A 288,358-nucleotide genomic window follows, 5' to 3' on the forward strand; every position below is an offset into this window, starting at 1 on the left:
TGAATTGATTGTAAATGGGGAGATTAGCGGGGAAGCTTCATACAAATGAGGAGGGGGCTACAGGGGGGCGTCCTGGGGAGGGGGTTGAAGAGAAAGCCGGCAATTAAGTTTACCAAATGTTAAGTTACATCAGGTTCCTCTCAGTTTAGGACGCATGAAATTCCAATTAAAGCATCCCCCAACACTCGAAAGCCGCCGTTCTTTTTTTGGGTGGGCTTGGGTGATTGGAGATTACAGTTTTGCTGCTGCAAAAGAGGGGTTAGTATGTTGAAATAACACACGCAAGAGGGGTTGTGTGTCCTTAAAACACACGAAAAGGGTTAGTATGTAAAAAAATGACCACACAAAAGGGTTAGTATGTAGGGAGAAACAAAGAGGGGTTAATATGTCCTTAAAACACAAAAGGGGTTCATATTTTGAAATAGCACAGGAAGGGTTGTATGTGCTTAAAACACATGATGAAATAAGCGAGAAAAGGGTAAGTATGTTGAAAAAACACAAAACGGGTTAATATGCAAAAAAAAACCCACAAAGGGGGTTAGTATGTCCTTACAACAAACAAAAGGGGTTAGTATGTAGGAAGAAACTAAGATAATATGTCCTTAAAACACACGAAAAGAGTTAGTTTGTCCTTAAAACACAAAAGGGGTTTGTATTTTGAAATAGCACAAGAAGGGTTTAATGTGCTTAAAACACTCGGTAGGGGTTAGTATGTCTGAAAAAAACGAAAGGAGCTACTATGTAAAAACGCCCATAAGGGGTTAGTACTGTATATTGAAAAATCAAGAAGGGGTTGGTATGTCCAAACATGTTGAAAAAAACAAACGAAAGGGGTTAGTAAGTTACAAAAAAACAAGAAAGGGGTTAATGTGTCCTTATAACAAACGATAGGAGTTTCTATGTTCTTAAAACACAAAAAAGTGGTTGTTAAAGTATCCAAAAATGCGAAAGTATGTCAAAAAAAAAAACAGAAGAAAGGGTTAAACTATTCAAAAACAAACAAAAAGGGTTAGTATAATGGAAAAAAAGGGTTACGTATTGAAGGATTTTATACATTTGACTATAAAAATTTTTAGACGATTGAATACAAGTTACATTTATTGAGTTTAATGCTGTAGTTATTTACTGACTGTGCCTTTATTCAATGATCAGTGAAAGTTCAGGGCACCCCGGTAGGAAATATTGTTTACAGGAAGGGCGGGACGTAAGACTGATAAGATAATCAGCACATCAAGACGCAGAAAGGCGCTGATGACGGAGGACTGCAGGCATTGTTTTGAGAAACGCTCCGTGATGTTTTGAGTTTTCCAGACATCGAAGCAAGGTGGTGGAGCTCACGTTGGGCTTCATTGGCACGTCCATGGGAGGAGCCGGCACACCATCTTGCGGAAAGACCTCGGCCGAGAGGAGAAGCTAAAGAACTTGAAGAGAGGGTTTCCCAATGACTCCAACGACACTAATTCGACTAATTCGGCCGTATTCGATGGAGTTCACTTAGTTCAATTGTTAATGAAATTAAATCTGCCCCCATGTGGAAATGTCGGTTTCTTGTTCATCTTTTCCATCCAGAAACGAGCGTGCATTGTCGGGTGAATGTAGGTTGTGTTTAGTTAATGGAAACAGAAAACTAATTCGAACAATTAGGTAAACGGTACATTTTAATATTTATTCCCAACAGTCTGTTGACAAAAACACAAAATGGGTTAGTATGCAAAAAAAATCCACAAAAGGGGTTAGTATTTAAAAACATTTCAGAAGGGGTTTATATGACCAAAAGAAGCACGAAATGGGTTAGTATGCAAAAAAAAAACACAAAAGGGGTAAGTATGTAAAAAAAATCAAAAGGGGTTAATATGCCCAAAAGAAAAACACAAAATGTGTAAGTATATACAAAAAAACGAAAAGGGGTTAGTATGTTGACAAAAACCGAAAATGAGTAAGAATGTAAAAAAGAAAATGGAAGGGGTTAGTATGTGACAAAACCACGAAGGGAGTTAGTATGTCAAAAAAACACAAAGGGGGGTTAGAATGTGGAAAAAAACACTAAGGGGTTAGTATGTCAAAAAAGTAAAAAAAACACAAAGGTTAGCATGTCGAAAAAGTCGAAAAAACACAAAAGAGGTTAGTATGTCGAAAAAGTTGAAAAACACATAGGGGTTAGTTTGTCGAAAATTTGAAAAAAACAAAGGGGTTTACAATGTCGAAAAAGTCTAAAAAAACACAAAGGGGTTAGTACGTCGAAAAAATGGAAACTTGGATGAGCCTGACTGGGAATTGAACCTCTAATTTTATACATTTAATTCAGGGATCTTACCACATGAGCTACCAGTACTGCCTCGGAAAGAGACCAACAGTCCAACCCGAAACCTAGCTTCAACCAAAACCCTAACCTAGCTGCAACCCAAACCCTAACCCCAGCTCCAACCAATAACCTAATCTCAGTTCAAAGAAAACCCTAAGTAAAGGGAAATGTTGACTAAGTTTAGTGGATTTATAGCCCACAATCCTGTGAGTATAATTCAGGGGGCTTACCAGGTGAAATACCAATATTTCCTGTTATACAAACCAACACTCTAACCCTAACCCTGAGCGCAAACCCCCAAAACTTGACCGTAGATCCAAAGAAAATGTTAACTAAACAGAAACTTAGAACTGCTTGACTGGGACTTGACCCTACAACTCCATGATTATAATTCAGGGATTTTACCAGGTAAGCTACTAGCACTTCCTGCAATGTTGTCTACACTCTAACCATAAAACTAACCAAAACCAAAACCCTACCCAAAGCTGCAACCCAAACCCTAAGCCCAGCTCCAAGCAAAAAAAAAACTTTAGCTCCAAAGAAAACACTAAGTCAACACAAACTTAAACCTGCTTGACTGGGACTTGAGCCCATAACTATGTGAATCTAAATCAGGGATCTTACCAGGTGAGCTACCATTGTGTCCTATATTGTCGGAAAAACACTCTTACCGTTACCATAGCTTCGACCAAAACCCAAACACTTGTTCCACAGCGATTAGGGCCCAGTAAAAAAGAAATAAAACCCAATAAATGACAATAAAATGGGATGTGGTCTCTTTTCAAACACAGGTTAACTGAACAGGTAGACGAGATTGAGCAGGGTATCACCCCCATCTACTGCAAATTCTGCAACGGGCGAGTGTGTGTGTGAATGGGTAAGTGTGAAGCACATTGTAAAGCGCATTGGGAGCTCTCATTGACTTGAAAAGCACTACAGAAATGCAGAACATTTACATTACATTGTATGAAAAAGGAGGAGGAGCGTACAATTTGTAGTACTTTGTCATTATGGTCACTGAAACTCCCAATAGGACACACAGTGATAAGGAATTCTCTGGCCCCTGAGGCTAGGATTTGTACTGGATATCAGAGCCACAACACTATGTCAAGAAATCAGGTGCATAAGCAGTTGAACTCCTGGTGACGAATGCCAAAAAGCCAAACCTTCAAAGAAAACCTTTACTCAACAGAAATGTAGATTGGATCGCCTGGGATTTGAGCATATAATCCTGAGAGTGTTTCAAGGATCTTACCAGGTGAGTTACCACGACTTCCTATAATAATGATCAACACTCTAACCCTAACCCCAGCTCCAACCCAAACCCTAACTTCAGGTCTAACAATAACGCGGTATACTCATGATGGGGAAAACGAAGCTTTCTGAATCATTAAATGAATATGAAGCAATGTGTCAAAATGGTCGAGTGTTATTAAGCATTCGTGACACTGTGTCACCGATACTTTCTGTACCATTGAAGCAATTGTGTTGACACACAGTTTTTATGTGAGTGTAGAAAAAGTTTCAATGAGTTCAAACTTCACTGAAGAGTAGATAGATAGATAGATAGATAGATAGATAGATAGATAGATAGATAGATAGATAGATAGATAGATAGATAGATAGATAGATAGATAGATAGATAGATAGATAGATAGATAGATAGATAGATAGATAGATAGATAGATAGATAGATAGATAGATAGTTTATTCATCCCCGTAGGGAAATTGACACTTCCAGCAGTATCCTTGTGTTGAAAAATAAAATAATAATAACAAAGATATAGAATACAAAAATACCCAATATAACGTTTTGCTATAAAGTATTTAAATAGTGCTACAGAAAATAAACACTAATAAAAATAGGGTAATATGCAAATGTGTGTGTGGGGGGGGGGGGGGGGGGGTTAATGTGGGCTTTTAAACCCCCCCCCCCCAGGTGGTGTTAAAGAGCCTCATGGCATGAGTAAGATGAAAATAAATGCTATTATAAAATAGTAAAATAATTGATTTGATGTATTATGTGCATAGTATTACATTATCGGCGTCTGGAACATACTATTCAAGGGACCCCCAAAAATCGGTCTTTTCCTCTTTTTTATTTTATTTTTTCCTAGATTTTTTACTTATGCTTTCCGGATTGTCTTTCAATTTTTCTTCCTTCGTTTTCATTTTTTTTCTTCTTTCGTTTCATTTTCCCTTCATCCACTTTATTTTGGGTGAGCAGAGCGTATCTGTGGGCGGGCCACTGGTAATAACCCCGACCCCCCGATACTTTCGGGGTGTTACGTATAAAGGAAAAAGGGAAATCATTTTTGTGCAACAGCAACCCCTGATGGTCAGTGTCTAGAATGCTGGCGACTGGGACGGGATTAGGGTGTTTCACGCATTTTTTGGGGGGGATAACCGCCAGCCCTAGAGTTCCAACCGTTTATATTTTGGTGCTGGTCTACTTGCGACTCCAAGAGCCAAGAAGAAATCGATAATGTTCTCCATCTGGGACCCGGTGCTGTGGAATGCTCTTCCCCCTGAGATTGGATCTGCAACCTCAGTGGAACTGTTTCAATCTAGGCTTAAAACACACTTCTATTTGATAGCCTATGACTTTTTGAACAATTTGACATTTTTATTGATTTTGACTCCATTTTGTTTATTGTTACCCAATGCAACACCTAATGTGGCCTGGTCATCCTAGAACCACTCCTACAGGTTTCGTATTGTCCTCATGCTGAGCTTGTTGAGTTTTTCCTTGCCCCCATGTCGTTCTCAGATCAGGGGAGGGTGTCAATGTGCAGTCCTTTGAAGACCTTTTGTGATTGAAGGCCAAACAAATACATGTGACATGATTTCGACTAAATCGGATGGATTTTGGATGTTGGAGTTTAGTGTCATGATTACTGATGTGACTCAGCTGTGCCCGCTCATTTGCCGCCAACCGCCGCGGGTTCTGATTGGCTCCCTGTCACTATTTGAACCCAGTCCTGTCTGTCCCCTGTTGTCAGTCCGTCTGCAAACCTCTGTTGATACAAGGCTAGCATTCTTTGACCCTGACTCCCGCCTATTCGTTTTTACTCCCGTTTGTCTCCGGCTACGACCTGCTTTGATCCCGACTACGTCTGCTCTCCTGTCCCGGCTTCTGACCCGTTTTCGACCCTTACCACGTTTTTGCTCTCCTGTCCCGGCTACCGATCTGTTTTTCCGTCCCTGATACTGCCACCGCTCGCTACAGAAGATCCACTTACATATTCGGATCGCAATCCGATTGCGAGAGCGACTTGCTCCCCACGCCCAGCGAACACTGGATCGTGGGCGCAGCCGTTACTCTTTCCATTCAATAAAACTTGTGAGAAACGTTACGCGATTGGGTCTACCCTTTGTGCTGGTCCTGACACGTAGAATTTCAAAGTAGGGTTTAAAGCTCATCTAAGGGTTTGAAATTCAGCTTTTGCGTCATTTCTAGGGTTTCAGAGTAGGCTTTGAAACTAGGCTTTAGGGTTTTATGTCACTTTTAAGGTTTCAATTAACCTTGGGGTTTCAAATTAGGTTTTTAGAATTTCAGATTAGGGTCTCAAATGTATCAATGGGTTGTAAATTATGGTTTTGTGTCGCCTTTGTGGTTTCAAAGCAGGATATAACACCAATCTTACTGTTTCAAATGAAAGTTTTTACATTGTTTAAGGTTAGGCTTTGAAACGTTCCTGAGTTTCAAATGAGGTTTTACATTGCTTTTAGGGTTTCGAAGTAGGGTTTGAAACTCATCTTAGGGTTTGAAATTCAGCTTTTGCGTCATTTCTAGGGTTTCAGAGTAGGCTTTGAAACTAGGATTTAGGGTTTTGTGTCACTTTTAGGGTTTCGATTAACCTTGGGATTTGAAATTAGGGTTTTACATTGGTTTAGGGTTTTGAAGTAGGGTTTAAACCTCATCTTAGGGTTTGAAATTCAGCTTTTACGTCATTTTTAGAGTTTCAGAGTAGGCTTTGAAACTAGGATTTAGGGTTTTGTGTCACTTTTAGGGTTTCAATTAACTTTGGGGTTTCAAATTAGGGTTTCAAGTTGTCTTTTGGGTCCACGCCGTACAGCAAATTGAGGCAATGCTGGCTTCCAAACACGGCGTGAATTTTGGAACCGCTCCGCTAACATCACTTTTCAATCCGAAAGAGAAACCTGAATGTGGTTGAAACACTCTAGATGATTCAGGGGTGGGCGGGTACGGTTCCTAAATCCCGAAGACGGTGGGGGATAAGCGAGTTAAGCTGCATTTAGAGCGAGGTCTGTTTTAATTGCGTGAACAAGAAGAGAAATTCGCTATTAACGAGCCAACAGAAGGACAACTTTTCCCATCGAGGGTCAAAAGGATTAGCGCCGTCACCGGACATCCCTCAAGCCATTGATTGGAGCCCCCCACCCCCCGATGGTGAGGAGAGGAGACAATCCCGGGGACAATGAAGCTCGGCGCGGACAATCGAGAGTTTAACGCCGTGCAATTAGCCGGACGGCGGGCAATCAACAAACTCTTAGCGCCATTAACATATGTGCTGCTTAATGCTAGGATGTCATTTTAAAGGCAGACCCAAACGCAGGGGAGCAGGAATCGTGGCACGGTGTTCAAAAATGACGGTATTTCATCACAGAATAATCAACAAACTAACAAACTGATGTACAAGGAACAACTAAACAATCCAAACCAGAAAACAAAAACCAAACCTCAGAAACAAAAATGGAATTAAAAACTAAAAAAAATGGATGGTACTGAAGGTAAAAAATAAAAATGACCCGACAACAGGCCATGTCCAAAATGTCATTGTTTAAGGTTTGGGGTAAAGTGTGTGGAGATTAGACAACTGTCCCAATTCAAAATCCATTAGGTGCCCCCTAATGGAAGAGGGTGGGGGATTTTTTTAAGGGTTATTGTTCTATCTTCTTTATTCATTATCTATTATACGTTATCGGTCAGTTCATAATACGCTACAAAGCCTAGGAGCCGGGACTCTTACTCTCAGCCAAAAGGCCAAGCTAAGGTCCTAGCCTTAAAGCCTTGCAGCGATCCGGAGGTACTGCAATACCGGGCCGATGCGTGGAGTGGACAGAGCAAGCTCTTATTCCATCTCCGGATTGCAAAAATCAATGAGGTCGGCATACCGACACTGGAAGAGGGTGCGCCATGCACCATGCGCTAAAGAAGCTAAACTCCAAAGTTTTTTTCTCTTTTTTCTTCTTTTAAAAGAATATAAAAGACTAATAAAAAAAAAAGGTTTAGAAAATCATTATCAGCGGATTCTAAATTAATAATACGAAAAACCTACCCATGGTGCAGCCGTGAAACAGGCTGTTCTTTTGGTGTTGTAATTCCAAACATCGGCCAGCAGGGAACAGATAGCTGTCCTATTTATTGTGTGCATGGGAAACGAGGCGAAGAGAATTAACATAACGTAAAAAAAATTGGAACACGTTGGAAACACCCTACTTTGAATTGTAACCCTGAATGTTATTCCTAACCCTAAATGCTTAATTGAAAGCCTATGATGATTCAAAGACATCTAAACCCTTAAATTGAAACCCTAAGATGAGTTTTACCCCCCTTTCAAAACGGCGTGAAACCTCAACTTTAAACCTTAGGTTTTGAACCCAACTTTCAAACCTGGGAACCACGTAGGAGACCCCAGGTTTGGATATACGCAGTTTGTTTGACAAATTTGACAGTTGTCTGATGACTGGCCTCATGATGAAAGCTCCTTCCAACCCACTTGAGCTGAGTCAACATAACCTTTTTTCGTCTACAGCCAGCATATCCGATAATTTAGTTTTCCCCAAAATTTTTAACATCCTCAGTTTGATACGATGATTGTGTTTCTGTGAACGCAATACGTTTGAGTAATACAAAAATCTCCTTTTACCCCAATTGAGCTTACTCAACGAAGCCCTCTTTCATCTCCACCCAGCAATTCTAATACTTGCATGAATTCCATTTCTCTAAAATTCGATACAATACTCGCTTGACAGTCTTAGTATGCCTGACAAATTTTGCTATGATGGTTCACGGATCTCCTAACTGCCAGGTTCGTTGGGGCATTACTTCTTATGGTGTCTCTTGGGCAAATACAGCCAGCCGGTGCCCATCCCTCTCCAGGCTGTTTTCATGGATATCAGGAGCAAAGAAACCTGATTTGACTAAAATACTGCACCTTCATCATCTGGTTGCCGCTGTTTTTTGGAGAAAGCGTCCATCCTGCTCTTTATAGACAAGATGGACAGGGCTGGCTGTGTCAAGTGACCATAATGATAATTAATCGTAGAATACTGGGGAAAATAATTTTGTTCGAAAGTTGGAGTGATGCAAGAAAAATGCTGTAGCAAGTTTTATTTTTACCATTGGCTCTCATGGACAAATTCTTGCCCTATTGGGATTCAGCGTTTCAGGAAAAAGTCTTGAAAGCTAGTCTAAAGAACCACTGTATTTTGTTGTTGTTGCCAAGTGTCATTTAATTCCTCAATTATTGCAGCCCGGGTTTCAGTAAACACAATTGCGAATGACCCAATAAAACACTCGTGATCAGATATGCTTAGTTTGACAAATTTGACCATTATCTGATGACCGGCCTCATTATGACGAATGAATCTCCTTCCAACCTCCTTGAGCTGAGTCAATGAAACCTTCTTTCATCTCCGTCCAGCATGTATGATTCCTTTGCTTTGTAGTACACCGGACCTGTTAAAAAACTTTTACCTTTGCCTCCATAGGCCAAGTCTTTACCATATTCAGATTCAGCGTATTAGAAAGAGACCAAATGTGTTTCTTTTGTCGCCAAGTGTAATTTAATTCTTCTATTATTGCGCCCACAGGCCCGGGTGTCAGTAAATGCAACCGCAAATTATCCAATCAGCTCCAATGGCCACTTAAGCATTTACGCAATTATCCGGGCGGCTTCTCCGCAGACTCACACTTGAAGGAGCCGCGGAAGCGGAGGTCTCCGAGGAGGGGGGGGAGTCGGGGTCTGCTCCGTGACAAGAGCATCCTATATGAGTGTTTGGGAAGGACTCCAGATCGTGCTCTTCACAAACCATCATTTGCGACGCTTCGTCTTCATCGCTGGCTAATCTTGTGAGACTCCATAGGATGCACGGGCTCAAACAACCCCCCCGCCATTTAAATTCCCCCCTTTCTCCCGGATCGTGCCCTTGACCCTTCAGTTCTGGTCCCGGTCGTCACCGGGCTTCCATCAGTCCAGACGGGTCCAGTCAGATGTTGCCCAGGGCCACGTGACCCCCGAAAGGGGCAGGAGGGGGAGGGTGGAGGGTGGAGAGCTGCCAAGCACCAGCGACTTCAATGCCGCCTCCTCGGGATGATTGCATTTGTCAAGCCGCCACTCCTCGTCAGGACATAGTCTTCCTCATCCACGTCAATTAAGATGTTGCGCCCGGGCCAAGATGGCGATATGCTTCAAACAGGGGGGAAGGGGGGCGCTCATAAAGCAGGGGAGGGGAAATATACATCTTGTTCTGCAGAGATTTCATTATAATGTTTAATAGCACAACACTAAAGAAACATCGCTTCAAAACAATAAGAAAGTCTGTGTAAACCCTTTATAGCAAAACACATTTATTTTTCCCCTTAAAATATAGTCATCAATAAATAACCCCCCGGCAAAAAAAGTGAGTACACCCCAGAGTCCAAACAATGCACCGCTTGCCATTTTCACCATAGAACTGCTCTTACTAGGTTTCATGCATGAAAAAGAAATAGGTGTGTTCAATTTGTAGTACTTTGTCATTCTGGTCACTGAAACTCCTAAAATGACACATCATGGCAAGGAACTCTCTGGGGACCTCAAAAAAAAAAAAAAAAAAAGAATTGTGGCACTACATTGAGCTGCCATAGACCCCAGAGTCCAATCAATGCACTGCTTGCCATTTTCACCGTAGAACAGCTCTTACTAGGTCTCAGGTATGAAAAAGGAGTAGGTGTGTTCAATTTGTAGTACTTTGTCATTCTGATCACTGAAACTCCCAAAATGACACACCATGGCAAGGAATTCTCTGGGTCAAGTCAAGTCATGTTTATTTGTATAGCCCTTAATCACAAAGAGACTCAAAGGGCTGCACAGACCACAGATTATTGCAAACCACAGACTATTATGACACCATCATCTCATCTACAACCTACAGCAGGGCAAGGAAAAACTCAAAAACCTCAACATGAGGAAAATGAAGAAACCTTAAGAAGGGACCGCACGTGAGGTAATCCCCCTTCTAGGATGACCAGACTGCAATGGATGTTGCAATAACAAAAAATAGCTCACCTAGTTACGGTACATAATGATTTTCTAGGGATTAGGTGTAGTATAATTCATACTCTTGAGTAAGTGTGATTTCACAATTTAAAATAAATAATGAAAAATTTACATTAGTCTACTATTCTTAATTTCTTGTTCTTACTTGAAAAGCGGACCAGGGGACCCTTAAAAAATGAATTTTGGCACTACATTAAGCTGCCCCAGGCAGACGATTGCTAACAACCTGGAGTTGAGCCGCAGAACATTGGCCAAGATGCAGCGTTTTAAATAATTCAGGATGCACTCACAACAGGGCTCCTGTTGGATGTGAATGTGCACAGCGTCACATCCAGATGATGTCTAAGAAAGATAGGTGCAGGAGTGTTGTCAGCAATGCTGCAAAATTGAATAGGGAAAGTACTCAGACCATACACTTCAGGAACTTTCACTTTAGGGTGTATTCTTTTTTGCTGCAAATTGGTTTTTTAGGTTTAAAAAAAACATTGTTATAAAATCTCCCTTTTAAGTGTTGTTCCACTAAACACGGAGATTTCAGCAGAAATGTGGGGGAGTTCTTGATTTGTGATATACTGCAGGTCTAGTTGGGGAATCTAACAGGAGAAATAATGCAGAAAAAAGAAGAGTACCGCGTAAAAGTACTTCTTAATAAAAGATGAAACACTGGACTTTATTGATTGTGTTGATTTACATGATTGAAATCATTCTACTTCACCCTTGTAATCGGATTATTTGCAAACGCCATGTGCTACCGTACTCCAGAGGTGTTCAAACTTTTGAGAAAGCGGGGGGCAAGATTTGGTAGGCTGAAAAGGCGTGAGGGTCAAATATCCAGGCTGGCATTTTTTGAAGAGCCTTGAATAAATTCACCGTCAGAGAAAGGTTTGCAGTGCTTTTTGAAGTATTTTTGTCTGACTCTTCATTCCAGTCGCTTCACCTTTTCACAGTGTTCATTTCCAGTTAGCGATTTGTAGTCAGCATGTTTTGTATGACAGTACCTCTTCAGATTCTAATCTTTGAAAACAGCCACTGTCTCATACAGTTGTTTCAAATTTCGGCGAAAAAATATGTCCTGTATGTAGAGGGCCTCACAGTCAACTTTCCTTTTTTATTTACAGTCGCCATGTGGGGAAAGGGGGTGGGCTAAAATTCTTAAAGAAAGCAAGGTGGCCAGAAGGCTACTGCCATCATCTGGTGAAATAGTGACTTTTGTCTTTTTTGTACAAATGTATTTTATACTGCCGTCAACATTACTGGCGGGCGAGCCAGTCAAAATTGGATCAGGGGCCGTAACTGGTCCCCAGGCTGGACTTTGGACATGGCTACCGTACGATTCAATCGTAGACCCTAAAAGTTTTCCGGTTCCCCCCCCTAATCTGCAGTTTTAGTTTGACAGATGAAAGTAACGGAATTATTGAGCAGTTGGTACATGTTGACCTCCAACACCTGGGCGGGGGCCCCTTCTTCCGTGGCCACCGGCCCCTCCTCCGCGAGGGCCACAAACACCTGCTGTCCCGCGGACACTTCCTGCAGGTTGCTCGGCACCGCGACCTCGCCCCCCTGCACGACCGTCACCTGATCGGGAAGGACGGATGTGGCTTCGTCTGAGGGGAGGGAAAAACAGGAGGAAAACAAGAGATATTAAGGATTCAAGCTGCAGCAGGGAAAGTATTTGCTGGAAAAATTCCAGAATTGTATTCATTTCGTGATTTCATTTTTCCTCCCTTCGTGTACACAGAATGTCTTTACACAGCACTTTGAGTGGAAATGGAAAGCCAGGAAAGTGCTCTTACAAATACATTTTGCTTTCCTATTCTTATTCCTGATGAATTGCTGCCCCCTTGTGGTTTGACACTGATTGTATTAGTTTTATCACAGCGGTTAAGTGAAAGCAATTTATTTAAATATTCTTATTATATCATTTTATAAATGTGTCTTGACCCTCCAATAGCATTTCTTATTTTTCTAATAAGCAGTAAGGTGGAGATGAATTGAAAATTTTAGATCTCAAGAGATTGTTTAAATATTCAAATCTATAAAAAGAGAAGGGAAAAAAATCTAAAATGTGTTCATTATTTAAATGTTGAAGTATTATGTCATGTAAAAATTTATTATTTATTCTGTTGTGCCCTGCAGAGTCTTAACAGGTCTAAGCTTAGTTATCAGAGCACTGGACCAAAATGACTTGCGAAAAGGCAATAGATTTGATCTAATTATTACATTATTAGTCACGCTGCCAGAGACAAAAGTTAATTTTGTTGCGAGTTTCTTGGGTTACCATGACAATGCATTATATTCTTTATTCTATCATAAGAATTGTAAGTGACACATATATTGTCATTGTAGCACATTAAAAGCCCAATAAGATGTGCAGTTTTTTTAGCTAGCTATCTGGCTCCTTTTTTTTAGATTTGTAGCTAGCTATCTTCCTACATTTTTAACTATTTCGCTATTTACCTAGCTTTTTACATTTTGCTATATAGCTAACATTTGATCTTTTTTTGCTAGTTATCAAGCTAACTTTTGGCGTCCTTTGTAGCTAGCCATTAAGCTTTTGGTCTGGCTATTTAGATGGCTTTTACTCGTTTAGCAAGCAATCTAGCTCCCTTTTAGTTTTTTACCCAAGTATAAACTTTACAATATTGTTGGTATAATCACATTACGCATTTGAATTCTATTCAAAACAAATTACATATTTACTTTTCCATATGAAAATATTCCCGTTCCCACAAAAATTCATATAGCTTTTTTTACTACTTATTGTGTTGTTGTTGTGTTCGGCGTCACAAATAAATATGACTGTGACTGTAATTTTAGTTGTGTCTCTGAAGGTTTTAGACTCCAAAACACAAAATAATGCCGACAGATTTAAAAAAAAAAAAAAATCTGCCTGAAAGCATTTTCTGCGTCATTTGACGTTCCATGTTATAATCCGTCCGTTTTGCCTCATAACTCCTTTTTACGAGTAAATAAACTCTGACAAGGATCTGATTCTTGCTTATTTGCTCAACCCTCTTGTCATTCATCTGAATTGTGTAGTAATAGTCTGGAGCCCTTTGAGACTTCTTGTGATTAAGGGCTATACAAATAAACAGTACTTGACTATTATTTTACATTTTAATGTATTAATAGATAAATTATGATTTCATTTTATTACATTATGTCATTATATAAAAAGATATATATTATATCTTGTTGTATTTGTTATTAAATGATATGATTTTTATAGGAGATAACGGATGGCATGATGTTTCAATGACACAGTAGTATAGTTCAATTTGATTTGTGTGGAACTAAAAAACAAAAATATGGAAAATGCTATTTAAATTCAGATTGTTTTTTTTAGAAAACAATTAAATAGCAAATAAATAATATTTTATGAAAAACAGTGAAAATTGCAAATGTGTTTTTGCCTGGACAAAAATTAGACCTGGCAACTTGTACGTTTTTCTCATTTTTGAAGTCATGGGATCAAATCCTCCTGTTCAGAGTTTGCATGTTCTCCCCAGGCCTGCGTGGGTTTCCTCCCACGTTCCAAAAACATGCATGTCAGGTTAATTGGTCGGTCCAAATTGTCCCTAGGTGTGAATGAGCGAGTGAGTCGTCTGTCCCTGTGTGCCCTGCGACTGGCTGAAGATAGCTGGGATCGGCTCCAGCACCCCCGCGACCCTACTGAGCTTAAGCGGTGCAGATAATGGATGGATGGATGAATGGATGATGCTCCCAATTTCAGCTCTAATCTGGATGGTTTCTGTCACCACGTCATGGTAGATTGCTAATATAGTCGCAATATTCTACATAGTCTGTCTTGCCGTGAGTAAATAGGTGCTGCCTTGTGTTTGTAAGGTTTATTACGGCTTTATAAGAGGAACTACAATCATCAACCCCTTAACAAAATGGTAAAAATCCTCTGAAATCCTGATCCAAGATGTACCCAAAGTCAATTGAATGCTTTTCTTGAAAAACGTTTGGACACTTTTGGTCTACACTCTCAAATTTAGTCCGTAACTGAAAGAATGACCACAACTGCTACAAACATTCAGTCATCTGAATTGGAACACGTAGAAATAAGTTTTTATTCTTGCCGATTTGAATTAAAAGCTTACAGATGAGTAAGCTGGAAAACAGCTGGAACAATAGCGTGAAGCCTTACATGGTCCCAGATTGAAGTCGATCACCATCTGAAAAACTAAACATTGCATTTTACACATTTTTTCTAAAGTTATGTCAAAGAGTTTCCAAAAGTGGTCATTTGGAGGCCACCGGTTCACAGCTCCTAAAAGTTGGTATTTGTGTATTTTACTCTGGCCAAGTTTTAGACATTGTGAAAGTATTTTAAATGTTCTCTTTCCAGAAGTCAAACACTGCACAGATGTGCGTGATAATCGCACATAAAAATGGATTGCGAGTTGCATTTACGCACGTTTATTTTAAGATGATATTCATACAGCCTGTAAAATGATGCTGGGAATTTCTTTGTCCAACCAATACGTCAGTCCACATTTGAATCGATCACTATTGGCTGAAAATTTTTGAAGCCAAAGTAAGTCATGTCTGTTTTCTCATTATAGGCCTTCATAGGCTATGGCAGGCTAAGGACCATGAAAAAAGGTTGCAAAAAGCAGAGATTGGTGTCAATCGAAAGGTCAGAGGCTAACAGCCATATTGGAAATGATTTCACGAGTTTGTTTACTTTAAAAAAGGGGATTATGGGGTGAAACGAACGGATTACGACAAGGATTGTCAAACAATGCAGGGATGCATCTAGGCAAATTTTTTAATCTGTGGTTTTGGAGACACTGTTGGATTCATTGGACTGTCGCGAATGTAACCATATTTGCGGGGAATCGTGTCGTGACAAGATGTTCACAGCATTTTTAGGTGATGTCCCAAAAGCGGCCCCGGCCGAATGTTATTAAGGGGAGCAAGTGACTGAGGTGGACAAGTACGGTACGTCATTTTAGACAGAACGGAACTCGCCTTCAACTGCATGTTGAGCTTTTCGGTGCTGGGCCAAGCTGGAGGCGTTGGGGAAGAAGCGGAAGCAGACGTTGCATTGCGACAGGTTCTTCGTTTGTTGCGTCTGGTTGGCGAACACCTCCGGGTGCTGAGTGCGGTTGTGGTACCACAGGCCCGACAGTTGCTGGGGCCCCCAAAAGAGACGGGTGCGGAAAGACAGAGACAGAGAGAGAGACAACAAGAGAAACAGAGAGACAGAGAAAGCAGAAAGAGTGGGAAAGAAATATAGAAAAAAGGACAGGACAGAGAAAAGAAGACAGAAGATAATGTAAAGAGAAAAGGGAAAGAAACAGAAAAGAGAGAGCGAAAAGGAGTTAAAAAAAAGAAATGGAGACCAAAAGAGAATGAGTGAGAAAAAGAAAGAAAGGGAAAGAGAGAAGAGAATAGAGAGACAAAAAGAAACAGAAAAAAGAGACAGCAATGAGAGAAATATAAAAAAATGAGATTGAAAAGGAGATTAAAGAGAGACCGAGAGAGAGAAAAGAGGGGGAGAGACAAATACAGAGTGAGAGAGAGAGAGAGAGAGAGAGAGAGAGAGACAGAGGGAGACAGAAACAGAGAGACATAGAGAGACAGAGAAAGCGTAAAGAGAGAGAGGGAAAGAGAAGGAATGTAGAAAAAAACGGGACACAAAAAAGAAGACAGAAGATAACATAAAGAGAAAAGGGAGAAAAACCGTAAAAAGAGAGAGAAAAGGAGGTAAAAAAAAGAAGAAATGAAAGAGAAAGAGAGAAGAAAAATAGAGACAAAAAGAAACAGAAAAAAAGAGAGACAGCAAAGAGAGAAATATAAAAAAATGAGATTGGAAAAGTGATTAAAAAGAGAAAGGGAGAGAGGAAAGAGGGGGAGAGACAGATACAGAGTAAGAGACAGAGGGAGACAGAAAAAGCGGAAAGAGAAAGAAAAGGAAAGAGAAAGAAATGTAGAAAAAAGGACAGGACAGAGAAAGGAAGAAAGACAGAAGATAATGTAAAGATAAAAGGGAAAGAAACAGAAAAAAAGAGAGAACAGGAGATAAAAAAGAAGAAAGACCAAAAGAGAATGAGTGAGAGAAAAATGAGAAATAGAGACAAAAAAAAACAAAAAAAGGGAGCGACAGCAAAGAGAGAAATATGAAAAAAGGAGAGTGAAAAAGATATTAAAAAGAGAAAGAGAGAGAGAGAGGGGGAGAAGAAGAGAGAGCACATCACCAACATAAGATGAGTAAAAGGAGAAAGCAAACTTGGCTAAAGGGAGCCTACCTGGTAGGATTTACTGCACAGGCTGCAGACGTAAGGCTTGATCCCGCCGTGGCTGCTCTTGTGTTTGTCCAGCAGGGCGGCGCTAGGGAAGCCTTTGCCGCAGGTGGGGCACTTGTGCACCGTCTTGACGTGGAGCGCCTCGTTGTGCTTCTGTTGCTCCTCCAGGGTCTGGAAGCTCAGGCAACACTTTTGGCAGCTCAGCGGCAGGGAAACGCCTCGGAGAAAAAGATGAAGACCGTGACGAAAATAGAAGAGGACGAGTAAGCAAATCCAAACGAAATCAAAACCTAAGTCCCATTTCCTTACCCTAGATACACTGAAGGACCAAGCAGGAGAAGCTAACAATAAGAATAGCAGTTAGCGGTAAGCCGTAGCCTGCAGCCAAAAGGCTTACATGCGTGGCTGGAGAAGGAAAGGTTAAAAAAAAAGTGCCAGTTATAGATAGATAGATAGATAGATAGATAGATAGATACTTTATTCATCCCCGAAGGGAAATTCACTTTTCCAGCAGCATCCCTGAGCTGAGAACAATCGAAAATAACACGGGAGCTGCTGGAGTGGCTGCCATTCGTGACGGCGCCGGAGAAACGATTCAATTTGAATCATGTACAAACAAACAAACAATTGAATCATGTACAAGAAACGATTCAATTTGAATCATGTACAAACAAACAAACAATTGAATCATGTACAAACAAACAAACAAAATATTTATGTTTCAATAAGTGGAGTGTTAATAAAATGGGGGGAAAATAATTTCTGATACTGATATAACCAGGTAAAACTAATTTTAAGTTACCTGTCCAAATGAATGTTGTGCCATCTCACCTTTATATGCCCAAGTGGCCGGTAAATTCAATAACTGTATAGCAGGGGGATCGAACTCCTTTTAGGTCAGGCGCCACATTGTAAAATAACATTACGGGGGCTGAACTGTTAGATTTAGGAGTAGAATAAGAGAGTGAGGGGAAAAAGAGTGGGGTAAAAGAGACAAAGAAAATGAAAAAGGGAAGGAGACAGAATAATAAAAATACGAGGAAAAAGAGAAAGAAAAAGAAAAATCGGAACGAATCAGAAAGAGAGGAAGAAGTGTGCGAGAGAAAATAAAAATAGAGAAGAGAAAGTAACAGATAAAGAGTGAGTATGAGAGAGATTAAGAAGGAAATGGAAAGGGAGAAGAAATGAAGAAATTAAGAGGGAAAGAGATAAAGAACGAGAAAACGTGAGAATTAGAGAGAGAGAGAGAGAGAGAGAGAGAGACAGAGAAAAAAGAAACGAAAGAAAAGAGAGATTAAAAGAGAGAAGAGAGACAAAAGGGAGAGAAAAAAGAGAAAGAAGTGTCAAAGAGAGAGATAAAGAAAAAGAGAAGAGGTACAGTAGATAGATGGACAGAGAAAGAGAAGGAAAAGAGAAAGTGAGAAAGCGACAGAGATAAGAAGAAAAAGAGATAAGGAGTAGAGAGAAAGAGTGTGAGAGAGAGAAAAGAGACAGAAATAGAGAGAGAGATAAGATGAAAAGAGATAAGAAGTAAAAAGATAGAGCAAGGGTGAGAGAGAAAGGAGGTAGGGAGAGGGGGAGGGACAACGAGAGAAAGAGAGAACAGGAAAAGGAGAAAGCATCGTCGGCTTCGGCGCGGCGTTCTCACTGTGGAAGGTCTGCAAGTGGACGGTCAATCCGCTGGCCTGGCTGTGTCCCTTTCCGCATTCTCGGCAGACGTAAGGTTTGTCTCCCGTGTGCGTCCTCACGTGACGCGTAAGCTCAATGGACTGGGCGAAGACCGCTTTGCAGTATTGACAGGCGTACATCTTGCCTGAAACGCCCAAAGAAAGGTGAGAAACGTCCCCGGACAAAATGATCCCAGTGGTCCCCGGACGAAAACGTCCCCCGATGGAAACGCCGCCGGACGAAAACCCTGGCGGCGGATCCCGGGACGTCGGCCTTACCCTCGGCGTGCTTCTTCTTTGTGTGGTACGCCAGCGCGGCGGCGACCCGGAAGCTCATGTCGCAGTGTTTGCAGGCGTAGGGTTTCTCCCCGGTGTGGAGACGCATGTGGTTCTTTAAAGAGGACGTGGCCGGGAATTTGGCACCGCACGTCCTGCAGCCGTACGGTTTCTCCTCAAAATGCTCCGTGCGCTTGTGGTACATCATGCCTGGGCGCAGAGGGAAAACCATAGGATCCATGTTACCCCCGACGGCGGAAAATCCCTTTTCGCCCCATTAGCAGAAAACTCATTTGAAGTAAACTCTTTCACAATGTCTAAAGAACTGGGCCAAGTAAAATACACCGTAGCAGATGCTTGAGAGCTGGAAACAGGCCGATTTCTAGACATTGTGAAAGAGTTGTAAATATTTGACTTCTCTTTCTGGAAGTCGATCCCCGATTGTGGTACATCATGCCTGGGCCCAGATGGAATAACATAGGATCCATCTTACCCCCTGCTCGTTTGGTCAGATATGATTTCACCCCTTCGGCAGAAAACTGCTCATTTCTATACCCCATTTCCAAAAAGTGTGTTCATCCCGTCCATAGTCCTAAATTATTTTTCATCCCATTAGCAGAAAACTCAATTGAAGTATACTCTTTTACAATGTCTAAAGAACTGACCAAAGTAAAATACACCGTTGCAGAGCGATAAACAGGCCAATTTCTAGGCATTATGAAAGAGTTGTAAATGTTTGACTTCTTTCCAGAAGTCGATCCACGATTGTGCACACTTGCATGTAATAATCGAGCCAAAAAATGGATCCTTGGTTGCATTTACGCACGTTTATTTTGAGCTATAATTGCATAGAATAATGTTGGGAATTTAATTGGCTAACCGATGTCTCATTCAAAATTTGAATTGGTCACTATTGGCTAAAATCTTTTTGAACCCAAAGTAAGTAACGTCTGTTTTCTCAATTCAGGCCTTCATAGGCTATGGCAGGCTAAGGACCATGAAAAAAAAAAATGTTTTTGAAGCCAAAGTTGTCATGTCCGTTTGCTCAATACTAAAGGCATTCATAGGCTATGGCAGGATAAGGACCGTGAAAAGGAGCTTGCAATTGGCCGAAGGTGGTGTCAATCAAAAGGTCAGAGGTTAATGGATATATTGGAAATCATCTAAAAAGTCTGTTTATATTTAAAGGGGGATTATAGAGTGAAACAAACGGATTAGAACAGGGATCTTCTAGTCATGCAGAAACGCTTTTAGGTGGATTTTTGTTTTTATCTTTTGGCATTATGGTGTGTTTTGGAGTCAACATTTTACACTGATAGATTGACTGGACTGTTTTGAATGTAACAAGACTGTTTTTGTGGAGTATTGCCAAAAGAGTAGAAAACTAAACCCCCTTTTTTTTTACGCCGGCTTTCTAGTTTAGGAGTATCTTGTTTCAGATTAATAGTGATTTTTCTGAAATGAGTCATTCTGAATCCCGAGAGTTTGCACTTTCCAATATTTTCCAATACGGACGGAGAGGTCACCTGAAGGGTGCGCGAAGCTCCGCCCACAGAGGTCGCAGGCAACCTTCTTCTTGTCGGCGGGCGTCCCCGGATGTGCCTGTGCTAAATGGGCCCGCAAGGCCCGCCGGTCGGGCAGCTTGGAAGGGCAATGCGGGCACTGGTGCCGGGCTGCCCGGGAAGACGGGCATCGTTTCATGTGAGCGGTCACTCGACATTTGTAGGAGAAACTTTTGCGGCACCACGGGCAGCAAAAAGTCTTGGAGGAACCGTCCGTTTCCACGATTTCCGGCTCGTACCTTTCCTTCTCCGCCGCGTCGGCGCTCTCCTCTGCTTCGGAGTCGGCTGGGAACACAAGAGTCAGGGATTCCTTTTCAATGCCTACTTTTTTTTTTTTAAAGTTTATTCATTTGTATTATTTGATGATTGATGACATTTTATTTTTGCTCTTTATTCATTTCTGAAGTTTTGAATGTCATTAAAACATCCGAGGCAACGTATTGATGAAATACTGTTCTCACCGTACGTAATAATGTCAATTGGAGGGGCATTCTCAAGTACAGAAAATCACGCAAATTTCTCACTTATTTAGCTTTCTAACAAGTTTAGCAACTTCAAACACAGTCATCTGATCCTGGTGGTCCCAGATATCTGAGGCTACGCCCAATGAGGCAAGATCTGGTCACGCATCCCTGGTCCATATAAAAAGGGGAGCTGATCAATAGCTCGTTCTCTTTTCTACTGCCCCGCATGACAGCCGCGCAGGCCTGCACTGTGGCCTTGAGTTCAGCACGTGGGCCACACGTTGCAACCAACCGGAGCACGAGACCAAATCTCTCCGCAACAACAAGTAAGAGGACGGTTTCAGATTTAACACCATGTTTGCTGATTCTTGGGAATGAGTTTTTTTCCTATACAAGGGAATCTCCCCAAATCGACTCGCATTAGAGTGGGAAACTTTTTTTTGTGCTAATAACTTTCAGCGGTCGAAAACTCTCATAATCTCCGGCGCCTTCCCCATTTCTTTTTGTTTCTCTATGATTAATTATCTGTGTTAATAAATTACTATATGTGTGCTATTTTAATCGGCCTGGTTCATTCAATAAATTTTCTTGGGATTGGTGATTCATATCAGAACTCAAAAAAACTTAAAGAAATTACATATTTTTTTTTATCAGTGTAGGAAATTCTAGCATCCTTCAGAGAAAAAAAAGATGTATGGTGGAGCACAAGCAACACCCAGAGGCAAATTCATTTACTGATTGCAGTAAAGAATAATTTGTTTCAATCCTAACGATTTTCAAAGTTAAAGCTAGAAAAATCCCTGCAACTATTATTTGTTGTATTTGAATTTTGAGATTTCATTTTATGGTTTTAAAACATTCACACTTGATTATTTTATTTGAATAGTTCCATACATCCATACATTATCTGCAACGCTTATCATCAGTAGGGTTGGGGGGGTGCTGGAGCCCATCCCAGCTATCTTCAGGCAGTGGGCAGGGGACACCCAGGACAATTTAGACCAGCCAATTATACTGACACGCATGTTTTTGGAATGTGGGAGGAAACCGGAGTGCCCGGAGGAGACCCACGCAAGCACGGGGAGAACATGCAAACTCCACACAGGAAGGTTTGTATTTGAACAGTTATTTATTTTCATAATAACTTTATTGAATTAATTGTTTTGTTTTTTTGTTGTGTTTGATCTATTTTTACTATATGATTTCCTAAAATCCTTTTTTTCATAATTAATTTTTCTTCACCTGGAACTGTACTTCTTATTTAAATAATTTTCATTCTTTTTTAATGTATTTATTTTTTATGAATGCATTTTTTATTCATATTCATTTTTTATTGTATTTATTTAATTTGTAGTTTTTGATTAATTTATACTTTTAAACATGTTAATTATTTTTAGTTAATTTAATTTTTTAAACAATTTTTAATCATTTCATGTAATAGGTAAAAAAAATATTCTTTTTTGTAGTATTTATTTATTTTAAATGTTGCTGATTTCAGTTATTTTATCAAATTTTTTTTCTAATTTAAACTATTTTTAATTAATTCTTTTGTATTTTTTAAAATTGTTATTGTTTTGTGGTTGTTTTTTCAATATTTGTTTTTGTAATTCATCTTTATTATTAAATTTATTTTTAGTGTCATGGGAATTTTCTTAATGTATGTTCCTACTTTTATTGTATTTTCTCGTATTAGTTAATTTATTCATTTTTAACGTATACACTTTCTTTCATACGTCATGTAATTTAGTTATACAATGATCTTATTTTTTTAAATCATTTCTTTAGGGTCTTTTTCTCACACAATGTGTACGCCGCTGTGCCCTCAGTCGGCTCTCCATCAGTGTCTCGTGCATCCTTCCGCAACTCTTCCAGCCAGGAGAGCAACGATGACGGGAAGGAAGACGGAAGTTCTTGATGGACCTTGCTCAAAAGGTCCAGGGCAGCTTTTTTGCTGACTTGGCTCAGCAGCTCCGTCACCGCCGAGCGGGAGTTCGATTCCTTGCAGCATTCGTTCACCAACTATTGGCAACAAAAACAAAATAAAAAGAAATCCATGTTCATTTTGCTTATAAAGTACACCCCCGGGACACAGCGTCTCCACCCCTGAAGAAAGGATACATTGAAACAACAAAATGAATACAGCATTTAATTCCTTTATTCAAATATATGGGAAAAACAAACTGCCACTGCATACACCTGGGAAATGCAATGTACCAGCTCAGATAATATCACACCAAAGATGAATAAAATGTCATTTTTCCTTTACATGTATACTTATTTAGAATGATATAGATTATATATATATATATATATATATTACTTTTAAGTTGTACTTACTGTATACAATCGTTTCGCGTACCTGTTGTTCTTTTTCATCGAGACAGGTTTGAGCAGACTTTTTCAAGATCTCCACCACATCTGGAACGCTAGAGAGTTCTTGGCTCAGCTGACGAGAGAATTCCGACCAATCGGGCGTCGTTTTCACGGCTTCGTCCTGCGTTCCACTTTCCGATGCGTCCTTTTCTTCAAATACTAATCACAAAAACAAAATCCATGAAATCACAACGAGTTGGGCCGCACCAATCGACAGCCCTCCGAGATGCCTTTTTGTTGTCTTGTGAATGGTCAATATTAGTTTTTGGGGGGATTCTTTGTTGATGAATTTAAAAAGTTGTTTTGTATTTGATCATTTTTTTTGTAGCTTTATAAAAATTTGTTTTCAGTCTTTTTCCGTGTTAATGTGTTTATTTATTTCTCTTCTTTAATTTCTCTTTTCTCCATTTGCAATAATATATACAGTGGAACCTCGGTTTTCGAACGCCTCTCAGTTTGAACAAATCGGTTCTCGACCAAAAATTTTGAGAAATTCTTGCTTCGCTTTTCGTTCAAAAAAATCGGAGTTTGAACGCCGGTACGCTAGGGGCGATGCTGAGGGGCGTACGGGTGTAGATTGCCCCCACCCCTTGTGAAGAACTGTTGTCCCGTGAGCGCGCACTTCTTTTTGCTTCCATTTTTTATATCGGTGAACGGAGTGTTTTAACCCCTAATTATGCCTCGGAAAAAGGTCGGTGCAAGCAGCAAAGTTGCTGCAGGTGAAAAAAGAAGAGTAGTGCGTACAACTCAATTTCAAAATGCTTGGCGACCACTGATTCAAATGAATGAAATATTTTAAAACCACTAGGGGTCATTATATAATATACACTGTCGCTTAAAACACCAAAGTCAGAGTCCCGGGGCTCAGATGTAGAAAAATTATAGTCAAGTCATGTTTATTTGTATAGCCCTTAAAATCCATTTTAAGTTGTGAGCACATATTTTGCATTAGCGTTTAGCTGTTAGCTTAGTATTTGTATCGTCTAGCATTGCTTAAGTGGTCCACTAGCACGACATTAGCAAATTTTGGAGAGAACGTCGGTGGGCGTCGCCCCAAAAAATACGCAGAGAGGAGATATGGCGAAAAGGACAATTTTCTTTATTGCATTCGGGACACGTTCCAAGTTCCAGACGTTCAACATTGGCTTTTATAGTGTTCTCATTGGCATTGGCTCAGGAGGTAGAGCGCTCGTCTTGGGATCAAGAGGTCGCTGATTCGATTCCCGGCTATGTTGAAGTGTCCTTGGGCAAGGCACTGAATCCCTGATGCCCCCGATAGCAGGTAGTTACCTTGCATGGCTGACACTGCTATCAGTTAGTTAGTGTGTAAAAGGGAAAAGTGTGAAGCACATTGTAAAGTGCTTTGGGAGGTTTTCATTGACATGAGAAGCGCTATAGAAATGCAGACCAAATAAAGTTAAGAGATCTAGTGAAGGTCGTCGGCCCTGGCAATGTCATCCCACGACCTTCACCAGATGCCTACATACTTCAGTTATTATCCACATTCCACAACACAACTAGCTCTGCTTTAACATTTCAGGCGCTCTCACTAGCTTTAGGGGTTGTTAGCTGCTACTATTTCGATATTAGCAACTAGCATTGCCAGCTTCTTTCATTTAATGTTCATGTTAATCGGGATTTTTGTCTTTTGCTGCCTGCGGAAAATTCAAGATATTGACTGAGCCAGAAGAAAATATTGCAAAGCATTTCATAGGTTTTCAGTAGCATTCATTAGCTCTACTAGATTATTTGCAGCATTTGAATCATTGCCAATATTCCATCAGTCCGGCTCTCGGGTTATAGTCAATTTTTTTTATTTGGCCTTCCATCGGTTCGACTTCGACACCTCCGCTTGAAATACATTCCCAAAAAACCCACCTGGTGATTCCAGACCGACGTTTGGACAAGAAGGCTCCTGGGCATCTTTGCAGCCTTCGGTGGTCTCTTGAACCCGGATGTTGTCTTCAGGCGAAGCAACCGAGACATCGGGGGGAGCAGGTGAGGCCGGCCCATCAGACGACGGAGGGGGCGGGGCTTGAGCACCGGAGAAGGGAGGGGGCGTGGCCTGCTTGGCGATGATGTTGGCGAGGGCGTTTTTGAATCCGACGGCCACGTCGAACATCTGCAAGCTGTCGGCGGCGGCGACCATTCGGCTCACGTTGTGTTTTCCTAACGGGAGCTTTCCTGTGTAGACCATGTCCAAGAGGCAGCCGAACTCCTGAGAAGATACCATGCTGGTGTCGATCGAGACGGTATCGGAGAAATTCAGCAGTGACCTGAGAGGACGGAGATGGAAATCGTCCGAATGTGAAAGATGCAAGATACAAAGATGGATGCCGCTTCATTTTTTGCGTCTTAGAACTGAAAAAACACAGACAGAAGCTCCCCTACTTACGACTATTCGACTTACGCAAAACTCTAGGTACAAAAAAATAATTCGGGATGTGGAAAAATATCCAGACATTGCTGTAAAGTTAGATTTTGTATCGTGTGCACCTTTTTCCGAGTACAGGACATTACTGTAGAGCTTCTTTCCGCCACCACCAGCATGTGGTGGGGCTGTGAGAGGTCACCCTGCATCCATGCCAAAGAACAACTCCGGCTTTCTCTTCCTACTTCGTGTGTAACCATTCTATATTGCATCTCCAGCGCGCTAACAACTTTGACATATTTATTGTTTAATATCTCGTGCATCCATTCGATATGGTTGGTGTAAAGTGTAAAAGAGGTGAGCCGTTTCTTTTAAAATAAAAGTGGAATAGGAAAGCATGATGCAGTTGAGAAAATGGTTGGATTGCTTTTTTTAGCCTCGTTTTTACCACGGAGGAGGAAGTTGCCTAAATCTTGAAGCCCATCTTCCACAAGTAAGTTAAACTCAACTTTATTTATCTTTATAAAAGCATATTATTTTATAAAATGTTTATTCTTTAGAACAAAGCAATAGTTCGGTACAAGACCGTATTTCGATGCCCCAACTACAGTATAAAAACAGTCAATGTAAAATAAGATGCAGACATTATGAGGTACCAGTAGCCAATGTTCCCTCTAAGCTGCGCGCGTGCGCAATCGCAGCACTGACCGCACGTTCTCAGCGCACAAGAAAATCCAGCCAGCTCACAAAAATCGAAAGGGCTCGAAATTGCTAATTAAGAAGCGAATTAAGTCAAAGTTACAGTACACGAAGGTAAAAATACACAGGTTCCCCTGATGCTGTTTTCTGAATAGGGTATTTTGAAGTCAATGTCGAAGTAGAACGAAGCCGAGTGAAGTCAGTAGTTTTTCGAGAATCGGCTCGGCTCACTAAAGGCTCTTTCAAGTCCCAACGGCTCTTCAGGTTGTTTTTGCTTCTTTAATCCCTACACGACCAAAAATTATGTTAAATTGTGCACACAATGACTTATAGAAAGGGGGCGAAATAGAACAAAAAAGAAAAAAATACCAGAACTGAAAAATTTGTGAAAAGCTGAGAAAAAAGAAACAAAAGGAAGAGAAAAAAAGAAGGAAAATTTCAGAAAAAAAAACTGAAGAAGAGAAAAGAAAGAAACGAAGGAAAACAGGTAAATAGAGAACAAAAAGAAAAAAGTAACAGCTAGGAAAAAATAAACACAATGAGATTTTTTAAAGGAATTAAAAAAAAATAGAGAAAAACAGGGAAAAAGAAGAAAGTTTGTGTTGCATTCAAATAATTTCCAATTATACCAAGTCAATCTTGTACTTCCACAAAAAAAAAATGTGATTAAATACAGTTCTGTATCGTGCAACAGACTAAATAAAACCCCCAAAATGTTAGTATTATGCGACAAAAGATACCAGGAAAAAAAAGAAATGAAAATCTTGTGAAAGAATAGTTGTAAAAACAAATGACTTTTGTAGGCCGTACAACCTTTGCAATAATACATTAGTCAATTCATTCAAAAGTGAAATTTTGTTTGCATTGCGGGAAACTAAGCAAAATGTAACTTGATGTCAAGTTTTGAACATGTTTGATAATGACTTAGTTGCCACACTTGGGATTGCCGTTGCTCACTGTTGTTTCAAGCGTTGCTCACCCACTTTGTGGAAAATTAAAGGGAACATTGCCCGTAGCTCGACTTGGGACTAAGAGGTCACAGGGTCGATTTCCAGCTTCTAGGAGTTAAATGTTGAAGTGTCCTTGGGTAAGACACTGAATCTCTTTTGCCCCCGATAAGCAGGTAGGTGCATGGCTAGCAGTGTGTGAGTGTGTGTGCGAATGGCTATATGCACATTATAAGCATTTTCGGGGTTGTCTTCATTTACCTTGTAGTCATGAGTTGATAAATACACACAGTATATTTGACCTATCTATGTTGATATTTTTGATCTTTATTAAATTGGAACAAACAAAATAACAACAGTACACAAATGTCTCTTCACAATATATTATATATATTTTCCGGGTATGGTCCAAAGTAAAGGTCTCTGTTGCTATGTATAATGTGGGTAAACCTAAGACATGCGTCCGAGTGAAACCACATCACCGTTTTGATACTTCCATTCTTGTGGTCACGCCATGTTGCCAACAATGAATTGTTAAAAAAAGACAATTAATGCATGTTACTAGAATATCTTTAGTTCCAATGCTAAGCAATTCTAATAATGGGTTCACGTTTAAGAATTTTAAAATTGGATCGAAGACCTTTTAATGCCAATTATGGCCTTATTTTTACACTTTTCAAGGTTGCGCGCGAACGCCGTTTAAATAATCCATGTTATTGTTTTGTTCTCGAAGCTCTGAATTCCATTAAGTACAAAATGTAAAGAATATAAAAGTACCTGAAAAGCATGCTAGAAGCAGCCAGCACCAGTTTATGTGCCCGGTGGGGGTCGTCCCCCACCAGTACAGTGCAGTCGCAAAAGGTGCCCTCGTTCCGAAGGGCTCCGAGTTGCTGCATCAGCTGACTGCCGTAGTTGGGAAGCTCTACCATTTTACTAACTTGCGGGCTAGCTTGCGAGCTGGTTTGGGCGCTTGTGTCCTCACACACCTGGCACAAGCTGCGGGATAAGACGTCAAAAAGATGGTAAAAATGGTCTGCCCAAGAGACTTGGTCATTTACTTCGAAGCGGCAAGACTAAATTATGACCACTTTAACACAATAATAAATATTTTCGGACCAAATTGATTTGCCGACAAAAAGCACTCCATTTTGGCGCCTATTTTGGGGTTGAATCGAGTAAAAAAAAAAAAAAAGAAATGGAGTACGACATAATTTAATTAGTTAGATTTTATAAAATCATTTAAGAAAATGTAAAGAGTGTATTTTTATGAAATATTATTTATTAGGTATTATTGGAATACTTTTCTTCAATGTATTTTCATGTTTTATGTCATTGATTTGTTATTTTTACTGTGTGCAGTTCCTTTTTTATGTAATTTAGTGTCACAAAGAGGCACAGGCCGACGAGGCCTCCCCTTCGAGTGCATGAAAAGAGAGACCATAGCTGATTGCGCGTCTGCTTTTAAAGGGTGATGAGGTTACGTTCACTGGAAGTGGGTCCTGTGACCGTTGAGTTCCTGTTGAGACTTTTAAAAATAAGGTTGCCGGACCGAAGGCCTATTGCAAGCATGTCCCAACAACTTCACTCGTGTGCATGTTTTTTATTTAATTCAATTTTCATAAGATATTAAAGGAATCGTGTTTTTTTTAATGTATGGTTTATATCATACATGTAATTTTCAAATTTCTCAACCTTAAATTTCTTTAATTAAAAAAAAAAAAACATTGGTATGATATTTAATGTAGTTTTGCCTACATTTCAAATTGTTTTTTTTAACCAAATGAAAGTTTTTGTACCACTAGGAGGCACCGTATACTCGTTTAAATTTCGACCTTTGAAAGACTTTGAAGAGAAGCCTTTTAGTAGAGATAACACCTATTACCATAATAATTTAGTTGATAATTAGAATATTTACTTTTTTCGTCGTAAATGTAAAATAAGAGGATATTGGACTTAAATGGAAGCGGTAAAAAAAAAAAAAACACACGCACACAAATAGAAACGGTATCCTATTATAGCAAAGGATGCTAAAGATTAAGGCCAGACAGAGAAACAACACATTTTCAGAGCGAACGGAAAATAAGGCATTAGAAGCACCAGAAAAGATGTTTTAATCGACTAAGGAATAATTTGTTACCTGGACTCATTCAAACGATCCATTTCTTTATTTAAACCCCAAAGAACAAATCCATCTTCATCGAGCAATAAAGCTTCGACGGTTTTGAACATGGCGACGATCGGAGTTGCTTACAGTGACGACATTTCCGGTTCGAAAAACACGTGACATTTGAGTTGAGTTTGTAGATAAAATATTCACTAAGGGTTTTAAATTGGATACAAAACAAATAATTTAAAAACATAAAAAAGGAAATGTACACTCCAATGGACACTTATACAACAATCAATTGAGTTTCGAGGTTTTTGAACAGGGCAACATCGAATTTGCATGAAAACCAGTCATTTCCGGTTAGGAGGATGAAGCAGGTTGCGCGTTTATTTCTGTGGACAACAGATTCAGAAGGGATTTAGAAAACGAATTACGAGTGAAAAGCATTCATAAAATCGCCAAAAATAAGTTGGATACATTAATATGAGTGCAATTACGAAAAGTTAGGACTATTTCATGGCGAGGTTGGGCAACTGGTGACGTCACTTGACCCACAACGTTTTTCACCCCACACATAAATGTATATTTAAAAACGTTTTCAGTAGCAAAAAAAAAAAACAACAAACGTTGAATTGCGCAAAAATATATTAACTATCCTACCAATGTAAATTGTATAATACATACATATGTATATAATCTTTTACAGAGTGGAATCCCCACTTAGAGGTCGCCGCCATTTCTGTCAGGCATCTTGCGAACGAAAACCAGTGCCACAGAGCACAGCATTAGACAACAGTGTCATCTAGTAATCAAATATTACATGCTGGGGCTTTAACTTTTTCATACAGACAGCAGATTCAAAAGGTAAAAAAACAAAAACAAGGAAAACATCAAAATTAAAGAAATTCATAGTCATGACTTATTTTCAGTGTTGACTATTCCAACTTGTCCGCCGTTACGTCACTCCAATTCAAACGTTTTCATTTTTAAATATGTAATTTTTAAGTTTTTAATTTATAACAGTTGAATGAAACATTGGGAAATTCACATTTAAATTCGTGTGTAATATTCGTATACCAGTCAGAAAAATACATGAACTAATTTTACCAATTTTTCTTATAAAATCCTAGGTGGAGAAATTTGTTTATCTTTCACAAGTCACCCCCATGTTTGTTTGGCATCTAGCTGCTATACTGTGCTCTTGGCACTGGTTTTCGTACGCATTAGACAACAGTGCCAAATATTACTCACTAGGACTTTAAATGTGTTGAATCGAGGCAATATTATTCATATAAATCAGATATCAATTCTTTTTCCTGGCAAAAACCAAATAATGACGTTCCAAAATGTAAATGATATTATTTTCAATCAAAATTGTATTCGTGTTAAAAAACAACTTTATTTTTCATAATACTGGTGAAAATAAGGGTCCACATCACTGCTCTCAAAGACTATTTTTTGCATATCTGTACATCCAAGTAACACATCCGGAAAATTACAAGTGAGAATCCAATTTTCTTAATCTCGGAAGGTAATACTGTTCTCTCCTCCGTTGTGTAAAATGTCAAAAACAGACGTAGAACTGAATGAAAGGCTCAACATTTCACTCACCTGTCTTAGAAGTGCAAATAAACAGAATTAGCCTACTAAAAAAATTAAAGCACTTATTTATTTACAAAGACAAATTGACAAAAACGGCTTATATGTGGCTACAAAGCGGACTGTCGTCAGTGCCCGAGAAGCCCGGTGCCTGCCAAAAGATTGAAACAAAAGAAAAGAAAATCATAAATGAGTGTAAAAAGACATGGAGGAATGTTGTTGGCTGGGGGAACTGACCTTTGAAGCCCTCTTCTGGCAGGCCCACTGAAAATTAGACATACAATCGAGTTATACTGTATTCTGCTGGCTTTCCGGCAACACGAGTTAGTTTTTCTAATTGGAACGAACTATCCATCCATCCATTATCTGCACCGCTTATCCTCAGTAGGGTCGCGGGGGTGCTGGAGCCCATCTCAGCTATCTTCGGGCAGTGGGCAGGGGACACCCTGAACCGGTTGCCAGCCAGTCGCAGGGCACACAGGGACAGACAATTCTGCTGCTCATTCACACCTAGGGACAATTTGGACCGGCCAATTGACCTAACATGCATGTTTTTGGAATGTAGGAGGAAACCGGAGTGCCGGCAGGAAACCCACGCAAGCACGGGGAGAACATGCAAACTCCACACAGGAGGTTTGATCTTATGACCTCAGAACTGCGCCGCTGTGCTGCCCATGGAACAAACTAGCTAATTGTCATATTGGAAAGGTTGCAAGGCCCACAGACATCACTTGTTTTTACTCAACTATTATATGAGATTTCTATTAGTACGAACATTTTCTGGATTTATTAAGTTGGTTGCACAATACAGAACTGTGTGTCAGCTCACTTTTTTCGTTGGAGTACAATTTTTGCAAAAAGATCGACTGTTACACAAATAATTTGAATGTAACACAAGAATGATTCAGACCCTAAAAAGGTTTTGATTCACAATCACTGGCACTAGTAAGCAGAGGTGCCGCTCTAACATTATTGCTCCCGCTTCAGTGGTTTTCGCCCCTGGTTGCTTATCCAATCAGACAGAGCGAGGTGGGTAGCGTCAGAGACAGAAGGTAGGAAAGTGGGAAAGAGGCTTGGCTGAATCTGAGCCTAAATAACCCAGTTTTAAATATATTTATTCGGTCCGTCAAATCAATAAAAATGCCGATACCAACATTAGTCAAATTCCCAAATATCTGTAACCGTTCGACCTCTAGTATTAGTATCTTTTTATCTGAGGTACTGGGGGTTCGGAAAGCATCGTCAGCATACTGTACGCTCATTTCCACTCAAAACGGATTGATGGCATATCCTGGGGCTCGACTATAATAATGCCACTTACCTTGATAGACGTCATCCATGGCTGCAAAATCAGCGATTGGCTCATCAGCCTGAGAAAACACAAGTGATTTTATTGGGAAAAATAAGAAAAAAAAATATCCAAAGTTGCATCGTTTACTTTCAGCGAGATGATACTCTCCGGGATGACGCCCAAACTGCCCAACGTGGCCGAGTCCTCAGTCAGGCTTTTCCCGTTGACGGAGAGGTTTTGGTCAAACGGCGCCACGGAAAAGGCGTGCATTATCTGAGGGGTTGCCGGAAAAGAAAAATACAAGGAATTGCAGATCCCAAAATACAAGTCCTCAGCTTCAAGATTAAAGTGACAGTGTGTAAGAATTCCCCACTTGAAACTGAAGCGTTAGCATGTTAGATAACGACACAGTACGGTAGCCAAAAGTAAAATTGGGAAGCCTACTTCCAGATATACTCAATTGAGAAAATATGAAATCTAGCTCACGATAGGACATTAAAGCTGCTCTTGACTCTTTAACGTTCCGACTGTTGAGAAGCAAATAGGAGTCCGTACGATGTCACCAGTCACTGAAATAGGTCATGCCACATAACATTGGAAACTCTTAAACTCTTGGGTTTCAAGCAGTGTCTGAAACTCGTGACAAAAAGTTAGCGGACACCAAGGCAGACAACTCTGAAAAGTTGCCTGCCCAGCAATAAAGTTGCCTGCCCCATTTTTCAAAACTTGAAACGCAATAAGACGACTCATCGCAAAAAACAAAAAAAACAGTACAACACTTTAAAATGAAGTTATTATAAATCTACTTATAACATTCACTGCATGTTTTCCATCTGCCATCAGTATGTACCTGTATTTACTTGTCTTCATTCATGCAATGTTTGCGTTGCGTCGTCTGCTACAAGCCACGTGAACTCCTCTTTCCACGATGCTTTGTTAGCTTCTTTTGAACCTTTCTTCTGGGGCCGAGGTTTTGGCTTGATTCCTAACCACTTCTCCATTTTTCTTGTGTTCTCTGTGCGTCTACTTTGGAAAATGATATGCAAATGCACTACCTTATAACGCTCGGGAAAGTCTGGAAGCACGAAGTTATTCGATGTAGGCTTCGGATTGGCTGCTAAGTATGAAAATTGCCAAACCTAACGAAACTCAGAAATTTCCAAACCGAACGAAGATTTATAATCGGAATAAAGCAAACGTTTGATTTGAAAAAATAAAAAATCTTTTTTTTTTCTTGAAAAAGCCCCGGGCAACCGGGCAGACATTATTTCAAACACTGTTTCAAGATACGATGACCATAACACATACTCATCACAGAAACATCACAATCAGTCCAAAACAAAATACTCGAAAATTATAAAGCCGGGATAGCTCACCAATCCCAAAACTGTATGTAAACACCCAACATAAATATCTTCTGCCTCTACATGCCCACACTTTCTTGTGTAAATTATCTTTTTTGTTTTTTTTTCATTCTTTCAATAAAATGTGAGACTGGAGTGCCAATTTTGTTGTCACAATATGTTCAACCCATTTTGCAACAATGATAATAAAGGTATATTCTATTCTATTCAATAACGTCTCCTGGGAGTCAGCTATTGAGATGATGCACAAAGGCAGATGATTCAAGAGGTTCCAGTGAACCCAACCGTGTAAAATATTGAATCCACATCACACGATAATGCCAAAAGATTAAAAAAAATCTGCATAAAAGCATTTCTACATAGTTTGACGTTCCTTGTTGCATTTGTTTGTTTGCCACATAATTTGTGTTTACAAAAAAAAAAAAAAAAAAAAAAGACTCCTAAAATTATTCCCAATATGGCCGTTAGCCTCTGAACTATTGTTGACACCACTCTAAAACCAATTGCAGGTTTTGTTTTTACGGTCCACAGCCCGCATAAGCCTAAAAGGACCTGTATTGATAAAATGGAGATCACCAATTTAGCTTCAAATATCTTTAGCCAGTAGAAACCAACTGAAATGATGATTGACACATTGGTTAGCCGATGGAATTCAGAAAAAAACAATATGCAGAAGTACAGTGGTTTTAAATTAAGACCCCAAAATAAGACTGCCAAAAAACATGGAAACGGCAACAATTATTGCATTTTCAAGCACTTCAGCTCAAATTCAAGCATTTTGAAGGATTTCAAGCATTCGGAACGAACAACCTTTAAGGTCCATAAGCACTACCGTGACAAGCTCATTTGGGCTTCCGTCATAGTGATATGGCGGACAAACAGACCTACGCAGCCCACTTCTCATTCACTCTCACCTGAATTTTCAGCTCTTTGAGGGTCTGATTGGCAGACACAATGAGGGCTTTTTCGCCCCGGAGTTTGCGGTGCCGTGTACTCCTCCTGATTCCCCCGAGTTTGCTCGTATTGCTCGCAGGAGAAGATCCTTCTGCGTTGCTGCCGTCGCTTAGTTTAAGCCGCTTTGCACCATCTTCACACTCGAATGACAACAATAGCAATACGAGTCAAACAGAGCGCCGTTGCAAGCAGTAGATACAGTAGAACCCTTCTGACTTTCTTATTCCTAAAAATCGTCCCGATAGTCGATTGGAAACCGCCATTGCAAAGTTAATGCGTGTCTCATTTCTTAATTACTTCAAGCTTCATTTTCATGGTTATCTTTTTTTTCTCCCTTTATCATCACTGCAAGTCTGGCAACCCGTAGTTAAGAAATTAAAGCTTGTGCCTCGAGATTCTTGGATTTGGTGGATTAAAAAATATATTTACAAACTATTTTAAACATTGACCATTCCAACATGGCGACCAGTGACGTCACTCCAACCCAAACGTTTTTATTTCTGATATACAGGGATCAGAATGGAGATTTTCATTTTCAGCTGAAATAGCCAGGGTCCAGGAATAAAGCAGGGCGGAAACAATGCGGCCAATTTTTCTAACGGCCGCCAGGGTGCGCCAGAGCAATAAAGGAAAGAGTGAGACAGTCGGATTTTGAATTTGTTTGCTACGCAAGAGAAAAAGTGAAAAAGTCGGAATGCCTTTGGGGGTTCAAAAACAGCGGAAATCCGCGGATCCGCGGAAAATTCTGATCCCTGGATATATTAATAAAGTTTCAATTAATAAGCATTGCGCAAAACATTGGTAAAGATTTACATGCGTTCAAAAAAATTCATGTATGAAAGAGTACTTCACACATATTAACATTAGTGTGTTGAATTGAGGCATTATTTTTCAAATAAATCAAAATTCCTCACCTTTTCCTGGTAAAACTAAATAATAATCTTCCAAAATATAAATAAAACTGTTTTTAGTCAAAACTGTGTACGAGTTAAAATTTTATTGTCCATAGAAATAACTGAATATAATTGCCCACACAACTGCTCTTAATATATTTTGCATATCTGTACATTAGATGTCTAGATAGATAGATGTCTAGATAGATAGATACTTTATTCATTCCCGTAGGGGAATTCACATTTCCAGCAGTATCCTTTAATTGTTTATTAACAGATTAACAGGATGGCCTCAAGGGGCTGTGTTGTAGTTTAGCAACATTCAGCTAACTCGTCTGGATAATCTATAGTGTGAATACAATTTTCTTTATCTTGGAATGTAATATTATTCTCTCCTCCTAAATTTTTAAATGTCAAAAGACAAAAACACTTAAAATTGGCGAAGGACGATGCGTGTGCCTTCTTATATTTTTATCATTTCAAGCTTAAATACCATGGTTATCATACTTTTTCATCTCCATTTAGGATAACTGCAAGTATTGGGACCTATAGCGTATAAATTAAAGCCTGTTACACGAGATTCTTAACTGAACGAACAGATAGAATAGTGAGAGAGTTCAGCCGATGGCGTATGAAAATCTGAGTGAGGCCGTGAAGTGCATCAATAGCAGACCAGCATTTGAGCTGAGATTCGCAAATAGCAGTCAAACACTGCTGAGTTTGAATTGTATGATTTTGGGCACCCCAAATAATTTGTTGACGATGTGGAAGTGTGGGGGAGAAATGCCATAGAGAGAACCCCTAAAAGCATTTTATTCCAAATCATAACGCAAAAAATATTGTAGGCTGACTAAGGTCTATTGTAGTCGGTAATAAACTAAGCCCCATGGATCCCTCCCCCCAGCTACCTTAGGTTGTTCTTCTTTCTCCTCCTCTGTCTCCGAGCTGCTGGCGTTCATCTCTTGAACGGCTTCTTTGATCATCTATTCAAAATGTAAGATCATTTGCATTTCATATTATCATATCAAACCGAGCCAGTTGTGTCGTAAAACCATTCACCCACCCTCTTGTCTTCAATGATTTTGCGGACGTAGATTGTAGCTTGGGTGTACTCTCGGAGGTCTTTCTGCTGCTGGAAAAGGAATCCCTCTCTGCACTCCCAGCACAGATCTGAATACAATAAATGTGTGACTTGATAAAACCAAGCAATGAAGTCAGCCAAATTACAGCAGCACTGGTCTCCTACCGGGTTGAGTGCTGTATTTAGTGATGGGACCAGTTGTCGTGTCCTCCTGTGAACAATGGATAGATATGGGCTGGTCCACAATGAAGAGTTTGCTAATGATCTCCCATTCGCTGGGCCAGAGCAGAGAAATGCTGCATAGGAGAAATCCAACACTATGAACCCAAATTTGGAATGTTGGATGACAACTTCATGGGCATTAAGAGAGCCACAATGCTGGACATCCTACCAGCCCCAAAAAGCCAAAGTGCAAAGTATTTCTGAAACCTCACGCATATGCGCAACAAAAAAACGAAAACTCACTGTTGCGCATCTCCGTTGATCAATGAGTCGTAGGTGAACATAAAGCCTCCGTGAGGACAAACCAGCAGGCTGTTGCCCACACTAGAAACTGGAGAGGATTTGGTGGGTCTCCTATTGGAGAAATAGACAGTGGAGTGAGTACAGTGCCAAATGCCACACTAACTATATGCTAATAGAGTAACATCTTTTGCAAAATCCTTGGTCTTGTTCAATCTAGAACAACAACGAAAACTTAAAACTTGGAGCATTGAGCACAAGTTAGGCACCTCGGCACCTAAGTTGGTCATGATTTCGTCCCTCCAGATGAAACGGGACACCAGAAAGCGGCCATGTAAATAGGGTCAGGGTAACACAACACATTATTTTGTTCAACAGCAGGGCCCGTCAGCTTTCACTGGTTTACCCCTGCAGCATCATACGGGTGCCCAGCCCATCCTTAAGAATGCGTCCACAATCCCACTATCCTTTTACAACTCCTCTCCACTCCTTTCTATCACCAACAAGAGCTTTAGCTTCCATTATATTTAGACCTCTTTCCTGCAGTGCACTCATAACACCATCCATCCACGTCAATCGCGGCCTTCCTCTTGGTCTCCTTCCATTGACTTCTGCTCTGTAGATCCTCTTCAACATTCGCTCCTCATCCATCCTCTCCATGTGTCCAAACCAACCGAGTACTCTCTTATCAACACGCTTGCTCAGTTCCACGACTACTCCAGTTCTGTCTCTCACAATTTCCTTTCTCAATCTATCCAATCTTGTCACTCCTAACATAGTCCTCAAACACTTCATCTTAAAACATTCAATTTCCTTCTTAAATCTGCGTTCAGGCTTCAAGTCTCTGCACCACACAACACAGTCGGCACAATCACACTCTCATACAGTCCCCTCTTAACATCCATACTCATACTCTTGTTGTTCATCACTCTCCTCAGGGCACCCAAAACCTTGCTTCCTTGATTCACTCTGTGCAAAACCTCGCACTCCATTTCACCAACTGCAGCCACATCACAACCCAAGTACCTAAAGCTTTCAAATTCTTCCAGCACCTGTTTATGTAACCTGATTTCTAACGTCATGCCCACTCCATCACGTGAACACTTCATCACCTTACTCTTCCCAACATCGACACATAACTTTCGCCTATCACATACTCTTCCAAACTCCGTTACCAACCTTCTCAATGTTTCCTCAGAATCAGCAACAAGCGCTGTGTCATCTGCAAACAACAACTGACTTACCTGCCACACTGTTCCACTGTTGTCCATCATCTCTTACACCTCTGCTAAATACTCTTGCATTCACCTCTCACCACACCATCCATGTACACATTAAACAGCCATGGCGACATCACACACCCCTGTCTCACACCAGTCAACACAGGGAACCACTCACTTGTCTCACTCCCTACTCTTACACATGCTCTGCTGTTCAGGAGAGAGAGTGGGAAAGGTGAGATGGCACAACATTCATTTGGACAGGTAACTTAAAATTAGTTTTATCTGGTTATATCAGTATCAGAAATATTTTATTAACACTCCACTTATTGAAACATGAATATTTTGTTTGTTTGTTTGTACATGATTCAATTGTTTGTTTGTTTGTAAATGATTCAAATTGAATCTTTTCTTCCGGCGCCGTCACGAATGGCAGCCACTCCAGCAGCTCCCGTGTTATTTTCGATTGTTCTCGATTGTTCTCAGCTCAGGGATGCTGCTGGAAATGTGAATTTCCCTTTGGGGATGAACAAAGTATCTATCCATCTATCTATCTATCTACTTACATTCTCTTTCTATTTTGCCACTCTAATGCCATTTCATAGACAGTTTGAGGCAGTCATTTCCAAAGTTGTATTCTTAAAAATCAATGACAAGCATTTTTTTGTACATCATTAACAAAGCAGCAGCACGGCGTCGCAGTGGTTAGCGCGTGTGCAGCACAGTTCTGAGGTCATGAGATTGAACCTCCTGTGTGGAGTTTGCATGTTCTCACTGTGCTTGCGTGGTTTTCCTCCAGGCAGTCAGGTTTTCTTCCCACATTCCAAAAACATGCATGTCAGGTTAATTGGCCGGTCCAAGTTGTCCCTAAGTGTGAATGAGCGAGTGGCTTGTCTGTCTCTGTGTGCCCTGCGACTTGCTGGTAACCAGTTCAGGGTGTCCCCTGCCCACTGCCGGAAGATGGTTGGGATGGGCTCCAGCACCCCCGCGACCCTACTGAGGATAAGCGGTGCAGTTAATGGATGGATGGATAACCAAGAAATAAAGGAACTGAGAAGAACTGACCACGTCTCATTGAGTGGAACTGTCATAAACCCTCCGTGTCGTGTGAAAACAGGAAGAGGCCAAAAGGAATTAGGCCTATTCGTAAATGAGTAAATATAGGAAAACTATATCCATCACGCACCCAGCATATAGTGTGACATCGAGGTTTTTAAACACAGAGAAAAGGCCAAAAATTAGGGCCCAAAAGCTAGACCCTGCAGGTCTGGTGTCACCATGATAAAACTCATTAGTAAATGAATAAAAATATAACAATATACATGCCACACCCTGTGACACCACAAAGAGGCTATAAAAAATGAAGCCTGGTAGTAACTGATTTAATATATTATATATAATTGCGTCATGTGAATCTATGAAAAGACCAAAAACAATAGGCCTATAGTAAGTAAGACCTTGTACGTCTTGTGACACCTCAAGAAGGCCAAAAATAATGAGGCCTTTAAACAGTCAAATGTATGATTATTACCATACAAGTAAATATATACATCTTTGAGCTTCCTACCTGATAAATTTTCTCCACTCATCCACAAAAAACAGAGGGACAACGTAAAGAATGTCTGTGTCCTGGGGAAAGCGAAAAAACAAACATAAAATTCAGGACACTGACTTTTTTCTTGGGGGAAGGTTTCGAGTACCTGAGGCCACTTGGTAAGGGTCGGCCGGTTCTTCTCATGGAAGAGGTTGAGTAGCTGGTTCTTCTGGTCCAGAGCCATCATTTTACTCACAGCTTCGTTGTCCTTTTCTTCCTGTTCCAGAGTCTAGACACACAAAGAATACAATGAATATGTGATCAAAAAGAAACCAAGAGACAAAAAAATGATGTTTGAGGGTTGACAACTCACCAGACACTGTGGACAGGTACTTTGGTTTTGGCTAAATTCCTGAGCTTTGGGGAAGTACGCTGCCAGCTTGCTCCAAACCTCGGAAGATACCAGCTTGCGTTCGGTGTCCAGAATACTCAGACCTCCTGATGCAGAAAAATACATTGCCAGTCATTCACAAAAACTAAAAATGGCTACATCTGGGATCTAGAACTTAAGTCCTGCAGGACATCTTGACTATATTAAAGTTTAATGTCAGTGTAACCCAAGAGAGTTCGATATAGATGCTACCCCCAGGAAGGGGAGAATACCGTCACCACTGTTGAACTGAGGCTTCAAAGGCATTTTGTTACTTTTCTGTGGCTGCTGAAACATTTGTCCACGAAGCTGCAGGGACCGTTTAATATTACAATAAATTATTTTGTGAAAAGCTCTCCTCAGACAGCTCATGTCAAAAGTTTAATTAATGTTCAGGAACTTAAAGTTCAAGACGGTTTCTTGACACATTTGATTCGGAATAGTAGTAATTTGATTTTTCTATTTACATATTTGTTTTATTTCATACATTATTATTTGCTCTATTATAATAATTACATATAGGTTTGTAGTTTAGCAGACTTCAAACAATCAGAGAGAAGACATCAAAGGATTTCTAACGTGCAAAAACAACAGGAGAGGACTGTAACCTTCATAATGCAAAATTTCAATTCTGTTCGAAAAACCCTCTCCTGAGCCCTTTTTATTAAATCTCCTAGGTAACAAAAGCAGACTTGCCCTATAGGGTGTGGTAATGTTAGGTTAACCCCAACACTTGTAATAAAACCTGCACTCAAAGAAGACACGTGAGTATAACTTACTTGCAAGGAGAATGACCGGAGACAGTCTCCGTTGTCCTTGCCTTTTTATTGTATAAGGAACGCCCGAGTTTACATAAGGTCTCTTCTGCTAAAGGGAGCGTGAGTGAGAAAAAACTAGTTGAGACCTGTTCACAACATGTTATCATATCAACACCTGTTTTCACTCACAACAACATGTTATCGTATCAACAATATTACTACTATTGAACTAGGCGAGAATGGCACACTAAGCAAGAATGGCACACAGTATGCAACAGTAGAATAACATATTTACAGTTTGAATCCATCATTTCCCTCCTGTTTATTCACTTTGCACTATTTCTCATTGTCATCCAATAACTTCTTCTCTCGATTTTCAGTTACAGAATCATGTTATAGTACTCATGTTACACTCAGGTTAAACGTTGGTGTTGGTGTAGTTTGGTTCACCGTAGTCAAAAAGTAAGGAAGCATCATCATAACGGTCTTTCTGAGCTTCACCATTTGGGGTGAGAAGTGCATACATTTCTGATACCTCTGATTTAACAGGTGTTATAGCAGGGGTAATCAGTTTGGTGCATAATATTCGGATACAAGGAATACAACAGCATCCACACAAGGTAAGAATTGAGTGAAAACCGCAACGGACATTAGGACTGACATTACCAACTGTTTGAAACGGCCAAACATCTGTCCAAAACCATCCCACATTGATGTGTCAACTCCTGAATGGTCTTTCATCTTGCTGTTGAGGGACCTAAGGCCTTCTAGAGACTTAGTGATGCTTCCATCAGCTGCGGTTTTGTTAGGGATAAATGTGCAACATTGATCAACAAATATAGCACAAACACCTCCTTTTTCTGCTAAGAGCATGTCTAAAGCAATCCCGTTGTGAAAGCCATAAGAGAGGTAGCTGACAGCTGTTCGTGGATGGCAGAAAAGCCCTGTTCCGTGCTGTTGCCCAGTCTTTGCACGTTGTAGTGGATGTAGTTGATTCTATCAACATTTTTATTAATAGAGCACCACCAACAGAGAAGTGATTCAAATCCTGCTGCTATTTGGTCTGCTAACTTTTATTCATCAGGTACTCCTCTGGGTACTCCGATGCTATCAGTGTAGGTAGGGTCATTTTCACTCCAGCCCAATGATCTTTTCTTTCTCTCGTCTTTCCAGGTGTGTGAAAGTACACTATTTTCTGAAGCTAATAGTTCAGTCACAGAAAATGGAGTAATAGATACTCATAGAATCAGTCATACTGATGCACAGAATCCTGTGGTGTTGTACGGTAGTCTATCAAATAGCTTATCTCCACACCACCACCAGATGTCACTTCGAGACCGAGGTTTGAAGTTGATATCTACACCTTTCACGAGGTTTGAAGTTGATATCTACACCTTTCACGAGGTTTGAAGTTGAGATCTACACCTTGCACTGAGTGACATTGTGTATAATTTAATTTACCCATTTGTTTGCCTAAACCAGTTCTATTTATGCAAGAAAAGTTTCCTGCAGCTACTTTGTTAGAGAACATAGGTTTTTGTTTTTCTGAGGATGTGATAGGATATACTTTGTCCCAAAAAGAACAGTTAGTGGTTGGTAAGGTATTGTTCATCACATCCAAGAGACATTTTGCATCTCTAGTCGAGGGTACAACCTGTAGTAAGGGCCTTGCACCGAGGCACACTATGCAATCTGTTATAGGTGCCAGAGCAGCCTGTTCAGCCATTAAAAGCCAATTGTTATCTATTTTTGAAATACCTGTAGTAATTTTGAACCAATCATCTGTATCCGGTTTCACATAGATTTTGGGTTAGATTTGAGACGTCGACTTTGGTCCTAGTGTAATATCTAGCTGAGTCACAAGAGCAGTGACCTTAGCTGTCGTAGCATTTGGACATAATAAATAGTGTGACACAAGGGTCCGTGGCATGTGGTCTCCACACACAATTCGATCTTTGTCCAGTCGCAGCAGCTCCACCAGGATGGGAAGTCCTTTTTCCTTTCACACTGCAGCACGGATGTACGCCGCAAACTTCCAATGACCGGCCGACAGGTTTTGAAGTGACCCTGCAGCGCCCTCCAGAGTTGCAGAGTTGGAGCTCCCGGCAAGGAGCGTCAAGTAAGGCTTCACCACTGCCGGGTGCCAAAGCATCTCAGGGGCCGTGGGGGTCTTGGAGAAACCTGGGATAGGGCCAACGCCACCCCAGTTGTTTCCTGAGAGTTCTTTTTCTTCTTCTCTTTTGCATATTAAGGTTTTCTTCAAATAACAATAAAAATGTTGCTATTATTGCTACTATCAATCCGCCTACCGCTCCCATTTTTGTATGCGTAGGAGTGAGCATTCTACCTGCAGATCTGCAATTCCTCCTAAAACTTCCAGAGTTGTGGACAATCTTCACTGGTTTGAGACGACTGCGAACTATAATTGCAGCCCCCTTTGTAGCCAGACTTCCTCTGAAAGTTTTGTTGAGGAACTACAGTTCTACAGTAGGTACCACAGTGCTATTACAATGATGCAACTAAGAACAGTCAAGGCGGATGCTAGGATAGAAAGTTATTTTATTCATAATTAATTACTTTCTTACAATGTGTCAAATGAACCCATGTGTTTCGTTCTGCAATCTTTACTGTTGTGCCTGTGGTTAGCAATACCTGGTAGGGCCCTTCCCACTTAGGTGAATGCCAGTGTTTCTTTTTTATGCTTTTTATCAGGAACCAATCTCCTGGTTCAACTAACTGGCTTTCCTGTGGAGACATGGAAAGTGTATCATCGTTATCATTGCGATCCGCCAGTTGCTTCTGGTGCTGCAACATTTTTCTCATGTATCAGCCAGAGTACCTTCGTCATCAGTTTCCCACATATTTTTAAGAGTGGTAATATGTAAGGTCTACCAAATATTACTTCATATGGTGTTGGCCCATTTGTACTGGTGATGTTGATATACAGTTTTACTAATTCTAGACATTTAGTCCATGGTCTTTTGGTTTCTTCCATACACTTCCTAAGTCTGTTTTTTATAGTTCCATTTATCCTTTCCACCAACCCTGCACTTTGTGGGTGATAGGCACAGTGAAGTTTTAAGTCTATATTCAATGCTTGGCCCATTTTAGTTATTATTTGATTTACAAAATGTGAACCATTAGCACTATAGATCTTTTCTGGAATCCCATATCGTGGAATTATGTCTTGGCATAATGCTTCAGCTACTGTTAGCGCATCTGGGTGTTTTGTAGGAAAAAGCTCTATCCGTTTTGAGAATGAATTTATTATCACTAAACAGATTGTTAAGTTCTATGAAGTCCATATGAATGTGTTGGAATGGATAATCTGGCTTTGGAAACTGTCCTCTCTTTGGTTTTAGATTACCCTGACCATTGTGCTTTGCACATATCAAACATGTTCTACAAAAGATTATTTTGAACAGGAGTTAAAACCATAGGTTATCAATCCCGCTATCCCTCCTGTTGAGACATCTGTCTTCCCAAGGCTCAGTATTGCTTCCCATTTGTATAGATTTTTTGGTAGAATTGGTTCATCTTCTGGTCATTTATAGATTCCATCTTTTAGGTGTGGTCCTTTTCTTTTCCAGAGTTATTGCTGTGGTTTAGGTGATTGTTGTAGCACATCTTGTAGTATTTTGTCATTTAAGGCATTTTCTTAGTTAGAACTGTTATTTCTTGTAGTGCAGCTTGTTTTGCTATTTTATCTGCAAATGCATTGCCCTTTGAAACTGGGTTTGTTTCTGGTGTATGGGACACACATTTGCATATATCTAACTGTTTTGGCAGCTGCACTGCTTGTAATAGTTCTGTTAGCAGTATTGCGTGTGGCACTGGTTTTCCTGTTGATGTTATCATACCTCTTATTTTTCCAGTGTTGTGCAAACGTGAGTTGTTGCATAGGCATACAGGCCATCTGTGTATATTGTTGCTATTTTATCTTTCATAAGTTTGCAGGCTTCTGTTAGGGCCACCAACTCTGCAGCTTGAGCTGAAAAATGTTAAGGTAATGCTTCTACCTTTAATATTTTATCATGTGTTACTACAGCATAGCCTGTCCTCATTTTTCCCGTTTCATCTTTCTTTGAGGAACCATCAAAAAACAGGGTTTGTCCATTGGAGTGTCTTTTAGATCTGCTCTACTTTTCGCTGTTTGCTCTGCTAATGCTTCGCAATCATGAGTTTCACCTTCATCCTCTATCGTTTTAGCCTCTTTTTCTTTTTGTTCAACTTCTGTTTCATTCTTTCTTTTAATTAAATGACCATGTAGACGTTATTTTTTATCCTTCTTCCCATGCAGTTATATTTTCAAATTCCTCCTTATACATAAGTGACTGCAGCGATACTGCAAGCTCTGCATAATTTTATACCCAACTCCTGCAATAATTCGTGAGTCCCAAAAAGAACATCATCTGTTTTTTAACTTCCCTACCTGCTCTTCAACAATCTGTTATCAAAATAACATTCCTTCCTCATGCACGCTCTCTCACACTAGCTCTTTATTTTCTTCCTCTTAACCGCTAGACTTCTGAAATTCTTATCAAACTCACCCTTCATTTTATTTATCTAGATTTAACACAATTCAATGTCGAAAAATGCAATTATTTATCCCAGTTGACGCTATTAAAGTTGAACTCATTTAATTTTTTCTTTCAAACCAATGAAATCTATTATTTTAGCTTCACCTGTTTAATGTGAAAATGACGTATATTAATCTGCAACGAGTTATCTTACTCATTTGTATTCCAATCAATACATTTTCTTCCATTTTCATTGAAAAGAAAGTATTTATTAACATTTTATTCAATATTTTTATATAAAAATGCCTTTATCTCAAACTAATATATTTCAATTCACTCAATTAGATTTTCCTAGTCTTCCCAGTCCTTAATTTACCAATTTTGAACTGAAAACAGGAATATTTGATCTTTTTCGGTATTATTCTGGCATTATCTTTATTTAACGCATCTAAAATCACTCACTCATATTTTTCCCTGACTTCTCACTCCTTAATTTATCGATTTTCAACTGAAACAATTCGGACCGCAAAAAACATCTTCTGAACCATCTGTGGCCCCTGGTGCCCATGTTGAACACCCCTATGGTGAAAACCAATTCCTCTTTTTTCATCTGTTCTATCAATTCTTCTTAAATATCACTTTTTAAACAATCTCTGCTCTTTTGAAGGCATACTTTTTGGCGTTTAAAAACACAATTTTCAGAGTTGTTTTTTTTTCTTTTTGACGAGTAAGACAGACAAACACATAACAAATAAGACATACACAGGGCCCAGACAAACAAACTTCTACAAACTTGGGGCGGCAGTAGCTCAGGAGGTAGAGCGATCGTTTTAGGATTAAGGGATCCCAGTTCGAATCCCGGCTTGTCCGTGTTACATATCGAAGTGTCCTTGGGTAAGACATTGAACCCCCAATTACCCCCAATAAGCAGGTTAGCGCCTTACATGGCTGCACAGATCACGGCCGCTATTGGGAAATGTGAAGCACATTGTAAAGCGCTTTGGGAAGTCATTGACTTGAAAAGCGCTATATAAATGCAGATCATTTCATTTCTAATTAATTTAACAAAGTTTGGTGATTTAGGTTTCTTATTTTTCTGTTGCAGTTCTCTAATGCCTGCTGTAGACAACTTCCCATTAAAGTCATATTGTTTTATCCAGTAACATAGGGGTTCTATTGCTGAGGCATCTTCCTTTTGAATGACTTTCCAGTCTTTGCACTTAAGATCCTCTTAAAGCTTCTGTTTTACTTTACTTTGCCCCTTTCCCATTTTTAGAACTAAATTTGGGACTCTGTGGTTTTTCAACACCTACTGTGTTCTAACACTGAGTTTCTCCTTCAACAGGATGGTGATAAACAACCTTTTGTGGTAAAACTCACTTCTACCTTTTCAGGTGGAGTTTTCTTGCCTACATGCATCCACAAATTCTCACCATTTATTCCCTGTTGCTTTGGTATAAAATACAATTACCTAGATATAATAGTATTTTCTTTCACACTCACTTTAAATCTTTTTGAAGAACTTCCCTTGAGTTATTTTTAAACAGAGAGGAACCCTTGTCCTCTTACTTAAGACTTCACTGTGTCTTAAGGCTCACTGGCCACGTTTCTCTTTTACCTGAGCGTGCCTAGGATTGTCAGGATTTCTTTTCTTAACTCGGTTTTGAATTTTTCACACTCATAGCCTTTTTCAAATAAAAGTTTTACTCACGTTTCCCTGAGTCCTCGGACTTTCAGTCAACCTTCGGATCCCAGCTTGTAAGGAAGGGACCAGTCCCAAAAAGTTGCTGCTGTGGCCACAGACTTGCCTGGATCTCACTCACACGCTGGGATCGTCAGGTATCTTGGAATCCGGCTCGAAGGACCAATTAAATGTTAGGTTAACCCCAACACTAGTAATAAAACCTGCACTCAAAGACACAGAGACGCGAGTATAACTTACCTGCAATGAGAATGACCGGAGACTGCTAGTTACAGTCTATCAGACTCACTCTAAAACAGTCTCTGTTGTCCATGCCTTTTTATTGTATTAGGAACGCCCTAGTTTACATGAGGTCTCTTCTGCTAAAGAGATAGATAGATAGATAGATAGATACTTTGTTCATCCCCGAAGGGAAATTCACATTTCCAGCAGCATCCCTGAGCTGAGAACAATCGAGAACAATCGAAAATAACACGGGAGCTGCTGGAGAGGGGGAGTGAGAGAAAACCAGTTGAGACCTGTTTTCACAACAACATGTTATCGTATCAATACCGGTTTTCACTCACAACAACATGTTATCGTATCAACAATATTACTACTATTGAACTAGGCGAGAATGGCACACTAAGCAAGAATGGCACACAGTATGCAACAGTAGAATAACATATTTACAGTTTAAATCCATCAGGTAATCAAAGAACAGCAACATTATGGGCTTATAGGATATCGGGATCATACTAATATTTTATTCCTGCAGTCCAAATTATTAAAATTGGATGATTTAGTAAAATTTTTCAATTCACAACTGCTATTTAAGGTCAACAAAAACATAGTCCTAGAGAACATCCAAAAATCGGAAAGAGGCAAATTATAGCTTAAGGGGCTGTAGTAAATTCAAAATCCCAAAGGTGAGAACCACCAGGAAAAGCACGTGTGTGTCTGTGTGTGGAGTCAAACTTTGGAACAATTCACAAGACGAGATTAAACAATGTCCAACTATTCACTTGTTCAAATTTAAATTAAAAAAAAACATTCCTGGCAGAATACAGAGATGATAAAAATGGGGTATGAGTGATACGAGAGATTGGAAATACTGCGTTTACAAATATGGTTAACTTTGTTGTTATTGTTATATCATATCTGTTATTATTGCTATGATTGCTATTGTTGTTATTATCATTGGTGTCGCAGTGATGTCTGGTGACTATTGGCATTATGACGTTGAGGGATGGGTACTACGATGATTAATGTCTAAAATATGTGACTATCTTGTTCTCATCTCATCTCATTAGCTGGACCGCTTATCCTCAGTAGGGTCGCGGGGGTGCTGGAGCCCATCCCAGCAATCATCGGGCAGTGGGCAGGGGACACCCTGAACTGGTTGCCAGCTAACCGCAGGGAAGACTATATTGTTATTATTATAATTATAGATATCTGACCTATGTAATGTGTGTATCTTTGAGTTGTATTTAGAAACAAAAGAGGAGCTTTCTATAGAATGTAATTAATAAGGAAGATGAAGGGGTAGGGAAAATAAGCGTCTGCTTCTTACTACCCCTTTACGAACAGGTTATGTAACATTATTTTGTTGTTGAGTTATTGTCTTGTTTTTATTTTAATGTTCGAAAAAAACTTTTTATTCAGTCATTCATAGGGACAGAGGACAGATCGGTTCATAATAATAATAATAATAATAATAATAATTTGCAGGTGTACAATTTTAACACAGAATAGTCTTATTGATACTATTTATTACCAATTGGTTTGTTTACTTAGCAATTCTTGTTTTTTTAGGTTTTAAAAATATATATATATTGGAAAACAATGGAACGTTTGTTCAAAGTCCTTTTCTTGGGAAAAACCCAATGAGGCCCGACCTCACCCAAAAACGAGTCCCGGAGCCTCTTAGTAAATCGACAAGCCCACATTGAGAATCTTACCGTGACTGCAGACGATGTCCTCATTGAACGTCTTCATCTCTTCCTCGTTGCCCTCAGAGAGCTCAGGGCTACGATCTGTAAACGAGAAGATGACTTTATTCAGTATTGTGTTTTCCCGTTACAGTCAAGTTTTTATTTTCTTGCTAAGTACCATCAATGTAGAGTTACATGTTCGAATGGAGAAAACCAGCACAAACTTCAAAATAAGTGACTTGTTTTATAAAAAGGAAAATTCTGAGCGATTGGACCTTTGTAACAAGATTTATGATGTGCATGAAATTCTGACCTTCATTGTCATGCGGTCCCTTTCCGTTGCTTTGACCGTTGCTGGGTTCACTTTCGTGCTGGTCCTTCTCCAGTTGCTCCAAAGCCAACTGCCTCCAGCTGCGCAAGGACGCTTTACCTACCCAGTAACCATCTCCGCTTAAAGGATCCAGACATATGCACACAGGGTAAGTCACACGATTTGAAAATAGATAAATCGACAACTCTTTCAAATACAGTAAAACCCCGGTACACGGCTCTCTGCCTCATAACCTCTTGAAAGCATTTTCCTACTATATTGCATCAACTACAAATGACTTTATGTGCCCCAAAACCTTGCATCATCCGTATAGATGACGAGTTAGGTCTTTAAGAAGCCTGTCTGCTTTTGGTTGGCATAATGTAAGATGCTTGTCTGCTATTGGGGGTTGTAACATGAAGATGCCAATAGGTTGTTGGCTGAACTCCTTCCCAAAATGCCTTTCTTTTAATGAAGTTCAGAAAATAAGCATTTGCTTCTGACTACCCCTTTTCAAACGTATTATGTAATATTATTTTGTTGTTTAGTTATTAGTTTTGTTATGTTTTTATTGTTTGTATGTTTGGGGTCACCCCAGTAGACGAAACGAAAGCGGTGGGGGGATGACTCCCGACTGTTTGTTTGTGTGAACGCACCAAACGGAATTTTTTTTTTTAATCAAGCCAAATTCGAATCGGTTGGCTCCACTCCCCTCGGCATTCACCAGTAACTCCACTGTACCAGCTGAAGTCAAGTGAAACCAAATAAAAATAAATGATTTTATTTTTATACATTTTTAATTATGTTATTTAATAATAAAAGCAAATATCATTTAAATATAGTGTTTCTCATATACAGTGGAACCTCAGTTTTCGAACGCCTCTCAGTTCGAACAAATCGGAGTCCGACCAAAAATTTCGCTGTTCGGTCAAAAAAATCGGAGTTCGAACGCGTGAGTGCGTACGCTGGGGTGCGATGCTGAGCGGCGTACAGGGTTCTGGAACGGATTATGATCGAGAACCGAGGTTCCACTGTACTGTGTTTTCATGACCATAGGGCACTAAAAAAAAGGCTTAGATTTTCTTCGAATTGTGCGGCACGCCCTATTGTGCGGTGTGCCGTCTGTGATGTAAACCAGCTCTGTGGCCTTAGAGTTGGGCACCCACCGCAAGACTGGGAGGCCATAGGTTCGAGCATTGGCCGAGTCATACACTTAAAGCATTGTTGGGTGAAATCCATGTTTTTGTGAGATTGTTCACATTTCCAACTAAATGCGACATGTATGCAATTTCCCGTGACTTATATGTATCTGTGTCCCGCTTGTGAAGAAGACGACACAGGACGTCACGCGCAATTTGCGGTGGTACTCGTGCATGCTAACGCCGTGGTATGACTAGCAAAATGAAAGTTATTGTTATCGTCTTGGCGCTTTTGTTTCATCAAATGTTGTCTTCCTCAACCTGGATTATGACCACGGTGGCCCAGAAACTTCACGCGTATTAAATAGAAAAGAAAGGATCCTCAACACTTTCAGAGAAGCTGCACGGGACGGGAAGATGGCTAAGAAAGTGAACCTTTTAATGGAGATTCAGCTGACTTTGCAATCAATATTTAAATAAACCACAACGAAATTTAGTTTTACTTCCGTTGTTTTTAAATACTCACACTTGAATGGTTGTTTGTGTGGTCTCAAAACGGCCGTGGCAGAGTGCTCATGCGCCCTATCGTGCGCCTATTGTATGTTTTACATACAAAAAAAATAGCACCAGCTTTTAACATGGTGCACCCTAAAACGATACTATTTTGTCATGTTTTAATAACGTATTAATTTTTGTAAATGGGGCACAGCATGCATTAGATACCATAGATAGATAAATACCATAGATAGAGCGATAGATAAAGATAGAGAGATAGAAATAGAGGGAGATAGAGAGAAAGATACTTTATTCCTCCCCGTAGGGAAATTAACACTTCCAGCAGTATCCTTGGGTTGAAAAATAAAATAATAAAATAAAAGATATAAAATACAAAAATACCCAATATAACGTGTTGCTGTAGAGTATTGGGGCGGCAGTAGCTCAGGAGGTAGAGCGATCGTTTTAGGATTAAGGGATCCCAGTTCGAATCCCGGCTTGTCCGTGTTACATGTCGAAGTGTCCTTGGGTAAGATATTGAACCCCCAATTACCCCCAATAAGCAGGTTAGCGCCTTACATGGCTGCACAGATCACGGCCACTATTGGGAAATGTGAAGCACATTGTAAAGCGCTTTGGGAAGTCATTGACTTGAAAAGCGCTATATAAATGCAGATCATTTCATTCATTTCAGTATTTGAATAGTGCTACGGAAAAGACACACTGTAATAAAAATAGGGTAATACGCAAATGTGGGGGGTGGGGTTTAATATGGGTTTTTACTCCCCCGGGTGGAGTTAAAGAGCCTCATGGCATGAAGAAATGATCTCAGTCTGTCCGTGGAACAAGACTGACCGCAGGCTGTCGCTGAAGCTGCTCTTCTATACATGATCATAGTCTTCTATCCCCCGCTATAAAGAAATTTCACTTTACAATCCCCACTTCAAAACCGATCCACTGTTCTAGAAATGAGCATTGACTAATAAAAGAAAAGAAATCAGTCCTAAGAAGTGCACCAGATTTAGAACTTAAATCGGTTATATAAAGACTTATCTGCTTACCTGATTGTCCGTTTGACCAGATTGGAGACGTCCTTGTAGTCCTCGTTAAGTTGATTCTTTAGCCGCAGCACCCTGCATCTCTGTCCCACGCACTCTCGGCACAGAGCAGAGCCTTCAGTTTGAAAAAATAAAAGCGTGTTACGCAAAATTCCTTTCTCGTGCGACAAACTCGGTTCGACTTTTACCGTCGAGCCTGGGCCCTCCGCCGTAGCGGTTGTACAGGACCTGCGCGGCCGACTGGGAAACTCTTTTGGTGTCTCCCACTTTGTCTGGATGCAGTTTTCCGTGGGAGCACAGGAACTGAGAGTTGTCGATTTTCTTTGTGGCGGTAGAGTCGTCTAACCACTTCTTTAACCAATCCAGAGAGATAAACTCATAAGGCTCCCCTGTGGAAGGGGACAAAGGAAAATGAATGCATTGAGACACACTAGGGATGCACGATAACTCTATGTTCCTACTGATACAAATGACTTATTAACGGCATACTATATGTAGAAAAAAATGAAAATGTTGTGGATGAACTGTAAGTCAGCAGCCTCCGAGCTGACAACAGACATCTGGAGGGACGTTATGAGATAATGTTGATACAAGAAATCACAAGTTGCTGACTAAGCGAGCCGATTCCAAGAAAAACATTTCCGATTCAGAGAAAAAACACTTTGGATTCCGAAAAAAAATACTTTCGATTCAGAGAAAAACATTACATGATGTTGTAAACACACAATATAAATGCCAGCGTCTCTTGGACGAATTTCGAACGTGGCTTGAATGTTGCTGAAGAAAGGACGTTCGCTTTCTGCCATATTTCTGTCTCTGCGTATATTTTGGGGCGCCGCACAACGACGTCCTCACCAAAAAAACACATGCAAGATTCAAATTATTTTTTATGTACGTCTATTTTTTTTTTGTTTAGCCAAACAGAAGAGTCCAGCACTTGACTTCATCAATCAATGAAATACTTAACTTGTCAGTAATAACAAGACAAGATAATTATGTGTACCATAAAACAAAAAGAAAAAAAAGACAACCAAAAAAGAGAAAAAAGCTCAACGTGCTCACTAAAAATCTGAAGCATTTACAATCAAAACATTCTGAGCCATGATACTGATAATGGCCAAGTTCTCTAAAGCCTATATAAGGTAGAGAGAAGACACGACCAAGTTGTGCTATTACTTCTATAGAAAGTTAAAATATATTCCAATGACAAACATACAGGCTTTTAAACTTGTTGTGCGCGCTGATTGATTATTATAATGTGGATAAAAGTGTTTTTTTTTGTCAAGCAATTAACTGTGATGTAATTTTTAGCGTTCCTAATAAATAAATCAGCTCTCAAATTAATTTCCTAGGATACTTGTCTATACTGACCATCTTTTGCAGGCAACAGCTCATAGAGCTCCTTGACCTCTTCATGCTTGGCCTTGCCCTTATCCACACTCTGCTTCCTCATGTCTGACATTTCTTTGCACCACTCTTCAAATTTGTGGTTGTCTTGGTCCACCAACCTCTGGAGAAACTCTTTGGAACCCAGAAAGGGGGAAACAAACTTCCAACAATTGCAGTTCAAAGATTTATCAATGAAAAAAAGACCAACTTTCAATTCAACCCACCTGGGACTTGAACTAAGGTATTAGTGGAATCTGAAATTTCCTCTTCTTGGATCTTATACACCAACATGTAGGCGTTTCTGGAGCAGTGGTAGCCCTTTAAGCACTTTGGTTTTCGAGTTTGGGATTTTGCAGTTTCGGCTGACGACAAGAAAAAAAAAATCATTCTTGAGAAACACTACTTATTACAAACTGCAGGTTCAATTCGCCTACCGATGTCTTCCTCTGTGCCCAACTGGAGCTTCTTGCCCTCCATCCTTTCGATTTCTTCGTCGTTGAATTTGTACCAGTCGCTGGTGTGAGCGTCTTTGACGTGGGCTATATAATGTCCCGAATAGGCGCTGATGCCGCGATGGATCAGCACGGCACTCAGTTCGTACACGCACTTCTGATCTAGGGAAGTCAGCGTGAAAGATACGCTAAGACCCAGTGTTCTCATTTGCCCGCGTCCCTGCGTCGTAGACACATCATTTTTGCTGGGGACGCATAGTGTCAAATCAATGTGCGTCCCTGGGACGCAACTGTTTGGACACAAAATTGTCATTATTACCCGATTACTTTTATTTTTAACAAAGATTTACAGCACTCCATACTCCATTCGTCAGGCAGATCCGCCATTGTTGTTTTGGTCTTGCGGTTCGAGTTTTCGTCTGCGCGCGGATCTCGGCAAACGAGATCTCGTTGCTTTGAGATTACATCTCATTGTTGTGGTGGTTGTGGTCGATTTAAGGTGAAAATCAACACAAAATTGGTCATGTCTTTAGTGTCATTAATAAGTCGAAACATAATGCCGAAAGTGATAACAACGGCAATAATTCAGGCACGAAAAAAACGGCTGAGAAATTCTTCGGAATATCGCTAGGAAAACACGAGAGGCTAGGAAAACACGTGTGTTGAAGCGAACAACTCGACGAAAGAAAATAAACAAAATAATACTCCTAAGCAAGATAAGGACTTTTCTGCCAAAATTGACTTAATTTTATTCCTGGTTACGCTATGAGGAGGATAATGGATTGGACCTTGATAAGGCATTACAACTGTGGCGTGACAGCAAACCAAGAAGAATATATGAACTGAAAAATCTGAAGTGATAACTGCTTTGTATAACCAATAACTGTGACGATTAAAACTGCATGAATATATCGACTAATATTTCAGCAATGTTATTTAGTATAATTTACAATATTGTGAACTGAAAGATCTGAAGTGATAACTGCTTTGTATTACAAATTAACTGTGATGATTAAAACTGAATGAATATATAGATTTATATTTAATATTTGTCGCCGATTTACAATTCCAACCTCAATAACACTAAATTTTGGGGACCCATAGGTTTTTGAGCATGCGAGTCCCCGGGACCCATCACTTTTCAGAAGTAAAATAAATACTGAAGACCCGGAAATAATACATATAAACAATAAATCTTTACAGTTCACTATTTCATCTATTTTAAGAAGTATTTATCCTTTTGTAGGCTCGTACAATTTTGTTGGTGAAAGGAATGAGTGGAGAGGTGTTGTGAAAGGATAGTGGGATGTTTGAGTTCTAACGGATGGGCAGGGCACCAGTATGATGCGGCAGGGGTAAACCAGAGAAAGCTTGACCAACTTGGGTACCGAGGTGCCTAACTTGTTTGGGTGTTTGGGCTGCCCATGGTCCAAAAATGTGTTTTTTGCCATTTTTCCCCTTTTTTATTTTCTTTGTATTTGTTTGTCTTGCTGTCAGTCACCCCTCTTGAGGGGTATGACCAAGGGAGAGGGGGGAAGAGATAGACACAGAGAGAGACAGGGAGAGACACAGAGAAAAAGAGAGAGATAGATGGCAGAGAAATAGATTTCTTGCTAGCTAGATAAATGTCTAGCTAGATAGATAAATGTCTAGCTAGATAAATAGATAGATAGGCAGGCTAATACAATTAAAATGTTTGGAATAATAAATAAATAAATACCATTTGTAACTTCAAAAAAAGGTGCCATGTCCAGCTGCTCCGGGAAACTTATGTAAGTGTTGAGTTTCTTCTTGTGGCCCGTTTGTCTAGAGATAATCACAGAAAACATCATCCGGCATCGTTATCTGCATGAATGATTTATGCTAAATGACCCGTTAAGCCATTCAGGAAAGAATTAAACCAACCCAGTGAAAAAAGGAGAGAAATGGTGATGCTAACATCGGTCAACTCTATGTTCTTGTTATGGAGGAAGCAAGTCGGGACAAACCTGTCAAAGACGAAGCGCATGAGTTGCAAGTTGATGGTGGGAGGCAGACTGTGCAGTCGGATCCTGCGGGTGGCGCTCTGTTTACTTTGACAGCTTTCACAGAAGTACAGGTTGTCTCCATCTAGTTTCTCCTCCTAAAGAGAGCGAGACGAAACGTATGTTGTCCGCGCTGGTCATGAATTGCGCACAAGAGACCCTCGTTACATTTTCATATGAGTGATCGTGACATCGTAGAGACACCATGTCCGTACGAGTCTGAAAGACCCATTTGCTTCTTTGCGAGTTGTCGGAATGTTAAAGGGTTAATAAGTTTTACTGAAGTATCTGACTGGTTTGTTTGTTGACCACTGTAGCGCCTTATGTATGGAAAATATAGGACAAAAACTATTTTGGGGGGTGCGCCATTTAGTCGGGAAAATACAGTATTAAGAATGAGGGAGCGATTAATATGAAGTATAGGTATTTCGGGCCCAAAAAATCCAGCCCAACCTGATTTGACTGAACAAGCCCGAAGTAAACCCGAAGCTTTTTTTATGCTTCGTTGAACACACACATATCCATTACCATAAAAAAAACTTTCAATGTTGCGTAAACAGTACACTCAAACTGTACAACAAACCAAAATAACCAGAAGCTTAACTTCGGCGCCAAAGTGTGTGTTTCGGCTGAGGTTCGCAGCCTGAGGTTTACTCAAATCAAGCATGCACTTTGAAGTGCAGCGCCGAAATGCACACTGTGGCGACAAAGTGTGCAATTCGGTGCAGCAAAATGATGCTGAACGAAACGACACTGAAAATAAAATCCCATTCTTCAGATTGCACATTGCAAATAGTGAAATATTTGGCCGAAAATCAGAAAGAAAGTTTGTAAGCAATTGGAAACGACATCTGATGTAAGCAACGTAGAGGTGGAAAGAAGTGGTGCATCTTTTACTCTAAAACCGAGGATGAAAATTTCGTTAGATTTCGTGATTTGAAGTTCAACTGATAGTTTGGTAGGCATGTTCTTTATGATAAATTCAACTGATAATTTAACTTTGTCGCCAGTGTGCGCATTTCAGTGCCGAACTCAAGCACCGAACTGTGTTACTCAAGTAAAAGTATTGTTACTTCGGAAAAATATTACTCAAGTAAAGGTAAAAAGCATTCATCTAAATAACTACAAGAGGAAAACGTAAATTCATGTGCAGATCCCCCACCAGAAAAAAACAACCTTTCTATTGGTGTGTGAGTGTGTGTGTGTGAATGGGTAAGTGTGAAGCACATTGTAAAGCGCTTTGGGAGGTCTTCATTGACTTGAAAAGCGCTATACAAATGCAGAACATTTACCACTTAACTTGACCTTAGTCTGGCCGGGCCCGACATTTTAAGCCCGAACCGGGCTACAAATATATTTATTTAGAATGTAATTTAAAATTATTCACGTATGTTACAAATAAGTCATACTTATTGAATACTCTTTTTTTATTTAAATGTTTTTTTTCGGGATACGAGGGTTCCGAACGCCTTGCTAGATAGTACAAATTTCTACTCCCCACTGAACGCTAATTTTACTTTGTGATTCCCCACCTTAGAACTGCTAATGTCACTGCATATGTCATATGCAAGTGTTTACTGTGTGTATTTGATGGCGTTAATATGACTGTAAGCTTAACATACCTTGAGAAATTCTGTGACACACTCCGTAAGATTCTTATTGCCGTGAATGTTTAATTCCAACTCGTAGAATCGAGAAGACAGCGCAGATGATCGTCCGCATTGGTTACAACTGGAAGACAACAAATGCTTCTATGTTATCGTGAAAACATCTTTGGAGTCTAGCCGGAGAAAGTGGTCTTTGAGATATGTGAAATTTGGCTTACACAGTTACATAGGAGAACTCTCCACAGAATTGCTGCTGAATGACATTTTGCAGGGCTGGGTTCTTCTGCTTGGACAATGTGTCCTCCAACAAAGACAAGAAAAGCTTGGAAAACTCCTGAGCGTCCTTAAAAAGTGGAAAAAATACTTGAGTGCTCTGTGGATCAAAAGGACAAGTATGCGTCCCTTACTTGCTGCTGCCCAGTGTCAAGGCCGAGAGCTTTAACCAGTCCTGACGGATCAATATATTTCCTGTTGCTGTTCTGTAGTAGTGCAAACAAATATTGTAGATGTTCACAAATGGACTGAGGTTCATAATCTGAAACAGACCGAGTTGTTGTCAGGGTAGTGTGTGTAGTCATAAAAAAATTGACAAAGTAAATACAACAACAACTTTTATCACTGTTACAGAATGTAAGACTTGACAAACCAAATTATCATCAGGAAAGAAAAAAAACACACTTCTGAAACAACAACATACTGTCATTTCTTAGGTGAGGCGAGCCAAGTGAAGCTGGCTTTATCGCAGAGGGGAGACATTGCAGCATATACTTAATTTTACCCACAAGGAGGCAATGGAGGTTCAAATGGAAGCCCTGCCAAAGTTTATACCGTCAAGATATTTTCTCAAACATGTGTGTGTCCCTTTGCCTTTACGTTTTTGTTAGCCACTAGCTAAACTCTGGCTTACATTGGCATGCTCACACTATAGAGCTAACTTACTACAGTCAAAAAAATTTTGATTTTCCTGTTCGGGTGCCAAAGTCTCACTTCTGTGCATCTCTAGTAAGTAAACCACAGTGGTCATAACAAATATACAGGATACTTCTTTTTTAAGAATTAAAAGAGAGAAACATTTATGTTGTGTAAGGGAATTTAACTTTTGGAAACACAAATAAATGCAGATCTCAAAAACCCGGTGATATGTGTCTGTATGGTGTTGTTTAACTGAAAACGAGTACAAGAACTATAGAGACTCCAAATGACCATAACACAACATTATTTTCCCTCACTTTTTCCCTAGTCTGCAATATAAATGCAATATTGCACAACCGTTACGATACCAACGTTATCACGACAACCCTGTATGTAACATCCCACATGCCGACATTTCTTGTGTAAATACCATGTAAATTATAACTATAGCCTTATCCCCCTTGTCTTATAACATTATCTTCTCTATTCCTTTATCTTCTTGCTCATACCTCACTATGAATGTGTAAACTGGAGTGTCATGCCCAATTTCGTTGTCACAATATGTTAGCCCATTTGTAACAATGACAATAAAGGTATATTCTATTCTATTCTAGTCTTATGAAAAAATAAGAGAAAAAAGGGGGAAGAAAAGGATAAAGAAAAAAATATAAGAAAAAGAGAAAATATGAAAAAACTAAAAGAAAACGGAAAAAGGGGAAAAAATAAATAAAGGAAATAAAAGAAAGAAGACAAAGGAAAACTGTAAATAAATGAATGAAGAAAAACAGGAAAAAAATAGAAAAGCCTAAAGAAAACGAATAGAAGTAATATAAAAAAGAAAATAGAAAAAGGGGTAAAAAAAAAAAAATTAAACTTTAAACGAATAAAAATGTTGTTACGGTGGAACATTTTTTCAACTACATTCTACATGTTCCCGGTTTATTTGTGAAAAAAAATGTGCAAAAGAAGGGGAAAAAACTCACAGGGGCCAGACTAGTAAGTTTAAGAGAAAGAGAAAAAGAGAGAGCAGGAGAAAAAAAGAGAAAGAGAGAAGGAAAGAGAGAGAGATAAAAAAGAGAGAGAGAGAACGAGGGAAACAGAGTAAGAGATTGAAGGTTAGACAGAAAAATGGAGAAAGGGTGATAGAAATAGAGGGCACAATAGAGAGAGGAGGGGGGAGAAATAGGCATAAAAAAGAGAGAAATAAAAAAGAAAGTGAGAAATAGAGAAAAATCAGAAGAACGTGAGAAAAGAAAGACAAAGAGAGAAAGAGACAGGAAAAGAGTGAGCATAAGAGAGAAAAAGTGAGAACCACAAAACACGGTGGTCATAACCATGCAATCAGTCTACATTACACTGCAGCCCCACAAAAATAAAAAAACAAGGCACACACTAGTCTCAAATAAACCGAAGGAAACGTCAACAATTTCGACATGTACCCGACTCAGTGTTGTGCTCCTGCGCACGGGAATTGTAGCACTGATAAAGACTTCTTCTTAGCTCCAGATTGTGGAACCACACTTGCAGGAAGGTGTTGACGTAACACGTCGCACCCAGATTGGTCAAGCCAACAAACGTGTTCTGCAAAACATATGAATGATAAAAAGTGCGGCAGGGAACACAATGAGTAAGAAGTGTTTACCTTATCTCTTCGCTCTGAATTAGGGTCATCGATATTGTGGAAAGCATTTTCATCAATCTCTCCAAGCCAGGCCTGTTCACCGATGCCAACCAGACAATTGGGGTTGCCTTTACAGTTCCTCCTGAAAAATACAACAAAAAAGTGATGAAAAATGTTTTCAGTAAAAGCTAAGAGTGGAGAGCCTACTGCAATTGCGGTGTGGTATTGTGGGTGCGCATCTGCAGACAAGAGCACCTTACAGTGTGTCATGAACACAGCCCAGAACATCAATGACTGCTCTCTGCCAAGTCTAAAGGACATTACCACAACTTGTTTGACTCGCCGCCCTTTGGCAGACTGTGGAGGTCCTTTAAAACAAATACAAACAGGCTCAGAGACAGTTTCTTCTAATCCCAGCACACAAAACTGTGAAAAAAAAACTATGCATTGAGATGGTTCTATTCATATTTTGTTTCTTTATAATTATTTTGCACAACATTGCTGCTAATATCTTTGTACTATTGTTTTAATGTACTTATAGCTTAGGCCAGTCTACAAGTACTACCTTGTAATCTGTTCTTATCTATCTCTATATTGTTTTTTTCTATTTATGTTGACATTTTGTCTTTTGTTTCATGTGTATCCAGGGGTGCAACATCTAATCTCATTGTAGACTATGTACAGTATGTATAAATCTGATATGTATACAATGTAATGTCTCATCACAATCTATCTGATTCATAATAACCACCAAAGAAATCTACTTATCTTTAAATGTATAACCCTTTTCTCTTGCTCTCTTTCACCCACCTGTTTATTAACTTAAGGTTGAATAGTGTTATAACACAATGTAAAAAATGAGCATGACATACCGGAAAACAAGTGCTACAAAGCACAAAGAAGAATACAAACCATGGAGACTCAAGTTGACCAAATAGCACCATTTGAATTATCATTTATTTTCCCAGCCCGCAAGCATACCGTTTTGGGGTCTATGTGTACCCACAGTAGCAAGATGACAGACAATTATGTAACCTCCCCCTCGGTCAGGTTTATCATAAGTCAAATAAATGCAAATTTCTCAACCTGTAACTTTTATATGGCATACAGTTCATGCATTTTTATTGATTATTCAAATTAGTATTGTTTTTTAATTAATGGCAGTTCATTTTAATACTTGAAGGTGTTAAATAGACTATGTCCCTTTAAGCAGATGAAAAATGACTGTCGTCACAAGTTTATGTAACGTTTATTTGCATACCTGTCGACACGTACGTTTTTGACGTACAAAGTACCGTATCTTCAGCACTATAAGGCGCACTTAAAAGTCTTAATTTTTTTCAAAAGCTGACCATGCGCCTTATAATACAGTGCACCTTATATATGGCTCAATATTAAATCGCAAGGTCTCGCAACTTACGCAACAGCCGCCGACTCGATTTCCCTCCGAACGTGGAGTAGTCTGCGGTGTATGCTGGGATTTATATACCGGTGTTTCATTGGCTAACCAATGTGTCAATCATCATTTGAATCGATCGCTATTGGCTAAAGTTATTCGGAGACTCGGATAGGCTAGAGGGCCGAAACAAACCCTGCAATTGGCCCAAAAAAATGTGTCAATCATCAGTTAAATCGATCGCTATTGGCTGAAGTTATTCGGAGCCTCGGATAGGTTAGAGGGCCAAAACATACCCTGCAATTGGCCGAAAAAGATGACTGAATAGCAAGCTTGCTAAACTACGCCATAAAGAAACACGTTTCATTAGTCTGTATTTGTAAATATTTTACTCTCCTGGATTTATTACGCTCACGGTTGTAAGAAGACCATGGTTGCGTATCATTATTGAACGTGAGAACTTAGGGGAGCTATGCGGCTTTAAATTCTCCCGGTATCTTGTTTTAGAACGATCTTGATGTTGCTGTGATGAGTTGAGTGAATTAAACTCAATTCCAAGTGTTTATTGTCATATGCACAGTAAAGTTGCGAGCGAAAAAGAAAATAGTAACTAAGGAACGGTTGGCATTTCTTGAATCCCAAGACTTTAACCTTCCGAATGATATTTGAAATGATGCATTTGAGTGACATCGTACGGACACCGCATCCGCACGTGTTCACAACACGTATTTGCTTCTTTGCAAGCTTTGGGAATGTTAAGGGGGTAATCAGTTTGACTGAATCATCTGACTGTTTTGTCGACGTTCCCATTGCAGCGCCTTATATCCGGTGCGCCTCATCTATGGAAGATATAGGACCAAAAACTATTTTTTGGGGGTGCGCCCTATAACCCGGTGCGCCCTATAGTGCGGAAAATACGGTACGTTTATTATGCATTTGAAGACGTGTACGACGTACAAGAAAATCTGTACAAAAAAAACGCAAATTCGTCAATTATGGGTACCATCCGGTATACACCGACTATCACCAAACAGCAAATCAATCAAGTCAAACGAGTTCGCCGTGGTAGCCTCTATCTCGATATTGTTTCGTTGCAAACAAAGCGAGCGGTTTGATGCTACTGTGCGCATGCACCTGCCGCTTCGGATTTCATGTAGTAGTTATGTAGTGAAAGGAAGTCCGTCTCTTTTTAGAGAACTGGCTTTTTCAGCCCAACTCATAAAAGAGAGCCGGCTCTCAAACGGCTCACTTGCTTTATTGATTTTATTGTAAAGTCAGTGGTCACAAAAGGTCTCAAAGGAGTGTGCAGCCCAGTTCTTAATATATCGCAATCCAATGTCCGATACACCAATAAATAAAGAGTCGCCTGCAGCATTAAGAATGTTATTGAATTTGATCGCCATTAAATGCTATGCAACATGTTTTGGTTTGCAGTACCTGCACGCTCCTCTCTTGCAAGCCGGTAGACTGATGCGGTAGGCGAGCTCGATATGCTCCAGGCAGATCTCTTCAGGTTTGACCGATTCCACCCAACGCCAGGCGGCTTTCTCCAACTGCAAACGCGGCGCCATCGTCCAGGAGTTTCAGAGTCCACCAAAAAGGTCGAACGTGGACACTGACGAGCTGCAGCCTAACAAAAACGGGAAATAAACACTATGGGAATGCTAACGCATGCAGTTAGCATCGGCTACATACGCAATCACCTTGGAAGCTGGCTACCGAATTAAGCAAGACAAAATAAAATATATTGTAATGAGCTATCTTAAATTGTCAGAAACATAAAAGCGATTAAATAATAATTTTAAGAGAGTAGAAAATGTCAAGTTAGCTAGCTAAAACCTAGCATTGGCTTAAGCAAACCCGACCTTGACGTGCTTTCCCGCTAAATTTTGAGTTTTATTACAAATAAAACAGCAAACCTTGCTTCGCCGGCCAGTCGGTATCCCTTCACATTTTATTAATATTTAATTGGATTGTTAACGCATTTTTTTCGTGTTGGAAAAGCTAGGAGCATTTAGCTTAGAATGACGTTAGCGACGTCACCGTTGCTAGTCAATTAAAAAAAACACACAAGAAGCGGAAGTTGTGTACTTTTCTTCTTCGTTTGGTATTTGGGTTGAGCAGTGTGATACTGGCATTTAACGGTCATGCGACATTTTGCAACAGTTTCTTACTCAAAATCGTATTTCTTTGATTACTTTTTCACTTTTACATGCCATTTCCAATATATTTGTTTAGATTATAATAATGTCGACATTAGTGTTATAAAAATAAAATGCATAGATAATATTTCACATTTTTCCGGAATAAAGTGTCAGGAGTCTGGTGTCGTGGCACGGCGTTATCAATAAAGATTTGATTTGAGAAAAAGAGCACTTTGTTTACTAACAACGGTACATTAAACTAACAAATTTGCAACTTGACTGATACATCCTTTTTTTTCTTTTTTTTTTTAAAGACAATTTTGATAAAACGTGGAAACCTCTCCATTTGTTATGATGTTTTGTGAATTGTTGCTTTGTATTTTGAGATTAAAATTGATGTTTTTATTGAGTTTTTCTTTTTTTTATATTGGCAAAAAATAATTAACAGAAAACGTTCTGATTTAAAAAATGAGAGAAAGTACATATTTATTTTTGTTAATGTTTTTGTTGTTCTTTATGACGTTTACGAGTTGCTATTTTGTATTTGTGATATCCATTTAATATTTATGTTTTTTGACAAATCATAAAAAAAAATCTGTTCTAAAAATAAAATGTGAAATAGTCCACATTTAAAAAAAATAAGAGCGATGTTGTTTATGAATTGTTATTTTGTGTTTGAGATATCAATTCATTCGTTTTTTTTTTTGTTATTTCTTTATTTATATGTATTTATTTATTTCAAAAGAAGGGGGAAAACGCACGGACCAGACTAGTAAGTTTCAGAGAAAGAGAGAAAAAGGAAAGCAGGAGAAAAAGAGAGAGACAGAAAGAGAGAAGGGAAGAGAGAGAGATAAAAGAGAGAGAGAAAACAAGTGAGACATAGTAAGAGAGAGAAGGTTAGACAGAAAAATGGAGAAAGGGTGAGAGAAATGGAGAGGGCACAATAGAGAGAGGAGGCATAAAAAGAAAGAGATAGAAATTAAAAAAAAAGAAATAAAGTGAGAAATAGAGAGAGAAAGATCAGAAGATGGCGAGAAAAGAAAAAGGGAGAGAAAGAGACAGGAAAAGTGTGAGCACGAGATTGGAAAAAGAAAGGGAGTAAGATAGATTGAGAAAGGTGAGAAAAAGAGAACAGTGAAAGGGAAAAATGAGGGAGCGAAAAAGGGAGAGAGGCAGAGAGAGAAAGAAAGATAAAAAAGAGAGAAAAACAAGAGAGAGCGTTAGAGAGAGAGTGAAATACTACTACAGTTACTGCGAGTGGTGCCTGGCTTGGCTGACATCAAGTGGACATATTTAACACCGCAGCTCATTTTTCTCTTGCGCTTCTCTCAGTGTCTTCTCGCGGCCCCGATTAAAACCCTTGCCGCCTGTTTGGCCCCTTGCTCTAAGTGATGATCATCTAATGTCAACTAAATGCTAAGTGTTTTAAAAATGCACATTGACATGAGAGTTCAGATATTTTTTGCTTTTATTTAAATCAATACTGTTTTTGTTTAGTTTTCAAACGAGTTTTTTTTTCTTAACCTCTAGGAGCCGCTAAATAGTACCTACCGCCCCCTTAAGCTTCGTCTATAAGTATAAATCTTGAGAACAAGTAAACTTTTGCTTCTATATTACACTTTTAACTCGATAGTGACGCTAGGTAGAATGTGCACATGCGTGTGGCGGCAGGAAGGAATAAGCTCCGCCCCCTTGGCGGGAAAATCCCGCAGAGCGTTTCGCAGGTTCTGTTCTGGAAAACCTCGGAACCGTCAACCATCTCTCTAGAACCGCTCCAAGAGGTAAAAACACGTCTTCATTTACTACTTTTGCATTCTATTTCTACCGAGGCATGACTTTTAGCGTAATAGTTTCACTTTTGAGTGCCAAAAGTAATATAGAAGTAGTCTAGTGTACAAATGAAATGTGCAATATTTGTTTATCCGTCGTATTAGCCGCACGTGTTTCGTTTGGATAAAGATACATTCACACAGTGCTATTTTTAAATATGTCCTTGTACTTAACACTGTAGAAGAAATATAATGACTATGTTTTGACTGTTTTAATGTCATTTCCTCGCATTCTCTTATTGAAAATAACAATGCCATTTCTGTTAAGAACTACGCATCAAGGTCTGCGGTGTAATAGAATATTTATGGGAGCATTATTACTCTATATTATTTATTTCAATTTATTCTATTAATTTTTTCACTCTTTTCCTGTCTCTTTGTCTTTTTCTTTTCTCACGTTCTTCTGATCTTTCTCTCTCTCTTTCTCACTTTATTTCTTTTTTTATTTCTTTCTCTTTCTTTTTATGCCTTTTTCTCCCCCCTCCTCTACCTATTTTACCCCCTCTGTCTCTATTACTCTTTCTCCATTTTTCTGTCTAACCTCTCTCTCTCTTTCCTTCCCTCTTTTTCTCCTACTCTTTTTTTCTCTCTCTTTCTCTTAAACTTAAACTTATTAGTCCGGCCCCCGTGAGTTTTTTTCCCCTTCTTTTGCACATTTTTTTTCCACAAAAAAAAACCATCAAATGAATCAAATGCAACTTTTTGAAAGTAATATGGATCAAAGCGTCATTTTCTTTACACATCTATTAAAAGATAACAATAAGGCTTTTATCAATGCTATTTTTTTAAAATACTGATGCTCCCAACAACGCAGTGGTCATTATTTATGTATCAAGTTATCACATTGTCAATACTGACATTTTTATTACATTTTGAAAAATAAAAAACAAGGCTTTAAAACACTTTTTAGAAAATAACTATGCGCCAAACTCTGCAGTGGAAATTATATATCAAAGTGTTATTACTACGCTGTAACAACATCTATATCTTCCACTGACAGACTGAGGAGATAATTTATCCTCATGCCATGAGGCTCTTTAACTCCACCCGGGGGAGTAAAATCCCACATTAAACCCCACCCCCACATTTGCATTTTACCCTATTTTTAATACAGTGTGTATTTTCCGTAGCACTATTTAAATACTCTATAGCCAAACGTTACATTGGGTATTTTTGTATTCTTTAGCTTTTATTTTATTATTTTATTTTTTAACACAAGGATACTGCTGGAAGTGTCAATTTCCCTTCAGGGATGAATAAACTATCTATCTCTCTATCTATCTACCTAGACTTCTAGACGTCTATCCATCTATCCATCTACCTACCTATCTATCTATCTATCTATCTATCTATCTATCTATCTATCTATCTATCTATCTATCTATCTATCTATCTATCTATCTATCTATCTATCTATCTATCTATCTATCTATCTCTAACTGTTGGAGAATGGAGAATGTACAATTTTTGGACTAAGTTTGGTCAAATAATTTTGGTTTTAAAAATAGAGTTTTTCAAATAAATTATATTTATATATATATATATATATATATATATATATATATATATATATAGATAGATAGATAGATAGATAGATAGATAGATAGATAGATAGATAGATAGATAGATAGATAGATATAGATATAAAATAAAATATGTATCAATTTTATTACTGTTATTACAGTTGTCATTTTCATCATGATTTGGGGTTTTGAATGAATGAATGAATGAAAACTATTCCCAACCCCTTCATCTTCCCTATTACTTACACCACTGATAATAACAACAATAGTAATAATATTAATAATAACAGTTATGATATAAATATAGCAACAATAACAACAAAGTTAACCATAGTTCTAGACGCACTCGTATCATTCATAAGAGCAAACCATTAAGCTTCATACCAGGGGTCCCCCATGTGGCCCCTGCGGGCCCCAGGTAACCCCTGAGAACAGACAAGTATTCCGTTGTAGGGTCATTGCGATTTTCCATGCAGTTTGATTTCTCACTGGACCGAGAAATCATTTGCAAGACCCATCCATCCATTATCCGTACCGCTTATCCTCAGTAGGGTCGCAGGGTGCTGAAGCCCATCCCATTTGCAAGACCAGTTTCTTTAAATACATGAGGAACTGGTTTAAAATGTTTTTTTTTTAAATGAAAGTAATAATAACATAGTGATAATTGCTTTTCAAATAGACTCCGAAACGTATCTAATTTCCAAGCTGTTGTTAAGAATCGCGAGACGTCAGCCTGTCCCGAGTCTGTTGATCTTTGAAAACCAAGATTATGAAGTGACCCAGTTCTGGAACCGCGTCGGGCGTTAATCCGTTACCTGGGCGCACGCATGGAGAAGAGAGAACGGCGTTGAGCTGTGCACTTGGGACATGAGACGCGAGGTCAGGTCCGACGACGGCTTAAGCCGGCGGGTCGTGTGGCAGCTTTTCGCTGTCGCTTTAATCTGGAACCTTAAGGGAGGTTGCGCAAGCCGTGGGAACAAAAAGGATTTGGTTAACACGCCTGACGCACTGGAACATTTACGTAACCGCGCCCCAAAAACAAAAGCGAGGGACAAAATGTCCATTCCGTTGAACCGGGTGGCCTTAATCTTCTCGACTAGGTCTGCAATTTACCATTATTTTAATAATACACAAATCTGTCGATTATTAGGATTTTCCAAAAACTCATTTTGAATTTCCTCACTTATTCAAATATTGACATTTCGGACAATTTCACACAAAAAACAGAATATTCTGGACAATAGAAACAATACACAATTGAAGTGTGTGTAAGATACCTTGACAATAAACAAAAATACATAGAAATGTACGCCAAACACCTGCAAATGTGTAAGATATTCTTTTCCTACCACCTTATACAAAGATCAATACATGAAATTGTGTCATGGTTGCAAGGGCGCCCAATTGGCCGCGCCCATGTGTGTCACGGTGGCCATGGCGCCCAGTAGGCCCCGCCCATGTGGCACCAGCTCTGGCTCATTGACAGATTGGCTTTCTGTCTATTTAAGCTCAGTACTCTCATTTTTCATCTGTCAGTCCTTCAAACGAACCTCTGCCCCACAAGACGTGGGTTCTGAATTGGTCCTGTTTTCCTGTTGGATTTCCCTGTCCGGTATTGTTCCCATTTATGTTGTCATGTTTAATTTCGTTTTCCAGTTTTGTTTCTGTTTATTTTTGTCCTGTTTATTATTTTCCGTCTAGTTTCTCCTGTCATTATCGAGATCCCGATTTGTTTTGTATCCTGTCTGTTCCTTTCTGTCCGGTATCGACCCCATCCGTCCGATATCTACTCGGGCAATTGGAATTGGTCTAGTCATTTCTCTGGTTTTCTGTCTTTCCACGCCAGACCGCTGCCTAACATGCATGACTCCCCATTTCCCGTATAATAAAAGGCTTGTGTGAGAACGTCACGTGATTGGGTTCTGTTCCTGTTCTGGTTCCTGAAAAAAATTGTATATGTTGGTAAATTGTCATCCGCCAAAAATATCCAAACTGTAATCCCACTTTTCAAAATGTTGGGGTAAAATCTTTGACTGTAATAACAGTTCTCAATGTCCAAATAATTGTCATGAACCAGAACAGGTTCAGGACCCAAACGGCCGACGTTATTCACACAGCCCTTTTATTTTACGGTAAATGGGGAGTCATGCACGTGCGGCAGCAGTCTGGCGTGGAAAGACAGGAAGCCAGGGGCCGATGAGATCGATTCCAATTGCGCGAATGCATATCGGACAGATGGGGTCGATACCGGACAGGACGGGACGGACAGGATTGATAATGAAACAGGATATTGAAATAAAACAGGACAAACTAGACGGGAACGAAAACTGAAGAAAAAATAAACTGGACAAAAATAGACAGAAACAAAACTGGAAACCGAAATTAAACCGGACAAAATAAACGGGAACAATACCGGACAGGAAATACCAACAGGAACAGGACTGAGTCAAACCCACGTCTTGCGGGGCAGAGGTTCGTTGACGAACTGACAACAGGGGATTGACAGGACTGGGTTTAAATAGCAGGGAAGCCAATCTGACAACGAGCCGCTACAAGGGCGAGCGACGTGGTCTGACAATCGAGCACTGCAAACCTTTGACGGAGGGCCAGTTCATGAATGCCAGGCTGACACATTTTCAGTCTACCAAATCTGCCACCCCCCCTTGCTTTTTTTAAAAGTCTGGACACCCCTATTTTAAAGTCTTATTTTTTTCTATTTTACTGCTTGTGGAGTATGAAAATATAAATAAATATTTGTACATTTTAGGAGTCTACGGCAACGCGAGCCAGGATGGGGCGGAAAGAGATCGTCTGCACTTGGAAGAAACCTGTCAACAACATCAAGGACGTTTTCGATTTCCTGGGAAAGATGGGATCGTGAGTGCGCTCCAAACCAATCGGCTTGACTTCCCGTCAAGTTTTAACTTTAGTCGACGCCCAAAATAAGGAGGGAAGGCCTTCCTACATTTCTCACCGCCAAATTAGAGTACTTTTTAGGGACTTGCAAAGAAGATTTTCAAATGTTTCCAGTACCATTAAATGAAGAAATCTGGCGCTCAACGGGATAAACCTAAACACTAGCCCCAACCTTACTTTGAAACCCTAAAATCGTTTTAGTATCCTAACTTGCAGCCCTAACCCTATACCTAACCCTATACCTAACTCTATACCTCACCCTATACCTAACCCTATACCTAACCCTAGCTCCAACCCTGTTTCAAACCGTAGCCCTAGCTCTAAACATATTTTAGAACCTACATTCAGTTGAAAACCCTAATATGGAGCTCAAACCCTAGTTCCTAACCCTAACCCTACACCTAAGCTAGCTGAAACCCTAGCTCTAACCCTGTTTCAAACCTTAACCCTACCTCTAAACATATTTTCGAACCCCACATTCAATCTAGAACCGTAATATGGAGCTTAAACCCTAGCACCTAACCCGGTTGCAAACTGTAACCTTAGCTCTAAACCGTTCCTAACTGTGGGGTCTAAATCGACCTCTTACATGTTGTGGGAGAGCTATTTACAAGTTGTTGACGCTAGAAAAGATACACCAAGCATTCGACTTTTTTACAACTGCCAGTTGGAGAGGGGGAGGGGCCAGGACAGGAGGAACTTATTCACATTTGTCTCCTTGGCCGCGCTCCTAACTCTGGGGGGCCCTTCCCCCACCAAACTGCATTTATTTAGGCAGAACAAAGAAAGAGAAAGAAAGAAAGGCCCCTTTGGGCGGTACCAATATTTGAAACAGAAATGTGATACCATATGGTTTCGATATACTGTACTCACTTTTGGGGAAGTACCCTAAGCCCACCTTACACTAACCCTAATACTACACCTTACTCTGGCTGTAAATCCTAACTCGATCTTTAGAACCCTAAATTCAGTTTAGTACTGTCATGATTACTGATGTGACTCAGCTGTGCCCGCTCATTTGGCGCCAACCGCCACGGGTTGTGATTGGCTCCCTGTCCCTATTTAAACCCACTCCTATCTGTCCCCTTTTGTAAGTCCGCCTGCGAACCTCAGTTAGCACTAGGCAAGCCTTTTCCGATCCTGACTCCCATCTGTCTCCGGTTACGACCCGTTTTTGATCCCAACTACGTCTACTCTCCCGTCCTGGCTTACGACTCGTTTCCGACCCCGACCACTTCCCGCCTCCAGCGAGCATCGGATCGTGGGCGCAGCCCTCTTTCTCTCTCTCTCTCTCTCTCTCTCTCTCTCTCTCTCTCTCTCTCTCTCTCTCTCTCTCTCTCTCTCGCTCTCTCTCTCTCTCTCTCTCTCTCTCTCTATTCTTTCAATAAAACTTGTGGTAAACGTTATGCAATTAGGTCGACCCTTTGTGCTGGTCCTGACAAGTACCCTAATGAGGAGCCTAGACCTTAGTTTCTAAGCCTATGTTTGGAACCATCAAAATATCTAAAACCATTATTTGAAGCTCTTAACCTTAGCCTCAACACCTCACCCATGAAACATGGTAACAATTTCAAGCATTTACAAGCACGTCACCTTTAATTCAAGCACGTTTCAACCTCGAATGTTAAATGGTCTGCATTTATAGAGCGCTTTTCAAGCTACTAAAGACCTCTCAGAGATCTCTACAATGTACTTTACACTTACCTATTCACACACACACTCACACACAGATCGCGGCTGTGGCCTGCTTATTGGGGGCATTAGGGGCTTAGTGTCTTGCCCAAGGAGACTCTGTTTCATGTGGGGAAGCAAACCCCGACCCAGAAAAACTGGAGCGAGATGGGCGCCAAGGGCCGCAGGCGGTTATTGCCCAAGACGCACCACAGGAAGTGATTTCCTGATGATAGATAGATAGATAGATAGATAGATAGATAGATAGATAGATAGATAGATAGATAGATAGATAGATAGATAGATAGATAGATAGATAGATAGATAGAGAGAGAGAGAGAGATGGATAGAGAGATGGATAGAGAGAGAGAGATAGAGATAGATAGATAGATATAGATTGATAGATAGATAAGATGAATAGATAGAAATAGATAGATGGATAAAGATAGATAGATAGATAAATAGATGAATAGATAGAGATAGATGGATATAGATGGATAGATAGAGATAGATGGATAGAGATAGATAGAGAGATAGATAGAAAGAGGTAGATATAGATAGATAGATAGATAGATAGATAGATAGATAGATAGATAGATAGATAGATAGATAGATAGATAGATAGATAGATAGATTGATAGATAGATAACGTGTTGACATAGAAAATATAAATAGCGCTACCGAAAGTACAGACTGTAATAAAAAATAAGGTGATATTCAAATTTGGGGGTGGGGTTTCATGTGGGCTTTTACTCTCCCGGGTGGAGTTAAAGAGCCTGGTATGGGGAAGAAATTATTATTAAAAATTATTTCCTCAGTCTGATGACCAAAACAAAAAAACACAAATTTTGCTAAATTTATTATAATCCTTCTCAATTTATTCTATGAATATATAGTTTTTGGGAAAAAAAAAAAAAGAAAATGGCTCATTTGTCTTTTTTTATCAACAATATTATGTGTCATCTGCCATTTATTTTATTTATAGTTTCATATTCAGAGTCTTTTTGAATTATTGATTTAATAATTTGCATATTCTTAATATTTTTCACTGATAAATATATCTAAATATGTTTCTAAATTTTTTATTTTTCTATTTTTATGTATGTTTTATTCCTAGTCTTTCTTTTTCTTATTTTAATAAAAAAATATTATTGAAAAAAATAAATATAGATTTTTTTTCTTATTATTTGCCTTGAAAACACATTCAAATTCAAGCATTTTCAAGGATTTCAAGCACCCGCGTGAGCCCTGTAGAGAAGACATGAATGGCTTTTGAACTTGAAGGAGAACCAAGTGGGAAGCCTTCAGATAAGAGAATTCCACCCCTGTTCTAAAGCCCCGCCACTGGACCCCGTTTTATGAAATCTTAAAAAAATAGAACGGAAACAGGACCCACTCGCGTAACATTTCTCACAAGTTATACTAGAAGAAAGGGAAGGGGTTGCGCCCACAATCCGGGGATTGCTGGACGCGGGAAGCAGGTCGATCTGAACGCGAGTGCTGAGCGATGGCGGTGTCGGGAACGCAAAAAATGGGTCAGTAGCCGGTATAGAAGAGCAAAAACGTGGTCGTAATAGGAAACAAGTCAAAATTTAGGAGAGGAGACGTGGTCGAGATCCAAACAGGTTGTATTTCGGGACAGGAAAGCAGACGTGGTCGAGATCAAAACAGATCGTAGCAGGAGACAAACAGGAGCATAAATCAGGACAGGCGAAAAAGGGCTTTTCGTGTAAAAACAGAGATTCGCAGATGGACCGACAAAAGGGGACTGACAGGACAGAGTTTAAATACTGACAGGGAGCCAATCTGTCAACAAGCTGCAGCTGGTGTCACACGGGTGAGGCCAATCGTGACACTAAGGGCTGTGTAGACCAAAGAACAGCAACACAAGGATGTAACAGGCAAAATAAGGAACGACCGTGCGGAATAAGAGTCAAAATAAGAAACTGGCATCCTTTGCATTTGTCCAATATTCCCAAGCGGATCAATGTCTCATCCCTTTATATAAAACCGGAGCGCTACGCAACCAAAAGAAGACTTGGAACGCTTTCAATCGGGATTATCTCTTCCTCAACGTTATCGACGGGAGCTTTTATAGCGTGGGCGTAATCCGTTCTCTCTTTCCGTCCTAGTTCCGCAAGAAGCAACGCTCCTCTTTTACTTTATTTATTCGGTTTACCTATTCAAGGATTTTCTTTCTCTGTTCCCTTGAAAAGGGTTAACTTAACGGTCACACAAAAAATAGCCCCCTGCTGGGCTGAAGTGGTACTACAACTTTCATTGTCACAAAAGAATTGCGGGCACTCTTGATTTAACATCTTTCGTGACTCATAAATCATGTAATACAACTCGATGAGCTAAGTCGTTGCCAACACTTTCAATCATTGGTTTTAATCGATGCTAACAATTAGTTGTTGCAGCCCTATGGAAAAGCCAGTACTGGACGCAAATAGTCAAAATATAAAAAGCATGAGATTTGAGCCCTTGATTATACATCAAGGGTTGAAATCCTTGAAAATGCTTGAATTTTAAACTTTTCAAAGATTAGAGTGATTGAATCTTAGGTGAAATGCTTGCAAATGCTTGTAATTGTTGCCATGTGTCTTAGCAACAAGAGATGCAGACACTACTCTCTGGTGGCTTCACTTTGGTATTGCAGTTCTCTGATGATTACCAGCATCTGGAATGAGTTTGTATGGCATTGATTTATGAAGTGCCATCGCCCCCTACCGGACACGGTGCATACTACACCTAAACAAGCCACTTCCTGCAACTGTAAATGGAAGCTACATACAGTATTAGTGTTATATTCACGTTTAAATAAATATCTAAAAATCATGTTTTGAAGTTGGAAAAACACCCGTAAATCTTAGAAATATTTGTGGCTCTGCAAAATACGTCATGTCTACTTTGAATGGTACTGGAGAAAATTTACTTATACCTTTATGTATTAATTTATTTTCTTTAACTAGTTTGAGACCCTGGCGGGACCAATTAAACCACGGCTGTCAAACAGAATTGAGTTGGAGGCCCTGAGAGGGCCAAATCGGCTTTCCATAAAGCATTTTGCTCTTCTTAAAGGGACAGTGTTTGATATTTAGATGGCGCTGTAATGTGTAGTGCAAGCGAAAAATGAGTCAAAGGGAGACTACAAACTACAGAGATTTAAATTGAGCAAAAATGACCCTTTTCTTTTCTAAAAGCTTTTCTCTAAGAAAGACAAAAAGAAGGGAAAGGGATTTGGTTTCGAAAAAGGAATAAAAATAGAGAAGAAGAAATAAGGAAAAGAGGCCAAAGAGGAAAACGGGAATGAAAAGAAAAGTAGTGGAAAGAAAGCAAAAAAGAAAATGGAGAGAAAGAAAGAAAAGACAGGAATTCAAGAGAAAAACACAAACATGAAAATTAGGCAATTTTCTTATCCATTTTTTATTTATTTGATTTAAATAATAAGATAAAAGGATGAAAAAAGAAATTTTTTTCATCCTTTTATCTTTTATTTTTTTGATATTTCTTCTTTTTCGGTTTTCCCTTTTCTTCTTTTTTGTCCATTTTCTTTCATTTTTTCATTCTCTTTTCCCTTTAAAATTTGTGGGTTTTGTTTGCATTTTTCACTTTCTTTTTGTCCTTTCTTGTTTTCTCTTTTATTTTTCTCTCTTACTTTTTCATTTTTTTTTTTAACTTTTTGTCTTATTTCTTTTTTTCAGTTTTTCCTTTTCTTCTTTTTTGTCCATTTTCTTTCCTTTTTTCCATTTTCCCTGTGAGTTTTTTTCATTTTTCCCTTTCTTTTTGTCCTTTTTTGTTTTCTTTTATGTTTCTCCTGTCTACTTTTTCATCTTTCATTTCCTTTTTTGACTTTTTGCCTCATATCTTTTTTTTTCACATTTATTTTTCCTGTCTTCTTTTCTCGTCCTTCTTTACGAATGTCCTATTTCTCGTCAAACGTAATAAAGTGCGTTTGGGTCCCCTCGCGTGTCTGTATATTGTCTTCCGCCGTTGCACTTTTAGCACTTATTTAAGCAGCAAACGTGTGATACAAACTGTCCTTTGAACTTTCGCATCAAGGGGGGGGTCCCGAACTCGCGGCCCGTGGGCCGATCGCGGCCTGCATCACACCTTGGCGGCCCGCGCGGTACTGTAAACACCGATCCTGTAGGGGCAGCGTACTTTAGTTTAATCGGGTTATTTTGTCCTGCCGAGGGTAAGCAGCTTAAAGTCTCGGTGTTGTGCTGGTCTGTTCCCCTGTGGGCCCGCGTCAGGCCGTGGGAACATCTCGTTCCCGCTCCCTTAGTGGATTAGCGCCCTTGACGAAATGTAGACCAGCTCAGAAAATATGCATGCAAACGGGGATGCAGTAGTCCTGCCAGGCAGCTAGGGGGCGCTGTCACATACTGACACCCTACCGCGGTACCTTTGACATTTATTCGCTAAGCTCTCACACCAAAATTCTACACGTCATCTTGAAAGGCACCATACTGAATAACGTACGATATACGAATGATTGACGTCCCTGTTTGTTTCTGTAACGACGTCACATATTTCCCCCTTCATGGGGGCGCTGGTGCTCCCGTTTCACAAGCGCTATTTAAAGTAATGCTGCGACCATTGGGATGGATAATAAAGTCAAACTGAATCAAATGAGTTCTCGGAAACACCCGCAAGGTGGCAGCAACTTACCACAATAGTCTGACATAGGCATGCACGTGTGGCAACAGACCAATCACAGGCAAGGAATGACACAGACGGGGCGATAGGATAATTTTAAAATCGTGAGATTCGTCGATCTGTCGGTTAACGGCGTCCCCCCCCTTGTGTTCTCCGCAGAGGATCTTTTTCCGAAGTTTTCATGGTGCGAGAGAAGAAAACCGGGAAATTGTTTGCCCTGAAATGCCTGAAGAAAAAGCACCTGACCCACAGCAACCTGGAGAACGAAATCAACGTTTTAAAGAGGTGAGATTGAGCGGGAACTCTGGCGTGCCGGGAGGTTAAGGCCACGGCGCTCCAGTTTTAGCCCAAATAGCCGGCAAAATCTGCTAAGTCCGATCGGGAACGGCGACGCGTAATCCCATCGGTTGCCTGGAATAGTTTGGCACGGGTGCAAAAGCGTTACCTGCTTTCTACTTATCTTCTGTTGGTTTTTCCCCTTGAGGAAGAATTTCAACACGCAAATGAAAAGGCTGCACGACGAATGAATAAATGAATGAATGAATGAAAAATGAGTGAATTAATAAACGAATGAATGAATTAATTAATGAATAAACGAATGAATGAATAAATGAATGAATGAAGAAACAAATGAATGAATGAATGAATGATAGTTATCCGCCCAATAGTCATCCGACCCATAACGGACGAGTTGTACGGCAAGGGTGTCAGGTGGGTGGGGGTCGTGTACTACAACTCTCATGGGGACCAGACTAGTAGATTTAAGGGAAAGAAATAAATAGAGCTAGGGAGGGTGAACAAGTAGGAGAAAGAGAGAGAAGACAAAGAAAACTGAGAAAGAGAAAAGGGGAGAAAGAGATAGTGGGGGAAAAAGAAAGAAAAATAAACTGAGAAAGAGGTAAAATAGGAAAAAAAAAAGAGAGAAAGAAAGAGAAAGTTGGAAAGAGAAATAGAGAGAAAGAAAAAGACACAAAGAAAGAAAAAGAAAAGGGTGAAAGGAAAAGATGAGAGAGACAGAAACACTGAGAAAAGAGAGCAAGGGAGAGAAAGAAAGACACAGAGGGAGATAGAGAGAGAGAGATAGAAAGAAAAGGAGAGAGACAGAAAGAGACATGGAAAAAAATAAATAGAAAAAAAAACAGAAAGAGATGGAGAGATATAGTGAGAGAAAGAGAATGAAACAGAATAGGCTGAGAGAGAGAAAGGAAGGAGTGAGAATTACAAAGAACAGCTACAAGAGAGTTGGAGAGAGACAGAGAAAGAAAAAACAGATCAAGAGAAGAAAAAGATAGAAAGACGGAGAGAGAAAAGAGAATAAAGAGCCGTGCTCCTTTTCCGTATGTCAACGGTGCTCGTGATACCAAATGACCCTTTATCGATATCAGTCCCCAGAATTAATGTTATCGGTATCGGTAGGAAAACTACAGTTATCATGCAACCTTACAAAAAACTCGTCAGTGCAACCAAAAACTAGAAATCATCTGTAGTTTACTATGCAGGTTCAAACCAAATGATGTATTTTCTGCGAAAACCACGAAAATTAGGAAAAAAGCCGAGCTCCATTTTCGGATCGACAGTGTTGATTTTTCCTCGGTTGTTTATGTCGCGTTGTTGTGGAAGTCGGAGCTTATCGACATAATGAGGACACATTTGTTTGGACAGGAAATTCTGGGCTTGTTTCTCCCGAGTTTAAATGTCAGTTATTAATAATAACACTCGCCTTGGTTTGGAACAGCTTGCGAAGCTGACAGGACTTTGGCTGGGTCAGGGCGACTCCAACGATTTTCTTGGAATCGAAAGAGGACGAAAACATTTTGAGAAAAACATTGTCAATTTTGGGAAGCATTCACCCAGTAAGAGAAAAACAACACGTGATATGGCTGACGTGATGTTTCTGCTCCAGAGGGTATAAGAAAGCTGATTGTCTCTTAGACGAATGAGAACGCTGTTTTGAACGCTGACGAATATCAATAAACAACATCTCCCTCTCCGTCAAACTTCTCTGCTCTTTGTATATATTTCTGGGGCGAGGCCATACGGTCTGCTCCGAAAGCGTGAGCGCCGTCTGCTGGACACGTGCGGTAACAGCAGAAGCACTTTTGACTTCAAACAGATGCTCTTCAACACAACGACAAAATCCTTCTTTTTTTTCAATCCGAAAATTCTCTTGATCCATATTTCACATCAACTGGCTTTTTACAGTATGCGCGCCAAGGTTTGAAGGCCTATTTCCTGTCTTTTCAGAATAAAACACGACAATGTGGTGGGACTGGAAGATTTCTACGAGAGTCGGACGCACTTTTACCTGGTGATGCAACTGTGAGTGAGCCCCCCGCTGGCCATCCCGTAGAACTTTTGCGAGACCCCGGTGGGTTGAACGGTCGGGGGCGGGGCGGAAAAAGAAAGAAAGAAAGAGAGAGAAAGAAAAAAGAGAACGGGACCAAAAGAGGAAGAATGAAAGACGAAAAGAAAATGAGGAAAAAAGTCAAAAAGAGAGAGAACAATAGAAAGTAAGAGAGAGAGTGAGTGAGAGAGAGGGAGAACAAAAGAGAGGGAACATAGATTTCGAAAGAGAACGCAAAACAGAAAGAAAAAGACAGAGAAAGAAGAAACAAGAAATAGAGTGAAAAAGAAAGAAAGAACAAGAGAGAGAGAGAGAGAGAGAGAGAGAGAGAGGGAGGGAGCGAGGGAGGGAGAGGAAGACAGAGAAAAAGAAGAGGGAGACTGAGAGAAAGGAACTACTCAGAGAGATAGAGAGATAAAGAGAAAAAAAAGAGAAGAGAGATTGTGAAAGAGAGAAAAAAGTCAGAAAGAAAGAGAATGAGAGAAAGTAAGAGAGAGAGAGAAAGAGAGAGAGAGAAAAAGGGACAGAGAGAACAAAAGAGAGGGAAAAGATTTCCAAAGAGAACACAAGACAGAAAGAAAAAGACATAGAAATAAATGGAGAAACAAGAAATAGAGTGGGAAAGAAGAGAGAGAGAGAGAGAGAGAGAGAGAGAGAAAGATAGGGAGACAGATAGAAAGAAACTACACAGAGAGATAAAGAGAAAAAAGGAGAAGAGAGAGATCGTAAAAGAGAGAAAAAAGAAAGAAAAGAAGAGACTCAGAAGAGACAGAGAGAAGAGTAAAAATTGTAACTGGACTAAACTTTTGTGCTACTGGGCAACTTTAAAGTCGGGCAACAGAGACTCCCTGAAAAACAAACTGCACAACAAAATCCAAACCAGAAATAGAAACTCTTTAGTTCTCTAAAAAACTGAAATGCAAGACTTTTTCGCTATTGACAATTCTGAAACAACACAGAAACCAATATCCATTAGAATAGGACATTTTTGAGACCCTGGCGGCACCCCAGGGTCTTCACTCAATACCCACTCAAGTCGGACTACGGGTTTGCGCGCAGGGTGTCGGGCGGCGAACTCTTCGACCGCGTGGTGGACCGAGGCGTTTTCACAGAGAAAGACGCCAGCCGGGTCATCAAAGAGGTGCTGGAGGCCGTCAGCTACCTGCACCAAAACGGGATCGTGCACCGAGACCTGAAGGTAGCGCCGAAGCCGCCGCGATCACTCTCAGTCGCGAATGTAAAACCCCAAAAAGCCGTTCTTCTTTCGCAGCCCGAAAACCTGCTGTACTACAGCTCGGACGAGAACGCCAAGATCATGGTGAGCGATTTCGGACTTTCCAAGACCTTGGAGCACGGGGTGATGTCCACGGCCTGCGGTACCCCGGGATACGTCGGTGAGTACCCCCGCCCCCTCGTCGTCAGCCGGGATCCACGAAATAACGGGCTTTTCTTTCCTAGCCCCGGAGGTTTTAGCCCAAAAACCCTACAGCAAAGCCGTGGATTGCTGGTCCATCGGAGTCATCTCTTACATACTGTGAGTCCATTGATTACTGCAGTCGACCCCCGGGATATGCCTACCCACGTTTTCGCATGAGGATGTGGATTAAGATGTTTTTCAGCCCCTCTGTACCCCATTAATCCCACTATCATCACTTACATCCCGTGAGTTGATTGTTTACTACAGTAGCTCCCTGGCATAGGGCGACCCCACCTTACGGCATTTTCACTTAAGGATGTGTAACAAGATGATTTTCATTCCCTCCTTACTCTTTTTATCTCACTATTATCACTTACATCTTGTAAGTCGATTGCTTACTATAGTAGACTTTCAAGATACAGTGACCCCACCTTACAACAATTTCACTGTACAATGTGGAAAAAAATTGTTTTTGTCCCCTCTTTACCCCATTTTTTTACTATTATCACTTTCACCCATAAGTCAATTCCTTATTACAGTAGACACCCAGGATACAGCGACCCCGCCTTACAACATTTTCACTTTACCCTATTTTCCTCATTATTATCACTTACATCCTTTCGGCCAATCGCTTACTTTAGTAGACCCCTGTGATACCTGGACCCCACCTTATGACATTTTTACTTTATGTTGTAAATAATGATGTTTTTTCAGCACCCCTTTAAGGAATTTTCCTCACCATTATCACTCGTATCCTTTAAGTCAATTGCTTAATACAGTAGAACCCCAGGATACGGTGACCCCACGTTACAGCATTTTCACTTTACCATGTGGAGTAAGATGGTCTTTCAGCCCCCCTTTACAGCATTTTCCTCACCATTATCGCTCGTATCCTGTAAGTCAATTGCTTAATACAGTAGACCCCTGGGATATGCACCACATTTTCCTCACTATTATCACTCGCATCTTTTTACTTGATTGCTTAATACAGTAGACCCCCAGGATATGGCAACCCCTCCTTAAAACGTTTTCACTTTACAATGTGGAGTAAGATGGTCTTTCAGCCCCCCTTTAAAGCATTTTCCTCACCATTATCACTCGTATCCTGTCAGTCAATTACTCAATACAGTATAACCTTGGGATACGGTGACCCCACCTTACAGCATTTTCACTTTACAATGTGAAGTAAGATGTTCTTTAAGCCCCCCTTTACAGCATTTTCATCACCATTATCACTTGTATCCTTTAAGTCAATTGCTTAATACAGTAGCCCCCGGGATACGGCCACCCCACCTTACAGCATTTTCCCTTTCCGACACGGATGTTTTTCAGCCCCTGTTTACCCGCATGAATCTCTTTTGCAGACTTTGCGGCTACCCCCCTTTCTTCGAAGAGAACGAGACGCGGCTCTTCTCAAAGATCTCCAGGGCCGAGTACTCCTTCCACTCTCCCTTTTGGGACGACATCTCCGAGTCAGGTAGGAAAAAGGAGAACGCGGAAGATTATCTCGGGGACAAAAAAACAGAAATATCTGGAATAGTTGTACCACGTGTCCACAGCCATGGACTTCATCCGGAACATGATGGAGAAAAATCCCACCAAACGCTTCACCACAGAGGAGGCCCTGCGCCACCCATGGTGACTACTCTTCTTATGAACATAACATTCTCTTTCTTGTTGTGTTCATTTTCAGAATATCTGTTTTTTTCTCCCAGGATCGCTGGCAACACGGCGAAGAACTTGGATATTTATCGTTCCGTATGCGAGCAGATGGAACGGAATTTTGCCAAATCCAAATGGAAGGTCAGTACTGTCGCATTAGATTGGGTGGGAAATCCGTGACTCAGCTGTGCTCACTCTTTTGGCGACAACTGTTGTGGGTTCTGATTGGCTCCCGATCAGTATTTGTACCCAGTCCTGTCTGTCCCCTGTGGTCGTTTTGCTCCTGTCTGTCTCCGGCTACGACCTGTTTTGATCCTGACAACGTCTGCTCTACCGTCCCAGCTTACGACCTCTTTTTGTCCCCGACTACTTCTACTCTCCCGTTCTGGGATACGACTCGTTTCCGACCCCGACTTGCGCTTCCAGTCCCGGCTTACAACCTCTTTTTGTCCCCAAATACTTCTACTCTCCCGTTCTGGCATACGACTCGTTTCCGACCCCGACTTGCTCTCCCAGTCCCGGCTTACGACCTCTTTTTGTCCCCGACTAAGTCTACTCTCCCGTTCTGGCAAACGACTTGTTTCCGACCACGCCTTGCTCTCCCATTCCCGGCTTACGACCCCTTTTTTGTCCCCGACTACGTCTACACTCCCGTTCTGGCTTGCTTACGACTCGTTTCCGACCCCACCACGCTTTGCTTTCCCAGTCCCGGCTACCGACCAGTTTTTTCGTCCCTGAAACCACCATCGCTCGCTACGGAAGATCTACTTCCGTGTTAGGAACACAATCCGAGAGCGACATGCTTCCCATGTCTAGCGTCGGATCGCGGGTGCTGCCCTTCCTCTTTCTTTCAATAAAAATGTGAGACAACGTTACGCGATTGGGTCTACCCTGTGTGCTGGCCGTGACAGATTTAATGAAAGCACAGAGTTTATTTTTTTCAAAACCAGTCTTGGCTTTTTAAAGGTCCACTTTTTTCAGATAATGAGATCAGGGATACCCTTTTCAGTCTCATTATTTGAAGGATTGGCTACATAGCCATTTTAGGTCAAGTCAAGTCATGTTTATTTGTTTGGCCCTTAATCACAAAGAGTCTCAAAGGGCTGCATAGATCAAAGACTATTGCAAACTACAGACTATTATGACACCATCCCCTGATCTGCAACCTACATGAGGGCAAGGAAAATATCAAAAACCTCAACATGAGGAAAATGAAGAAACCTTGAGAAGAGATGGTCTCAAAGGGCTGCACAGACCAAAGATTATTGCAAAACACAGACTATTACGACACCATCCCCTCATCTAAAATCAGTAAACCAAGGCGTGCGCCTTTTAGGTCGTGATTTAAGCCGTAGGGGCGCCACGGAATCCAGGACACTAGCCAAGGTAGCATTAAACTCATTCATGAGTGAGTCAATAGAGCCTTTATACAAAGGAAACGCCGTATATTCTGTTGTCATAATAGTCTGGTTTGCAATAATTGGTGGTCTGTGCAGCCCTTTGAGACTCTTTGTGATTAAGGGCCAAACAAATAAACAGTCTCTCACAGTTATGGAGTTTCTGTTTACTCACAATTTACTGAAAAAACTTGAACACAACACAATCAGAAAAACTTTGGCTAATGCCATGAATTTGTAATTACTCCAAACTGTATAAAATGATCGATTTTGCAGTCCGTGAAAATTGTCAATGGACCAGTCCAAATGCAAAATGTATAGGCACACAAACAGTTTTAAAACACTCTTCTTCTACCCTTCTTAAGAGGACCTGGAAATATTCCATATTTTAATAGAATTATTAGCCCAAGCACCAAAAACGGTCTGCTGCGCTTAGTTTTCTCGGTTTTCCTCACGGGAACAAAAGGCATTTTGTTGGAAGAGTTGAGAAACATCTTTTTCCAGTCCTTGGCAGCATGGGTGGCTCAGAGGGGGAGTGGGACTTGGTTGGTTGGATCCTTTTAGCACCCGGGTGGAGAGAAGAGAAAAAGTACGGCGGCGCAGTGGTTAGCGCATGTGCGGCACAGTTCTGAGGTCGTGGGAACCTCCTGCGTAGGTTCAAATCCAGCTACCGGCCTTACTGTGCAAAGTTTGTATGTTCTCCCCGTGCTTGCGTGGGTTTGCGTGGGTTTCCTCCGGTTTCATCCCACATTCCAAAGACATGCATTTCAGGTGAATTGGTCGGTCTAAATTGTCCCTAGGTGTGACTGAGTGAGTGAGTTGTCTGTCCCCATGTGCCCTGCGATTGGCTGGCAACCCACTGCCCGGAGATGGCTGGGATGGGCTCCAGCCCCCCGCGACCCTGATAAGGATAAGCAGTACAGCTAATGAGATGAGATGAGATCCCTGGAGGGTGTCGAGTATTTCAGATGAGTGGTTCATGAACCGCGAGTCGATGTGTGTCATGATGAAACAGTCAACTTGCTGCAAGGAATTGAAACTTTCCTTCCAATTTTGTTTGTTCAATAATTTTTTTTGTAACATCAAAAAAGTCCAAATGATTAAATTAAGACGATTTAATAAAATTTTTCACTGCACAACTGTTATTTGAGGTCAACAAAAACATTGTGCCAGAAAACAATGATTCAATGATTCATTCGGAAAGAGGGAAATTATAACATAAGAGGCTGTAGTGAATTCATAAGCCCAAAGGTGAGAACCACCAGGAAAAGTTTGTGTGTGTCTGTGTGCGGAGTCAAACTTGGGAACAATTTACAAGACGAGATCAAACAATGTCCAACTATTCACTTGTTCAAATGTAAATACAAAAAAGTAAGGTATTGGCGCCATCTGCTGGGCCAAAGTGGTACTACAACTTTCAGTGTCACAAAAGAATTGCGTGCACTTGTATTTCCATTGAGTCATGTACTTAACGGAGAATAAGATTCCTCGTTCAAGATGGGTGGAATCCTATGTTGGCCTGGAGAGGTATGGGTGCCACCAGGCTATACTTGCCTAAGACACGCCACAGGAAATGGTCCCCCTACCGACCGGGTGCTAAAAGGATCCAACCAACCGGCGGATCATAAATCACGTAATAAAACGAATCGATGATCTTATTAGTTGCCGACGCTTTCACTCATGGTAATCGATGGTATCAATGAGTTGTTGCAACCTGAAAACCGACCTCCATTTTGTCTCCTTGCAGCAAGCCTTCCACGCCAGCTCTGCCATCTACCACATGAAAAAGTTGCGATCGTCCCACGGCGAGTTAAGCTCCGCCCCTCTCTCCTTGCCCCACATCATCGTCCAAACCTCCTCGGAAACGGAACTCCGACCCGACGTGGATCCCAACGGGAATCCGCTAGGGGCCCGACCCGCCGGGGGTCCCGCCGGGGGTCCCGCCGGGGGTCTCTGCCCTCCGACGGGGACCCACCGCAGCGAAGCCAACTACCTGCTGGCCGAACCCAGGGAGGTCCGATCGTCCGACTCCGAGGACGGCGCCGATTTCAGGTGGGATCGCTTTTTCTCCTGTTTGGAGGAAATTGCTTTGAGAATTTGGCCTACAGGGGCGGTTACCCCGGATTTTGAGGGTCCTGAGCCCCCAGATCAGGGGTGGGCAAACTACGGCCCGTCGGGGTTCTTCATCCGGCCCGCCGAACCAAAAGACTCAAAATAGAATGAAGAGAATTTACATATAAATATATATATATATATATATATATATATATATATATATATATATATATATATATAATATCGTAAATAAAGTACTAATAGTCTTTGGGTGCCACCTTGGTCCTTTTGCGTGTCTGCAAGAAAATTACTACAAAATAAATATTACAATTTTAAATGAGTTACAAACAGGGGCTTGCCCTATTATTCTGATAAGGAAAAATACTACTACAGTAATACTACGATACAAAAAAACTATGACAGAAATATGACATAAGGAACACTACACAAATACAACAACAGTAATGTTTAAAAATAAATAAAGGAATACGACAAAGATACAAGTATGGAAATACTACAAAAATACTTCTAAAATAATACTACCGTACAAAAAACTATTACAGAAATATGACATCAGAAACACTACACAAATACAACAACAGTAATATCTAAAATTAAACTAAATAAATACGAGAAAGATACTAGTACGAAAATACTACAAAAATACTACGACAGTAATACTACCATACAAAAATACTAATCCAGAAATTTGACATCAGAAACATTCACAAATACGACTGTAATATTTAAAATTAGACTAAAGAAGTACGAGAAAGATACTAGTATGGCAATACTACAAAAATACTACTGTAGTAATACTACTATACAAAAAAATTGTGACAGAAATATGACATAAGGAACACTACAAAAAACAACAACAGTAATATTAAAAAAAAAAGAAATAAGACAAAGATAGTAGGACAGAAATACTACAAAACACTACTACAGTAATACTACCATACGAAAATACTATTACAGCAGTATGACATCAGCAACACTACATAAATACAACGACAGTAACATTTCAAATTAAACGATAGAATTACGACAAAGATACTAGTCTGGAAATGCTACAAACATACTACTAGAGTAATACTACGATGCAATAAAACTATTACAGAAATATGACATCAGAAACACTACACAAATACAACGACAGTAAAATTTAAAATTAAACTAAAGAAATATGACAAAGATACTTGTCCGGAAATACTACAAAAATACTCCTAAAGTAATGCTACCATACAAAAATACTATTACAGAAATATGACATCAGAAACATTACACAAATACAACGCCTGTAATATTTAAAGTTAAACTAAAGAAACACGAAAAAGATACTATTATGAACATACTACAAAAATACTACGACAGTAATACTACCATACAAAAATACTATTCCAGAAATATGACATCAGAAGCATTCACAAATACGACTGTAATATTTAAAATTAAACTAAAGAAGTACGAGAAAGATACTAGTATGGCAATACCACAAAAATACTACTATAGTAATACTACTATACAAAAAAAATGTGACAGAAATATGACATAAGCAACACTACACAAATACAACAACAGTAATATTTACAAAAAAATAAAGAAATATGACAAAGATACTAGGACGGAAATACTTCAAAAGTAACACTATAATAAAAATAGTTGGAATTCCCATCTCTGCAACTAAACTCCGGTCAAAGTGTTAAAAGAAACACTTAGCTATATGTTTACCATTGAGGACACATGCTAAAAGCTAGCGCGTTAGCTTACCCTTGATTAGTATCCAGCTGTTCGGACCTGTCACCCTCTTGCAGGCTTTTCTTCGTGATATGACTCGCTACTCTAAAATATTTGTACCCTAACAGCTGTACAATACAAACACATATTGGACATGGTGTGACAGACCAGGAACGGAGACGGGACCCAATTGCGTTCGTTTTACTCAGCTTTATTTAGTTGGGGGAAAGGACTTGCATCCACGATCTGATGATCATCGGTCAAGGGTAGTAGATAGCTGGGAACGCGGAAGTGGCACTTCCGTGTTGAGCGACGGCAGTGTCAAGAGCGAGAAAAAACAGGTCGATGGCCGGGACGGAGCAGCAAAAACATAAACAGGTCCAGAAAAGAGGTCGGCAACGGGAATCGGACGGAGAACAGGGCAGGATAGAGTCAGGAGTCACAATAGCTTGCCTAGCGTGTAGCGTAGGTTTGCAGACGATCTGATAAATGATGACAGGAAGGCGGGGGTTTGAAAAAGAGGAAGGAGCCAATCAGCGTCCAAGGGAGCAGACTCAGGTGCCCCGCAGCAGTAATCGTGACACATGGATTAAAAAAAACACACAAGAAAAACACTTGAGTTTCCTTGTATGATACACTCAGCACCTAAAGTTGAATCTCTACAAACTTGGAAAGAATTTCTTTAAAAATATAATTAATAAACAAAAACAGTATTTAAGTCTCACTTAGTGAAATTAGTGTTTGAGCGCCATTTTTTTTTTGAGGTTGCAGTTCATGAACTGTAGTGGAAATGAAATCCTTTTTTTGCTTCTCAAGATTTCTTCATTTTCCTCATGTTGAGGTTTTTGAGATTTTCCTTGCCCTCATGTAGGTTTTAGATCAGGGGATGGTGTCATGATAGTCTGTACAGTCTTTTTGTAATTCAGGGCATCACTAATGAACATGACTTGACATCAACTTCATCATTTTTGTTCCGTCGAGCTCCCGCTGGATTTGTTTGTCGACTGTACCCAGACAACTGACCACGGGGCAGAATTACGGGTAGATAGATAGATAGATGGATAGACAGATAGATACTTTATTCATCTCCGTAGGGAAATTCACACTTCCAGCAGTATCCTTTTGTTGTTTATTAAGAGATTAACAGGATGGCCTCGGGGTGCTGTGTTCTCGTTTAGCAAAAGCGGAGTGGATGACGTCACATGCTAGGCCAAAAGTTCGATGTCCCTGCAGCAGATGGAAATCTTAGTGCCCAGGGTTACGCCACCTCGTGTTCACGTCGATAGCGAGTCCGCCTCCTCTCCGCTTCCGGGATGCTAGACGTGAGCCACGTTTCCGTAAAACACAGCAAACCCTGTACGCTTTGATGTTTTTCACCAGCACAGCGAGTTCGTAGGTCTTATTTGGTAGAGTTCACTTTCACCATGATTACGGACGATACCGAAGGCTTATAATGCCGCTAGCCGCTTAGCTAGCTCCGGCTCTCCATCCACGATTTCTTCAGGATAAGGAGTTGATTCCTCATATAAACGCATTTTTGTGTGTTAAAACCCATAAACATAGGCTTGAAAGTAATCCAAAGTGTAGTTGTCAAACGGGACGAAAAACACAGAAGATAGAAGCAGACACTTAAAACAATAAATCACAAAAAGGGCAAAATAACACTGAGCTGCTGGAAAGGCTGCCGCCCTAACTGGAAAAAATAGTTTTTTGTTCAGGTAATACGCTGACACACAGTAGCGGGGAAGATATTCTCAGAAGTCGGCAGTGACTGATGTTGTGTTTTGACCCAGGACCGTGTTTTGGAACCTCGACAGGGGGCACCAAAACAGTGGTACCGGGTACCAAGAACAAGGTACTTTTCTTTAATGGAAAACTCAAAAAGGCATGGCGAGGAGAGCTGGAACTGTATTGCAAAAGCACCTTCAGAGATGGGAATGTTGATGTCTGTAGCTGTGATGGGGGAGGGGGAGGGTATCCGTGGCAAGAGCTCACCCTACACACCTATAGGGATGAAAGTTAGCCGTAGCGCTGACTTTTAAATTAACATTTGTTTTTTTTCTTCCTAGGTTGGGGGCCGGAGGCAGCAAGGCCTCACCTCTTCAGTCCGGTGTCTGTTCCATCATGTGATTTGCTCAGCAAAACAGGAAGCCGTTCTCGAGTGAGTCTCGTTTTTGTTTCTCAAAATTCCGTCTCCAAACTCAAAGACCAATCTTTCCCGTTTCCAGGAGACAACAGCAGAAGGCGTTCAATGACTTCTGGAGCGTCGGACGCCCTCTCAACTGCAGTATTGCACATACTTAGTTTTTGGGCTGTCTAAGTTGAGTGTTTCCTGAAAGATCTCACATCATTTGTTAAAAAATTTGCACATTTGAGATTTTAAGACTTAATCTCATCTCTATCCCCTTAATTCTGCCCCTTACTCTTGCAATGTGTGTTCAAAAGGAGAGAAAGAGTGTTCCATTCCTCCACAAACTGAGGGGAAGGGGGAAAGGGTCAGGAAATATGTTCCCAAGTCTTAAAAGAATCATTGCCTTGACCCTCACTAAGAAAGTGAAAGGTGGAAGAGGAAGGTAAACAAGACCAGGTGACTAGGTGAAAGGGAAAGGCTAAATCCCACTATACCCCTTCCCTCCATTTTTCCCTTACTCTTCCTATGTGTGTAAACAGATGAAAACTGCTCAATTTCTCCGAAAACTCAGGGAGAAGAGTAAGGATAGGATTTATGTCCCTGATTCCTCTGATAATCATTCCCTTGCTTCACGAAACAATTTCTTCAATAAAGAAAGGGGGATGAGGAAGAATAACAAAACAAAGTGGCTAGGGGAAAGGGGAAGAAATGGGATTAAGCCTAATCTAATAATCTTGCAATGCATTCATTGCTATATTCTGGAAAATATAAACACAGTCAATGCCCCGATACGTCTACGGATGTGGCAAATTGTAGAAAATATTTTCAAAGTATTATCCGGGTTTGTTTTTTCATTCAATGGATCTCAACATTTGCAACATTCCCTCTGTGAATCACTGAATGTATTTATCAAGTGCCACAAATCCATATTAAAATTCTGCAAAGCGTTGTAATATTGTGGAATGTATTTTTTAATCTTTTTTTTCCTCAATAAATAGTAGAGTCTGCTTCTTCTTGTCATAAAACTTTGCCGTCGCTCTGGATTTTCAAAAACGACCATATTTGACAGTAAATAAAGGATTTTATACCATTGACTACAAGTTACACGTATTCAGTTCAATACAATAAAGATATTCGCTGACTGTGCTTTAGTTCAATGTACAATACAAGGTCAGGGCAGGCTGTGTGAAATCCATTATATTTTGTCTAGTGCTTTTGATAACAAGACGCGTGAGTGTGCTGACGCAGAATGTTCCAGACATTATGGCGCTGTGATGTGGGATTGTTGAGCGCAAACAATTGCTTGGCACGCCCATGGGAGGAGCTGAGACGCCATCATGCAGGGAGAAGATAGCCAATAAGAGAAAGCTAAAAGGGTTCAGAAGAAGGCTTCCCACACACTAACCTCACTTCAGCGGTCTCCTGTTTTCACTTGGATTTGCTGTTAGGAATTTCGGAGCAGCTTGGGAAAATATGCCCCAAAATATGCACAAAAATACAGAGAGGTTTTGACGAGGGAGGGAGAATTGTTTATTTATCTTCATCAGAGTCCTAACAACATTCGCTCCGTCTAAGGGCCCGGTCACACAGCCGTTTGCGTCTGTATCGCGGGTAAAATTTAGCGTTTTTTTTTTTGCCCGTGGTTGCCCGCGATGGAAAATGCGCAAAATTGGCCAACCCGCTGTTCATCGGTGGTATGCCCGCAAAACAGACGCCGGCGACTGTTTCGCTTCCTCATTGCGTCATTTCGGCGTGTGGACCACGGGTATAAAAGCTGCCGAGTCGGTGTTATGCCGAGAAATGCATCCTTGCGGAGATATTCATCCCCTCGCTACTACAACCACTTTTACCTCGTTTTATCTCACTTTTAAATCACTTTTAGGGAATTTAATGGCGAACATATAACCAAAACCACTTTGTCTTGCATTTGTTGGGAATGTAATACAACTTAAACCATTCCGTCTTTGTATTTGTTGTGAATGTAATCGAACTGTAATGCACGCCGTATACAAATCACTTTTGAGCAGGTAACATGCTTATTTTGCCTTTTTCTATTCAAATCGCTCGTATTGAAACTGATATGCACTATACCATAAAGCTTATTTCTGCATAATAAGCTTTACGGTAGAGTGCATAACAGTTCTCAAAAGTGATTTATATACAGTGTGCATTACCGTTCGATTACGTTCACAACAAAAACAAAGACGGAATGGTTTAGGTTGTATTACATTCCCAACAAATGCAAGACGAAGTGGATTTGGTTATATGTTCGCCATTACATTCCCTAAAAGTGAGATAAAACGAGGTAAAAGTGGTTGTAGTAGCGAGGGGATGCAAATCTCGGCAGGGATGCATTTCTCGGCATAACACCGGGCTGTAGAAATCATAACCGCTCAAGACACAGTCCCGTGAAGATCAAGATTTCAAGCTATGGCACTGAAGAAGCCAATATGTTATTATTGTAATAGTTTTTCATTTTGATTTTATTATCTTGTTATGAAATGAAAAGAAATATCCCCCCCAAAAAAATGATTAAGACCAGGTCACTACGGTGACGGGGATCCATATTCACCCCTTGACGTCTCGAGCACAACTGACGTGTGCTCGGCAAATCGCGCTGTATATACGCGGAAAAAGGCGTTTGACCGTCACACGCGTTACACACGCTAATTCACGTGATAACACCGCGATACAGGCGCAGAACATGCTATGACCGTGCTCCACCCACGATTACACAATGAAATTTCGCGTCCTACCCACGTGTAACCACGCCCTGGCCGCGGCCATAGCACGTCGTTCCGCGTCATTTCCGTGTCATTACCTCGTGTGCCGCCCGCGGTTAACACGTGCTCAAAGTTTTGAGCAGCTCATGACTTTTTCGCGCGGCCAACCGCGTGTGAATTTCCGACCGCGTGTAAAGCACTGCTGTATCTCGTCTATATGGCGATCTCAAAGCGTCCAACATCGTCTGCTTCCCGGTCAGAGATTTCTGGCCGTGATTCAGCCTCGATACGCCCGTGAAAGGCTGTGTGACCGGGCCCTAAAGTTTTGAGCAGCGCAAGACTTTTTCGTGCTGCCAACCGCGTGTGAATTTCCGACCGCGTGTAAAGCACTGCTGTATCTCGTCTGTATGGCGATCTCAAAGCGTCCAACAGCGTCTGCTTCACAGTCAGAAATTTCTGGCCGTGATTCAGCCTCGATACAGTCGCAAACGGCTGTGTGACCGGGCCCTAAGAGACAATCAGCTTTCTTATACCATCAGACACATCACATCAGAAATATCACATGTTCCTTAGTGCGTCCCCTCGCGATGACGCACTTGTTTTTCTCAAAATGCACGCTACCAGGAATTGACAATGTTTTTCCTCAGAATGTTTTCGTCCTCTTTCGATCTCCAAAGTTACACAATTTCCAAGAAAATCATTGGGGTGGCCTGACACAGCCAAATTCCTATCAGCTTGCAAGGCGAATATTATTATTATTAACACTCGGGAGAAACAAGCCTGGAATTTCCTATTTTAAACAAATGTGTCCTCAATATGTCAAGCTCCGACTCCATTAATCTACAACAGGAATAATAAACAACCAGCCCCCGTGTGGAATTGCCGGCTCCTGGTCATTTTCTCTCAAGAAACGAGCGTGCATAGTTGTTGGATAAATGTAGATCGTGTTTGGTTAATGGAGTCAGATAACTAATTCGAACAATTTGGTAAACGGTACATTTTGATAGTTAAATTCCCAACAATAACGACAGTAAGATGCTGGAGCCTATACAGACTTTTATTGAGATTTTATAAGAAAACGTGATGACAAATGACTGCAAACAGTGATGAATCGTGAAATCCCGGTCAAATTCAACAGTGTCATTAAAGCTTCTATTAAATATGCTCTGCACAAATAAAACAATAAATAGTGTCCTGGATAATTTGACATCATGAATAATATTGTAACGAGTCCAAGCAAAATGAAATTAAATTAGCGTAAAGTTTTGAACAGATGAATGCGATGGAACTGCGGCATTCCCATTTAGTGCTTAATACAATAGACCCCCGGGATATGGCAAACCCGCCTTACGGCGTTTTACTTTAAGGTGTGGATATGGATGTTTTTTCTCCCACTCTTTACAGCTTTTCCCCACCATACCACAGCAACAAATTAAAACTTAGTAAGGTCTCTAAGATGCCTGTCTGTTATTGGTCGACGTCATAGATAATTCAAGTCCACTATCGGCATCATGAAAATGTCAACATGCTATTAGCTGAACTCCTTCCCACAACGCCTTTCACTTTGTTTGGTTCAGAATCTCGAAGGTGAGTTGACTGTGCGCTTCGGTGACACATATTGTATTGTTTGTACTTTATTTATTCACAAGGTGCAGTGATGCTAAAAGGAGAATCAAAAATATGCTAACCATGGAAACGAAGCTAGAAATCTGAGGTCGTACGGCTGCAACCACTTGACGATTGGGACAATTATTAAGAATAACCAATAAAGTCTCTGCATCCACCCGCTACTCCACTTGACCAGTTCAAGTCACGTCACACTGGAGGTATTTAATTTTATTTTTTCATTTATTTGCTTATTTTAAATGTAATTTAATCCACAACTAGTGGTTAATATATACTTTTTTGTTGGGGTACCAGAGTATTCAGAACAGAGTATTCAATCCCCTTCTGTTTCACTTTGCGATCGCTACCTCAGAAGGGATTCATGTCATGACCCGGGGCTCTACTGCATCACGAATGAGACGATGCTTCTCTCCACCAAGAATGGAAACCTGACAGATGTCGTGAAAACGGGTAACAGCAGTATTTGCATCTAAAGGAAGATTTCCGATGGGAATGAAGACGGACGAAGGAAGGGACGGGTCACCTCAACCCTGGCAGAAGCTCAAATCGTGCGCTTTCTTCTGGAGTTGCGCCACCAAATCTTTGAGCTTGGCGTCCAGACCTTCCAGCTTTGTGGACTTTTGGACAATCTCCTCCTGCAGTCGCTGCAATGAATCGGCTTTTCCTGTGCGGAGGTAACGGATGAAGAGAATCCATCAAAAAAACGAACAAAAATTGGGTAAAATGCATATGTTGACGGGTATGTTATTGTATAGGCCAACCTATTAGTTCTGGAAATCCCGCTTTTTTCAGCTCAGCTCTTTAGATTTTGTCGTCAGTTTAACCGATACACTACCAATCATATTTTTTTTATCATGCATGAGTTTAACGAATAAAAAATGTACTATATCAGTGTCTGATATAATGTCTGCCCAGACACCCGGGGCGTGCATCTTTTACGTCGGGCGTACAACTTACACAACGTCTCTGCCAAGGTGGCCGACAACTTTTTCAAGAAAGGAAAAAAAAATCCTTCATTTTTGTTTTTTCATTTTTCAAATCAAACGTTTGCTTCATTTCGATTTTGAAATCTTTGTTCGGTTCGGAAATTTCGGAATTTCAGTTCGTTTGGCAATTTGCGTACTCGGCAGCCGATCGGAAGCCTGCATTGAATCACTTCGTGCTTCCGGAATTTCACGAGCGTTATGAGGTCGTGCATTTGCATATCATTTTCCAAAGTAGACGCACAAAGAACACAAGAAAAATGGAAAAGTGGTTAGGAATCAAGCCAAAACCTCAGCCCCAGAAGAAAGATTCAAAAGAAGCTAACAAAATGAATGACGCTACAAAACGTAAACGTTCATTAAGAAGAGGTTACGTGGTCCGTACTGAATATTAGCATTTAGGAACACAAATTGTTAAGCTTTAAGCGGCTGATTCCGATTCTTCTGTCAGTGATGGACAACGCACACTATTATCGAGCCATTACTATCATTAGAATTAGTCCAAATAAGAATCCTTTTTAGCTTCCAAAGAAAAAGGGGGCCTGGACCTACCCAATATTAGATATTATTATTGGGCAGCTCAAATTAAAGCTCTTATTCTGTGGACTACCGGAGACAAAGATACAATATGGGTGGACATGGAGCAGCGGTCTTGTCCAAATGTGCCAGTGGAATCCTTACCATTCATATCAGTAGTCATGTGGAAGAAGTTAAAACTCCAGAATGAATAGATTAAAGGAACTATTAAAACTTGGTCAACAATCCCCCAAAAATTAAAAATATCAACATCTGTGAATAGGGCTACAAAAATTGCAAAAAACCCAGATTTTAAACCTAGGGTTATGGATGTAAGATTTGAAAAATGGGCCCAAAAAGGATTACCCAAGTGTTCAAAGGACAGGTATTAAACAACAAGAGTTTAACAAGAATTTGACCTCCCTAGAAATGATTTTTGCAAATATTTGCAACTAAGGCATTACCTCCAGAAATGGGGGAAAATATTTAAGGAGCCAACTAAAGTTGAGGAATTGTTAATATCATACGCAAAAGGACAATTAATAAAGGGGGTTATCTCAAAATTCTATAAAGCTCTGCGAATGGATCTCAGTAATGAGATGGTGGTTAAGGAAAAATGGGAACAAGAAGCTAATGTAGTGATAAAAGACGACGAATGGGAAAAAACTTTGAGAGAGGGACACAAAATAACCAGCAGTCCGACATGGAGGGAGTCTGAATGGACTGTAAAAATGAGATTCTTCTATACACCCTCTATCTCTTCAAAATATAAAAATACCTCAAATCTATGTTGGCGTAACTGTGGGAGGATCGGAGATTTTACACATATTGTCTGGAATTGCCCTGTAATATTACGTTTCTGGAGAAGTATTCAGACAGAAAAAAATAATTATTTGGTGGGATTTGCGGTTGGACCCAGTGACCTACGTATTAGGAATTTTGCCAGAAGAATTATTGACTAGTCAACATAAATATATACTAAAGTTTATGCTTCTGGTAGCAAAGAAAATGATCAAAGTGTCCTGGCTGAAACCACAACCTCCTGACATAAACAATGGAGAGACAAATTACAGCAAATGTACATTATGGAAAAAATCACCGCAAGACTTCATCTGAAAATAGATCAATTCGAGAAAAGAAGCTTATCACTTTTTATTTGATTTATTTTATTAACATTTGTTGTCGTTTTTTTAACGGGAATGTCAATTGTATATATTTTGTGGTTAGTGTTGCTGTATGATGGGTCACCCAACCCTCCGTCAAAGTGTGTGTGAGAAATAAAAAGCAAAAAAAAAAAGAATCCTTTTCCTGCTTTGATTCATTTTTACATTTCCTTTTTCTATGTGTAACACAATCTCGAACCCTTCCTGCACTCAATGTACTGCTTCAATCGTGACTTTAAGCCAGGAGATGGCAGCAGAGTTACATATGATTCACATGCGTGCTTTAGAAGCGCTCGTATAAACTTTTCTGTTTTATCTTTTTGGGGGTTTGTTCCGCCTTGAACAGGCCTGATAAAAACAGGTAACGCACTCAAGTTTTGTCCTAAATTACTGCAAGTGCTACTAACAGAGTCATCTAATTTGGATAACATAGAAATAGAAGGTTTTTTATTCTGGCCTGCAGAAGAGTGTAGCATGGACATATCAACTAGAAAGCAGCTGGGCCAATAGCATGAAGCCTTATCTGGTCCAAGGTAAAAATTGATCACAATCTGAAAAACTTAACAATGTATTTTACACATTTTTCTAAGTGTAGGATTAGGAGTTTCCAAAAGTGGCCAATTTACAGCTTTAAAACCTCTGCAATCGTGTACTTTACTTTAGAAATTTTTCAGACATTGTGAAAGAGTTATAAAGTCAATGACTGACTGTGCACAATTCCATGTCAGGAACCAGAACAGGATCAGGACCCAAACGCGTGACGTTCTCACACAAGCCTTTTATTTTACGGGAAATGGGGAGTCATGCGCGTTAGGCAGCGGTCTGGTGTGGAATGACAGGAAGCCAGAGACCGACGAGATCAATTCCAATTGCCCGAGTCGATATTGGACAGATGGGGTCGATACCGGACCGGACGGGACAGACAGACAGATAGCTAATGAAACATGATAAACAGGACAAACAAGATGGGAACGAAAACTGGAGAGAATGATAAAAAGGACGAAATTAGACGGGAACGAAACTGGAAACCGGTAGTAATCAGGAAAAAAATAAACGGGAACAATACCGGACTGGTAATACCAACAGGAAAACCTGACCGTGTCAGAACCCACGTCTTGCGGGGCAGAGGTTCGTTGACGGACTGACAAAGTAAGAGAGAGCGCACTGAGCTTAAATAGAAGGGAAGCCAATCTATTCATGAGCCGCAGCTGGCGCCACACGAGCGGGGCCAATTGGGCGCCAAGGCAACCGTGACATTCCGAGTTCAATTATGTTTATTTTGGGCTCTGATTTGAATACATCCAGTAAAATTGCGTACAATTATGTTGGGAATTTTATTGGCTAACCAACGTGTCAATCAACATTTGAATCTGTCACTATTGGCTAAAGATTTTTAAAGCCAAATTTGTCATGTCTGTTTCCTCATCACAGGTATTCATAGGGTATGGCAGGGTCAGGACCGTGAAAAACAGCTTGCAATTGGCAGAGAGTGGTGTCAATGGAAAGGTTCGGGCTAAGGGCCACATCGGAAATCATTGCAATCAAGTTAAATAATATTCAAAATGCTGCAGGTGACTATTTTTTGGTGCTTTGGACTTTGTATTGCAATTTATTATTAATTGATATGTGCGGTCCTTTGAGACATTTTGTTTTTTACTTATCTGTGTCCTTTAAAAAGGGAATAATGCTTCGAAATGAACAGATCAGAACAAGGATCGTCAAACAATGCAGGAATGCTTTTAGGCGGATTTTTAAAAAAATATCTGTGGGCATTATGGCGTGTTTTGGAGTCAATATTTTACACAGTTGGATTTGCTGGACTGTCGTAAACGTGACGAGACCTTGTTTGTGAAGAACGGTTTCATGAGTGGAATACTACGACACTTTTTGGGTGATTTATACTAATGGTGATGGTTCTGTGATGAGTACATTTTGAATCGGTTTCATGATTTGAATCCCAAGAGTTTAGGCTTTCCAATGATAGGTGGCATGAAGTATTTCAGTGACACATATTTGTTTATCAAAGATCCAGCGGGCCAACAGTGGGCTGTCGGGACATTATGGGGTTACACCAAGTGATCATTTCTTAATTAATCCAGAACACTAATGTGGAGCTACCCGGAGATATCCGGAGCTATCCGGCTTCAGCGCTGTACGGACGGACAGAGACACAAAAGCCTGCGGGAAGCGGAGAGGAGGTGGACTCGCTATCTACGTGAAAACGAGGTGGTGTAACCCTGGGCACAAAGATTTCCATCTGCTGCAGGGACGTCGAACTTTTGGCCTAGCGTGTGACGTCATCCACTCCGCTGTTGCTAAACTATAACACAGCACCCAGAGGCCATCCTGTTAATCATTAATAAATAACAAATGGATATTGCTGGAAGCGTGAATTTCCCTAAGGGGATGAATAAAGTATCTATCTATCTATCTATCTATCTATCTGCGAAAAACGTTTTAACCTGTCTCGCCTTTTACTATTTAGGTGATTTGTTAATTTGAGTTAATATGAGAAAGACAGAAACAAACGAGTCAATCATGTTACCTTCCAGTGCATTCAACATATCCCCCGTGGTATTCGTAAGATTGTCAACATCCGTCCTCAGTTTGGCTAAACGTTCGGGTTCCGGACCGGTTTCCCCGCTAGGACTTCCGGTGGGTGCCTTGTTCTTGAGACGATCAAACTGCTCTTGCACCGACAGCAGCTCCTGAAAACAAACCAGGTTCGTGTCGCGACGCATACAGGTTTGATTCCCGTCGAGCCGAGTGTCTGCTGACCTTTTCGGCCAGAGCAGCATCGTCTTCGGCCAGGTCCGCCGTGTCCTCTGCATCCTCGGCACCTTCGGCGCCGTTCCGCATCAGGTCTTTGAGTTCGTCGAGCTGAGGTTGGATGGGAGTTACGACGGTAGAAACGTCATCCAGTGTTTTTTCTGCTGGTTTCAGTTGGTTTTTGGTCTACGGGGTTAAGAAACAGATTGCTTTTGCTTGCATTTCAAAGAGTGTCTCTAGATGGATGTGAAGAACAGGACGATTTTAGTCCATCAGCTTTTTCCTGGGACCAACCTCAGTCAGGTTTTTGTACAAGTCGTCGACGTTATCCATGCTATTCTGAAGTCTGTCCTCCATGTCAGAGAGCGACAACTCAATGGAATCAAAGCCCGCCAGGAGTTCGTCCACGTCGTCTTTCACGCCTTGTGCCGTGTCCCTGTCGACAAGCCGCGAACGCTCGAATTGACCGAGTAAGTTCTAAAACCGAAAAGATCAAAAGTTCTAAGTCACCTGGTGTCTCGGGCCTCCTTCAACAGTTTCCTGGCGGCGTCCAACTGCGGGGCCGAATCTTTTAAAACAGAGGAGCTGTCGGGCAGGTTGCCCGCCAGGTTTTTCAGTTCGTCCAGCTTCTTTTTTAAAGCCGCCGGACTCAACGGGAGTTTTCTTTTTAGGATCCAGTCACTGATATCCTGAATGTGGGTCAGATTGGATGTGGGGTCTTCCCGCACCACCAAAAGAAAAAAAACGTGAGTCTGTGAAGTTCAACATTGAAAAGGAAAGCAAATTCTAACGACCACATTTTCCTGACCCTAAATTGGCTGGAAATTTAAAGTGCACCTTTTAACCTGCCTTATAACAAAAGATCTAGTCAAGCCAAGTCATGTTTTTTGGTATAAGGAAGTCTCAAAAGGCTGCACTCACCATAGTCTATTACACTCAGGGTAATTGATGATATTGATTAGTTGTTGCAGCCCTGATAGCGACCTCCACTAGGGGTCGTAGGGGCACCGTTTCTTGCGGTGTGTCTTGGCAAGTACAGCCTAGTAGCGCCCATCCCTCTCCAGACCAACAAATGTTAACACCCAGTCTCAAACCGGGGACCTTTACAGACTATTAAGACATCATCCCCTGATCTAAAACCGACACAATGGCAAGGAAAAACTCAAAACCTCATTATGAAGAAAATGAAGAAACTTTGAGAAGGATCGACATACGGTAATCCTCCTTCCAGGATGACCAAGCCGAAATGTATGTTGCAATAAAAAAAAAATCATATGAAACTCTATCAATCAGTAATGAATAACTCCATAAAACCCTGGGCTGCACTTAAAGGGACAGTGTGTATTATTCCTCAGAATAAAAATGTGACTCATTAAAAAAAGGATATTGTTTCAAAGAATTGGTAAAAAATACATGAACATATGAAGATGGGCATGTTTTAAAATACTGGTAAGTGGAGATATTAGCATTTATTCTATATAACATGAGCCTCACCTATAGGGAGCTGACATAATTGTACGCCACCTTGCTGAGCCCGCCCAAAAAAAATCAAAGAAAAATGTTTTATGGTCACTTTGAGTCTCTGTCATTTTCATTCTTACTTGTGATATTTACCACTCGTTTTAGGTTGGACAACAGAATAATACAAAATGTAGTGGTAAAATAATATACACTGTCCCTTTAAGTTCCTCATTAAGGCGGGGGGGCTTAAACTATCATCCGGAGGGCCGCAAATGGCCCCCACGACGTGAGTTGGAGACCCCTGGCATATAGTATTTATAGGTGTGCGTTACTACACCAAGTTCCGCAGTATTCTATTGTATTGATTGAATGATCGATAATCATCGCTGACCCAAATTGCAGTACTCTGTATGCAACAGGATTCAAACTCAGGTCGTGGCCATGATGGCCCGACACTTCCCCACTAGACCACCAGTGGTACAGGTGACATTCGAAAAGGCATATCTCACGATCACACTATTTTTTTCAATGTTGTGAAACTTTCAACAAAATACTATAAACGTTCATAGACCAAGTAATAGAAGCACAGGTGAAGAAGTAGAGAGACAGTTTAGATAGATAGATAGATAGATAGATAGATAGATAGATAGATAGATAGATAGATAGATAGATAGATAGATAGATAGATAGATAGATAGATAGATAGATAGATAGATAGATAGATAGATAGATAGATAGATAGATAGATAGATAGATAGATAGATAGATAGATAGATTGATAGATAGATTGATAGATTGATAGATAGATAGATACTTTATTCATCCCCGTAGGGAAATTAACACTTCCAGCAGTATCCTTTTGTTGAAAAATAAAATAATAAAATCAAGATATAGAATACAAAAATACCCAATATAAAGTGTTGATATAGAGTATTTAAATAGTGCTACTGAAAATATACAATGTAATAAAAATAGAGTAATATGCAAATGTGGGTTTGGGGTTTTAGTGTGGGCTTTTACTCCCCCGGGTGGAGTTAAAGAGCCTCATGGCATTAGGAAGAAACATTAACATTAAGCATGACGAACAAAATGCAATGTGCAAATCAGTGTTTCTGACACCGTGGAAAAAATGTGGTGTCATGATAAAAAAGGCTGTAATGCCTTTTCACACGTCATCTGTACCACTGGTGGTCTTGTGGTAAAGCGCTCTCACTGTCATGGGTTCAAATCCCGTTGCATACAAAGTATTGCAATTTGGCCTAGTAGATCCTACCGTAGTCTTTATTTCATGCGCCTTATGTATAAAAGTAATATGACGAAAGACTATACAGTATTGTGTGGGTGCGCCTCATAGTGTAGAAAGTAGGGGTAAACGTGGAGTACCTGACAGAAACTCTTTGAGCTCTATGACAACATCCTTTGCCTCTTGTAAGTCGTCATCTAAGTCGTTTCGGGCCTGTTTTATCTTTCTGGACAGATCCTCAGTTGTCTCTATCATGTCGTTGGTGGTATCTTCAGTGTCTTGAACCTGTGGAAGAAAAAAAAGAAAATAGGATTCCAGGTCAATAGGTTTGTGCTTGAGTGAAAGTGTTCCTCTGAGCTCCCTTTGCGGCCCTCGTCCAAATTGAAATGAGAGTCAACCGTGGCTGGCCCTGATTTTCGTTTCTGTTTTTGAGATCCATCGTTTGACTTTTCCGCTTCCCTAGATATGTTACCTGTGAGCATACCTGTCAACCTGTTCGGTTTTGCCATACAAAGTACGTTTATTATGCATTTTAAGATGTGTACGACGTACAAGAAAATCTTTACGGAAAAACGCAAATTTGTCAATTATGGCTACCATTCAGAATTAAGTCATTCTGATATGAAAACAACAGGCGGGGTTGATCGAGTAAACTTGAAGTACATGTGGTCTTAAAAAACATCGGATTTCATGTGGTAGTTGTGTAGTGAAAGGAAGTCAGTCTCTTTTTAGAGAACCAGCTTTTTCGGCTCAACTCATTGAAGAGAGCCGGCTCTCAAACGGCTCACTTGTTTTGATGCATTATATTACAAATCATTATTGTTGTATAAAGAAGTTAGAAAAAAGGAAGTATAAAAGGAGAAAATGAAAAAAAGACAGGTTTGTGGTTATCCCTTTAATGAGTATAAAACCAACAATAATTTAATGCAGAAAATGAATTCATAATTTGAATAAGAAAATGTATTATTCTACATAATTCTATTTGCATGTATTTTTCCTTTCTTCATTTTTTAACTTTTTTTTATAATAAACCTCATTCATGTCGAGCAACTCAGTATCTCAAAACAAAATGTTAATTAACAATATATATGATATAACGAAACACATGTACAATATAACATGTTAAAATGCATTAAAAAATGGTGTAAGATTATTTTGTAAGGGAATACACGACAGTTTGTAAGGGCATGGAGCCCTGGAGCTTGACAGGTATGCTGTGAGTGATGTTTATAAATATACACAAAGGTGCAAGACATTGAAAATGGTGTTTTAGAATTGATAAAGAGAACTTTCAGATTTTGATATAGATTTTTTAATTTAAGAGCACTATTTTCAGGTCTAAAGTACCGGTAGTTCTTGGAATATGTCATGATTACTGATCCGGGGCACCTGCGGCTGCCCCGTTGGCGCCAACAGCCGCGGTACCTGATTGGCTGTTGGACTCTTTTTAAACTCTCTTCTTCCGAAAAGAACCCGTCAGACTGTCTGCGAACCTACGCTCCCAGCTAGGCACGCTTTTGTACTCTCCGACACTATCCTGCCCTGTTTCCTGCCTGATACCTGTTGCCGACCTTTTTTCTGGACCTGTTTCTGTTTTTGCTCCTCCGCCCCGGCCATCGACCTGTTTTCCTCGCTGTCGACGACTACACTCACTCGACACGATAGTGCCACTTCCGCGTTCCTGCTATCTGCTACCCGTGACCGACGATCATCGGATCGTGGATGCAAGCACTGCTCTCTTTCGTAATAAAAACTGAGTAAAATGAACGCAATTGGGTCCCGTCTCCGTTCCTGGTCCGTGAAAGAATATCCATCCATCCATCCATTATCTGCACCGCTTATCCCCAGTAGGGTCGCGGGGGTGCTGGAGCCCATCCCAGCCATCTTCGGGCAGTGGGCAGGGGACACCCTGAACTGGTTGCCAGCCAATCGCAGGGCACATAGAGACAGACAACTCACTCGCTCATTCACACCTAGGGACAATTTGGAGCTTCCAATTAACCTAGCGTGCATGTTTTTGAAATATGGGAGTAAACCCCCGCAAGCACGGGGAGAACATGCAAACTTCACACAGGAGGTTCGATCTCATGACCTCAGAACTGTGCCGCACACGTGCTAACCACTTCGCCGCTGTGCTCCCTTCTTGGAATATATTTTCATTTAAAAAAAAAAACGCAAACGACAAAATAGCAGTCATTGATTACTTTATCTTACACGTTTTGTATGGATATAATTGTTTAATATTTATACCAATAAACAGATTTAGTTATTAAAATGTAAATAGTGATAGACAACTGAAATTTCATGAAGCACTTGAGATAGATTCATTCCTCAAGATAACACTCTTTGTTTAAAGATTTCCTGGGAATATAATGAACTCGCCTTTGTATCGACAGTATAAACTAAGAGCGTCATCTAGAAGAGTAGAAATGAACATAGCATGATTTTGTTTTCAACTTTAGCAGTTAGCACATTCGCATAACAAGCAAAAGCTACCCCGTTCGAGACTGGGTGGAAACGTGTTGGCCCGGAGAGGGATGGGCGCCACCGGGCTGTATTTGCCCAAGACACACCACGGGATACGGTGCCCTTACGACCCTGGCGGTTAAGGACTACAAACACCTTCCCACCCGGTTTCATATAAAACGTGTTATTTACTGTAGGCTATAAACGAGAGTTTTAAAATCCTAAAAATTCAGAGTATTTGGTAGGTATGTACATAAAATAGAAAGTGCGCCATTGTCAAAGATTTTATACAGTGATAAATTTATTTACCCATTCATTCATTTTATTGTGGGACTATTGCCTGCTGGCAACTTTGAAGGGATTCATACTGTACGGCTTTTTCCTGTTTTCGCAAAAAGTGCAAGAGACGGTTTGTCTTGTGGGGTGGGGACCTTTGGCTGAAAAAGTCAAATGTTCAACTCCAATTTTAATGAATAGCACGCTTATTCAAATAGTCTTAATATTTATTTGATTTGATTTTTGTTTTAAATCTACCGTATTTTCAGAACTATAAGGCACACTTGATTATAAGGCACACCTTCAAAAATATTCGTTGTGAAATGTTTTTTTCCATATACAAGTCACACAAAATTGAAACTAATATGATATGATGGCAGTAAAATAAAACATGAGAATATATTGGAAACTTTTTATAGAACCTAAAATGTTATTATTAAATCTTGCTTCACTACTACAATAGATTCATTCATAAACCGTTACTGTATACATTTATTCTGTTTTTACATTTAACTCACGTTGTGATTTTGAGTTTTTCCTTGCCCTGATATAGGTTTTAGATCAGGGGATGGTGTCATAATAGTCTATAGTGGTTTGCAAAATCTGTGGTCTTTGCAGCCCTTTGAGACTCTTTGTGAATAAGGGCGTCACAAATAAACATGACTTGACTTGAGGTTTTTGAGTTTTTCTGTGCCCTCATGTAGGTTTTAGATCAGGGGATGGTGTCAGAATAGTCCGTGGTTTGCAATAATCTGTGGTCTGTGCAGCCCTTCGAGACTCGTTGTGATAAAGGGCAATACAAAAAAACTTGACATGACTTGTTTTTTCCTCGTGTTGTCTGCTTCACAATATTTGCTTTAATGTACTTGTCAATATTGGAAAAATCCCGTTGATGCTTTATAACATGTGATGCAAATTTTGTCAAATAAAATGCCAGGAGAGCAGCAATTCAGATAAGAGAGTCAAAGTGTAAGATGCAGCCTCTCCCGCAGGCGTAAGCTTGATAGACCCTGGACTTTTTTGTTCTGGATTGAACAGGGCCCTGTTGTCTGCACCACTAGTGTTTTGATTCTCTAACACAATCGAGTTCTCTTCAAGAGCCGTCGTACCTTCTCCGCAGCCTCCGTGATCTTATTGCTGAGATTTTCCAGACGATCCCTCACGTCCTTCGCGTCGGCATCGGCCCTTCTGCCCAGAGGAAGGGCGCCGACGCACGCGGAGCCCTTCTCGCAGGGCAAAGTTCCTTCCGGAGGGCACAAATTCCCGCCCTCGCATGAAAGCGGGGTGCAAGGCTCCGAACGGACGCTTCCGCATACCTGAAGGAACATTCATCATTCGGATTGACAATTTTCCAGCCGCGGTATGTACTTCTCACCTTTTTGGCAACCGGAGTGAGATCCGGGCGAGAAGCCATGCTTTGATTGAGTTTGTCCAGATCTCGAAAGTTGGGGTATTCTTTTTCCTGTAAATCTAAAGTGTCTTCTCTGAGGTCTGCGGATTCCTTCACGGTCTTCTTGCTGTCATTTACTTTCTTTGCCGCGTCTGTGGACTCCTCGTAGGCATTTTTGATGGTATTGAAAGCCCCTGAAATAGAGAGTAAATCCCCGGTAGAAGACTTTAGGAGTCACTCTTGTCAATTATGAGGTTAGAATAATGGATAATAATTTGTTAATATTTTTTTTAATATAATTTGTTAATAATAATTTGTTGGTGATGGGAATGAGTGGAGAGGTGTTGTGAAAGGATAGTGGGATGTTTTGGACGCGTTCTAAGGGATAGGCAGGGCACCCGTATGATGCTGCAGGGGTAAACCAGCGAAAGCTGTGGGGCCCTGCAGTTGAACATAAGAGTGTGTTGTGTCCTGTTTCATCTGGAGGGATGAAAGCATGACCGATTTGGATGCCGAGGTGCTTAATTCGTTTGGATGTTTGGGCATTTGGTCCAAAAATGTTTGTGTATGGTGTTTTTGCTATTTTTTTCCCCCTCTTTATTTTCGTTGTATTTGTATGTGTTTGTCTTGCTGTCAGTCACCCCTCTTGAGGGGTATGACCAAGGTAGATAGATGGATAAAATAATGGAAGAAAAAATATAGACCTGCATTAGTTGGAGGGATTCTGTTTTTCATAGCTTCTTTCTTGACGTTATATTCCGTATTGAGGTTGTCCAACATCTCTTGAAGTTTGTCAAGTTCTTTGCTTGGATCTGGTTTCCCAGCCAGGGGAGATAGGTCATTGTTTACCTGGTCCACTTGATCCCTGTGAGACAAATTGAATTTGCGCATTTGCTTACGTGATGTACTGTGGCCTGCGAAACTATTTGGCCCCCTTAAACTTTGTGACCTTTTGCCACATTTCAGACTTCAAACATCAAGATATAAAACTGTAATTTCTTGTGAAGCATCAACAATAAGTGGGACACAATTATGAAGTGGAACACACTTTATTAGAAATTTTAAACTTTTTTAACAAATAAAAAACGCAAAAGTGGTTGAGCAAAACGATTCAGCCCCTTTACTTTCAGTGCAGCAAACTCTGTCCAGAAGTTCAGTGAGGATCTCTGAATGATTCAATGTTGATCTAAATGACTAACAATGATGAATGGAATCCACCTGTGTGTCATCAAGTATCTGTATAAATGCACCTGCACTGTGATAGTGTTAATGGCCTGTTTAAAGCGTAGAGAGCATTGTGAAGAATGAGGAACACACCAGGCAGGTCTGAGATACTGGTGTGAAGAAGTTTAAAGCTGGATTTGGATACAAAAAGATTTCTCAAGCTTTAAACATCCCAAAGATTACTTTGTAAGCAATAATATTGAAATGGAGTATCAGAGTATCAGACCACTGCGAATCTATCAAGATCGGGCCGTCCACCTAAACTTTTAGCTCATACAAGGAGAAAACTGATCAGAGATGCAGCCAAGAGGCCCATGATCACTCTGGATGAACTGCAGAGGTCTACAAGTGAGGTGGGGAATTCTGTCCATCGGACAACAATCAGTCGTGTACTGCACAAATCTGGCCTTTATGGAAGAGTGGCAAGAAGGAAGACATTTCTTAAGATATCCATAAAAAGTTTGCCACAAGCCACCTGGGAGACACACCAAATATGTATAAGAAGGTGAGACCAAAATCGAACGTTTTGGCAACAATGCAAGACGTTATATATTTGGCGTAAAAGCAGCACAGGTCATCACCCTCAACACACCATCCCCACAGTCAAACATGATGGTGGTGGCAGCATCATGATTTTCTTCAGTGGAGACAGGGAAAATGGTTCAAACTGATGGGAAGAAAACAGTACCATTCTGGAAGAAAACCTGAAGGAGCCCGCAAAAGACCTGAGACTGGGACGGAGATTTGTCTTCCAACGAGACAATGATCCATAACATAAAGCAAAAGCTACAATGGAATGGTTAACCAAAAACATATATCAAGGTGTTAGAATGGCCAAGTAAAAGTCCAGACCTCAATCCAATTGAGTATCTGTGGAAAGAACTGAAAACTGTTGTTCTATCCAACCTCACTGAGCTCGAGCTGTTTTGCAAGGAGGAATGGGCAAAAATAACAGTTTCTCCATGTGATAAACTGATGGACACCTTCCCAGAGCGACATGCAGCTGTAATTGCAGCAAAAGGTGGCGCTACAAAGTATTAAGTCAATGGGGCTGAATCAATTTGCACACCCACTTTTTTGTTTTTTATTTGTTAAAAAAGTGTAAAACATCCAATAAAGTGTGTTCCACTTCATGATTGTGTCCCAGTTATTGTTGATGTTTCACAAGAAATTAAAGTTTTATATCTTTAAGTTTGAAGTCTGAAATGTGGCAAAAGGTCACAAAGTTCAAGGGGGCCAAATACTTGTAGTAAATTCAAAATCCCAAAGGTGAGAACCACCAGGAAAAGCATGTGCGTGTCTGTGTGCGGAGTAAAACAATTTACATGACAAGATCAAACAATGTCCAACTATTCACTTGTTCAAATTCAAATACAAAAAAACATTCCTGGCGGAATACAGAGATGAAGAAAATGGGGTATGAGTGATAGGAGAGATTGGTAATAGTGCGTCTAGAACTATGGTTAACTTTGTGTTATTGTTGCTATTGTTATATCATAACTGTTATTATTAATATTATTGCTATTGTTGTTATATAATTGGTGTATTTAATAGGGAAGATGAAGGGGTTGGGAAAATAAGCACCTGCTTCTTACTACCCCTTTTTGAACCAGTCATGTAACATTATTTTGTTGTGAAGTAATTGTTTTTGTTCTGTTATTATTTTAATGTTCAAATAGTTTTCATTCATACTTTCGCAAGCCACTGTATATGCAGATGAGTTGGCCAGCCAAGTATTTCCATACCTTAGTTTATTCAACCGGTCAAGAGCATCGTCAATCTCCTTAGCAGAACTTGGTGGAAGCGCCACAGAGTTCCGAATCAAATTCAGACGAGTTTCTAAGGCTCGCATGCGGGGCTCGTAAATTCCCAGGTCACCGGAACCTCCCTGACCAGTTGGGATGTTGGGGGTGAATCTCTCCAAAGCTAAAGTGAAGGTTTGTCGCTGTTTGTCCAAATTGAAAAAGCAAGACGGGCACGGCTTGCAATTGGGAAAGGTGTTGCAGTGTCCTCGGGGGCAAGAGTCACATCGGGGGCCGGTGACGCCGGCGCGGCACAAACAGTTTCCGGTGCGCTTGTCGCAAACTTGCGTGCCTTCCGGGTCGCACTGACAAGCTGGTGCGTGCGAAAAAACACAAGAAGAAGGATTTATTGAAAGGTTTGCAAAAAATAAAATGTCCTAAGAAAGTTCCATCCATCTGTCGTAAATACGGAAAGAAGGATCAACAATAAAGACGAATGGCACAGGGTAGGATATCAAGATCATACTAATATTTTAGGTCAGCACGGCGGCGCAGTGGTTAGCGCGTGTGCGGCACAGTTCTGAGGTCGTGGGAACCTCCTGCGTGGTTTCAAATCCAGCTCCCGACCTTACTGTGCGGAGTTTGTATGTTCTCCCCGTGCTTGCGTGGGTTTCCTCCGGGCACTCCGGTTTCCTCCTACATTCCAAAGACATGCATTTCAGGTGAATTGGCTGGTCCAAATTGTCCCTAGGTGAGACTGAGCGAGTGAGTTGTCTGTCCCCGTGTGCCCTGCGATTGGCTGGCAACCAGTTCAGGGTGTCCCCTGCCCACTGCCTGATGATTGCTGGGATGGGCTCCAGCACCCCCGCGACCCTACTTAGGATAAGCGGTGCAGCTGATGAGATGAGACTAATATTTTATTCCTGCAGTCCATACTATTAAAATTGGATGATTTAGTAAAATTTTTCACTGCACAACTGCTATTTAAGGTCAACAAAAACATGGTGCCAGAAAACATCCATAAATTATTCATTCGGAAAGAGGGAAGTTATAATTTAAGGGGCTGTAGTGAATTCATAATCCCAAAGGTGAGAACCACCAGGAAAAGTATTTGTGTGTCTGTGTGTGGAGTAAAACTTTGGAACAATCTACAAGACGAGATCAAACAATGTCCAACTATTCACGTGTCCAAATTTAAATACAAAAAAACCTTACTGGCGGAATACAGACATGGGGAGTATGAGTGGTGCGGGAGATTGGGAATCGTGCGTCTAGTTAACTATGTGTTATTGCTGCTATTCTTATATCATAACTGTTATTATTAATATCAATTGTTGTTATATCATTGGTGTATTTGGTAGGGAAGATGAAGGGGTAGGGAATATAAGCATTTGCTTCTTACTGCCCCTTTTCGAACATATTATGTAACATTATTTTGTTGTTGAGTAACTGTTTTTGTTCTATTTTTATTTTAATGTTCGAATAAAGTTGTCATTCATCATTCAATGGCAGATGTTTTTTTATCCAACATGAAGATACGACATGAATTCCTTCTCAGGAAGGGATCGCAAAGCGAAAGTGCCGTATGACTGGGATGGAAACCTCTATGCTATGCTACTAATGACAATTTTTGTCAAAAAAGTTGCATCCCGGGGACGCACATTGATTTGACACAATGCGTCCTCAGCAAAAATGATGCGTGTAGGATGCAGGGACGCTGGCAAACGAGAATACTGTCATTCATTCATTAATATTATCCATCCATCCATTATCTGCACCGCTTATCCTCAGTAGGGTCGCGGGTGTGCTGGAGCCCATCCCAGCCTTATTCAGATATTGGATAAGAACCGGTTGCCAGCCAGTCCCAGGGCCAACAAAGACAGACAACCATTCATTCACTCATTCACACCTAGGGACAATTTAACCTGACATGCATGTTTTTGGAATGTGGGAGGAAACCGGATTGCCCGGATGAAACCCACGCAAGCACGGGGAGAACATGCAAACTCTGCACAGGAGGTTTGATCTCACGACCTCAGAGCAGTGCCACACACGCACTAACCACTGTGCCGCCGTGCTGCCCTCATTAATATCATGTGTATCACAACAGAAACGTTATTTACCTTTGGTGTGACATCACTTGAAAAATTGCAATCGTAAAACCTTGCGCGGATTTTCATGTCCTTAGATTGTTTTATAGCTTTGATCGCCTCCTTATTTTTAATAACTATCCCAATTGTGGAGTGGATAAGCAATAGCCATTCGTTTTCATTCTTTAAATTCATCGATCATGACTAGCTTTGTTTCCATGGTTATCAGGTCACATTTTCAAGTCCCATTTTTTTTGACGCCCTTAAGCACAAAATATCTCAAAGAACTGCTCAGGCCACGGTTTCACCGTTCCTGATCTGAAACAGACATATAGGCAAGGAAAAAAATCAAAAACTGAGGAAACTAAAAAACCTTGATAAGGGGCTACACAAGTGGTAATCCCTCTTCTAGGATGACCAGGCTTCAAGTTTTTACTTCTTTTATTAGCAAGCCTAGGGAGCCATAGCAGTTCAAAATTGTACAAAGAATACAGTATTGTATTCCACTAACTCTTGGAGCCTGAACGCAGATTTAAGAAGGAAATTGAATGTTTTTGAGATGAAGTGTTTGAGGACTATGTTAGGAGTGACAAGATTGGATAGATTGAGAAATGAAATTGTGAGAGACAGAACTGGAGTAGTCGTGGAACTGAGCAAGCGTGTTGATAAGAGAGTACTCGGTTGGTTTGGACACATTGAGAGGATGGATGAGGAGCGAATGTGGAAGAGGATCTACAGAGCAGAAGTCAATGGAAGGAGACCAAGAGGAAGGCCGCGGTTGACATGGATGAATGGTGTTATGAGTGCACTGCAGGAAAGAGGTCTAAATATGATGGAAGCCAGAGCTCTTGTTAGTGATAGAAAGGAGTGGAGAGGTGTTGTGAAAGGATAGTGGGATTGTAGACGCGTTCTTAAGGATGGGCTGGGCACCCGTATGATGCAGCAGGGGTAAACCAGTGAAAGCTGTCGGGCCTTGCTGTTGAACAAAAGAGTGTGTTGTGTCACCCTGACCCGAGTGACATGGCCGCTTTCTGGTGTCCCGTTTACCTGGAGGGACGAAAGCATGACCAACTTGGCTAACTTGTTTGGGTGTTTGGGCAATTGGGTTGGCCATGGTCCAAACATTTTTGTGTGTGTTTTTTTGCTATTTTTTTTCCCTTTTATTTTCTTTGTTATTGTATGTGTTTGTCTTGCTGTCGGTCACCCCTCTTGAGGGATATGACCAAGGTAGATAGATAGATAAATTCCACTAACTCGCAGTCTTTCCAAATAAGACGAGATTCTCAACTGAATTAAAGGTAAGGTATTGTGGAGGGTAGTTCAGCCAGTGCATTATTAGCCTTTTCATGACACAAACCAAGAGCAGACGATCAACTTATATGATGCCTTGAAACTTGAAAGAAGCATCTCCAGGATGCAACTGGCACGCATCATCAGTGATGTATCCTGGGTTCATTGAGTGTTTTGGGTCTCGCAACATCAGACACTCTCGCCCAGGTGACCCAGCCGAGGGTGATCAGGCCTCAACTTGCGTCCTAGTAGCAGTCCACAGATCTGCCCTTTTGAGCCAAAGCCACCTGGTGGCTTTTTCTGCAGCTTCACTAGCAGATTTAATGGCTTTCTTCTTGGCTGCCGCTGTCACACCCAACCGTCCTAGGACTTTGCGGTAGGATGTCCAGCAAAACCCCTGCAGCCGACCTCTACTGGCTCAAAGAAAACTTTCCAGCCCCTGCCCCTGCACTCCTCCACTAGCTCCTGGTAGTTTGCGCGTTTCCTTTCATTGGCTTCCTCAATGCGCTCTTCCCACGTGACTGTGAGTTCCAGCATTATCAGGTGTTTTGAAGTCTCAGAGGTGATTGTCATGTCTGGTCAGAGCCATGTTGCTGATATGTGCTGGGGGAACCTTAGTTGTTTCCCAAGGTCGACCTGCAACTGCCAATCAAAGGCAATGTGGAGGAGTCCTGATGATGTCAGTGCACAAGCCCTGGGTTTCTCTCCTGCCTTGATGAAATTGACCGGCTTGCTTGGGGCTTGGTGGTGTTTGCCCCTGTTGATTGCTAGGGCGATGCACTCAGCAACTGCTTTCAGAACCTGGTCATGGCGCCAGCGATAATGACCATCAGCCAGAGCCTTTGGGCAGCTGCTGAGGAGGTGTTCCAAGGAGCCTCTTCCAGAGCAAAGGGGGCAGGAAGGTGTCTCGCTCTTTCCCCACACATGAATGTTCACTGGGCTTGGTAGGACATCGTAAACTGCCTGCACAAGGAACCGGACACGGTGGAAGTCTGGCTGCATAATGCTTGACCAGGTCACTTTGCGCTGTAATGTGTTTTCCCACCTTGACCATGCTCCCTGCTTTCGGAGTCCGACTGCCCAGCTCACCCGCTCTTCCTCCACACCTGCTCGGACCTCTTCCTGGAGAAGATGGTGTCTCTCCTTTCCTTGGGCTTGACTCACTTTGGTCTTTGGAAAGGAGCCCAGACCTGCTCTCCCCAATGCAAGGACCCCAACCAGTGTCTTATGCCTCAGTCGTGACTCTGCCACCTCCACTTCCTTCTGAGCTCTCCACTTCCTTCCGGTTCTCACTTCAACCCCAGATGATGACACCTTGCTGTCCTTGGAATCCCTATACCGAAGAGCCTCTCTAGTACGTGCCACCTTGAACTCCTAGTGAGTCCACTGAGGGTAGCTGGACGGTATTGCTTGTCCCGTACAAAGCAGCGCTGGTAAGGCTGCGGGGAAGTCCCAGCCACTTCCGGAGAAAGCCACTGATCTTCCTTTCGAGGATCACCACAGTTGATACCGGAATTGCATATACCAATAGCAGACAGGCATCTTAGAGATGTAACTCATCATATGCACAAATAATTTGTGGTTAATAAGATACAGTGGAAAAAAATACTGTAAAAGGGGCCTTGCAAACATCTTCTTTACACAATAAAGTAAAAACTTGGCAAGGCTGGGACGCTGCATCGCGGCAGTCTACTGCAATTGAAAGATTTTCATTTTAGACAGCCGGACAAGTTGACTTACGCTTGCATCCCATGAGAGGTTCCCCAAAAGTGTTTTCTGGGCAATCCGAACAGGTTCGGCCTCCGAAGCCAGGCCTGCATTGGCACTGACCTGTAGACTGGAAAAAACAGAAAATAAACATACAAGCAATATTATTTATATTCCAACTGGTTGCACTGCAAAATAATAAATCTTAGTTTTATAGTCACTGGGTAGCCGAATGTAAATACCCCAAAAACTAAAATTTCTTTCTCCGAGTGAAACAGATGATAAAACTCAATGAAAAATTAGTATCTGAAGGTCTCTATACTTATTTAATCTGTGGTTTGTTTGATTGACGCTAGAATGAATAATTAATTTCTTAATTGAATGAATAAATGAAAACTTTGTTTCGAAAGTAAAAATAAAAACAGAACAAAGACAAGAACTCATCAACAAAATAATGTTACATAATGTAAGAAAAGGGGTAGTTAGAAGCAGATTCTTATATTCCCTACCCCTTCATCTTCCCCACCAAATACACCAATGATATAACAACAATTGTAATGATATTAATAATAAAAGTTACGATATAATAATAGCAACAATAACAACAAAGTTAACCATAGTTGTAGACGCACTTTTCCCAATCTCTCGTATCACTCATATCCCATTTTCTACATCTCTGTATTCCGCCAGGAATGTTTTTTTGTATTTAAATTTGAACAAGTAAATAGTTGGATATTGTTTGATCTCGTCTTGTAAATTGTTCCAAAGTTTGACTCCGCACACAGACACACACATACTTTTCCTAGTGGTTCTCACCTTTGGGATTATGAATTGACGACAGCCCCTTAAGTTATAATTTCCCTCTTTCCGAATGAATCATTTATGGATGTTTTCTGGCACTACGTTTTTGTTGACCTTGAATAGCAGTTGTGCAGTGAAAAATATTACTAAATAATCTAGTTTTAATAATTTGGACTGCAGGAATAAAATATAAGTATGATCTCGATAACCTACCTTGTGTATGGTTCTAATTCCACGTTTTTTGAGGATAAAAAATTGATTGGATACAATGAACCGTGTTTGTTCAATTGATATGAGACTTCAAGGAGTCAACACCACAGTTTTTTGCGGTTAAGATGCGAAAAAATTAAGTGACATCCATCTTTTTATCTCAATGATGTGGGCCTCCAGATTTCCACAACTGAATGGAGTAGTTGCCTCGAATGGCAGCCAGAGTAAAGTGTAATTTTTATAGCAGTAGATACTGGTACCATCTATCGGAAGCATGTAAATAGTGAAGAACAGGGGACCAAGTACTGAGCCCTGTGGAACTATTGGTTATGTTTTTGAATTTTTTTGAGTTAACGCGTCAAACCTGGTCACAAGCATCGCTGAAAGACTTGGTGGGGTCGCAGCTGCAAAGTTCGCAGCGCCCAAACTGCGGCGCTCTCCAGTAGCCTCTGGCGCAACTTTCACAATTCAGGCCATGGAAGTGCGGACGACAAGGACACTGGCCGGTGACTGGATCACAAATATCTGACAGGGAACCCTCTGGAAAGCAGGAACACTCTGTATAAAAGAAAAGGGAAATGTGAAATCACTATCAAGCCGATAAGAAAAAGATTTGAAGCATTTATCCTCCTCAATAGAGTATATTTGGATATTCTATGAAAGTAGTAGCACAACTTGGTCTCGTCTCCTGTCAAACAAGTGTCTTCATCGCGAGACAATGTGTTACTTTATACACAAAGTGTAACTATAAGAGACCTATATGAGACATATTTGCTCCTTGTAGCATTCGTATATTTGTATTGATCTATTCTTACTAATAATGTGTACAGCTAAGGTATCACTTAATGAGAATGAGTTATACGTTTTAGCTGAGCATGAGAGACATGTGGAGTTCCCCAAGGTTCAATTTTTGGCCCAGTACTTTTTTTTTGTACACGCTTCCCCTTGGGGATGTCTTCAGGAGACACGGAGTCCACTTCTGTAGTTACGCTGATGACACCCAGCTCTACATTGCTGCGTCCCCTGCTGACACAAGATCTATGGATCCCCTTTTAAATTTAGAGAGAAACTTTTACCAAAACAACAAGATTTTAGACCTTTAGATTATATTAAAAACTTATCTTTGACTCTGAGCTCAATTTTATTCCACATATCAAAAACATAACAAATTGTTTTTTATCATTTTAAGAATATAGCCAGAGTCCGCCCATTTCTCTATCAGGCAAACACGGAGGTACTGATGAATGCTTTTATATATTTGAATGAATGAAAACTTTATTCAAACATTAAAATAAAAACAGAACAAAAACAATAACTCAGCAACAAAATAATGTTGCATAATATGTTCGAAAAGGGGTAGTAAGAAGCAGATTCGTATATTCCCTATCCCTTTATCTTCCCTATTAAATACACCAATGATAACAACAATAGTAATAATATTAAAAATAACAGTTATGATATAACAAAAGCAACAATGACACAAAGATAACCATAGTTTTAGACGCACTACTCCCACTGGTGTACGGATGCTCGGATTATATCCAGTGGATGTTCGGCTGATTTGGAATACATGACCATTAAATGCAGGCCTTTCTATCTTCCTCGTGATTTCTCATCAGGGACCCTCACCACAGTATCTATCCACCCCAGGGCCGACGTCGATGTCGCACTAAAAGGATTAGCAAGCGCTATATCCAAGTACGAAAACAAGGATCCCAACACCCTATCCATTGTATTAGGTGATTTCAACCAGGCCAATCTTCGTTCCGCACTACCAAACTATAAACAACAAGTCACATGCCCAACCCGTGGTGACAAGATCGAGTACTGTTATTGTCCAGAGAAGCAGGCTTACAAATCTGTCAACCGGTCAAGTCTGGGGAATTCCGATCACTCCACGGTATTACTCATACCCGTCTACAAACAACAGCTCAAGCAAGTTCCACGTACCAAACGTACCTATCTGACCTGGTCACCAGCTAATGTGGATAAACTGTGTGGATGTTTGGAGTGCACGGACTGGGAAGTACTCAAACACGGGAATGACATCAACGAGTACACGGACACGGTGTCGGATTACGTACGTTTCTGCCAGGAGCTTTGTCTACAAAACTCAGTACTCCAATTCAAAACCATGGTTCAACAAGTCCATCCGGAAATGGATCGTTGCCAAGGACGCCGCCTATAGACACAAGGACTCGGACCCCGACGCTTACCGCCAAGCGAAATCAGCGTTGACAAAGGGTGTTAAGGCCGCCAAACGTTCATTCCGCGATAGGGTAGAGGTACAATTCGACACTCAGGACTCCAGAGCTCTATGGTCAAACTTGAAGCTCATAACTCAGTACAAAGCCAGAAAAAAAGAAAAACAAAGGAAAAAAGTAAATAGAGAACAAAAAGAAAAAAGTAACAGCTAGGGGAAAAATAAACACAATAAGATTTTTTTAAAGGAATTAAAAAAAAATTGAAAAAAAAACAAGAAAAAGTCCGTGTTGCATTCAAACAATTTCCAATTAATCTTGTTGCACACATTGTTTTTCATCTAAAAACTGTGAGTAAATACAGTTGGGTATCGTGAGACCGACTAAATAAGCCCCCAAAAATGTTAGTATTATGCGACAAAAGCTACCAGGAAAAAAAAGAAATGGAAATCTTGTGAAAGAATTATTGTAAAAGCAAATGACGTACAACCTTTGCAATAATACATTAGTCAATTTATTCAAAAGTGAAAATGTTTTTTTGCATTGCCGGAAACACAGCAATATGTAACGTGATGTCAAGTTTTGGACATGTTTGATAATGACTTAGTTGCCACACTTGGGATTGCTGTTGCTCACTGTTGTTTCAAGCGTTGCTCACCGACTTTGTGTGAACGCTCAGAACCGTGGAAAATTATAGGGAACATTGCTCTCACCCCGCCTTCTCAAAGAGTGTGCTTCTCAACTTGCCCCTGTCTTTACTGGTATTTTCAATTGGTCTTTGAGTTCAGCTACTGTACCCTCGTGTTGGAAGCGCGCTACAATTGCACCGGTCCCGAAGAAGAACAATGTCTAATGTCTAACGATTATAGACCCATAGCACTCACGTCCGTGATCATGAAAACTTTCGAGAACATCGTATTGAAATTCATGATGTCCTTTCTACCATCGAATCTAGATCTGTACCAATTCGCGTATCGTGCTAAAAGAAGTGTAGATGATGCCATTTCAATTTGTATTCATGAGATTCTAAGTCATCTTGAGCATAGGAATTCATACGTTAGGGTTTTATTCATAGATTTTAGTTCGGCTTTTAACACTATCATTCTTTCTAAATTGCATTTTAAATTTCTTCATGACCTCAATTTTCCCGTGTTATTATCAAATTGGATTTCAGATTTCCTTCTCAGTAGAGAACAGTCGGTTCGCATTGGTGAGAAATATTCCTGTTCTATTGTCCTCAACACTGGTACTACTCAGGGCTGTCCATTGTCTCCAACTTTGTTTTCCCTATTCACTCATGATTGTCAACACAATTCTGACCATTTACTGTTAGCTAATATGCAGACGACACCACGGTTACTGGCTTTATTTCAAATGGTGACGAAACTGAATACCGAGCAGAAATTGATTCACTTTCCACCTGGTGTCATGACAGTAATCTGTTATTAAATGTAGGTAAAACTAAGATGATAATAGATTTCCGTACTAAGCCTCCCCTGCATGTGCCACCGTCAATTAATGGTAGTGAGGTTTAACTGGTCCATTCATTTAAGTTTCTGGGTTCTTACTTGTCAGCTGACCTCACATGGACTGTCAATGCTACTGATATACTAAAGTCAGCAAGACAAAGGCTCTACTTCCTTCGTCAACTCAAATCATTCAGAGTCCGTCAATCCATTCTAGTCAATTTTTATCGTGCTATCATTGAATCCGTTTTAACTAGGTCAATCAGTTTGGTTTGGTCGCGTCAATCAGAAAGAATGGAATCAGTAGTTACGACGGCAGACGAAATAATAGGTACTGGCCTCCCGTCCCTGCAAAGTATCTACATCGATCGAACTAGAAAACGAACACTAAAAGTTATAGACGATCCCAGTCACCTTGCTCGCAGGTACTTTAATTACCTGCTGTCAGGTCACCGTCTTCACTCCATTGTGAGCAAGACTACGCGTCTTAAAGAGAGTTTTTACCCTTCCGCTATCCGTATGTTCAACGGGAATTGATTTAGGTTATTATGTATAGTATTATGATGCCAACAGCGTTCCTTTGACCTATTCTACTCTAGTCTTGTTATTTACACATTCCTTCTTTTTAAACTATTCTTTATAATTACCTTGTATTACACACTACAATATCTTTTTTACTGTATTATTCTTTTTCAAAAATCTATTATATTAACATTATTGAGAGTTTGTGTGTCAAATGATTTTTTGTATATATCATGTTTATGGTTTATACTGGCTGAATAAATAAATACAACAACATACAACATCTTTCGTATCACTCATACCCCATTTTCTTCATCTCTGTATTCCGCCAGGAATGTTTTTTTGTATTTAAATTTGAACACGTGAATAGTTGGACATTGTTTGATCTCATCTTGTAAATTGTTCCAGAGTTTGACTCCACACACAGACACACACATACTTTTCCTGGTGGTTCTCACCTTTGGGATTATGAATTTACTACAGCCCCTTACGTTATAATTTCCCTCTTTCCGAAGTAATAATTTATGGATGTTTGACTCCCTGTGCGTTTCTGGATCAACGATATTAGTGAGGGATTTGACTGTCTTGTTGCATGCTAAATGTTTTATACAGCACTTTGAGTGGCCTGAAAAATTGATTTACAAATGAATTGGATTTGATTAAATATTGGAGCAGTTAATAATGTTTGTAATGCAAAGAGGTGTGCCATGAAATGCTGACGTACTGGAGCAACCCAAAGGATTGGCAGCAGTGAGTCCATGGTAGCCTCTCCTGCACCGATCGCAACGAGGTCCATCCACGTTTGTTTTACACTGACACAGGCCGGTGTTTTCGTCGCACCTTCCCCCGTTCACGCTCCCGTCCGCATTGCAGACGCAACCTGGTAAAGCACAAAGAAAACCGATGCCGAGTAAACTCTCGACAGTACATAGAATGTGTGGACTTACGTATACAAGCGTCGGGACGATCCATCTGACTGTTGGGGTTGGGCTGGTAGCCGGGCACGCACTGTTCGCATTTGGGTCCGGTGGTGTGGTGGGAGCATCCTTCACACACGCCTCCGCTCCGGCGCCCGCTGGCTTCGTAGAGAGATGGGTCGAAGCGGCAACGCTGGGCGTGGTTGTTGCACTCGCAGCCTGAGGTGCAAAAAAGAGTTGATTAAATGGATAATTTGTCCTGTTTAAAATCGGTTTCCAGTTTTGTTCCCGTCTAGTTTGTCCTGTTCATTTTCAATATCCTGTTTTGATATCAATCCTGTCTGTCCCGTTGTTTAATATCGGTTTCCAGTTTCGATCCCGTCTAGTTTGTCCTGTTTTTTTTCGATATCCTGTTTTGATATCAATCCTGTCTGTCCCGTTGTTTAATATCGGTTTCCAGTTTCGTTCCCGTCTAGTTTGTCCTGTTCATTTTCGATATCCTGTTTTGATATCAATCCTGTCCGTCCCGTTGTTTAATATCGGTTTCCAGTTTTGTTCCTGTCTAGTTTGTCCTGTTTATTTTCAATATCCTGTTTTGATATCATTCCTGTCTGTCCCGTTGTTTAATATCGGTTTCCAGTTTTGTTCCCGTCTAGTTTGTCCTGTTTAATTTTGATATCCTGTTTTGATATCAATCCTGTCAGTCTCGTTGTTTAATATCGGTTTCCAGTTTCGATCCCGTCTAGTTTGTCCTGTTTATTTTCGATATCCTCTTTTGATATCAATCCTGTCTGTCCCGTCCTGTCTGGTATCTGAACCCATCTTTCCGATATCTGCTTGGGCAATTGGTGTCGATCTCGTCGGTCTCTGGCTTCCTATAATTCCACGCCAGACTGCTGCCTAATGTGCATGACTGCCCCATTTCCCGTATGATAAAAGGTTTGTGTAAGAAACGTCACGCATTTGGGTTCTGATCCTGTTCTGGTTCATGACACTAATGGTTCCAAACCCCCTAGTAAAAATGTTTAAATACCAAAATAGTACATATACAGCATGTTCTACTTATGTGTTATATATGTGAAAATGACAACATCACATAATATAAAATATATGTGTACCGTATTTTCCGCACTATAAGGCGCACCTAAAAGTCTTAATTTTTTTCAAAAGCTGACCATGCGCCTCATAATACAGTGCGCCTTATAAATTGCAAGGTCTCGCAACTTACGCAACAGCTGCCGACTCGAATTTCCCCCGAACGTGGAGTAGTCCGCGGTGTACGCTGGGATTTATATACCGGCGTTTCATTGGCTAACCAATGTGTCAATCATCATTTGAATCGATCGCTATTGGCTAAAGTTATTCGGAGCCTCGGATAGGCTAGAGGGCAGAAACAAACCCTGCAATTGGCCGAAAAAGATGTTTCAATCATCAGTTAAATCGATCGTTATTGGCTGAAGTTATTCGGAGCCTCGGATAGGCTAGAGGCCCAAAACAAACCCTGCATTTGGCGAAAAAGATGTGTCAATCATCAGTTAAATCGATCGCTATTGGCTAAAGTTATTCGGAGCCTCGGATAGGCTAGAGGGCCAAAACAAACCCTGCAATTGGCCGAAAAAGATGACTGAATAGCAAGCTTGCTAAAGTACGCCATAAAGAAACATGTTTCATTAGTCTGTATTTGTAAATAATTTACTCTCCTGGATTTACTACACTCACGGTTGTAAGAAGACCATTGTTGGGTATAATTACTGAACGTGAGAACTTAGGTGAGCTATGCGGCTTTATATTTTCCCGGTATCTTGTTTTAGAACGATCTTGATGTTGCTGTGATGAGTTGAGTGAATTGAACTAAATTCCAACTGGTTATTGTCATATGCACAGTAAAGTTGCGAGCGAAAAAGAAAATAGAAACTAAGGAATGGTTGGCATTTCTTGAATCCCAAGACTTTAACCTTTCGAATGATATTTGAAATGATGCATTTGAGTGACATCGTACGGACACCGCATCCGCACGTGTCTACGACACGTATTTGCTTCTTTGCAAGCTTTGGGAATGTTAAGGGGGTAATCAGTTGGACTGAATCATCTGACTGTTTTGTCGACGTTCCCATTGTAGCGCCTTATAACCCGGTGCGCCTTATCTATGGAAGATATAGGACCAAAAACTATTTTTGGGGGGATGCGCCCTATAACCCGGTGCGCCATGTAGTGCGGAAAATACGGTAAATGAAAAAAATTGAATTAACATTAGGTGTGACGTGACGAGCTGGTATAGTAGAGTAGCAGGTGGATGAAGGAAAGGGGGAAGACGGCAATGGTGGATTAAAATTGAAACCGATTTCAAAATGACCATTTTAGAGGATTGTCACGCACTTAGAAAATGTCCTTGTTTTAATTGCCTCCTCATTTTTAATAAGAGTCCTGAACATCGATTGGTGAAGGCCATGCAACTTAGCAAAGGAAGTAATTTTGTACCTTCTTTATATTACTTGATTATTTCAAGCTTTCTTTCCATGATTATTATGTAATTGTTTCTCCTTTTAGCATCACTGCTAGAAAAATCTATCTTAAATGCTGGTGTAAGATGCATGAGTCAAATGTGGTCTTGAATGATCTGGCCAGGGAAGGACCTTCTTTATCGGCATTTTCGGAGCAGACCGTATCTGGGCCTCGCCCCAAAAATATACACAAAAGCACAGAGAAGATTGACGGAGAGGGAGACGTCGTTTATTGATATTCGTCAGCGTTCAAACAGCGTTCTCATTCGTCCAAGAGACAATCAGCTTTCTTATACCCTCCGGAGCAAAAAACATCACGTCAGAAATATCACATGTTGTTGAGTGCGTCCTCTCCCGATGACGCGCTTGTTTTTCTCAAAGTGCATGCTTCCAAGAATTTACAGTGTTCCTCTCAGAATCGACCCATCTCAGCCAATACTGTTTTGCAAACGTCCACATGTTTCTCATCAAAAGTCTCCGTGACCCAGCCAAATTCCTGCCAGCTTCGCAAGCTGTTCCAGACCAAGCCGAGTGTTATTACTTCGCTGACATTTAAAATCGGGAGAAACAAGCCTGGAATTTCCAGTCCAAACAAATGTGTCCTCATTACGTCGATAAGCTCTGACTTCATTATTCCACGACAGCATGTGGCTATGAAAGTATATACACACTCCGGAATTACCACAGTATGAAACTGTTACACAACCAATTTGAGCACTTCACCCTATTTGGACAATAAGGGCGTCTTAAGCTTCATCGGTTACGCAATCTTTCCACGGTTGAGATATAATGATGCTGATTTCTCCTGAACAGTTCATAAAACGTTGACTGTTTTTCTCCACAATAGAATAAATACTGCCCAAATATTGTATCGCTGACTCGCATAGTCGTTACGAAGCTCATGAGATTCTGAACTGAATGATGAGAAAGGCACGGTACCAGGTATTTCAGCCAGGAGCATATTGGGATTTTCCTGATGCCGGGACTCAAACCAATAGCAAACCAGCATTTTCTATGATCAACCAATAGCAGAAAGGCATCATAGATACATACAGTATCAAGTCATGTTGCATGAACACAGCAAAGTTGATTTTGGGCACGCTAAAAATGTGCTATTTATGCGGCATTAAGGGGAAAGTGTCGTAAACGTTGTAAGGCGGTGTCGCCATAATCTCGGGGTCTACCGCATATGCCTATTTCCCAAAACAGACTTACGTTGGCAGGCGTGAGGATTGTCCCTCTCGGCAGGTCTCCAGGGCAAATCGTTGTAGAGTTCGTCACATCGCTCGCAGTTGATGCCGGCCGTGTTATGCTGGCAGTCGCACTGAGGGCTCACCTGCGGTGATTCACAACAATTATGCTCAAAATAATAGTCAATGAGACAGTAGCTCAGGAGGTAGAGCGTGGTGTGGGAACAAAAAGGTCTCAGGTACGATTCCCGGCTCCTCTGAGTTAAATGTCGAAGAGACACCTGAACTTCTAATGCCCCGGATATGCAGATAGGTACCATGCGTGTCTGATTCCGCTATCGGTGTGGATGTGTGTGTGTGAATGGGTAAAGTGTGAAGTGTGTTGTAAAGTGCTTTAGAGGGCGGGGTTTTAAGGGTTATTGATCTATCTTCGTTATTCATTATCCATTATCCGTTATCGGTCAGTTCATAATACGCTACAAAGCCTAGGAGCCGGGACACTTACTCTCAGCCAAAAGGCCAAGCTAAGGTCCTAGCCCTAAAGCCTTGCTGCGATCATTGCGAATGCACCGTTCCCGGAGGTACTGCAATACCGGGCCGATGCGTGGAGTGGACAGAGCAAGCTCATATTCCATCTCCGAAATGCAAAAATCAAAGAGGCCAAGCTAAGGACCTAGCATCAAAAGGCCAAGCAAGGCCAAGAAGGCCAAGCTAAGGACCTAGCATCAAGGCCAAGCTAAGGACTTGGCATCAAAGCCTTGTTTGTTACCATTTTTGTCCTTCAAAGTTTAAGGCCAAGTTAAGGTTCTGGCTTCCATTGTGACTGGTTAAGCGCTAAATAAATGCAATCCATTTACCATAAATAGAGCAGATTTTAGAAAAGAGCTGCTCTCTGTTTCACTCGGATTGCCATTATTAAAAATGTTGTTTCAGACACTGTATTGTATCAATAAATTTTCCATTGATATTACTGGTACTGTATATCATTTCACATGTTATTTTCACACTAAACCTCAATAAGGCGTTCTAGGCCTGTTTTGATCATTTCAACCTTGCCATGTTGTGAGGGGAACATTTTTTGAAGTGGAAGAGGGAAGGAGGGAGGACGATCATCTACCTCCCGAGTTGGAGGAGTTGTTTACTGGTAAAAGTGACGCAGAGGATGAAGATTTGATAGGATTTAGTGATTTGGAGTGAAGCGGATAGTTTGCTCAGCACGTTTTTAAAGCTACAGTTATCCAAATAACTTATTGTTATGTCCAAAATATGCATGTACGTGTGGCGTTAGACTACTGTGTTCTCCATTTCATTTTGGTCTTAAATTTCCTTTCAAGATGACATGTACGTTTTTGGTGTTGGATTTCATCAAGTACATTTAGATAGATGGATAGATAGATGGATAGATATTCATCCCTGTAGGGAAATTCACACTTTCAGCAGTATCCTTGTGTTGAAAAATAAAATAATAAAATAAAAGATAGAAAACAAAAATACCCAATATAACGTGTTGATATAGAATATTTAAATAGTACTACGGAAAATACACACTGTAATAAAAATGTGGTAGTATGCAAATGTGGGGGTGGGGTCTAATGTGGGCTTTTACTCCCCCGGGTGGAGTTAAAGATCCTCATGGCATGAGGAAGAAATGACAAAGATGCGAGATATACCCTAAGTGCGACTTATACATGTTTTATCCTTCTTAATTACGCAATTTTTGGCTGATGCAACTTACACTACGGAGCGACTTATAGTCCGGAAAATACAAGAAAAAAAGAAAAAGAGAACGCCTCGCAAACCTTGTTGCCGGCCTCCAGCAAACAGTGACTGGCGTGCCCGTGACACATGCAGCTTCCCATGACTTTCATCTTCTTCAGCGCGAAAAAACGACTAAGGGCCCTGCCGGGTTGACGCGGAACCTCGCCCAACTCGCCCAGGTTCACCCGTAGACCCGTTAAGCCCGTCACGTCTGAGGATGGATCAAAAACCCGACATAAATATGTTTTGGTGTCGGCATACAAACAGACTCAAAGTAATGTATTGCAGAGAAATCGGAACGCTAACCTCTTATCCTTGGGTTGCTGGGATCTGGGAGGTAAGGATAGTTTTGCAAAGGACTGAAGTCAATCTGGAAAAGTCAATCATTCATTAATGACATCCTATTATGTGCATCAAAGAGAAAAAATCACTGATTAAAAACAAAAGTTAAAACACTGACTACTTGCCTGTTTGACCCGTGTCCGGGTCCGCTGATTAAAGGTCTTTTTGGGGTCCTTGGACCTTCAGTTCTAAATATTCTAAACATATCACTCTCCTCAGCTGTAGTTCCAGCGGATTTTAAGTCCGCTTTTATTAAACCTACACTGAAACGACACAACCTTGATCCGAAAGCTTATGTAATTATAGACCTGTATCGAACCTTCCGCTTCTTTCTAAAGTACTTGAAAAAGTGGTGGCACAGCAGCTGAATGATTTTATATCCGGGAACAATCTTTTTTAATCTATGCAATCAGGATTCAGGGCTAACCACTCTGTTGAGACAGCCCTGATTAAGGTAACCAATGATCTTCTTCTGGCAATGGACTACGGTGCTTCATCACTCTTGCTGCTGCTGGACCTTAGTGCTGCCTTTGACACTGTGGACCAAAATATCTTACTAGAACGGTTGGAAAAATGGATTGGTCTCTCAGGAACCGTCCTCTCATGGTTCAGATCCTACATCTCAGATCGGACGCAATGTGTTAAATATGGTGAAATGACATCTGAGCCCTTTAGTGTTACCTGTGGTGTTCCGCAGGGTTCAGTACTTGGCCCCCTTCTTTTCAGCATTGACATACTTCCATGAGGTGATATTATTCGCAAGTATAATATTAGTTTCCATTGGTACGCAGACGACACTCAACTATATCTTCCGTTGGAAGAATCTGCCACACTAAATTGTGGAAATTTGGAGGCCTGCCTCACTGAGATAAAAGAGTGGATGTCACTCAACTTCTTGCGCCTTAACTCTGAAAAGACCAAAATGCTAGTTATTGATCCATCTAAATGCCGTGACTTTTTCTCAAAAACGGCTCTGAACATTGAGTGACTCAGTCAAAAATTAAAATTTTTTTAAAAAAAAAATACATAAACTGTCATACCAATGTTAATTTTTACAGAAAATAATTGTGTTTCTTTTCCATAGAAGAATCCCTACCTAGAAGTCACCACCATGGTTGATTGGCATCTTGCTGCTATGCTGTGCTCATCTGGCACTGGTTTTACAGTGTCATCTAGTGGTCAAATATTCCACACTGGGGCTTTAAGTATATTTTTTTACCGCATAATTTTCCACAATAGCCTTGCAAAAGTATTATTTCAGATTCCTGACTTCTGCTGTCAATCAAAAACAGTGGGTGGAGCCTGTGTTCTATACCCAAGATTGATTGGTAACTTCGTCCGTAGCCCCACCTCCTATGGTTTGATTGACAGCACGAGAGTTGTTTATTTACATAAAAAACAAATCATTATTATGAAAATTATAGATACAATAAAAACTGATTGGACCAGATATGAAAATAATCCTAAACATCAAAATTATTAAACCTTTAATGTTTGGTTTGGAACCATTAGTTAATTACCATAGGTTTGTATCCCCGCTATACAGTAATTATCCAATGCGGATTCATTTGACATCGCAGGGCTCGACTGGAAGTATTTTTTTGGAACTAGAAGTTGCTGCTTGGACTCCATTTTTATTGAACTCTCTACTATAGCAAACATGTCATAACTGTTATGGGGACTAGACTATTAAAATCCCTTTTAATTCAATTTAAATTTCATATCTTCAATTTTTTTTGATAAGAAACATGGCTGGGGTCTCCAACGTGGTGCCCATGGAATCCAGGGTGCCCCATCAGGACAGCTGAGGTGCCTGCAAACTTGTTCTAAAATAGCTCACCATTGCTGGGTCATCGTGATTTTCTAATACAATGATGTTTTTAGTGGTTGACTAAGTCTAAATAACCCAACTTCTAATTATAAGCCTAGTAATGACAGTAACAACATAGTCCTTTGCACTAATTAGTCCCAAAAAGTAAATCTTAGCTTGAAAGATTTCACAGGCCCATTCTGTAGAGAAATTGGAATTCTTCTTACCGTCTGATCTTGGTAGGGATTTGATCCAGTAGGGGGCAGGTTTTGACAATATGTCTGGTCCTGGTCTAGAGACACTGGAGGTGAAGTTGAGATTCCTGGGAAGAATCTCTGGCAGTCGCTAGCTAAGTAGAGAACGGGCTTCCATGTCCGGCCATTATCCGGGGACTTCTCGATGACCAGGGCGCTTGGACGAGGACCCTGGAAACACAAATAACCTTGAGGATGAGGCTAATAGTCGTGTCGTGTCAGGTCATGTTTATTTGTGACGCCCTTAATCACAAAGAGTCTAAAAGGGCTGTACAGACCACAGATTATTGCAAACCACAGACTATTATGTCACCATTTCCTGATCTAAAACCTACATGAGGGCAAGGAAAAACTGTCAGGACCAGAAAGGAGAAAGGACCCACTTGCGTTACGTTTCTCACATGTTTTATTAGAAGAAAGGGAAAGAGAAGCAAGTCGCTCTGAACGCGGAAGTGGATCTTCCGTGGCGAGCGATGGTGGTGTCGGAAATGGGAAAACGGGTCAGGAGAGCAAAAACGTGTTTGGTGAGTTGTAAGTCAGGAAAGGAGAGTAGACGTGGGGACAAAAAGAGGTTGAAAGCCGGGACAGGAGAGTAGACGTGGTCAGGATCAAAAACCGGTCGAAGCCGGGGGACAGACAGGAGCAAGAAACGGAGCAGGTGCGAGTCAGGGTCGAAAGGGCTTGCCTAGAGTCAACTAAGGTTCGCAGACAGGCTGACAAAAGGGGACAGATAGGATCGGGTTTAAATAGGTACAGCGAGGCAATCAGAGTGCGAGGCAGTTGGCGCCAAAGGAGCGGGCACAGGGGATGCAAATCGGTAAACATGACAAAAACTCAAAAACCTCAAAATGAGTAACAAGTGGCCTTGAGCGTTATCATATCCGACTTTCTAGAACCGACTTAGGCAAAGGTTCCCTATGCAGTGGAAATTTTCCACAGCTGGTCCTTACATTTGTTTGAGTTTAGGTTTTTTTTAAGCGTATTGACCACAATTTTAGTATAAGAATGATTGTAATCCAATTTGTCTTTGCACTTGTTAATCACTATGGCCATATCTGCAACTAATTTTGTGCCTGGAATATTCTGCGAATAAAACCTTCAAAATAAAACTGTTCATCCCCTCCAGCCTTTGTTTTGATGACCTACCTTCAAACTAATATGCAGAGGGAAAAAAATGTTTACTAAGCTAGCAAACTAGTCATGGTGAAGACCAAGTTCTAGGATACAACTAGCGTTTCCTTTGCAATCCTTTGAGGAACGAAGGTATCAGGAATGGGCTCGAAATTAAACGTGAAAGACACAGTGATTTTGTGCGATGCCCCAGGAACATCCAAGAACAATCTCTCCGTGGTAAAATGTGGCAAAAAAAAGCGTTCCGACCATTTTCTCAACCGCATCAAGCTTTCTTATTCCACTTTCATTTCAAAAGAAACAGCTCGTCTCTTCTTTACACCAACCCTATTGAATGGACGCACGAGATATTAAACTATAAAAATGTCAAAGTTCTGGAGATACAGTATAGACTGTTTACACAGAACTAGGAAGAGGAAACGGATTTCTTCTTCGGGGTGGATGCTGGGTGACTTCTTTTAGCGCCCTCACACGCTGGTAGCGACGGAAAGAAGCATTACAGTAATGTCCTGTACTCGGAAAAGGTGCACACAATACAAAATCTAACTTACAGAAATATCCAGATATTTTTCGACATCCGTAAAAATGTTCGTATCTACAGTTTTGGGTAAGTCGAATTGTCGTAAGTAGGGGAGCGTCTGTACCAACAAAATGGATAAAGGTCTGCTTTCATGTGCTCCGCTTTTGTTTGGTCTTTAATGCCCTCTGGCGGCCAAATTGGGTACTGCAGCTCCCGACGACCAACCACCCCAAGCAGCCGAATGCAATCTTCTAACGGCCAGGCACCGCTATTTTGCTAGTCGTAAATAATACATAAAAAGTACAAAAACGATCGCTTAGCGCTACCTCAGGACCTTCCAGGAGAAGGACTAGGCGCTGTCCCTGTGACGACAACTCTACAACTCAACAAATCGGATTTTCACAAACCTTGAAATGAAGACTCAGGTTTTCCAGCTTGAATTGATTGTTGAGGTCCAGTTGGAATGTTACTGGAGCCACATCTGCAGAAGATACAATTCAACCGTTTAATGGGGGCTTATCATCACTTCATTGAATAAAATTGAATTGTGTTTTTTGTCATTTATATCATCATGGTGAAACATCGTATGCAAAGAGATTAGAGCTGACACTCCTGGGTAAACATGTAAAAAAGACTTAAAAAAATAACCCGTTGTCAGTCCGTCTGCGAACCTCAGCTACGCTAGGCAAGCCTTCTGACCCAGACTCTCTCCTGTTCTGATTCCCGTCTATTTCCCGGCTCCGACCCCTATTCTGATCTCGACCACAATTTTTGCTCCCCCGTCCCAGCTTCTGATCTGTTTTTTCCGCTCTCGACACCGCCATCGCTTGCCACGGAAATACCACTTTCGCGTCTGAGCAACCTGCTCCCCGCGACCAGCGATCTACGGATCGTGTAAACTATCCTTTCCCTTCCTGCTAATAAAACTAAGAGAAACGCACGCAAGTGGGTCCTGTCTTAGTTCTGGTCCTGACAAAAAGAGGTTCTCAAGTAAGTCAAAAATTATATATTTCCACAATTTTACATGCGTGTTTAGGGCAGTGATGGCCCTGAGCTTGTTAGTCTTTGTTTTAATATTGCAGTTCCCAAGTGTATCGTCTAAAAGCAATATATTTTTTTATCTGAATACCCCTGGGGAAAAAACAGTCGAAGAACAGCAAAATACAGTCCAAAAGCGTTATAAATTAAGGTTGAAAGAGAGAGTTTGGTGCAAGTTGGACACAAAATGACTACTCACAGCATGAAAAGAGGTCTAACATTTCTTTCTTCCCACTATATTGAGACCACCCTTGACAAGGTAAACACATTGAAATGTGATTCTGAAGAAATGTATAAAATGGTCCACTGAATACTAAAAAAATCCTTGTAAAAAGTGATATCAACCATAAAGCGTGTTCTTTACTAAGAGCTAAGCGATTGCTTTCACCACGTTGCGTGGAAATCAACGTATTTTTGGACCTTTTCAGCTCCAAATAAGTGTCGGGGTCCAGTGTTTATTGATTGATTGGATATATGCTAACCTTTCCTGGACTGCCACCATCTCTCTGGTCCAGCGGTGGAGATGACTTCTTGGACCGTGTGGGCCAGAGGTCCGTTTGGGTTTCTGGAGTCGCATGGGCAGCACTTGGTTTTTCTCTGAGGGATAGAAAAATAGAACTGAATCGAAAGGACTATATTTCATAGTCATAAGCGATATCCCTAAACCTTCCGAGTTTTGTTCTGTGTATTTATTAAAATTTTTGGATGTAAAGTATATGTATGTTTACATCTTGAGTAAGCGAAAACACTGCTGCCCCCCCCACACCCCCCCCCCCCCCCCCCGCCTTGACCCCCTTACTCACTAGGTAAAAGTTCCTGAGCAGTTGTTCATTGTTGCAACACCCCCCAAGGTTGATCACGTTTAGGTGCTTCAGGTTACACTTCACTGAAAACGGGCTGCTACGATAAAAGGAAAATGAGGTCCATTTGGGGTAATACAAATAGACATCTGACAAGTAACCTTGAGAACTAGAATCTGTGTTTTAATTAACTGTATTTGAGACACAGCCCCTTTATATCCTCCAAAAACGTGCAATTAGAACTATATACAGGGTAGGATATCGAGATCATACTCATATTTTATTCCTGCAGTCTAAATGATTAAAATTGAATGATTTAGTAAAAAAATTCACTTCACAACTGCTATTTAAGGTCAACAAAAACATAGTGCCAGATTCATCCATAAATTATTCTTTCGGAAAGAGGGAAATTATAACTGTCGTAAATTCATAATACCAAAGGTGAGAACCACCAGGAAAAGTATGTGTGTGTGTCTGTGTGTAGAGTCAAACTTTGGAACAATTAACAAGACGAGATCAAACAATGTCCAACTATTCACAAATTTAAATACAAAAAAAACATTACTAGCGAAATACAGAGATGAAGAAAATGGGGCATGAGTGATACAAGAGATTGGGAATAGTGCGTCTAGAACTATGGTTAACTTTGTGTTATTGTTGCTATTGTTATATCATAGCTGTTATTATTAATATTATTACTATTGTTGTTATATCATTGGTGTATTTAATAGGGGAGGATGAAGGGGTAGGGAATATAAGTATTTGCTTCTTACTACCCCTTTCTAAACATATTATGTAACATTATTTTGTTGTTGAGTTCTTGTTTTTGTTCTGTTTTTATTTTAATGTTCGAAAAAGTTTTCATTCATTCATTCATATATCACCCATACAACTATAGAATAAAAAATACGTTCAAAACCTCTTGGCAAAAAAAAAATTGTTGAATCTATGTTCGCCTAAGCGCCACCAGGCTGTACTTGCCTAAGACACACCACAGAAAATGGTGTCCCTACCACCTTTGTGCTTAAAGGATCCAACCAACCAAACCAGCCCGGCCCAGCCAACCAACCAACCAACCTCATTTTACTAAAATGTTCTAAAATATTTATTTTATTTATTGTTAAGGCTGAGAAAAAACTGAGAGAGAGAGAGAGAGAGAGAGAGAACAATACAGTGTCTTTGTGAGAGGCACCTGGCTTTGGTAACATCAAGTGGACATATTTCAACCTGCAGCTCGTTTTTCTCTTGCGCTTCCTTCAGCGTTCTTTCGCGGGCCAGATTCAATCCCTAAGCAGGCCTGATCCGGTCTGCGGGCCCCCTGTTTAACACCCCTGGTCTAGTCAAAAGAAATGCAAAGAGTAATCTACAAACATTTTAAAAAGTACATTTAAACAAACTATACAAGATGGTGAATTCTGAATAAAGTGCTGTCTGGATTTTGGGCTTTTAGTTTTTAACTTTGTTGCTTTTGGAACAGTTTGCCAATGTGACAAACAAGCACGCTATCAAACTGTGCCAGTTTGCTGAGATGCAAACTAGTAAAAATCAATTTCCATTGGAGTAAAGGTAATTCACCGTGAAAAGGATTTAGTTGAATACTCTCAGAGAAATATCTGAGATATTCTCAAATATCAAATGATGTAGTAGAAAGTGGAGAAAGCATTCTACGTGTCTGTCATGATTACTGATCCGGCACCAACTGCCCCGGACTCTGATTGGCTTCCTGTCCCTATTTACACCCACTCCTTTCTCTCACCTGTTGTCAGTCCGTCTTTGAACCTCAGTTTACTCTAGGCAAGATTTTTTCGACCCTGACTCACTCCTGTTTTTGTTCCCGTCTGTGACCCGTTTTTTTGATCTTGACCACATGTACTCTCCTCCCCCGGCTTTCGACTCGTTGCCGACCTCGACCAAGTTTGTGCTCTCCTGTCCCGGCTACTGACCCGTTTTTTTCCGTTCCCAACACCATCATCGCTCGCCACGGAGGTGCCACCTCTGCGTTCAGAGCGACCTGCTTCCCGCGACCAGCGACCAGCTTTATTGTCATGATTACTAATGTAAAGCACCTGTGCCCGTTCCTTTGGCGCCAACTGTCTCGTTATTGTCATGATTACTAATGTAAAACACCTGTGCCCGTTCCTTTGGCGCCAACTGTCTCGGACTCTGAGTGGCTCCCGGTCCCTATTTAAACCCAATTAATTCTGTCCCCTGTTGTCAGTCCATCTGCGAACCTCAGTTTACTCCAGGCAAGCTTTTTTCCACCCTGACTCCCTCCTGTTTTTGCTCTCGTCTGTCCCCTGTCTTCGACCCGATTTTTTTATCTTGACCATGTCTACTCTCCTCTTCTGGCTTTCGACTCGTTGCTGATCCCGACAACGATTTTTGCTCTCCTGTCCCGGCGACTGACCCATTTTTCCGTTCCCGACACCGCCATCGCTCGCCACGTAAGTGCAACTTCCGCGTTCAGAGCGACCTGCTTCCCGCAACCAGGGGGTCGTGGGTGCAATCCTTTCCTTTCTTCCCAATAAAACTGAGAGAAGCATAATGCATGTGGGTCCTGTCTCTGTTCCTGACAGTGTTATCTAATTAGTCAGCAAAGATTTTTTTATTTTGCTAACTGCACCCAATCATTGTTGATCTTTATTGTTTTCCATTTGTATTGACTTCAAGATAAAGCAGAGCGGTCAAAGTCACACAAGGAAAGAAATTAAATAGGAGCGCAAAGGAGAAAGACAGAGAATTTACACACCCAACATAGTTATTGTTCCCTCGGGCCACGTGCGGAATTTTTGAACCTATGCCAAACGAATGAGGTATCTTGGCTGCAAAACAATTTTCCTTCAAATTATTTGCACAAGTGAGCTCCCTAAAAGAAGAAAAAACTTGCAGGTGGCAGACAGGGAATCCAGGAGAAAACAAAATCTTAACTCAGTAGCAGAAAACTCAAAGTGAAGTGGACCCCCGGGATAGCGTGACCCCGCCTTGCGACGTTTTCGCATTCTGATCCCCACCTCAGAATGGATTTATATCATATCTCAGGGACTGGGTGAGCAAAGCGGGGTCGGAAACGACTCCTAAGCCAAGACGGGAGAGTCGACGTCGTCCAGATCAAAAACGGGTCGTAAGCCGGGACGGCAGAGCAGACGTGGTCGGGATCAAAACAGGTCATAGCCGGAGATAAACGGGAGCAAAAAACGGGACAGGTGGGAGTCAGGTTCGAAAAGGCTTGCCTAGTGTTAACTGAGGTTCGCAGACGGACTGACAAAAGGGGATAGACAGGACTGGGTTCAAATACAGGGAGCCGATCAGAACCCGCAGCGGTTGGCGTCAAATGAGCGGGCACAGGTGATTCACATCAGTAATCATGACATTCTTCAAAAAAACAAAATGAAATATCTTTAAACTAGAAAAAAAAACTCAAAATCAGCCAGTAAAATGTATTTTATGAAGTATGGATTTAGACAAGGTGGTTAGCGCGTGTGCGGCACCGTTCTGAGGTCATGAAATTGAACCCCCTGTGTGGAGTTTTCATGTTCTCCCCGTGCTTGCGTGGGTTTCCTCCGGGCGCTCTGGTTACCTCCCACATTGCAAAAACATGCATGTCAGGTGAATTGGCCGGTCCAAATTGTTCCTCAGGTGTTAATGAGCGAGTGAGTTGTCTGTCTCTCTGTGCCCTGCGACTGGCTGGCAACCAGTTGAGGGTGTCCCCTGCCCACTGCCCGAAGACAGCTGGGATGGGCTCCAGCACCCCCGTGACCCTACTGAGGATAAGCAGTTCAGATAATAGATGGATGGATGGATTTAGACAAGGAACATATATCTACTGAAAGATATCGCCCCCTGTTTTTTGCTGTCATTTCCGGAGATTTATCCTTGTCAGCCCCCCCCCCCCCCCCCCTTTTTTTTCTAAACAAATTTAATCAATATGTCGGTCAGTTTGCTTATGAAATAATTGTATTTAATTAAGGATTCGACATTATGAATTATTGTTTAAAAAGGAAAGTATTTGTATAAAAAAAGCAGTAAAAACAAGTAGAAACATTATAATGCCCGCAGGCACAAGCACGACGTCACTCTAGAGCACTCCCCCTACCCTTCATTCCTCCTACCCAATGTGTTCCGCCCTGTACATCTTTGCTAAAAGTATGATAAAAGCAGATAGGCGTGGTGGAAAATTAAGCATATGGGTTCTATGAACAACGTTGGGCAATGTTAATACATATTTATAAGAGAAAATATTTAACTTAACTGGGTGGCATTGGCTCAGGAGGTAAAGCGCTCGTCTTGGGATCAAGAGGTCGCAGGTTCGATTCCCGGTTATATGTTGAGGTGTCCTTGGGCAAGACACTGAATCTCTAATATACCTGATAGCAGGTAGTTGCCTTGCACGGCTGACGCTGCTTTCGGGTAGTTAGTGTGTAAAAGGAAAAAGTGTGAAGCACATTGTAAAGCGCTTTGGGAGGTCTTCATTGACTTGAAAAGCGCTATACAAATGCAGAACATTTACCAATTACTTTCTCTTTCTCTCTCTCTCTCCTTTTCTTTCTCTTTTTCTTTCTCTCCATTTCTCTCCTTTTCTTTCTCTTTTTCTCTTTTTTTTTTCTTTCACTCCAATTCTCTCTTTTTCTTTCTCATTTTATTCTCTCCATTTCTCTCTTTCTTTCACTCTTTCACTCTCTCCATTTCTCTCTCTTACTTTCACTCTCCTTCACTTTCTCTTGATTTCACTCTCCTTCACTCTCTCTTTCTTTCACTCTCTTTCTCTTTCTCTCTGTCTCTCTCTTTCTTGCGTTCAAGAGGTCACAGGTTGGATTCCTGGCTCCTCTGTGTTATATGTCGAAGTGTCCTTGGGCAAGACACTGAATCCCTAATGCCCCCAATAAGCAGGTAGGCGCCTTGCATGGCTGACGCTTGCTATCGGTTAATGTGTGTAAGGGAAAAGTGTGAAGCACATTGTAAAGCGCTTTGGCAGGTCTTCATTGACTTGAAAAGCGCTATAGAAATGCAGACCATTTACATTTAACTTTCAACAATCTTAAGGACACCTCAAACAACGCATCACACTCTTAAGACAAAAATATTATACAGTTGGGACAACTAATCGCTTGATCTACAGCTAATGAATCATCAACGACGTAAATAACCTTTTTCTGGACCAGAAGGAGACTGTGGAACATTTTCAGCGATCTAAGGCAGTAAGAGAAATGACTCAATCGTAATGTCTTTTTGATTTCAAAATGGCTTGGAAATTTTTGGTGTCGCAGAGTCTGCGAAAGGTCTGCCGGAGTCTTTCGGACAAAGGTTGCCGTTGCGACACGGCCTGGCACCAAACCCAGACTGACTAAAGGGGCATCGAAGAGTCCTGCCAACTGGACCTCGACCTCACTTGCCTCCACTCTGGGTCGACTTTGGTAAACTGATACCTACACAAATGTTTGCCAAAGTAAGATAATATTCCATCACATAAATGAATATTTTCATAACCCATTTGATGAGTTCTCATTTTTCATAACTATGAAGTTGACAAAAGCTGGTGTAAGTGGCTAACTTTAGCAGCTAGCGAGGAGAAGCTACAAAAAGGCCAGTAAAAGAGTGCATGAGCAAGCTTTATTCATGCCGAGCAACTAACAATAACAACGTCAGCGAGCAGTGAGCCAAAGCTTGTACCCTCCTGGCTAAAAAAGAATCTGTGAAAAAAAGATGTCTAAATCACAGAACTCTACAAGGTTCACTTGCATGTCCAAGTGCGGAAGGATGAATGACACTGTGGACCATAATATCTTACTAGAAATGGTTTGAAAAATGGATTGGTCTCTCAGGAACCGTCCTCTTATGGTTCAGATCCTACCTCTCAGATAGGACGCACTGTGTTAAATATGGTGAAATGACATCTGAGCCCTTTAGTGTTACCTGTGGTGTTCCGCAGGGTTCAGTACTTGGCCCCCTTCTTTTCAGCATTTATATGCTTCCATGAGGCAATATTATTCGCAAGTACAATATCAGTTTTCATTTCTACGCGGATGACACCCAACTATATCTTCCGATGGAGGAATCTGCCACACTAAACTGTGGAAATTTGGAGGCCTGCCTCACTGAGATAAAAGAATGGATGTCACTCAACTTCTTGCGCCTTAAATCTGAAAAGACCAAAATGCTAGTTATTGATCCATCTAAATGTCGTGACTTGTTTTCACAAATGTAATATCACCCAGAGTGACCCCGATCAGTCCTTTCAAACGCACGTGAAGAATATGACTATAACAGCTTTCTTCCATCTTCGCAACATTGCGAAAATTCATCCTATGCTGTCTCATTATGACGGGATCCCCTGATCTAAAACCTACATAAGGGCAATGAAAAACTCAAACACCTCAACATGAGGAAAATGAAGAAACCTTGAGAAGGGAACACATGAAATGTTTGGATGGGTTATTTTTTTTTTAGCAAACCTTGACAAATAAATGAAATAAACCCATCCATCCATCCATCCATCCATTGTCTTCCGCTTATCCGAGGTCGGGTCGCGGGGGCAGCAGCGTTAAAAGGGAAGCCCAGACGTCCCTATACCCAGCCACTTCCTCCAGCTCATCCGACGGGACCCCGAGGCGTTCCCAAGCCAGCCGAGAGACATAGTCTCTCCAACGTGTCCTGGGCCGCCCCCGGGGCCTCCTGCCGGTGGGACATGCCCGGAACACCTCCCGAGGGAGGCGTCCAGGAGGCATCCTTATTAGATGCCCGAGCCACCTCAACTGGCTCCTCTCAACGCGGAGGAGTCCCTCCCAGATGACTGAGCTTCTCACCCTATCTCTAAGGGAGAACCCAGCCACCCTGCGGAGGAAACTCATTTCGGCCGCTTGTATCCGGGATCGAGTTCTTTCGGTCATGAGCCAAAGTTCATGACCATAGGTGAGGGTAGGAACGTAGATCGACTGGTAGATCGAGAGCTTTGCCTTTCGGCTCAGCTCCCTCTTCACCACGACAGACCGGTACAGGGTCTGAATGACGGCAGACGCTGCACCGACCCGTCTGTCGATCTCCCGTTCCATCCTACCCTCACTCGTGAACAAGACCCCAAGATACTTGAACTCCTCCACTTGGGGCAAGACCTCCTCCCCGACACGGAGGGAGCATACCACCCTTTTCCGACTGAGAACCATGGCCTCGGACTTGGAGGTGCTGATCCCCATCCCGGCCGCTTCACACTCGGTTGCGAATCGCTCCAGCGAGAGCTGAAGATCACGGGCTGAGGGAGCCAACAGCACCACGTCATCTGCAAAAAGCAGTGACGCAATGCTGAGGCCCCCAAACCGGACTCCATCCCCGCCAAGGCTGCGCCTAGAAATTCTGTCCATAAAAGTTATGAACAGAATCGGTGACAAAGGGCAGCCCTGGCGGAGCCCAACCCTCACCGGGAACGAATCCGACTTATTGCCGGCAATGCGGACCAGACTCTGGCACCGGGCATACAGGGACCGCACAGCCCGGATAAGACTGTGCGGTACCCCATACTCCCGAAGCACCCCCCACAGGGCCTCCCGAGGAACACGGTCGAATGCCTTCTCCAAGTCCACAAAACACATGTAGACCGGACAGGCAAACTCCCATGCACCCTCAAAGACCCTGAAGAGTGTATAGAGCTGGTCCAGTGTTCCACGGCCAGGACGAAAACCACACTGTTCCTCCTGAATCCGAGATTCGACTTCCTGGCGGACCCTCCTCTCCAGTACCCCTGAATAGACCTTACCAGGGAGGCTGAGAAGTGTGATTCCCCTGTAGTTGGAACACACTCTCCGGTCCCCCTTCTTAAAGACGGGAACCACCACCCCAGTCTGCCAGTCCAGAGGCACTGTCCCCGATGTCCACGCGATGTTGCAGAGGCGCGTCAACCATGACACGCCCACAACATCCAGAGCCTTAATGAAGTCTGGGCGGATCTCATTGACCCCCGGGGCCCTGCCACCGGGGAGTTTTTTGACAACCTCGGTGACTTCAACCCCAGTGATACGAGAGCCCAACCCAGAGTCCTCAGGCTCTGCTTCCCCAGAGGAAGACGTGCCGGTGGAATTGAGGAGGTCTTCGAAGTACTCCGCCCACCGATTCACAACGTCCCGGGTCGAGGTCAGCAGCGCCCCATCGGCACTATACACAGTGTCGATGGCACACCGCTTCCTCCCCCTAAGACGTCGGATGGTGGACCAGAATTTCCTCGAAGCCGTTCGGAAGTCGGCTTCCATGGCCTCGCCAAACTCCTCCCATGCCCGAGTTTTTGCCTCGGCAACCGCCAAAGCCGCATTCCGCTTGGCCAGCCGATACCTGCCAGCTGCTTCCAGAGTCCCACAGGCCAGGAAGGCCCGATAAGACTCCTTCTTCAGCTTGACGGCATCCCTCACCGCCGGTGACCACCAACGGGTCTGAGGGTTGCCACCGCGGCAGGCACCGACTACCTTGCGGCCACAGCTCCGATCAGCCGCCTCGACAATGGAGGCGCGGAACATGGTCCACTCGGACTCAATGTCCCCCGCCTCCCTCGGGACATGGGCGAAGTTCTGCCGGAGGTGTGAATTGAAACTTCTTCTGACAGGAGATTCTGCCAGCCGTTCCCAACAGACCCTCACAGCACGCTTGGGTCTGCCGGGTCGGGCCGGCATCTTCCCCCACCATCGAAGCCAACTCACCACCAGGTGGTGATCAGTTGACAGCTCCGCCCCTCTCTTCACCCGAGTGTCCAGAACATGCGGCCGCAGGTCCGATGAAACGATGACAAAGTCGATCATCGAACTACGGCCTAGGGTGTCCTGGTGCCAAGTGCACATATGGACACCCTTATGTCTGAAAATGGTGTTCATTATGGACAGACCATGACGAGCACAGAAGTCCAATAACGAAACACCACTCGGGTTCAGGTCAGGAGGGCCGTTCTTCCCAATCACGCCCTTCCAGGTCTCACTGTCATTGCCCACGTGAGCGTTGAAGTCTCCCAGCAGTACGAGGGAGTCCCCAGGGGGCGCGCTCTCAAGCACACCCTCTAAGGACCCCAAGAAGGGTGGGTACTCCGAACTGCTATTTGGTGCATAAGCACAAACAACAGTCAGGACCCGTCCCCCCACCCGAAGGCGGAGGGAGGCTACCCTCTCGTCTACCGGGGTGAACCCCAACGTACAGGCGCCGAGCCGTGGAGCAATTAATATGCCCACACCGGCTCTGCGCCTCTCACCACGGGCAACTCCAGAGTGGAAGAGAGTCCAACCCCTCTCGAGAGGACTGGTACCAGAGCCCAAGCCGTGCGTAGAGGTGAGTCCGACTATATCTAGTCGGAATTTCTCAACCTCACGCACCAACTCGGGCTCCTTCCCTGCCAGAGAGGTAACGTTCCATGTCCCAAAAGCCAGTTTCTGTAGCCGGGGATCGTCGCGCCAAGGAAATGAAATGAAATAAACCATTTTTATTAAAAAATCAGTTTAGCAAAACTGAGAATGTCCCCACAACCAAACATAATGAAATAGCTGGACGAAAATTGCAGACATTAATAAAAAGGCGATTTTACTTTATTGCTAGTGGTTGTTTTGTGATTTTAAGGTTCTGTTGGTAGTATACAAAATCATGCATGGACTTGCTCCCTCATTTGTTTCAGATTTAATTTCCCCCTATGTTCCGGTCCGGAGCCTTCGCTCAGAAAACGCTGGTCTGCTAGTAATCCCAAGAGCCAAGAAGAAATCCACAGGTTCGAGGGGGTTCTCCATTCGGGCCCCGGTGCCGTGGAATGCTCTTCCCCCTGAGATTGGATCTGCAACCTCAGTGGAAATCTTTCAATCTAAGCTTAAAACACACTTCTATTATATAGCATATGAATAACCAATATTCTATGTTGATAATATCTGTGTATTATTTGCCCTCATGTAGGTTTTAGATCAGGGGATGGTGTCATAACAGTCTGTAGTTTGCAATAGTCTTTGCTCTGTGCAGCCCTTTGAGACACTTTGTGATTAAGGGCGTCACAAATAAACATGACTTGACTTAACTTTAGCAGCTAGCGGGGAGAAGCTACAAAAAAGGCTAGTAAAAGAGTGCATGAGCAAACTTTATTCACGCAGAGCAACTAACAATAACAACGTCAGCTAGCAGCGAGCCAAAGCTGGCTAAAAAAGAATCTGTGAAAAAAAAGCGTTTGATGTCTAAATCACAGAACTCTACAACGTTCACTTGCATGTCCAAATGCGGAAGGATGAAGCAGGAGCTGCGAACAATAAAGGTGAGGCGTAGCCTTCAGTCAAGTGGCAAAGAGAAGTGGCCAGAGAAGGAAACAAAAGAAAAAGTGGAAGATGACCGAATCACGAAACGACAAAGAGTGGGGAAAAAAAGTAGAAGATGCCTGAATCAGGAGACTCGGCAACTGTCACTCTTGGGGCTCAGCCGTACGCAGTATTTTTCCCTTAAGTCCTCGTCAATAGTTACCTGTTGGTAGGGCGTGCAGAAGACTTCAGGCCCAGTCAGTCCACACGTGGACGAGGCGTGGAGCAGGTCGGCCCGACCCACCAGGAGGTCGCTACTGCGGGGGTAGCAGGCTCCTCGGGAGCAGTCCGTCTGGGCATGGGACGATGCAGCTACAGCTGAGCAAAAAATATTCAAATTACTATTATCAATTGCACTGGAGTAGAAGTAAACTATTATAGTCGGCTTTTTAAAATCTGATATATCTCTACCAGTCCATCTCTATGCATCCATCTCCATTAATCAATCTCTCAATCTCGCTGCCTAACGTGCATGACTCCCCATTTCCCGTAAAATAAAAGGCTTGTGTGAGAACGTCACGCGTTTGGGTCCTGATCCTGTTCTGGTTCTTGACAGTCTTTATTTATCCAAGTCAAATCAGCTATCACTTAATCTCCATCCATCTGTAGGTCTCCATTCATATCCATTTCTATCCATCCATCTCTATTATTCCATCTATCTCTTAATCCATTTATCTATATTTATCCAACGCTATCCATATATCTCTCATCTATCAATCCATGTCTATATATCCCTACCAATCATTCCATCTCCATCAGTCAATTTCTATCCAATATCCGTCTCGATCAATACTAGTTTTGATCCATCTATCTCTATAAATTCATCCATATTTCCTTTCATCCATATTTATAAAACTCTATCCATCTACTGATTTTTATTTATCCATCTATCCTCCATTCTCTATCGATCTATCTTTATTCAACTCTACGGTGTTTTCAATGACAATTCTATTCTATTCTATTCTATTCTATTGTAGCCAAACAGTATGTTTATCAGTAATGGAAGCACAGTGGAGCATTTACTCAAAACATTTTTAAAAAAAGGTCAAAAATGGAGAGATATTATTTGGAATAGTTTAGCCACATTTATAATTGTTTTTTAACAAAATAACCCAATTTTGGGGTGTCGGTTAAAAAATGACTAACAATAGATCTTAATTGTTAAATTTGTTATGGAAAAAAACTATTTTTTGGGTGCTTTGAAATGAAATTACGATTTTGGCTTGTTTGTTATTTTCAGTTATTATAATTTATATATATAAATATATATTATATATATTTTTTTTTTAACCAAAATTCTTGGAGGGTCGGTTAAAAGAAAATTAAACCCTTTTTGGATTTTTTTAAAACAAAATGACCCATTTAAGGGGGTCTGCCTTTTTTCCCTCGCTGTGCTTTTTTTGGGTTTATTTATATCTTTATACCTTTCACTTTTTGTTTTCCCTATTTTCTCACTAAAATTTGACTCTGGTACCCTAAAGATTTTGTGATAGTGAGATCATATTGGATGCCTTTTCTTGTGTCATCTACATCCCTAAGGATATAGTGATTTCACAGTCGATTTAGGCTTAATGTGCTTGTATTACTTTATTAATATTATTATTGTTGTACTGGGGCTATGAATGTGCTACTGTTTATTAGAGCACTTGAATTTACGTTTATTATTTTAATGTACTTTTAAAATAAATTCATTTCTTTGTTGATTGGATCATATTTGGCATTTGGATTATATTTAAACCAAGTTACATATTTAGTTTTTCCATATTTTGCTAAAAGTATTCCCGTTCCAACAAAAGTATTTCATATAGCTGTTGCTATATTTTACTAAAATTTTACTATCTTTTGTTGTTTCGTGTTCTGTACAGCCCTTTGAGACTTTTTGTGATAAAGGGCTATACAAATAAATATGACTTGACTTGAATTAATTTGACTCTATCAATCCATCTCTAGCAATCTGCTCATCTCTATCAATCCATCTGATCAAATGCATTTCAATCTATCTATCTCTGTCCATGTCAAGTCAAGTCATATTTGTTTGTATAGACCTTAATCAAAAAAGGGCTGCTTGGGAAACCAACAGGAGGGCAAGGAAAACCCAATAACCTTGGAGAAGGGGACACACATGAGGTCATCCCCTTTCCAGGATGACCAGGCTGCAGTAGATGATGCAAGCCCATAAATACATAGTTAACAACAACATTAGTTATTAAGTAATAACAGAGGTCATGCTAAAGCCAACCATTCGACAATCCAAATCCATCCAACTATATCCATGTATCTCTCATCCATCTTTCTTTTCATCCAGCTGTATCCATCCAGATCTATCGAGCTTACCATCCATTAATATATACATTGAACCTTCTTCTATAGATCTACAGTCGTATGCAAAAGTTTGGGAACCCCTGATCATTTTCAAGATTTTCCTTCATAAATCATTGGTTGTTCGGATCAGCAATTTCAGTTAAATATATCAAATAGCAGACAAACACAGTGATATCTGAGAAGTGAAATGAAGTTCATAGGATTTACAGAAAATGTGCAATAATTGCCTAAACAAAGGCAGGCAGGTGCATAAATTTGGGCACCCCAACAGAAAAATTACATCAATATTTAGTAGATCTTCCTTTTGCAGAATAAAATGCCTCTAAACGCTTCCTATAGCTTCCAATGAGGGTCTGGATTCTGGTTGAAGTTATTTTTGACCATTCTTCTTTACAAAACATCCCCACTTCAGTCAGGTTTGACGGTTTCCGAGCTTTAAATCACACCACAAATTTTCAATAATATTAAGGTCTGGGGACTGAGATGGCCATTCCAGAACATTGTTGTTGTTCCTCTGCATGAACGCCATAGTAGAATTTGAGCAGTGTTTGGGGTTGTTGTCTTGTTGAAGTATCCAGCCCCGGCGCAACTTCAGCTTTGTCACTGATTCTAGAACATTGTTCACAAGTATCTGCTGATACTGACTGGAATTCATGCGACCTTCAACTTTATCAAGATTGCCAGTACCTGCACTGGCCACACAGCATGATGGAACCACCACCAAATTTTACTGTGGGTAGCAAGTGTTTGTCTTGGAATGCTGTGTTCTTCTTCCACCATGCTATGCTCCTTGTTATGTCCAAATAACTCAATTTTAGTTTCATCAGTCCACAGCACCTAATTCCAAAATGAAGCTTGCATGTGCGCAGAAAAGGCTCTTGCCGCATTACTCTCCCATACAGCATCTCCTTCTGCAAAGTGTGCTGAATAGTTGAACAATGCGCAGTGACATCATCTGCAGCAAGATCATGTTGTAGGTCTTCTGAGCTGGTCTCTAGGTTAAGTTTGACTGTTTTCACCATCCTTCGCCCCTGCTTATTTGAGATTTTTCTTTGCCTGACACTCCAGGCCTTAACTAGAACTGTGCCTGTGTACTTCCATTTCCTCACTATGTTCCTCGCAGTGGAAATTGACAGCTGAAATCTCTGAGCTAGCTTTTTGTATCCTTCCCCTCAACCATGATGTTGAACAATCTTTGTTTTCAGGTCATTTGACAGTTGTTCTGAGGCTCCCATGTTGCCACTGTTCAGAGAAGATGCAAAGAGGAGAACAACTTGCAACTGGCCGCCTTAAATACCCTTAGTTATGAGTGGCTTCGCCTGTGTATGTAGGTCAAGGGTCAATGAGCTAACCAAACAAATTTAGTGTTCCAATAATTTGTGATAAAGGTATTGAAATCCATAAGACATGGGTGCCCAAATTTATGCACCTGCCTACTTTTGTTTAAGTAATTATTGCACACTTTCTGTAAATCCTATGAACTTCGTTTCACTTCTCAGATATCACTGTGTTTGTCTGCTATATCATATATTTAACTGTAATTGCTGATCCAAACAACCAATGATTTATAAAGGAAAATCTTGAAAATGATAAGGGGTGCCCAAACTTTTGCATACGACTGTATATCCAACACTCTTAGCCAGGTGAATAATTTCACCCAGAGTGCTTGTGGTCTGAAAACCAAGCAGATATTTGAGCAAGTGAACGGCAAAGCAGGCCCAGACTGAGTCCAACGTGCGGCAATAACTATGCTAACATGTGCTGTCATGACAGAAAGCATGCAGGTTCATTCTTTGAGCCAGGTATGCGCGCTATATTTGCCGCTGTTGCTTGGACTGGAGGGAGACAATCATTCATGGATGGAAATAAACGTCGGATCGATAGTAGAAAACACCGGAAAAGAACCATTGAGGACCACTGAAGAAAATAAAAACTTTTTGTAGACTTACCGGTTAGGAGCAAAAGGAGCATCATTGTGACAATCTATTCATCGACAGTCCTGGAAAGGCAAATCAATTTGATCAGACAACGCTAATTAATTGGATCAAAAATCAATGTATTGACAATGGATGTCCACTGCCGGTTACCTTGCTACTTATGTGTGTTGCTACCTGGCTGCACTTCCACACACTGTGGACTCACCTGGGCAATATGATAGCCACACCCTTGAGCACCACTCCTTTCTTTCCATGAATCAACACAAACACACTCACGGTATAGTGAGGACTTCTATTGACGCGTCACATTTTCTAGACACTTTAATTTTGTAGCCTTGACCATCAAAACAAAGTTCCTAAAACTTTATCTTTATTAGCCACAACAGGAAATTCAATTGAATTCCAAATTCCCCAAACGGTCTAGACCTTCAGAAACAAGTCTGGAGGTGTCTTCTCCTCCCAAAAATTGACTCATTTTGTAGGTTAAAAAATACATGCATGTCTTCCCAATTTGGTACAGTAGACTGATAAAATAACATTATAAACATAAAGGCAAAATTTGATTTATTTTTAGTGTGAAATGACTTAAGCTGGTACAGGGGAGTTAGTGGGTGGATGAAGAGGGCCAAGGAGATTCAATGAAAACTGATTTTAAAATTTCCACTTATTGTCATGCCCTTATAGCAGACCTGGGCACTCCGGTCGTGGAGGGCAGCATGCTCTACCCGATTTTGAAGGTTTTTCTTATTCAACTTAGGTTATACAAATCATCATCTCATTAGCAAGCCGGCAGGAACTTGGAATCATCTGTATTGTAGCAGAGGAACCACAAAATTCTAGCAGGACATGTGGTCCAGGAGGAATCGGAATACCCAGGTCTGCCTTACAGGATTTGTTCGCTTTAAATGCCTGGTTATTTTAATAATTTTTCCATAATTTTTATAGGTTACAGGTAGTGATTCTTCTTCCCATTTGTGTTCCCTGATAATCACAAGCTTAATTTAAATGGTTATCATGATTTTGCTTCTCCTTTTGCATTAGTCTTTAGGAAACATTTAAGCTTTAGAAATCAATGTAGAGAAAGCCATTATCAGCCAATATCATATCGGAATTTTCATCATGCCATGACACAAACCAATAGTAGAGCCTCATTTGATGACATCAACCAATAGCAGACAAGCATCTTAGAGGCATCGCAAAGTTGGAACTTTGGAATTTTTTTTGTTTGTTTGAATTTAGGCAGCACGGCGACACAGTGGTTAGCGCGTTTGTGGCACAGTTCTGAGGTCATGAGATCGAACCTCCTGTGTGGAGTTTGCATATTCTCCCTGTGCTTGCGTGGGTTTCCTCCGGGCACTCCGGTTTCCTCCGGGCACTCCGGTTTCCTCCCACTTTCCAAAAACGTGCATGTTAAGTTAATTGGCCGGTCCAAATTGTCCCTAGGTGGGAATGAGCGAGTGAGTCACCTGTCTCTGTGTTCCCTGTGACAGGCTGGCAAGTGGTTGAGGGTGTCCGCTGCTCACTGCCCGAAGATAGCTGGGATGCGCTCCAGCACCCCTGCGACCCTACTGAGGATAAGAGGTGCAGATAATGGATGGATGGGCTGGAATTTAGTTTGGATAGGTGAATTGGTGTTGATGAGGTAAAGTGGGGAACGTGCTGTAAATAGGGGCAGAAAAAAAAATCCATCTTATATCACCCTGTAAAATGAAAATGTCACAACGTGGGGTTGCTTAACCCGGGGTTCCTACTGTATTAAGTTTAAATGAATCGGATGAACTTGGACTTGAACTTGCGTTCAGGAATGTTCTTTTATCTCAGCACGCTTAAAGAAACAAAAAGTGATTGCTGCTCTTGTGTTAGAAGAAAAAAGGAGAAAATAGGAAGCACTGGCACTACATATGACCTGAGGGCTTCGTTTTTTTAAGTCCGTATGTGCAAGGTATGCGCAAAAAATATTCCTCTGGTCTCCATAGACGTGCTTACTAATATCGCAATTTCAGGGTGTGCCCCGTGATTCAACGTGCACTCATGCAATCTGGGACAAGCGGCGTCATGCCTTGTGCAGCCCACTGGAGATTTTCCTCATTTCCAAAGTTGCAACTTGCTCTTTTATGGCTTTTGACACCAGGCCAACGTTAGGAAATTCTGAAGAGATTGGGACGCCGCTGGCGCAAAAATCAGATTGCATACCTGTCAACCTGTACGTTTTTGCCGTACAAAGTATGTTTATTATGCATTTTAAGACGTGTACGACGTACAAGAAAATCTGTATGGAAAAACGCAAATTTGTCAATTATGGGTACCATCCGGTATACACCGACTATCACCAAACGGCAAATCAATCAAGTCAAACGAGTTCGCCGCGGAACCTCTGTCTCTGAATCGTTTTTTTCGTTGCAAACGAAGCGAGCGGTTTGATTCTACTGTGCGCATGCTTCTACCCATCATGCATCATTCCGTGGTAGTGTGTAGTGACAGACGTCCGTCTCTTTTTAAAGAACCGGCTTTTTCGGCTCAACTCATTAAAGGCTCACTTGCTTTGATGCATTATATTACAAATGATTATGTTGTATAAAGAAGTTAAGAAAAAAAGGAAGTATAAAAGGAGAAAATGAAAAAAGACATGTTTGTGGTTATCCCTTTTATCAGTATATTACCAACACTAATTGAATGCAGAAAATGAATGAATCATTTGAATAAGAAAATGTATTCTTCTACTTAATTATATTTGCATGTGTTTTTTTCCTTCGACAGTGAATGACCAAGCGACTTCATTTTTGAACTTTTTTTTTTATAAACCTCATTCATGTCGAGCAACTCAGTATCTCACAACAAAATGTTAATGAACAATATATATGATATAACGAAAAACATGTACAATATAACATGTTAAACTACACAAATAAACACGTTTGGAAAAAAAAATGGTGTAAGATTATTTTGTATTTTGTAAGGGAAAATACGACAGTTTGTGAGGGCATGGAGCCCTGGAGCTTGACAGGTATGAGATTGTGCACATGATAGACACTAGGGTGTCCAGGCTGTATGATATTTTCACGATTCAGTGTGGAATAAGATATTATTTGGTCCCTTTTTGGGGCCATTTCCCCGCTATACCACATCAGAAACAAATGCATTTGTATGCCCAACAAGATACAAAATTCCAACTTGGCAGTGTTTGTGCAAATGACGAGTTACATCTCTCAAATGCTTGTCTGCTCTTGCTCCACATCATATAAAATTCTGGTGTACTATTAGTTTGAATCGCAGAATCATGAAAACACACATATGCTATTGCCTAAACTCTATCCCACAATGCCTTTATCAGTGTCTGAAACTCGTGAGAAAAAGTTAGCGGACACCAGGGCAGGACACCAGCCATAAAGTTGTCTGCCCCAATTTTCACAACTTGAAACACAATAAGACGACTCACCGCAAAAAAAAACCATTGTTGCAAAGTATTAAGGATTGATAATCAGAATATATAACAGACTGTTTAAAATTAAGTTAATATAAATATACATATAACATTCATTGCATGGATATGACATCGCTATTTTCCATCTGCCGTCCGTATGTACTTGTATTGACTCATCTTCGTTCATGCAATGTTTGCGTTGAATCGTCTGCTACAAGCCAAGTGAACTTCTCTTTCCCCGATACTTTTAATGTACGTTTACGTTTTGTAGCGTCATCAATTTTGCCAACTTCTTTTGAATCTTTCTTCTGGGGCTGAGGTTTTGGCTCGATTCCTAACCACTTATCCATTTTTCTTGCGTTCTCTGTGCGCCTACTTTGGAAAATGATATGCAAATGCATGACCTTATAAGGCTCAGGAAAGTCAGGAAGCACGAAGTTATTCGATGCGGGCTTCTGATTAGCTGCCGAGTATGCAAATTGCCAAACGAACCGAAATTACGAAATTTCCTAACCGAACAAAGATTTCGAAATCGGAATAAAGCAAACGTTTGATTTGAACAAAAAAATATTTTGCTTTTTTTTTCTTGAAAATGGTGTCGGCCACAGAGACGTTTTGTCAGTGTACACGGTACGTAAAAGATGCATGCCCCTGGCGTCCGGGCAGACGTTATTTCAGACAATGCCTTTATCTCTCTTGATTCAGTTCTTTGAATTTAGTTATCTATGGGTCCCAAGCCTTGTAGTGATGTTAATGGGAGAAGCAAAAACATGATAACCATGGAAAGCTTGCAATGATAAAAAAACAAAAAAACAACAAAAAAAAAAAAGCCACACTGCTTATTTTATACTGGTAACCAATCACTCAATAAGACAATTATTAAGAATAAGGAGGGAAAGAAAGCAACAACGTTTTCGCAGAGAGAGAGAGTAATAGAAATGAATAGAAAGACAGACCGAAAGACAGAAAGACATAAAGGGAAATATACAGGGAAATACACAGCTACTCTTGTGAGTGGCTTCTGGCTTTGGCGGCATCCAGTGGACATATTATAAACTGCAGCTCATTTTACGCTTCTCCCAGTGTAGTCTCGCAGGTCGGATTGAAACCCTTGGTGGGCCTGATCTGGCCCGCGAGTCGCACGTTTTGACACCCCTGGGTTTAACAGTCCCCACTTCTTCACCTGTGCATCAATAACCTCTCGGTTCGATATGTATGTCTACGTACATGCGCTCTCACTGCCACCACTCGGGTTCGATACCAAACCATAGATTATTGCAAATTATTATTATATTGTTTTTTCTTTTACATGTTCTTGTATCAATTACTTCAGAACATCTAATTAAAAATGTTTCATTTAAAAAAAAACATTGTAAAATGAGGTAACAATCATCTTTACATTTTTTACATTTTTTGTCAAATACTGCAAAAAGTGAAGTTTAAAAATGTGGAAGAAAATGGTACAACAGAATCGAATCTGTGCAGCCCTTTGAGACTCTTTGTGATTAAGGGCGTCTCAAATAAACTTGACTTGACTTGACTTCTCAGGACATGACAATCATTGCTAGAGGAAGTTATGAAATCAGTTTTCGATTACATCTTCATTTATTTCATCCTTCCCCCTTTGCATCCAGCCGCTACTCCCGTACATACTATCAGAAAATAAATTCTGAGTCAGTGATACAATACTATATTTTTTCCAGCTATGGGTCCTCAGACATGCAGTGATGGTAAAGAGGCGAGTAAAACATAATGACCATAGAAAAGAAACTTTATCAAGAAACACCAAAAAGGCACATGTATCGCTACCCTTGCTAAGTTGCATGGCTGTAACTAATCAACAATCGGGAGACGAGAGTCTGAACTGAATGGGGAGGAAGGCATTCTGGGGGGTAAATCAGTCATTTGCATGTAAACATTTTCATAATACCATGAGGCAAACCAATAGCATTTTATATGATGTCGATCAATAAGCATCTTATGGACTCATAGGCACTTTGTCATATGAAACAATGCGTAACATGAATTTTTAATATTTCTGGGTTTGGGAAATGATTGGTTCTTGATGTGGGATAGAAAGCAAAATGCTGTAACGAGGGGTCAAAAAACATTCCACATAAAGTGAAAATGTCTTTAAACAGAGTTGTGTATCCTGGTGGTCTACTGTATTGTCATTGGGGTTTTGGAATTACTCTGGCAACAATAGTTTATTGATCCCCAATATTATGCAGGGGTATTCTAATCAATCAAATGTACCATGCATAATTGAGTAAGTACTTTTACATGATTGGGTTATTCTAAATAAGTGTGAAGCACATTGTAAAGCGCTTTGGGAGGTCTTCAGTGACTTGAAAAGGGCTATATACCATTTACCATTTAAGAATTTATACAGTTAAAATCCTCATAAATGATGAAGAATAAATTCTCGGACATGATTGCAAAGGCGGCTGAGTCATACAATATGACCAATTTCCTGTGCGAGCCACTTAGTCATGAGCTGGCGTGCACGTTAGTTCTTCTTTGTGTCTGGCTTTTGTAGAGTTAAAGGTCTATTCTGCACACACCCGACAGAGTCAGTTAGTTATACGAGACAAAAGTTTGACTACTATACTAAAATTTACCGTACCATCATGAAAACAAACAAAAACAGGAAGCCTATTTACCTCGTTTAGAAAGATTTCTTTTTCATGTGGCTAAAATTATTCACCTTTTTTTCAGGTAATATAAAATTAAATTTATCTGCAAATAGAAAAAGATTAGTTTGCTCATTTTGAGACTAATTTTATGATTAAAGAACCTCGTTTTCTGGTTAAATAAAATAAAGATATATTATTTCTGTCAGGACCAGAACGGAAACAGGACCCAATTGCGTAGCGTTTACCTCAAGTTTTATTTAAGGAAAAAGGAAGGGCTGCGCCCAAGAACCGGTGTTCGCTGGACGGGGGAAGCAAGGCGATCTTGTACTCGGATTGTGATCCGAACACAGAAGTTGATCTTCTACAGCGAGCCATGGCGGTGTAACAAAAAAACTGGTCGGTAGCTGGGTCTGGGAGAGCAAGGCAAGGCATGGTCGGGGTCGGAAACGAGTTTTATGCTAGAACGGGAGAGTAGACATAGTCCGGGACAAAAAAAAAATCGCAAGGCGGGACCGACGGGGAAGAAAACGGGACCGAGGGGAGTCAAACTCAAAAAAGGCTTGCCTAATATACACTGAGGTTCACAGACCTACAAAAGGGGACGGATAGGAGTGAGTTTAACTAGTGACAGAGAGCCAATATGAACCTGCAGCGGTTGGCGCCGAATGAGCGGGCACAAGTGATTCAGATCGGTGATCATGACAATTTCATTGGCAGATAATTATTTTCTTATGTGTGTGTGTGTGTGTGTGTGTGTGTGTGTGTGTGTGTGTGTGTGTGTGTGTGTGTGTGTGTGTGTGTGTGTGTGTGTGTGTAATAAGAAAGAAATTCCGTCATGATTACTAACTCAGATCACCTGAAGCAATCATGGGGCGCCTGGGTGGGCGTCTTCTGATTGGCTGGCACTTCTCTCTTAAGCGCGCTGCGTTCAGAAATCAGTGTCGGCGTGTACATTTTGCAACTCTGTGTGTTTCTCCTGATATCCCGTTCATTTAGAACTCTGTTTACCCGATTCTGCCTGCCTCCGATCCGACCTGTTTCCGTCCCAAGTTTTGATCTCTTTTCCAGCCCCGGTAAACAAGACCTGCCTGATTTCCACACTCCGATTGCCCACTCGATCCGAAGCTATCTCCCCGGCGCCGCTGCTGACGTCTGACGGCCATCACGTCTCCAGCAAGCCCGGAAGGCTTTCTTAATAAAAGAACTAAAATGAATGCTCTGGGGTCCACTGGTCTGTTCTGGTTTAGTGATAAATTCTGAAGGATTAGTCTGCTGATTTAAAGAATATTTCTTCTCATGTGGCAATATTTTATAAAATGTTATTTTCTCAGGTAAAATTAAAATAATATTAATAAGCTCATCCCGTCAGCATATTTTTTTTTTTTTGCAGAGTAAGCACATTTTTAAAACCTTTTTTTTTTCTGGTAATTGGAATAATAATAATATTTTGCCATTGTCAGATTACTTTGTTCATTTTAAAGATTATTTCTCTCATACAAGTATAAAAGTACATATTTTTAAAAAAAATTCCTCTCAAATAAAACCCCAAAATGTTTTCCAATTTATTTACTGCAACTCATTTTGAGGATGATTTGTTTCATATATAATATGTGGTTAATTAAAACAAAAATCTGTCATTAATACTGATGTGATCCCGCTGTGCCCACTCATTTGGCGCCACCCGCCGCGGGTTCTGATTGGCTCCCTGCCCCTATTTAAACCCAGTCCTGTCAATCCCCTGTTGTCAGTCCATCTGTGAATCTCCGTGTATACTAGGCAAGCCTTTTTTGCTCTCCCGTCCTGACTTACGACCCGTTTTTAATCCCGACCACGTCTACTGATGTGCCCTTGCACATTAGTATTGCCCTTTGCACATTGGTTAACTGCTTTTATAAGTGTCGATAAAAATTGTTCAAACCTCATATTGTTAGAATATATATTGAAATTGTGGATTTATTTACGACCTGTTTCTGACCCCAACCACGTTTTTGCTCTCCTGTCCCGGCTATCGACCTGTTTATCCGTCTTTGACACCGCCATTGCTCGCGACGGAAGATCCACTTCCATGTTCTCATCACAATCCAAGTACGAGAGCGACTTGCTTCCCAGCGAACACCGGATCGTGGACGCAGCTCTTCCTTTCTCTTTCAATAAAACTTGTGGTAAACGTCACGCAAATGGGTCCTGTTTCCGTTCTGGTCCTGACAAAATCTAGTCCTTTGGGGGACAAAATATTGCACATATTTTTGGCCTTTTATTCTGACCATCTTTTTATTTATATTTCTCTTTCAAATCTTCATGACGTGTTTTTCCAGGAGTGCCATGTGTAATCTCGTTGTTAACAATATTCACAGCGTTATTATTAATGACAATCAAGGGACAGTTATTTTGAAGACTATTCTGCTCATTTTAAGGATTTTTTTTCCAAAGAGCAATATTTTATTTGACTTTTTTTCCTGGTTTAATAAAACAAAAAGAACGATTCTTTTTCAGATGACTTCTGCTCATCCATAAAGCAGCAATTGAGCAGTGGTTAAAATAACGTCTATCCGGACAGTCGGGCGTACAATTTACACAACGATGTCTGCCCGGGTGGCCGACAACTATTTATAGAAAAAAAAAAATCTTTCGTTTTTATTTTTTATTTTTATTTTTTTATTTTTTATTTTTTCAAATCTAACGTTTGCTTTATTCTGATTTCAAAACCTTTGTTCGGTTTGGAAATTTCAGAAGTTCGTTTGGTAATTTGCATACTCGGCAGCCAATCAGAAGCCTGCATCGAATACCTTCGTGCTTCCGGACTTTCCCAAGCGTCATAAGTTCGGACATTTGCAAAGTAGACGCACAGAGAACACAAACAAATGATAAGTGGTTAGAAATCAAACCAAAACCTCAGCCTCAGAAGAAAGATTCAAAAGAAGCTAACAAAATTGATGACGCTACAAAACGTTAACATAGATGAAAAGCATGGTGGAAAGAGAAGGTTACTTGGCTTGTAGCAGACGATTCAACGCAAACATTGCATGAATAAAGATGAGTCAATACAGATACATACGGATGGCAGATGGAAAACAGCGATGTCATATACATGCAATGAATGTTATAAGTAGATTTATCAACAACTTAATTTTAAAGTGTTGTTCTGTTATATATTCTGACTATCAATCCTTACTACTTTGAAACAATGGCTTTTTTTTCTTTTTTGCAACGAGTCGTCTTTCAAGTTGTGAAAAATGGGGCAGGCCACTTTATGGCTAGGCAGGCAACTTTTCAGAGTTGTCTGCCCGGGTGTCCGGCATCTTTTTGTCATGAGTTTCAGACACTGCAATTGAGCAATCAACTGTTTCTTTACTCAGCCAACAGTAAAGGTGACGTTTAATGTCGCGAGCGTGGACTTTTTGTCACAGGAGACCTGGACATGTGCCCGGGGGCTGCACGGCTGCCCGGGCCCCTTCGTGAATAGCGCAAATGTCACCTTGTGGGCGGGGAAACTCAGAATATAAATGCAGAGTCAAAGTCAAACCGAGTACCTCAGACTCAAACGGGCTGCAGGTCATGATAAAGACTAGCCAGGCATCCCAAACAGCAGCTTTTACAGTAAGTTTCCTTACATTTATCTTAGAAACTCATCCGGCTGTGGTTTTTGAACTGTGTAATAAGAGCTTGCTCTGTCCACTCCACGCATCGGCCCGGTATTGCAGTACCTCCGGGAATGGTGCATTCGCAATGATCGCAGCAAGGCTTTAGGGCTAGGACCTTAGCTTGGCCTTTTGGCTGAGAGTAAGTGTCCCGGCTCCTAGGCTTTGTAGCGTATTATGAACTGACCGATAACGGATAATGGATGATGAATAACGAAGATAGAACAATAACCCTTAAAACCCCCCCCCACTCATTCGCAATGATCGCAGCAAGGCTTTAGGGCTAGGACCTTAGCTTGGCCTTTTGGCTGAGAGTAAGTGTCCCGGCTCCTAGGCTTTGTAGCGTATTATGAACTGACCGATAACGGATAATGGATGATGAATAACGAAGATAGAACAATAACCCTTAAAACCCCCCCCCCACTCATTCGCAATGATCGCAGCAAGGCTTTAGGGCTAGGACCTTAGCTTGGCCTTTTGGCTGAGAGTAAGTGTCCCGGCTCCTAGGCTTTGTAGCGTATTATGAACTGACCGATAACGGACAATGGATAATAAATAACGAAGATAGAACAATAACCCTTAAAAACCCTAAATTGTTGGCATATGATATAATGCAATTGTGTGTTTAATTGATGTTAAAAAATGTCGGGAAAAAGTTGTTCAGACGTCATATTGTCAGATATAACGAAATTGTGAATATGCTTAATTGCTGTTAAGATTGTCGAGAAAAATTGTTCAAACCTCACTTTGTTTATTTGCTGTTAATAGTGTCAATAAAATTGTTCAAACCAAAAAAAAAAAAAACCATATAGCACATTGTAAGAGAGTAGAACCCCAGGATGCAACGTGAATCCGTTCTTCTGTGGTGATCGTAAAGTGAAATAGCCGTAGAGGGGGGTGGTAGAAACTTATGTTTATTTGTACAGCACAATTCATACACAAGGACATTCAAAATGCTTTACAGAAATGGCAAAGAGACAGGTTAAAAACACACAATTAAAGTTAAAACATAGAAGAAAAGACATTGAAATTTTAAAATGTGGTTTTTAAAATGCATTAAAACCACAGATAAAACATAATAAAATCAATGAATTAAAATAAAGTAAAAGTGAAGAGTGCAGATAGAACCCTTTATAAATACTAATCAAACTATCCTTACGACCAGGTAAAAACACGACAATAACCAAAAAGTATGCACTGAGTACTACTTATGTGTAATATCTGTGCATATGATTGAATAACATAAATACATATAAAGTAAAACATAAAAAATGTATTCATCTTTGGGGTGATGCGAGTTGAGCTGGTACAGTGGCGTAAGCGGGTGAGTGAATGCAGCGGGGGGAGGAAACGGAAATTTCCAATTGATTTTACATTTTGTGTCTTTGTTGTCTTATTCTAAATAATTATCCTGATCTTCGATTGGTTAGTCTTCTGTCAAAACGTCCTATCCTCTAGAGACGTTCTACCTGAGACTGATCAGATAGCCGTAAAACGTATTTTGAAACAGTGAAAGAGTCAAATAAGACGACATAAAAATCGTAATTATTCATCGCTTTTGGCTGAATGTATCACCTCTTTGAGGCACATAAGATAGATAGGACAAAAAATTGCACATTTCCCAGGAAATCGTTATCACCCCTGTGCACCATATTCCTTAATGATGGATAAGACTTGTGCATCTTTCCTCCAATCCCTTGATAAACATCAGCCTTGTTTCCTTGGTTATCATGTTTTTGCTTTTCCCTTTAGCGTCATGAAAGCCTTCGGCCGCCAAGCCAAAAAATACACACACACACACACACACACACACACACACACACACACACACACACACACACACACACACAGGTAGAAAAGAAGCCAATCAGAATGCAGTGCACTGTGCATGAGGCATATCAGGAAAGTAGTGAAACCGTGAAAAGTGTACCGTTTCTTAGCGAGGGTTTACTGTATTCTTCTTTTTTTTTTTTTTACATACCGTAATTTGGGGATTGTAAATTGTAGTATATTCCCTAGTTTGGTCGGGGGTGCAACTTTTACTCTGCAGAGACTTATGTCTGTAATTACTAACACATTATTACATGTTATTTTCACACTAAACCACAAGAGAGCACTTTAAGCCTGTGTTGATCATTTCAGGGGGGGAAATCTTTTTAATTCCTATTTTAAAAATGCCTTTCAAGATGACAGAAATGTTTTTGGTGTTGGATTTTATCAAATGCATTTCTGAATCAGAATCACCATTATTATCAGTGTGTTACGACAAGAATACAGTTGCACTCCAGTTAGCAAGAATACACAATATAAAGGATAATAAGGAGAAAATTATAAAGTGTATTCACATCTGAAATAAAAACTACACACAACGAGGCTCTTCCACTTAAAACTGTAACAAGTCAACGTGACAATTGAAAAATCTTCCATTTTCACAAAATTATGGTAATGAAGTCAAGTGTAGATAAAGTAAACAGTACAATGGAAAACTATTAAACATTCTGAAAATAAAATATAGTAAAATACTTCTTCTGCAATACTATTGTCAGGACCCAATTGCGTTACGTTTCTCACAAGGAAAGAGGAAGGGCTGCGCCCACGATCCGGTGTTCGCTAGGCGCAGGAGGCAAGTCGCTCTGAACACGGAAGTGGATCTTCCGTGGCGAGCGATGGCGGTGTCGGGAACCGAAAAATGGGTCAGTAGCCGGGACTGAAGAGCAAAAACGTGGTCGGGGTCGGAAGCAAGTCGTAAGCCAGGAAATGAGAGTAGACGTGGTCTGGGAAAAAAAGAGGTCGAAAGCAGGAGCAAAAAACAGGTGGGCGTCAGGGTCGAAAGAGGCTTGCCTAGTGTTAACTGAGGTTTGCAGATGAACTGACAACAGGTGACAGAAAGGAGTGGGTTTGAATAGGAACAGGGAGCTAATCAAAGTCCGAGGCAGTTGCCGCCAAAGGAGTGGGCACAGGTGATTCACATCGGTAATCATGACAACTTTTGCAAATAAAATACTTCTTTTGAGCAACTGTTCTAAAATCAAGTTGAGAACATCTAAAATAAAAACAGAACATAACTGGGATATTCTGTTTAAAAACACGAGTATTGCACTTCAAACCAGGGTTGTGCACTTAGAATAGGGGCATTGCGCTTGAAATCTGTGTTTGATGACCAACATGACTTAAATTAACTTAAAACAAAAAGCGCATCGAAATGTCAACAGAGCTAGCGAAGGGAAGAGTGTGGGCACTCCTGTTTTAGAGATAAATTAACGAGCTAATGTTATGGTAACAGCTAATCACTCGGCCTTCCACTTAACCATGCTTTTTATGCTGTCTCTCAATCACAAACTCACACGCTTGATTGACTAATGTTATGATTAGATGTAATACATCATTCGCCACCTGAATCAGGGTTCCCGTTGGCACTTGAAAAGTCTTAAAAGGCATTGAATTTGTTATTCAAAAAATAAGGCCTTCATCTGCATTAAAATGTCTTCAATCCAATATTCAAAAGTCATAAGTGTGAACACATAAGTACGTTTCATATTCATCTGAGCTAAAAGATTTTATTGATCGTCTTTTTCCATAATTCACCTATTTACTTTCATGGCAACATGGCATGACTACAATAACGGACCTATCAAGACCGTGATAGGGTTTCATTTGTGCCTACCCACAAGGTCTACCCACAATGCACATAGCAACTTTGGACAGAATCCTTTACTTTGGACCTCGGGAAAGTGTAAATAAGGGGATGGTGTCATAATAGTCTGTAGTTTGCAATAGTCTGTGGTCTGTGCATCCCTTTGAGACTCTGTGATTAAGGGCCAAACAAATAAACATGACTTGACCTGGGGTTTTTGAGTTTTTCCTTGCCCTCATGTGGGTTTTATATCAGGGGATGGTGTCATAATAGTCTGTGGTTTGCAATAATCTGTGGTCTGTGCAGCCTTTTGAGACTCTTTGTGATTAAGGGCCAAACAAATAAACAGGACTTGACATGATAGCTTTGCGGAAAAAGCTATCGCTCAGTCTTTTTGTTCGGGAAACTTCCCCCAAAAATGTGTCTTACACTCCAGTGCGACTTATATTTGTTTTGTCCTTCTCAATTATGCAATTCTTGGCTGGTGCGATTTAGAATCGGTACATTTCAACCATGACATCCATACACAAAAACATACCTCGATACTTGTTGTTGACACCAAAAATTGTGATCATCTTTTATATAGATGGCGAAACCGTCTCCAGCCAATTCAAGCAGCTCAGTCAAAGAGGAGCCGAAAGTGCGAAGCCTGCAAGACCTGGTCCTCTTGGCCAAGGAGATGCTGAGTCTGACGGCCAACCGTCGACTGCTAAAGCTCTACTTGATGGGCTCCGCGCTGGCGGTTGCCGGCACATTCGTCGGACTGCTGGAGAAGGTTTCTCACCCGTTCTCATCGGGAGAACCAATCGACGTCGAGATGCTCCTGGTCTCTGCCAGGGAGCGCAGGACTCTAGACTTCCCTAAGCCATACCGCGTCGAGAAGCCACGTATTATAGAAGAACGAGAGGAGGTCAAGTTACCGAAAATGACTTTTACTGAGATCCAAGGTCAAAGAAGTTTATCGAACCGAGGCCATGCTTCAAGAAGCTAACTTATTTCTCGTGAGAATTAATGCGGCAGATTTTTTGGAGTACACAAATGAAAAAGAACAAATGGCCTAGGAACATGACTCACTGAACCTCCTTTACAATTTACATTTGTTTTGTTATTTTTTGCACAAGCACTTTTTATATTGAGAGTGTGTTGGTTATGAATGGATTCTTGTATATGGAATATAGAGGAGTCTCAGAAAATGAGAACATTGAGCTCATGTTTTTATTCTCTGTAATGCAATTAAAAGCAAAAAACATTCTGGAATCATGACAAATCCATCAAAATATTGCAAATCTTTTCATGTTTTAATATCGCCGATGTTGGAATTTAACTATCAAAATGTACCGTTTACCAAATTGTTCGAATTAGTAATCTGACTCCATTAACCAAACACGACCTACATTCATCCAACAATTATGTGCGCTCGCTTCTTGAGAGAAAAATGACCAGGAAGGCCGACGTTTTCACACGGGGGCGGGTTTATTATTCCTAACAGAAGAACTAAGTGTATTTCCCCGCTAAGCGTATTTCCCCGCAGTGACATTGGAGTCTGAGGGAAGCCTTCTTCGAAACTTCTTTAACTTTCTCTTATTGGCTCACATCTCTCCGCAAGATGGCGTCTCGGCTCCTCCCATGGGTGTGCCAAGCAGTTGTTTGCGCGCCTTGAAGTCTGGCTCTCCTACAACAGCCCCTGTCGTTCTGCGTCAGCAAATCCGGGAGTCCTGTTATCAAAATTTCCTAGACAAAATATTATGCGAACAGCCTGCCCTGGCATTGAACTAAAACCCAGTCAGTGAATATCTATTGCATTAAACTCATTACATGTAATTTTTAGTCAATGGTATATAATCCTTTATAGTCAAATGTATAAAATCCTTTACCGAGAAGTGCAAAAACTCATATATACCATCTTAAAATATTAGAATCTTATGAAAATGTATACTAGTGGGCTGTACGCCATAAGAAAAGGGTTGCCATAGTTCAGTTCATATGTAATGAAACCCATACCCGTCAACCTGTACGTTTTTGCCGTACAATGTACATTTATTATGCATTTTAAGACGTGTACGACGTACAAGAAAATCTGTACGGAAAACGCAAATTTGTCAATTATGGGTACCATCCGGTATACACCGACTATCACCAAACGGCAAATCAATCAAGTCAAACGAGTTCGAGTTGTGTACTGAAAGGAAGTCCATCTCTTTTTAGAGATCCAGCTTTTTTGACTCAACTGATTAAAAAGAGCCCGCTCTCAAACGGCTCACTTGTTTTGATGCATTATATTACGATTCATTATGATGTATAAAGAAGTTAAGAAAAAAAAGGAGGAAATGAAAAAAGACAGGTTTGTGGTTATCCCTTTAATCATTATATTGCCAATAATTTAATGCAGAAAATGAATTAATAACTTGAATAAGAAAACGTATTATTCTACTTAAATATATTTGCATGTATTTTTTCATTCTACAGTGAACGTCCGATCTACTCAATTTTTAACTTTTTTTTTTATAATAAACCTCATTAATGTCGAGCAACTCAGTATCTCACAACAAAATGTTAATTAACAATATATATGATATAACGAAACACATGTTCAATATAACATGTTAAACTAAATAAATAAACACGTTTGGAAAAAAAAATATGGTGTAAGATTATTTTGTAAGGGAAAATACGACAGTTTGAAAGGGCATGGTACCCTGGAGCTTGACAGGTATGGAAACCAGAATGTATTATTATTGTTACCTTAATTGCATTATTGAAAATATAAACAACTAATTTTATGTATAGTTTTTATTTTAACAGAACAAGAAAATAAATTCCTATCCCATTGACAGGAATTTGAAGAATGTATGACTTTTGTTATTTTAATTGCATGACAGAAAATTTTTTTTTTGTTTTACATTTCTTTTAGTTAAGACAGGTTAGCTTCAAGTTAGTTACAGCTAGCTTGTCCCATTCGAATTCAAAGACAAACATGTTACTCCCGTCTCAGCTGGACTGTTTGATAAATGTGAGCTCAAATGAATTAAAAACGGCAAAACAATTTGAAATATTAAAAAAAGTGTTAAACAAAAAGTTGTGTTTAGTATTTACGTATACCTAACTGTACTGTAAAGGAGTAGGGCGGCATTATCCCAGGAGGTAGAGCGCTCATCTTGGGCCAAGCACATTGCAAACCGCTTTGGGAAGTCTTCATTGATTTGAAAAGCGCTATAGAAATTAATTTCATTTTCTAAAGGCAGAGGCGGGATTTCTGCTAAATTCCGAAAATGAAATTTAAACAATAAATATAATTTAAAAATACACCAGAAATGTGTACTAAGATAAATAAGGTTTAGTAAAGTTGGTAATAACAATTTTAGCAAAGCTTCAGTTTTTGAACGTTCTGTTCATCTGGAGGAGGTGGGACTTCCGGTTAATAATCTGTACATTCTTGCTTCCGGTTTCACGTTGGCACGTTCATACTGTAACCTACTCGGAAAACTTTTTTTTTGTTTGTTTTTTCAAATAAGATAAATAAGTACACTGAAAAAATGAAATATGAAAACAAACGAATATAAAAACCAGACACGTGAGGTTTTGCTAGAATTTGACTTGTTGTGTATTTCTATTGTTTTTGGGCTTTCTGTTTTTCTGGCCTTCCGGTTAAAAACAAATAAAAAGTCAGTACATACCGATACTTCCTTCCGTTTGCACGTTGCACTATACTATTAGGTAAATAATGAATGCATTTATAGAACATGAAGAATAACATCATTCAAAAATGAAAATAGGCCAATAAAATATATAGTGTCAAGACCAGAACGGAGACAGGACCCACTTGTGTTGCGTTTCCCTTATTGGAAGAAAGAGAAAGGGTTGCGCCAACGATCCGGTGATTGCTGGACGCGGGAAGCAGGTCGCTCTGAACGCGGAAGTGGATCTTCTGTGATGAGCGATAACGGTGTCAGGAACGGAAAAAAAGGTCAGTAGCCGGGAGATGAGAGCACATTTTGTTCTTATATCTATGATATTATTATTATATTATTGTTATATTATTTATATATGATATTAGGAAATTGATTCAGGACTTTGTCCAATGGAGCGATGCAAAGCACCTGCACCTGAACACCACCAAGACCAGGGAGATGGGGATGGACTTCAGGAGTATTAGAACTCACCCGGTTCCTGTAACCATCAAAGGACAATGTGTAGAATTTGTCCAGACCTACAAATACCTGGGTGTGCAGCTGGACAATAAAATGGACTGGACTGCCAACACAGAAGCTCTATGTAGGAAAGGTCAAAGCCGACTTTACTTCCTCAGAAGGCTGGCCCCCTTCAACATCTGCAAAAAGCACCTGAAAATATTCTATGAGACTGTTGTGGCAAGCGCCCTCTTCTATGCGGCAGCGTGTTGGGGAGGCAGCGTCAAGAAGAAGGATGCCTCTCGTCTCAATAAACTGGCTAGGAAAGCGAGCTCTGTTGTGGGCACAGAGCTGGACAGCCTGACAACAGAAGCTGAGAGACAGGCACTGGAAAAGCTGCGGTCAATCATGGACAGTTCAACACATCCACTACACAGCATAATCTCCAGACAGAGGAGCAGCTTCAGCGACAGACTGCTGTCACAGTCTTGTACTACAGACAGACTGAGGAGATCTTTTCTTCCTCATGCCATGAGGCTCTTTAACTCTACCCGGGGGAGTAAAGGCCCACATTGAACCACACATCCCCACATTGCATATTACTGTATTTTTATTGTAGTGTGTATTCCGTGTAGCACTATCTAGATACTCTATATAACACGCTACATTGGGTATTAACACGTCACATTGGGTATTTGAGTATTATGTAAAATTTTTGCCTTATTATAGTTTTTTTCTTCAGCGCAGGGATGCTGCTGGAAGTGTGAATTTCCCTGCGGGGATGAATAAAGTATCTATTTATTTGTACTTTTTTTCATCAGGTATTATGGGAAGGAGTTCAGCCAATAGCTTATCGGCTCATTCAAGATAGCGCGATGCAAACCAAAAGCAGAGCAGCATTTAATATAATGTGGATCAAAACGCTGTAATCAGGGGATGCTGTATCCAGGGGGTCTACTCAAGGTATTTTTTTCTTCAAAGGATAATTTTTACCGGAACGAGAAATCATAGTAAGCTAGGGACCGTATATTGCACTTATAACATCCCTTGGTGTCTTTTTAAATCAAGGACGTTTTCATGAGCGTTAAATCCACATGAGAATTTTATCTCACGGTTAGCGCTAAAACCCAGAGTCAACATGAAAGCACTTTGCTCCAAGAATAGTCGGGACAAAGTGTGAATTCTGTGCCCGAGGCCGACCGCAAGAGAAATAACTGCGTCTTTAAAAACAGCTCATAAAAAGTAAAAACATCCTACACAATGGTTAGCACTTACCGGATGACATTTGAGAGACAGTTACTGTAGCGCTCTTTCATCGGGATGTAGCTTCCAAATGCTAAGGTAAAGAAAGTCAAAAATGTCACACACACAAACATTCGAAAGGAGGCGTTTTTATTTCTTTCCTCTCGCTGTGTTACGATGCTTTTAGTGGCTCGCAAAAGATCAGAAAAGTCATAAACGCTCCCCGTCGTCCGGCTATTTTGCGCGGACGGCTGTTGCCCGCGATATACCCCCCTTAACCGGGGAGTCGGCGGGCGAAGGAAAAGACCTTTCGTGGCCCGTTCGGCTTAAAAGCTAAAGTTCGGATTATTTTGATGTATAACAGTGATCTTAGAGAAAAACTACGCTTTAGCTGAGGCAAGAGCTACGTTATATTTCAGCAAGCTCTCACACCAGGGCAGTCTGAAGACCTCCAGCTTTGTAGTGCGCCATTTTCGTTCAAGTGACCTGGTTTCTTCAGTAAACCAAAGTGTATGCTTCTATGCCGTATGGGCGCCACACAATCAAGAACATTAACCATGTAGTGCTTTTCAAGTCAAGGAAGAACTCCCAAAGGACAGTTCGACATATATCGCAGAGGGGTCGGGAATCAAACCTGCCACCTTATGATCCCAAGACGAGTCCTTTACCTCCTGAGATACCATCATGGCATCATCATAATGAGAAAAAATTGCATCATAATGAGAAATACAAAAAAGCAAAATGCTCACATTGAGTTTTGTGTGAATAGTTTGAGAAGACGAAGAGGCGAAATTTGTGTAAGAAATTGCAAAAACGACAATAAATGTTCTGTTGCTCAGTTCATTTTCTCATGTTACCATTTATTTTTTACTTCTGGTAAAATAAAATAATATAAATCTGGTTCTATTGGCAGACTGTTTCGCTCATTGCAGGAATGATGTATGTCATCTATTCTCGATTTGTTTCCAGAACCAAAATAATGTTGCTGATTATTTGCTAATTTTAAGTACATTTTTCTAAATATTTTTTCTCCGGGTAAAGTAAAACAATTGGCGCACTAGTTTGCCCACGTAAGTGATTATTTTTCCTGAGTAACTATATTTTCATCATTTTTGTTCCCAGGTAAAGTCAGACAAGATAAATATCAATTTAAGGATTCTGTTATTGTTATTTTTCTGTAAACTAATAACTTAAATTATTTTGTTACAAGATCGGATAACATTGCTCCTTATACTGTATAGATTGTTTATCTCATGTAAGTATACATTTTTTTTTTTAAATTCCGGTAAAGTAAGACAAATAAATCTTCCATTGGTGGATTATTTTTTTCTCATTTTCTTGTCATGAACCAGAACATGATCAGGAGAACGTCACTGCCCCCTAGTTCAGCGGAGGTGAAATTTCACTTTATTCCGGGAAAGTTCTAAAACCAAAAAGTTATATGAAGTCAAATGCACGCGCACCCCCTTTAACCAAGGAGGGGCCATCTAACTATTGGAGAAGCATTGGTTTAGAGCAGGCATGTTAAAAGTCTAGGGGCCTGTTAGGGCCTAAGATCAATTTTCTGACCCGCAGTCTCTGTCATAAAATGTAAATACATTTTCACCATTTCACCAGATGTAGCCCTTTGGCCACCTTGCCCTTTGTTTTCTGTGAGAATTTAAGCCCACTCCATTTTCCCACATGGGGACTGTAACTAAAAAAAGGAAAGTTTACTATGAGGGCCGCCGCTTCCAGGACAAGTGCAAATTGGAGGGGTTTTATATCACCGAAATCCAAAACATGACGTCTGTGTAAATTGCCAAGGGACTGTGTCTCTTTTCAAAGAATAGAATATCAAGAGGCACTGCCAGACGAAACATTCCGACTACAAAAGCTAACCGTCACGACTGTCACTATATTGTGTGTTAAACTTCACGCAACAGTATCAGACTGGGTGTTTAGGTGTTTACTGAATGAAGGAGAAGTTCAACGTTGCTGCTGTCAAAAGATATGTCACGAAAACAGTAACATCAGAGAAAATGATAAAACATTTGTTTAGTCTATTTGGGTGCGAACGGGGTGGTCAGAAAGCCGCTCCGTAATCTTTTGATAAAGTTTGACTGAACTGTTTTGTTGACATTCCCCTCTAATGGATGCGTCAACCCAGTCTCTACTGTAGCGCCTTATAGTCTGGTGCGCCTTGTCAAGTCAAGTCCTGTTTATTTGTGACGGCCTTAATCTCAAAGGGCTCCACAAACCACAGACTATTATGGCACAATCCCCTGATATAAAACCTACATGAGGGCAAATAATACACATATTATCAACATAAAATATAGGTTATTTATATGTTATATAATAGAAGTATGTTTTAAGCTTAGATTGAAACATTTCCACCGAGGTTGCAGATGAAATCTCAGGGGCAATTTAGGCAGAGCATTCCACAGCACCGGGGACCGAATGGTCAATCTTCAGATTTCTTCTTGACTCTTGGGATCACTAGTAGACCAGCGTTTACAGAGCGAAGGCTCCCGACCGGAACATAGGGGGAAATTCAATCGGAATATGAGGGAGCAAGTCAATGTATGATTTTGTATAATACCAAGAGAACCTTAAAATCTCATCTTAAGCTAACAGGGAACCAATGCAGGTTAGCTAAAATCGTGGTAGTGTGATCAAACTTTCTTGTCTTTAAAAGCCTCGCTGCAGCATTTTGTACTAGCTGAAGGCTCTTGATTTCGGACTTCGGGAGAACGGAGAGCAGTGCATTACAGTCATCGAGACGGGAAGTAACAAACGCGTGAATTATAATCTCCGCATCCGACTGAGACAGCATAGGGCGAATTTTAGTAATGTTGCGAAGATGGAAAAAAGCGGTTCTAGTAATATTCTCAACGTGTGTTTGAAAGGACAGATCGGGGTCAAATATGACACCTCAATTTTTGACTGAGTCACTCTGGGTGATCTTATATTTGTCAATATTCAGAGCCGTTTTTGAGAACAAGTCACGGCATTTAGATGGACCCATAACGAGCATTTCGGTCTTTTCAGAATTAAGGCGCAAGAAGATGAGTGAAATCCATTCTTTTAGCTCAGTGAGGCAGGCCTCCAAATTTCCACAGTTTAGTGTGGCAGATTCCTCCATCGGAAGATATGGTTGAGTGTCATCTGCGTATTATACTTGCGAATAATATCACCTCATGGAAGCATGTAAATGCTGAAAAGAAGGGGGCCAAGTACTGAACCCTGCGGAACACCACAGGTAACACTTAAGGGCTCAGATGTCATTTCACCATATTTAACACAGTGCGTCCTATCTGAGAGGTAGAATCTGAACCATAAGAGGATGTTTCCTGAGAGACCAATACATTATTCCAACCGTTCTAGTAGGATATTATGGTCCACAGTGTCAAAGGCAACACTAAGGTCCTGCAGCAGCAAGAGTGATGAAGCGCTGAAGTCCATTGCCAGTAGAAGATCATTGGTTACCTTAATCAGGGCTGGCTCAGTAGATGACAAATAACGATTTTTTTTGGGAGGGTGGGCCTTATAACCCAGTACAGTATATTGACTTAAGATTGCAGTAAAATGAAACAAAGCCTCTTGATGAAACCGGTGCGCTGACCTTATCTCAAATGAGGCGGCGTCATGACTTCATGTGGATGTCCATTGCACATCTTAAGCTACTCATTCGTCTTTTCTTGAGCATTGCTGTCAAGCTGCCCGGCAACGCTAATGCAGCTTCGGGGCCTCCAAAATCGCCTTTTGTGTCGCACGTAGCCGATGCAAATGTTATCGGGCTCTTCTTCCAGTCAAAGGACGTTTGTCTTCTTTGTCTCCGCATGTCTTTTGTGTGCGTTTCCCGCAATTGAAACCATTTAAGTTAAAGAATGACATCATACTTTATACACTGTCCCGCTTGTCCTGCTGCAGTGAGTCGAGCGATGGTTAAGCGGCTCAAACCTCACATGCATTCCACCAACCACATTTTTTTTCAATGAGAGTCAAGTCATGTTTATTTGGCTGCACGGACTATGTTGACACCATCCCCTAATCTAAAAGCACCAAAGAACCAAAACTTACAACCTTAGCATGTGGAAAATGAAGAAACTGTGATGAGACTGTTCCCTATACCGTGTTGTCGAATGCTCTGCAACCTCAGTGGAAGTGTTTATATCTAGGCACCTCTATTCTATTGCTTATGATTACCTATATTTCCTGTTGACGATATCTGTGTATTAATTGTTATCTGGGAAGGGGGATTACCTCATGTGCGGTCACTTCTCAAAGTTTCTTCATTTTTCTCATGCTCCCAGACCCTGCCACCTCAGATACAACATCAAAATAACAAAATGGTATTAGGTAAAGACTACTTAGGTGTATATGATTAAATAATGTTAGAAATAAATATACATGCAAAATTTTATTTAGCTTTGGTGTGACCTGACTTGAGCTGGTACGGAGGAGTTACTGGATGGATGCAGAGAGGGGAGGAGACAGCGGATATAATTGTGTGATTTTCAAGAAGTCTTCCCTTGCCGTCATGGATTGGAACCCTTTGAGACGCTCTGTGTTTAAGGGCCAGAAAAAGAAACGGGACTAGGCTTGGCAACGATTTCTAGTGAGAATACACTTTTTTAGGAAAACATAAAACAAAAATGGTTGGAACGTGCCAATAGTTGCCATAAACGTTTGTAGAGAATTGTGATCAAATCATCTTTTGTCACATCGCCCACTTTTGCTTTACATGGCTAAACAGGAATAGATTTTTTGGGCGGGCTTTTAGCCGTAAGCTAACTCCTCCGTTTTTCCGAAACCATTGGACGTAACCCGTTGTTGGATGTTTAATACAAAAACAAAATGTCTAGACAGAAAAACGAAGGAAACAACCTCATTGGTCCAAACCTCCCACTGTGGAACAACAATGTGGACCGCTGAGATAGCAAGTCATCGGAGAACATCTGCAACAGACGTTTTTTTTCTATTTTTATTTTTTTTGCTCCCGTCCGAATCGGAAGTGGAATATCGAGTCAAGCTGACAAAGTTCCTGCAATTCACAAAAACTACAGACTTCTACATCAATACATGACTTTACACCCTGCTTCTCATAAATACAACAATGCGTTTGTTTACACAGGAACAGGGGAGAAATGGGATGGAGATCGGGATTCCGAATTTTGGACCAATCGCATCTCGGGATCATCTGCTTACGTGACAGGAATTAAACCAGTGATAACAAACGGGCAAATATTAACGTATACAAGTCAGTGTGGTCTATTTTCAATAGCAAATTACAGTATCAATTTGTAACATGTACTCTACCAGCCCCTGCTCGCAGGGATAATGGATTGTGCCAGCATGGGTGCTGTCCGTTCTAGGCAGACAGTACTAAAAATGAGCCACTACACATGACACAAATTGGCTCCTTTTGAGCCTCTCAACCATAATCGACTGGGGATAATGGATAGAGGCCAAAAAAGTGCAATTCGTTTAAGGACATTCGCGATGACAAGCAACAGAAGTCTGACCAATAACATTTCCTCCACCCCCCCAAAAAAGCAGCTTGTGGGATTGGCAAGTCCACCTGGGATAATGGATTGTGCCAGCATGGGAGCTGTCCGTTCTAAGAAGACAGTACTAAAAAAGAGCCACCACACATGACAAATTCGCTCCCTTTGAGCCTCTCAGCCATAATCGACTGGGGATAATGGATCGAGGCCAAAAAAGTGCAGTTCGTTTAAGGACAGCCACGATGACAAGCAAGAGAAGATTGACCAATAACGTTTCCTCCACCCCCCCAAAAAAAGCAGCTCGTGGCATTGGCAAGTCCACCTGGGTTAAGGATAGCAAACACACCCTTGCATTTCATTCTAGGCAGACCACAATTATTTGGATGCCGCAAAGCACCGTACAGATAGAGATGACACATGTAAACTCAGGCCTACTTGCTAAAACCTATATTTTTCTCAGGCCTGGAGGCTCCGAAAAAGGGAACAGGTTAGTTGCTGTCAAGATCTATTATCCCCAGTTGACTATTGTTGAAAGCAGGGGTCGGTAGAGTGCATTGTTTTACCCGATTTGGGCTGCTAAAGCCCAAAATGAACTGCACCGTTTTGGTTGCAATCAGTTATCCCCGGTTGCGAAGAGCAGGGGGAAGGCAGAAAATTTGTGTTATGCGTGGAAAACCTTTTTTTGACTAAAAAGAACAGCACCCTTGGGAAGGTGATCCATTCTACTTTTTTGACTATTACTGAGAGCAGGAGCCAAGAGAGCCCATTTTTATTCTGGTTCAGTATGCTAAAGCTTGCATCTGTGGCCCCGATTTATCATCCCCAGTCGACTATTGCTGAGAACAGGGGTCGAGAAAGCGATTTTTTTTCCTGCGTGGTGGCTCTTTTTAACGCCTTAAATGAACAGCACTTGCAAGGCTGCGATCCGTTATCCCCAATCGACTATTGCTGTGAGCAGGGGCCAAGAGAGCATTTATTTCGTGTTTTGGCTTTTGAGGCATGCCATCGTGGTTTGCCTGAAATAAACTGCAAAATTTTGTCCGCGATCCATGATCACCAATTGACTATTTCTGAGAGCAGGGGACGGCAGAGCACTTTATTCTTCAGTTCAGGCCTCTGAGGCATGCCATTATGTCCAGTTTAAAATGAACTGCACCATTTTAGCTGCAATTCTTCATCCCAGCCAACTATTATTGAAAGCGGGCCATCAGGGCAAGTTATCATCATGCGTGTGGCGCCTGTGGTTTTCTTCCTAAAATGAACACTTGGGCGGTCGCGATTCATTATCCCCAAAAAAACCTAGTCCCCATCAAAGGTAATAAAAGAGGGATTACAGTGAATGTGGAAGCAACGTCTATCTGTGGAATCCCGGCAAAGGCCACTCGAAGAGGATAATCGGTTTGTCTCGGAACGCCAACTCGGTTCCGACCGCCCGCAAATCCAATACTCCTTTTCCCGATTCTCGCCCGCATCACGTAAACGTAGCCATCGTGAGTTGTTCCGTGTCCGGTCATCACTTGGCGCTCAAGTCCTCTCGTTCGCCGCCGTCCGATCCGGCGACGGAGAGAGTCTCGTTGGCCGCGTCGGCCGGTGGCGCCTGCGGGCTAACTTTAGCCAATCGGTGCTCGTGGGCGCAATTGCTGGCGCAGAGTCGGCAGGAGGCGCACGCCGTACGGCAACCCGGCCAGAAGCGCAAGACGCTCAGACGCCAGACCAGCCAGGCGGGGGACCAGCAGCACCAACACAGCACGGCGCCGCCCGCCAGGATGCCCAGAAGGACGTACAGCGCAAGCAAGGACGCCGAGCCCGGGGGGTCTGCGAACGAGGATGATTGATTTAGCGGGAATGAGTGCTAAAAAGTGCAAGAAAGAATACAAAATCTTGAGAAAGTGAACGAACTGCAATATTTTTCACCCCGGTTTTTAAGCATATCCTTTTGCAAAGACAAAAAAGGGGGGGAAAGAAAAACGGAAATAGAAATTAAAGAAAAAAGTTGAAAAAAGAAAAGGGGGGAATAGAGATAAAAAGAAAACCAAAAAGAGGGAAAAAGAGGGGGGGAAAAGGGCAATATATTACAGAACAAAAAGGACAAAAATGAAAGAATTAAGAAGAGAGAAAAAGAGTGAGGGAAAAAAAGAAAAGGGAAAAGGGAAAATGGTAAAAAGAAACTAATGAGAAAAGAAGAAAAAAACAAAAAAAATAAAAGGAAAAAAAAGAAAAAACATAGAAAAACAAAAGGAGAAAAAAGGAGAGGAAACCCCAAAGATAACAAAATAAAAAGGAAACAGGAAAGGAAGAAAAATGAAAAAGAAAACCAAAAAGAAGAATAAAGAAGGGAAAAAAAGAGAAAGGGCAATATATTCCAGAACAATAAGGAAAAAAATGAAAGTAAAGAAGTAGAGGGGAAAAAGAGCGAGGGAAAAAAGGAAAGGAAAAATTGTAAAAAGAAACAAATGAGAAAAGGAGAAAAAAACAGAAAAACAAAACAAAAGGAGAAAAAAAGGAGAGGAAAACCCAAAGATAACAAGCTCAAAAGGAAAGGGGAAAGGGAGAAAAATGAAAAAGAAAAACAAAAAGAGGAATAAAGAAGGGAAAAGGTAAAAAGAGGAAGGGCAATATATTCAAGAACAAAAAGGACAAAAATGACAGTAAAGAAGAAGAGAAATAGAGCGAGGGAAAAAACGAAAAGCGAAAAGGAAAAATTATAAAAAGAAACAAATGAGAAAAGGAGAAAAAACAAAAAATATAAAAAAGGAAAAAAAGAAAAACAGTTGAAAAACAAAACAAAAAGGAGAAACCCCAAAGACAACAAAAAAAGGAAGAAAAATAAAAATGAAAAACAAAAAGAAGGATAAAAAGACAGAAACAAATATTTTTGAGGATTATAAATAATTTCTCATTGAATTTTTGGCTGAAATTAATGATTTTAAATATTGCCAACATGATTTGTTTTGAATTATAACATGTGTCTTAAATTGTCCATGTGATCCAGATTAGTAATCCAGATTAGGGTTATTATAAATGAGTGTCTGTCTTCCTCCACATTGATATCAATATTTCGGTGATCCGAAAATCGATGTTCCCGTAGGTGGTCCAAATTGAGACCTCATTTCCAGCTGCGGCACTCACCTGCTACGGACTCGTAATTCGGGGTGCTGAGGGCCACGTTGCAGTTAAAGCGGTCTGGGACGAGCAGGGTGGGGGGACTCAGCGATGCTGGAGAGGGGGTGGCGGTGGGCGTGGGGGGCTCCGGAGGGAGAAGCTGACCTGCTGAGGAAACACAAAATCCGGTCAACTCACATCACCGTGTTGCTTTTTAAAGGGACGGTGTGTCATTTTTCACCAATACTGGTCACTTAAAATTCATAGATCTGACAGAGAAAGCTAAGCCACGCCCACAGCAGTTAGGGTATCCGTGTATCACAAGCGGAGCAAAGAGAGCGGTTGAATCAGCGAGCGACTCTTTAGTAGCTATTCCCGATAGCATAGCCATGTCATTTCTTACTTATAATGCAAACTTATCTCAAAAGACAGTAGAAAAGGCTCTCGATTATTCTATAGAGTTGTATTCATGGCATCAAACGGACAGAAAGTTGGCAGGGTCAAGATAACTTCGGGGAAAGCACGTAATGTTGGTGTATCGAAAAAGGACGCACCAAGTCCGGGAAAAACAACACGTGATATTTCTGAAGAAAAAGTATAAATAGCTGATGTCTCAGAGAGACGGAAGAGAAACGCTGTGTCAACTCTTGTAACAAAATAAATGGTTTCTCCCTTTCTGCCATATTGTCTGCGTATGTTTTGGGGCGACGTCCAAGGACGTCTTCTCCAAAAACCCTTCCAAAATTTTTCAAGGTATGTTCAGGTTTTTATTTCATGGTAATGAACATAGCAGGGAGGAGCTACACCTCATTCTGTAAGGTTGATAGGGTGTGTTGTGGTTCAATGGTGTTGGAGCTTGACATAATGAGGACACATTTGTTTAAGACAGGAAATTCCAGGCTTGATTCTCCCGAGTTTAAATGGGCTTGCCAAGTAATAATATTCTGGTTGGCTTGGAACATGCAGTCAAGTCAGGCCGACTCCAACAATTTTTGAAATTGTGTAACTTTGGAGAACCGAAAGAGGACAAAAACATTCCGAGGAAAAACATTGTCAATTCCTGGTAGCATGCAATTTGAGAATAACAAGTGCGTCATCGCGAGGGTACGCACTAAGCAACATGTCTGACGTAATGTTTTTGCTCCGGAGGGTATGAAAACCCTGATTGTCTCTTAGACGAATGAGAACTCTGTTTTGGAAACTGATGAACATCAATAAACGGCTTCTTCCTCTCCTGCCAGGATTCCTCTGCACTTTGTTTACATTTCTGGGGCGAGGCAATAAGGTCTGCTCCGAAATGTGCTGTGTTATAATCAACCGAACAGCAGCGTAAACTTTAAATTTGATAAAAATAAAACACTTACTGTGGAACAAATCACTTTGTTCCAGTTCTCATCAATCATCTTCACTTTGAGTTGAACGTGAGGGCGACAGCATACCTTTATCCATTTCAAAGACTTCTCCAAATGACTTTTAGAGAACACTCTACGAATAAAGCTACTCTCAGAACCACAGAAATTCGTAAGGAGAGGTACCGCTGTAAAAGCGTGTGGAACACATGTGATACAAAGATGGATGACCTGATTTGGCAGCCACCGGCTGTCGTCTTCCTCACGTTCTTTCTGATTGGCTGAGAGCAAGCGCTGTTGGATCTATGAATTGAGCTGAAGTGAGCGCTTTCGAAGAAGCAGTCCAAAAGCCCGAGCCTATGAATTACAGCCAGCAACAAGACATGTCATCTGCAACATCAACAGACGTAGCCCGGAGCGGCTGAAAAGAGCCACTGACTGGAGTTGGTCAGGGCTGGTGTCATAGGCTTACTTCAGCAGGTAGCTGAATCGACTAAATAGACCAGCAAAAGTTTCCAAATGCAAGGCAGAATTTGTCACGCGTCAAGACCACAATACTTTGTGACATTGGTGGCCAGAGAAGGAAACAAAGGGAAAAAGAAGTGAAAGATGAAAAGCGCCAGATGCCCAAAACTAAAAAAATCATTGACGTGGCTTTAGAGGGTAACAGTGGGGGAAAGAGTGGAAGATGTCAAGTATCAGAACCCTGAATCATTGAAAGCAGTGACATGAGTGGCTAAAGAAGGAAACCGTGGGGAAAAAAAGGAAATGCCATAAAGACTAGAAACCTGAATCATAGGCCTCAGCAACCTGAGTAGCCAGGAGAGGAAACTGTGAAAAAGAAGTTGGAGGATGACAAGGGCCAAATGCTTGAAACACAGTAATCAGTGACACGAGTTGCTAGAGAAGGAAACAGTGGGAAAAAAAGTGGAAGATGACAAGCACCAGGTGCCTGAATCATGGGACTCAGTAAGGTGAGTGATTAGATAAGGAAACAGTGGAAAAGGTGGAAGTTGACAAGCACCAGATGCCTGAATCGTGGGACTCCGCAACAGGAGCGGCTAGAGAAGGAAACAGAGGAAAATGTGGAAGAGAGACAAGCACCAGATGCTTGAATCAAGGCTGATATTCGCCTTAATTAACAGCTGTTAACGAATCAGAAGCAGTTAACAATACCAATAGCAGGGAGCTATAGTTTGCAGCTTAGTGTCAAACATGAGTAGTTAGAGAAGGAACCAGTGGGGGGAAAAAAGGCAATGTACCTAAAGCACCGCCTCAGCGCCGTTGGAAGAACAAAGAGAGCTTCATTAACTTGCGGCAGCTAACTATAACAATAGCGTTTAGCAGCGAGTGGCTACCGTAAGTGGCTAGAGAAGGAACCAGTGGAAAAAAGTGGAAGATGACAAGCACCAGGTGCCTGAACCATGGGACTCAGTAAGGAGAGTGATTAGAGAAGGAAACCGTGGACAAAGTGGAAGATGACAAGCACGAGATGCCTGAATTACAGGACTCAGCGACAGGAGTGGCTAGAGAAGGAAACAGAGGGAAATGTGGAAGATGACAAGCACCAGATGCTTGAATCAAGGGCTGATATGTGGCTAACGTGAGTGGCTAGAGAAGGAACCAACTAACCTTTGCAGCCGGTAGTGAGATTTTCTTCCAGGTCGCTTCCGTCGCCGCAGTTATCGATTCCTTTGTCGTCGCACACTAAAGTGAGCGGGATGCACTTGCCGTTGCGGCAGGTGAAGTAGGGCTCGCTGCTGCACAGCGATTGGTTGAATCCTGGGGACAACCAATAAGAACATCTTTTTTTGCAAAATTCTGTATTTTCATGTTCTGTGTTTTGGTGGTAATTTGCCTTTCCATGTTCTGTTCAGTTACAGTTGGTGTGGCTGCATAGTGTTTCATGGTCTGGTCATCTTGGCACTAACTTTGTTGTTCTGTATATGTTTGGGTGTGTCCTTTTCATGTTTTGTTCAGTTAGAGCTAGTTAGTGTGCCTGCATTATATTTCGTCACAGTGTGCTCTTTGAGGTTCTGTCCTCATGTGGGAACGTTTTTGGTTTTGTCTTCCTTTTTAATGTTTTGTTCTGTTAGAGATGTTGGGTATGCCAATAAAGCCCGTGCGCCCTTTCTTGTTATGTTCAGTTAGATGTAATTAGTGTTTTAGTGTTTTATGTTTCACAGTCTAGTCGTCTTGGAACTCTTTGTAGTTGTATTATGGTGTGAGTGCATATCCTGCGGTGTGTTACTTTCATGTTTCGTTCTGTTGGAACAGGTTGGTATCGAATATCATGTAGTTGTTCTATCCTCTGTGAGTATGTTCCCCGCGTCTCCTTTTATGTTTTGCTCAGATAGAAGCCGTTGGTGTTCCGACATATTCTGAATCTTCTGTCTTTCAAGTTTGGTTCCTTGGGATGTAGTTAGAGTGTCAACGTTATTTTTCACGGTCTCGTGGTTCTATCCAGGCTTTTTGATCACAGCCTTGAAGTACGACCTCAGAGGCGCCGGTCTGATCTTTGAGCAGTATGTCAGAAATTATTGAGCATGAAGGACATCAGGTCCACGTCTTCGATGTCCAGTAGTGTTAAACACAGTGACTTCCAGTTCTACCAGGAATCTAGACTTTATCCTCTTGAGTATGATCCCTCTGGGCAAGGTCTTTCATTACTTTCAGCTCTCCTAGTAGAATAGATCCGAACAATTCCACTGAATGCTAAAGGATTTTATACGATTGACTACAAATTATTCAGTTCAATGCAATACTGTGCTTTAGATCAATGTACAAAGTCAGGGCAGGCTGGTGGAAGATGTTGTTTACAGGAACGGGACGTACTGCTGATAGCACATCAGCACATTTAGACATTGTTGACGCGGAAAGGCCTGGCGTTGTTTTGAGAAGCCGGGCATCAAGGCGCTCGTGGATGAGATTGTGAAGCCTGGGGGCCTTCCTTGGCACGTCCATGGGAAGAGCCGGCACACCATTATACGGGGAGAAGAATAGGAGAAAGCTAAAGGACTTCAGAAAAAGGCTTCCCAGAGACTTCTTCGGCCGTCTCCTGTTTTACACTTAGTTCCGATATTGTGAATAAATCTGCCCCTGTGTGGAAATGTCGGCTTCCTGGTCATTCTTCCCTCAAGAAACGAGCGCGCATAAATTGTTGGATGAATGTAGGTTGTGTTTGGTTAATGGATTCAGATAACTAATTTGAACAATCTGGCAAACGGTACATTTTGATAATTAATTCCAAACAATGCCCATCTTCAAAATTCCATTTTGGCAGTAGTGATTTTGTCGTAGGAGCAGGAGAATGTCAGACGAACTTCTTTGGGGGGTCTATCATCGGATCTCTGTCCTTCACTCAGCACATTTATAACAAACAGTGGTAAGACGTTGCCTTGGTCTTGGTCTTGGTTTAACGGTTAAATTATGTGTGTGTTAGGTCAGGTTTGACCTTGATAAAGCATGTGGAACATGATATTGTTGTTCAGTCCACGCATATGTTCCCTGGTTTTTCTCTTTTTGTGTTTTGTCCAGTTAGAACCAAATGGTATTCCAACATATTATGTGTTGTTTTCCTTTCATTTTTTGTCCAGAGTTGGAATTTTAACTATAAGAATGAACCAAACGTTTACCAAAATGTTCTAATTAGTTATCTGACTCCATCAACCAAACACGACCTACATTCATCCGACAATTTTGCGCGCTCGTTTTGAGTGAGAAATGACCAGGAACCCGACAATTCCACGCAGGAGCGGATTTATTCCCAACAGCAGATCTAGTACAAAGTCTGGGGCTCCGGTCCCTTATCCAACAGAAGACGACCCCCAACCGAGTTGCCCAGGATCATTTATACATTTCAACAAACAAAGCAAAGACATCCTACTACTCCCCTATTGGCGATGTGTCATCCGCAGCTAACTTTAGCTTTCTCTTTACCAGTGAGATCTAGATAGTGTTTCAACAGTATTTTTAATGGTCTTGTCATCGCGGATTCCAAGTGTGAGTGAAATCTTATATTGATGTTTTTGTTCGGTTAAAGTTAGTGTTCCAATTTATGTCCTGCATCGTCTTACTTTCATATCGTGTTCAATTAGACTTAAGCGTTTCAACAAATACTATGTTGTCTTACTTTCATGTTTTGTTCTTCTAGAGCGTCCTCTGGCTTTCATGTTTTGTTCAGTGAGAAGCAGTCAGTGTTCCAAGATATCCTGTGTTGTTTTCCTTTCATTTTTTGTCCAGTGAGATTTGGAATCCATGTGTGACTGAAGTCTTATTTTCATATTTTTGTTCGGTTAAAGTTAAATTCCAATATATGTCCTGCATAGTCTTTCTTTCATATTTTGTTCAATTAAACTTTAGTAGTGTTTCAACATATTCTGCGTTGTCTTTCTTTGATGTTTTGTTCTTCTAGAACTGTTTCCTGTTGGAACGTTAGGCATTTGTTCTGTCGGCGCGCATGTTCAATGCATCCTCTGGCTTTCATATTTCGTCCAGTGAGAAGCCATCGATGTTCCAAGATATCCTGTGTTGTTTTCCTTTCATTTTTTGTTCAGTGAGATTTAGATTTATATTTAGCATTAAACTGAATACATGTAACTTGTAGTCAATCGTATAAAATCCTTTATAGTCAAATGTATAAAATCCTTTACCAGTGAGATCTAGATAGTGTTTCAACAGTATTTTTAATGGTCTTGTCATCCCGGAGTACAAAGGGGGAGTGAAGTCTTATATTCATGTTTTTGTTCGGTTAAAGTTAGTTTGTTTTCCATTTCATGTCCTGCATTGTCTTGAATGAATGAAAACTTTATTCGAACATTAAAGTAAAAACAGCACAAAAGCAATAACTCAACAACAAAATAATATTACATAATATGTTCAGAATGGGGTAGTCAGAAGCAAATGCATATATTATTACTTTCATATCGTGTTCAATTATACTTCAGTAGTGTTTCAACATATTCTGCGTCTCTCTTTGATGTTTTGTTCTTCTAGAGCTGTTTCGTGTTGGAACGTTATGTCGTTGTTTGGTCGGCGCACATGTTCCATGCGTCCTCTGACTTTCGTGTTTCGTCCAGAGAGAAGCCGGCGGCGTTCCAAGATATCCTGCGCCTTTCACGTTTCATTCAGATTCAGTCGGCGTTTCAAGACGATTTATCAGGGTTGTCTCGTTGAGCCTGTTAAGAGTATCTTGGATGTGTTTGAATTCTGAGGATCTTAGTTAACTTCCTTGTTCTGTTCCGACACCCATCCGCTTGGTATCTAAATCTTGTTTTGTGTCTCCATCAATTGGGTCTGCTTTTATGAAAACCATTCGAGGGGAATGAATAATAATTTGATTAGCGTTTATAGCTTTTTAAATAGATTTTTAAAAATAAACTTATAAATTAATTAATGTCACTGAAACACTGGAACTCCGCCCCCTCGTCCTCTTGACAATCCGGTCAGGAGTCGCTGTGTCCAGAGTTGAACATTTCTCCTTTTGTTACCGGCTGAGGAATGTCGCTGGCTTTCAGATGCAAATAAGCTAGCTTCTCCTTATCCCCTCAAACGCTTTCCGCCTTTGTTTGGAGGCCTCTTGCCACCGAACCTTAACAGTCTTCACAAAGTAGATTATCGGGCGGACCGATTAACGGGCAGGCCGATTATTGGCACCGATTTTGGGGAACTTGACGGATATTGGTATCGGCATTTTTATTTTTATTCAATTATTTAAGATCAGATGCAGCCAAAACTCTCTCAAATGCTACCCACCCCATGCCTTCCGATTTGATAAGTGACCAGGGGCAGAGCCCCTGAAGCAGGAAGAATAACGTTAGAGCAGAGAAAACGGCGTCAGCTTTGCTAACTCCTGAGTCCCGACACGCTTGAGAATCAAGATCGCTGATAGTATTGAGATTTTTAAAACTCCGTGGTGGAAAAATACGTGTGTAATTAAGAGATATCGTAAACAGTGTAGCTTACTTGTCTTAGAGATGTATAAGCTCTTATCATAATATTATCAAGCATGTGCGTTTGTGATTGAGACAGCGCATAAAAAGAACACTAACGTAGGAGGCTGCGTGATCAGCTGTTACCAGAACATTAGTTCATCAATCTGGCTTTATAAGAGGAGTGTCCACACTTGTAAATTTTCCAGCGCTGTTGACATTTCGATGTATTTGTTGTTTTAAGTTGATTTAAGTAGGTCATGTTGGTTGTATTGACATTTCTTTTGTATTAAAGGATTTTATACATTTGACTTTAAAGGATTTTATACGGTTGACTACAAGTTACATGTATTCAGTTTAATGCAATAAAGATATTTACTGACTGTGCTTTAGTTCAATGTACAATACAAGGTCAGGCTGTGTGGAATGCATAAATGGCAGTTGTTTCGTCTAGGAGACTTCTGATAGCAGGAGACGTGGGTGCGCTGACGCAGGACGACCAGAGATTGTTGGGCACAAAACAACTACCTTGGCACGCCCGTGGGAGGAGCCAACACGCCATCATGCGGGGAGAAGATAACCAATAAGAGAAAGCTAAAGTTAGCTGCAGATGAAACATAGCCATTAGCGGAATAGTAGGATGTCTTTGCTTTGTTTGTTGAAATGTATAAATGATCCCAGGCAACTCGGAAGGGAGTTGTCTCCTGTTTAATACACTTAGATCTGCTGTTAGGAATTATAAACACCCTGCCCCCGTGTGGAATTGCCGGCCCCTGGTCATTTTCTCTCAAAAAAACGAGCGCGCATAATTGTTGGATGAACGTAGGTCGTGTTTGGTTAATGGAGTCAGATAACTAATTCGAACAATTTGTTAAACGGTACATTTTTATTCTTTGAAATCCCAACAGTATTCATCGTAAAAAGTTTCAGGGAGCTATTTCAGTTTTGATGTACCTTTACACAGGTTTCTGCTAACTTTCATTTACTCTTTTCATACAGTAAGAACCATAATATACTAAAAAAAAATCACAACTGCAATATGTCTGGTTGTGTACATTAATGCGCAGGTTCCCCTTTTCAGGATATTTAGATTCTGTGAAGCATTGTGGGACTAGTATAGTATAAAGACAAATGATCCACCAAAACTATGGCTTACTCTTGTGTTTTGGTTGAGATTTCTCTCAAATTTCCCTTTTATTTTCCACCCCCAGTGTAAAGAAGGTGTATCTTTGTATAAATAATGGACTTCACACTTGTATCCAACCATATAGAATGTAAATCCAGGCTTCTGGCTAGTCACGTACAAGCATGAGTTGTATTATGAACTGACCGATAACGGATAATGGATAATGAATAAAGAAAACAGATCAATAACCCTAAAAAATCCCCCCCAACAAGCATGAGTTGTACAGAACAGATGGGACGCAGCGATGAAGCTCATTTTGGGCGTAAAAAAGACAGAACTTGTTCGATTTTGGTGAGTGACATCATCTAAATCAATTTTCTAATTCATGTCAAAAGTTAAACATGGCAATCGTGTCTATTTGCATCAAAATGTCTTCCGCTTTGCACTTGTAATCCAATTATTCACACATTACGGTTTATTTACAAAAAAGTAAAACTGAAAACGGTTAGAACATAGTATTGAAACTATTTGTATTCTTTTGGCCGGTAATCTCGGCTCATTTTAACGATCATTTGTGGGGTTTTTTTTAGAAAACAGGTCAAAAATATAGTAAAACTCAAAAAAGGGGTTAAAAATAGAGTAAAATCCCCAAACTTGCCTCTCTCAACTTCTGCGACCTCCTTCACAATACCACACCAGATCCTTCTTCCTCTCTTCATCTCAATGTACCTGCTACATGGGTCGCAGAGCTTTCAGCCGATCTGCCCCCCAGCTCTAGAACTCATTGCTGCCTGATCTTCAGAATTACGCCATCCTGTCCACTTTCAAATCTGGACTAAAAGCCCACCTCTTTAGACCGATTTATTCATAATTATCCGCTTCACGTACCGCGCCCTGCTTTATTTTACTTTGTTTTATTTGGTATTTATGACATGATTGTTTTATTCTTGTTTTATTATTTGATATTCTGTGTACAGCGACCTTGGGTGTCCTGAAAGCCGTTTTGAAGTCAAATGTATTAATAATATTATTATTTCATGTCACTGGGACTCAAACGCCACCGAATAACAGGGATGACCAATGTACACAAATAAATTGGGTATTTTTAAATCACAGTTTGCGTTCGTTGAGATTATTTGGGTGAGCCTTTGCTCAAAACTGTTGGGAACACAGTAATAGATATTATATTTTAGATAGATAAATAGATAGAGAGAGAGAGAGAGATAGATAGATAGAGAGACAGATATAAATTAATAGAGGGATAGATGTCTAGATAGATATGGATAGATGTATAGATGTCTAGATAGATAGATGTCTAGATGTCTAAATAGATGGATGTCTACATGTCTAAATAGATAGATGTCTAGATGTCTATGTAGATGTCTATGTAGATGTCTAGATAGATATAACCTAGATGTCTAGATAGATAGATGTCTAGATAGATACTTTATTCATCCCCGAAGGGAAATTCACACTTCCAGCAGTATCCTTGTGTTGGAAAATAAAATAATAAAATAAAAGAAATAGAATACAAAAATGAGGAAGAAATGATCTCCTCATTTTAGTATGGATTGAAAATCATGACAAGCCGTATGTAGTATTTGTCGTGTGCATGCTTTTATACCAAGTCTGAAGGAGGTGAAGTCCCCGACGAAGTCCACCCGGGGTTGCGTCCCACGAGTGACCAATCGCAGAGTCAGGAAGTTCCCCGTGGACAAAACCGGTCTTGGTGGACTTTTCCCGCAGAGCGGCGGCCCGAGAGGAACCGAGTCGCGGTCCCGTCCGTCGTAGAACTGCACGAAGGACCCGGCGTGGCACGGGTCCTCGGCCGCCTCCCCGGAACTGGGTTCGGGTCCGGCGGGTAAGGGGGCGGACCCCCTCGGGGACTCGGGCAACCGAGGGGCGGGGCTAAGCGGGGCCACCCGCAGCAGACTATAGACCAGGAAGAAGCGGAAGTGGAACTGGACTTTGTCCTTGGGTGAGCTGGCCTGCATGGTCAGGTGGCAGTCGGTTCCCATGGTGACGAAATAATACTTTTTGGATTCTTGATGCGAGTTGATGATCATGCCGTCGCCGCGGATGGTCTGGCCACAGAAGTCCACCACGTTCACTGCAGGGGAGAAAGGTGGAACCATCACTTTTTCGGAAGGACTTTTGTGAAACATTGTAATCAAGTACAAAAAAATCCCTCGTTTATCGCAGGGAATGGGGACCAGAACCCCCTACAATTTGCGAAGACCTGCAAACTAGCCTCCTTGCTACCAGGGATAATGAATTGTGCCAGCATGGGTGCTGTTCGTTCTAGGCAGACAGTACTAAATAAGAGCCACCACACATGACTCAAATTCGCTCATTTTGAGCCTCTCAGCCAAAATTGACTGGGGATAATGGATCGAGGCCAAAAAAGTGCAGTTCGTTTAAGGACAGCCACGATGACAAGCAACAGAAGTCTGACCAATAAAAATGTCTCCATCCCTTCAAAAAAGCAGCTCGTGCCATTGGCAAGTCAACCTGGGATAATGGATAGCAAATACACCCAGAGAACAGCACGCCTCCTGACAAAAGTGCCTTATACCAGTCCTCATTCTAAGTAATATGACATCGGGAGTAATAACGGAAAAGAAATCTGCCAAGCCCAAGAAAAAAGGTGTTCCTGCTTGCAGAAAGAGTCAACCAGGAATAATGAATCGTGGCTGCACAGGTAATGGTCATTTTGGGTGAAAAAAGCAGCCACTCATGATGCAAATTTGTTTTGTCTACCGCCGCTCTGAGCAATAGTCCACTGAGGATAATGAATCGCAGTTAAAACAGTGCTTTTCATTTTAGGAAAGCCAAACTTCCGTAGCCGGAACTGAATTAAAAAAGGATTTAGCTGGCTGGGGATAATGGATATTTCATTCTCACAGGCGTTGTTATCCTAACGAGGAAATATGTCCGTTACCAATCGAGGAGTTAGACATTAAGATGTGACTTTAAGGTTCTCTGACCAACATACAAATGTTTGCATGGACCGATTTGGTTTGCCCCCATGTCCGGTCTGCTTGTGACTCCAAGAGCCAAGAAGAAATCTGCAAGCTCCACAATGTCCACCATCTGAACCCGGTGCTGTGGAATACTCTGCCTTCTGAGATAAGATTTGCAATCGTAGTGGAAGTTTTTGGATCTAGACTTCTGCTCAATACCTTATAATGGATGCCCATCTTATTGGTTCATTTTTCTGTCCATTCCGGCTACCAGGCTGGTGGTGAAATGAAGGAGCAGGACCGTGGACCTTAATCATGACAACATTTGTATCCACCAGCCGGCAGAAATGGGAAGCTGTGTGGTTGCAGTCATGGACTTTCGGAATCATTTTTACATATACCTGTGTTTTTTTCTAATCGATGTTTTGTTGTGTGTAGTGTTCCCTAATGCTAAATCTATTCCACCCTGGTCATCCATGAAGGGGTATTACTACTTGTGAGGTCCCTTCTCAAGGTTTTTTATTTTCCTTGCGCTGATGTATTTGAGTTTTTGCCACGGTTGCCATGGCGCCCAATTGGCCCCGCCCATGAGTCACGGTTGCCATGGCGCCCAATTGGCGCCGCCTGGGGGCGCCAGCTGGAGCTTGTTGACATATTGGTCCCCTGTCAGTATTTAAACTCTGTCCTGTCAGTCCCCTTTTGTCGGTCTGTCTGCGAATCTCCGTTTTTACACGGCTAGCCCTTTTTCGCCTGTCCAGTTTTTTGCTACTGTTTGTCTCCCGCTACAATCCGTTTTGATCTTGACCACGTCTGTTCTCCCGTCCCGAATAACAATCCGTTTGATCACAAATTTTAATCATTTTACGTTTCTAACTGGATCATAAACCCGAATATTTTTCATATTCATTTCATTGACTAAGATATTTTTAAGTTGTCTATTCGTGTTGAATAATTATGTCACGGTTGCCATGGCCCCCAGTTGGCCCCGCCCGGAGCTTGTTGACAGATTGGCTCCCTGTCAGTATTTAAACTCTATCCTGTCAGTCCCATTTTGTCGGTCCGTCTGCGAATCTCCGTTTTTACACTTCAAGCTGTTTTGGCCTATCCTGTGTTTTTGCTCTTGTTTTTCTCCCGCTACGATCTGTTTGATCTTGACCACGCCTACTTTTCTCTCCTGGTTTTCGACTTTTTTCCGTTTCTGACACCGCCACCGCTCGCCACAGAAGTCCCACTTTTGCAACCTACTCCCCGCGACAGACGATCTCCAGATCGTGTGTGCACTCCTTTCCTTTCTTCCCAATAAAACTGTGAGAAATGTTATGCGATTGGGTTCTTTCTCCATTCTGGTCCCGACAATTCTTCCTTGCCCGCATGTTGGTTTAAGATCAGAGGCTGGCTTCATTCAAGACTTAAAATAATCACCGATTCCTGTATGTTATGTTCCCCTACCTTGAGCATTTGTCCCGGCTCAATTTCAGGCATGTTTTTTCTTGTTTGGGCTCCAATAAATCAAGCTTGAAGCGGAATTTTCGAGAAGGGGGTGGGCCGGACCCAGACCCGGACGGTGGCGGGTCAGATCCGGCCGGCTTCGGTGACAAGGTTTACAATTCTTGCCGACTTTATGAGCCGGGTTTCCACGGGAGATCCCAAGTTCCTCCCACAGGAATGTCCCGAAGGCCCCTGTTGGTGGGAAACATTTGTCTCTCCTCTCAGCAGACGCATCAAAAAATCCGGACAATCGGGACGATCTCTGGCGAGACCCTCGTTTAAGGAAGCTGCTTTCTATCCGTTTCGCCTTTCTCTCACTCACACCAAATCTTTTTCTTTTTGGATTTTGCTCATTAGCCTAGACAGCAGGGGTCTCAGACTCCATTGACTTGAGGGCCACAGGAGCTAGGGTCTAGCCAGTGTGAGGTCCTATTGCGTTTCCCACGAGAAAACTTAATTCTCAAAAAAATCCCTTTTCTTAAATGCTACACAAAATAACCAGTTGAGGGTGTCCCCTGCCCACTGCCCGAAGAGAGCTGGAATGGGCTCCAGCACCCCCGCGACCCTACTGAGGATAAGCGGTCTTAATGTGTTAAATTATATTAGGCATCATTAGATCAGCATCTATTGAAGTGTGTCCTAACACATAATCCTGTACATGCTAAAATATATAAAGGTATTTTGGGGCTCTTACTTGGAAATTTAAAATAAAACCATGAATAATATTTCAATACTTTCAGCGCGGAATACATAAAAATGAATCTGGGAAATGGCTTTTTTCACGAAAATTATTAATATGAGTTTAAACTAACATGGATATTTTTAAAAAGTTGTACCGTGTACAAAAGAGAATTGTCGGCATAAACTGGGTCTGCTGCAATATAGTCCGTGGGCCACAAATGACCCCGGGGCCACAGAGTGGAAATTTTTAGTTTGAAAGGGGTTGAAAATAACGGTAATTAATCCGGTGTCATTTAGAGAACATATTAGAATATTTCCAATATTTGAAAAGAATTAATGAAGAGAAGGAACATCAATGACGCTAGCTCTTTGATTTAGGACATTTAGGACGTCTTCTTCCACGAACAGACTGAGGAGATCATTTCTTCCTCATGCCATGAGGCTCTTTAACTCCATCCGGGGAAGTAAAAGCCCACATTAACCCTCCCTACATTTGCATATTACCCTATTCTTACTACAGTGTGTATTTTCCGTAGCACTATTCAAATACTCTATACCAACACGTTGTATTGGGTATTTTTGTATTCTATATCTTTTATTTTATTATTTTATCTTTCAATAAAAGGATACTGCTGGAAGTGTAAATTTCCCTACGGGGATGAATAAAGTATCAGTCTATCTTGACATCTATCTAGACATCCATCTATCTATCCATCTACCTATCTAGACATCTATCTATCCATCTATCTATCCATCTATCTATCTAGGCATCTATCTAGACATCTATCTAAACATCCATCTATCTATCTAGACATCTAACTATCCATCCATCCATCTATCTAGACATCTAACTATCCATCCATCTATCTAGACATCTAACTATCCATCCATCTATCCAGACATCCATCCATCTATCTAGACATCCATCCATCTGTTTAGACATCTATCTATCCATCTATCTAGACACCCATCTATCTAGACATCTATCCACCTATCTAGACATCTAACTATCCATCCATCTATCCAGACATCCATCCATCTATCTAGACATCCATCCATCTGTTTAGACATCTATCTATCCATCTATCTAGACACCCATCTATCTATCTAGACATCTATCGATCTATCTAGACATCCATCCATCTATCTTGACATCTATCCATCTATCCATCTATCTAGACATCTATATCTACAGTATACATCTATCTAGACATCTATCTCTTAATGGGTATTTTCAAAGTCGAGTGAGGAAATAAACAACATCGTTCGGGACCAGGATCCTCACCTGTGTCGATGGCGGAGCTGCGCAGACTCAGAAAGCAAAGCGAGACCAAGAGCGCCAGCGGGCGTCCGCCGGGGACGTGCTCCCACGTCTCCGTTGTCCCCGCTGTCCACATGGTCCCTGTCGTCCGTCTCACACCGAGGACATCCTCAACGACCACGAGACGAGGGCGCCGTTCCAACCTCCGAGCGGCGATTCCTGCTGGGATGCAACGACCGCAGCGGAGAAGCCATCCTCCAAACTTTTTCGCTCCTTGTCCCCTCTCTCCCCCTCTTTTGAATCCCGCTTCTCGCCCCCTGCCGACCCTCTGCAACGTTGCCACGGCGACTGGGGACCCATCGGCAGCTGAGGAGGGAAGAACACACACAGATGCGGCGAAAGACACTTGTGTAGATGAGAAACACGCGTGAAAAACACTTATACAAACACATGCAAGCACAAACGTGCACGGGAAACACATTCAAACACACACACTAACACGCGTGATCACACAAAACGTGCACATGCAAGCCTATGAGATACACACGCGCACGAGCAAAAAAGCAAGAGACACCCATAAAGACACAAAATTTAAAAACATGAGAAATCAAATTAAACACGCGTGAGAAAAGCCTGTCCGCGCATCCAAACACACACACGCCGACACGCATGAACACACAAAAGTTGCTCACGCACGCATAGGAGAAACACACAAACACGAGCAAAAAGGCAAAAGAGTGACACGTAAAGACAAACACCCTTAAAAAACACATGAAATCAAATTAAATACGCGTGAGAAACACGTGTCCGCGCATTCAAACACACACACACACGCGCACACTGACACGCATGAACACGCAAAAGTTGCACGCGCACGCATAGGGGAAACACACGCGCACGAGCAAAAAGTCAAAAGAAACACACATAAAGACACAAACATCCTTAAAAAAACGAGAAACTAACTTAAACACGCAGACACATTTCAACACACGGGCATGCGTGAGAAACACACGCAAACACACACAAAAAAAACACACTTAAAAATCACAAACACGCGTGAGAAACACACTCGAGCGCAAAACCACGCACGAGAAGCCCACAAAAGATGTGTCAATTTAATCGCGCTCTTGCCTGTGGTATTACGGTAAGACGTTATCCATTGTGTGTCGTCATGACGCACGCACTATATTTCGTTTTGCTATTGTAGATTGCCATGTTTATTGAAATTGAGCTGTGTCCTCGTTTTTGCTTACTGTTGAGGAATAAATACTCTTAATGGCTGAACCACAATGTCCCGCTTATCTTCTCACGCATAACACGCACACTATATCCTTAACAGAAACACACGAACGAGAAATAAATTCACAAAGGTGGTCAAGAACTCGTGCTGCTCGCGATGAATTCAAGAAAATCGTCGCTGATTCACAATAAAACACAATCATTTTGACAAAACTCGGAAAAAAAGATCAGCGGAGGATAATTCTCGTTTAATAATGTCAACATAAGAAAAATAATCGAAAAATGGCTCGTGCAACATGTTTGCATTCCTATATATGTCAGTGTTGGCGGAAAATTTACCCTTTAAATCGAAAAAATATACCGGAATTCGTCATCATACAGTACGGACGATAAAAAAAAAGAAAAAGACGGAATAATAAAAATGACTCAGGAAAAAGTAAAACAAAATCCTAAAAAGAATACACGCAAGTCATACATACAGATTAAAATAGTCCCCGAAATATTAACTAAATGGAAAAAAAGATAGAAAAAAAGAATAGTTTTTTTTAAGAAATGGTAAATGGTCTGCATTTCTATAGCGCTCTTCACGTCAATGAAGACTTCCCAAAGCGCTTTACAATGTGCTTCACACTTACCCTTTCACACACTCTCACACACTCACACACCAATAGCGGCCGTGCAGCCATGCAAGGCGCAGAAAAAAAAAAAAACAAACAAGAAAACAAAAACAAAAGATTATTACAAAATATAAAGACAAAGAAAAGGGGGAAAATAGCATACATTTTGGAAGATTGAAAAAGAAAATTAAAACGGGTGGAAAAAGAAAACAACTGAGCTAAGAAATTTAAAAAAGGAAAACGAGAAATTAGATGAAAAGGGGGAAGTAAAAAACAAAACAAAAATAAAAGACGGCAAATTCCCCCAAAAAATCACTTGGCCTTGACAAAGACGGCTGTCCGAAAACATGCCTGTTACAAACAGCTCGCCTTCGACAAATCGACCGCCAGAGGGTGCTCGAACCAGAAAAATACAAGGCAGCTTCTAATGCTGTGTTACCGCCACGTTACAGAGAAAAGTGAATCAAATCTTGGATCATGTAAAAATTATTCTTTCATTTATTTATTCATTATTGTTGGTTGGGCCTTATATTCTGGACATGACGGTAGTTTGGCATCAAAGTGTTTTTGGGGTCCAAGCAATGGTGTCAAACTGGTTTTAGCACACCCTAAAATTAAAGCAGTCTTGCATGGGCAGAGAGAGAGAATAGGGAATAGAGAAAGAGTGTGAGAGAGAGAGAGAATACAAATAGAGAGAGAGAATATGGAAATATGGAAGAGAGAGGGAATAGGGAATAGAGAGAGAGAGAATAGGGAATAGAGAGAACGAGAGAGGGAGAGAGAGTGAGAGAGAGAAAGAGAAAGAAATAACGAAAGAAAGAAATAAAGAAAGAGAAATAAAAAGAGAAAGAGAGAGACTTGGCTACTCGGACGCACAAATCGTCATATTTCATAGAGTGGACATCTGGCTCTTCCTTTTGGTAACCTGAGGTCATTGCAATCGGGAAACTATTTACTTCAAGAGAAAAACGCTATAAAAATCAAGGGACATGTACTCAAAAGCTAGAATCAAGAAAGGGGGGGTTGTGAGCGACAACTTTGCTTTCCTTCTTCCTCGGAATAAAACGTTCGTTTGTTTTTTTACGCGAATTGAAGGAAGCCAAAATGCAGTCTAATGAAGTCCGTTGAGGATGGGCCGGTGCAGCAGCTTCCCCTTGCGGTCGAGAGCGGCGGGCGGGCCCTCTCGGTCGCGGAGTCGGGCGTTTTCGCGGATTTCGTCCAGGGAGTAATCCCGCAGCAAGTAGCCGTCCTCGAAAACGCTCACCAGAAGATCCTAAACCAGACGGAAGAGGGTTGTTGGAAACAGAGAGGAATCGGGATCCCGCTGTTTGGGTCGACAGGAATAAATAGGTTTCCTGTTCTCATAAAGAGATGATGTCAAGTCTTGTTTATTTGTGACTCCCTTAATCACAAGGTATCTCAAAGGGCTGCGTGATGGAAGTAAGAAACAGAAAAAGAGCAAGAGGACTAAAGAAAGACAGGACTGACTGAAAAGAGAAAAAAATGATAAAAGGAAGAGATAATGAAGGATAGGACAAAAGAAAGAGATAAATAAAAAAGAAGGGAGAAAGATCAAAGGAGAGAGAAATGCAGAAAGAAAAAGAAAAAAAATAAGGACGGAATGAAGAGGAAAAAAAGAAGATTAAAAAAACAAGAGAGAAAAAAAGAAAAAAGAGAGAAAAAAGAGCAGGACAGAAAGAACCAGAACAAGAAAGAAACAAAGAAAAAAAGGGAAGAAAGAAAGGTAAGAAGCAATCATGAACAACCATACTTATTAGTTAGATAAATCGTGAAAAAAATGTTTCTTTTTTTTTAGAAAAAAGGAAATAAAGTCTATTTAAAAAACATTAAATAAAAAAACATAAATTAAAGTTTACTTAAATGAAAAAGTACCAAAAAAACAAATTTTAAAAATAAATAAAATAAAATATAGCTAGAAATATAAATAGTAAAAAAACGTTTTTTATTAAAAAAAAAAGGAAATCAAAAATCTATTTAAAAAAACACAAATAAAAAACCCCAAAATATTAAAGTTACCTTTAATTTAAAAGTACCCCCAATTTTTTTTTAGAAATAAATAAAATATATTTTAAAACAACATGAAATTAGAGTTGTTTTTTTAAATAAACAAAAAAATGTTAAGAAATAATGTAATAAATTGATTAATAACTCTTGATCGATTAAAATTCTAATTCAGTAAACATATATTAAAAAGAGATAAACCAAAAATAATAAAACACATCTAATAAAAACAAGTAAATACATTAAAATAATAACAAAATAAATTCTGTGTGAATTTAAAACACTAATAACTAAAATATAAAATAAAACAAAACTAAAAAGATTTGCAAAAATCAACAAAGAAATAAAAGTACCACTAATCATAAAGGTCAAATTAAAAATAACATGGATATACGGAAAACAAAACTTAAAAAAATATATATAGATATAAAATTAACTAAACAAAGGGAAATAAAATACATACAGAAAAATATGGTATATTAAATATAAATGAAAAAGAATAAACTAGAAATTAAAAATATTCTACTCATAGAAAATTAAATATGTATACAAAATAAAAATACATGAAAAAAAATATATATAGAATAAAAAAAAAGATTGAAATGATTAACATAAAAGAAAACTGTGTTTTCAGTCCACTATAGTATGAGTACTTAACACTTTATTTGTTCAGTTCTTTCTGGTGAGCAAAAGCGGATTTCACCTCCTCGGGTTTTCCGGCCCCCCTTTCCACCGTCTCCAAGATCCCGTTGGAATTTCGTCTCAAGGACAGACGTCCTCTCTTGGAGACTTTGGACGGATCCGTCACCGGCTGCTTGCACACGTCCATCTGCCAGGGGGACACCGACAGGGATTGGAATCAAGAGGTCGCAGGATCGATTCCCAGGTCCTCTGTAAGTGTCTAAGTTTCCTCGGGCAAAACACTGAACACCTTATTTTTTTAAGGTCCCCAGAGTTCCTTGCCATAGTGTGCCATATTAGGACTTTCAGTGTCCAGTATTACAGGGTGTACTAAAATTTGAACACACCTGTTCAATTTGATTCCCGAGTCCTCTGTAAGTGTCGAAGTGTCCTCGGGCAAGAAACGTAACACCATACTACAACCATAGGCTATTGGTGTGTGAGTGCGTGTGTGAATGGGTAAAGTGTGAAGTACAATAGCTCAGGAGGTAGAGCGCTCATCTCAGGATCAAGAGATCGCAGGCTCCTCCGTGTTATATGACGAAGTGTCATTGGTCAAGACACTGAATCCCTAAAGCCCCAATAAGCAGGTATGCGCCTTGCATGGCTGCATGGCCGCTATTGGTGTGTGAGTGTGTGCGTGTGTGTGAATGGGTAAGGGTGAAGGACATTGTAAAACGCTTAGGGAGGTCTCACCCCTTTTCCACAGCTTTCCACGTAGCTGCACTTGAAAGCGCAACTGAGCGTGTCCCTGTTGAGCTTCTGAAGTAAAGAACTGCCGCAACCGAAGAAAACGTTCTCGGCGCTCCAGCCTTCCGACGTCAGTTTGCACAGGATCTGCGCAAAAAAACACATTTGGACGCAAAAACGGGACCTGATCAAGACCGGGTGGAAACCCGTGGCTCATAAATCACGTCATCCAACAAATCGATGATCTTATTCGTTGCCAACGCTTTTAATATTTGTTATCGATGAGTTGCTGCAGCCCTCATAACAACCTTTATTTTTTTCCTCCCTTGTCTCCGCACAGGAAACGGTGCCTCTACAACACTGGTGGTTAGGAAACACATATATAAGCCTCACCTTACAATACATTTATTTCTCCTGCCTTTTTTATTCATGATTTTTTCCCCCTATCCCCAGTTTGTGTGCTTTTAAATCAGAAAAAAATTAACGTTTTTTTTTCTATCCTTTCCAAGCTATTTTTTTCTTTATATCTTTGATTTATTTTTTTTCAATAAGTGATTTATTCTTTTAATTTTTATTTAATATTTTAAAGGTTTTAATTTATCAAGTATTTCTTCCCTTTCATTCATTATTTATCAGTTTTTTTATTTATTATTTAAGCTTCCCTTTTTAATATCGATTTGTTGTATTTATTTGACAATATTAAAACAATATATTTTCAGTTTATTTAGGGTTTTTTTTATTTTTCATTTCTTTATTTTTTTTGTTTTTAGTAATGTAGAATTTTCATCTTTTCTATTCAATTTTAATCTAGTCTTTAATTTAATTTAATATATTTTTCTCTTTTTCCCCAGGTTCCTTTTTGTTTTTTTTCTTGAATGTATACATTTTTTTCACCCGCATAGGCTATTTGAACTTCATCTACCCCTTAATCCAGTAGTCTTGGTTTCTGAGGTCGTATCCGTCCCGAAAAATTCCAACTCCAGAAGCAAAGTCAATATCGCTACCTCATCTACAGAATTGAGGTCGATCCCGTCCCCTTGGATTATCCGCACGTACGAAGGAAGGACTTTGTATCCTGCCGAGTTCTGCAAACATCCGAAACACTCCTCCAAAATCTTGATCACCTGTGAGACAAAATGGAGGTGGAAATCCAGGTGGAATTAAAAAAAAAAAAAATCAAAAGATATTCGATGACCCAAATCGCAACATCATAAAGCCCTAAATTGAATTATATTCGGCGACAGGACATAGTAGCTGCTGTTAATCCCTGCTAGCCGCAACAAAAAACAAGTGAGCCAAGTACACTCGGAGCGGCTGAAAAGACCCATTGGTTGGAGTTGGTCAGAGCTAGTATGAGTGGCTAACTTTAGAGGCTAGAAGGGAGAAGATGAACCACTTAATGCGGTAGAATGAGTCTAAAATCCCAATCCAAAAAGGAAAAACACAGATTTTGAGAGAATTAAAAAAAAAACTCAAAACAATCAAGTTTCCACTCTGTTACACGCTCTCTCAATCACAAACACACATACTTGATCATGTCAATGTTATGATAAGAGCTAATATATCTCTAAGACAAGTTAACTACATTTTTTATAATATCTCTTACGATTGTATTTTTATTTTTTCATTCTGTTCAAAGCAAACATTTGCTTTATTCCGATTTCGAAATTTTCGTTTGGTTAGGAAATTTCAGAATTTCGGTTCGTTTGGCAATTTGCATACATGGCAGCCATTTAGAAGCCTGCATCGAATAACTTTGGCTTCCGGACTCTCCCGAGCGTTATAAGGTCGCATATTTGCATATCATTTTCCAAAGTAGACGCACAGAGAACACAAGAAAAATGGAGAAGTGCTTAGGAATCAAGACAAAACCTCAGCCCCAGAAGAAATATTCAAAAGAAGCTTACAAAATTGATGACGCTCCATAACGTAAACGTACATTAGAAGCATGATGGAAAGAGGAGTTCACGTGGCTTGTAGCAGACGACGCAACGCAAACATTGCATGAATGAAGATGAGTAAATGGAGGTACATACTAATGGCAGATGGAAAACAGCCATGTCATATGCAAGCAATGAATGTTATAAGTAGATTTACAATAAACTTTGTTTTGTTCAGTTATATTTTAAATTATCAATCCTTAATTTTATTTACAATGACTTGTCTTATTGTGTTTCAAGTTGGGAAAAATGGGGCAGGCAACTTGATGGCTGGGCATGCAACTTTTCAAAGTTGGCTGCCCTGCTGTCCGCTAACTTTTGGTTACGACACTAACTTTTCAGACACTGATTTTGGTCTCATTTAAACTGTAACATTCTGAAGTTTAGTCCCAAACCAAAATAATCACTGCAAGTGCTACTCACATTGAAAAGTTTGAGTTGGAACACACAAAAAAAGAAGGTTTTCATTCCCGCTTGCAGATGAGTGTCTTATCTTAGCCGGAAAACAGGTCAGACAATAGCTTGAAGCCTTACCTGGTCCCAAGTCAAATTTGAGCACAATCTGGAAAACTAAATATTGTATTTTACACATTTTTCTAAAGGTTTGTCAAAGCGTTTTCAATAGGGTCCAATTTGTACACAACCGGTTTACAGCCCTAAAAACATTGCAACCGTGTATTTTATGATGGCCAATTTTTAGACACTGTGAAAGAAATTGTAAATGTTCTCTTTTCAGATTGTGCACACTTTTTCATGAAAACATCGCGTAAAAATGAATCCCGGGTTATATTTACGCACATTTATTTTGGATTCTGATTTAAATAAACATCGTAAAATCACATACATTTATGTTGGGAATTTCATTGTATAACCAATATTTCAATCAATAATTAAATCGGTAATAAGCTAAAGGAAGGCTAAGGACAAAAAGCTTGCAATTGGCAGAGAGAGTTGTCAATAAAAAGGTCAGAGGCCAACAACCATTTTGGCAATAACCTGATGAGTCTTTACTAACAAAAAATGGTAAATGGTCTGCATTTCGATAGCGCTTTTCAAGTCAATGAAGATCTCCCAAAGCACTTTACAATGTGCTTCACACTTACCCATTCACACACACACACACACCAATAGGGAGTCAGCCATGCCAGGCGCCCACCTGCTTATTGGGGGCATTAGGGATTCATTGTCTTGCCCAAGGACACTTCGACATATAACACAGAGGAGCCGGGAATCGAACCTGCAACCGCTTGATCCCAGGACGAGCACTCTACCTCCTGAGCTAATGCCGCCCCAGAAAAAGGAAATAATGCAGGGAAACGAACGGATTACAACAAGTATCGTCTGACGATGCATGAATGCTTTTATGCGGATTTTCTTTTAATCTGTCAGCATGATCCTGTGTTTTGGAGTACCGTAAATTCCAGACTATAAACTTTCAACCCTGGAATTTATGCAACAATGTGGCCATTTTGTGCATTTTATTAACGTTCGCCAGGGGCCCCCGAGCAGTCATGGTAAGCGTGAGACAGGTGGAATGTATATAGAGGACGACCCAAATTTAACGTACCAGTAACTTGAAAGCATAAAATGAGCTTTAACACAGCTTCATCATGGAAAATGCAAGACAAAATGCTAGTCAAAAATAATCGAGCTTGACGATAACAAACGAAAAAGAGTTGCTGCCCATAGACAGATCGATGGTTAGACGCTGGAAACAGCAGCGAGAATAACTGGAGCATTGTAAAAAGACAAAAAAAAAACGTTATCGGTGTGTTATACTGGCTTTAGAATTATAGGGTACCGTATTTTCCGCACTATAAGGCGCACCGTGTTATAAGGCGCACCTTCAATGAATGATATATTTTAAAAATGTTGGCATACATAAGGCGCACCGCATTATAAGGTGCTATAAGTGCATGCTGGTTTAAGATCAGGTAATTGTGCAATCTTGTAATTGTAATCCTGTGCAGTCCTTCGAGACATTTTTGTGATCAAGGGCTGTATAAATAAATGTCAAGTCAAGTCAAGTCATTTTTATTTGTATAGCCCTAAATCACGAAGAGTCTCAAAGGGCTTCACAGATCATTACACTATATTACACAGACTATTTTTCAGAATATTATCATACATTCCCCTGCTCTGGAGCCGACGAAAAGAGTAGGTTATTCATATGCTATAGAGTAGAAGTGAGTTTTAAGCTTAGATTTAAACATTTCCACTGAGGTTGCAGATCGGATCTCAGGGGGAAGAGCATTCCACAGCACCGGAGCAAGTCCATGTATGATTTTGTATAATGTGACTTGACTCTGCTGCTCTATTTCCGTGTTCTGCTGCGTGACTGATCGCCTTGAGTTTAAACTCTGCGTTGTAAGCGTGTCTCTTAATAGGAGCCATTTCAGGGTCTTTATAGAAACGCACAAATAAAAGAGAATCGTTGTTTAATATTTCCCAGTATGCACGGCGCACTTCTTCTACGCGAAAAATGGAGTCGGTGGCTGCTTCTCTTAGTTGCGAGACCTTGCAATTCAATATTGATCCATATATAAGGCGCACCGGATTATAAGGCGCATAGTCAGCTTTTTAAAAAAAATCAGATTTTATGTGCGCCTTATAGTGCGGAAAATACAGTACTCGGCAAATTGAGTGGCCAGAGAAGGAAACAATAGAAAACATTGGAATGTTCCAACCACGAGATGCCTGAATCACAGAACATAGCAACGTTTAGCCGTGCACTGGGCCTTTAAAAACAACTTTACCTGGATGAGAGTTTCTTTGGGGTCCCCAGAGTCGGGCCGGATGACGAGACAGGAGTCCCGGTCTCGTTCCATGACTCGCTCTTTGAGTTTTTGTCCCCAGATGTGTTTGCAGGCGTTGAAGATGTCGTAGCTGTCGCTGACCACCGAGACCGGACCCGACGAGAACTGGTCCAGGACTCGCTCGAAGGCGTCCTTTTCTCGATGACGGCCCCACGAAATTATCGTGCTGGGAAAATAAAAACACAAAAATTTCTCACCACCGTCTTGTGCAAACAAAAAACAATTTACAGAAATGAAAACAAAACATCTGGGTTCCGTTATTTATTCCTCCTCCTAAAATAACCATCAAATGTCATCTGATATTCATCAAAATCCCACAATGTGAAAATAAAAAATACAACAAGGATAGCAGGCAAACAATGAGATAAGGGCGAGGAATAAGTAACAGGACCTTCTGTGCCTAAGAGCCTCAGGCTAAAGAGATTTAAAGAGTAAACAATTCATTAGACAATTTAAATTGTTTAAAGATCGTTCAATATTTTAATGTGGATGACCCTCAAACATTAAGGGGACAGATAAGTAACATAAACCTCTGTACCTAAGGAAACACTAAGATAACCTTGAAAAGAAATCTCAAACATTTATAAGAGTCTGTATTTTAACATAACATAACATGGGCAGCACGGCGGCGCAGTGGTTAGCGCGTGTGCGGCACGGTTCTAAGGTCTCAGGAACCTCCTGTGTGGGTTCAAATCCAGCTACCGGACTTCCTGTGCAGAGTTTGTATGTTCTCCCCGTGCTTGCGTGGGTTTCCTCCGGGCACTCCGGTTTCCTTCCACATCCCAAAGACATGCATTTCAGGTCGATTGGCCGGTCCAAATTGTCCCTAGGTGTGAATGAGCGAGAGAGTTGTCTGTCCCTGTGTGCCCTGCAATTGGCTGGCAACCAGTTCAGGGTGTCCCCTGCCCACTGCCCAATGATTGCTGGGATGGGCTCCAGCACCCCCGCGACCCTACTGAGGATAAGCGGTGCAGCTAATGAGATGAGATGAGATAACATAACATGTAAACAATGACAAGAGAGGGAGGAATAAGTAACTGAATAGACCGTTCAGTGCCTAAGGAGACAAAGAGTTTTTCAAAGACATTTTCAATAAATATTTAAAAGTTTCTGTATTTTAACACAGCATGTAAACAAAGAAAAGAGAGGGAGGAATAAGTAACTGTACCCTCTGCGCCTAAGGACACTAAAAGAGTCATTTTTAGCCAACAATTTGAGTCAGGTTGTTTATAGGTTTACATACTTTATGAAGGATAGCGTAACAATGGCAGGAGAGGGGTGAATAGGTAATTGAACCCTCAGACTAAAGAGATTTAAAGAGTAAACAATTTATTAGACAATTTCAGTGGTTTATAAATCATTTATATGTTTCAATATTTTAATGTGGATAGCCCTCAAAAAATAAGATAAGGGGATAAATAAGTAACAGAAAGGAAACACTAAGATAACTTGAAAAGAAATATCACCAAACATTTATAAGTCTCTATTTTAACATAACATGTAAACAATGACAAGAGAGGGAGGAATAAGTAACTGAACAGAGCGTTCAGTGCCTAAGGAGACAAAGAGTTTTTCAAAGACATTTTCAATAAATATTTAAAAGTTTCTGTATTTTAACACAGCATGTAAACAAAGAAAAGAGAGGGAGGAATAAGTAACTGTACCCTCTGCGCCTAAGGACACTAAAAGAGTCATTTTTAGCCAACAATTTGAGTCAGGTTGTTTATAGGTTTACATACTTTATGAAGGATAGCGTAACAATGGCAGGAGAGGGGTGAATAGGTAATTGAACCCTCAGACTAAAGAGATTTAAAGAGTAAACAATTTATTAGACAATTTCAGTGGTTTATAAATCATTTATATGTTTCAATATTTTAATGTGGATAGCCCTCAAAAAATAAGATAAGGGGATAAATAAGTAACAGAAAGGAAACACTAAGATAACTTGAAAAGAAATATCACCAAACATTTATAAGTCTCTATTTTAACATAACATGTAAACAATGACAAGAGAGGGAGGAATAAGTAACTGAACAGAGCGTTCAGTGCCTAAGGAGACAAAGAGTTTTTCAAAGACATTTTCAATAAATATTTAAAAGTTTCTGTATTTTAACACAGCATGTAAACAAAGAAAAGAGAGGGAGGAATAAGTAACTGTACCCTCTGCGCCTAAGGACACTAAAAGAGTCATTTTTAGCCAACAATTTGAGTCAGGTTGTTTATAGGTTTACATACTTTATGAAGGATAGCGTAACAATGGCAGGAGAGGGGTGAATAGGTAATTGAACCCTCAGACTAAAGAGATTTAAAGAGTAAACAATTTATTAGACAATTTCAGTGGTTTATAAATCATTTATATGTTTCAATATTTTAATGTGGATAGCCCTCAAAAAATAAGATAAGGGGATAAATAAGTAACAGAAAGGAAACACTAAGATAACTTGAAAAGAAATATCACCAAACATTTATAAGTCTCTATTTTAACATAACATGTAAACAATGACAAGAGAGGGAGGAATAAGTAACTGAACAGAGCGTTCAGTGCCTAAGGAGGCACAAAGAGTATTTGAAAGAAATTCTCAACAAACATGTAGTTTCTATACTTTAACATAACATGTAAACTTTGACAACTAAGAAGGAGTAATAAGTAACTAAACCCTTTGCAATTTAAGTCAGGTTGTTTATAGGTTTACGTACCTTATTAAAGGGACAGTGTGTTATGTTTAGTGCCCCCTACAAAAAATGTCATTCAGTAAAAAATAAAAACATAACTTATCCTCGAGATGATAATTTTTAGAGAAAGAACATCTTAGGTTGTGAAATTTGCATTTCTTTTACACAATTAAATCCAAACATAACGTCGGCGCCATGTCTGTCTTGCGTCTTGCTGCGGCACTGGTTTTTGTTCACATTAGACATTGTTTGTATGCCATTCGCTTTCAAAATTTTCAGATGCTTTTTTAAAGCAAATACCGTTCTTTTATCAGGTGTGATTTTGACAAAGATCAAATCCCATTTACTTATTCCTCCCCTCCTTCTGTCATTGTTTGCATACCGTCTTCATTAAAAAAAGTTGATGGGGTGGTTTTTGTACCTATGCTCGGCAGCCGGGATGGAGAAACCGGCCATGAGGCAACCGTAGTAGCGCTGAGCCATCAGTAGGCCGGCCACCGTGTCCGTACTGCAGAAGTTCACCAGGTGAGCTGCTCCACCTAAAGCTGCCGACTAGGAAAAAAAATCAACAATGACCTGCTTGGAGCTTTCAAATACGTGCATCAGGTTTATTCAGAATTTCTTTGGTCGATCTTAGGAACTCATTTGGCCTTTTAAAAAAGTCCTTACTGAACAAGCCAGTAAGCGATATAACATACAGTGTGTGCTACAGGGAGAAGGACAAACATGATAACCATGGAAACGAATCTTCCACATATATGTCTCAGATGTCAGTCTCCCATTGGTCGACTTTATATGGTCTGCTATTGGTTTGCGCCCCGACATCATGAAAATACCAACTATTGGCTAAACTACTTGACAACTTTCGACAATGCCACCTATGTCTCTCTGTTGCTTTATAAATTAATAGGTAGCAAAAAAATATCATAGAATTCAACACAAAATGTGGTTTGTTTTGCTAGCGCTAATGCTAAAGACGAGGGTAAAAAAGATTTAGGCAGGATTGTCATTTTTCCATTGTAACATCTCATGGAACTACCCTAAATTTCTTTAGCTATCTGTCCCAAGTCTTGCAGCAATGCTAAATGTAAAAGCAAAAACATGATAACAATGGAAACTAAGCTCGCGTCGGACAAAAGAGCAAAAAAGTCGGCTGACCTCCTGCGAGGAGACCCCCCTGTAGCCAAAATCGTGCAGCTTGAGATCCAGGCCCTCCAGGCTCCCCGAAGTGGCCTTGAGATGTCTGGCCAGGATCTTCTTAAACTCTCGGGAGACGGTCGCCACGGTGATGGGGTACCACATCTGGACCAGCATGGTCTGGGAAACAAAATGGCGGATGGAGATGATTCGAAGGATTTATTCGCTGTCTTTCCGTTTCTTTACCTCCACGTAGTTGGTGAGCCAGTAGAAGTCGGGGTCGGTGTTTTCCACGGTGAAGAGAACGTTGCCTCGGGTGATGATCTTCCCCTCCGGGACAGCTTTGATCCGGATAGGGAGACGTCCGTCGTGTTTCTGAGACATTGAACGCATCGCAAGCTCAATCGCGGAAACAGGAGATTGCTGCGTAGCGATCGTACATTCATTTATTTGTATCACACTTTTCAGACAACAAAATGCAACTCAAAAAGCGATTTCAGAACAATACAAAGAAATCAACAAAGAAAATGTAAAGAAAAATAAACTAGTTTCAAAAAACAAAACAAGAGGAACACGAAGGATATTCTCGACAAAACATGAAAGTCGCAGGATGTCAGAAACACTCACACACAAAATACCAATACATATGAGAAAAAATATTGGCAACACCGACAAGTACCAAAAGAACAAAACCTAAAAGTAAGAAAAATCCCCAAACATTGACAGGACCACAACAAGAGTACCAAGATGACAAGACCTTGCCACAACATAAACAAGCTCATCAGAACAAAAAAAAACGAAAAGAGACCACACAGGACATGTTGGAATACTAACTGGCTCTAGCGGAACAAAAAATCAAAGTAGAATACCATACGAAAAATCCCCAAACATTGACAGGACCACAACAAGAGTACCAAGATGACAAGACCTTGCCACAACATAAACAAGCTCATCAGAACAAAAAAATGAAAAGAGACCAAGTAGGACATGTTGGAATACTAACTGGCTCTAGCGGAACAAAACATGAAAATAGAAGACCATAAGAAAAATCCCCAAACATTGACAGGACCGCAACAAGAGTGCCAAGATGACAAGACCTTGCCACAACATAAACAAGCTCATCAGAACAAAAAAATTAAAAGAGACCAAATAGGACATGTTGGAAAACTAACTAGCTGAACAAAACATGAAAGGAATATGATGCAGGACATCTCCCAAAAAGAGGACATAACAATATTGGGAGTGCCATGACGGTGAGCCAATAAAACATAATGCATGCGCAGGTAAAAGCTTTAACAGAAAAAAACATGAAAGTAGACACCGAATATAATGACACACCTATTCGCTCTAACTTAACAAAAAACTAAAGAGAGAAGACACAGAAAACATTCCGGCACGTGTCAGAACAACAAGACTGCAAAGAACAAGAAAAATAACCCAAGCACACTAACTAGATCTAACTGAACTTAACTTGAAAGATGACATCACATATGGATATGGATACGTGCTCACATGCGGATAGAACAATTACGAGAATGCCAAAATGACGTGACTTTGAAATTTAATGCTGGAACCCTAATTTTCTCTAACTGAACGAAACATGAATGCCAGAACGGAGACAGGATCCACTTGCGTTGCGTTTCTCACAAGTTTTTATTGGAAGGAAGGGGAAGCGCCTACGATCTGGTGTTCGCTGGAGGCAAAAAACAAGTCGCTCTGGTACTCGGATTGTGCTCCGAACGCGGAAGTGGATCTTCCGTGGCGAACGATGGCGGTGTCAGGGACGGAAGAGCAAAATTTGGTCGGGTCGTAAGCGAGTCGTAAGTCAGAAAAGGAAAGAAGACGTAGTCGTGGACAAAAGAGGTCCAAAGCCGGGACAGGAGAGCAGACGTGGTCGGGATCAAAAACGGGTCAAAGCCGGGGACAGACGGGAGCAAAAAACGGGCCAGGGGGAAGTCAGGGTCGAAAAAGGCTTGCCAAGAGTTCACTATGGTTCGCAGACAGACTGACAACAGGGAACTGACAGGACTGGGTTCAAATACTGATAGTGAGCCAATCAGAACCTGTGGCAGTTGGCGGCAAAAAAAAAAAAAATCTTATTGACAGAGGGCGGGAAAAGAAGAGATAGGCTTGGCTATCGCTCGACGTTGTACTTAATGTCGCTTCAGATAAGTAAACGAGCCGATAGCGATTTCTGTCCAATCCCCGACGTCGGTCCGCCCGATATTCAGTCGACCTCTATTGTTGTGCTGTTTTGAGCTGCTCCTATCCATGACCTACAATCTTTTGTGTCAATCGGCTGCTGTAAACTGACATGAATTCTGACATTCTGCTTCAACAATGCATAGGTGGATTGACTACATCACAGACCAAAAGAGTTCTATTGCTGTTGGGTAATAATGGAGCTCAGTACGGAGGACTGTATGTATAAAAAGCAAGCCAATCTGCCTATGCATTGTTGAAGCAGAATGTCAGAATTCATGTCAGTTTACAGCAGACTGCATTCAACCTCCCAATCTTAAAGACTGCAGATCTTCTGCTTTTTTAAGGCACTGAAGAGTTCATATTTTTCATTTATAGTTTATTGTTCTGCATTTTCCGGGGTTTTGCGTTGTTCGTCTTTGAATCTGATCAGTGTTTGAAAAACTAAAATCTTTTTGTATTTTCCAAAGAAAAACTGTAGATCTGTGAATCTTTGAATTTATATTTCAAGTGTTTTTCAGGGACCCCCTGCAAAACATATGAAATTACGAAATAATTTGGTGCAAAATGTTTTATAATTATTGATGAAAAACAAATAAAATTCTGAGTCGTTTGGGTGCCGAAAGAGCCAAGCCAAAAGAGCCGGTTTTCTAATTTCTAAGCTTCACATGACACGCCGAGAAACTCGGCAATGGCAACAATATCAAGTGTTTTCAAGCACCCCACACCAGATTTAAGCATTTTCTTGACCTTGAAAACACAATATCAAAAGTATTTTCAAGGATTTCAAGCACCTGTACAAACCCTGCGTAAAATAAATGATATGGCTCTTTGTGAAAAATTTAAAAAATGAGTAAAATCTAAATATTTTTCTTCTATGACTTTTTGGGTCAAAAGGGTTCCCCACCTCTGCTCTAACAGAACAAACAATGAAAGGAGGGCAACGCGGGATATGTTGGAACACTAAATTACTCTAACTGAAAAAAACATGAAAAAAATGTCAGAAGACCTATTTCAATGAGAAATTTATGACGTCCGAATGTGACAAAGACGTATCTTGCTTCTTTTGGGTCGTATTTATCATTTTTTTGTACTGATGAAATGTATTAGAGCTGTGCTTCTCAATGATTTTCCGTCACATCCCCCCCTTGGAAGAAGAAATCCTCTTTACCCAGTCTCTCTTGGCCAGTCTGTGTTAAATATTTTTTCATGGGGTCCCTTGAGGGCCTTGCTACACTTCATACTCAATGTTTAGCCTCTATGCGTGGAGGCTAAATGTAAACCAAACACTTTGCCACCGAGAACACCACTGCCCCCTAGTGTAGTGGAGGGACAATGTCAATTTATTCTTTGGAAAAAAAAGAAAGAAAGAAAAGATCCCTAAAATCAGACGGGCCCGCTCAGTCCTTGCCTGACCCCCACTATTTGAGAACCACAGTATTAAAACAATTTGAGGGTGAAGAGATTTGTGGGGGGAAACGAGCTATTATCCCTCTTTTAGGGGCGGCAAAATCAAAATCCAGAATCACCTCCAGAAGGTTCCTCCAACCTTCTTCATCGAAAACGGCCTGCTTGAAATGCAACTGGTAGAAGATCTTGGCTTCTTGGATTTTCTCTTCCGTAATCACTCGACCTGAAAAATAGCAAACCTTTTTGTGTCAAATGGCCAGAAGTGGGTAGTAACGAGTTTTTTTTACTTAGTTACATTTACTAGAGTACGTTTTGGGGCATGTTGTACTTCTAGGGGGAATTTTTAAATCGCTATAATTTCACTCGAGTAGATTTGTAAGAGGAAGTTGCACTCTTACTCCGCTATTCTTGACAAAAGGGAACATCAAACTGATTAGAAATACACACCTTGAGCAAATACGTTTAAGCCTACTTTACAGCTATATTGAGCTACCTTGAAGCCGTTACTTAAGTACATACGTACGCGTCTGTCTGTCTGCCTCAGTAGCGGACCGTGCGGTTTTACACATCACTCCACTCCGATTTATTAATGTTTCGTTCGCAGAAAAAACAGCTCAATTAGCCTGTTCGTTCCTAAATGACACTATTTTCCCAGGGATTCAGTGTTGTTAACTTTCGATTTGTCGAGTATCGTTTGTTTGTACATCTGTCAATATTTCAATACGTTTCCTGTGCTTTTCGTTCAATGTGTTTTACAAAACAAATGTTAAGTTCATTCGAGTATAATAGTTTGTCGTTGTCGCACGCAATAGTCCATTTTTTTTAATTACCATTTCGTCATGTGTTCCTCAGAGATTCTGAATTGACAATAAAACGGTATCAAAAAGTTCAAAGTTGATATGAGTTACGTGATGCAGCAACATCTTGTGTTAGCGTGAACAAATAAATGCTACTATAATTTTGTCGAATCGTAGGAAGTACTTAAAATGTGCTTCATTTATTTCTTTGATTTATACTTTATTGATTATTAAAGTGGCAGCACGGCGGCGCAGTGGTTAGCGCTTGTGCGGCACAGTTCATGTCATGGGAACCTGTCGTGGGTTCAAATCCAGCTCCAGACTTCCTGTGCGGAGTTTGTATGTTCTCCCCGTGCTTGAGTGGGTTTCCTCCGGGCACTCCGGTTTCCTCCCACATTCCAAAGACATGCATTTCAGGTGAATTGGCCGGTCCAAATTGTCCCTAGGTGTGAATGAGCGAATGAGTTGTCTGTCCCTGTGTGCCCTGCGATTGGCTGGCAACCAGTTCAGGGTGTCCCCTGCCCACTGCCCGGAGATGGCTGGGATGGGCTCCAGCCCCCCGCGACCCTAATGAGGATAAGCGGTACGGCTGATGATGATGATGATGATTATTAAAGTACTTGAATTGTTGATGTGAATCTATTTTTAAAATTAAACGTCATTTATTGTGGATTGGACCATCTGATTGAATAGTTGCTTTAAATAAATCATTAAGTAAGACGTTGCAACAGTTACTCACTGGAGTGTTTTTTTTCCCACCAAGTACTTTTTTACTTTTACTCAAGTAATCGATTGGTTGACAACTTTTGACTTCTACATGAGTCATATTATTCTGAGGTAAGAGTACAGCAGTAGATGGCGTCAATGCCCCGCTCAATCAACAATGAGATAAGGGGGAGGAATAAGTAACAGGACCTTCTGTGCCTAAGGAGACACAAAGACTATTTGAAAGAAATTCTCACCAAATATTTTAAAGTTTCTGTATTTTGACACAGCATTTAAACAAAGAAAAGAGAGGGAGGAATAAGTAACTGTACCCTCTGCCTCAAGGAGCCATTTTTAGCCAACAATTTGAGTCAGGTCGTTTATAGGTTTACGTACTATATGAAGGATAGCATTCAAACAATGACAGAAGAAGGGGAAATAAGTAATTGAACCCCCAGCCTAAAGAGATTTAAAGAGTAAACGATTTATTAGACAATTTAAGTGGTCTATAGATTGTTTATAGGTTTCAATATTTTGATGTGGATAGCCCTCAAACAATAAGATAAGGAGATGAATAAGTAACAGAAAGGAAAACCTTAGGTAACTTGAAAAGAAATGTCACCAAACATTTATAAGAGTCTCTATTTTAACATAACATGCAAACAATGACAAGAGTGGGAGGAATAAGTAACTGAACAGAGCGTTCAGTGCCAATATGTTAATGTGGATAGCCCTCAAACAATAAGATAAGGGGATGAATAAGTAAAAGAAACCTCCGATAACTTGAAAAGAAATCTCAACAAACATTTATAAGAGTCTATATTTTAATATAACATGTAAACAATGACAAGAGAGGGAGGAATAAGTAACTGCACCGCATCTCGTTTTATCGTGATTTTGTCGGTTTTATTTCCCTTTTCTGCCCATAACAATGAGCCCAGAGAAAGTGAATGGGGAAGGGAAGTGGAAAACAGTGACAAGGAAAAATACGAAAATAGTGTATGACTGCCATTAAAGCGCTGCCAGAGGTTTAAATGGGTTACATTTTTCGACCCGTTTATTCATCTCCATGAACAAATCCATGAAAAACCTACTGGTTTTTAGGTACATGCTTTGTTAATATTTGGAGTTTACTTCAATATGGAACTATTTTAAACCGGTGGGTTGCTTATATGCCATGTAGGCTTATATGAGAGTACCGTATTTTCACAACCGGAGTAACTCGAGTAACATTTTTGTCTACTCTACCCACTCCAGGCTTTGTCCACCTGAAAATCGATGGTTACCTGTCAGATACTTCTTCAGGAGATACTGCAGTCCGAAGAAGACCACCTCGCCGAAGGGGGAGCCTTTCTTCCGCCGGCATTCGAAGTAGGAGTAGATTTTGCCCACGTCGGGAGGATATTGCTTGTAGTGCGTGATCTGAGAACAACATATCGGAAGCTTATTTCCTTTTCTAATCGTCTCTTCGCATACAGCCGCCATTCTTCTGTTGCTAATCGGGTCGCCACGTAACGCCGTTGTAGGTTATGAATAAGAGGATTTGGGATTTGGTGAGGCCCAAGCAGCCATTTTCTTCTTTGGGATTTGTAAACCCTATTAAGGCCAAATTCAAGGCATTTACAAGCCCTTTCATGGCTATTTTTCCCCATTTTTCTAGTACCTTTAAAGGAAGAAATCCAGGGCAGAATTGTGATGAGGGGGGCCCTATCGTGGATGCAGAGCCGGAGCTAAGGTGAAGGCTAAACGGCTAGCGGCGTTATAAGTCTTCGGTACCGACCGTATTCATGGGAAATGTGAACTCTCTACCAAATAAGATCGACACGTGAAGCATATCAGAACTGGCTGTGCTGGTGAAAAACATTTAAGCATACAGGGAGTGCAGTTTGCTGTGTTTTACGGAAATGTGGCTCACGTCCAGCATCCCGGACGCTAACGTGGAGCTACCCGCTGTTAGGACAGAGAGACACAAAAGCCTGCGGGAAGCGCAGAGGAGGTGGACTCTACGTGAACACGAGGTGATGTAACCCTGGGCACAAAGATTTCCATCTGCTGCAGGGACGTCCAACTTTTGGCCTAGCGTGTGACGTCATCCACTCCGCTCTGGCTAAACTACAACACAGCACCCCGAGGCCATCCTGTTAATCTGTGAATAAACAACAAAAGGATACTGCTGGAAGTGTGAATTTCCCTACGGGGATGAATAAAGTATCTATCTATCTTTCTATCCCTCTATCTAAAGTCACTCTCTTTCTGCTAGCACATACTTTGTGCTACTTTGAGCTGATCCTATCTATGATCTGCAATATTTCTGTGCACAATCTTTCTTCGTCCCACTCCCTTTCAGGCATTCTTTTATGATTTAGGTTATATTTACATGTGTACACAAATAATAGGACTACCTGAAATGAATAATGGGCTGCTGTAAACTGACATGAATTCTACCATACTGCTTGAACAATGCACACACGGCTTGGCGACGTCACATTTGTTTCATAAACACGGAAGTATATGGGTTAGGTAATAATGGAGTTCAACATGGAAGATGAAACAAGGGAAGAAAGTACAGTGTGTATAAAAAGCCGAAAAATGAGCCAAATTTGGACTCATTTCAATGATGTCGATCAATGATTTATAGGACTGAAGATTTAGATTAATTTATATTTTATTGTTTTGCATTTTGTAAAAAGAGCCGTAATTCCCATGACAAGCCTGATAAACCTGTCCTCTTGGATGAGAGAGCGGGGAGCAGTAAAACTTCACAAGACAACTTGATATTGACTGGAACCACCATCAGCGTCATTTTAAACACTTTTTTTCCTTTTTTTTAAAAAAAAAAGTGTGGTTTGTCAAGTCAGACTGTTAGGAAATAGGGCGATGGAAATAACAAGCATTTTACTGACCTTGGAAAACACAACATTAAGGTTCGAGCATTTTCAAGGATTTCAAGAACCCATACAAACAGGGGTTGAGAACCTATGGCTAGCGAAGCCATATATGGCTCATTTTATGAGTACATTTACCTCAGAAATGAAATAAAATGTGCACATTCGTTTACTGAATTGTTAAATGCAAAATCGAACGTAGCACTTGGAATACCGGCTTAATGGCATTGAAGTTGGGTCCAGTATATATATATATATATATATACATATATAGGGCACAGTCTCATCGACAGTTTACAGTCAAGGTGTCACACCACCAGATCCTGTTTTGGCTGTAAATCGCTGAATAATCCTTCATATGGAATTTCATTAAACAATCCATGTTCTCTGTTGAGACACCTTATGACTAAAACCCACTGAAGAAACAGTAAACACCCCAAAGCTCTAACAAAGCACCCGCAGCAGTTGGAATGGCAGGAGCTATATACAAATCGCATAAAAACCAGCAACGTAAACTCACTTCCCTAAAGTGTTTTGGTTGCTATCTCTAGGATATTTGCCTCTTATTTTCTTATTCCCAATCTCTCATATCACTCATACCCTATTTTCTTTGTCTCTGTATTCCGCCAGCCAAAATTTTTTTGTATTTAAATTTGAACACGCGAATAGACATTGTTTAATCTCGTCTTGTAAATTGTTCCAAAGTTTGACTCCGCACACAGACACACACATACTTTTCCTGGTGGTTCTCGCCTTTGGGATTTTGAATTTACGACAGCCCCTCAAGTTATAATTTCCCTCTGTCCGAACGAACAATTTTTGGATGTTTTATGGCACCATGTTTTTGTTGACCTTAATAGCAGTTGTGAAGTGAAAATTTGTACTAAATCATCCAAATTTAATCATTCGGACTGCAGGAATAAAATAGCAGTATGATCTCGATATCCTACCCTGTGTATGGTTCTAATTGCATGTCTTTGGGGGATACAAAGGGGCTGGAGTGAACTTTTGTAATGATTGCCCCAGACAATATGTTAAGTATGGCAGAATTAGAGAACAATATAATAAATACAATGCATTATAGTTTAAAATTAATTTGGCTTTATTCATTATTGAAATGCTTTTAGATACTTTAGATACTTTAGTTTGTATGTGTCTGATATGTGTTTTCCAGCTTATTTTATTGTCTATTATGACCCCTAAAACTTAATTTCTGATACAGCGTCTATTGCAGCACCATCCATGTTTACTTCTAAATCTTGATTTGCCTTGCGATGACCAAAGAATATCTCATCTCATCAGCTGCACCGCTTATCCTCAGTAGGGTCGCGGGGGTGCTGGAGCCCATCCCAGCAATCATCGGGCAGTGGGCAGGGGACACCCTGAACTGGTTGCTAGCCAATCGCAGGGCACACGGGGACAGACAACTCACTCGCTCATTCACACCTAGGGACAATTTGGACCGGCCAATTCACCTGAAATGCATGTTTTTGGAATGTGGGAGGAAACCGGAGTGCCCGGAGGAAACCCACGCAAGCACGGGGAGAACATACAAACTCCGCACAGTAAGGCCGGGAGCTGGATTTGAACCCACGTAGGAGGTTCCCACGACCTCAGAACTGTGCCTCACACGCGCTAACCACTGTGCCGCCGTGCTGCCCTTCCAAAGAATATTACTTCGGTTTTATTTAAATTAAAAGATCATTTATTTATATCCATCCATACTTTTAGGTTAATTAATTTAACAAAATAAACACTGAAACGGCTATTTTGCGACTCCATTTGGACCACGTTGGGTAGGCTAAACGCAAACATTATGCCCGAAGATAGCTAGGATGGGCTTCAGCACCCCTGCGACCCTACTGAGGATAAGCGGTGCAGATAATGAATGGATGGATATACAACGGAACAGACCAGTTTTAGCCCCAAATCTGATGTCAAAAAGACGTTTTGAATTTTCTCAAAAATCAAAGTTGAAGAAACAATTTCAGGTAGGCTACATTTGACCAAGTTAACGCGATAACAACAACTTGTTCAACGTCTATTTTAGGTCTAAACCACTAAAAGGGACCAGATTGGATCTAGCCCAAAATCTAACGTTCAAAAAGCTCTTTGGCAGTTAAATCTGGTTGAAAAGACGTTAAAACACGTCTTTATTTAGTTTGAAAAATGAAGGTAAAAAAGTGTATTTACGAGATAAATGTGGGCGGTAAAATTGGGAAAAAGTGCACACAAACATGGACCCGTTTTGGACTACATTCGGTCCGCATTGGGGCCCATTTCGACGTCGATTTGAAGTCGAAATTGCGTCGGAAATGGTCAGAGTCTAAACGACGTCCGCTACAGGTCGATAAATACGAAAATAATCAGTAGCATTGCGTTAAAAGCAAAACTGAGAGGATTTTAAAGAAAAAAAAAACAGGATTTGGCTCACCTTATAGGAATCTGTCGCCAGTAGAAAATTAAAGTCGTGAGCTGCCATTGTTGTTTTGAATGAATGGAACAACGCCAGTGTCCTCGAGCGATGGTCTGATTTTAAGATTCGGATGATTTGCTTTTGTAAACACGCACATTCGTCATCAAAAGAAAAATCATTTTAAATCAAATATTGGACTTTAAAGCGCGCTCCCGTGAAGCATATCAGAAAGCATTTTGTGTGCAGAAGGGGGCGGGTGGCCACGCGCACGTTTTAGCCCCGCCTCTTCACCCCATACGTCACGGGGCATTCAAGGACACTGGGATTTGGTTGTAGAAATTATAGAAGATCAAATAAGAAAATAAAACTTTTTCATGAATTGAACTCCTATCACACCTTCACAATTTTAAAATATGATTAAAGCGTTTTTATATTCACTTGTTTTAAATATATTCAGCGTCAAACAAGCTTATACCATTTGCATTCTCACGTTGTCCCCTTTTAGTAGTTATTTATATAATTGCATCACTGAATAAAACGTCCTATGGACAGAATTTTAACGTCTTCATACACATCCAATAAAAATCTGAATCAAACAAAATCAAAATGAAATCCACTTTTAGCTTCTCATGAAACCCGGAAGTTCACCCGGCAAAACAAAACTGCTTTCTTTTCTTCGATTTGCAAAATCACTCCACCCAAAATTCCACTCGTGAAAACTTCACAGAAAAAATAAAACATCAAATATGAGTTTAATATAAATAATGTAAAGGATGGACGGAGTCCTCTTTAAACCCAACATGAACTTGTTTATTTACAGAACAAGATATAGCGTCTTTGCTAGTTTACAAACATGTCTCCAGATCCCACGCGGTCTCCCTGTGTCCCGTAATAACGCGTCTGCCGCGCAGGCACAATCAATTACCGTACATGACATCTCCCCCCCTTTTTTTTTCCTTTGAAAAAAAAACAAATAGCAGCATCTCACAAGGCTGTCTAAAACAATAATCGGTAGATCTGACATTACCTTACCACAGGGAAAATTATTAATATAAATACAGTGTGTCTGCTACCACAAGAGCTTTACCTGGTGCATACTCGGCCACCGCGCTGAATCTCATGAGCCTCATCAGTAGACGCTGACATCTGAGAGGAACATTTTCCAAGCTCTGATTGTTGATAAGGGGTACCAACGGCTTGTGATCTGTCACTAACCTGAAACGTTCAAGGCCATTTAGGTATCTGTCAAACTTTTCACATGCCCACACACCTGCCAGACACTCCTTTTCTATCTGGGCATAACGTGTTTCTGCATCAGATAGTCGTCTGGAGCAGTATGCCACTGGTTTCCACTGTTCTCCATGAAGTTGTAACAGCACACCCCCCAGTCCAAAACTGCTAGCATCTGCTGACACTGCCGTGGGTTTGGTGACATCATAGTAGGCCAGCACCGGTGCAGTAGTCAGTAATTCCTTTATGTTTTCGAAGGCTGTCTGTTGAGCATGTCCCCACATCCAGTTATTCTTGTCCTTCAGCAACTCATGGAGCGGCTGCCCCACAGTGGAGAGGTTGGGAATGTACCTGCCAAGGAAAGTCACCATTCCCAGGATTCGCTTTAGCTCAGTGACATTTACTGGAGGTGGCATTTTCCGAATTGCTGCAACCTTCTCAGGATCAGGTCGAATCCCTGACTTGTCAATGAGATGCCCCAGGAACTTTAGTTGGCTTTGCCTAATGGAGCACTTCTCCTTATTCAGTTTAAGTCTAGCTGACTGAATACGATGCATCACTTTGTTGAGACGTCTGTTGTGTTGCTCCATATTGCTCCCGTAGACCAAAATATCGTCCATGAAGACCTCTACACCTTCCAACCCTTGTAGAGTCTCCATCATCTTCCTCTGGAAGATTTCAGGTGCACTAGTAATTCCAAATGGCAAGCGTTTGAAGCTGTACCGACCAAATGGAGTTATAAAGGTTGTGAGCTTGATGCTGTCTGGATGCAGTGGAATTTGCCAAAACCCGCTGGCTGCATCGAGTGATGAAAAAACAGTTGCTCCACTTAGCTTGGCTGTTATCTCATCCACAGTAGGTAGGATGTATCGCTCCCTTTTGACAGATTCATTCAGTCTTTTGAGATCAACACATATGCGAGCTTTGTCTGTGTTCTTCTTTGAGACAGGGACCATAGGTGCACACCACTCAGTAGGTTGTGTCACGGGCTCAATGATGCCATTACTCTCCATTCTCTTTAGCTCTTCTTTTACCTTCTGGAGCATCGGGAGTGGTACCCGGCGTGCAGTATGTACAGCATACGGCTGGGCATTGTCTTTAAGCTGTATTCTCACTGGCTCTGTTTTCAATGTCCCATAGTCTGCGTGTTGCTGAATGTTCAAACTGATTTCGTCTATTCTCCTCACAAGATTCATTTTCACTGACATTGAGCGACTTAAGACATTATTAGTGATCCCCTCTACTACATAAGCTGTTAGTGGATATGATTTTCCTTTGTAGGTTACTGTGGCCTGGAACCTCCCTAGACAATTTAGCTCTCCACCTGGGCCGTCCAGTGGAATGTCTGGTGGCTCCAACACACTTTCTGGAGTGTATGCGTTGTACGTCGCCTCGCTGACTACATTCACATCTGCCCCTGTGTCGATTTTGAACGTTATTGGCTTTTTATTTAGCCGGAGCTTAACTGACCACCGTTTTTTTACATTTTTCACATGTGATACAGCACCCAGGAAGTATGCTGACTGCTCGGGTTGTCCTGACTGTTCTGCCCGCTCACTAATCTCATTCACTTGCTTTTTATTCCTGCACACTCTAGCCCAGTGCCCGGCTTTGTGACAGATATGGCAGGTAGATTTCTTAGCAGGGCAGTTTTCATCTTTGTTATGCTGTGTTTTTCCACATTTAAGACATTTTCTCACATTTCCCCATTTTCTGTCTTTCTCCCCACCTTGTGGTTTAGACTTTGGGTATCTGTAGCTCTGCCTTGTAACTTCATGCACCGTCCCTACTGCTTCTCCTTGCATGTTGACGTGCGCAGTAATCTCTTCCGCCTGTCGAACTACTTGCACAGTCTGAGTCAATGTCAGGCCTTCCATCAACTGAAGCTTACGCGACACTTCCTTGTCCAATATTCCAATAACTATCCGGTCTCGGATGTTTTCCTCACGCCTCGTGCCGAAATCATAATGTTCTGATAGTTCATGTAAAGCCCTTATGAAGCCTCTCCCCAGGCTTCTGGAAACGCTGATGAAAACACGTGCGTTCGTGGATGATATTCCTCCGCGGAACGAAGTAATCATCAAACTTCTTCAGCACAACGTCATAATTATCCTCTTCACCGTCATTAGCAAAAACAAAAGACTTGAACACATTCTCCGCCTCGCTTCCCATTGCGTATATCAAGCAGCTTACTTGAACTTGTCCATCATCTTTGTTTAGTTTCGTGGCGATTCTGTAGCGCTCGAAACGCTGCCTCCAGTCCGGCCATTCTGACGGTTTCTCGAAAGCAAAGTTCGATGGAGGATTAAACTTGGCCATTATGACTTGTCTCCTTATCTGGATCCTTTCAGACTTCTGACACCATGTAAAAGATGGACGGAGTCCTCTTTAAACCCAACATGAACTTGTTTATTTACAGAACACGATATAGCGTCTTTGCTAGTTTACAAACATGTCTCCAGATCCCACGCGGTCTCCCTGTGTGTCCCGTAATAACGCGTCTGCCGCGCAGGCACAATCAATTACCGTACATGACAAATAATACTGATTATATGCTGTTTTTCGTTGATTTTATTAATCACCACCTATTCACCGCTGATCCACTAAATGGCGGTACAGACCTCACGTGATAAGTAGTTTCCCATTTCTCCCCACGAAGAAGAAAATTCAGAAGTAAACATAACAGGTGCCGGTAAAATAAAACCGCCAAACTTTCGTCGACATCACAACTTTGAAAACAAGGCGAAGGAGTAAAGTGTACCGAACTGTGTTTCTTAAACGGCCCACTAGTTTGAGGAAAAAGGTTCTTCAAACGGTACCGACATCCCATCCATCCATTATCTGTACCGCTTATCCTCAGTAGGGTCGCGGGGATGTTGAGCCCATCCTAGCTATCTTCAGGCTGCGGGCAGGGGACACCCTGAAACGGTTGCCAACCAGTCACAGGGCACACACAGAGACATATAACCAGGGTTGGGTAGGGTTACTTTAACTTGATTACTTTCAATTACTTTTGGATTACTCCAATACCATCTTTTGTCTTTTATTAGCATATTTGGTATTAGTAATCCAAAAGTAATTGAAAGTAATCAAGTTAAAGTAACCCTACCCAACCCTGCATATCACTCATTCCCACCTAGGGACAATTTGGACCGGCCAATTAACCTGACATGCATGTTTTTGGAATGTGGAAGGAAGGAAACCCATGCAAGCACGGGGAGAATATGCAAACTCCACACAGGAGGTTCGATGTCATGACCTCAGAACTGTGCCTCACATGTGCTAACCACTGCGTCGCCTGCTTCCCGTATCGACGCCCTGAGTTGACGAAAAAAAAGGTAAATGGAAGAAAGGAATTAAAGAGAAAGGAATTAAAGATCATTTTTCTATTTCCTTTTTTTGTCATTTTTTCAATTTTTTTTCATTTTTCTTTTCCTTTTTGGTTTTCACCTTTTTCCCTTTTTATTAATATTTTGTCCTATTTGTCTTCAAATTTTTTTCTTTTTCTTGAGTTTTTGTCTTCATTATTTTGTTAAATGTTTTCCTTTTTTGTTTCTCTTTTCAAAAGTAATTAAATGCGTTTCGGTCGGTATTTTGTCTCCTTCCGTTGTGCTATTAGCCTTGTTTTTGCAGTGACATCAAGGGGAAAATAATACACACTTTCCCTTTAACTTTCCCTTTCATACTAGGGCAGGGGCCTCCAACCATCATCTTGGGGGAGCGGCAATCGGCCCTCAGGCCGCAAATTTGAGACCCCCGCCTTGGGGTATTGCACAAAAACAAAGTCAGGGATTAAGCCTGGATAGGATTGATATTTGGGTTGAATTTAGCCTTGACTTGGTTGCATGAAAACAAGTTCAATTCAGCTGTGTCTTGATTAAAGTATATTTTAACTATCAAAAACGGTAAATGGTAAAAAGAATTCACCTAAAGTGTGTATAGCCACTCTTAAACTCGTCTCTTTGATTCAATTGGTCAAGAAATTGTTTGTTGGAATCATTTATTTACCGCCCATTTTCGCGACACAACCAAATGAAAGAAGACATTGATGTCTTTCGAATGTATTTTGGACGGAACATTCCAATTCAATTGTATACATATTTAGCAAAGGGATTTGATTCAAAATGGTTACATTAGATAGATAGATAGATACTTTATTCATCCCCGTAGGGAAATTCACACTTCCAGCAGTATCCTTTGTTGTTTATTAACAGATTAATAGGATGGCCTCGGGGTGCTGTGTTGTAGTTTAGCCACAGCGGAGTGGATGACGTCACGCGCTAGGCCAAAAGTTCCACGTCCCTGCAGCAGATGGAAATCTTTGGGCCCAGGGTTACGCCACCTTGTGTTCACGTAGATAGCGAGTCCGCCTCCTCTCCACTTCCCGCAGGCGTTTGTGTCTCTGTCTGCCCTAACAGCGCTGAAGCCGAGTAGCTCCACGTTAGCGTCCGGGATGCTAGACGTGAGCCACGTTTCCGTAAAACACAGCAAACTGCACTCCCTGTACGCTTTGATGTTTTTCACCAGCACAGCCAGTTTGTCTGTCTTTTTTGGTAGAGAGTTCACATTTACCATGATTACGGACGGTACCGAAGGCTTATAACGCCGCTAGCCGCTTAGCTTTAGCTCCGGCTCTGCATCCACGGTAGGGCCCCCTCATCACGCCGCCACGAGAATTCTTCTTGGCAAGGAGTAGATTCCTCGAATAAACGCATTTTTGTGCGTTAAAACCCATAACCATAGGATGACAGTTTTAAGGCAATATCGAAGAAAAGAGTCACAAAGTGAACCCAATTGAGCTCATTGGGGATCTCCAGATCCACTTGGGTTGCATGGAAAGGTAAACAGGCCTTGAAGAGAGAAGGGTTCTCCACGTAAGATCTCAGCTAAAGTCCCTGTGGGTGACGATCATGGGGGCCACCAAGGTCCATGTGTAGAGGCCCAAACAAAGCCAGCTGGAACTGATCTTCACCCACACGGCCGGCCACTTCCCAGTCACCGTGTAGTTAGCATCGGGGCTATAAAAAGGAAAAGCGCGGCTTTAGAAACACTAGTTTCCCTTCGCCGTGGCCCCAAGGACGCCACCGACCTGTACCAGTTGGTGAGGGTCATCATGATGTAGAGAGACGCCAGGGAGAGCATGAAGTGAAAAAAGGAATAGCTGTATTCCACCGGCTCGTCTCGCTCGCTAGCAGGGTCTTGAGCGCCCCCCTCGGTCGGCGTGTGCGCTTCCTGAGAGGGCAAGGTTAGTTTGCTCATCTGGCTGGCGCTGGACGAGCGGAGGCTACCAAACAACGTCAAAGAGAAGCACTGGAGTTTAGAGTTGGAGCTGGTGTATTAGAGTTCAAAGGACAGTATGTCATATTCAGTGCCTCCTAGTACTACAAAACATTGAAGACTAAGCAAACATTTCTGAACTATAATACCAATGTTAAGGTGGAGAAATTTGTATTTTCTGGACTCGGTGGAATCCCTGTCGAGAAGTCGCCGGGACATTGGTTTCGGGTCTTGCTGCTACGGGTCCCCTAAGCGCTTGAAACTGGCTTACGAATGCAACTTGGAGCAACGAGCATGAAGAAATATTTTGGGTCCTCGCTCAAAGCATTGAGTCGCGCACCGACCAGAGTATTGTGTGTTTTGATGGAAAAAATACGCCACTTTGTTTTCTTCAACTCAAGTTTTTAGCATTGTTTTCCGACTGCTACCGCTAGCCATGCTATTCGCTTCCCGATACCACTCTCGTCTTATTTTTACTCAACCGGTAGAACTGCAATCGTCTTTATTGTCATTGATATCAACGTAGTCAAACACTGTATGCAGAGAGATTAGACATGGCACTGCGTTTTTGTACGTGTCGTGGAGTAGTGAGGTCGGAGCTTATCGACAGAATAAGGACACACTTGTTTTAGACAGGAAATTCCAGGCTTGTTTCTACCGAGTTTAAAGAGAGCTTGCCAATAACACTCGGAGAATAACACTTGGCTTGGTTTGGAACAGCTTGCAGACTGACAGGAAGTTGGCTGGGTCATGGCAACTTCTGAAGAGAAACATGTGGACGATTGCAAAACGGTGTTGGCCGAGATAGGTCAATTCTGAGAAAAACACTATCAATTCTTTGAAGCGTGCGGCCAGTAAGAGAAAAACAACATGTGATATGGCTGATGTGATGTGTCTGCTCCGGAGGGTATAAGAAAGCTGATTGTCTCTTAGACGAATGAGAACGCTGTTTGAACGCTGACGAATTTCAATTAACGATGTCTCCCTCTCCGTCAAACTTCTCTGCTCTTTTTTTGTATATTTTTGGGGCGAGGCATATACGGTCTGCTCCGAAATAAGCTAACACTGCCCATAAAAGGAATTCGACCAGTTTGCTCTTGATATTGCTCTCGCGCGACATGAACAGACAAATAAGGAGCTTTGTGTATTTGTTTTTCCACCATTCAAAACACAAAGCCAGTTCGATCGCTTCGGGTGCCTGTAGCAGCAAGGCACGAGACCGACGTGGCGGCGACTTCTAGACAGGGATTCCACCAACTAAAATCCATACAAATTTCTCCACCTATGATTTTGTTTTAATGAAAATGAACATTTGTACACAGTTCATGTATTTTGGCGTTGTATTTAAAACATTTTTATTTGATTTTCTTTCCTGAACGGAGGCACCAAATCGTACATACTGGCCCTTTAAAGTTTTTCTCAGGTTGGGGTTTCAGCTCAAGTTAAGGTTGGAGTTTGGGTTCAAGTCAGCATTATGGTTGGATTTAGGGTGATAGCCAGAGTTAGTTCTTTTTGATAAAAGTCAAGGGAGCCACCAAGACGGTGCTAAAGGGCCACATGTGCCTCTGAGAGATGCAGGTTGCAGACCACCGAGTTTGAACTAGTGTTGAAAGGTGAGGGTTGGGGCTAGCGTTGGAACTAGGGAAACGGTTAAAGCTAGGGTTAGTGTTAGATTTTGGGTTGGATCCAGGGTTAGACCAGGGGTCTCAAACACATGGCCCAGGGGCCAATTGCGGGCCTCAACGATGATATTTTGAGGCCCTGGCCTTAATATGAAAGATAAAGGGAAGGTGTGTGTTATTTGACCACTAGATGTCACTCTATTCTATCATGCCACGACACAACAGTAGAAGACAAAAACACGGAGAATCAAAGTCACAAAACGCAACCTTATTATTTCAAAAAAAAAGAAAGAAAAAATAAAAGACGAAAATAGGAGAAAAAAAAGAAATAAGACAAAAAGTAAAACTCAATAAGAAGAAGTATAAGGAAAAGTAAAAATAATAAGAGGAAAAATAGCTTTTTTTGTTTTTGTCTTTTTTTCCATTTTCTTCTTTGCTCGCCTTTCCCCAACTTGTCTTTTGATTCTTGTTTTCCTTCTTTTATCCTCTTTTTCTCGTGTCTCGTTTTTGGTTGCACGACACATTACAGCGACATCTAGTGGACAAATACTAAAGACTGTCCCTTCAAGAACAACAGAATGTTTTTGTGGAACATCCCATCTGGCCCAGGCTCACTCGTACCCTAGCTTCTGAAGCCTCCAACTCAATTTACTTTGGGGCGGCATTAACACAGGAGGCTTGTCTTGGGATCAAGAGGTCGCAGGTTCGATTCCCAGCTCCTCCGTGTTATATGTCGGAGTGTCCTTGGGCAAGACACTGAATCCCTAATGCCCCCAATAAGCAGGTGGGCGCCTTGCATGGGTGACTCCTTATTGGTGTGTGAGTGTGTGTGTGAATGTGTAAGTGTGAAGCAAATTGTAAAGCGCTTTGGGAGCTCTTCATTGACTTTGAGACCCCCGGGTGAGAGCTAGTGTTGGAATAGGAACTCGGGTGAGGGTAGGAGGAAGGTCTTTGGCTTGGAGTACCTGGAGTAGATGATGCAGAGGACAAACAAGGCCAGCCCCACGATGCTCTGCCCGTCCCACCACTGAAGGTGCGGCGCCGAGGGGGCGGGCTCCTCCGTGCCGCTCAGCACCACCACGAAGGTCTGGTTCTGGTCCTCCAAGGGGGGCGGCTCAGTGGGGCCAGAGAACTGCCGGACGATGCTCAGCAGGCCCGGGTTGCACACGCTGTCTGGAAAAGCGCTGACCCTCTGAAAAGTGCTAGGCCAACGGCACCATGCTAACGCTACGAGGGACCCTCACCTGGCTCGTGGCTCATGGCCGACCAGGTGAGGTAGGCGGTGTACAGGGTGATAACGGAGGACTGGAGAAGTCCAGAACGGGGCTGATACTCCTGAAAAAAAAATCGTATGACTCTCTATGTTGATGAAAAGGGACCTGTAAAAACAAAAGAGATGGCGTACCTGCACCTTCTTAAGCACAGACACGACGGAGGCTACGGCGCAAAGCGACACGTTGAAGCCGATGAAGAACTTGTTGATGCCGCAATCGTCCGGCGCCGTATAAAAGGCGTAAAAGAGGAGGAAGAAAAGAAACGAGGAGGTGTAGTTTACCGTGGTCACGTACAACAGAGCTGAAAAACAAGCCCGGAGTCAACCTCGGCCAGAATGTCTCAAAAAACGGTACTGTTTCCAATTTATGTAGGGTTTAAAATGTATGGTTTGAAATGAGGTTTTAAAGGGATTACACAGGAGACAGAACGTGTAGTGTTCCTCCCCACAATCATGCAGATATGTTCCAAAATATTCCAAGATCCACCATGAATCTCCAGGAAACAGGTTGACCTCATTTACCCTAAAGCTGTGACGTCACCGGAACAACAAAGACTCATTGCAATGGTGAGTCCCATCGAAAAACAGACTGTCATGGTAGGACTCTGCGAATCCATGGCGCTTATCTCCACTTGGAGTAATCGAAACTTTGCCTACCATGACGCTGGAAAACTTCTGACTGTTTTGTCCCAATTGATCATCGAAGGGTACGCTTACCTGCCGTCAGGTACAGCGTGCGCTTCTTTTTTGCCTTTGCTTCCTTTTAGGGAGATGATTGTGACTTTTCCTTCCGTGATTTTTGCTGCGTGTCTTGCAATTAATGTAAGTCAAGTCAAGTCATGTTTATCTGTTTGGCCCTTAATCACAATGAGTCGCAAAGGGCTGCACAGACCACAGATTATTACAAACTACAGACTATTATGACACCATCCCCTGATCTGCAACCTACATGAGGGCAAATAATACACATATTATCAACATAAAATATAGTTTATTCATATGCTATAGAATAGAAGTGTGTTTTAAGCTTAGATTGAAACATTTCCACTGAGGGTGCAGATCGAATCTCAGGGGGAAGAGCGTTCCACAGCACTGGGGCCCGAATGGAGAACGCTCTCCTACCTGCGGCTTTATTCTTGGCTCTTGGGATCACTAGTAGACCTGCGTTTTACAAGCCAAGGCTCCGGACCGGAACATAGGGGGAAATTAAATCTGAAATATATGAGTGTGCAAGTCCGTGCATGATTTTGTATAATACCAAGAGAACCTTCAAATCACATCTTAAGCTAACAGGGAGCCAATGCAGGTTAGCTAAAATCGGGGTCATGAGATCAAACTTTCTTGTCTTGTATTGTCCAGATAGCTCCCCGTTAGCGTCTCGCTGGCATGACTGCTGTGCTAATGGTTTCTTCTCCTGGCTTGGTGGGGGTTTGTTGCCGTGGTGTTTTTTTTGTTGTCATTGGCTGGCGGTTATCCTGGCCGCCTACTGCATGTCTTTCGGTCAGCCAGCCTCCCGTTATTTCACGCCGATCGGTCCCGGTTTGTTCTCTACAGCATCCAGATAGCCTGCCCTCCACATTTGGTATATTTACAGCTAGGTTCGTATTTGTTACTGTGGTGGTTTTGTTATTGTTGGCTCCTTGTTATCCTGGCTGCCAACTGCATGCTTTCTGCCAGCCTTCCTTTTTTCCGCCAGTTGGTCCCGGTTAGCCTTTTTCAGCAGGCATCTAGCCAACCGTTATTTTTGCCAGTTGGCCCCATTTTGGCTGCTCGCCATTTGTTGTACAATGCCGCACCCACCTGTGACAACGCCTAGGCATTCTTCACAAAAACTTTGCTCAAAACACTCAAAACCATAAGAGAAATTTGTAAGTAGAGGTACCACTGACAATAGGATTTCAAGTTGGAGTTTTAAACTGCTTTCAGGATTTCAAACGAGGCTTTAAAGTTAGGGTTTGCAACTTGGCTCAGGGTTTCAACTGTGGATTTTAGGCTGATCCTAGGCCTCAACATAGGCTTTTTCATTCAATTTAGGGTTTTAAATTAGGGTTTTTGATTACCAACCTAAATACCAGATGTTGGCGCCCTCCACCTCCACCCGGCCCATCCATGATTCGTTCCAGGAGTGGGCAAAGTCCACCAAGAGGACCAACTGAAGGATGATGAAGAAGAAGCCCCCGGCCGAGCCCACCAGGAACCAAACTGTCGGGGGGATACAAAAAAACAAATGAACAGGATAGGTTTTATTATTGCAGTGGTTCTTAATCCTGTTGGAGCAACTGAACCCTACCAGTTTCATATGAGCATTTGCCAAAACCTACGTTTGCAGAAAGTAAAATAGAATGGATTTATTTTTTTCACATACAATGAATTGCGCAGAACCAAACCAACATAGTGCATCAACTAAAAATGGACCACCTTGTTGCAGACAGGATGCTTAGAGGAGGACTTGGGCCCCTGGAATTAGATTTACATTTAGATGTATTAACTGGTTCTCGTAGGGAATTCACTTCCACCGACTGTATCAGGTGAAAATACAGGGTAAGACTGATTATGGGAGCACCAAAGCAAATTACAGTTGGGATTTCAAAGAGAAGGACCCCTCATTGAGTGGAGTACCAATGCCCTCTGATGGACAGAATTTTATGAAGTAGATCGATGGACGGCTTCAAAAATCCACCACGTTCATCTACATGTCTACATTAAAATCGCCAAAGTATGTGCGAGTAAGAGCAGGGAGAACAGGAGTAGTGTTTGACGGTGGCTTGCATGGAAGTCAGCTGTTTGCAGATGACACTGCTTTGGTGGCTGACTCTTAAGCAGGACTGAGTGTTTAGGTGGATGAGTTGGATAGTTTGGAAGAGATGGAAGCTTAAAGTCAATGCTGACAAGAGTAAGGCAATGAGGTGTTGGAGAGGTGGTGAGGTAGGCGGATTAGAGATTTTGTTGAATGGTGTCAAGTTGCAGGGGGTAGATGTTTTAAAAAAGTTGTTAGTATGTAGCAGCAGATGGTGGTTTCGGAGGAGGATGTGAAGAAGAGGGCAATGGGTGTGCTGAACGGGTTGTTCAAATGTAGAGATCTTCCAATGGATGCAAAGCAAGGATTGCATGAAGTTGTGGTGGTACCGACAGCAATGTATGGTACAGAGGCGAGGGCTTTGAGAGTAAAGGAGCGTCATAGCTTCAATGTATTTGGAAAGACATGTTTGCATAGTATGGGCGGAGTGACATGACTGGATAGGTTAAGGAATGAGAACGTAAGGAGAAATATTGCTGAGAGGGTTGAGTAAAATGTTTTGAAACGGTTTGGACATATGGAAAGAATGGATGAAGGACGTTTGACTGAAAGAGTATGTGTTGCAGAAGTGGTGGGATATAGAATGAGAAGAAGGCCCAAATGCAGTTGGATGGATGGGGTGAAACGTGCTCCAGATGTGAGGTCAGTTCATTGAATGGATGCAAGAGTGTGTGCGAGGGATAGATGTGAATGACCAAGGATAGTTAAGAATGACAGATATCGATCCATATGATACGCAGGGGGTAAACCAGTGTATGCTGTTGGGCCTCTCTGCTGATGAAGGGTGGCATGGCACAGCAATTCACCCCTTGTTGTGCTGTTGGCTTCGTGCTCGGCGTCAGGATGGGAAGAGCAAAAAAGAGGGAATGTTTGGTGAATGTGAGTGTGTTCTATAGTCATGCCACCTCCCACTAGAGGGATATGGCTTGTTGGGAATTCAATTATCAATATGTACCGTTTACCTAATTGTTCGAATTAGTTATCTCACTCCATTAACCAAACACAACCTACATTCACCCAACAATTTATGCGCGCTCGTTTCTTGAGGGAAAAATGATCAGGAAGCCGACATTTTCGCTTACAATTTTACTAAGTGAACTCCATCTAAGACGGCCGAAGTGACGGAGTCTGTGTCTGAAGCCTTCTTCTGAAATCCTTTAGCTTTTCCTTCTTGGCCCACGTCTCCCCGCAAGATTGTGTCTCGGCTCCTCCCATGGGTGTGCCAAGGAATTGTTTGCGCCCATCGTTCTCACAACACAGCGCCTTGTTCTCAAAACAACGCCTGCCGTCCTCCGTCAAAATCCTGTTATCAAAATTCCCTAGACAAAATATCATGCATTTCGAACAGCCTGTCCTGTTATTGAACTAAAGCCCACTCAATGAAAATCTTGCGTTAAACTCAATAAATGTAACTTGTATTCAATCGTATAAAATCCTTTAAAGTCAAATGTATAAAATCCTCCAGGCTCCAGGGTGGGAAGTTAGGTGGAGGGGAAGAACCACCGCATCGTTGTCTTGGTAAAGATCTTACCGTAAGTGAAGGGACTGTCTGGAATGGAAAACGAACCGGCAATGAGCAGCACCAAGGCCAGGACTTTCAGAAACCAAAACCTGAAGGCAAACCGAGGTCAAAGCGGAAATTTCGTGAGCACGATCTGGAGGAGGTGGGCGAGCTCACCTGTTGTGGACTTTGGCCCGGGGTTCGGTCTTCTTCTTGACGCCCATCAAAAGGACGCAGAAGAAGACGAACCAGGCGGTCATCCCGAAGCAAACGCGGTACACCGCCTTGTAGCCCGTCAACATGTCGCAGTTGACGGCGGGGCCCATCATGGTCCCCTCGGGGGCCCCCCTGGGGGCACAGAAGCCCGGGATCTAAACAAAACACATCTTACACTTTAAAAACAAAGTACATTTTTGGGAGTCCTCCACTATGGAAACTCAACAGTGACAAAATGCAATAAACAATTGTTACCTTACAAGCAATAAGGCGACATTATTGCAAAATAGAGATTTTCTGCACCGCTTATCCTCAGTAGGGTCGCGGGAGTGCTGGAGCCCATCCCGGCTGTCTCCGGGCAGTGGGCGGGGGACACCCTGAACCGGTTGCCCACCTCATTCCCACCTAGGGACAATTTGGACCGGCCAATCAACCTAACATGCATGTTTTCGGAATGGAGGAGGAAACCGGAGTGCCCGGAAGAAACCCACGCAAGCACGGGGAGGACATGCAAACTCCACACAGGAGGTTCGATCTCATGACCTCAGAACTGTGCTGCCCACGCGCTAACCACGGCCTCAAACTTGTGGCTTGTGGGCCAATTGCAGCCCCTAGAATAATCTTCTGAGGTCACCGCCTTAATATGAAAGTTAATGGGACAGTGTGTATTATTTTCCTGCTAGATGTCGCTGTATCTTGTTGTGCCACCCAAAAAGAGTGCTAAAAACACAACATAAGAAAACAAAATACAGAGACTCCGGGTGACCGAAACACACCTTTGGAAAGAAGAGAAATAAGAAAAGAAAAAAGGGAAAATAAGAATGAAATTAAAAAAGGAAGGCTGACTAAAAATGTGAAGGAAAAGGCTGTTTTCTGCTCACTGTCAGTGTCTGTAGTTTGTTGTCTTCCTTATAACAGCGACATCTAGTGGACCACTATAAAACACTGTCCCTTTAAGAAGAATGGAATGTTCCCATTTGGCTTAAGCTCACCCTCGCTTCCAAGGCCTCCGACACAATTCAGTTGGAGACCCCGATCTCATTTAGAATAATTATTTGGAACTCGTCGAGGGTTCTAAAAGGAGATGATGGTGGGCTATTTACCCGAAGTAGCATTTTTTCGGCCCCCGGTGATAACATGACTCCAGAAAGGACAGTGCAGGTCAGCAAAATCCAAGCGTAGGTCAATCTGGTCTTCATCGACTTCCTGCACAGACACCCCTTCCAAAATAAAATGCATTTTTCGTTACTCACACGTCACAAACATTGGATGCAAAAAAAAACAGGGTGTAAAGCGAAAAGCCATCCTACTTTGGCAAAATGTTTCTGCAAGTGTCAGTGCACGATCGTTCTGATGAGTTTACGATGAATGGCAGTCTATTTTACACAAAAAATGAGCAAAATTGAGACTTTCAGTGTTGTTTTTGCACAAAAATGAGCAAAAGTGAAACTTTAGGTGTCGTCTTTGCGCCAAAACCAATAAAATTGGAACTTTTGGTGGCATTTGTGCACAAAAATGAGCAAAACTGAAAGTTTCAGTCTCATTTTTACACATAAAGGAGCAAAACTGAGACTTTTGGGATAGTTTTTACAAGAAAATGAGCAAACTTGGGACTATCGTTGGTGTTTTTACATGAAAATGAGCAAAAACGAGACTTTAGGGGTTGTTATTGCGCCAAAACCAATAAAATTGGGACTTTTGGTGGCGTTTTTACATGAAAATGAGCAAACTTGGGACCAGGGGTGAGCGTCAGCAAGCTATTGGGTGTGGAGTACCACTTTCAAACTTCCTTGTAAATCAGTGGGCCACACCAAGATTAATGACTCGCACAAATACATTTTTAAATCCAACAGAGCTGTCATTTTACACCAGTCCGAATATACAACATGGATACACATTGAAAGAGTATAACTGACCAATTTATCTTCCAATATTCCCGTACATCAATAAACTAAAAAATGAATGTGAGCAACATGTGGAAAGGCCTGTAGTCATGACTTCAACTAAAAAAACAGTTCTATGGACAGCTACCATACCATTCATCAATGATATCGTGTTGTAGAAAATATCAAAACTTGAATCGCACACACGCTTCTTTAATGTATTTGCCATCATTAAATGGTTTTCCGTGCTGAGCGATACAATGAGCAATGTGAAAGGTTGCTCCAGTGGTGGTGTTTTTCTATCTATCTATCTACCCTGGTCATATCCCTCAAGAGGGGTGACCGACAGAAAGACAAACACATATACAAAAACAAAGAAAATAAAAAAAGGGAAAAAGTAGCAAAAAACACACACAAACTTTTGGGGGACCATGGCCAACCCAAATGCCCGAACAAGTTAGGCACCTAAGTCGGTCACGTTTTCGTCCCTCCAGATGAAACGGGAATCGAGAAAGCGGCCATGTCACTCGGGTCAGGGTGACACAACACACTCTTCTGTTCAACAGCAGGGCCCGACAGCTTTCACTGGTTTAACCCTGCCGCATCATACGGCCCAGCCCATCCCTTAAAACACGTCTAAACATCAGTTAATGGCGGCTTCCTCTTGGTCTCTTTCCATTGACTTCTGCTCTGTAGATCCTCTTCAACATTGGCTCCTCATCAATCCTCTCCATGTGTCTGAACCAACCGAGTACTCTCTTATCCACACGCTTGCTCAGTTCCACTATTACTCCAGTTCTGTCTCTCACAATTTCATTTCTCAATCTGTCTGTAGTGGTGTTTTTAGCGGTGACAAAAGTTTTCAGGGTTCATGTTTGTTTGCCATACCTGGACACAGCACATTTTAATGTCTCTGCTGTGTCAGACTCATCCTTGAATTCATGTTCAGGTTTCGTCTTGCAATGACGTTTAACACTTGATGTGCAAGGTACAACACTCTCGAGGCATAATGCACAAAACAGCACAATCTTTTTTTGGCACAAAGCCTCATTCGTCTGTCCACGCTGGCTGGAAAGAAGGAGATTTTTCCGCTGGAAGAGCTGTCGTGATTCATTTATTTATCGCGCGCCTGTGTTTCGTTGGCCGGGTTAAAACACGGATCTCTCCTCTCCTTGTCACGGACCAGAACAAGCACTCGGATCCAATAGCGTGAGTTTTATAGTTTATTTGGACAAGGGTCGGTGGAGCAGGCTTGAGACGTCGGGTCTTGGTGGCAGAAAGCCTCTTTGGACGGAATGGCAGCTCCGTGGTGAAACGCGTGACGAGCAACGTAGCAGGTAAGTCGGTGGCCGGGGCGGGAGAGTAGATCGTAAACTTGTAACAGAAAAGGGTCAGGCAACGAGAAGCAGGCTTGGAATAGACAAAGGGATCGTGGGTACCTTGAATGTTGGAGGCTCACTCATGGAAACGAGGAGTACACTCGAACGTCCATCTCTGGACGCTGACAGCTTAAGTAGAAAGCTTCCACCAATCAGGAAGCGCAATCCAGCATGCCAGCTGATTACCTCAGGTGGCTCCAGTTAGGGAATCACGACAGAACCCCCCCCTCATGGGACGGCTCCAGAAGTCCCCCAGGGAAAAAAAATAATCCAGAACACGTCACATGGAAACCCAGGTAATCCAAGGGAACAAAAAGTCATAGGCCAGTTACGAATAATCCCCCAAAACCCAAAATACGTCACAGATAATCCAAAATAGAGGGCCCAGTGGTCGTCCGACGAACCCCAGAAGACCCCTCAGAATTCTTCTGAATGGACAGACACCCCATCGTCCGCATCTGAAGGGGCGGTAGCGGGTGGGTCCGCAGGCGGAGGAGTAGCAGCGCCAGACCCACGAGGACGACCACCGCGCGGCGCTGGTTGGTCTGGATGTAGTCGATGGAACTCCGCCACAAGAGACCGGTCCAGGATCTGCCTGCTGGAAACCCATGATCTCTCCTCCGGACCATATCCCTCCCAGTCGACCAAGTACTGGAAGCCCCGACCCCTGCGTCGGGAGCGGAGCAGGTGGCGCACTGTATAGATAGGCTCCCCGTCCAAGGAGCGTGGAGCCGGGGGAGGAGGTGGAATGGGTGCCAACGGGCTCTGGCTGACGGGCTTGATCCTGGAGACATGAAACGTGGGGTGCACTCTCATAGATCTTGGTAGACGGAGACGGACTGCTGAGGAGTTGATAATTCGTACAATAGGAAACGGGCCAAGATACCGAGGAGCCAGTTTCCTCGACTCAACCTTCAGTGGTAGATCAGCGGATGCAAGCCACACCTTCTGGCCCACCTGGTAATTCGGAGCAGGACTCCTCCGTCGATTAGCCCCGACTGAATGAGCCTTGCCTGCCCGAAGGAGTGTGGCCCGAGCACGAGCCCAGGTTCGCCAACAGCGGCGTGCGTTCGCCGTAGCTGACGGGCAGTTAACTTCCTCTTCTTGACTAGGGAACATAGGAGGTTGGTAGCCATATACGCACTGGAAAGGGGACATTCCCGTGGAGGAGCTAACCAAAGAATTGTGAGCATACTCCACCCATGCCAATTGCCGAGCCCAAGACAACGGTTCACTAGAGACCATACAGCGAAGTGCCGTTTCCAGATCTTGGTTCACTCGCTCAGACTGACCGTTGGATTGAGGGTGGAACCCCGATGAGAGGCTGACTGAGGCACCCAACAGACGACAGAACTCCTTCCAAAACACGGACGAGAATTGGGGACCCCGGTCAGAAACAATGTCCAGAGGGATGCCATGGAGGCGGAACACGTGTTGCTGGACTATCACGCAGTTTCCTTGGCGGAGGGGAGCTTCGGTAGTGCCACGAAATGGACCATCTTACTGAACCGGTCCACGATAGTAAGTACGGTCGTCATCCCCTCAGATACTGGCAACCCCGTCACAAAGTCCAAGGCGATGTGGGACCATGGCCGGCGGGGAACCGGTAGTGGATGTAACAGACCGGCCGGACGTTGGTGGGATGCTTTGTTCTGGGCGCACACTTGACAGGCGGAGACATATTCCCGAACGTCCTTGGCCATGGAAGGCCACCAGAAGCGTCGGGACAAGAAACTGTGGGTCCGAGCCGACCCCGGATGGCAAGAAAAGTGAGAATTGTGCCCCCATTGGAGGACCTCGGACCGTAAGGGTTCGGGGACGAATAGTTGACCCTCGGGACAGAAGCTGGGACCCGCCTGATCGGGTAATGCCTCTCTGACTCGGGACTCGATATCCCAGGAAACCGCCGCCACCATACTGGAAGCCGGAAGGACCGTCGCGGGACCCTGAGGTATCTCATTGGAATTCTGGAATTGCCGGGAGAGCGCGTCGGGCTTCACATTACGAGATCCGGGTCTGTAGGACAGAGTAAAGTTAAAGCGGGTGAAAAACAGGGCCCAACGTGACTGGCGAGGGTTGAGCCGCTTGGCCGATCTAATATATTCTAAATTCTTGTGGTCAGTCCAAACTATGACCGGCACTGTTACCCCCTCCAACCAATGCCGCCATTCTTCCAGGGCTAGCTTGACGGCCAACAACTCACGATCCCCCACGTCGTAGTTGCGTTCGGCCGGGGACAACCGTCGGGAAAAGAAGGCGCACCTTCTGGTCCTTGTCAGACCGCTGGGACAAGACGGCACCCACTCCCACATCTGAGGCGTCCACCTCCACTACCAGTTGGCGTGCAGGGTCAGGTACCTGGAGTATGGGGGCCGTAGAGAAATGATTCTTTAAACAGTTAAAAGCTGCATTAGCCTCGGGGGACCACCGGAATGGCTCTTTAGGGCTGGTGAGGAACGTGAGGGGAGCTGCCACCGAACTGTAGTTCCTGATGAACCTCCGGTAGAAGTTGGCAAAACCAAGGAATTGTTGGAGTTTTTTGCGAGACTCAGGGACAGGCCAACCAGAATCAAATACTTTAATCATTTCCTGGCTTAGCAAACTAAAAGAGGTGCATGCTGTCGCCCCCCGTTCGTATTCAGCCGTTCCCCCAAAGGCGGGCTCTTCCAGTCAAATGATTTATTACATAAGCCACCTTCGTCTTTTCGTTCACAAAGGTGCGCGGCTGTAGATCAAAAATTAGTCTGCAATTTATGAGGAAGGGGCGGACCTGGCCGGGCTCTCCACTGAATTTCTCTGGCGAACCTACTCGTGGTTCAACAATGCCGGTGCCGGCCTGATCGCAAAGGGGCGGAGCCGGATTTTGTGGTCGGGCTGCCAGGGAAGTGTCGCACTGTTGCTCGAACAATTGCTGGTGACGTTGTACTTGCCGAACCAGTGTGGACACGTCATGGGCCATCTGTTGTACCGCGCTTTCGGTGTGCAGTAGGCGCTGTAGCGCGGATTGCGGCTCGGCATTTCCGCATTCTTCGGAGGTGGGAAAAAACGTCGCTGGATCCATTTTTTGGTTCGAATGTTCTGTCACGGACCAGAACAAGCACTCGGATCCAATAGCGTGAGTTTTATAGTTTATTTGGACAAGGGTCGGTGGAGCAGGCTTGAGACGTCGGGTCTTGGTGGCAGAAAGCCTCTTTGGACGGAATGGCAGCTCCGTGGTGAAACGCGTGACGAGCAACGTAGCAGGTAAGTCGGTGGCCGGGGCGGGAGAGTAGATCGTAAACTTGTAACAGAAAAGGGTCAGGCAACGAGAAGCAGGCTTGGAATAGACAAAGGGATCGTGGGTACCTTGATTGTTGGAGGCTCACTCATGGAAACGAGGAGTACACTCGAACGTCCATCTCTGGACGCTGACAGCTTAAGTAGAAAGCTTCCACCAATCAGGAAGCGCAATCCAGAACGCCAGCTGATTACCTCAGGTGGCTCTAGTTAGGTAATCACGACACTCCTTGGCGGAGCAGAGGAAAAGGGGCGCTACTGTAAAGCCTCTAAACAACACGGTATGCGACTGAAAATCTCTACATTTTAGGTAAAAATAAAAATTAAAAAAAAAATCATTATTATGCCGTACGTTTGCGTGCCACTAGTTAACCCCTTGTGTGCCACTGCTGGCACGCATGTCATAGGTTGCCGATCCCTGCTTGGGACTTTCAGTGTCGTTTTTACACGAAAGTGAGCAAAAATGAGACTTTTAGTGTTGATTTTACATGAGAATGAGCAAAAGTGAGACTTTTGGTGGCGTTTTTAAATAAAAATGAGAAACAAAATAGTTGATTTCACGTGGCATATCTGATTGTTTTGATTTGTCAGATTTGAACCCATACGACTGCGTTTAAGAAGCTGATACACGCTATAAACATTTCCACGTTAACAAAAAAGCTACTCGTCTGCCTTCAAATTGGGATGAAATATGGCAAACGATTTCAGGTCATTACGATTTACAAGACCGAGTTTACCTGACTCATTGCTTTCTTGTGGGAATTTCCTCCCGCAATATTTTGCTTGTATCAACAATGTAAGTCATCTCGACTGACTTTTGATTGAGTCCAACTCCTTCGTTCAAATCATTTCAATTGAGTTGTGAGTTGAATTGACTTGAACAATAATTGACAATAATATTTGTTGATTTGACGAATAAAGTAGTCAAAACAAAGCAATAAGTCACGTGAACTTTTTCGCAATGTCGAAAAATATTGATAGAAGTTAGATTTGTATCGTGTGTACAGGACATGACTGCAGTGCTTCTTTCCGCCACTACCGGCATGTGGCGCTGTGAGAGGTCAACCGGCATCCACCCCGAAGAAGAAATCCTGCTTCCTAGTTCGTTTGTAAACATTCTATACTGTATCTCCAGCGCGCTAACAACTTTGACATTTGCATAGTTTTATATCTCGTGCGTCCATTCGATACAGTTGGTGTAAAGTGTAGAGAAGAGGCGTGTCAGAACCAGAACAGAAACAGGACCCAATCACATGACCTTCTCACACAAGCCTTTTATTTTATGGGAAATGGGGAGTCATGCGCGTTAGGCATCCGGTCTGGCGTTGACAGGCAGGAAGCCAGAGGCCGACGCGATCTATACCATCTGCCCGAGAAGATATCTAACAGTTGGGGTCGATACCAGACAGGACGGGACAGACAGGATTAAACAGGACAAAAATAAACGGGAACAATACCGGACTGAAGATATCAACAAGAAAACAGGACTGGAGAATAAGAATAAGGAGAATAATAAGAAGAATAACAATAAGAAGAATAAAAAGATTAAGAATAACAATAAGATTAAGAATAAGAAGAGGAAGAAGAAGCCACAATCCACCATGTCATTACCACAAATTATCTCGATGACATGGGAAAAAGCATTTTATTTTATTTCATCACCACGCCACCTTCAGTCACTGTACAACGTAGAACAACATTGTTCTGGATGAATTATTTCCCATAATGCTCCATTAAGACGTTGTGCAACGTGGCACCAAGACTAAAAACGGCGTGATGAAGAGATAAACATGATGCCGTTAGCTTCACAATTTAAAGTACTAGTGGTCGGATCTCGGCGCTCTCACTGCCGCAATCTGGGTTTGATTCCCGCTGCATTCTCATTAAATTTGAGCAAATAGGGTCAAATTGATATTAAGATATTTGAAGTGAAATGTACTTATCATTTTGATTTTATGTGAACTTAAAACTTTGAAAAATAGACATGCAAGTGTAAGTTTTAATGTGTCTTTTCATTGGAATCCACCGTCTCCCCCCGCTTCTGCATCCACCCACTAACACCACTGTACCGGCTCAAGTGAAGGTAAATAAAAATGAGTTTTTCTTTTATTTCTAATGACCACATGCTAACGAGTGGATGCTAAGGACTTCCTGCTAAAGAGTGAATGCCAACAACGACATGCCAACATGCTAGAGGAAGTTTTAATGTGTCTTTTTTATTGGAATCCACCATCTCCCCCCTTCTGCATCCACCCACTAACATCACTCTACCGGCTCAAGTCAAGGTAAATAAAAATGTGTTTTTCTTTTACGTCTAATGACCACATGCCAACTAGTGGATGCTAAGGACATCATGCTAAAGAGTGGATGCTAACGACTATGTGCTAGAGAGTGAATACCGACATCTACATGCTAACATGCTAGCGGATGTTTTAATTGGAATCCACCGTCTACCCTCCTCCCCCTCTGCATCCACCCACTCACACCACTGTACCGGCTCAAGTCAAGGTAAATGAAAATGAGTTTTTCCTTTACTTCTAATGACTTTTTAACTAGGATTGCGCTCAATCTGTTGAAGAACTAAATTAAAGATTTCATAATCTCCCCCCCGCCCCCCATCAGTAGGCCAGACTGTCTGAGTTTATCCGTTTATCGCTCCCTCGCTTTGTCGACAAACATGGGACAAGATGACGTTTTTCGATTGATTTCCAGGCGGGGCCCTCTCTTGAGCAAGGCAGCAGAGCGTCGGACTACTCACCATGGCAAGCGATGATTGACAGCTGCTGTCCGATCCGTCAAAATCTCCGATCGGAAGGGAAAAAAAAGAGTCCGTCGCGTTCGCCGGAGTCCGACGAGATTAACGCTAATCTCGCCCTGAGTTAGGGTGACGTCACTCAAAGACAGACCTTCGCCTTCTCCTCCGAAGAAAAAAAAGCGGCGCTATCCAATTCGTTATAGCTCGGGGGACAACATCCGAGGAACAGTAAGTAAGTGGGAACGAGAGAAAGAAAGTGAGAAGAGAGAAAAAAAGCGGGAGGGATGGAGGGAGGAAAGGCGAGAACAAGAGAAAGAAAAGATAGAAAGAAAAAAGAAAGAAAAAGATAGAAAGAAAAAAGAAAGAAAAAGAGTACGAGGGAAACAGAAGAAGAGACAAGAGAGCGACAGATGATGAGGTGAAGAAGAGAGAGAAGATAATAAATTGAGATAAATGAAAGAGAAACGAGAGAAGCAAGAGACAAAACATAGAAGAAAAATGACAGAGAAACACAAAGAAAAAGGGGAGGGAGGAAAGGTGAGAGAGAAACGAGAGGAAGAGAGAGTACGAGGGAAACTGAAGAGAGGAAAACAAGAGCGCAAGATGATGAGGGAAATAAAAGAGGGAGAGAAAACAATAAAATGAAAGAAACAAAAGAGAAACAAGAGAGAAGCAAGAGACAGAAGAAAAGAGACAATGACAGAAACAGGGGAAAAAAGGGGAGAGAAACGACAGAGAAAAATGAGAAAAAGAAAGACAGAGAGAGGATAGACAGAACAAAAGAGAAAAATGACAAACACAGAAAGAAAAGAGGGAGGGAGGAAAGGTGAGAGAGAAACAAGAGGAAGAGAGAGTACGAGGGAAACAGAAGAGAGGAAAACAAGAGAGCGAGAGAGATGATGAGGGGAAGAAAAGAGAGAGAAAATGAAAGAAATGAAAAAGAAACAAAAGAGAAGCAAGGGACAGAACGAAAGAGAAAAAAATGACAGAGAAACATGAGAGAAAAAGGGGAGGGAGAAAAACAACAGAGATAGGAAAATGAGAAAAAGAAAGACACAGATTCAGATTCAGATCTACTTTATTGTCATTCTAGTACACGTGTATACAGAACGAAATGTCGATGCATCTGACCCCCACAGTTTCCTTGAATGTACAGATATAAATAAAGTTGTGTTGTATTTTGGCTACGTATAGTATTTTACCATAGTGCAGATAGTGCAAGAGTAGCTAACCAGATGTGCAAAATGGGCAGTCAGGTTAACAAGTCAGGTACACAGTAACATTAACACTGTAACAATAACGCTGTAATTACAATAGTGCAGAGAGCAATGTGCAAGGAGTGGCAAGCTATAAAAAACTGCCAGTAGTGCAAAAAGTCAGATTAGCAGCCGTTTAGATTTAAGTTAACTATATGTTAGATTGACCATTTAACAGTCTAATGGCCAGGGGGACTAGACTATTGCGGAGCCTGGTGGTCCTGCACCGCACACTGCAGTACCTCTTCCCAGAGGCTAGCAGAGTGAACAGTCCATGATGGGGGTGAGAGGGGTCCCCGGTAATGTTCTTAGCATGGGATAGGCAGCGCTTCTGGCCAACGTCCTGAATGGAGGGAAGTGTAGTCCCGATTATTTTCTCTGCTGTCCTCGTTACCCTCCTCACACTACCCCAGTCGGTAGCGCTGCAGCCTCCACACCACACAGAGATACAGCTGGTCAGGATACTCTCTATGGTGCCCCTGTAGAATGTGATGAGGGAGGGTGGGGGCAGGTGGGCTCTCCTCATCCTCCGCAGGAAGTACAGGCGCTGCTGTGCCCTCTTAACCAGTGATGCAGTGTTCACGGACCAGGTGAGTTTGTTTGTAATGTGCACCCCTAGGAACTTGATACTGCTGACAACCCCCACAGCCTTGCTGTTGATGCAAAGTGGGGCATGGTTGGGCTGGTTTTTCCTAAAGTCGACAATGATCTCTTTAGTTTTGTCAACATTCAGGACCAGGCTGTTGTCCCTGCACCAGCCCACCAACTGCTCCACCTCCTCTCTGTAGGCCAGGTCGTTGTCATCCCTGATGAGGCCCACCACTGTTGTGTCGTCAGCATACTTCACGATGTGGTTTGTGGCGGACCTAGGGACGCAGTCGTGTGTCATCAAGGTGAACAGCAAGGGGCTTAGGACGCAGCCTTGGGGGGAACCCGTGCTGAGGTAGATGACATCTGAACTGTTCTGACCTATCCGCACTGATTGGGGTCTGTCACAGAGGAAGTCCAGCAGCCAGTTCCGCAGGGGGGTGTTGAAATCCAGGAGTCTCATTTTGTCTACCAGATGTTGTGGGATGATGGTGTTGAATGCTGAACTGAAGTCCAGAGGACAGACAGAGAAAGAGAGAAGAGAAAGACAAAAGAGAAAGGAAAAATCTCCGAGTCGTTTAAGTCACATCTTTTCTGATCATGTCACCGTTCAAAATAGCCATTAGCATCTAGTGTTAAAAAGCCATTTGGAATAGAGTACCCGCGACCCTACGGAGGATAAGCGGTGCAGATAATGGATGGATGGATGGAATAGAGTATTTCGTAATACCCCGAAAGAAAAGATGTATGAGGCCTGATTTGCTAAAGAAATTCAGCATTAAGCAAATTTTTTTAGTAAAATAAAGTTGACATCTTGCTGCTAGCACATACTTTGTCCGATTTAGGTGACAATGGGCTTCTAGCAAACAAAAGATTCAAAGAGTGGTTTGGGAGCCAAAAGAACGCTTCTCTGTGAGCCGAGCCAAATAAGATGGTTTCCTAAATACAGCTGCCCTCTTAAGTTGTGACCAGGAGGGGGCGGCATTGCTTCACACGTTAACACAGTCACGATTGAAAGGAGACGTGTCAGCTTCATTTTCTTGCACTTTTTTCATTTTTCTTTATTGCTCGGTCTAGAGCAGGGTTGTCAAACCGATTTTACCTCTGGGGCCACATGATAGAACAAACATTCTCTCGGGGGCCGGACTTGTAGATTAGAAAGAAAAAAAGAGAAAGAAATAAGAGAAAGAGAGGGAGAGAAAAAAAGAGGGTGGGACAAAGAAAGAGAAAGGGAGAAATACAGAGGAGAGGGAGAGAAAAAAGGTGGGACAAAGAAAGAGAAAAAGGGAAGAATACAGAGAGAGAAAGCGAGAGAAATAGAAGAGATAAGAGTAATAGTGAGAGGGGGAAGAGAGAGAGAAATCCAAAAAGAGAAGGGGAGAGAGAAGGGGAAAGCGAGTGAGAGAAAGAGCCTAGAGAGAAAAGAAAAAAATAGCAAAAGAAGGTAAAAATACAGAGAGAGAAACACAAAGCGCAACAAAGGAAGAGAAACAGAGACAGGGAGTAAGAGAGAGACAGACAGAGACAAAGGGAGGAAAAGAGAGAGGGAAATACATCAATAAATACAAGTACAGCGTCTTTGGCAACATGAAGTGGACATATTTCAACCTGCAGCTCATTTTTCTCTTGCGCTTCTCTGAACGTTGTCTCACGGGCTGGATTCAATCCCTAAGCAGGCCTGGTTCGGCCCGTGGGCTGCCTGTTTAGCAACCTTGGTCTAGGGTGTCAGACTCCCAAAAAAGATGGCAACGGCAAGGACTAATGACAAGGGTGAAATAACATAGGCAAGTGATATTTCGTTTCCAAGCTTTATTGAAACACAAACGGTTAACAACACGATTGGCTGCATTTTGATTGCCTCGAGAGGCTCCCCACGTTCTTTGAACCATTTCTTCAAGTTAGGGGTGTCAAACTCAGTTTAGCTCTCAGGGGGCACGGGATAGAAAACAAAAAAAAAACAAAAAAAGGCTCACGGAGGCCCAGACTGGTAGATTAGAGAAAGAGAGAACCAGAGAGAGAAAGAATGACAGAAAAAGGAGAGAGAAAAAGAGAAATAGACACAAGAAAGTGAAAAAGAGTCCGGAGCGGGAGAGTGAGAGAAAAAAGAAAGAGTGAGAGACAAAAAATAAGGAAGTAAAAAGGGGAAAACGAGAGAGAAAAAGAGTGGGAAAGAGACAGCGAAAAAAAACAAGATAAAGTGAGAGAAAGAGAGAAAAGACAAAGTGAGAGGAAGAAAACAAGAGAAAAAAACGAGAGAAAGACAGAATGAAAAAGAGAGTGAGGAAAAAGAGGGTGAAAGAGAAAAAGGAGACAGAGAGATTGAGAAATAGAGACAAGAAAGGAAGAGTTCAGAATGGGAGAGTGAAAGAGAAAAAAAGAAAGGGGGGAGTGAGAGCAGGGGAAAGAGACTAAGAAAGTAAGGAGTGAAAAGGGGAAAACAAGAAAAACAGTGGGAAAGAGACAGAGAAAAAAAACAAGATAAAGTGAGAGAAAGAGAGAAAAGACAAAGTGAGAGGAAGAAAACAAGAGAAAAAAACGAGAGAAAGACAGAATGAAAAAGAGAGTGAGGAAAAAGAGGGTGAAAGAGAAAAAGGAGACAGAGAGATTGAGAAATAGAGACAAGAAAGGAAGAGTTCAGAATGGGAGAGTGAAAGAGAAAAAAAGAAAGGGGGGAGTGAGAGCGGGGGAAAGAGACTAAGAAAGTAAGGAGTGAAAAGGGGAAAACAAGAAAAACAGTGGGAAAGAGACAGAGAAAAAAAAGAAAACAAGATAAAGTGAGAGAAAGGAGAGAGAACACAGAAAGAGGGAAAAGACAAAGTGAGAGCAAGAGAACAAGAGAAAAAACGAGAGAAAGACAGAACGAAAAAGAGTGAGAGTGAGAAAAGAGGGTGAAAGAAGAGAAAAAGGAGAGACAGAGAAAAAGAAAGAATAAAAGAACAGAAAGAAATGGCGAAAGACAAAAAAAGAAAGGGAGAGAGCAAGAGAAGAGTGAACAACAAGAGAATGGAGTGTGCCCCCTTTTCAGTTTCCACTTCCCTGCCCTTCTTGTACAAATTGCTGCAAAAAGGATTGAAAAAGAAGATAATAAATAAAGCCCATTTGTGGTTTTCCTCGGAAATTCTCGAGGATGTCATCGTTGGGGCAGAGAGGTGCAGGCAGAACAATCATTTCCCTTCTGCTTTTTGGGGGGCTTTGATGCCCCCCCAAAAAAAAGAGGAAAAAATTATTTCCGATATCCCCCCCTTCCCCCAATTTTTGAATTTAAAAAAATAATCTTCCAAAAACCTGAAAATCCATTTAAAAAGGGGATAACAGGGTACATCATCAAAACCTCTTTTCCCCTGAGAAAAAAACATCCCATAATAATTGAAGGGGGCAGGGCTTAGTTTTGAATTGAATCATTATTTTTTTTTAAATATTTTTATCTCTTTGGGGAATTGTTAGCCTTTCTTAAAACAGTAACAAATAAACCATTTGCCATATTCCCTTTTAAAAAATTGAAATTCAATTCAGTAAAACAATATTCCCAAAAATGAAATTTGACATCGTTTACACAATTAAAACTTTTCTATTATTGTTGAAAAAAAAAAATCGAAAACTGAAAAAGAAGTTCTGTTTTTGGACCATTTTTAAAAGGGACTTTGTTTTTTTTTTTTGAGAATTTCTTTTCAATGTTTCAGTTTTCTTTTAAAAGTATCAGAAAAAAAACACATTTTTTTCAGAAAAAGAAAAGAAATAAGAAGCAATGTCCTCCAAAACTGAAAATCAGAAAAAATAAAATCACAAACACACAAAAAAAAAAAAACGTTTTTTGTTTTTTTCTAAACTGTGGAATGTCATTGTTGGTAAATATTAAAGGCTCAGCAAAACAAGCGGCTATTGCATTAGCACTCTTTGGTAAGGATCACAAAAGTAAACATTGAAAAGGTAAAACTTCACATTATTATATTTTCAAGGAAATTGCTCTAGAGCACAAAAGGCCACCTGAACGTTTTCAAACATCGAACCGGCAACAACCGTTTTTGCTGATTTTAAAGGGACAGTGTGTTTAAGGACCTCCTAGGGGTGCAAAAACAAAAAAAGCCAGTAAAAAAACAAAACACAGACATTCATTTGAATATGAGAAAGAGAGAGAGAGAGAGAGAGCGCGAGACAGAGAGACAAAGAAAGAGAGAGAGAGAAACATGTATGTTTGTCTGGCATCTCTCTGCTACGCTGTCCTCTCGACACTGGTATTAGTAAACAGCGCCAACTAGCAGCCAACTATGACACACAAAATATGATTTGAATGAATATCGAAAAAAACTTAAGAGAAAGTATGCAACAATCACCTACAAACTCAAGCGAGTGTCCGTTTCACATCTGCTCATGAGGTCACCTCGAATAACTATCGCAAACCACACTGCAATAGACCCTTTTATTGGCTTGTAAACATTGCGACCTACCGGGTGGGCGGGGCTTATTTTGGAGGCAAAATATGTCAAGGCTTAAAAGTTTAGCTTGGTATCAAACTAACGGCAGGATTCAGTACTGGTGAGAAGCAGGAAATTGGGGAATTTTCCACTGAGTTATGTTCCGCATTTGTCATCGCCCCTCTAGTGTATAAATGAATTGAAAGTGCACAATTGTCTTGTTGCGCACTCGCAGCCCAGAATATTCAGTTTTTGTTGTAATAAAATCCAAAACGGTGGTTTTTGTGGATCTCGTCATGGATGTTTTCACAGAAACGCGTGTTTCCCAATGGATGCCTTTCATAGAAGTTTTAATATCCTATGTCACAGCCAGAGGTGGAGGCAAAACAAGACACCGCGCTGGTCAATGGAGAAAAAGAAACGTCAGTTACAGAAAAAAGGAGTGTTGTGGATGCATTAAAGCGAAAAGATTGGACCGAGGCGCTCCTCAAAAACGCTCTGGTTTGCAGCACACTCTTCACATCGGGTAAGAAAAATTGAACATTTCTGATTGTTGCAATGGAGTCCATATTACTGGCAAAATATCTGGTCATTGACTTAGCTTAAGTTAACAGCGGCCTACAAAGCAGCGAAGCAGAGTGGCAAGAGAGCGGTGTGACCGGAGGAGGAAGCGAGGTTGTCAGGCCGGGCTAACCGCTAGGCTAAACCCTGCAAAACGCCTCTCCCATCCATTTTCCTCTCCAACGCTCGCTCTCTGGACAATAAACTGGACCGTCTACAACTGAAACTAACATCGGACCGTGAGATGACGAACTGCTGCGCTAAAATTCTGACGAAGACATGGTTAAACTTATCTATCCCGGCTGACGTTCAAAGAAACTGTGCGGGTCGGATGTATCGACATTTCGTTCTGTATACGCGTGTACACGAATGACAATAAAGTATATCTGAATCTGTTAGCATGTAGCCTAAATGACATCAAGAGACGGTTTTTCCAAAGCGCTTTACAACGTGCTTCACACTTACCCATTCACACCCCAATAGGGAGTCAGCCATGCAAGGTGCCTACCTGCTTATTGGGGGCATTAAGGATTCAGTGTCTTGCCCAAGGACAATACGACATATAACACAGAGGAGCCGGGAATCGAACCTGCGACCTCTTGTTGCACTGTTAAAACTTTTTTTTATATCAAACCAGTACCAACAATTACGGCAGAACTTCTTTTTTATTCATAGCTCAATCTTGAGTTTGCACAGTGTGGTGAGTCGGTCCAGGTGCAAAGCTGCATTCACTCTACCGTTTAAATAAACCAGATAATATACTCTGAACCAGACATGAAAATCACTTTTTGCACATTGTGGATAAAAGTGATCCCTTGTCATCTGTGATTATAATATGTAGGGTAGGCTATTAAAGTAGTCTGAACAATAAAGCGATATTGAAAAAAAAAAAAAAAAAACAAGCTAAAAATTACTGCCTCAGAAAAAAAACTGGATCCTGTCCCAGAACCAAACTGACTTTGAAATCCATGTCCGTAGCAATACTCCTTTATTTAGAATAAGATAGATTTTAAAAAAATACTACTTACGTTGTGGATTATTGGAGTCGAGCTACACATAAGGAGAATACATTAGTTAAGAACGGGTAATTCCAGGCTTGTTTCTCCCGAGTGTAGATGTCAGCGAATGTTATTATTAATCGCCTTGGGCTGCCAAGGCTTAACATTCTTCTTTGCCAAGTAATAACAGTCTTCTTGGTGGGGAACATGCGGTCAAGCCGACCCCAACAGTTCTTGAAAATTGTGAAAATTGAAAGAGGACAAAACATTCTGTCTGGTAGCGTGCATTTTGAGATAAATACACGCATCATTGCGAGGGGGACGGGTTAAAGTAATAGATGTTGTCTTAGAATATAACAAACCAATTGTCTCTGAGATGAATGAGATCTCTCAGTTTTGTTACGCTGATGAAGATAATTAAACGAGCTCTCCCTCTCCCGTTAAGACTTCTCCTTGCATCTTGTTTTACGTATTTTGGGGGATATTTCTCGGGCTGCTCCGAAACTTGTAGAGTTATGATGCCTCACATTTAGTTGTATTTTTGTTTGAGCAAAACACGAGGCAAAAAGAAAAAAGTCCAATGAGAAGTAGTCGAGTGACAAATATACCATACAACAATTTGTAACCGCTCGACATCGCCTGGCCTTTAATTTGGTCCTGAATCGAATTCAAAAGTGTATTTAAACGCAAAGTAGAGAATGGAACGGGAGCTAGACGAGGATGAGCTGCAGGATTTGTACGCATGGATAGATAAAATTTGTCTTTCGAGACCGAAAAGAAACATCGCCAATTATTTTAGCAATGGAGGTACTTTAAGCTAGGCTAATGCTAAGGTAGAACTTGAAATGAGCCTGTGCCATCAAGCAATGATTTTTCCCCCTGTTTTTTTTCTTTTGTATGAATGACAAAGTCAATATTTGTATAATTAAAATAAAGTGTTAAAATTAAGCTACAAGTCTGGACTAAATAGTAAAAGAATAAATAAAACGAAAGACAATTCAGGTGTACCAAAATGTCAGTTCCTTGCAATGTTCTTTTCTGAATATACTGTGTATCATGTTTTTTCATTCTTCATTATATTTACTAATTATACATACTTCTAAATATATTCTTTTAAAACGATACGTAGCAACTTTTTATAATTTGTAACGGTTCCATAGCAGGGTTCAACATTTTGGCCTTTTGCATTTACGAAATCATTAACATGCATAGATCATCATGTTATTCGTTTTTGTTTTGAAATCGAAATAAAATATTAAATCCCCGTTTAAGCACTTAATTTGAGAATTACTTGTGTAGTATTTAGTATATTACCGTTGTATTTTGTAGTTTTATTGTCGGACTATTTTGGTGGCATTTCTGCCCAAATTTTTTTTTGCAGTTTTTCCATATATCTGTAGTATTTTTGTAGGACATCTGTAGTCTTTTTTTCCATAGTTATATTTTCAAAGTACTACTCTACTTGTACTTCTGTAGCATTTCTATGGTAGTAGGTTTGTAGTAGTATTTCTTTAGTCGTTTTTTGTGCTATAGTTTGTTTTAGCTGTACAACAATGTTTTCTTAGTATTTCTGGAGTATTTTTTTTTTCATAGAACGCCACACAATAATATATTAGGTCTCTGTTTTTAAGCACTTAAATATGCTATTTGATTACCCCAGAATTGTTGATAATATGTGTATCATTTGCCCTCATGTAGGTTAATAGTCTGTAATAATAGTTTGCAATAGTAGATCTGTTCTGGCCTTTGAGACTATGTGATTAAGGGCCAAACAAATAAACAGGACTTGACTTGAGGTTTTTGAGTTTTTCCTTGCCCTCATGTATGTTTTAGATCAGGGGATGGTGTCATAATAGTCTGTGGTTTGCAATAATAAGGGCCAAACAAATAAACATGACTTGACTACTTTCTTGTGTAACCCACAAAGGACATTAAAGCAATATCTAGGTAGGCGCTTTTTGACTATGATTTAAGATTGTGTATTTCAGACCACAGTTTGAGAACCCCTGATTGAAAAACCAAACGTTAAATGACTTGGATTGTGTGACCAACATTTTTTTGCAACGTGTGCTTGTTTTCACATTTGACCTGTGGCGTACATTGTTTACAAGGCTAGCATTTAGGCTACACACTAACAGTTGGCTAAAGCTGAGTTAATAACGGGATATTTTGCCGATATAATAAGTACTATGGACTCGATAGCGACAGTCATAAACGTTTGATTTCTCTTACTTGGTATGAAAAGTGTGCTGCAAACCGTAGGGTTTCAGATGAGTGCCTAGGTCCAATCTTTTCTCTTTAATGCGATGAACACCACTCTCGTTTTTTTCTTTGCGTCTGCTGGGAAACTTCAGTTTAAGACTGCAAATACTTTGGGCTCCAATATTTGGACTGAAGGATTTTATACGATTGAATACAATTTACATTTAATGCAAAATATATTCACTGACTGGGCTGTGGTGCGAGGTCAGGGCACCCTGGTGGAAAATGTTGTTTACAGGAACGGTGGGAACGGGACGTACGGCTGATAAATTAATCAGCACATCCAGACGCTGGTGACGCAAAAAGGCCCTGATGACGTAGAAACGCTCAGTGTTGTTTTGATTACCCCAGACATCGGGATGCTCGTCTACGAGATGGTTAAGCCCAGGGGGCTTCCTTGGCGCGCCCATGGGAGGAGTCGACACGCCATTATGCGGGGAGAAAATGGCCAATAAGAAAAAGCTAAAGGACTTGAGAAAAAGGCTTCCCACAGACTCGTCACTAATTCGGCCATTTACGATGGAGTTAACTTAGTTCTTTGGTTAGGGATATTAAATAATAATAATAATAATAATTTCCTTGTATTGTCATTCTGTGTAACAATGTACACAGAACGAAATGTCGATTGCATCTGACCCGATGCAGCCGCAGCCAAGAGAGGGCGCCGCCGACCACTTTTTAAGTCTTAGGAATGACTCGGCCGGGGCGCGAACCCGAACCTTCCAGTCTCAAAGCGGGCGCCTTACCATCTAGGCTAAATCTGCCCCGTGTGGAAATGTCGGCTTCCTGTTCATCTTTTCCCTCAAGAAACAAGTGCCCATAAATTGTTGGGTGAATGTAGGTTGCGTTTGGTTAATGGGGTCATAACTAATTCGAACAATTTGGTAAACGGTACTTTTTGATATTTGAATTCCAACAGGACCCAAACACACGACATGACGACATTTCAACACCCAACTAGTGGAAACCAAAAGCTCGGTTTATCCGGTGTTTTGACCAGTGCGGAGTATTGAAGTAGGCAATGAAAGGACCAATAAGAAGACAAGGCCACCCAGAAAAACGATACAGTGAAGGCACAAAGCGTTCACAGATAAAACAAAAAACGAATCCAGTTCTAGATTCCATTTTAGTTGTAGTAGGAACATTCAGGAGGTGCAAATATACGCATAGAAAAAAAAACTCATGCAGAATGCCGGACATGACACAAAAAAGATAAGACCGAGCCCCCAAAGTGACAAAATGCAAAACGACCACAAATCCTTTTGCTAAATTGCTAAATCTTGGATTTATATATCGCGAATTGTTTTCAAAATAATTGTGACGACATGCTTATATTCTTTAAAAAGGTGCATTGTGTGATACTTGACCACTAGATGGCACTGTGTTGTCTATTGCGAAAGAAAACCAGTGCCAAAAGAGCACGGCGTAGCAACAAGATGCCAGACAAATATGGCGGTGACTATTAGGTATGGATTCCGCTATGAAAAATACAAATTTCTCGGCCTGTGAATACTTACAAAAATTAAGTATACGGGCCCATTATTCCACTCAATGTTATTTTTTAAATTGAATGAAGAGGGTTTTTTGTACCACCAGGAGGCACTACGCATTACAAACTGTCCCTTTAGTGGCCTTTTTATCATTTAAGATGGTGGGCGGGACCCGTGCTTGATTGATTAGTTTTCTTGTCGGTCCTGTAGCCCCGCCTCCTGGTCTTTGACAACAGCATGCATTTTTCTGTGATACACTTTTTAGAAAAGGTCGTTTTTGCGTTATAATGGGAGTTTTTAAAATTGCATAAAACAAAACTCATTTTTAGAAAGAAAAATCATAAATGGTATTGGGCAAAATCTTAAACATAACAATAATGAATAGTCATGACATAATTGCTCGTTATTTCGCAAAATATTTTTGATTTTTTGGGGGGATTTTTTGGTGACAGTTGAGCTTCCTTCCGTAAAGCGGGTGCTAGTGAAAGAAGCAATTACCCAAAAACATTGATAGAAAAAGAAAAATGACAAAACCAGAAAAGCAGCAGCCATTGGTTGCAGTCTCAAGTCAAACGTAGCAACACAAACTACGAAATCAATTTGGGAGCTGTGCTTGATCCTTAAGATCGATTGCTTTTCCTCTCTGTCATGTCACCCATTTGATTGACAGCTGGAGTCATTATTCTGTAAAACGCTTTTAGTAAGGGGTTGTTTGAAATAAAAAACGAGTTTTTATTCAGCATGATAACCATCTTAAAAGGCCTTTTTATAAAAGTTAGAGAATTGGGCAAAATCGTAAAAACAAAAATGATAGTATCATGAAAAGTGTACTTTTCCTGAAATGCTAACACCCTATTAGCCATGATACTAAAACACAATTGCTTATTGTTTAGCAACATTTCAAAAGGTCGTTTCCAATCATCTAATTTTGCCACTTTAGGGCTTTCATAAAGAGGGCGCTAGGTAAAGAAGGAATTCCCGAGGGAGGATTGTAAAAATCAAAAGGGCAGAAGTCGATGGTGGCGCTCTCTGGTCCAACGTAGCAACGACTTACGTCTTTTTCAAGGTACTCACAAAAGCAGCAGATTGTAAACGTTTCTTTTTGGATTCAAACGACCAAAGCAAAGGCAAAATTCTCTTTCCGGGTGAAGAATCCCGTCTCCTCATCTTCAGTCTTCATCACATTCAGGAGAAGCAACGGCTTCGGGTCTGTGGACACGAAAATACAGATTGGTTATGAAAATATGAATTGAGGTCTACTTTTCAGAAAAAAATCTAATACACGATTGTATTCACACCAGCCAGTGACAGCAAACAAAATGTGACTAGCATGTTGCTAACTAAACTCCAATGGTCCCTTTAATCTGTTACTGAACAAACACCCATTAGACGTGACTATCATCACACAAATCGGTCATGCCGCATATCATTGAAAAGCTTTAACTCGTGGGATTCAAGATATAAATTGTGTAACTTTGGAGAATCTAAAGAGGACGAAAACATTCTGAAAAAACATTGTCAATTCCCAGAAAGCATGCACATTGAGAAAAAACAAGTGCGTCATCGCGAGGGGACGCGTTAAGTTACATGTGATGTTGTCTGAGGGTATGAGAAAGCTGGTCGTCTCTTAGACGAATGAGAACTCTGTTTTGGACACTGGCGAAGATAAACGGCTTCTCCCTCTCCCGCCAAGATCTCGCTGTATCTTGTTTTTATATTTCTGAGGCGAGGCAATAAGGTCTGCTCCAAAAGGACCAGAAGCTAACATATCTTTGCTCAAGGGCTCACCTGTCCAACAGCGAGAAGGTATATCTGCATATATTGCCCAGGTGTGTCTTGTCTCCTGGGCTTGGAAGAGGATTTAAAAAATAGATAAGCACCACAATATATGACGCAAAGAAGACATTTCCTCCTTTTGGCACTTTTCGTCATTATTTGCAACAAATCAAGTAAAAGGTGTCTTCACTGGACCAGTGAGACGTCCTGTGCTCCGATTGGCTGGAAGAAAAACATCTTCCAGAAAAAAAAAACTCAGAACAGCGAGAGAAGGTAAAAAACAAAAAGACGGCCAAATAAGTCCCGGGAGCCTTTACCTGGCCCAAATCAGGCGGGACACGTGACCTGGTCCATTCTGGCCTGCAGCTGGAAGGCGTCGGGCCGGTCCTGAGGATTGACGGCGAGCATGTCCTGCAGCAGCTTGCCCAGCTCATCTGAAATGCCCGAGCGCCGTTTCTGCGGGATGTGGAGGACCATCTTGGGGTTCTCCAGCAGCGCCTCGCCCACCGGCACAATGTCGGCCCCTTGCCTGACGTAGGTCCCCAGGAGCTCTCGCTTGGACTCGGCGTCGATGAAGGTGATCCTCTCCAGCATGGCCCAAATGATGATGCCCAGGGCAAAAATGTCCGCCTTGGCCGTGTAGTGGCCCTCCCAGACCTCGGGGGCCATGAAGAAGTCGGACCCGCAGGCCGACGACAACCAGAACTTGTTGACGTTAACGCCTTTGCTTTTGTCCGGCTCGCCTTTGTCCTCGGCGTGGTTTCCCGAACCGGCGCAGACTTTGCTCAGGCCGAAATCGGCGACTTTGAGGACGGGGCGACCCGATTTCTCGGAGATGAGGATGTTGTCCGGTTTGAGGTCCCTGTGGACGATCTTGTTGTTGTGTAGGAAGGCCACGGCGCTGGTGAGCTGCAGCATGAAGCTGGTGTTGGTTTGAGAGTCGGGATGCCGGGACAGGACGAAGCGGTTGAGGTCTCCTCCTTCGCAGAACTCCATGACGAACCACAGGTAACAGGGCTCCTCTGGGGCAGTCAACACTCTCTCACCTGAAACACAAATGGCGCATTTATTGCTTCAGTGGCCCAACTTTCGTACTAAAAGTATAATATCCTAAACCTGGGTCCGACTTTGCCTAATATTTTGTTCCCCAAAAGATCAATTATTACATATGGGTCGGCCTTCTGGGCAGCACGGCGGGGCAGTGGTTAGCGCGTGTGCGGCACAGTTCTGAGGTGATTAGATTGAACCTCCTGTGTGGAGTTTGCATGTTCTCCCGGTGCTCGCGTGGGTTTCCTCCGGGCACTCCGGTTTATTCCCACATTCCAAAAACATGCATTTCAGGTAAATTGGACGGTCCAAATTGTCCCTAGGTGTGAATGAGCAAGCGAATTGTCTGTCCCTGTGTGCCCTGCGAATGGCTAGCAACAAGTTCAGGATGTCCCCTGCACACTGCCTGAAGATAGCTGGGATGGACTCCAGCACCCCCGAAACCCTACTGAGGATAATCGGTGCAGATAATGGATGGATGGGTCGGCCTTTTCTCTTGCTATCCATTTATAAACCGAAGCCATAAGTGAAAGGAAGCTAGAGTCAAGAACACACTCACAGTCACCTTAAGGGGGAATTCGCAATAGTCAACCACTAGAAGGCTGTATTGTGTTGTGCAACCAAAAAAAAGTGCTAAAAATCACAAGCACAAATGCAAAACTAGAGAGACTCAAAGTGACCGGAGTGCACAATTTTCCTACCCATTTTTTCCCTTTCATCTAGTTTTTCATTTATGTAGCTACATTGGTCATATCCCTCAAGAGGGGTGATCAACAGCAAGACAAACACATACAATAAACAGAAAAAAAAAGGGGAAAAAACAGCAAAAAACACACAAACAGTTTTGGACCTTGGCCAACCCAAATGCCCAAACAAGTTGGGCACCTCTGCACCCAAATCGGCCGTGCTTTTGTCCATCCGGATAAAACGGGACACGAGAAAGCGGCCGTGTCACTCAGATCAGGGGGACTCAACACACTCTTCTGTTGAACGGGAGGGCCCGACAGGTTTCGCTGGTTTACCCCTGCCGCATCATACAGGTGCCCTGCCCATCCCTTAGAACGCGGCCAAACATCCCACTATCCTTTTACCACACCTCTCTACTCATTCCTACCACCACCAAGAGCTCGAGCTTCCAGTTTCTAAGAGTCCACAATTATGTCAGCTCTTAAAATGAGCCACATGTTATGTAGAGATGATACATTCCTTCGTGTTTTTTGCGTGTTCTTCAAATCAATACACATTTTACAGGATTATTTTAAGACATTATGAGCCAGATTGGAGCCTTTGTCTTAATATTCCAGTTGCAGGTGAGCATGCACGCAATTAAAGACCTTTCAGAACATTCGCGACTTGTAAATGTCTGCAGAGAATTCTTTGGTCCTATTTTGGACGCCTTTAGGACGACATTTTGTGCTGGATCAGTGTGTGTTTATTGGGGAGCTGTATGTGTGGAGGCGATCATACTGCTTTTAGAATTGACTAACAAATTCAATTCTTGTAGGTGTCTTTTGGGCATTTTGTAAACATCGTTTGCATGTCTTTAAGACACAGTTTTCATCTGCTCAACTTGCTACCTTCTGAAAGGGGATACAGATCCATTTGAGCTGGTACAAAAAGACTTAAAGACAGCTTCTTCCCCAAAGCTTTCACAATACTTAAATGGTAAATGGTCTCCATTTATATTGGTCTGCGCTTTACAATGTGCTTCACACATACCCATTCACACACACACCAATAGCGGCCATGCAGCCATGCAAATCTGCAATGAACTGACATACTTTGTAATAACCATCATCTGCACCTTTGTCAGAACAAGTAATCAGTATTTGCGCTACGAATAACGAACAATCGATTTATCATTGGTTGCTGCTATCACAGCTGCTGCCTACTGAGTTTTTATATTGTCCATCCATCCATCGTCTTCCGCTTATTCGCGGGGGCAGCAGCCTTAAAAGGGAAGCCCAGACGTCCCTATCCCCAGCCACCTCCTCAAGCTCATCCGACGGGATCCCGAGGCGTTCAAGCCAGCAAAGAGACATAGTCTCTCCAACGTGTCCTGGGTCGCCTCGGCGCCTCCTGCCAGAGGGACATGCCCAGAACACCTCTCGAAGGGAGGCGTTCAGGAGGCATCCTTGTCAGATGCCCGAGCCACCTCAACTGGCTCCTCTCAATGCGGAGCAGCAGTGGCTCCACACAGAGTCCCTCCCGGATGACTGAGCTTATCACCTTATCTCGAAGGGAAAACCCAGACAGCCTGCGGAGGAAACTCATTTCGGCCACTTGTAACCGGGATGGTGTTCTTTCAGTCATAATCCATAGTTCATGACCATAGGTGAGGGCAGGAACGTATCTCGATCAGTAGATGGAGAGCTCAGCTCCCTCTTCACCACGACGGACCGGTACAGGGTCCGAATGACGCCAGACGCTGCACCAACCCGTCTGTCGATCTCCCGTTCCATCTTACCCTCAAACCGTGAACAAGACCCCAAGATACTTGAACTCCTCCACTTGGGGCAAGAGCTCATCCCCAACCCGGGTTTTTATATTGTGTTCTGTAAATTTAAATATATTTGCTTTGCATATTGGTTACTGGACTACTTTTAAATTCGATATGTATAAGTGCACTATATGGGGCAGCTTTGAATTTCATGAGACAATAGTCATGACAACAAAAGCGTTCTGTTCTTATCGATTCTAAAAAGGCAGGATAGCCAAGGATGGGTGCCGCCAGTCTTAACATGCTCAAGACCCACCACAGAAAGTATGCCACGACAACCTTGTTGGTTAAAAGACACGAAAACCGTAAATATTGTACGATATCTTGTTTAAACCACAATATCCTTCCATTATATACATTTGAGAAGTGTTTTTTTTCTTCTTGATTTTATGCAATCAGGATTTAGGACTAACCACTCCACTGAGACAGCACTGGTTAAGGTAACCAACGATCTTCTACTTGGACTCCGGCGCTTCATCGCTCTTGCTGCTGCTGGACCTTAATGCTGCCTTTGACACTGTGGACCATAATATCTTACTAAAACGTTGGGAAAATGTATTGGTCTCTCAGGAACCGTCCTCTTATGGTTCAGATCCTACATATCAGATAGGACGCACTGTGTTGAATATGGTGAAATGACATCTGAGCCCTTTAGTGTTACCTGTGGTGTTCCGCAGGGTTCAGTACTTGGCCCCCTCCTTTTCAGCATTTACATGCTTCCATGAGGTGATATTATTCGCAAGTATAATATTAGTTTCCAATGCTTTGCAGATGACACTCAACTTTACCTTCCGATGGAAGAATCTGCCACACTAAATTGTGCAAATTTAGAGGCCTGCCTAACTGAGATATAAGAGTGGATGTCACTCAACTTCTTGCGCCTTAACTCTGAAAAGACCAAAATGTTAGTTATTGGTCCATCTAAATGCCGTGACTTGTTCTCAAAAAAGGTCTCTGAACATTGACAAAAGTAATATCACCCAGAGTGACTCAGTCAAAAATTTAGGTGTCAAATTTGACCCCGATCTGTCCTTTCAAACACAAGTTAAGAATATTACTAGCTGTTCTTCCATCTTTGCAACATTGCTAAAATGCGTCCTATGCTCTCCCAATCCCATGCGGATATTACAATTCATGCGTTTGTTACTTCCAGTCTCGAATACTGAAATGCACTACTCTCCTGTCTCCCGAAGTCCCGCATCAAGAGCCTTCAGCTGGTACAAAATGCTGCATCGACTAAGACAAGAAAGTTTGATCACATTACCCCGATTTTAGCTAACCTGCATTGGCTCCCTATTAACTTAAGATGTGATTTTAAGGTTCTGTTGATAGTATACAAAATCATGCATGGACTTGCTCCCGCATATCTTTCAGATTTAATTTCCCCCTATGCTCCGGTCTGGAGTCTTCACTCAGAAAATGCTGGTCTACTAGTGATCGCAAGAGCGAAAAAGAAATCCACAGAACGTTCTCCATTTGGAACCCGGTGCTGTGGAATGCTCTTCCCCCTGAGATTCGATCTGCAAACTCAGTGGAACTATTTAAATCTCGGGCTTAAAACACACTTCTATTCTATAGCATCTGAATAACCTATATTTTATGTTGATAACATGTGTATTTGCCCTCACGTAGATTTAAGATGAGGGGATGGTGTCATAATAGTCTGTAATAATAGTTTGCAATAGTCTTTGATCTGTGCAGACCTTAGAGACTCTTTGTGATTAAGGGCGTCACAAAAAAACATGACTTGAATTTTTGGGCCCCTTAGTGTTGAGTTAGCTATCTCATGTTTAAGGTAGGGGACGAGGCTTTTCACCTTTGAGAGACGTCTCCACAAGCCTCAAATACTGCTTAGAGCGCTTATTCCCGTGGCTCATCTTCTGCGCCATCTCGTTCCTTTGCAGGACACACTCCTCCAATTGCACAACATTTTGATGGCGTTTCTCCAGACTGGTCAACGCCCAAAATTCGTGCAGGGCGAGCTCCACGTTCTCCGGCGCGTCGCAGCGAAGCTTCTTGATCGCTACCCGGGCTCCCGACTTGCGGGCCACCGCTTCGTACACGACGCCGTAGGTCCCTCTACCGATTTCGCGGAGCAGGCTGTAGCGGGGGGGCATGGTCTTGATCGCCGCGTCGTCCAGCTTGACGAAGCCGACGTCGTCTTCGTCTGTGTCCGCGTCTTGTCCCGTGTTTGCCTGGCTCCGGCATCGCAGCACGGCGGGCGAGGTTAGCTTGGAGCTCCGTGTGCGGCTTCGCCACTGGTTGCCGGTCGCGCTCATCGCGTGTTTACTGGTTTGAACATGGCGGACGCAGGTTTTCGTCTTTCGTCGTGATGACTCAGGTTGTTCTTTCGTGTTTGGAAGACGAAACGCGAAATAATCTAGCAGTAGACGAAATTAACAGTCATGGTGGCCGTTCTCTGTGAAATACTTCTGAGTTAGTGTCTGCCGTGAAATACTTCCGGGTTTGTGTCTGGCTTCCGATTGGAGGCTACGTTTCCGCTTTTGACCCCAGCAAAATAAAGATTTACATTACAGTAGTAACATTTGGTTCGTGTGGCTAGACATAAATGTAAATCATACCAATGTTTTTTAATTATTATATTTTATTTTAAAAGAAAAAACACGAACGGTATATATTAGGGAGGATGAGAGTAAAACAATCTACTCCAAATAAGCAAGCAGCGGACGAAATCAGCAGTCATGGTGGGCGTTTTCTGTGAAATACTTCCGGGTTAGTGTTTGGCTTCTGGTTTGGAGGCGATGTTTCTGCTTTTGAGCGCAGTCAAGTCATTTTTATTTGTATAGCCCTTAATCACAAAGAGTCTCAAAGGGCTTCACAGGTTATTGCACAGACTATTGTTACACCATCCCCTGAGCTGAAACCAACATGAGGGCAAGTAAAAACTCTCAACCTCAACATGAGGAAAATGAAGAAACCTTGTGAAGGGACCGCACATGTGGATAACTGTGGATCTAGGATAGTGTACTATCTATGGATTTGAATTTGTGTTAGCTTGCTCTGTCGTGGAACTGAGTACTTTATGCTAGCTTGGCCTTGTTTTTGGACTGTGGCTTTGATGCTATGTCAGTCCTTAGCTTGGCCTTTGCCATGATCTTTGATTTTTGCAATCCGGAGATGGAATAAGAGCTTGCTCTGTCCACTCCACGCATCGGCCCGGTATTGCAGTACCTCCGGGAACGGTGCATTCGCAATGATCGCAGCAAGGCTTTAGGGCTAGGACCTTAGCTTAGCCTTTTGGCTGAGAGTAAGTGTCCCGGCTCCTAGGCTTTGTAGCGTATAATGAACTGACCGATAACGGATAATGGATAATGAATAACGAAGATAGATCAATAACCCTTAAAAACCCCAAACCCCCCCCCTCAATCAGGATGACAAGGCTGCAATGGATGTTGCAATTACAAATAATACTAAGATATTGTCAGCCAAAAATATAGGTTTTTCATATGCTATGGAGTAGAAGTGTGTTTTAAGCTTAGATTTAAACATTTCCACTGAGGTTGCAGATCGGATCTCAGAGGGAAGGGCATTCCACAGCACCGGTGCCCGGATGGAGAACGCTCTCGAACCTGCGGAACTCTTCTTGGCTTTTGGGATCACCAGTAGAGCAGCGCTTTCAGAGCGAAGGCTCCGGACAGGAACTTCGGGCGAAATTAAATCTGAAAGATATGAGGGAGCAAGTCAATGTTTGATTTTGTATATTACCAAGAGAATCTTGAAATCACATCTTAAGCTAACAGGGAGCCAGTGCAGGTTACCTAAAATCGACGTAATGTAATCGGACTCTCTTGCCTTAGTTAAAAGCCTTGCTGCAGCATTTTGTACTAGCTTAAGACTCTTGATTTTGGACTTGGGGAGACCGGAGAGTAGTGCATTACAGTAATCGAGACGGAAGGTAACAAACGCGTGAGTTGTAATCTCCGCATCCGACGGAGACAGCATAGGACAAATTTTAGCAATGTTGCTAAGATGGAAGAAAGCGGTTCAAGTAATTTTCTTCACGTGTGTTTGAAAGGACAGATCGGTGTCAAATATGACACCTTCATTTTTAACTGAGTCACTCTGGGTGATGTGACATTTTTGTCAATGTTCAGAGACGTTTTTTGAGAACAAGTCACGGCATTTAGATGGACCAATAACTAACATTTCGGTCTTTTCAGAGTTAAGACGCTAAAAATTGAGTGACATCCACTTTTTTATCTCAGTGAGGTAAGCCTCCAAATTTCCACAATTTAGTGTGGCAAATTCCTCCAACAGAAGATATGGTTGAGTGTCATCTGCATAGCAATGGAAACTGATATTATACTTGCGAATAATATCACCTAATGGAAGCATGTAAATGCTGAAAAGAAGGGGGCCAAGTACTGAACCCTGCGGAACACTACAGGTAACACTAAAGGGCTCAGATGTCATTTCGCCATATTTAACACAGTGCGTCATGAGAGGTAGGATCTGAACCATAAGAGGACGGTTCCTGAGAGACCAATCCATTTTTCCAACATTCTAGTAAGATATTATGGTCCACTGTGTCAAAAGCAGCACTGAGGTCCAGCAGCAGCAAAAGTGCTGAAGCGCCAGAGTCCATTGCCAGTAGAAGATCATTGGTCACCTTAATCAGAGCTGTCTCAGGAGTGTTAGCCCTGAATCCTGATTGCATAGATTCAAAACGATTGTTCTCGGATATAAAATCATTTAGCTGCTGTGCCACCACTTTTTCAAGTACTTTAGAAAGAAACGGTAGGTTTGACACAGTTCCATAATTACATAAGCTTTCTGGATCAAGGTTGGGTCGTTTCAGTGTAGGTTTAATAACAGCGGACTTAAAATCCGCTGGAACTACACCTGAGGAGAGTGATATGTTTAGAATATTTAGAACTGAATGACCAATGACCCCAAAAAGACCTCTAATCAGCAGACCCGGAAGCAGGTCAAACAGACAAGTCGTCGTTTGGCCGTGTTCACAGCAAAATAAAGATCTACATTATGCAAGGCAAGTTTATTTGTATAGCACAATTCATACACTAGGCAATTCAAGTGCTTTACAGAAATGGCAAATAGACAGGTTAAAAACACACAATTACAGTTAAAACATAGAAAAGACATTGAAAATTTAAAATGTGTTTTTTAAAATGCATTAAAACCACAGATAAAACATAATAAAATCAATGAATTAAAATAAAGTAAAAGTAAGGAGTGCAGATAGAACCCTTTCAGTTCAGAGTAGACGCCTGTGTGACGTCGTCAGGAAGACTATTCCAGAGTTTAGCTGCATGGAACTGAAACGCAGTTTCACCCTGTTTAGTCCTGGCTCTGGGCACCAGCAGAAGGCCTGTCCCTGAGGTTCTCAGGGTCCCATATGGTTCATATGGGACCAACATGTCACAGATGTACTTTGGTGCTAGATCATGAAGAGACTTATACACAAGCAGAGCTGTTTTCAAGTCTATTCTCTGAGCAACAGGAAGCCAGTGCAGAGACCTGAGCACAGGACTAATATGGTCAGTAGTAACATTTGGTTCGTGTGGCTGGACATAAATGTAAACCCTACCTATGTCCAGTGTTCCCTCTAAGCTGCGCGCGTGCGCAATTGCGCACTGCTCGCACATTCTCGGCGCACAAGAAAATCTAGCCAGCGCACAAAAATGAAGGTTCAAAATTACTTATTAAGAAGCGACTTAAGTCAAAGTTGCAGTGCATGAAGGTAAAAACACACGGGTTCCCCTGACGTTGTGTCCCAAATGCGGTATTTTGAAGTCGAACGAAGTTGAGTAAAGTTAGTAGAGTATGTCGAGAACCGGCTTTTTTGGCTCGGCTCACTAAAAAGGAACCGGCTCTTTCGGGTCCTAAACGGCTATTCAGGTTGTTTTTGCTTCTTTAATCCCAACATGACCAAATATTAAGTAAAATTATGCACAAAATAACCTAAAGGAAGGGGGGAATGGAACAAAAAAGAAAAAAATACCAAAATGAAAAAGTAGTGAAAAGTTGAGAAAAAAAGAAACAAAAGGAAGAGAAAAAAAAGGAGAAATTTAGAAAAAAAGCCAGGAAAAAAAAGAAAAGAAAGAAATGTAGGAAAAAAGTACATAGAGAACAAAAAGAAAAAAGTAAGAGCTCGGAAAAAAACAAACACAATGAGATTTTTTTTTAAAGAATTTTAAAAAGAAAGTAGAAAAAAACACCGAAAAAAGAATAAAAAGTTTGTGTTGCATTCAAATAATTTCCAATTATTGTTTGATAATTAATTATCTTGCCACACTTGGGATTATGGTGGCTCACTGTTGTTTCAAGCGTTGCTCACCGACTTTGTGTGAACGCTCAGACCCGTGGAAAGTTAGAGGGAACATTGCCTATGTCTTTTACTTATTATATTTTATTTTTAAAAGAAAAATCCGAACGGTAAATATTGGGGAGGAGAAAAAAAACAATCTACTCCAAATTAACTAGCAGTGGACGAAATTAGCAGTCATGGTGACCGTTGTTGTGCCTAATTTTGACTCCCATGCAAAATCCTCCCCCCCTCGCGTGAACGCGCATTCTGCTGCGCTTCCGACAAAAGCGATCATGTTCTACATAATAAGCTTATTAAAACAATAAAGCGAGCTAATTAAAACAATCAAGCGATCGTAGTCTATATAACGCGTTTATTAAAACAATAAAGCGTGATCGTATTCTACAAAATGCGTTTTTTTAACGCGGATACAAAAGTCACCAACGTCAACGTACGCTATGGTTTCCACGATCACAACTCATTGTACACAAATAGCCTTTATTTGTTGTACCTTAATAGCCTTATGAAATGTATTTTTATTGTGACTGAAACCCTGGATGGATTGGATACCGCAGTGTAATCGACTTTGGCCTGGACGAATCTATTGACACTAACAAAGATGTTATCTCATCTCATCTCATCTCATCAGCCGTACCGCTTATCCTCATTAGGGTCGCGGGGGGGCTGGAGCCCATCCCAGCCATCTCCGGGCAGTGGGCAGGGGACACCCTGAATTGGTTGCCAGCCAATCGCAGGGCACACAGGGACAGACAACTCATTCGCTCATTCACACCTAGGGACAATCTGGACCGGCCAATTCACCTGAAATGCATGTTTTTGGAACGTGGGAGGAAACCGGAGTGCCCGGAGGAAACCCACTCAAGCACGGGGAGAACATACAAACTCTGCACAGGAAGTCTGGAGCTGGATTTGAACCCACGACAGGTTCCCATGACATGAACTGATGTTATACAACGAAATTGTGAATACGCTTGATTGCTATTAAGATTTTAGAGAAGGGTTGTTCAAACCTCACATTGTGTTTGCTGTTAAACGTCATATTGAAATATAATATTGTGAATGTGCTTGATTGCTGTTGAGATTGACAAGATTGTTTTCTGTTATTAGTGTCAATGAATTTGTTCAAACCATTAATTGCTGTTAAAAATGTTGAAAAAATTGTTAAAATGTCATATTGTCAGATATAACGAAATTGTGAATATGCTTAATAGCTGCTAAAATTATCGAGAAAAATTGTTCAAACCTCACATTGTTTATTTGCTGTTAATAGTGTCAATAAAATTGTTCAAACCAAAAAACCCCCAAAAATTGTTGTTGTTTTTTTTCCCATTTAAAATCGGACTTCCCTGCCGATACTGTTTGCAAAGTAAGACACGCTTTAAACCTATTATGTTTTTGGGTTTTGGGATCCAACTACATACACTTTGTGATGTGCTACTGAATAGGTTTTTGACAAATCTAGTTCGTTTTTTTACTAATATGATTAATAATCTCATTTCATCTCATTAGCTGCACCACTTATCCTCAGTAGAGTCGCGGAGGTGCTGGAGCCCATCTCAGCAATCATCGGGTAGTAGGCAGGGGACACCCTGAACTGGTTGCCAGCCAATCGCAGGGCACACAGGGACAGACAACTCGCCCGCTCATTCACACCTAGGGACAATTTGGACCGGCCAATCCACCTGAAATGCATGTCTTTGGAATGTGGGAGGAAACCGTAGTGCCCGGAGGAAACCTACGCAAGCACGGGGAGAACATACAAACCCCGCACAGGAAGTCCAGCAGTTTATCTGGCTGTGTGCTTCGGGTCGTTGTCGTGTTGGAAGACCCAGCCAAGACCCATCTTCAATGCTCAGACTGAGGGAAGGAGGTTGTTCCCCAAAATCTCACTGTACACGACCCCACCCCAGTCATGCTCTTTAGTGCAGTGCACTTGTCCTGTCCCATGTGTGATTTGTGGTTCCATACAAGCTGTGTTCAGTCTTGCATTGCCACAAGTCGGTTTTACTCTCCTGCGTGTATTTTTGACCGAGAAGGCTTGGACAAACAGCAGTGGCTGGATAACCTTGATCATGTCTTTTATTTATATTATTATGTTATTTATTATTATTTAGTTATTTATTTTGGCAAGTTCTACGTGTTAATGTGTAAATAGTTATTTAAACTTAATTTTACAACTTGTCCCCTCTCTCTGAATTAATTTCCCCCTATGTTACTGCACGGAACCTCCACTCGGAAAATGCTGGTCTCCTTGTGATTCCAAGAGCCAAGAAGAAATCTGCAGGCTCAAGAGCGTTCTCCATCCGGGCCCCAGTGCAAGATCTGCAACCTCAGTGGACGTTTATAATCTAGACTTAAGACCCACTTCTATTCAATAGCTGATGACTGATGCCCACCTCATACTTTTCTTGAGACACTCTGTGATTGAGAGCTATATAAATAAATGTGACTTGACTTGACAAGTACTATGTGTTAATGTGTAAATAGTTGTATTTTTGTTACAATCTTGTGAAACATTAAAAAGAACAAACTACCGTAAATTCTGGACTATAGAGCGCACCTGATTATAAGCCGCACCCGCCACATTTTAAGAGGATAACCCCTTTTGTACTTACACAAGTCGCACCTGTATATAAGTCGCATGCGCCTACATTAAAGCATGTAACACAATCACAAAATTAACCCAAATCTGACTTTGAGTCCTGCGATTGTAACTGAATATAAAGTACACAGTCCAAAAACCACAGCCGGCAAAATGAATGGAAAATGATACCGGTACTTAAGGTTTGATGCAGACCTGCAGAGTCCGGGTCCCGTTGAAAATAATCCAAGGGAAAGGGTGGGAAAAATATATATCCACTATTGTCCGCCGCCTCCACAAACACGTCTCACGTTTACTCCACTAACCGTCACCCCCGTGGTTTTCGTCCCTTCTTTTTGATTCGCCCGTACAAAACATATCAGAATAAGTCTCTAAAATAAATACATTACATAAATATACAGTTGCAAATACATATTGTACATGGTTACACATATTTACAAAGAAAGACGGTACACCGAGAGAGTTTTCAAAGCTTTAATAATAATATCATAACTTTCATCCCAAACCGTGTCTGTGAAGGGTAGCAAAACGCTACTAGCAACACGCTCGCAACACAGTGAACAAGTCTGTTAAAAAACATGCCGTACTCGTAGAAATCATGGTTCATCGTCCTCATCTTCCGCCTTATAATGACGTCCTCAAAGTGGTCTTCCCCAGTAAGGGAAAGAGACCTTGTCATAAACACGCTAGCAACATGCTTGCAAAGTAAAATTTATTTGCTAGTAGCTTTGTTTCCTTCTTTATCGGACTGCTCGATTGCTTTCAGCTTGAAAGCTGCGTCATGTGCCTTTCTTTTTGCAATTTGCATGATGAGAGTATGTTGTTGCAGTCTTCCTCGGCGCATAAATTCCACCAATCTAAATCTTGCCTTTTGTGCTCGAGCGCCGCCTGCGGCTGTTAGAAAAATTACATAAATTGGCCACATCACTGAATAAGCCGCAGGGTTGAAAGTTTGGGAAAAAAGTAGCAGCTTATAGTCCGGAATTTACGGTAGAAGAAAACAAGAAAGTATACTTTTGCATTTGAAGAAACTTGTCCTCTGGTCTTATTTTTTGACAAAATAGTTTACAGTGATAATGTGGAATGATGTTAATAGGGAGGAGTCAAGACACAAATAAACAACCACACTACATACGACACAGGCTACAACTTATCCTATTAATTTTTTTAAATTAATCAAATATTATCATACGATATACTCTTAGGTATGCTATTAGGTTGGCTTAGCAGGAAGCACTACACAATATATACATGACCATCTCCAAAAATACTGTAGATAACACATTAGGCTCTCTACATGGGACTTAGGTGCACTGAACTGTAATAAAAATCTATGTGGTTCAATTTAAGAATTCAAGTTCAATTGCTGCCTTAAAAAATATGAGTAAGCACAACTGAAAGATGAGCTTTGTTCCCACACACAGGGTTCAGTCAAAAACGTTGTTCAATTAATGATCATTTGTTGTTTAAACTTGACACTGAGTCAAAACAACTCATGTTACATTATTTAAGAAAACTTGATTTATCTTGTTGAACAAACAATATAGTATTATTTCAACTCACAATTTGGAGTTTAGATGACTTTTACCATATTCAAAACAATTGCCATTACAAGGTGTCTTAACTCATGTTTTAAGGCAGAAAATCAAATTATTTTTTTCAAATTAAGTGGAGTAAAGTTTTTATTTTTTATTGCTAACCATGGCTATTCAGTCAAGTATGCTCCATGAACTCATGTCACGCACCACATTTTAGCCAGAATAAATAGGCGAAAAACCGCTGTGGAGTGCTCAGAAAACAGATCTAAGTTATGATAATACTGCAATGAAAAAGAAGAGTGCAGTGTAACAATAGTGCAATGAAAAGAAGTACTATGGCATTTAGCAGCAGCAATTAAAAAACAGAATTCACAAGGTATATATTTTTACAGTTTCTTGTAAAAGTGTATATCATTTTCAAAGTTTAATTTTAGTAACAGAACAGGACATTGGAGTTTTTTTTTTGCAACAAAGGGCAGTCACAAAAAAAATGAGTTAAAATGGGTCACGATTACAAGATGTGTTTATTTCCCCATTGTAAATGGAATCATCCCTGGGTCATGAAAAACGGAGATGACGCACTGGAAAAAGGTGCAAATGGAAAGGACAGGACAGCGCAATATACATTATGACCATGCGAAATTAAGTACAAAACCAACAATGCATACACTAAAAATACAACGGTCGCCTGGTTAGCAAAATAACCAGCGATCAGTGAACAACTACCTACAATAAAAATACATTACATAAGGCTATTAATGTACAACAAATAAAGGCTATTTGTGTACAATGAGTTGTGATCGTGGAAACCATAGCGTACATTGACGTTGGTGACTTTTGCATCCGCGTTAAACAAACGCATTTTGTAGAATACGATCACGCTTTATTGTTTCAATAAACGTGTTATATAGACTACGATTGCTTGATTGTTTTAATTAGCTCGCTTTATTGTTTTAATAAGCTTATTAAGTAGAATACGATCGCTTTTGTCGGAAGCGCAGCAGAATGCGCGTTCACGCGAGGGGGTTGGGGGGATTTTGCATGGGAGTCGAAATTAGGCACAACACCGTTCTCTGTGAAATACCTCCGGGTTGGTGTCTGGCTTCCGGTTTGGAGGCTACGTTTCCGCTTTTGAGCTCAGCAAAATAAAGATTAGCATTACAGCAGTACGATTTGGTTTGTGTGGCTAGACATAAATGTAAATCCTACATATGTTTTTATATTATTATATTTTATTTTAAAAATAAAAAATACAAACGATACATATAAGAAAGGAGGAGAAAAAAAACACTTAACAAATTACTTTGAAAATCTCACACATCTCCTTTTTTTGTTTTCAGTACAATCGTTTGCAAATTGTAACATTTTTTCTTCACTCGTTGCAAAACAAACTTACTGGATAACATTTATAAATTCTTAAATAACATTGTTTAATATCTTAGAACATCAAATATGTTCATAATGCATCCAATGGTGGAGTATAATGGCTCACGAGAGTTTGATCACTTTCACGAGGTCACGTGGAGAGCACGCTTCTTACTACACAAATGACGTCACAAGCAGCGACCCCGTTAAATAAAACAAGAATATCAAAATCATGTACAAATTTTGGTGTAATTTCTCTTGTAGATTTCCCCTCTCATATATTGTGCGTTTTTTTTTATTTCCCTTTTTATTTTATTTTCTTTATTTGTGTATGTGTCTTGCGGTCGGTCACCCCCTCTCGAAGGTTATGTTCTACATTAGAATAATGAGAAAATGTATGGTAAGCACGACTTATATATAATCTATTGTATCTGATTAAATAACAATAATAAACATAAAGGGAAAATAAAATTGCATTCACTTCTGGTGTTAAACTGGTACAGTGGAGTAGCAGGTGGATGCAGAGGCAGGGCACGATCGATTAAGGCCATATTCCTTAGCAAGGCTAGCATTTTATGTGCCTTCTTAGTACTTTTTGATCATGGCAAGCTTTATTTCCATGGTCATTATCCAATTGCTTCTCCCTTTGCTTTAACGTTTGGGCCCACAGCAAATATATACAGTAGCAAAAAAATCCAGCAGTGTATTGTTAAAAGTCTTTACGAAGCACACGAGATTCCACACTGTGAAGGGAAATTACCGGAACGTGGGGATGCCGTATCCTGGATGTCTACTGTATTTACCTTGAAATGAGCGCCACTGGCCAATTGGCAAAATGCATGTTTGCCTTTATTGATTCCATCATATCAAATCCCTGCAATCGATTGAATCAACAATATCACATTTTTGGAAAACCTTGCAACAGTTGGGATGTTTCAAAAACAAACAAAGCGCACAGCGAAATCAAAAGTGTAGATCAGGGGTCTCAAACTCGCAGGCCCAGGATAATAGTTTGAAGCCACAGCCTGAATATGAAAGTTAAAGGGACAGTGTGTCGCTGTATACTGCCGTGCCACAGAAAACAATTGCTAAAAGCACAAAGGAAAAGGGAAAATTACGCAGACTCAAAGTGCCCAAAAGGCACATTATTACTTTTGAAAAAATGATAAATATGGATATAAAAAAGAAAAAACAAAGAAATAAAAAAGAAAAAATGACAAAAAAAGAGAATAACAATAAGATTAAAAAGTAAAACTCCAACATAAAGGAAGATAAAAATGAAAAAAAAAATAAAGGAGAAAAAAAGAAAAGAAATAAGAGAAAAATGCAATTTTAGTTTGTCTTTTTTTCTTTAAATTCTGTTTTTCTACATTTTCTCCTATTCTTTTTTTTTTTTAAATTACATTTTCCTTGATTGCTTTTTTCTTATTCTCTATTTTTCCTTTTTCTCTTCTTAGGCTGGATAATAAATAAAAAAGCTGCTTTTTGCTCACTGTCAGTCTCCGTAGTTTATAGTCTCCCTTAGACTCCTTTTTGGTTGCACTGCACATGACAGCGACATCTCGTGGACAAATACAAAACACTGTCCATCTAAGAAGAGCAGAATGTTTTGCGGAAACGCCCGTTTGGCCCAACCTCACCCGGATCCCAGCTTTCAAGGCCCCTACCTCTATCGAGTATGAGACCCCTGGTGTCGATCTTAAGAGATTTCTTTTTTTTTTAATATGAAGCAAATTTCAACATGGGATGCTTCTGTCAGACACTTTATTTCAATGAGACAAAAAGCTGTTAAGGAATGTTTATCGAGGTTACAAAAGCCATCAAACTCTGACAGATATAGGGAAAAAAATGTCTACATGATTTAAGTGTCCTTCCCACAGTCTCAGCTACTGTCCATACTTCCTGACCGAGTTTTCAGCTCCAACGTTGACAAGGAATGTTCTAGAGCAGAAGGTCCGAAAGTCCAGTGAAGAGAGTGTTCTCTTATGTGATGTCCTTCTGCCTGGGCGGCCTGTGAATGTTTCGGATTACACACTTGACCATCCACTCGATGCCTTCGTTCACTCCGTCTCTGCATGACGAGAGCAAGTAGAATTCGCCTGAAAGCTCATTTTAGGGGAACACCAACGGTCAACTTACAGGAGGTCGATCGATATTTAGGAATTTGACTTATATCGGTATCAGCATTTTTGTTCATTGACAAGGCCCAGACAACAGCCGAGCCTCTCTCCCTGACGCTACCCACCCTCCCTTTTTGATTGGATAAGCGACTAAGGGCGGAGCTACTGAAGCAGGAAAAAAATAACATTAAATTAATGTACACAGCGGCAACTCTGCTAACTCCTGAGTCCCAACATGCCTCTAAAACAAGACTGCTGATAATATTGAGATTTTAAAAAGTCCATGGTAGAAAAGCGTGTGTGGAATTAGGAGATCCTGTAAACAGTGTAGTTCACCCGTTTTAGGGAAGCACTTTCAGGTGGAGACTGCTAAGAGAGATAGATAGATATATGTCTAGATAGATAGATAGATATATGTCTAGATAGATAGATAGATATATGTCTAGATAGATGGATAGATATATGTCTAGATGTCTAGATAGATAGACGTCTAGATAGATAGATAGATAGAGATAGATATATGTCTAGATAGATAGAGATATATGTCTAGATAGAGAGAGATAGATACATGTCTAGATAGATAGATAGAGATAGATGTATGTCTAGATAGATAGATAGAGATAGATGTATCTCTAGATAGATAGATAGAGATAGATGTATGTCTAGATAGATAGAGAGATAGATGTATGTCTAGATAGATAGATAGAGAGAGATAGATATATGTCTAGATAGATAGAGATAGATATATGTCTAGATAGATAGATAGAGATAGATATATGTCTAGATAGATAGATAGAGATAGATATATGTCTAGATAGATAGAGAGAGAGAGATAGATATATGTCTAGATAGATATAGAAATATGTCTAGAAAGATAGATAGAGAGAGATAGATATATGTCTAGATGGATAGAGATAGATAGATATATGTCTAGATAGAGATAGATATATGTCTAGATAGAGAGATGGATAGATGTCTAGATAGATAGATGTCTTATAGATGTCTAAATAGATAGATGTCTAGATAGATAAATAGATGTCTAGGTAGATAGATAGATAGATGTCTAGATAGATTGATAGATAGATGTCTAAATAGATAGATGTCTAGATAGATAATTAGATGGATAGATAGATACTTTATTCATCCCCGTAGGGAAATTCTTACTACCTCTTATCATAACATTACTTTATCAATCAAGTCTTTGTTTGTGATTGAGAGCATAAAAAAGCACGCTTAAGTGGAAGGCCGAGTGATTAGCTTTTACCATAACATGAGTTTTTCAATCCATATCTCAAACAGGACTGACCACACTTTACAATTCGCCAGCTCCGTTTGAATTTTGATGTACTTTTTGTTTGAAGGTAATTGAAGCTGTGTTGGTTGTTTTGACATTTTTATTGATTTAATGTAAAAAAATCAGCAAGCTATTTACGTTTTTTAGGTACCGTCATACGAGTTGCTGCTAAACCCGATTTCATTCCCCGCGCTCGTCAGTTTTTGGTTTGAATGAAAGATGAGTCATGTTAGTTACTGGAAAACAAATGCTCTTTGTTACTTTTTCCGGTATTAAAAATGTCTTACGCCAATTTTTAAGCTTTTACAGCAAACAAATATCAGCCTCCTCTTGATACTGATCATCGGTATCAGCCCTGAAAAACACCCATCGGTCAATCCTTACAACTTACCCTGTGAGCGCAGTGCAGGGCTGCACCAAACAATCTCGCTTGCCGATCTTGGGTGCGCAGTCACTGAAGGCCGTTTTAATATCAGGCACTGATAAACAGTTCTGTTGGAGGAGCAGAGGCAGTTAAATCAAAGATGACATAGATTATAGATTGATTAAACAATACACATTCTTAGGATGCGGCATAGCCATGAGGCTCTTTAACTCCACCCAGGGGAGTAAAAGCCCACATTAAACCCCAACCCGACATTTGCATATTACCCTATTTACTTTCCGTAGCACTATTTAAATACTCTATAGCAAAAACGTTATTTTGGGTATTTTGTATTCAATATCTTTCATTCTATTATTTTATTTTTCAACACAAGGATACTGCTGGAAGAGTGAATTTCCCTATGGGGATGAATAAACTATCTATCCATCTATATAGTTTCCCTTACAATGTTTTTCATTTTAGGATGTAAGATAAGAAGTTTTTTCCAGGCCCTTCTTTCTGGCATTTTCCTTCTCAATGACAATTTATTTAGCAGGAACCAAACCTATCAAATTCAAACTTTGCAGTCGTCTTGCATATGACAAATTACGTCCCCAAGATGCTTGCCTGCTATTGGTCGACGTCATGTAAGATGCTGCTCTGCTATTCGTTTGCCTCACGACATCCTGAAAATAAATGTATACTATTGGCTAAACTACCTCCCACAATGCCTTTGTCTATTATTTCAGAGTCTAGTTTGCTATCTAAGAATTTTACAGCGCCTTCAACATTGGGTCATAATTCTGTTTTGCAATGTACAAAAACAATTAATCAATTTCAGGTTGTGCAGACTGAGATCATTTCTTCCTCATGCCATGAGGCTCTTTAACTCCACCCGGGGGAGTAAAAGCCCACATTAAACCCCAACCCCGCATTTGCATATTACCCTATTCTTATTACAGTGTGTATTTTTCATAGCACTATTTAAATACTCTATATCAACACGTTATATTGGGTATTTTTGTATTCTACAGCTTTTATTTTATTATTTTATTTTATTTTTCAACACAAGGATACTGCTGGAAATGTGAATTTCCCTACGGGGATGAAAAAAGTATCTATCTGTCTATCTATCTTAATTCAATTATTCACAAAGACCGAGTTATCTGATAACATGGGCATGAGATTTGTCATCTTGCATGCGTGAAAAATAGGAACAATCTAGGTTGCCTTGACAACGAGTCCGCAAGAGGCCGGTCATCCGTTTTCCTGATATGATTTAAAAACGTATGTGGTGCTCCCAAAAGTTTATAACATGGTCTGCCTTTTCTCCCCGCTCAACCCACGTCTACTGTATTTTCCAGATTTAAACAAAGAAATACAGGTGGACATGAACTGAACAGAAGCTTTCAGTACCAGTACGTCTTGTTTGTTGGCCAAGACCAGGAGCGGGACGCCTTCTAACACATCGCTACTGATCATTTTTTCTGGAATGAGGCAAAAAAAAACAAAACATGAGTATTAACAGTTGTTAGACATAAAACTTGAATAATGAAAAGACAGATCATCCTACTTTGGATATCGATAATTTCAATTCGCATATCTCAGTGCTGGTATGCTAAGGATATATTACATAGACATGGTGAGCATCTGGTGGGGTAGGGCGACTTACCGAAAGCTTCTTTTGATTCCGAAAGTCGCTCTTCATCTGTTGAGTCGATCACGTAGATAACTCCATGGGACTCTGCATAGTACTGAATATAAAACAATCTTTGTTAATAGGTGGTAATTGCAGGTAGGCACTAATACAGCTTGAATACCATTCAATATCCATCACCGGCATCACGGGATACGTTTACACACAGGCAGTAATCTGACTGGAAACCTAATTTTGCTAGTATTTCGATGATTTACAGCAAACGTGCACAATAATTCGACGAAGGTCTTAGTCCGACTGTGTGTTTTCCGATTTCAATGGCTAGGTACTGTTGTGGAATGTGGATAATACCTAATGATACGTCTGTAGGCATCTGGTGAAGGTCATGGGATGACGTTGTTGCCGGGGCGGACGACCTTCACGAGATATCTTAACTTTGAGAACACTGTAAAAGCCAATGTTGAACGTCTGGAACTTGTCCGCGTTCCCTTTTTGCCATATCTCCTCTCTGCGTATTTTTTGGGGAGACGCTCAACGACCTTCACCAGATGCCTACATAGTTGCGAGTTATTATCCACATTCCACAACAGTTCGTTCTTTTATTGTCTGATTGCTCGTGCACGCATACGCATTGGAGTGACCTGACGGTTTCCCTCATCCTGTATATTGATGTCGCAAAGCACTAGGAGACTTGTAGTAAAGAGACGGATGAGGCAGGCAACAGCATCATATGCATCGGTTGATTCCTCTGGGACATTTGCCGTTTCTGGAGAAAAATGTCTTTGGGCGTCGCCCCAAAACACACGCAGGCAATATGGCAAAAAGGGAGAACTCGTTTATTTTGTTACAAGAGTTGACACAGCGTTTCTCATTCCTCTCTCAGAGACATCAGCTTTTTATCCCCTCCGTTCAGAAATATCACTTGTTGTTTTTCACAGAGTGGTGCGTCCTCTGTCGATTCTCCCAAATTACGTGATTTCGCCGAAGTTGGAGAAGACGTCTTGACCCAGCCAACTATCTGTCCGTTTCACAACCGCCCAGCTGTGCCAAATCAAAACTTGGCTTTTTCAGCAACTTTGGAATTTCCTGTGTAAACAAGCGTGTTTTTTTCCTCCTCAATTCTGTTGGCGTTTACACCCACGTTTATTCCAAAACACTGTATTAATTCGCACAGTGAAAATGTTTCAGTCCATGTATAGCGGCTGCAGCAGTTCTATCGATCCAAAAGTAGTGTAATTATTTGCGTAAAAGAACACCTTGTAATCTCGTGGTACGCAGCAAAGGAGCTCACATTTAAGGCAATCAAGTACGGTGCTTTATTGAAGTTGGTGAGTGACAAGAATGAAATCATCTTTTTTTATTTAATAGTGGGAGTTAAGTTCAGGAAAGAAGTGAAAAGAGTAAGAAAGAGCGAGTCTGGAAAGGAAAAGAAAGTGAAAGATAAGGATGGTAGATTGCTGGTTAGCGGTAGTGCAGTCAGGACGAGATGGGCAGAGTATTTTGAGGAGTTGCTAAATGTGGAGGATGGGAGAGAAGTGAGAGTCGAGGCGATAGGTGGTATGGGGAGAATGCCCGTGTTGGGTGATTTAAATGTGAAGCCTGTGGAAGGTGCAAGAGGCAGTGAAAGAAATGAAAGGGGTGAAGGCGCCTGGGTTGGATGGTTGTATTGCTGCATGCTTGAAGAAAGGTGGCACGGCTATGATTTACTGGTTAGTATGCTTGTTGAATGTATGCTTTTTAATTGGTGTGGTTCCTGTTGATTGGTGTAGTGCATGTGTGGTTGTATAAGGGTAAAGGTGATAAGTATGAATGTAGGAATTCGAGAAGTATCAGTTTGTTGTCTGTGCCGGGAAAGCTGTATGGAAGAGTCTTGATTAAGAGAGTGACAGAAAGAACAAATGAGGTGGTGATGGAGGAGCAGAGTGGTTTCAGGAAAGGAAAAGGATGTGTGGATCAGGTGCTTGCAGTACGACAGGTGTGTGAGAAATATTTTGCAAAGGCTAAGGATGTTTATTTGGCTTTCATGGACTTGGAAAAGGTGTATAACAGAGTTAATTTTCATGCAGGCTTTAAAGTAATATAGTTGGTATCACTAGCATGAATGCTTTAGGATTTTAAACGACTTACTTTGTCCCAAAGAGACTGAAGCTCCTCTTGGCCACCAAGGTCCCAAAACATGAGACGAGCTTTGCCCACATCAATGGTTCCGACTGGAAAAGATCGCAATCAGCACAAATATTCAAGTACCGGTAGACGCAGATACAAAAACTTACTGTTCAGGCCAACTGTACTTGTAATCTTGGACAGACTCATTCCCTTGTAGTTCTTGTTGAACTTTGTTTTGGTTTGTTCCAAAAAAGTCTACACGAGACACAGATAGAGAGGGGGTGGTCATCACAACATGCAAGTACGCAAAATTGGAAGAAAAAACATCTTCATGCGGTGTTGGCGAGGCAGGAACCAAACTATGCAGATCTATCTATCTATCTACCTCGGTCATATCCCTCAAGAGGGGTGACCGACAGCAAGACAAACACATACAATAACAAATAAATTAAAAAAGGAAAAAAAATAGCAAAAAACACACACAAACAGTTTTGGACCATGGCCAACCCAAATGCCCAAACAAGTTAGGAACCTAAGTCAGTCTTGCTTTCGTCCCTCCAGATGAAACGGGACACAAGAAAGCGGCCATGTCACTCGGGTCGGGGTGACACAACACACTCTTCTGTTCAACAGCAGGGCCTGACATCTTACACTGGTTTACCCCTGCCGCATCATACAGGTGCCCTGCCCATCCCTTAGAACGCGTCCAAACATCCCACTATCCTTTCACAATCATTCCTATCACCAACAAGAGCTCTAGCTTCCACTATATTTAGACCTCTTTCATGGAAAGCACTCATAACACCATCCATCCACGTGTATCGCGGCCTTCCTCTTGGTCTCCTTCCATTGACTTCTGCTCTGTATATACTCTTCAACATTGGATCCTCATCCATCCTCTCCATGTGTCCAAACCAACCGAATACTCTCTTATCCACACGCTTGCTCAGTTCCACTACTACTCCAGTTCTGTCTCTCACAATTTCATTTCTCAATCTATCCAATCTTGTCACTCCTAAAATACTCCTCAAATACTTCATCCCAAAAACCTTAAATTTCCTTTTCAAATCTGCGTTCAGGCTCCAAGTCTCTGCACCATACAACACAGTCGGCACAATCACACTCTCATACAGTCCCCTTTTTACATCCATACTGATACTCTTGTTGCTCATCACTCTCTAGAGAGCACCCAAAACCTTGCTTTCTTGATTGACTCTGTGCAATACCTCGCACTCCATTCTACCAACTTCAGCCACATCACAACCCAAGTACCTAAAGCTTTCAACTCCTTCCAGCACCTGCCCATGCAACCTTATTTCCACCACGTGAACACTTCATCACCTTACTCTTCCCAACATTCACACATAACTTAGATGGGATGTTTGATCGCGTTCTAAGTGATGGGCAGGGCACCTGTATGATGCGGCAGGGGTAAACCAGTGAAAGATGTCGGGCCCTGCTGTTGACACATACTCCTCCAAACTCCATGACCAACCTTGCAACTATGCAGATACAATACGCAATTCAAGGCGAAATAAACAGTGAGCGTCAACAAAAATAATATTATTTAATCACGGTTAAATGCACATGGTACTTTTACGGGGTTGTATAAACAACTAAAACTCTTCAAAAGAATGAAAACGTCACAAAAAAGTAAAAAAAAAAAAAAAAAAAAAAGCAAACGGCGATCCCCACAATAAAAGCATATAAAGACAACCACAGTCCGACGAAACTTACAGTTTTGCCAGCGTTATCCAAACCAAGGATTAAAATGCAATATTCGTCCTTTTGAAACATATATTTATACAATCCAGATAATAAAGTATACATGGTGAGGAAATGTCCACACTCGTTGGACTTTTAACGCGAGTCAGTCAATACAAAACAGTCACTTTGATCGACAGCAATTAATCTCCATTGCGAGATAAATAATGTTTAGTTTCTATTTGCTATATTTGGAAATTTACGAGAGAAAAATTAAAACGTTGTTGTCTATTTTGACGAAAGCGGACGTGGGACTGGATACGAGTGTGCGTGTAAGAAACAGAACGGAGAACGCGATGGATGGTGGGAAATGAAGTCATTTTTTTGCTGTAGTTAACGTTCTATTATTATATACTAATCTACAACTCAACTACAAGTCCCTGTAGTAACCGCGTTGTTTGCGAAGACGGAAAGCAGACAGCCCCAAAAAACATATAAGCCTTTGAAAACCGAACGTTAGATATTGTTGAGTTTTTAATAATAACTGATTATTATTAAAAATCCTCTCAATAACCACATTTTTTTCGTGTCTCTTTCAGACAGCAAAAATAATATTTTAAAATATCACCATATCCAAACATGTTTTGTTTGAATGCTTCAACGTATTTTTAAATTGAATTGAATTGAATTGTCTTAATTGTCATTCATAAGAATGTCAAGAACCAGAACAGGATCAGGACCCAAACGCGTGACGTTCTCACACAAGCCTTTTATTTCACGGGAAATGGGGAGTCATGCACGTTAGGCAGCGGTTTGTTGTGGAAGGATAGGAAGCCAGAGACCGACGAGATCGACACCACTTGCCCGAGTAGATAACGGAGAGATCGGGTCGATACCGGACAGGACGGACAGACAGGATTGATAATGAAACAGGATATCGAAATTAAACAGGATAAACTAGACGGGAACGAAAACTGGAGAGAATAATAAACAGGACAAAAATAGACGGTAACGAAACTGGAAACCAATATTAAACAGGACAGAAATAAACGGGAACAATACCGGACAGGAAATACCAACAGGAAACAGGACTGAGTGAGAACTCGCATCTTGAGCGGCAAAGGTTCATTGAGGGACTGACAAAGGAAAAAAGAGAGCACTGAGTTTAAATTGACAGAAAGCCAATCTGTCAATGAGCCGCAGCTGGCGCCACACGAGCGGGGCCAATTGGCGCCATGGCAACCGTGACAAACAACGTAGTGAAATATTGAATGCTTAATGCTTTATATCACCCATAGTGACTCAAAAATCTAGGTGTTATATTTGATCCTAATCTGTCGTTTCAGTTACACGTGAAAAATATTACTAGAATAGCCTTCCTCCACCTCCGTAATATTGCGAAGATTCGTTCGATGCTGTCCCAATCAGATGCAGAGGTTTTAATTCATGCGGTTATTACTTCTCGGCTTGATTACTGTAATGTATTGCTTTCTGGTCTCCCGATGTCTAGCATTAAAAGTTTGCAGCTGGTTCAGAATGCGGCAGCTAGACTTTTGACTAAGACCAAAATGTTTGAGCATATTACTCCTGTATTGGCCAACTTGCACTGGCTCCCAGTCCACTTAAGATGTGACTTTAAGGTTCTCTTATTAACATATAAATGTTTGCATGGGCTTGCACCCTCTTATCTCTCTGATTTGATTTCCCTCTATGTTCCTGCACGGAGTCTGCGCTCAGAAAACGCAGGTCTACTTGTGACACCGAGAGCCGAGAAGTCTGCAGGCTCGAGAGCGTTCTCCATCCGGGAACGCCCTGCCTCCGGAGATAAGATCCGCAACCTCAACGGAAGTTTTTAAATCGAGGCTTAAGACACATTTCTATTCCAAAGCATATGATTGATGCCCACCTCATATTCTGTTTTTTCCTGTCTTTTTCCGACGCCTGCCTGGTGGTGATACGAAGGAGAAGGACTATTTGAGATGAGTCAGCGGACCAGCGTCGGACCTGCAGCATGTCAACCCCTACATTTACCAGCTGGCAGAGATGGGAAGCGGCGTCGTGGCCGTCATAGACCTTCTGGAGTAGTTTACAGGCTGGGGGCATCGTTGGTGTCATGCTCTTTCCGGACATCTTCAACATCTTAACTAGTGTTTACTATTCTGTGTACAGTTATGCTAATTGTAATTCACCCGGGTCAATCCTGGAAGGTGGATTACCACATGAGAGGTCCTTTCTCAAGGTTTCTCTTTTTTCCCCTCACACTGAGGTTTTTGAGTTGTTTCTTGCCCGCATGCTTGTTTAAGATCAGGTAATTGTGCAATTTTGTAATTGTAATCCTGTGCAGTCCTTTGAGACATTTTTTTGATTAAGGGCTATATGAATAAATGTGACTTGACTACAAAATAAGATCGTGGTACTCCGGGGTAAACGCGTAATGATGGTTTTTAAAAATATATAAGATAAGCGACTGTCACGATAAATAGCCCACATTTTAAAACATTGTGCTAAGAGACTGGCCTAAGTTATATCAATAGTGCAATTAAAATAGTGCATAGTCGCAATAGTTCAATGAAAAGTAGTGCAATAACATTTAGCAGCAAAGAATATTCCCAAAATAAGACACCACATATTTCATAGATCAGTTTTGTGTGCTTTTTTAGGATGGTAATGGCCCTTGAATTTGGGTCGCTCGGTGCTTGCTTTTTTTCAGTGGCAAAACTTTTTTGATCTTTGCAAACATTTATTATCGTTTTCGTGCATTGAAGTGCTTGGGATTTGTGTTTTGTTTTAACTGCAGCTGTTTTTCTTCATGTAGCAAACATTGTAATAAAATGCTGCAGAAAGGCTTTTAACTCAGACAAGAATGTTTGATCACATGACCCCGATTTTAGATAACCTGCATTGGCTCCCTGTTTGCTGTAAATGATCAATTTTGAAGTTCATAGATATAGATAATGATGGATCAGTCCAGAAGGAAAATAATAAAGACATAAACAAATAAATAATGCAAGTGGTTTATTTACACGACAGGGAAAATGTATCCAAACGAAAGCGTAAAGGACATTGTTAACAGGAGAAACTCGCATTAAAGGAGAAACCATGTGGGAAAAAGGGATTTAAGGGAAAGGTGGCAACGTTGTAATTTCTTGGAGAAACACATGATTCTGTATTGTTGTGCCTAATTTGAGAAACGTTCCTAACAAATATGTTCAAAGTTTAACAGCTACCCAAAAAACAAGCCAGCATATTGTTGGTTTTGTGTGCAAGTTACCTGGATAAATGTGGCTGGGTTTGTAAGTCACGTCTTGGCACGCAGCTGGGAACATTTGTGGGCTCACTTGGGGGGTGTCCCCATGGCCGAGAGCGATCCCTCGACTCTCGTCCGGTAGGAAAAAGAGTGAGGTGTAGGTGCACCCATCTCTTATAGCGTGACTTGAATCCACTCACTTGGGTGGAGCGGGGAGAAAAGGCAGACCTTGCCCATGTGCCCCTCCCTTGCAGGCCCGCTCGATGAAGGTGCCGGAAATTTCATGTGATTAACCGAAAGAAAACCCAGAATATGACTGCTCGTGCTAAACTTTCTGCCGGGTACGTATTGTTATTAAAATGTACCGTTTACCAAATTGTTCAAATTAGTTATCTGACTCCATTAATTAAACACACCCTACATTCACCCAAGAATTTATGTGCGCTCGTTTCTTGAGGGAAAAATGAACGGGAAAGCCGATATTTCCACACGGGGGCAGATTTATTTTTCCTAACAATTGAACTTAGTGTATCAAAGACGGCCAAAGTGACGTTGGAATCTGTGTGCAGCCTTCTTCTGAAGTCCTTTAGCTTTCTTTTCTCGGCCCACGTCTCCCCGCAAGATGGCGTCTCGGCTCCTCCCATGGAAGTGCCAAGGAAGCCCCCTGGGCTTCACAATCTCATAGACGAGCGCCTTGATGTCTGGCTTCCTCAAAACAACACCGAGCCTTTCTGCGTCAACAGCGTCTAAGTGTGCTGATTTGTGTTATCAGCAGTACGTCCCGTTCCTGTAAACAACCTCTTCCACCACTTATGCCTGCCCTGAACTTTCACTGCTCATTGAATAAAGGCACAGTCAGTAAATAACTATATCATAAAACTCAATAAATGTAACTTGTATTCAATCGTATAAAATCCTATATAGTCAAATGTATAAAATCCTTACTTTAACTTACTTTACTTAACTTTCTTACATTTTATGATCAGGAATCATCTGACATCAGCCTATCATGACATGTGAGCGCAGCCATAGATTTTTATTACAGTGTAAAACCTCGTCAGTCGGCTCCTGTAGTGTAATCATCTGATAGAAAAAAAGAGTTGTCTTGTGGGAGAAGGGTGAGATACTTGAGTGGAAAGACGGAATGGAATGTGCCAGTTAAGTGATACAAGAAAATCTTGAAAAAAAAAAAAACATAAGCCCATTTTTACACAAAATATACAATTTTTTTGTCATTTTATTGGACTTAAAGGCACAGAATAAAGAAATGACCCAGTTGCATCCTCCATTTTCATTGGTAATCCAATATGGGGGCCTGTATAAATGATGGTACACACAACAGATGCTTGAAGCAGAACTTTTTAATCGATGTTTGCGTCAGTCGTTGTCAACGTTCGTGTTCCCCACCTATCGCTCAAGGCCACACGCAGCATTTGCAGCTATCGTCATAAACGGATCCGGATCCGCAGCGCTTCACGTAAGTGATGCCGCCGGCGCACATGTAGAAGCTGTTTCTGTCGTCAGGGTGCGGGTACAGACCGTCGGGTTTGCCGTTGCAGAAACCCGAGCCGGGCGGGTGAGTCGTGGTGGTGGTGGTGCCTGAGGTCGTGGTACCTGAGGTCGTGGTACTCGCACCGGGTTTGGGGGTGGTGGTCGAAGGAAGTGGGGGCAGTTCTGGTTTTAAGGCGAGAAACAATAAAGGAATCATATCAGATTGACTTGTATATATTATGGTTTTTTAGTTGGGATGTTCTGTGAGTCGTATATTTAATGGCTCCGGCCCTTTAAGACACCAAGGAGGTTATGTTAAAGCAGATGCAACTATGAACTAGGAGCAAGTTTCTTCCTCATGCCATGAGGCTCCTTAACTCCACTCGGGGGAGTAAAAGCCCACATTAAACCCCAACCCCCACATTTGCATATTACCCTATTTTTATTACTGTGTGTATTTTCCATAGCACTAAATACAAAACGTTATATTGGGTATTTTTGTATTCTATATTTTTATTTTATTTTTCAACACAAGGATACTGCTGGAAGTGTGAATTTTCCTATGGGGATGAATAAAGTATCCATCTATCTATCTATCTATCTATCTCTCTCTTTTGCTCTATCTATCTATCCATCTATCTATTTATCCATCTATCATCTATCCATCTCTCTATCTATCTATCCACGCAGAGTCCGACTGCCTGTTTTCTTTCCAGGGACATCTGTGCCATACCAATCATAAGAAAGTGTACTCCAAAGTTTTACCCGAGCAAAAGTACTGTTACATAAGAATAATAATACTCAAGTAGTGTTAAAAGTAATCATCCAAATAATGACTTGAGTAAAAGTAAAAAAAGTACTGAGTAACTGCGTCTTGTTTAGATTTTCTTTGAACAAGCATTCAATCATCAAAGTCCATCCAGTTACATTTAAGTAAATTTAAAATAATCAAGGTAAATTCAAGTACTTTGATAAACAATCAAATAATAATAGTGTGAATCGAATCAATAAATAAGGCACATTTAAAGCCCCAGTACTTATTTTTTAACAAGCTTTGCAAGCAGAACAATAAGCTAGCCCAGGGGTTAGCTACCTAAAAAGTTGTTTCGGAACAAAAACAAAAAACAAACTTGTCAGGAGTCTCAAAAAATGAAAAGCCTTACCTAAGACTTCTAATGATGGCAACACATGCTGTATTAGCCTTCTATCAAAATGACAAAGTTGGATGCAGCACTACCTGCCCAGAATGACGGGACTACTCTGTTTATTCATGAATTACGGAATGTTCCATTGTTTTGATAAAATTGGAGAAATCATGTCATGAAGAAATCCAATTTTTGATGTCATATTATTTTGAGGATTGAAAAAAAAACAACCACAAAGATGCATAATGTGCCCCTTATCTGGGCAACAAAAAGAGTACAATAAAGATAAACTCGAACATTGGCACGCTCTAGAAGACCGAACTGAAAAAAAAACCACTCTGCGGGCCCCTGGTCTCAGCAATCGTCAACTGGTGATAATGGATCGCAGCCACAACCGTTAATTTCCTTTTAGGCAGGGCACAATGGCACATTTTGGCAGACTGAAGTGAAAAAAAACAACAACAAAAAAACAACTCTGCAGGCCACTGCTGTAAGAAATAGTCGACAGGTGATATTGGATCACGGCCACAACTGTGCATGTCATTTAAGGAGGGCCAGAACAGCACGCTTCCAAACAAAAGTTCCTTCTGCTGGTCCTTGTTCATAACAATATGGGAGTGGCGATAATGGATCGAGAGCAAATGCCACCCTGAACTCCCATCTATGATGTTCATGAGCACAAGGTACTAGTATGTTTTAACAATGCCCAACAGATTTAAAGGAGCCTTATCAATGTTTCCCCCACTGCACCGATCTGCTTTTACCATACCTTTATCAAGCCCCCAAAAATGATGATAAAAGAAGTGTTTATTTGAGTTTACGTGTTGTGGAATAGCTGTGTGAGCTTGCCAATAGAATTGAGGAGAGAATAACAATCGGTTTGAGTAGAAACAGCTGGAGGTTGCGAAACTGACAGGAAATTGGCTGGGTCAAGACGACTCCAACTATCTTCGGGGAAATCGCGTAATTTTGGAGAATCGAAAGAGGACGAAACATTCCGGGAACAATAAAACGTCATCGCTGACCGAACACAGTATAAATGCCACTGTCTCGCCCAGACAGACTTTGGAACGTGACTGAATGTTTGGATGAAATAAACAACATGTTCCCTCTCTTTCAACTGCTCTTTTGTGTGTGTTTTGGGACGTAGCCCAAATACGTTCTGCTCCGAAAAGTGTGGCTTAGAAACGCAGACACATTATGTTACTCTGCTGCCATCTCCTGGCTTGAAGTCACCATTGCAGTCTTAAGTTTTAAAATGCCACACCCCACCTTCAACATGTTGTTTTTCACATCTTTATCTTTTTAATTTTGTCTTACTTCGCATAAAAAGAAGCCCTTTAACATCCTTGTTCTACTGTATGATGACAATGAAGGCCATTTCATTTTATTAAAATAAAATAACGGGGAAAAAAAGACACCAGGTCCAACAAAAATGTACAATAGTCGAAGCAATAGTTGACCCGGGATAATGGATCCCGACCAATACAGTGCGGATCGATTTAGGTGGGCCAGATCGGCACGTCTATGGACAAAAGTGACTTCTGCCGGTCCCTACTCACAAGAATATGTGATGGGAGATAACGGATCACGGAATATTTTTCAACAGATTTAATTTTAACGTACCGATATTGAGAATTTTCCGCAGATGAGAGAGAAGCGGGTGGTTGCCCGCTCCGCAGAATCGCCCGGCAAAGTCATCCAGATCCAAAGCCCAAACGAAAGCTCCGCCAAACTTCTGCTCCTGCAGGTAGCGCACCTGCGAAGACCACCGAAAGAGATAATCATCTCGGTTACTGAGGTCCACTCCGACAATGGTGGTCAACCTACTTTGGTCTCGTAGCTCTCCCTGTTGTCAAATCCGACCCACTCGTTGTTCTTTGTGGCATAAGGAACCTTTTGGTCCTCGATCCATTGAACTGTCGTATCCTTCAAGAAGCCGCAGATCTGAAGCACAGGAAAGAAGGATAAAAAAAAAAATTCAGCGTTGATCCAAAGAACCAGATCCTCGACCTTTGTTGCCACCTTATATTGGAAACCTAAACTCGATTTGCTAACCCTAGCGCTACAGCTAACCCTTGCTGTAACCCTAGCCCGGTTTCAAATTGTAACCCTAGCTCTAAACCTATAACGTATAATGATGGCAACACGTCGCAACACATGCTGTATTAGCCTACTATCGAAATTAATAAGTTGGATGCAGCCCATCCTGCGCAGAATAATGTAAGGGAGTAAGAGTATTGTTTCTTATACACAAATCTACTCAAATAAAAGTCCTAGAAGTACAAAATGTCCCAAAACTTACACTATACCCCCTAACGTGGAACTCAAACCCTAGTTTCTAGTTCTAACCCTAGTTCTAACCCTATTTCAAACCGTAACCCGCACCCTACATTCAGTTTAGACCACTGATTTTGATCTCAAACCCTACTTCCTAACCCTAAACCTACTTCTAGCTGTAAAGCCTAGCCCCAACCCTGTTTCAGAACCCCAAATTCAGTTTAATACCCCAATAAGGAGCCTAAACCTTACCTTTGAATCCTAGCTCCAATCGTTTTTGGAACATTGATATAAGTTGAAACGCTTATTTCAAGCCCAAACCCAGGCACCTAACACAAGCCCAACACCAAGTGTAAGAAACATGGCAAGAATTTCAAGCATTTACAAGCACCTTTCAAACCTTGAAAACACAACATCTAAATTCAAGAATTTTTAAGGATTTCAAGCACCCGTACTTACCCTGTAGGGTACAGTTGTGTACCGGGATACAACATAGTCCACTTTTTCACACTGTTTTCATCTCTAGTCACTCTCACTCTTTTCATATGCATATGTATCCATCTAGCTTTTTTCTGAGTTTTTTGTGTTTTTCCTTGCCCTTATGTAGGTTTTAGATCAGGGGATGTTGTAATAGTGGTCTGTTTAGCCCACTTTTTGTGATTGAGGATAAACAAATAAATTTGACCTGACAACATAAATAAATTCTGGGGAAACGACAAGCTTAATAGGGAATAGATAACTACGTTTATCAGCTAATGCGTTCCAAAACCTTGCTACCCCAGGTAAATACATCCAAATAACAAAAATAGTTTATAGTAAGTACTACTTATGTGTAATATACATTTATGAAAACATTATACATTAATAACCTTACAAATAAAAAAACTATTAGAAGGAAAAAAAATCAATTTTATTTGCCTCTGGTGTTACCTTTGCCAAGCTGGTACAGTAGGGTAGCTGGGTGGATGCCGAGCGGGGAATAGAGAGTGGATTAAAATGAAAAACTGAATTAAAAACCTCCACTTGTGAGGAATGCGATGCCCTTTAATGACGTTGTTGCTTTCATCAACTCATTATTTTTACTGAAAGTACAGTTTGTTGATTGGTTATGGCCATGCAACAAAGCGAATGTAGCGATACGTAAGCGTATTTTTGTACCTTTTGATGATTGCAAACTTGGTTTCATTGGTTATCATGTTTTTGATTCTTCCTTTAGCATCACTGCAAGCATTGTACCCTTAGAGAATAAATATAAGGGTGTTCCAACAATGTTTACTCATTTTGAATTAAAATAGCCAAGAGAGTTTTGGTACTATATCAGATTTTTTTATTTATTTATTTATTTATTTATTTATTTATTTATTTATTTATTTATTTATTTATTTTTTGGGCTAAGAATGGTAGATAATGGGTTAACACTTATCAGGGCAGCACTTCCGGAGGTGTGTCATTGGCAAGTACAGCCTGGCAGTGACCATCCTTCTCCAGGCCATTTTGAAACAATTATTACAAGTTTCCATGGTTAACAGTGGTAAGTGGAGCTTCCTGATCTGACTCGGATACAGCACCTTTCATCATCTGGTTGCTATGGTTTTTTGTGTGAATGGTCATCCGGCTCTTAAAAACGAGTTCCAAAATCACTGCGGAAAAACTATTTTGTAAATGTTGTGTGTCACATCATTCGATTCGCATTGCGTAACGTGGGGCTTTCGTATCTTGGTGAAAAGCAAAACTATATTTTGTATTTATACTCAAATTATTGATGTATTTAAACGAATTAATAACTAAATGGATAAAAAAATGAAATGGTACTTTCAAAAATAAAATGATTTAAAATAACTTACATACATACAGAAAAACATCAATAACATAGTTACATTTAGTTACATTCATTTCTTCCTCATGCCATGAGGCTCTTTAACTCCACCCGGGGGAGTAAAAGCCCACATTAAACCCCACCCCAACATTTGCATATTACCCCATTTTTAATACAGTGTGTATTTTCCATAGCACTATTTAATATTCTATATCAACACGTTATATTGGGTATTTTTGTATTCTATTATTTTATTTTTCAACAAAAGGATACTGCTTGAAGTGTTAATTTCCCTACGGGGATGAATAAAGTATCTATCCATCTATATATCTAGACATCTATCTATCTAGACATCTATCTATCTATCTATCTAGACATGTAGACATCTATCCTTCTATCTAGACATCTGTCTAGAGATCTAGACATCTATCTATCTATCTATCTATCTATCTATCTATCTATCTATCTATCTAGACATCTATCCAGGCATCTATCTAGACATCTACCTATCTAAAATACAGAAATCAACAATTTGTTCAGGTCCAGTGGACCTAATGGGTTGGGAATTGGGATTATGAACTATAAATCACCGGGGGTGTACCGCAGCGGGTTCGGAAGGCGGATACCTCGTAATAGGACCAGAACCCGGCTTCACGAGTGAAAGGACCGGCCGAAGCGGGTCCACTGGCTGGGGCTCCAACTCCAGTCTGGGACGACGTCAGACGGAAGGTACGACCGTAAGCGGGGAAGCCCATCCTCAGTTTCTCCACCGGAGTGCCGTTATCTCGCCAATACTTCATCGCGTAGTCCTGCGTTCAGATTCAGAGTATTTGGTGTAACTTGGTTTGGAGCATTCAGTCATTTGTTCAGAGTTAAAAGAAAATTTAATAAAAAATAAATCACAGAATAAAATACCTAGAATTCAATACCTATGAATAAGACATTTTTTAAGACATTTTTTCTTTTGTTTAATAGTCAAATCATTGCAATTGACAATGGTACCCCCCACACATTCTCTGTCTTTCATTCTGTGCACGCCGGCTGACTTTGATTTTTAAAAATGTAACAGAACTGATGACCTCCTTCATTTTTGCGACTGTTAATCCTGAGTTATTTCGTGTTTGACAATTAAACATAGTTGAAACCGTTCTTTCAGAATCTCAGATATAGGCAAAATTGAGGTGTCCATTCTTCTTATTTTTAAGATATAAGCAAATAATTGCATTTGACCCCCCCTCCCCTCAATGTTTTATTAATTTGTCAAGAATACATTTTGCCAATGTATTCATTTCTGTCAATTTGCTTTGAGAATTGTAGCTGAAAAACTTAAAATCTTCACTTTTGTTGGAGTTACTTGCGATTTACAGTTATACATCATTAAAATCCATTCTCTTAGAAACTTGACTCTGTTCTCCAATATGGGTGAATCTAAAGAGACCTTTCATCTTTTGTTTACAAAATAGCCAATGCATTGCACTTGATCATCCCCCTAAATTGAAATTGGAAATGTTTGAAGATAGGATATTGGAAAACGTAACGATAGACCTTTATTCATTTCTTTAGCTTACAGTGTTAAAGTAGATGAGGTCCCCAAAGTCCTCTGAGCCACGGTAAAGAGGGCTGTTGTGCCCTGTGAACTGCTCCCAAGTTCCATGGAAATCGTAGGTCATTACATTGATGAAGTCCAGTTCCCTGAAAAACAGAATCCAGATCGTGTAGAGTGTTTCCCAGATCCAATTCCTGAGTGTAACTCGAGCGACATACGTACTTGGCGATCTCGGCAATCTCGTATCCTCCGTCGATGGTACCCTTCCCCGCAGACACTGCGGCGGTCAACATGAGCTGTGGATTTCCGGTGGCCTTAGCCTCGGCGGCGTAGGCTTGCACCAGTTCCTGCAAAAAACGATTTGAGAAGTCAAACGAGATGATTGAAGCAAATACCTCCTGCTTCCTGTTCATCAACACTGGAGTACCACAAGGATGATAGATAGATAGATAGATAGATAGATACTTTGTTCATCCCTGAAGGGAAATTCACATTTCCAGCAGCATCCCTGAGCTGAGAACAATCGAGAACAATCGAAAATAACACGGGAGCTGCTGGAGTGGCTGCCATTCGTGACGGCGCCGGAAGAAAAGATTCAATTTGAATCATGTACAAACAAACAAACAATTGAATCATGTACAAAGAAACAAACAAACAAAATATTCATGTTTCAATAAGTGGAGTGTTAATGCGTTCTAAGTCCGCTATTTTACTCCTTGTATACCCACGACTGCCTCGGACGACCTCGTCGTCAAGTTCACCAATAACACTACAGTGCTCCGGCTAATCTCCAATGACGATGAGACAAACTACAGGAAACATCTGGAGGCATGGTGTCAAAACAACAACTTCTGAACACCAAAAAGACCATGGCGTTTGTGGTGGATTGTAGAAAACAAAAACATCAAACATCAGCTTCTCACTAATGGAAATGAGGACATGGAGAGGGTAAGAACTTTTAAATTCCTGGGGTAACAGTAACTAAGGACCCGTCCTGAATGGGTCATATTGCTTCAGCTGTAGGAAAAGCACAACAGCGCCACCCCAATAATCTTCAATTTCAACTTCATAACAGCAGGGACTAGTCTTTAAATAACCCTACCATTCTGTGGCCACTGCCTCCGCCTCCTCTTACTATCAATTCTACACCAGTCCAGAAATCAGCATCCCTCTCCCAACAATTAGCCGCAGTTACAAAAACGATTGCGGCGCAAGACCCAACAGATTGTAGGTCTTTGCTGACGGCTCCATCTTCAATGGAGAACGGAGGCCCAGGAGTAGTGATCTTACGAGGCACCGCTCTGATCCATTCCTGGCACGCACCCACAGGGAACTTTCGCAGTTCCTATCAAGCCGAGGAGACTGCGCTAAACGCAGTCATCTACGGGCTTGGACAGAATGACGACTGGTCCTCAGCTTCCATCATGACAGACTGTAAGTCCCTCCTTCAATCTCTCCAGGATCCAACCTAGACTTTCTCGTCCTCAAAATACACTCAACTTGCGGCCTTTCCCCACACCAATGGGTCCATTTGATATGGGTCCCAGGCAACTTCAACCTCCTGACTGCAGGCCAAACTCGGCTCCTCTCTTCCCAACCTACGGCCCAGCTAGAAGATCAGACCCATCTAGCAACCATTCACAGGAGCTGCAAACCTCCAGGGATCAATCGAACCCTGCCTTATCTGCCTTACTTCTTTCCAAACCCGGAAGAAGAATCCCAGTTATCAAGGAAAGCTCTCAAGGATCTCATCTGATTTCGGTCCGGCCGCCACCCCCCCTACTGAAGATGGCACCATTTGACACTTCTTCCGCCATCTTTCTCTCTGCCTTTTTCTCTCTTGTTTTTGATTTCAATTTCTCTATCTCTCTTTCTCACTCCCACTTATTACTCATTTTCTCTCTCTTTTCTTTCTCCTTCTATGCATCTTTCTTTCCACCCTTTTCTGCCTCTTTATCTTTTTTCCCTCTCTTCCCTTCTTTTTTTCACGCTATCTTTCTCTCTGCCTTTCGCTCTCTTGCTCTCTCTCTCTTGTTTTTTCTCAATTTGTCTCTCTCTTTCTCAGCTCTCTTACTCACAGTTATTTCTCACTTTCTCTCTCTTATCTCTTTCTGCTCCTACGTGTCTTACTTTCCACTCTTCTCCACCTTCTTCTTCTATCTTTCTCTCTCCCTTTCTCTGTCTCTTTTTTTTCTCTCTCTCTATTTCTAGTTCACTTTCTTTCTTTGATTCATTATTTTTCTTGCTGTAATTTTCTGTCTTTCTTTCTTCCTCTTTAAGTTTTCTTTTCTACTCCAAACTAAAAAGAGTTTGACACCCCTGGTCTATATCCACAGGCTGTAAAGCTATTGAACTGCCCTCCCATTCTCTCTCTCTGAGATGACAATATCTCAGATGACACTTTTCATTTCTGGATATATGGCAACACGCTTACCCTGCAGAGCAAAGTGAATCTGCCCTTGTCCTCCGGGGGGCTCCCACGAGCTCCGGGGTATTCCCAGTCCAGATCCAGACCGTCAAAACCGTGAGTCCTCAAGAATTTGATGGAGGACTGGATAAATTTCTGGCGGTTCGCTGGATTGGACACCATGATGGAGAACCTGTTTAAAAGGGGAAGGTTAGTTACTATTTAAACTAAAACAAGTAACAAAACGTATCCAATTATTTTTTCTTATTTTCATATGTATAATCGATAAAAAGAGTAAGATTATCTGCTATAGAGTTAGAGGTATTTTTAGTAATATAAGAAAAATGTTGTGTTTTTTTTTTTTTTAACAATTGATGATTTTTTTTAAATGAGCAGAAATGTCTGCCAATCAGTCACATTCTTCTTTTCTCTTCTTTTTTTTAATGAGTAATGATCCTTTTAACTCATCTCACCCACTAAAATAAGTTAACAGAATAATTAGAATCAACCAAAGGATCTTATTATTTATGTGACTTCATTTAAATCAATAAAATTAGTACAGTTGTCGCATATGGCAATAATTCTACTTTTTCATATACACACACACGTGTATATATATATATATATATATATATATATAACATTATATAACATACAACGCGGCGCGCATTATATAACATATATATATATATATATATATATATATATATATATATATATATATATATATGTATACCTGTGTGTGTATATACTGGTATATGAAAAAGTAGAATTATTGCCATATGCGACAACTGTACTATATATGTATAGGGACATTTTCTCTTTTTTTGCTCCCTCTCTCGCTTTCTGTTTTTTTCTCTCTTTCTCCTATGTCTTTCTTTCTCCCATTCTCTGTCACTTCCTACCTTTCTTTTACCTGCCTCCCTTTCTTTCTCTCTTTTCTCTTCCCCTTTTTTGTCTTCTCTTTTTCTTTGTATTCATCTCTTTCTCTCTTCTCACTGTCTCCCTCTTTGTCTTTCTTTCTCTTTTCTCCTTTTCTTCCTTTCTTTATCCCTTTCTGTCTTTTTCCTGTTCTTGTTCTTTTTTCACACTTCCTACTTCTGTACATCTTTCTTTCTCTTTCTATTTCTCCCCTTCTCTGTCACTTTCTCTCCTTCTTTTGCCTCTCTTCTTTTCCTTCTCTCTTTTCCTTCTCTCTTTTCCTTCTCTCTTTTCCTTCTCTTTTTTCTCTTCCCCATTTTTCTCTTCTCTCTTTTTTTCATCTTCTTCCTTTTCTCTCTTCTCAGTGGCTCACTCTTTGTCTTTCTTTCTCTTTCCCCCTTTTCTTCCTTTCTTTCTTTATCC

At 41.2% G+C, this 288,358-nt stretch overlaps 11 protein-coding genes and 4 pseudogenes across 21 annotated transcripts in view; 3 read left to right on the forward strand and 12 right to left on the reverse strand.

Annotated features, from left to right (window-relative positions):
* Positions 1 to 7,339: 7,339 nt before the first annotated feature.
* LOC148363709 (U2 spliceosomal RNA) lies at positions 7,340 to 7,428 on the reverse strand (annotated as a pseudogene).
* A 2,913-nt stretch (positions 7,429 to 10,341) lies between these two features.
* zbtb40 (zinc finger and BTB domain containing 40) lies at positions 10,342 to 30,814 on the reverse strand. 2 transcript variants are annotated; one of them, XM_088337716.1, is made up of 11 exons: positions 29,344 to 30,814; positions 27,984 to 28,202; positions 25,068 to 25,465; positions 23,176 to 23,348; positions 22,616 to 22,835; positions 20,317 to 20,637; positions 18,794 to 19,000; positions 18,496 to 18,660; positions 16,851 to 17,065; positions 15,571 to 15,733; positions 10,342 to 12,194 (listed from the first exon to the last, which is right to left on the reverse strand). In XM_088337716.1, exons 1-11 carry the CDS (start codon positions 29,433 to 29,435, stop codon positions 11,962 to 11,964), a joined length of 2,406 nt encoding a protein of 801 aa, XP_088193842.1. In that variant the 5' UTR covers positions 29,436 to 30,814; the 3' UTR covers positions 10,342 to 11,961. The 2 variants fall into 2 exon arrangements, with proteins under 2 accessions (XP_088193842.1, XP_088193843.1); XM_088337717.1 differs by lacking the exon at positions 27,984 to 28,202.
* A 149-nt stretch (positions 30,815 to 30,963) lies between these two features.
* usp48 (ubiquitin specific peptidase 48) lies at positions 30,964 to 63,520 on the reverse strand. The gene is made up of 28 exons (XM_088337715.1): positions 63,357 to 63,520; positions 62,875 to 63,067; positions 60,063 to 60,183; positions 59,860 to 60,001; positions 57,916 to 58,043; positions 57,727 to 57,851; positions 57,524 to 57,632; positions 55,866 to 55,999; positions 55,598 to 55,683; positions 53,860 to 54,039; positions 53,650 to 53,787; positions 53,408 to 53,557; positions 52,225 to 52,425; positions 52,040 to 52,151; positions 49,348 to 49,484; positions 49,062 to 49,136; positions 40,085 to 40,209; positions 39,878 to 40,000; positions 39,745 to 39,806; positions 36,961 to 37,071; positions 36,661 to 36,791; positions 36,478 to 36,584; positions 36,323 to 36,397; positions 34,482 to 34,661; positions 32,351 to 32,476; positions 32,234 to 32,282; positions 31,150 to 31,176; positions 30,964 to 31,063 (listed from the first exon to the last, which is right to left on the reverse strand). The coding sequence occupies exons 2-28, from the start codon at positions 63,006 to 63,008 to the stop codon at positions 31,041 to 31,043; spliced, it is 3,111 nt and encodes a 1,036-aa protein (XP_088193841.1). The 5' UTR covers positions 63,009 to 63,067; positions 63,357 to 63,520; the 3' UTR covers positions 30,964 to 31,040.
* Positions 41,775 to 43,760, reverse strand: LOC148363712 (uncharacterized; annotated as a pseudogene).
* A 1,695-nt stretch (positions 63,521 to 65,215) lies between the features above and the next one.
* Positions 65,216 to 89,878, forward strand: LOC148363713 (calcium/calmodulin-dependent protein kinase type 1D-like). The gene is made up of 13 exons (XM_088337718.1): positions 65,216 to 65,362; positions 69,701 to 69,810; positions 76,342 to 76,467; positions 78,427 to 78,501; positions 79,586 to 79,724; positions 79,797 to 79,920; positions 79,985 to 80,060; positions 81,308 to 81,420; positions 81,503 to 81,581; positions 81,659 to 81,746; positions 84,750 to 85,054; positions 88,864 to 88,955; positions 89,023 to 89,878. The coding sequence occupies exons 1-12, from the start codon at positions 65,237 to 65,239 to the stop codon at positions 88,922 to 88,924; spliced, it is 1,422 nt and encodes a 473-aa protein (XP_088193844.1). The 5' UTR covers positions 65,216 to 65,236; the 3' UTR covers positions 88,925 to 88,955; positions 89,023 to 89,878.
* A 2,806-nt stretch (positions 89,879 to 92,684) lies between these two features.
* Positions 92,685 to 145,802, reverse strand: lamb3 (laminin subunit beta 3). 3 transcript variants are annotated; one of them, XM_088337721.1, is made up of 23 exons: positions 145,754 to 145,802; positions 145,616 to 145,665; positions 141,508 to 141,662; positions 130,738 to 130,852; positions 129,625 to 129,686; positions 127,540 to 127,737; positions 125,467 to 125,530; positions 125,202 to 125,371; positions 123,428 to 123,548; positions 119,742 to 119,930; positions 119,519 to 119,674; positions 114,970 to 115,163; positions 113,628 to 113,724; positions 108,511 to 108,880; positions 106,246 to 106,406; positions 105,527 to 105,735; positions 105,261 to 105,467; positions 101,550 to 101,694; positions 99,216 to 99,423; positions 99,000 to 99,141; positions 98,715 to 98,891; positions 98,482 to 98,644; positions 92,685 to 93,938 (listed from the first exon to the last, which is right to left on the reverse strand). In XM_088337721.1, the coding sequence occupies exons 2-23, from the start codon at positions 145,638 to 145,640 to the stop codon at positions 93,799 to 93,801; spliced, it is 3,468 nt and encodes a 1,155-aa protein (XP_088193847.1). In that variant the 5' UTR covers positions 145,641 to 145,665; positions 145,754 to 145,802; the 3' UTR covers positions 92,685 to 93,798. The 3 variants fall into 3 exon arrangements, with proteins under 3 accessions (XP_088193847.1, XP_088193845.1, XP_088193846.1); XM_088337719.1 differs by having other exon boundaries at positions 129,625 to 129,698; XM_088337720.1 differs by having other exon boundaries at positions 129,625 to 129,698; positions 145,616 to 145,758.
* LOC148363715 (U2 spliceosomal RNA) lies at positions 123,962 to 124,121 on the reverse strand (annotated as a pseudogene).
* A 9,396-nt stretch (positions 145,803 to 155,198) lies between the features above and the next one.
* On the forward strand, positions 155,199 to 160,189 carry g0s2 (G0/G1 switch 2). Its single transcript, XM_088337723.1, has 2 exons — positions 155,199 to 155,257; positions 159,519 to 160,189. The coding sequence occupies exons 1-2, from the start codon at positions 155,216 to 155,218 to the stop codon at positions 159,921 to 159,923; spliced, it is 447 nt and encodes a 148-aa protein (XP_088193849.1). The 5' UTR covers positions 155,199 to 155,215; the 3' UTR covers positions 159,924 to 160,189.
* An 8,723-nt stretch (positions 160,190 to 168,912) lies between these two features.
* On the reverse strand, positions 168,913 to 188,797 carry ldlrad2 (low density lipoprotein receptor class A domain containing 2). 4 transcript variants are annotated; one of them, XM_088337726.1, is made up of 6 exons: positions 188,657 to 188,797; positions 187,718 to 188,059; positions 182,925 to 183,410; positions 175,877 to 176,026; positions 172,923 to 173,063; positions 168,913 to 171,608 (listed from the first exon to the last, which is right to left on the reverse strand). In XM_088337726.1, the coding sequence occupies exons 2-6, from the start codon at positions 187,827 to 187,829 to the stop codon at positions 171,307 to 171,309; spliced, it is 1,191 nt and encodes a 396-aa protein (XP_088193852.1). In that variant the 5' UTR covers positions 187,830 to 188,059; positions 188,657 to 188,797; the 3' UTR covers positions 168,913 to 171,306. The 4 variants fall into 4 exon arrangements, with proteins under 4 accessions (XP_088193852.1, XP_088193851.1, XP_088193850.1 ...); XM_088337725.1 differs by having other exon boundaries at positions 172,923 to 173,060; positions 187,718 to 188,791; XM_088337724.1 differs by having other exon boundaries at positions 187,718 to 188,791.
* Positions 188,798 to 190,523: 1,726 nt separating this feature from the next.
* nampt2 (nicotinamide phosphoribosyltransferase 2) lies at positions 190,524 to 212,211 on the reverse strand. The gene is made up of 11 exons (XM_088337728.1): positions 211,942 to 212,211; positions 207,909 to 208,044; positions 205,240 to 205,343; positions 201,755 to 201,883; positions 201,530 to 201,688; positions 200,793 to 200,923; positions 197,639 to 197,864; positions 193,947 to 194,066; positions 192,949 to 193,089; positions 192,275 to 192,400; positions 190,524 to 190,822 (listed from the first exon to the last, which is right to left on the reverse strand). Exons 1-11 carry the CDS (start codon positions 211,987 to 211,989, stop codon positions 190,661 to 190,663), a joined length of 1,482 nt encoding a protein of 493 aa, XP_088193854.1. The 5' UTR covers positions 211,990 to 212,211; the 3' UTR covers positions 190,524 to 190,660.
* A 4,925-nt stretch (positions 212,212 to 217,136) lies between these two features.
* Positions 217,137 to 235,313, reverse strand: LOC148363719 (serine incorporator 3-like). 2 transcript variants are annotated; one of them, XM_088337730.1, is made up of 10 exons: positions 235,136 to 235,313; positions 226,943 to 227,059; positions 225,801 to 225,994; positions 225,654 to 225,733; positions 223,390 to 223,527; positions 221,458 to 221,627; positions 221,297 to 221,387; positions 221,018 to 221,225; positions 218,249 to 218,437; positions 217,137 to 218,171 (listed from the first exon to the last, which is right to left on the reverse strand). In XM_088337730.1, exons 1-10 carry the CDS (start codon positions 235,136 to 235,138, stop codon positions 218,036 to 218,038), a joined length of 1,326 nt encoding a protein of 441 aa, XP_088193856.1. In that variant the 5' UTR covers positions 235,139 to 235,313; the 3' UTR covers positions 217,137 to 218,035. The 2 variants fall into 2 exon arrangements, with proteins under 2 accessions (XP_088193856.1, XP_088193855.1); XM_088337729.1 differs by having other exon boundaries at positions 218,243 to 218,437; positions 235,136 to 235,310.
* Positions 235,314 to 241,739: 6,426 nt separating this feature from the next.
* Positions 241,740 to 254,519, reverse strand: LOC148363720 (serine/threonine-protein kinase 35-like). Of its 3 annotated transcripts, XR_015850686.1 has the most exons (4): positions 253,839 to 254,519; positions 248,793 to 249,521; positions 248,488 to 248,547; positions 241,740 to 247,908 (listed from the first exon to the last, which is right to left on the reverse strand). XR_015850686.1 is itself a non-coding variant. In XM_088337731.1 (3 exons), exons 1-2 carry the CDS (start codon positions 254,299 to 254,301, stop codon positions 248,803 to 248,805), a joined length of 1,182 nt encoding a protein of 393 aa, XP_088193857.1. In that variant the 5' UTR covers positions 254,302 to 254,518; the 3' UTR covers positions 241,740 to 247,908; positions 248,793 to 248,802. The 3 variants fall into 3 exon arrangements, 2 of the variants coding, with proteins under 2 accessions (XP_088193857.1, XP_088193858.1); XM_088337731.1 differs by lacking the exon at positions 248,488 to 248,547 and having other exon boundaries at positions 253,839 to 254,518; XM_088337732.1 differs by lacking the exons at positions 241,740 to 247,908; positions 248,488 to 248,547 and having other exon boundaries at positions 248,557 to 249,521.
* Positions 254,520 to 255,116: 597 nt separating this feature from the next.
* On the forward strand, positions 255,117 to 255,236 carry LOC148363721 (U2 spliceosomal RNA; annotated as a pseudogene).
* A 9,428-nt stretch (positions 255,237 to 264,664) lies between these two features.
* On the reverse strand, positions 264,665 to 273,446 carry arfrp1 (ARF related protein 1). Its single transcript, XM_088337091.1, has 7 exons — positions 273,116 to 273,446; positions 271,546 to 271,633; positions 271,400 to 271,482; positions 269,288 to 269,369; positions 269,032 to 269,102; positions 267,643 to 267,743; positions 264,665 to 265,908 (listed from the first exon to the last, which is right to left on the reverse strand). Exons 1-7 carry the CDS (start codon positions 273,206 to 273,208, stop codon positions 265,821 to 265,823), a joined length of 606 nt encoding a protein of 201 aa, XP_088193217.1. The 5' UTR covers positions 273,209 to 273,446; the 3' UTR covers positions 264,665 to 265,820.
* A 4,130-nt stretch (positions 273,447 to 277,576) lies between these two features.
* The window catches only part of LOC148363723 (acidic mammalian chitinase-like), an 18,047-nt gene continuing 7,265 nt past the window's right edge, over positions 277,577 to 288,358 (reverse strand). The window contains exons 5-12 of one of the 2 annotated variants that reach the window (XM_088337093.1): positions 287,042 to 287,207; positions 284,830 to 284,954; positions 284,630 to 284,753; positions 283,688 to 283,870; positions 280,796 to 280,912; positions 280,592 to 280,724; positions 277,737 to 278,003; positions 277,589 to 277,644 (exon numbers count right to left, since the gene is read on the reverse strand). In XM_088337093.1, the coding sequence (XP_088193219.1) occupies positions 277,744 to 278,003; positions 280,592 to 280,724; positions 280,796 to 280,912; positions 283,688 to 283,870; positions 284,630 to 284,753; positions 284,830 to 284,954; positions 287,042 to 287,207 (1,108 nt within the window). In that variant the 3' untranslated portion in view covers positions 277,589 to 277,644; positions 277,737 to 277,743. Of the gene's footprint in view, positions 278,004 to 280,591; positions 280,725 to 280,795; positions 280,913 to 283,687; positions 283,871 to 284,629; positions 284,754 to 284,829; positions 284,955 to 287,041; positions 287,208 to 288,358 lie in introns of both variants that reach the window. The other variant, XM_088337092.1, reaches the window with a different exon arrangement.

The sequence above is a fragment of the Urocampus carinirostris genome, chromosome 6, assembly GCF_059441175.1.
Source record: "Urocampus carinirostris isolate Australia breed hairy pipefish chromosome 6, RoL_Ucar_1.0, whole genome shotgun sequence".
NCBI classification, from domain to species: Eukaryota; Metazoa; Chordata; class Actinopteri; order Syngnathiformes; family Syngnathidae; genus Urocampus; species Urocampus carinirostris.

Bases quoted from the DNA above. Each gene is read 5' to 3' on its own strand.
- ldlrad2 (XM_088337724.1), bottom strand. From the start codon at position 188,174: ATGTGTTTCCCGTGCACGTTTGTGCTTGCATGTGTTTGTATAAGTGTT. The intron at 183,411-187,717 runs GTGAGGATCCTG...TCTCCCCTGCAG, and splicing joins CAGCTCCGCCATCGACACAG to TGAACGTGGTGGACTTCTGT. The intron at 171,609-172,922 runs GTGAGTGCCGCA...CCTCGTTCGCAG, and splicing joins GAATTACGAGTCCGTAGCAG to ACCCCCCGGGCTCGGCGTCC.
- lamb3 (XM_088337719.1), bottom strand. From the start codon at position 145,640: ATGATGCTCCTTTTGCTCCTAACCG. The intron at 106,407-108,510 runs GTATGGAAATAC...TTTGTCTCACAG, and splicing joins GACCGGTTGAATAAACTAAG to GGATCAAGTGGACCAGGTAA. The intron at 101,695-105,260 runs GTACGACGGCTC...TTTCTTCCACAG, and splicing joins TCACGGAGGCTGCGGAGAAG to GTTCAAGACACTGAAGATAC.
- LOC148363713 (XM_088337718.1), top strand. From the start codon at position 65,237: ATGCGTGTGGCGGCAGGAAGGAATAAGCTCCGCCCCCTTGGCGGGAAA. The intron at 65,363-69,700 runs GTAAAAACACGT...TGTACATTTTAG, and splicing joins CTCTAGAACCGCTCCAAGAG to GAGTCTACGGCAACGCGAGC. The intron at 79,921-79,984 runs GTGAGTACCCCC...TTTCTTTCCTAG, and splicing joins CGGTACCCCGGGATACGTCG to CCCCGGAGGTTTTAGCCCAA.
- nampt2 (XM_088337728.1), bottom strand. From the start codon at position 211,989: ATGGCAGCTCACGACTTTAATTTTCTACTGGCGACAGATTCCTATAAG. The intron at 208,045-211,941 runs GTGAGCCAAATC...TGTTGTTCTCAG, and splicing joins TGGCGACAGATTCCTATAAG to ATCACGCACTACAAGCAATA. The intron at 190,823-192,274 runs GTGAAATCCGCT...CGTCTGGTTTAG, and splicing joins GGGCCGGAAAACCCGAGGAG to GATCTTCTGGTGAGCGTTTT.
- g0s2 (XM_088337723.1), top strand. From the start codon at position 155,216: ATGATAAAGACTAGCCAGGCATCCCAAACAGCAGCTTTTACA. The intron at 155,258-159,518 runs GTAAGTTTCCTT...TCTTTTATATAG, and splicing joins CCCAAACAGCAGCTTTTACA to ATGGCGAAACCGTCTCCAGC.
- arfrp1 (XM_088337091.1), bottom strand. From the start codon at position 273,208: ATGTATACTTTATTATCTGGATTGTATAAATATATGTTTCAAAAGGAC. The intron at 271,483-271,545 runs GTAAGTTTTTGT...GATCTTTTCCAG, and splicing joins AAGTACAGTTGGCCTGAACA to TCGGAACCATTGATGTGGGC. The intron at 265,909-267,642 runs GTAAGTTGTAAG...CTCGTCATGCAG, and splicing joins CCCTGCACTGCGCTCACAGG to AGACGGAGTGAACGAAGGCA.
- zbtb40 (XM_088337716.1), bottom strand. From the start codon at position 29,435: ATGTTCAAAACCGTCGAAGCTTTATTGCTCGATGAAGATGGATTTGTT. The intron at 23,349-25,067 runs GTGGGTTTTTTG...TTTTGTGATTAG, and splicing joins CGTCGGTCTGGAATCACCAG to TATTTGAAGAAAAGGACGCA. The intron at 22,836-23,175 runs GTACGCGAAACG...TGTTGCCAATAG, and splicing joins TCGATGAAAAAGAACAACAG to TTGGTGAACGAATGCTGCAA.
- LOC148363720 (XM_088337731.1), bottom strand. From the start codon at position 254,301: ATGAGCGCGACCGGCAACCAGTGGCGAAGCCGCACACGGAGCTCCAAG. The intron at 249,522-253,838 runs GTGAAAAGCCTC...TTTGTGTTTCAG, and splicing joins TGTGGAGACGTCTCTCAAAG to GTGAGAGAGTGTTGACTGCC.
- LOC148363719 (XM_088337729.1), bottom strand. The intron at 221,226-221,296 runs GTGAGGGTCCCT...GCGCTTTTCCAG, and splicing joins GGCCATGAGCCACGAGCCAG to ACAGCGTGTGCAACCCGGGC. The intron at 218,438-221,017 runs GTACTCCAAGCC...GTTGTTTGGTAG, and splicing joins CTCTGCATCATCTACTCCAG to CCTCCGCTCGTCCAGCGCCA.
- usp48 (XM_088337715.1), bottom strand. From the start codon at position 63,008: ATGGCGCCGCGTTTGCAGTTGGAGAAAGCCGCCTGGCGTTGGGTGGAA. The intron at 36,398-36,477 runs GTGGGTGAATGG...CATTTTGAATAG, and splicing joins AAATCATTGAAGACAAGAGG to ATGATCAAAGAAGCCGTTCA. The intron at 31,064-31,149 runs GTCAGTTCCCCC...ATCTTTTGGCAG, and splicing joins GCCAGAAGAGGGCTTCAAAG to GCACCGGGCTTCTCGGGCAC.